This window comes from Eptesicus fuscus, chromosome 8 (assembly GCF_027574615.1).
Source record: "Eptesicus fuscus isolate TK198812 chromosome 8, DD_ASM_mEF_20220401, whole genome shotgun sequence".
NCBI lineage: Eukaryota > Metazoa > Chordata > Mammalia > Chiroptera > Vespertilionidae > Eptesicus > Eptesicus fuscus.
Window position 1 is genome coordinate 903,318 of NC_072480.1, and position 288,358 is coordinate 1,191,675.

At 40.6% G+C, this 288,358-nt stretch overlaps 6 protein-coding genes across 18 annotated transcripts; 2 read left to right on the forward strand and 4 right to left on the reverse strand.

Annotated features, from left to right (window-relative positions):
* The first annotated feature begins 4,097 nt into the window (after positions 1 to 4,097).
* LOC129150080 (nuclear transport factor 2-like) lies at positions 4,098 to 10,117 on the forward strand. Its single transcript, XM_054720271.1, has 3 exons — positions 4,098 to 4,179; positions 8,791 to 8,856; positions 9,625 to 10,117. The coding sequence occupies exons 1-3, from the start codon at positions 4,098 to 4,100 to the stop codon at positions 10,002 to 10,004; spliced, it is 528 nt and encodes a 175-aa protein (XP_054576246.1). The 3' UTR covers positions 10,005 to 10,117.
* A 21,934-nt stretch (positions 10,118 to 32,051) lies between these two features.
* Positions 32,052 to 117,685, reverse strand: ALG5 (ALG5 dolichyl-phosphate beta-glucosyltransferase). 4 transcript variants are annotated; one of them, XM_054720357.1, is made up of 10 exons: positions 117,532 to 117,685; positions 112,201 to 112,372; positions 110,567 to 110,613; positions 109,340 to 109,408; positions 104,343 to 104,435; positions 98,881 to 98,994; positions 62,390 to 62,449; positions 46,054 to 46,205; positions 34,058 to 34,143; positions 32,052 to 32,254 (listed from the first exon to the last, which is right to left on the reverse strand). In XM_054720357.1, the coding sequence occupies exons 1-10, from the start codon at positions 117,607 to 117,609 to the stop codon at positions 32,139 to 32,141; spliced, it is 987 nt and encodes a 328-aa protein (XP_054576332.1). In that variant the 5' UTR covers positions 117,610 to 117,685; the 3' UTR covers positions 32,052 to 32,138. The 4 variants fall into 4 exon arrangements, with proteins under 4 accessions (XP_054576332.1, XP_054576330.1, XP_054576329.1 ...); XM_054720355.1 differs by lacking the exon at positions 117,532 to 117,685 and adding an exon at positions 117,189 to 117,263; XM_054720354.1 differs by lacking the exon at positions 104,343 to 104,435 and having other exon boundaries at positions 117,532 to 117,674.
* Positions 103,694 to 104,008, reverse strand: LOC103303075 (cytochrome c-like). Its single transcript, XM_054720359.1, has one exon. The coding sequence runs from the start codon at positions 104,006 to 104,008 to the stop codon at positions 103,694 to 103,696; it is 315 nt and encodes a 104-aa protein (XP_054576334.1).
* Positions 117,686 to 118,632: 947 nt separating the features above from the next.
* Positions 118,633 to 126,191, forward strand: EXOSC8 (exosome component 8). 2 transcript variants are annotated; one of them, XM_008160106.3, is made up of 11 exons: positions 118,633 to 118,848; positions 120,145 to 120,181; positions 120,414 to 120,477; positions 121,080 to 121,153; positions 122,966 to 123,011; positions 123,868 to 123,973; positions 124,053 to 124,098; positions 124,962 to 125,058; positions 125,338 to 125,458; positions 125,551 to 125,657; positions 125,988 to 126,191. In XM_008160106.3, exons 1-11 carry the CDS (start codon positions 118,832 to 118,834, stop codon positions 126,101 to 126,103), a joined length of 831 nt encoding a protein of 276 aa, XP_008158328.3. In that variant the 5' UTR covers positions 118,633 to 118,831; the 3' UTR covers positions 126,104 to 126,191. The 2 variants fall into 2 exon arrangements, with proteins under 2 accessions (XP_008158328.3, XP_054576333.1); XM_054720358.1 differs by lacking the exon at positions 124,962 to 125,058 and having other exon boundaries at positions 118,805 to 118,848; positions 125,343 to 125,458.
* Positions 126,192 to 126,247: 56 nt separating this feature from the next.
* Positions 126,248 to 176,680, reverse strand: SUPT20H (SPT20 homolog, SAGA complex component). Of its 9 annotated transcripts, none has more exons than XM_054720349.1 (26): positions 176,552 to 176,680; positions 174,490 to 174,580; positions 171,660 to 171,692; positions 170,237 to 170,295; positions 169,900 to 169,966; positions 163,837 to 163,966; positions 161,970 to 162,073; positions 159,400 to 159,516; positions 159,230 to 159,283; positions 155,360 to 155,499; positions 153,259 to 153,415; positions 153,106 to 153,162; positions 146,795 to 146,866; positions 142,529 to 142,680; positions 141,696 to 141,722; positions 141,092 to 141,124; positions 140,172 to 140,289; positions 139,315 to 139,414; positions 139,026 to 139,184; positions 137,035 to 137,341; positions 136,371 to 136,525; positions 132,257 to 132,312; positions 130,064 to 130,189; positions 128,611 to 128,716; positions 127,323 to 127,426; positions 126,248 to 126,605 (listed from the first exon to the last, which is right to left on the reverse strand). In XM_054720349.1, the coding sequence occupies exons 2-26, from the start codon at positions 174,490 to 174,492 to the stop codon at positions 126,468 to 126,470; spliced, it is 2,574 nt and encodes an 857-aa protein (XP_054576324.1). In that variant the 5' UTR covers positions 174,493 to 174,580; positions 176,552 to 176,680; the 3' UTR covers positions 126,248 to 126,467. The 9 variants fall into 9 exon arrangements, with proteins under 9 accessions (XP_054576324.1, XP_054576328.1, XP_054576327.1 ...); XM_054720353.1 differs by having other exon boundaries at positions 137,035 to 137,104; positions 163,837 to 163,963; positions 171,660 to 171,695; XM_054720352.1 differs by having other exon boundaries at positions 137,035 to 137,104; positions 171,660 to 171,695.
* Positions 176,681 to 185,448: 8,768 nt separating this feature from the next.
* On the reverse strand, positions 185,449 to 186,901 carry LOC129150029 (thiosulfate sulfurtransferase/rhodanese-like domain-containing protein 2). Its single transcript, XM_054720211.1, is given in 3 exon segments — positions 185,449 to 185,564; positions 185,567 to 186,331; positions 186,334 to 186,901. Coding segments are annotated over 3 exon segments (1,449 nt in total).
* Positions 186,902 to 288,358: the final 101,457 nt, after the last annotated feature.

Here is a 288,358-nt window from a genome sequence, read left to right on the forward strand (position 1 = left end):
CCCACGGCGCCAGCGGGGTCGTCTGTCCTCTCTGTACATCTTTCAAATAAACGCTTACATGGAATGTTTTTCCTCAACCTATTTTTGCTGTTCCTACTGATGCATTATGGAAAGAACATGCTGGAACGTAATTGTAGCGTTTTCTTAATATCTTATTGGTGGAAGTTGTTAGAGTGTGGGAATTTTTGAGCATGCTTCCAGAGAGGGACCAAAGAGCTGCATGTGGCTCGCGAGCCAGTTTGCTGACCACATGACCAGAGAGGCAGGAGAAAGCAAATTGGGGGTTTGGGGGGGGGGGGGGTAGAAGAAACTATGCCTCAGATAGAGTTGTCAGTGCTGACACCAGGCCAGGCCTTGAGATATGGTCTCATGGCCCCTTCCCAGCACGTAGGCCTTCTTTCATAGAACACTGTCAGCTTTCTGAAGAACAGGATGACCATGTGAATAACATGGTCGTCATTGGCATGACTCTGACGTTGTTTGGGAAAAACTGTTTTGTCTTGGGTTACTTGTTCTGCAAAAACCGTATGTGGTTAATGGGCTTAAAAGCGGTCCTACACAAAGGGTCTCTGCTGCTCTCTGGTCTCCCTGCGTGGAGAAAGGCAGAGCAGTTGCCGGTCGGCTGGCCTGCCGGCTAACTAATAAAGGCTGCCTAAATTTTACTTTGGTCTAGACTCCAGTGGTCTTGTGTTCACTCCACAACAGAAGTGGAGTATCCCTTTCCCCACTCTATGCTGGATGTGGGGTCCTTAAGATATCTGGGGGAAAATAATTTTCTGAGACTCGCATAGGAGGGTGAGTGACTTTTATTTGCATGGTATTAGATCTCTGGATTTCCAAAGTCCCATTTCCCTTAAATCAGTCCTGGAAGATGTGGAGCTGGGGATTCAGTAGAGCTAGAAGCAAAGTCAGCATCCATCGTTTTCTTTCCATGGTGTAGTTGGGTCTAGTGCAGCATCAGGCTAGTTGCAGGTCTATTAGTCCATTGTGTGGCTTCCACATGGCCTGTGAACCATGTGGGCGAATGCAAGGTATTGTGGACGAAGCAGGCCACATGCTAGCCTGACAGGCTCAGGGAAGGCCTGCATGGCAGTCTTGAGGACTCAGAGACCTAAGGAAACCACAAAGGATGGTCTGAAATTAAACTTTGACTGGGAACAGTTGTAGTGGGTAGTCACCGCCTAGGCCGGTATCTTCACTGACAAGGTCAACCTTTACCTTAACCAAGCCTGTCTTTTTGCATCTATGATAACAAAATGTCTGGGTAACTTGTAACTTCCCTTTTTCTGGACCCCTTGGGGCACAACCTAATGTGCTAGCACCAGGACAGATACCACAAATTCCTTCATTATGTTAATTGTTCCTGCACCCACCTAAGTATGTGTCCATCATTTTACTTTTTATCCAATCCCAGGAGTTTCTTCTCCCCCTCCCCTCACCCACCCCCCAATTTGCTTTCTCCTGCCTCTCTGTCCCGTGGTCAGCAAACTGTGGCTCGAGAGCCACATGCAGCTCTTTGGTCCCTTGAGTGTGGCTCTTCCTCAAAATACCACGGCCTAGGCAAGTCTATTTTGAAGAAATGGCATTAGAAGAAGTTTAAGTTTAAAAAATGTGGCTCTCAAAAGAAATTTCAATCATTGTATTGTTGATATTTGGCTCTGTTGACTAATGAGTTTGCCGACCACTGAGACTAGAGTCTAGTCCAGTGATGGCGAATCTATGACACACGTGTCAGCACTGACACGCGTAGCCATTTCTGATGACACGCGGCCGCTGAGGCGGCCGCATGCCGAGGATGAAACATTTGCTGCTCCTGAGGATGAAACACTTGGGAAATAATGTTTTTTCCTCAAAGTGACACACTACCCGAGTTATGCTCAGTTTTTTGGCAAAGTTTGACACACCAAGCTCAAAAGTTTGCCCATCACTGGTCTAGTCTATCACCAATGGATTTCATGTAACCCACCTACATCCCTTTCCTTTGATTGCAATGTATAAATACAAATGTAGGCTGTCATTCTCCAGAGCATTATCTCAATTCGTTGAGGTTCTGCTTCCCGGCATATGTTGACAGTTTGGCTCAAATAAACTCACAAAAATTCTTTACAGGCTTCTATGATTTTTCGTTAACATTACTTGGCGTAGTCGGCAGGATTCCAAAGAAGCTCACCCAGGACCATCCCTTGGACTTGGACTTGATGCTAGGATCCAGCAAGGGGCCCATTGAGCCCGCTGGTTCTCCGCCCATTGGGTGAACTTGGGTGAGCTGTCTCTTATATCCAGGACTTTCCCTTGCTTTGGTAGAGGGTCTGACTTTATTTGAGCTGTGTTTTAAAATCCTTGAGGTGGAACCAGGGTTGACAAAACCCAGGTTAAGGGTTGACAGAACCCAGTCTAAGGCAGGACTAGAGGAAAAAATGGGTGGCTGGTTTTGATTTTGGCTTTTCAATTGGAATTGCTTAGAATCTGAGCAAAAATAACTTTTGCTATATAAATGAGCTGAACTCATTCAGCTTCGAAGATAAAGGGGCACATCCTCCCTCCAGTCTGATTCTGGGGTGTTCTTAGGTGACTAAGAATCTTTGTGGAGGTGTCAGAAATGCACAAGCCCCATAAGGAAGTCCCAATGCAACTGTAATTAAATGGCTCATCAAAGGGGCCACCATAAGGCTTGGTCTGCCTGGCCCCAAACATTTCCTGTGGTTTTAGATAGCCAGGAGAGAAACTGAGGTCACACTTGACCCACTATATAACATATTTAGAAAGTTTGCTCAGACTACAGATATGCAAAAATAAAAAATAAAAAAAATTAACATGGGAAATTGTGCCTCTAAGGCCAGAAGCTCCCAGACCCCAGCCCGCATTTAATATTCCTGTTACGAAGCCTTTACTTGCAAGTACTTTACAGAAATGGGAATATTTCACTAGAAAATATAAACTGAGAAATGGCCAAAATGCAGTTTATTTTGGGTACCTACATTAACATTTTGCATGCAGAAATTAGAAAATGCCGGCTCTGAAAGTAAACTGAATGAGTATATGGGAAGCATATCTTGATTTGGAAATTAGAGGCTTCTAAGGAAAAGCATAGGAAAAAAATTCTTCCAAGATGGAAATTAATAAAAAATTTTAGAGACTGTCTCAGAACTATCCTGAAGTTGTTTTTCCCCCATAGGAAGCATACCTCTGATTTATCTCCATAGAAAAGAAACAGTAGGTGGCTAGGCCATTACTGAATTTCCCCAGAGCAAACCAAATGTGGGGGTGGGGAGACATGTGGCCCATGGCACATGTCCTAGGAAGATTCCCCAGACAAAGGGAGGTAGAGGCAACTAGAAAAGACCCCAGCCCATTTTTTTTGCATAGTCAATTGGGAGTATACTGAAATTCTAGAGAGGGGCAGTTCCCAAACCAGGGACAAGAGACATTGCTTTGGTGGTTTTTAATGCTGGACATTCTCTGGTGTAAACTTTTAATGTGCTCTGTGTGCTTGTATAAAAGTGTTGATGTTTTGTATCTCTTTGTTATTGTTTAATTTGCTTAAAGCAGAGGCAAGTCCTGCTTGGGGAAGCCCAGTTATGTGTGGTGAGGTTGAAAGCATGAGAGAGATTGCAGTAATGTCCCAGCAGCTGCCAAGAATTCATAATCTTGGGGCCTCTTCTTGCTCTCCCTCTCAGGGTGCAGCTACCAGAAACCGCTAGCGAGATTTCTATTTGTTTGTCTGCAATATAATTTTGGCTTTCTATCTTTTAGGGCAGTGGTCAGCAAACTCATTAGTCAACCGAGCCAAATATCAACAGTACAACGATTGAAATTTCTTTTGAGAGCCAAATTTTTTAAACTTAAACTTCTTCTAACGCCACTTCTTCAAAACAGACTCGCCCAGGCCATGGTATTTTGTGGAAGAGCCACACTCAAGGGGCCAAAGAGTTGCATGTGGCTCTCGAGCCGCAGTTTGCTGACCAAGGTTTTAGGGATTTTGGTTTGCTCTTCCCTTGTTTATGAATATGGGGACAAAGAATACAGGGGGAAGTGGGGATTACAGGCCTGGGGAAATGAGCTATACAGGTGGGTTGGGCAACAAGGTTAATGCTCCCATGATAATGCAGTTCTTGAATAAGAATGGCCCACATTCCAAGGGTGACTCCCAGGTCCCGGGGACATATGACTCCCAGCCAGGTTAGTAAGTCCTTTCTTTGAACAAAAAGGGCAATCATGGTCAACAGCATAGTTAATATTTCCCATTACCATAAGTAGTCCCCAATGTTCTCTTTTTCCCCCATAACACTGGAAGGAACAGATCTGTAGAAGTACCCTATTGCAGTGAAAGTGTGAGTGTGGGGGGCAGAACTCCTATTTTATAAAGGAAAATAAAAATAGTACTATCACGTTAAAGCCACTGAAGGCTGCTGAGTTATTACTGTTACAAAATTGGTCAAGAAAATGCTTTAGGTAATAATTGGCTTTAAAATCTCAACGTTGTTAAGGGAAAATATATATAACTAAAATGAAGAGTATATTGTAAAAATTTTTTTTTCAGTCTAAATTATATATACCTAAACATAGTTTTCCAAAGTCTTTGGTAACTTAAAACTTTTAAGTTTGCCGAATTAAATAATAAAAATTATTAAATATCTAGGTAATTTGAAATAACAGAATACTGAAATAATATGAGTTTGCCTCATATGAAAAATCTAGAGGATAGATTTGTATCTATTAATTAAATAAGTCTTGTATTTTATTTGAAATATATCCTTAAAAATGTGAAAGTATTACTAATCTGAGAAATGCTAAGTATTTAACTTGCCACCTAAAAATTTGAGGCTTCTAAGAGTTAAAAGTTCAAACAAAGTTGGGATAAATTATATGGTTGTGATAATAGAATGCATGAAGTATGGAAATTCATTTTTGAGGAAAATAATTCTTGCATTTTCTCTGGGAAAATTAGTAGTTCAAAATATATTATAATCTTTATGTTTATGTGTGTCTTTGTACTATGTATGGTAAAATTTCAGCCTAGGATATATTTTATTGGCCTGAGGAAAAAAAGGGGGGAGGATTAATTCTATAGTCCAAACCAAATTTTTAATATTAAAACTGGTTTAAACTTAATTGATGTCTTTAGAATAATTCAAAGAGTGTGATATATAATCTTTGGGTTGTGTTAATTTGACAGTCTTTCCAAGTTCAATTTCATGACTTTAATCGAAAGATAGCTTTGGGACATTCCAAGGGCCCTGAAATGACTCAAGGATTTATTCTCTCTTCTTAAAAGAAATATTTTTGAACTAAATTAGGCCGATTTAATATACTTGAGATTACATGGGAAGCTTTGTCAAATAAAAATTAATAAGTATGTCCTACTTATATACACATATTTTGTTAAAATGAATGTTATAGGAATTTCAGTCTGCTTCAGAAAGGAACTTGAAAGATTCAGAGTCAAGTTCAAACAGGAAACTTTCAATGGGATAGCATGTGTCCAGTCAGGGACACCAGGCAAGCCAAGAGTGATGATTCTGTGTGTGTGTATGTGTGGGGTGGGGGGGTCCTGCCAGTGATACTCTGGGTATTTCCACATATTGGAAGTTTATAAATTATTTTCAATGCTCAATACACTGCTTGCAATAAGCCATATGCCTCATTTTAAAACCTTACCTATTATTTATCCTTTATGTGCTGAAATTATAATTGAATCTAAAAGTATACAGATTTTAAATTATTCTCTATGTCATTTTACAGGAATTATTATTTACCAAGAAATTGTTGTCTTGGAATGTTATATTTTATAGAAAAGCAAAGTTTTTTTTTTTAATCAAATCTATTACCATGCCACTTTTAAATTTTGTCATTCATGGATGGCCGTTGCTTTACTCTGAGCATTTTTTAGGTATATTATATCTTTAGAAAAATTTATGAAAAAGACTCTTACTTACTCTAAATTGCAGGCTTCTAAGCACATCATATCTTTGAACTGGATAAAAATTTATAGAAGGAATGAGTTTTAAAAAATACTACTGGAAAATAATCAGGATAAACAAAAATAACTATGGGGCTAAATGAATTGAGAATAATTATTCTTATGACTCTGTTTAAAGTACTGTTGATTTTTAAATCTTTTGTTTCCCAAATATAAGGAAAAGTAAAAAGCAGACATTCTGCATTGTAGGAAATAACAAATTAATAAAATTCATTTCACAGTACTCCCAGGAGACAAAGATTCAAAGACTACAACAACCAGGAGATTTTTGTCTTTTGGGAAATACATTAATGAAATACTCTCTCCAACAGTGTTAAAGGGACCTTACCTTATCAGGTACCTAACCACGAATGGACATTTGCCCCTGTCTCTGACACTGGCCTTCATCTCAAGGATGAGAAGCCGCTGACTACGGAGGAGGTAGACAGCCATCCCAAGACATCAACAAGGCTTGTCTATTCACAAATTAATGCTGCTCAAACCTTGTTCTTATATCGCCTAATTGTTATTGACTGCATGCATATAAAAATGATTTTTATACTGCCATTATCCTCCTTATGGTTTCCTAGTGGAAACAATACCTGTCTCTCTAGACCCCTTTCCCTATTAGACATGAAAATTTTCCCACCTACTAGACAGTGATATTCTGATTATTGCCTATGATAATGAAGTTAATGTTTTTGTTTTGTTTTTTGGCCACACACTGGTGGTCTCCTGTCAATATATAAGCTTTGGCACATTTTTTTAGGCTATATTTATTATAAAGGACCTACCTTGGACAAACCTCTCCAAGAACACTTCCCTAATAATTCCTCTGGTAGAATAATATATAGATCTAATCTAGATGAGTATTTTAGATGAATATTGTCTAAATATAGGAATGGATAAAATTAACTGCTCAGAAGAAAAATTGGGACTTCTGGATAATAGCAGATACTTGTTTTCCCTCAGATCCTTCTTATCTAATAATAGACATTTTCTGTTTCTAATCTGTGTTACTGGTTTATTATTGTTACTTTTATTCCTGGTATGTAAATGTTATACTAGATGCAGAAAAACAACTTGACAAATAGCAAAAAGACTCGGATCATGGTGGCTCAAAAATTAGAAATAATCCAGAATACTTTATAACAAGGACATATAGGATCTGGCTGCCTCTCATTTGCCTGCCCTTTTTGAATAATAATAATTCAACCTTAAATGCCATCTAAGGTTATGGTTTGCTGTAGGAAGCGGTTATAGGGTTAAGCCTCGGACTGACCTGCTGGCAAAGTCACAAACAAGTCCCAGCTTGGAGGGCACAGTCCTCCAAGCATAATTGAGCTTGATCTTGTAACTGCTCCCTAGATCTTTCCTGGGTAGCTAATGGGCTGTGGGAGGGGCAGCAAGTGCTGCCAAAACAAGTGAAACTTACAACAACATTGTAGATTACCTTGTTTGTCCCTGATTATAAATAAAGCATCAGCTTTGCAGTCTGGATCTGTTCTGTGGCCTCAGCAAGGCACAGAAGATCCACCTAGACCCAGCTTTTTCTCTTTGTCTATCATTTCTCCATCCTTCGTCACCCCTGCTCAGGCTCGCTGAACCCTTGGCTGTGCTGGCGTGGCACAGTTTGCCCCATCTTCAGTGGTCCACCTGTTAAGCAAAACATGCTGACACTGAGACATCCAAGGAATGAGCCTTCCTAGCACTGTTGGACTCCATTATCCAACCAAAAGGTTGGTCATCAGTGCATCCTTTGGATTGATTTATGACCAAAAGGGGGCTGTGTGGATGAAAAGGGGCCACATGCTGACCTGACAAGCTCAGGGGAGGCCTGTATGGCAATCCTGCAAATTCAGAGACTTAAAGTAACCACAAAGGATGGTCTGAAATTAAACTTTAACTAAAAGCAGTTATGGTGGGTGGTTACATCCTACGCCGGTATCTTCATTGACAAGGTCAATCTTTACCTTAACCAAGTCTATCTGTCTTTTTGCATCTATAATAATATACCCTTTGAAATGTCTGGGTAACTTGCAACTTCCCTTTTTCTGGACCCCTTGGGGCACAAGCTAATGTGCTGGGCGCCAGGACAGATACCACAAATTCCTTCATTATCATGTTAATTGTTCCTGCACCCACCTAAGTATGTGTTCATCATTTTACTTTTATCCAATCCCAGGGGTCTCTCCTCCTCCCCACCCCCCTCCGCCCATTTGCTTTCTCCCACCTCTTTAGTCTATCACCAATGGATTTCATGTAACCCACCTACACCCCTTTCCTTTGATTGCAATGTATAAATACAAATGTAGCCTGCCATTCTCCAGAACATTATCTCAATTCATTGAGGTTCTGCTTCCCAGCATATGTTGACATTTTGGCTCAAATAAACTCACAAAAATTCTGTATGGGTTTCAGTGATATTTTTTACCTTAACAATACATGTTCTGTCTGTTTTTGTATTGGGTTCTTATTGTTTTTATTATCAATTTATTTGAGTTCCTTCTATATATAAATTGAGGGTTTAATTTTTAAAAAGCACTGTTTTCTGTTCACCATCATGGTTAAAGCGAAGTTTTCTTTTAGTGCAAAAAATCTGTTTTGAGTCAGCACATAAAATTGAGCATACACATCTACGTCTTTTCTTTTCCAAAACCATATTAAGGTAAAAAGGAAAGGTATTTAAAAAATAAATAAATCCCACCTATTTCTAGAACAAGCTAACCAGACATTTGGAGATGGAATGCAATAGAAAGCTATTGGGATAGAAACTTCTGATTCAGGATTACACACCTAGAACACACTTTTGTCTTCTATTCTCTTCTTAGATTTCAGTGAAATGGAAGCAGTGCTGCCAACACAAGCTGTAGGAGCACTGTGGTGGGGTCAGGGAGGTGAGGAACTGTAGGCAGGCTTTGGTGGGGTCAGGGAGGTGAGGAACTCACTTTTATGTGGAAGGTTAAAACAGCAGAAAAAAACTGCAGTTACAAGCAAAAAAAATTCCGAGATATCCTAAATCAAATTAACAACAAGCCTGAGGGTGGAAAAAACATCATATTCATATATATATATATATATATATATATGTATATATATATATATATACATATATATGTATATATATACACACACACATATATATGATTTAAAGATTATAATACTTTTTATAATTATCTTAAGATATCAATTAAATTTAAACTGTTTTTTAATAAATCTTTATTGTTCAGATTATTACAATTGTTTCTCCTTATCTCCCCCCAGAGCTCCCCTCCACCCGGTTTCCACTCCACCCTCTGCCCTTACCTCCCGCCCCCCTAGGGGCTTTTTGTCTTTCAAATTGTTTTAAAATTCTGCTGTTAAAAATTTGGCTTCATTTAGTAATAATTAAACCCTCCTTAGAGGGCAAAACTTACATAACATTTATAAGTAAAACATAGTTATTAATTTTTCTTTGATAAAGTTTTCCACATGGTTTCAAGTATATTAGATCAGCTTTTCCAAGTTTAAATTTTAAGGCCCTCTAAGGAGGACAAAAAATTATTACTAAATAAAGCCAAATTGACAGTCGGTCGCCTACCGCGCTGGGTTGCCACGTGGACCGCGCTGCCGCCATCGTGCCAGCCCCTCGGGTTTCAACGAGGCTGGGTGACGCTCAAGAATAGGAGACGAGCAAATTTGGGAGCAGATTGGATCCAGCTTCATTCAACATTACTACCAGTTATTTGATAACGACAGAACCCAACTAGGCGCAATTTACATTGACGCATCATGCCTTACGTGGGAAGGACAGCAATTCCAAGGGAAAGCTGCCATTGTGGAGAAGTTGTCTAGCCTTCCGTTCCAGAAAATCCAGCACAGCATCACAGCACAGGACCACCAGCCCACGCCAGAGAGCTGCATCCTCAGCATGATTGTGGGCCAGCTTAAGGCCGATGAAGACCCCATCATGGGGTTCCACCAGATGTTCCTATTGAAGAACATCAATGATGCTTGGGTTTGCACCAATGACATGTTCAGGCTTGCCCTGCACAACTTCGGCTGACCTCCTCCAAGCCAGGCACTCATGCTGTTTCCTCCTCCCTCCTCTTCCAGATACTATTCACACTCCTCCAGATGCTCCAAATATCATACACAAATGAGCAGGACCAAGGTGGGAGCGGGCGCAGTGCGCTGCTGCTACCTAGGTATTGTGCACGATATTTGGACGCTAGACTAGTTATATCTGACAGGAGAAGTTTGTGTTGTACCGGTGCATGCCTTGGAAAGACTTAAATGATGAAAAAGGTTGTCTTTTTTTTTTTTTTTTAATCTACTGACAAGTTGCTCTAGTAACCCAAAGAAGTGAAGGAGAAAGCAGCTGTCTCACCGTCCAGATATTGATTTGTCCTATTTAATAAAAGAGTAATATGCAGATTGACCATCACTCCAACACACAAGATGTCTGCCTCCATGTGAACACAAGATGGCTGCTCCCATGTGGACACAAGATGGCCACCACAAGATGGCCAGCAGGGGAGGGCAGTTGGGAGGGACTAGGCCTGCAAGGGAGGGCAGTTGGGTGCGATCAAGCCTGCAGGGGCGGGCAGTTAGGGGTGACCAGGCCGGCAGAGGAGGGAAGTTGGGGGTGAACTGGCCTGCAGGGAAGGACAGTTCAGAGGGACTCAGGCCTGCAGGGGAGAGCAGTTCGGGGGGACCAGGCCTGCAGGGGAGGGCAGTTAGGGGTGACCAGGCCCGCAGTGGAGGTCAGTTAGGGGCAAACAGGCTAGCAGGGGAGCAGTTAGGCATCAATCAGGCTGGCAGGGGTGTGGTTAGGGGGTGATCAGGCTGGCAGGCAGAAGTGGTTAGGGGCAATCAGAAAGGCAGGCAGGTGAGCAGTTAGGAGCCAGCAGTCCTGGATTGTGAGAGGGAAGTCCGACAGTGGTGGGATCGGGTCTAAACGGGCAGTCGGACATCCCTCAAGAGGTCCCAGATTGGAGAGGGTGCAGGCTGGGCTGAAGGACATACCCCTCCCCTGTGCACGAATTTGTGCACTGGGCCTTTAGCACAAAAATTTTCTTAACAGTTAAAATAATTAATTAATTAGTTAATTAATTAATTAAAGCCAAATTTTTAACAGCAGAATTTTAAAACAATTTGAAAGACAAAAAGCCCCTAGCGGCCTACATTTTTAAATAGGCTAGAGGTGGGGCAGTGTTTGTGCCTTGTGAATCAGACGTAAAAGTTTACTAAATTTACTTGCTTTGTTTTTTAATAAAGACACCTACTTAAATTACTTAATAAAGTAGCTTTTTAAAAATATAATCAAGGTCTCATATAAATTGAGTTATATAAGAAGCCAATGTTTTTATAAGTAATTGTATCCAAGTAAAATCATAGAAAGTTACTGAGACCTCCCATGAACCCTCTGTATATGCAAATAAACCTAAGGGGATACTCTTTAAAAATAAAATTCTAAATTTAATAAAAAGGAGAAATTTTAAAATTTTTGAAATCTCTTCCACTAATATTTACAGTGTAAACTGAAGATTGTTGTTAAAGTATTAAATCTGATGGTATATAGCAGTCAACCTTATTGTAAAGTTACTTGTGATATGGCTATTTGGATGCATCAGCCAGCCTCAAGCAGCAGCCCTGTCAGTTGCTTGTTGTAAAAAAGAAAGACAAAGATTTTTAAATAAAACTCTCTGTATACCTGAAGGTTATTTTGGAAGGAAATAAAGAGAGGTTTCCTTCAAACATCTGAAGGATTGTAATTAAAAGTCAATATATTTGGCCTCATAAAGAAAAGTAAATAATTTGTATTTTTTCCTCCCTAACAAAGTTTATGTAAAGTTACTTAAAGATTAATTGCAGAAATTTAATTAATGTAATTTACTCTCCATAACATAGGACAAGTAGAATTAAAAAAAAAATAAACCTTATTTCAGATTAATTTAAATTGGCTAATTGAAATAAGTGAATATTCAAGAAAACTTAATTGTACTGGGCAGGAAACTGTTCCTGAAGTATTAACTAAAATTTTTATTGATGGTTCATCTCATAGTAAAATTGCTTAACATGCAGTGAATCCAAAGCAGTCATATTTCTATACAGAAAATTAAAACTAAAAATTATCAAGACTGCATTATAAGCTGTCCAAAAGCCTCCTAATATTTAAATGAAAAAGGGGGGATAGTGGAAAAATATCCTGTAAGAAAATTACATCAAGCCTTGATTGCTTTAAGTGTTTTACTTTGAAAATTAATTTTCATTTGTAATGCCGATAGCAAGACACCCATGAAAAATCACATGGTGTCAAAATAAGCCAAAGGAAAATCATTTGGGCAAAAATGAAAAAGGATCCCAAGTCACATTTATAGAAAAGATTCCTTTATTAACCTTTGGTCGAGAATACTTTTTTTTAATTTAATAAATCTTTATTATTCACATTATTACAGTTGTTCCTCTTTTTTTCCCCCATAGCTCCCGTCCACCTGGTTTCCATCCCACCCTCTGCCCTTACCTCCCCCGCACTGTCCTCATCCATAGGTGTACGATTTTTGTCCAGTCTCTTCCCACACCCGCACACCCCTTTACCCCTGAGAGTTGTCAGTCCACTCCCTTTCTATGCCCCTGATCCTACTATATTCACCAGTTTATTCTGTACATCAGATTTTTAATTCACTTGATTTTTAGATTCACTTGTTGATAGATATGTATTTGTTGTTCATAATTTTTATCTTTACCTTTTTCTTCTTCCTCTTCTTAGAGAATACCTTTCAGCATTTCATATAATACTGATTTGGTGTTGATGAACTCCTTTGGCTTTTTCTTAACTGTGAAGCTCTTTAGCTGACCTTCAATTCTGAATGTCAGCTTGGCTGGGTAGAGTACCCTTGGTTGTAAGTTCTTGCTATTCATCACTTTGACTATTTCTTGCCACTCCCGTCTGGCCTGCATAGTTTCTGTTGAGAAATCAGCTGACAATCGTATGGTTGCTCCCTTGTAGGTAATTAACTGTTTTTCTCTTGCTGCTTTTAATATTCTCTTTGTCTTTTGCTCTTGGAATTTTAATTATGTGTCTTGGTGTGGTCCTCTTTAGATTCCTTTTGCTTGGGGTTCTGTGTGCTTCTTGGACTTGTAAGTCTATTTCTTTCACCAGGTGGGGGAAATTTTCAGTCATTATTTCTTCAAATAGGTTTTCAGTATTTTTCTCTCTTCTTCTGGCACCCCCATAATTCTGATGTTGGTACACTTGAAGTTGTCCCAGAGGCTTCTTACACTATCTTCAAATTTTTGGATTCTTTTTTCTTTTAGCTTTTCCAGTTGAGTGATTTTTGCTTCTTTGTATTTCAAATCTTTGTCTTGATTCTTGCATTGCTCTAGTTTGCTGCTGGGTGTCTGTATAATATTTTTTATTTCAGTCAGTGTATGGTTAATTTCTAGTTGGTCCTTTTCCATATCCTCAAGGGTCTCTATCATATCCTCGAGGGTCTCGCTAAATTTATCGGCCTTTTCTAGGAAATTCTTGAAAAAACCTTATAACCGTTGTTTTGAACTCTATCTCTAGTCGTTTGTTTTCCTCCATTTCTTTGGTTTGTGATCTGTTTCTTTGACTCCACATTTTTGCTGCTTCCCTGAGTTGGTAGGGTAGCTTTGTGTGCTAGTTATCCTATATGGGCCAGTGGCTCGGCCTCCCCAGTTACCTGAGGTGGACACTCTTGGTACACCGCTTTTTTTCTCGAGAATATGTTTGTATATTTCCATAAAACTCCAAGCCCCTGGGGATTCCTGCAACAACGGACCCCAGAGAGGAACTGACAGGACTGTTCCAGCCACGGAAATAACAGTGGCCCCCAAGAACAGAGGAGAAACAGTCCAGAAATGAAGATGGTGAAGACGCCTTGCCATGCTAGCAGTCAGCAGCTATGCATCGCTGCAGGTTGCCCAGGACCAAACCAGAGAGGGTCAGACCTGCATTGCCACCATTTGTCCACCATCCAGAACTGAAATATCATTGCTGGCATGTACACATAGGAACTGTTGACATTGAAATTGGGACTCAAGGAACTGTTGGCCCAGAAAGAAACTGACTGCAGGCTGATTCCTTTAATGCCTGAAAGCAATTTAAAAGGACTTGATAGAACTCTGTCCTTTCCATTGAATTTAAAAATCTTAAAACATACATTCTTGTTAAATTTAAAAAATCAAAAAGGGTGAGATGCTGGAAGCCAGTTCCAGCATGTCATAATTACAAGAGTTTCATCAAAAGGTTGATGAAGCTAGGGGGCTCAACAAGGGCTGAGCCACATATGTAATCATCTGTTGGAATGGCTAAAAAGCATCTCCCCCAAACCTGAATAGGATAATAGTTTGCTGCCAGACAGCTCAGGGCATCGTAATCTACAGGATATTGCTTCCTGTTGGCCAAACACCTGAACAGCTGTAGGCTATTCCCCAATCTGACAATGCTTCTGTAAACCCTGCCCTTTGAAGTGTATTATCTCCACCTTGCCTTAGGACAAATTGTGTTAATAAAAAGTATGGGTCCTGAGTCAAGGAGAGTCTTTAGCTGCTTTAGCTGAAGCTCCTCTGGCCCCCAATGCCTTTCAAAATTATCTTTCATCTTTGGACTCCTACTTGAATCTACACACAGCCTTTCTCCAGATTGCTGAACCGTTTGTAATGCTGGGACAAGAACCCAGGCAGTTGGGTCAATTTCTGTGTTCTCTGTTCTGTTCTATTGATCTATATGTCTCTTCTTGTGCCAGTACCAAGCAGTTTTGAAAATAGTGGCTTTGTAATATAGCTTTATATCTGCTATTGTGATCCCTCCAACTATGTTATTCTTTCTCAGGATTGCTGTGGCTATTCTGGGTCTTTTTAAAAATTTATTTATTCCTGATTAAATTTGTAGAGTTTGTTTGTATGTCTGTGCAATATGCCATTGGCATTTTAATGGGGATTGCACTGAATCTGTACATTGCTTTGGGTAGAATGGACATTTTAATGATGTTGATTCCACCAATCCATGAACATGGTATGTTCTTCCATTTGTTTACGTCTTCCTCTATCTGTTTTTGCAATGTCCTGTAGTTTTCTGAGTACAGGTCTTTTACCTCCTTGGTTAAATTTATTCCTAGGTGTCTTAATTTTTTGTTGCAATGAAAAATGGGATTTTTTTTTTTTTTAGTTTCTCTTTCTGTGAGTTATTATTGGTGTATAAAAACGCCATAGATTTTTTGGTGTTAATTTTGTATTCTGTTACATTGCTGAATTCATTTATTAAGTCCAGAATTTTTTTGATTGAGTCTTTGGGGTTTTTTATGTACAGTATCATGTCATCTGTGAATAAGGACAGTTTTACTTCTTTTCCAATTTGGATGCATTTTATTTCTTCTTCTTGTCTGATTGCTATGGCTAGCACTTCCAGTACTATATCAAACAGGAGTGATGAACATGGGCATCCCTGCCTTTTCCTGTTCTTAGGAGAAATGGATTTAGATTTTCCCCATTAAGTATGATGTTGGCTGTAGGTTTGTCATATAAGGCTTTTATTGTGTTAAGGTATGATCCCTCTCTTCCAACTTTGCTGAGATTTTTTTTATCAGTAAATGGTGTGGATTTTGTCAAATGCTTTTTCTGCATCGATTGATATAATTATGTGCTTTTTGTCTCTCAATTTGGTTATGTGATGTATTGATTTGCAGATATTGTACTATCCTTGCATCCCTGGAATAAATCCCACTTGGTTATGGTGTATGATCTTTTTAATATAATGCTGGATCCAGTTTGGTAGAATTTTGTTGAGGATTTTAGCATCTCTGTTCATCAAGGATATTGCTCTGTAGTTTTCTTTCTTTGTGGTGTCTTTACCTGGTTTTGGAGTTAGGGTAATGCTAGCTTCATAGAAATAGCTTGACAGTGTATCTTTCTCTTGAATTTTCTGGAATAGTCTGAGGAGGATAGGTTTTAGTTCTTCTTTGAAGTTTTGGTAGAATTCACCCATAAACCTTTCCAGATCAGAGCTTTTGTTTGCTGGAAGGTTTTTGATTACTGCTTCAATTTTTTTCTAGTTATTGGCATATTCAGTTTTATTAATTCTTCCTGATTGAGTTTTGGAGGCTTGTAATTTTCTAGAATATGTCCATTTTATCTAGGTTGCCTAGTTTTTTGGAGTAGAGTTGTTCATATTATGATTATTTTTTTTGAATCCTTTGTATTTCTATATGGTCGGTTGTTACTTCAACTATTTCATTTCTGATTTATTTATTTATTTATTTTTGTTACTCTCTCTTTACTTCTTGGTGAGCCTGGAAAGAGGTTCATCAATCTTGTTCATCCTTTCAAAGATCCATCTCTTGTTTTTATTGATCTTTTCTATTATTATTATTTTTTGGTTTCTTTGTTGTTTATTTCCGCTCTGATCTTTATTTCCTTGCTTCTACTCATGCTGGGCTTTTCTTCTTGCTCTCTTTCTAATTCTTTGAGTTGTAGGTTTAGATAATTTATTACCATTTTTTCTTATTTTTTGAGGTAGGCCTGAAGACCTATGAATTTCCCTCTCAAGTCTGCTTTCACTGTGTTCCATAGATTTTATATTTTTGTGTTTTCATTGTTGTTTGTTACCAAGATGCTTTTTATTTCTTTTTTAATCTCCTTGGTAATTCAATCATTGTTTAATAGCAGGCTATTTAGCTTCCAAGTGTTTGATTTTTTTCATTGTTTTTATTGTAGTGGATTTCTAATTTTATGCCATTTGATCTGAGAAGATGCTTGTTATGATTTCTATCTTCTTGAATTTGAAGAGATTTTGCCTGTGTCCTATTATGTGGTCTACCTTTGAAAATGTCCGGTGTGCACTGGAGAACAATGTATATTCTGTAGCTTAGGGGTGAAATGTTCTGACGATGTTAAGTCCTTCTGATCTTGTGAGTCATTTAGGATTGTTGTTTCTTTGCTGATTTTTTGTTTAGAGGACTTAACAGTGGTGTCAATGGGGTATTAAAGTCCCCTACTATGACTATATTGCTGTTGATCTCTCCCTTGGTATCTTCCAGAAGGGTTTTTTTTTTTTTTTTAATGAATTTGGGTTCTCCTGTATTGGGTGCATATATATTTACCAGAGTTATATCCTCTTTTTGAGTTCCTACCTTTAGTATTATGAAGTGACTTTCCTTATCTCTTGTTATGGCCTTTACTTTGAGGTCTAATTTGTCAGATAAAAGTATTGCTACCCCTGCTTTTTTTCTCATTACCATTTGCCTGAAAAAAAACTTTCCCCCCCATCATTTCACTATCAGTCTGTGTGACTCCTTTGTTCTGATGTGGGTTTCTTGTAGATAGCAAATATATGGGTCATGTTTTCTTATCCATTTAGCCACCTTATGTCTTTAGATTGGAGCATTTAATCCATTTACATTTAAGGTTATTATTGATAGGTGTTGTCACCATTTTTATTCTTTATGCCTGTGTTCCTTCTTTCCTTCCTATTTCTTTTTACAGCAGTCCCTTTAGCATTTCTTCCGTTGCTGGCTTGGTGGTAATAAACTCCCTTAGCCCCTTTTTTTTGTCTGTGAAGCTCCTGATTTCACTTGCAATTTTGAATGATAGCCTTGCTGGGTATAGTATTCTTGGATTCAGTCCCTTGCTTTGCATCACTTTGTATATTTCATCCCATTACCTTCTGATTTGTTTCTGTTGAGAAATCAGTTAATAGTCTAATGGGAGATTCCTTATAGGTAACTTTATGTCTCTCTGGCAGCTTTTAAGATTCTTACTTGGTTGTTGGTGTTTGCCCATTTAATTATAATGTTTTGGTGTCAGTCTTTTTGGGTTCATCTTGTTTGGGAGTCTGTGAGCTTCTTGGACCTGTGTGAGTTTTTTCTTCCAATATCAGGAATTTTTCTGTCATTATTTCTTCAAACAGGTTTTCTATTCCTTGCTCAGTTACCTCTCCTTCTGCCACCCCTATTACGCAGATGTTGTTTTGTTTCATGTTGTCCCAAAGCTGCCTTAGGCTTCCCTTCTTTTCAAGTGTTTTTTTGCAGTTGCTGCTCTGCTTTAGTGTTTTTTCCTACCTTGGCTTCTAGCTGGCTGATATGGTCCTCAGCTTCTTCTAGTCTCTCAATGCTTTCTATTGTGTTATTTATTGCAGCTATGTCACGACCCATAGGTTGAAAACCACTGTTGTAGAGCCTAAGACCATTGGAAAACACAGACATTTACATTACAATTCATTAACAGTAGCAAAATTACAGATATGAAGTAGCAACAAAAATAATTTTATGGTTGGGGGTCACCACATGAGGAACTGTATTAAAGGGTTGCGGCATTAGAAAGGTTGAGAACCACTGCTCTAGACCCTGTTGGTCACTTCTCTCTCTCTAGCCCAGTTCTCTGATCCTACTGTTCTCTAGGTGTACCCCGTCCTTTCCAGCCATGGATTATCCCTCCAGTGTTTAGTTCACCAATTCCAGGTGGATGTTATTCAATTCAGCTGTTTCTTCTATCTGCTCTGTGAGAAGGTGCAGGGCATGTCTGCCTATTCAGCCGCCATTTTGTCTCCCTCAGGACAAACTCCTTAGGAGCCTGTGGTTGGAGAGGCTGGAGTCTTGGCTTTCCTGGGTTCGTAGCTGAGGCATCAGTTCCCTGGCTGGTGTGGCTATGGGTCCCGGGTGGCGTCTGAGGTCTCCCCAGGTGGAGGGGAGGCTGCTCTCTCCTTCAAGATGGCACGGTCTCTGTGGCAGAGCAGGCCACCCTGGGAGATTGCAGAGGTAGTAGAGTCTGCCCGGCTAGGGGAGCATGCTCCCCCAGCCCCCAACAGTCCTGTGGAATATTAACTGTCCCTCACTCTCACACACATGCCCCACACTCCCCTTTCACTCCCTCTCTCACTCACTCTCTCCCTCACTGCCGTCCTGTTGGCTGCCATCTTCCATTCCCTTGAAGCAGTTTTTGAACCATCCTTTATAAAAAAATATATATTTTTATTGACTTGAGAGAGGGATAGGGGGAGACAGAAATATCAATGATGATAAAGAAACATTAATTGTCTGCCTCCTGCACACCCCTTACTAGGGACTGATCCCATGATCACTTGACATAGTGATAGAGTGCTCTCCATGTACAAGCAAAACAGATCCTCTCCCTGCTCTCTGAGGACTTGACATTTTCTTCAAATCTAATCAGTACAACCACATAGCTATATATACCGAAAGCATGCAGCCCATCTTCAACTGACAAGTAAGTTTCATCCAAGCTGGTTTATAAATCAGTTGTTTGGAACCAAGGAGGCATTTTACCACGAAAATAAGGTTTTAAAGGATGGTTCAGCCCTAGCTGGTTTGGCTCAGTGGATAGAGCGTTGGCCTGCAGACTGAAGGGTCCCAGGTTCGATTCCAGTCAAGGGCACATGCCCAGGTTGTGGGATCAGTCCCTAGTAAGGGGTGTGCAGGAGGCAGACAATTAATGTGTTCCTGAATAAAAAATATTGACACTTTCCCTCAAAATTCTTATTACATTTCAAATATGCATTCTTATCACTAGCATACGAAGAATAGCAAATTGTTTTATTGTCTTACTAGGGGCCCGGTACACAAAATTTGTGCACAGAGGGGGAAGGAGGTCAATCAGCCAGGCCTGCACATTCTCGCAATCCAGGACCCCTCGGGAGATGTCTGATTGCCATTGGGCGAGACCCAGACCCAGCCAGCCCCACCCCGTCAAGACCCTCCGGCGGGGGACACAGCGTCATGTCCCCAGCCGGCACCGGGTGGGGACACAGTGTCACATGCCCGGCCAGCGCTGGGTGGGGATGCAGCGTCAAGTCCCTGCCCACCTGTGTGCACCTCACCGCACACGCAGCCCTGCCCACCCACGTGCACCTGCTGCACACGCAACCTCCTGCTGATCGGTCATTACAGTGTGAGAGTGTCATGACCATTAGCATATTAGCTCTTTATTATATAGGATAGTCCCATTAAGGACTTTATTTTTGGTTCAATGCTCATACTTTAATTTTTGTAAATGCTCATTCTTTTATTTGCTTCCTATCATTTCTATTTGCATAAGCTTTGCTTTGTTCTGTTCACTTAGGTGACTTAAGTGCTCTCAAAATCTGATAGTAAATGAGTTTAATCACATCATAAGTATTAATTATTTACTATATATATGCTAAGCACTGTACTGGGAATACTAATTTAGGTAAGTAACGCTTTCTATTTTCTAGGAGCCTATTGTCTAATGCAGATGTAATGGTATTGTTGTTGAAACTACTAGGAAAGTTTTATCTTTAAAGTGTTATATTTAATGTACTTTGGTAACTTTCTACTTACATATCTGCAATTTTTGTACTTTCAGGAACTGGTAGCATAAGGAGAGTAGGCTCTGGATCCAGACTACATGGACTAGAATAATGATTCCACTATTGCTTAGTTATGTGACCTTGGGCAAGTAAACCCTTTGTTGCCTCACTTTTTCTTCTTGTTACAAAAATTAGGTGAGTCATTTTATACTAAAAACTTAGAACAGTGACTGCCATACACTAAGCACTCAGTGTTAGGTATTATTAGTTTCTCTAAAACATCAGAGTGATGTTTTTAGGGGCTCCTTTATTTTTTAATTGCTATATATTAGTCTTTAGAGTATCTAAAAAACACAGGCTTCTGATGGTGAAGTACTTATTAATATTAAAATACTTTCACTTTTTAATAAAAATTTCCAATTTCTAATGACAAAAACTCATGATTTCATGCACTGGGCTCTAGTACACATATATAAATTAAGAAGGAGAAAAATAAGACAGTGGATACCTTTATGATTGAGCCTATATCCTCATCTTTAATGTATAACTTGTATATATTTAAACATATGTCAACACTGACTTCCAGTTAAAATGGCAGCGTAGATAAATGTGGTACTCGCATCCTCCCACAACCACAGGAAAATTACAACTAAACTACAGAACAACTATCCTTCAGAATGCCCTGAAATCTAGCTGAATGAAGTCCTACTACAACTAAGGATATAAAGAGGCTATATGGAGACTGGTAGAAGGGGTAGAAAGGCAGAAGAGCTAGTTCCACACCCATGTCTGATGATAACAATTGGGAGGGATATCTCAGCTGTGGAGCTACCCACTGAGGAGTGAGGAGGTCTCATCCCCACACCAGACCTCTGCAACATAGAGTTCCAGTGCCAGAAAAAGAAGTCCCCATAACTTCTAGCTATAAAAACCAGTGGAGATTTTGGCTGAGTGAGATGGAGGCTGCTGGAGTCTCAGGCAGTTCCTCTTAAAGGGCCTGTGCATGGTCTTACTAGGACTCATTTGTTCTTAGCTCCAGTGCTGGGGCAGGTCCTCAAAAGGCACCAGGGATATACAGGGAGGAACTGAATTATCTGGCATCAGAGTAAGATATGGAGGGTCAGCTAAAAGTGCTGGCAGAGGCCATTATTCCTTTTCTGAGACCCCCACCCACACAGACCCAGCAGGCAGGCGCCATATCTGCGTCTCCATCAACATGGCTCACATTCTTTGCCCTGCCCTAGTAATTCCCTGAGACCCTGCCCAACCCAACGATAGTGCCCACCCAAGCTGTTTACAGTGGCATTCCCATACAAATGGTCTGTCTTAGCTCATGCTTCAGACTTTCCTAGAATCTCTCAAACAAGCAGTATCTGGTCTCAGCATGCTTCATACCTATCACTAAGTGGACCCAGGCTCAGCACTAGCAGCAACTGGCCTTGGTTTGCTGCTTGGCCTCACCTGGGCACCTCCAAGCCATGCACAAGTAGCCTCCATCTGCAGATTGCTTTGAAGCTCATGCTGGTGGCCCCAGGCAGAACAGAGGCAGTGGCTGACCTTGGTCTGCACCTTCTAAGAGGCCCCCCAGCCAGTACACTCAGTGGAGAGCTTCAGACCATATCAAAGCCACACTACCCAACAACCTCGACAAGTAACACACTCAATGGGAATACTCAGAAGGAACCAGAGCCCTGCTAAGTAAGTCCTGCTCTGTGGGGTGAGCCCCTGCACAGCAAATCCTCCACAGTGGTGGGTGTAACAGCATGTCCTTGCAACAGATTCATCTGGGGATAAATCTCTCCCATTGATGTGCCAACAGCAATCAAGGCTAAACTATATCCCACATAATGGGGTTGGGGGTGCACCTGAAATGTCCAGCTTGAGTGATTGGGGTCTGTGCCACTGGACCTTACAGAGAACTTACTAAATAAGGCCACTCTACCAAGCCTGGGAGATGTAGTAGATTTACCTAATACATAGAAACAATCACAGGGAGTCTACTAAAATAAGGACATAAAGAAAATGAAAGTTCTATTCTGTCCCAAATGAAAGAACACAACTCCAGAAAAAGAATTAAACAAAATGGAGACAAGTAATCTACTAGATGCAGAATTCAAGACACTGGTTATAAGGATGCTCAATGCAATCAGTGAGAGCATCAAAAAAATAAAAAGGGACAAGGAAATCATAAAAAAGAAGCAGTCAGAAATGATGGATATGCTAAATGAAATGAAGATAACTTATAGGAAATCAACAGTAGATAAAGTGGAGAATCAAATCAGCCTTTTGGAATATAAGGAATCAAAAAACCCAATAAGAACAGCAAAAAACAAAAACAAAACAAAAAACAAAACAAAACAGAATACCCATCCCCCATATAATGAGGATCCTTTCTAATAAAAGAGTAATATGCAACTTGACCGCACCTCCGCTACACTCACAAGCCACACCCACCATCCCATCAGGGGCGAGTACACAAATTAACCCAATCAAGATAGCTGCAGCCACGGAGTGAACAGGAGGCTTGGGTTTCCCCGGCGATGGAGGAAGCCAAGCTTCCTGCACACCCTGGCCGGCCCAGGCCTCCGCTCAAAACTATGAAGTTTCAATTATAAAAGATAAATAAATACCAACAAAAATGGCTGTGGCCACGGAGTGACCAGGAGGCTTGGGTTTCCCCGGCAATGGAGGAAGCCAAGCTTTCCGCCTGCCCTGGCCTGCCTTGGCCTCCGCTCAAGGCTACAAAGTTTCAATTATAGAAGATAAATAAATCCCAGATACCAGGGCCTCTGCTTGGGTCACTGGGGGGCGTGGCCAGCCTGCAAACCACAACAGGCCCCTCGCCCAGGCCACCCCATGCCCCAAGGGAACCCCTACGCCGATCCAGGACACACTTCAGGGCAAACCAGCCGGCCCCCACCCGTGCACCAGGCCTCTGTCCTATCTAATAAAAGAGTAATATGAAAATTGACCATCACTACAACACACAAGATGGCTGCCCCCATGTGGACACAAGATGGCCACCACAAGATGGCCAGCAGGGTAGGGTAGTTGGGAGGTACCAGGTCTGCAAGGGAGGGCAGTTGGGTGCGATCAAACCTGCAGGGGCGGGCAGTTAGGGGTGATCAGGCTGGCAGAGGAGGGAAGTTGGGGGCGACTGGGCCTGAAGGGAAGGGCAGTTGGGGGGGGCACCCAGGCCTGCAGGGGAGGGCAGTTAGGGGTGACCAGGCCTGCAGGGAGGGCAGTTAGTGGTGAACAGGCCTGCAGGGGAGCAGTTAGGCATCAATCAGGCTGGCAGAGGAGTGGTTAGGAGGTGATCAGGCTGGCAGGCAGAAGCGGTTAGGGGTAATCAGGAAGGCAGGCAGGCGAGCAGTTGGGAGCTAGCAGTCCTGGATTGTGAGAGGGATGTCCGACTGCCCGTTTAGGTGGGATCGGGCCTAAACGGGCAGTCGGACATCCCTCAAGGGGTCCCAGATTGGAGAAGGTGCAGGCTGGGCTGAGGGACACAATCCCCATGCACAAATTTTGTGTACCGGGCCTCTAGTAGTGTATAAGCCCCTAGAACAACTTGAAATGTACCAATATTTCCATTATGGGAGTGCTGAAAAGAGAAGAGAGAGCAAGAAATTGAAAATGCTTTTGAAAAAATGACAGAAAACTCCCCTAATCTGGTAAAGAAAATAGACATACAAGTCTAGGAAGTACAGAAAGCCCCAAATAAGGTGAGCCCAAAGAGTCCTACACCAAAACACATCATAATTAAAATACAAAACATTAAAGACACAGAGAATCTTAAAAGCAGCAAGAGAAAAGCAGTTACTTACCTACAAGGGAGTCCTCCCATAAGATTGTCAGCTGATATCTCAATAGAAACTTTGCAACCCAGAAGGGAGTGGCAAGAAATATTCAGTTATGAAAGTAAGAACCTACAACCAAGATTTCTCTACCCAGAAAAGCTATCGTTTAGAATTGAACAATAAAAAAGCTTTCCAGACAGTAAAAAAATTAAAGGTCATCACCACCAAACCAGTATTACATGAAATGTTAAAGGGTATTATTAAAGAAGAAAAAAGGATAAAAAATATGACAATAATAAAAGAAAATATAGACAAAAATATGAACAGTAAAATGATAGTACATATCTATCAAAACCTTAATCTAAAAAACAAAACAAAATAAATAAAGCAGAATATAAAGAGACATATAGATACAGAGAATATTTGAAGGTTGCCAGATGGGAGGGGTTTGGGAGGATGGATGAAAAAGGTGAAGGGATTAAAAGGTACAAATTAGTTGTTACAGAATAGTCATGGGCATACCTGGGTCGGGGTGAGGCCACGCGCCCCTGGGTCCGGGTGAAGCTGGATCCCGGGTCCGGGTGCCCCTGGATCCGGGTGAGGCTGGTTCCCGGGTCCGGGTGAGGCAGAGCGCACCTGGGTCCGGGTGAGGCCACGCGCCCCTGGGTCCGGGTGAAGCTGGATCCCGGGTCCGGGTGAGGCCGTGTGCCCCTGGATCTGGGTGAGGCTGGGTCCCAGGCCCGGGTGAGGCCACGCGCCCCTGGGTCCGGGTGAAGCTGGATCCCGGGTCCGGGTGAGGCCGTGTGCCCCTGGATCCGAGTGAGGCTGGGTCCCGGGTCCGGGTGAGGCCGTGTGCCCCTAGATCTGGGTGAGGCTGGGTCCTGGGCCCGGGTAAGGCCGTGTGCCCCCGAGTCCAGGTGAAGCTGGATCCCGAGTACGGGTGAGGCCGTGTGCCCCTGGATCCGGGTGAGGCTGGGACCCGGGTCCGGGTGAGGCCGCGCGCACCTGGGTCCGGGTGAGGGCACGCGCCCCTGGGTCTGGGTGAAGCTGGATCCCGGGTCCGGGTGAGGCCGTGTGTCCCAGAATCCGGGTGAGGCCACGCAACCCCTGGGTCCGGGTGAGGCCACGTGCCCCTGAGTCCGGGTGAAGCCGTGCCCCTGGGTCCGGCTGAGACCAAACCAGAGGGAGTCGGACCTCCGTTACCACCATTTGTCCACCATCCAGAGCTGAGGGGTCAGTGCTGACATGTACACATAAGGAACTGGTGGACATTGAAATTGGGTCTCAAAAGAACTGTTGGTCCAGAAAGAAACTCACTACAGATTGATTCATTTGCCTGTCAGCATAACTACTATTGCTCATCTCACATTCAGTTCTGATAAGTATATCTCTAGTGACACATGATCTCGCTCATCTAGGGGAAATGATGAACAACATAGACTGATGAACAAGAACAGAACCAGAAACAAGGAGGCATCGATTGGACTATTGGGCCTCAGAGGGAGGATAGGGGACGGTGGGGGGAGGGGGGAGAGATCAACCAAAGGACTTGTGTGCATGCATATGAGCCTAACCAATGGTTAAGTTCAACAGGGGGTTGGGGCATCCGTGGGGAGGGGTGTGGGATGGGAATGGGGGGATGAGGACAAATATGTGACACCTTAATAAATAAATAAAAAAAAAAGAATAGTCATGGTGATGTAAAGTACAGCATACGGAATATGATCAATAATATTCTAATAACTATATGTGGTGTTAGATGGGGATAAGATTTATTGGATGTTCACTTAGTAAGTTGTCTAATGTGTGTACCTGAAATCAATATAATTTTGTATGTCAACTGTAATTGAAAAATAATGATTTTAAAAAATGAATCACATATTTCCATGCCTTTAAAAATAAAATTAACATATATTAATTTTTATTGTTTTATTTTTTCCCCATTTTTTTATTAAGGTATTACACGTGTACATATCTTCCCATTGCGCCCCGAGCCCACTCCCATATATGCCCTTACCCCCCCCCCCCAGTTTCTTGTGTCCATTGGTTATGTTTATATGCATGCATACAAGACTTTCGGATTATCTCTTTTCTCCCCCACCTCTCCCTAACCTTCCCGCTGTAATTTGACAGTCTGATGCTTTACTGCCACTGTATCTATCTTTTTGTTCATCAGTTTATAATATTCTTTATTATCCACAAATGAGTGAGATTATGTGGTATTTTTCTTTCATTGACTGGCTTATTTCACTTAGCATAATGCTCTCAAGATCCATCCAGGTTGCTGCAAACAGTAAGAATTCCTTCTTTTTTATGACAGCATAGTATTCCATTGTGTAGATGTACCACAGTTTTCTGATCCAGTCATCTACTGAAGGGCACCTAGGCTGTTTCCAAATCTTAGCTATTGTAAATTGTGCTATTATGAACATAGGGGTGCATATATCCTTTCTGATTGGTGTTTCTAGTTTCTTAGGATATATTCCCAGGAGTGGGATTACTGGATCAAATGGCAGTTCCATTTTTATTTTTTTGAGGAAACTCCATACTGTTCTCCACAGTGGCTGCACAACTCTGCATTCCCACCAGCAGTGCACAAGGGTTCCTTTTTCTCTATATCCTCTCCAGCACTTGTCGTTAGTTGATTTGTTGATGATAGCCACTCTGACAGGTGTGAGATGGTACTGCATTGTTTTGATTTGCATCTCTCGTATAATTAGTGATTTTGAGCATGTTTTCATGTGTCTCTTGGCCTTCTTTCTGTCTTCTTTTGAAAAGATTCTATTTAGTTCCATTGCCCATTTTTTATTGGGTCATTTATCTTCCTTTTATTAAGTTGAATAAGTTGCCTGTAGATGTTGGAGATTAAACCTTTATCAGTGATAACATTTGCAAATATGTTCTCCCATACAGTGGGCTTGTTGTTTTGTTGATGGTTTCTTTTGCTGTGAAAAAGCTTTTTATTTTGATGTAGTCCCATTTGTTTATTTTCTCTTTAGCTTCCATTGCCCTAGGAGCAGTATCAGTGAAGAAGTTTTTCGCCATATGTTTGAGATTTTGCTGCCTGTGGATTCCTCTAGTATTTTTATGGTTTCCCGTCTTATGTTTAAGTCCTGTATCCATTTTGAGTTTATTTTTGTGTATGGTGTAAGTTGGTGATCTAGTTTCATTTTTTTTGCATGTATCTGTCCAATTTTCCCAACACCATTTATTGAAGAGACTGTCTTGACTCCATTGTATGTTCCTGCCTCCTTTGTCGAATATTAATTGAGCATAGTGGTTTGGGTTGATATCTGGATTCTCTATTCTATTCCATTGGTCTATATGTGTGTTCTTATGGCAGTACCAGGCTGTTTTGAGAACAGAGGCTTTGTAATACTGCTTGAAATCTGGTATTGAGATCCCACTTACTATATTCTTCTTTCTCAGGATTGCTGTGGCTATTCGGGGACTTTTTTGATTCCAGATGAATTTTTGGAGAGTTCTTTCTAGGTCAGTGAAATATGCTGTTGTATTTTAATGGGCAGTGCATTGAATCTATACATTGCTTTGGATAGTATGGACATTTTAATGATGTTGATTCCACCAATCCATGAACATGGTATGTTCTTCCATCTGTTTACGTCTTTTTCTTTTTTCAGTGTCCTGTAGTTTTCCGCGCATAGGTCTTTTACCTCCTTAGTTAAGTTTATTCCTAGGTATCTTAATTTTTCTGGTGCCATGGTAAATGGGATTGCTTTTTTAGTCTCTCTTCCTGTAAGTTCACTATCGGTGTATAGAAAGGCCATAGATTTCTTGGCGTTAATTTTGTATCCTGCTACATTGCCAAATTCATTTATTAAGTCTATTAGTTTTTTGATGGAGTCTTTTGGGTTTTTATGTACAATATCATGTCATCTGCAAATAAGGACAGCTTTGCTTCTTTTCCAATTTGGATGCCTTTTACGTCTCCTTTTGTCTGATGGCAATGGCTAATAATTTCAGTACTATGTCGAACAGGATTGGTGAGAGTGCACATCCCTGTCTTGTTCCTGTTCTTAGGGAAAATGGTTTTAGTTTTTGCCCACTGAGTATGATGTTAGCTGTGGATTTTATCACATATAACTTTTATTATGTTGAGGTATGATCCTTCTATTCCCACCTTGTTGAGAGTTTTTATCAAGAAAGGGTGTTGGATTTTGTCAAATGCTTTTTCTGCATCAATTGATATAACTATATGATTTTTATCTATCAATTTATGTGATGTATCACGTTTCTTGATTTGCGGATATTGTTCCATCCTTGCATTCATTGTGTTGTCTTTATCTGTTTTTGGTATTAGGGTGATGCTGGCTTCATAGAAGGAGCTTGGAAGTGTTCCTTCCTCTTGAATTTTTTGGAATAGTCTGAGGAGGATAGGTTTTAGTTCTTCCTTGAATGTTTAGTAAAACTCCCCTGTGAAGCCGTTGGCCTCTGGCTGTTGTTTGCTCGAAACTTTTGTTTTTTAAGGAACTTTCTTTTTTATAAATATATTTTATTGATTTTTTACAGAGAGGAAGAGAGGGATAGAGAGTTAGAAACATCGATGAGAGATAAACATCGATCAGCTGCCTCCTGCACACCCCTTACTGGGGATGTGCCCGCAACCAAGGTACATGCCCTTGACCGGAATCGAACCTGGGACCCTTGAGTCCGCAGGCCGAGGCTCTATCCACTGAGCCAAACCGGTTTCGGCTGCTTGAAACTTTTTTGATGACTGCTTCAATTTCTTCCATAGTTACTGGCCTATTGAGTTGTTTAGATTCTTCCTGATTGACTTTTGGAAGGTTATATTTTTCTAGGAATATGTCCATTTCCTCCAGGTTGTCTGGTTTGTTGGAATAGAGTTGTTATTAGTATTTTTTAACAATCCTTTGTATTTTGGTGGGGTCTGTTGTTATTTCTCCTCTTTCATTTCTGATTTTGTTTATTTGGGTCCTCTCTCTTTGCTTCTTGGTGAGCCTGGCTAGAGGTCCATCAATCTTGTTTATCCTATCAAAGAACCAGCTCTTGGTTTTGTTGATCTTTTGTATTGTTTCTTTGGTCGCTCTGTTGTTTATCTCTGCTCTGATCTTTATTATTTCCTTCCTTCTGCTTACACTGGACTTTTCTTGCTCTCTTTCTAACTCTTTGAGTTGTAGGGTTAGGTAATTTATTACCATTGTTTCTTGTTTTTTTGCAGTAGGCTTGTAAAGCTATGAACTTCCCTCTCAAGACTGCTTTCACTGTGTCCCATAGATTTTGGATTGTTGTGTTTTCATTGTCATTTGTTGCCATGATGTTTTTTATTTCTTCCTTGATCTCTCTGGTAACCCAGTCCTTGTTTAATAGCATGCTGTTTAGTCTCCATGTGTTTGCTTTTTTTGGATTGTTTTTATTGTAGTTGATTTCCAGTTTTATGCCACTGTGATCTGAGAAGATGTTTGATATGATTTCTACATTGAATTTGAAGAGACTTTGCTTATGACTCAACAAAAGGTCTATCTTTGAAAATAACCCATGTGCACTTGAGAAGAATGTATATTTTGTGGCATTGGGGTGAAATGTTCTGAAGATGTCAATTAATTCCATCTGCTCTAGTGAGTCATTTAGGATTGCTGTTTCTTTGTTTAGAGGACTTGTCCAATGGTCATAGTGGGGTATTAAAGTCTCCTACTTTGATTGTATTGCTATCAATCTCTCCCTTGATATCCTCCAGGAGGGTTTTTTTTTTTATGTATTTCAGTGTTGCTGTATTGGGTGTATATATGTTTACCAGAGTTATTTCTTCTTGTTGGATTGCTCCCTTTAGTATTATGAAGTGGCCTTCCTTATCTCTTGTTTTGTCCATCACTTTGAGATCTAATTTGTCAGATATAAGTACTGCCACCCCAAAATTTTTTTCATTTCCATTTGCTTGAAAAACCTTTTCCCATCCTTACATTCTCAGTCGGTGTGTCTTTTTCTATGAGGTGGGTTTCTTGTAGACAGCTGTTATATGGGTCGTGTTTTCTTATCCAATCCGTTACCCTATGTCTTCAATTGATATAACTATGTGATTATTTCTTCCTTGATTGGGGTATTTAATCCATTTACATTTATATTTATTATTGATAGGTACTTATTTGTCACCATTTTTATCCTTTACCCCTGTGTTCCTTCTTCGCTTCCTATTTCTTTTTTTTACAGCAGACCCTTTAGCATTTCTTGCATTGCTGGTTTGGTGGTAATAAATTCCCTCAGTCCTTTTTTGTCTGTGAAACTCCTGATTTCACCTTCAATTTTGATTGATAGCCTTGCTGGGTACAGTATTCTTGGTTTCAGACCCTTCCTTTGCATGACTTTGTATATTTCATTCCATTCCCTTCTGGCCAGATGAGTTTCTGTTGAGAAATCAATTGCTAGTCTGATGGGGGTTCCTTTGTAGGTAACTTTCTTTATCTCTCTGGCCGCTTTTAAGATTCTTACTTTGTCGGAGTTTGCCAATTTAATTATAATGTGCTTTGGCGTCGGTCATTTGGGGTTCATTTTGCTTGGGACTCTGTGAGCTTCTCGGATTTGTGTGGGGTTTTTCTTCCCTATATCAGGGAAGTTTTCTGTCATTATTTCTTCAAACAGGTTTTCCATTCTTTGCTCAGTTTCCTCTCCTTCTGGAACCCCTATTATGTGGATGTTGTTTTGTTTCGTGTTGTCCCAAAGTTCTCTTAGGTTCTCCTCCTGCTTTTTTTTTTTTTAGAAGCTGCTCTAATTGGGTATTCCCCCCCGCTTGTCTTCTAGTTCACTAATGGGGTTCTCTGCTTCTTCTATTCTACTCTTGATGCTTTCTATTGAGTTCTTTATAGCAGTGATGTCATTTTTCATTTCTTCTTGGTTCTTCTTCAATTCTTGTTTGTTCTTACTCATATTGTAAAATTTGTCTTTCATTCTTTTCAGCCACCTTATTACCATTTCTCTGAATTCTTTCTCTGACAGGTTGCTTGCCTCCATTTTGTTTACTTCCTTTTCTGGCGATGCCTGATTTTCTTTCATAGGCGGGCTGTTTCTTTGTCTCCCCATGGTCTCTCTTCTCCGGGTGTCTGGTTATGTAGTTCTCTCTCTCCTTATCACAGGTGAAATCTGACCTTTCCGTGGTGGAGTGTAGAGCTCCTCTAAAACCGCGTGTTTGTGCCAATTGGGGACCAGTGTTCTGGGGTTTGAAGTTCTTTGGTGGGTGCCGCAGTTGTAGATTTTCAGGATTCCAATAACATCCACTTTCCCCTCAAGATGGCGCGGTCTCTGTGTCCGAGTCGGTGGCTCCGGGAGGGAACCCAGCAGCAGTGGGGGCTGCCTGCTCCAGGGAGCCCCGCCACAGTCCCACACCTTCTCCTGGAGTATAGTTGTCCCTTAACTCGCCAACAAACACTCCCCATGCGACCCTCAGCTGTTCTTTCTATCTGCTCCAGATCAAGGCTCGGGACACATCTGTGTATTCCGCTGCCATGTTTTTCCTCCTATTTTGTTATTGTTTTAAATCCTCACCTGAGAATATGTTTTTATTGATTTTAGAGAGGAATGGAGAAAAAGAGATAAAAATCAATGTGAGAAACATCAATTGGTTGAGTCCTGTATGCACTCCCAACCAGGCATCGAACCTGCAACCTAGATATTTGCTGTGACTGGGAATCAAATCTGCAACCTTTTTTGGTGCATGGGACCATGCTTCAATCAACTGAGCCACCTGGCCAGAGCTGTTAACTTTATTTTTAAATCTCTAAACACTGTTACATGGTTGTGGTTTATATTTAAGTTCATGAGAATTATGCAAAGTACCTTAGAAATAATTGCTTCTGTCTTTCTTAAAAATTATATTTCTCAGGCTACAGTGATAATCTAAATAAACAGAATTGCTAAAGCAAAAGAAAATCAGACTTTTTTAACAAATACCTTAAAATTTGTTTTGTCCAAAAGATATATAAAAATTTTTACTGACGACAGTGAATTCTTGAAAATTATCAAAAGGTAGACAATGGCATAGACTTATCTCAGCTTTATTTAATATTTTAATTCAAATGAAATAATATCACAATAATACATATTACAATCAAAAACAGCAAATAACCTAATTCATTTTCCTGGTTCGTTCAAGCCTCCAGGCACCAGTCAAATATCGGAGTCGTATAAAAAGTAGGTCCTTGCCCATCTGTAGCCAGCTCCAAAATGGAACTAATTTAGAACCTGCGATTAAATAATAATTAAAAATAAACTGATTTAAACTCAGGAGAAAATATATCCATTTACAATTTATTTTAGTAGTCAGTGTACATGACTTTTGGGAGCTTCTAGGCACTGTAATTTTATTTATATTATGTATGTATGTTAAACCCTTATGTCCATCTGTTCATTTAAAAGTGATTTTGGGGGGAGAAACTTTTATGTTTTAAACACCATTTTTCAGGCTCATATATACTACAGCGAATCAAGTATACCGCCACAAATAATAGAAGTACAGATTAATAATCTGTGATAAGAAATCTAAGAGAAAAACCCAATTTTTGTTCTAATTCTACCAAAGACTCTTAATCAGCTAAAATAAACGCCACCCTAGCTAGGCCATCTTCTTGTCTTATAATTTCCAAATAGCAATGTGCCAAGCCCAGCTAACTATATAAAATACACCTCTGAGCATGTTTTAATATTTTACATTTCTTGATTTCACTCCTTGGAATTGTCTTTTCAGTATATCAGGAATAGAGCCTCCCTGTCACCCCTGCAATTTTATAGATTAGGTCATAGATGCTGGGTGGTAAAGTGATATGGCCAAAATCACAATAGTAATAAAACTGACAATTTTCAGATTTAAGGCCAGTGCTCTGGCTTCTTTCTCTTTATTTTTTCCTAGCTTTACAGAGGTGTAACTGACAAATAAAATAGAAATATATTTAAAGTGTACAATGTAATCACTTCGTACACATATATACAGTAGGTACTTGGGTTACGTCGGAGATCCGTTCCTACGGTGCGACATAACCCAATTTTCGCCTTAAGTCGGGAACCCACCTACATAAGCACCTTCGTCACTCACATGGAGCACAAACACAGCAGTAATGAAGTGAAACAGTAAAAAAAATTAAAAGAAAGATAAAAATTCCTGACCTTTACTTGTGGTAAATAAATAATAAAAAACATAAAGCACATATGTACATACGTCGAAATGACGGAACTTTTTTTTTTTTATAAATAAATGGGAGAGGGCTACGTAACCATGAAATGACGTACGTCAAGTCCAATGTAACCCAAGGACTGCCTGTATTGTGAAATGATTACCAAAATCAAGTTAATTATCACATCCACCTTATTTATAAGTGATGGACATAAGAATTAAACATCTTCAATGTTAAAGTATTTTCTGTGGAAAACTAGAAAAACTAAACATCCTGAAGTGAAGTGAAATTTGAGAGGATCTAAAGTGAAAATTTCAGATGGCCCTGCAATATGGCCATCACTGAGTGATGACATAACACAATACTAAAAATATGGTGATGAAAATAATAGTTTATCTCAAAAGACAATCAAGCTCCCTGTGTGTGCACAAGAAAGAAATCATGTGAGCACAGCAAGATGGCAGCTGCCTACAAGTCAAGCAGAGAGGCCCCCGAGTGAAACCTTCCTTGCCGGACCTTTGTTTAAAACTTCCTAGCCTCCAGAACTGTGAAAAATAAATTTCTGTAATTAAAAAAAAAAAGAAAGAAAGAAAAAAAATTTCACTTCTAAACTCAGATCTTGTATTTTGTAGCTAGTTTTACTGAATTTCTTGGGCAGGATGGTAGGCCTACTGAAGACCCCAAGACTGAAAAAATATAGAAAGCAATAAGGCAGTAGGCAGTATGCTCTATGGAACTGCTACTCAGAGTTAAGACAGCTGAGGAGGCCCTGATGGAAGAAGGAGGAACATTAGAGCCAGCTGACTTTACTGGGCAACTGTATTTTCTCATGTCTCCCCTACCCTCTCTTAAGATAAGTTAAATATATAGTACTCACCTTCAATTTCAGTCCAATTGACAGCAATTTCTGCTATTGGAATTTTAAAGAACTGTGCTATGTAAAGCAGTTCTACATCAAATGCCCTGAAATACAAAATATATTGGTATTTATTTTTAAAAGGAGTGTAACTAAATCTCTACCTTGGCATGTTTTAAAAAAACTTGCATGGCAGATATAAAGCTTCTATCATCAAACTGATGGTCAGATTGACATAAGATCAAATAAAAGCTAAGCAGTTCATGAGCTTTAAGGCAAATAAAATAATGTGGTGTCACTGTATAACACTTAAATGAAAAATATCTCTACCACAACTCCAAAACTCCCAGGGATAAAAACAGCCTGTGGCCCTAAAAAACATTTAATTTTGGAAAGTTTCATGACTGATGGTTTTCAGTCTCAGTTTTAACTAACTCAAGGTACAGAATCGAGAGCATTTTCAACTGATTTAGAGAGCTGATAAAACAGAACTCTGAGAAGCTTTTGGACAGAATGTTCTCAATGACTTTGGAGTTGCTTGATTACACAATTCTCCTACCAAAAGATCAGGATTTCTTTACTAAATACAGGGTCCTTAGGGTGTGTCTTTTCCTTTTCCCTTCCCCAGGCCATCCTGGACAATAACAGTATCAATAATTACTAAAAGTGAAAAGCCAGTATAAACTAGTCTGAATGCCCTTTGAATATTCTTAAATACACACATAGGAATTAAATATAGTCTTGCTTTTACATACAATGTTAAAATCATCTCTTGTCTGAATTCCCAGTTTATCCTTCCTTCTATCCATGAGATAGGTTCTTTCTCAAAGCTCCTCTTCAATCAGCCCCTTGGTATAGTAAAATCTGTTCTCCTTACAGATTTTGAATCCTGACTCACTTTTCCTGAAATCTACTTAAAAATTTCTCTCAACCAAATGCTTCCTTTCACTGGCACTAAGATAAAAAAGAGAAGCATGCCTACCTGTGCTATACTTCTCCACATTCTTTTAACTGTCTCTAAAGCATAGATGTTCATCCTTGAGTCATTAAGACCCTACTTTCCAGACTGCATGGAACACACTTCAAACTCCAGTGCTCAAAACCCACTTCTATCTGTTTTCCCTGATCCCAGACAACCAGAATTTGGAGTTTTGTTTTCTTGGCAATACTGACACCACCATCCAATATGCAACTAGTTTAATTCCCAAATATTTGGATAATTCAATGTGAAAACAATTTTTTAAAAAATATGTTTTTATTGATTTCAGAGAAGAAGGGAGAGGGAGAGAGAGAAACATCAATGATGAGAGAGAATTATTGATCAGCTGCCTCTCACACATCCCCCCACATAGGGGATCGGGCTTGCAATCTGAGTATGTGCCCTTGACTGGAATCGAACCCGAGACCTTCAGTCCACAGGCCGATGTTCTATCCATTGAGCCAAACCAGCTATGGTGAAAATAATTTTTAAAAACATTTAATCTTTTTCTTATCATAGTAAAATATCTACTTGAGAGGATAAAATAATCTATAAAAGTGTTTTTTTGTGTGTTTGTAAAAGAACTATGTAAAACTCGTTTTAAATTAAAATTGTGACACTTATGAAAGAAGGAAATACTCTGAATATTATGCCTGGTGCTTAATCCTTAACTCTCTCCTTTAACACAAAAGCAAAAAATTACCTAGTGGTCTGAGTTAGCTTTAATAATATTTAAGAATATGAACAAGATTATTAGGTATTTTTCTAAGGGTATCAGGCATAGGTAGTGACTTATCAAAGACATAAAACATAAGAATGATGAAAAGAATTGTGATGGGAAAGCACTGATTAAGTGAAATTACATTAAAAAAAGTGAAGGACAATTATGTTTTCTTATATCCCCCTAAAAATATTAGAAAACAGGAAGATGGTTTTTTTTAATTACACCTCACATAACCATGTTATAGGTATAAGAGCAATCTGTTACCAAAGAAAATGTTATAATTAAAATTCAGAAAATCCGTATAAGGGTTATTCCTTCATGGCTTTTGCAAATGTTAGGGAGCTACCATGTTTTCTTTTCCTACTCACTTCATGGTATACCTGTTAGCTAACCAACTGATACATTCCAGGAGACCAAAGAGTATGTTAAGATTCCTTTAAACATAACAGACATTCACATACTCTATTGATCTCATCTGAAAGTCCACTAAAATTAAAATAACAATGAAGGAATAAAAACAACAGAACAGAGGAGGAAATAACAATAATATATTTTTTGAAAGTTGGAAAGTGGGACAAGTGGTAATTAGGAAAAGTAGACAATGGCAGTGAGAGAAGCCTAGAAGCAGGCTAATAGGTGCAGAGCCCCCCAGTTTCAGGCACCAGATGCCACAAATGATGTCAACAAGTGGGGGTACAAACAGTGGATTCCCTGAAAATCAGGGAATGTGGATTTTCCTTTCTTCCAGTTAGTTCATGTCTCCTAGGCCATATATCAAAGGATCCCAATTCAGTGAAAATGACTAACCTAAAAGATAATGATAGTTGGAAGTTTCCCACACAAAATGGCCCCATCATTTAATCTGTAGTGAAATCTACTAGGCTACCAGAGGCTTTGACCCTTCACACAGTTTCTGATGAGCTTTTTTAGAACCATAATAAAGACATCTGAGGATAGACTTTAATGACAAAAACAAAGAAAGAACTAACTGGAGGACAGAAACAATGCAGGGAAAGTAATAAATGTTAAAGTTTTAAATGACACATTAAGTAGTGGAAGATATTATAATCATAAAACAATAAAATAAAAAAATGAACACTGGAAGAGAAAAGTTACAGGAAATTAAAAATTTGAGAGCAGAAATAAAAATTCAAGGAGGAGAAAAAATGGCGACTGAATAGAGTCGTGTTTGGAGTCTGGTCCTGGGGTGGAGAGAAGGAGCAGCAGAGGCTCGCAGGGGGAGTGTATGTTGGCAAGCCAAGGGACAGCTAAACTCCAGGAGAAGGCGGGGGAGTGCTGGGCAGTGTTCCACTGACCGGGCAGCACCCACAGGGGCTGGGTCCCCTCCCGGAGCTGCGGGCTCACTGGGGGGGGGCCCTGCCATCTTGCAAGGAAAGGAGGATTTTAGTGGAAACCTGACTTTCTGCGACAACAGCAAACACTGAACAGCTGCGAGCACCAGAACACCGGTCCCCTATCGGCGCAAACATTCCGATTCAAAGGAACTCTTCACTGCACCACGGAAAGGTCAGATTTCGCCTGAAATAGGGTGTGGTTTCTAATCCCCGCGGTGGGTGAGGGAAGTGCGTGAGCCGCAGGACCAGCAGGAAATGGGAGGTCTGTGCCTAGAAAAATCGGCGGCAGTTGGAACTGCTGTGATCCGTGAATGTGGAAGGGGATCCTCTGAGCTGCTAACAGAAGTGACCTCTTAAAAGCAACTCATTTTAATCTGACGAGGAGGGTCAGACTAAGAATTTTCAAAGGAGTGCAGGTTCCTTAGTCTGGCGCACAGACCCACTGTTCGCACACTTGGGCTCTTTCCGACCCTGATTACTAAGCCTAATACATAGAAAAACCCAGGTGGAAAAACCCTGAAAGACTGCAGGGGGAAGCTGTTTTTTCGGAACCTGGGGAGCAGAGCTGGGTGTGACCATCAGAGAGGCAGCTCTGAGGAGCACACTTCCACAAACCAGTAGCGAGTGCCATAGAGGGGAAAAAAAAAAAAAAAAGCTAGAGAGGCCCGGAAGTCAATTCAGAAACACTGCCACCCAGGGGCTGAAACGCTAATTGTCTCTGGTGTAATCAAAAATAAATACGAGAAATTAAGACACGGCCAGCTGAAAAAGCAGGACTGGCTTACAACACTGAGTAGCCATGAAACAAAGCTGAACTGAAATACCGCCCAGACTGGGAAACAGGCATACCAAACAGAATAATAGAGGAAGTGAATGACAGCCGCTACTGCACATTTTAGTCTTCCTATTTTTTAATTTTAAATTCTTTTTTCAATTTTTTAAATTTTTTATTCTCATTTTTTATTTTCATTTTTTTGCATCTTTTACTTAAGAAACTATTTTTTTTCTTTTTCCTCACTCAATTTTCACCTTTTTAATTATTACATTTTTATTTTCAATCAGCATTATTATTACTATTATTTTACTTTTTTTTAAATGTCATTTGATTTTCTCTTTCTTTTATTTTTGGATTAGTGTCCTACATTCGATTTGCATCTTTCCCTTACAATCGTTTTACCCTATCTCAAAGCTAACATTATGCCATCACTCTCCTCCTAACCTTTCCCCTTTTGATCTCCTGTTTATCTTAACCCTTTCTGGCTTTAGATTTTCCCTACTTTTTCAGTTTACTCTCTGCTAAAACCTCACCCTACTTATATATCTAATTCCCAACCCCCTGCTCCAAATCCATACAAACCTCTCTCTACGCTACCTTAAAAAAATTATTTTTCTCTCGGGCCTTTTGTTGTTGTTTGCTTGAATGTTGATTAGATTGAATTTTTATGCTTTTTTATGAGATTGTTTTGATTATTCTTTTTGTTGGTTTGGTTGGTTCTTTTGTTTGCTTTGTTTTTGTTTGTTTTTTACTTTTGTTTTCCCTTGCCTCACTTGATATTAGCTGGTGTTGCAGTTTGTATTAATCTTCAGGCTCGTGTTGCTGGAATTTGCTGGGAATAGTGGTTGTTCTAGTGGAGTTTACTCCACATATATATAGTTTGTTCCCCTTTTCTCTCTTAGTATCGTTCTTGACTCTCTTACTTTTTTTTCTTTTCTTTTTTTTCTTCTTTCTGCTCTTTTCCCAAGTTCAGATTCACACTCATTTTTTTTTGTTCTTTCTTTTTACTCTCCCTCTTCCACTCCTATTCCCTAATTCGTCTTTCTCTGGTGGTTACCTTTATTGGAGGTTATTAATATCATGAATACAATTCTGTTCAGTGCCTTGTCTGTTGTGCCTGGTTGTGTTGTATTTTGTACCTTTAAATCAACGCCAGAGAGAGAGATCTATATAACCAGACATCCGGAGAAGAGAGACCATGGGGAGACAAAGAAATAGCCCCCACAGGAAAGAAAAGCAGGCATCACCAGAAAAGGAAGTAAACTATTTAGAGGCAAACAACCTATCAGAGAAAGAATTCAGAGAAATGGTCATAAGGTGGCTGAAAAGGATGGAAGACAAATTCGACAATATGAGTAAGAACCAAGAGGAAATGAAGAACCAAGAAGAAATGAAAAATGACATCGCTGCTGTAAAGAACTCAATAGAAAGCATCAAGAGTAGACTAGAAGAAGTAGAGGACCGCATAAGTGAGCTAGAAGAAAAGATGGAAAAAAATACCCAATTACAACAGCTTCTAGAAACAAAAATTAGAAAGCTTGAGGAGAGCCTAAGGGAACTTCGGGACAACACAAAACAAAACAACATCAGGATAATAGGGGTACCAGAAGGAAAGGAAACTGAGCAAGGAATAGAAAACCTGTTTGAAGAAATAATAACAGAAAACTTCCCTGATATAGGGAAGAAAAAACCCACACAAATCCAAGAATCTAACAGAGTTCCAAGCAAAATGAACCCCAAAAGACCGACGCTAAGGCACATTATAATTAAGCTGGCAAACACCAACGACAAAGTAAGAATCTTAAAAGCGGCCAGAGAGAGACAGACAATTACATACAGAGGAACCCCCATCAGACTAGCAACTGATTTCTCAACAGAAACTCATCAGGCCAGAAGGGAATGGAATGAAATATACAAAGTCATGCAAAGGAAGGGTCTAGATCCAAGAATACTGTACCCAGCAAGGCTATCAATCAAAATTGAAGGTGAAATCAGGAGCTTCACAGACAAAAAAGGACTAAGGGAGTTTATCACCACCAAACCAGCAATGCAAGAAATGCTAAAGGGTCTGCTGTAAAAAGGAAAGAAATAGGAAGCAAAGAAGGAACACAGGGGTATAGAATAAAAATGGCGACAAATAAGTACATATCAATAATAACTTTAAATGTAAATGGATTGAATGCCCCAATCAAAAGACACAGGGTAACAGATTGGATAAGAAAACAAAACCCATATATCTGCTGTCTACAGGAAACCCACCTCAAAAAAAATGACGCATACAGACTGAGAGTAAAGGGCTTGAAAAAGGTTTTCCAGGCGAATGGAAATGAAAAAAAAAGCTGGGGTAGCAATACTTATATCTGACAAATTAGATCTCAAAGTGAAGGACATAACAAGAGATAATGAAGGCCACTTCATAATACTAAAGGGAGAAATCCAACAACAAGAAATAACTCTGGTAAACATATATGCACCCAATACAGGAGCACCAAGATACATTAAAAAACTCCTGGAAGATATCAAAGGAGAGATTGGCAGCAATACAATCATAGTAGGAGACTTCAATATCCCACTATCACCATTGGACAAATCCTCTAAACAAAAAAATCAGCAAAGAAACATCAATCCTAAATGACTCACTAGGACAGATGGAATTAATCGACATCTTCAGAACATTTCACCCCAAAGCCACAGAATATACATTCTTCTCAAGTGCACATGGGTCATTTTCAAAGATCGACCATAGGTTAGGACATAGGCAAAGTCTCTCCAAATTCAAGAAGATAGAAATCATATCAAGTATCTTCTCAGATCACAGTGGCATAAAACTGGAAATCAACTACAATAAAAACAACCCAAAGAAATCAAATACTTGGAGACTAAACAGCATGCTATTAAACCATGACTGGGTTACCAAAGACATCAAGGAAGAAATAAAAAACATCATGGCAACAAATGACAATGAAAACACAACAATCCAAAATCTATGGGACACAGCGAAAGCAGTCCTGAGAGGGAAGTTCATAGCTTCAAGGGAGTTTCCAGATTTAGATAGTCTATTGAGTACTCAATAAAACATATGAAAAATAGCCATGTTAAGAGTCAGAAAAATGACGGTTGAATAGGCAGACCTGTCATGTACCTTGTCCCAGAGCCAAACTGGAAATATAACTAAATTGGAGAACATTCACCTGGAATTACCAACTGAATTCCAGCTGAGGAGGAGACTTATATCAAGGGAGGAGAGAAAACACTTGGGAGACCACACCTCCACAACTGCTCCCTTGACATGGTCAGGGGTGAACCACACAGTCAGCCAGCCTGAGAGGAGATTCCATCCATGAACAGAACAATAACATTCAAGACATAACCACAACAGGAGAACCCAAATAACTCAAGCAAGAGACTTTCTTAAAGCAACAAGCTCAGAAGATCTAAGAAATTGCACCACTGGGTCCCACAAAACACTTACTACATAAGACCACCCCACAAAGTCTGGGAGGCATAGCAGTTTGACCTACTACATAGAAAAAGAAACAAAAGGACAGCAAAAATGGGAAGACAAAGAAACAACCCCAAATGAAAGAAAAGGAGGAATAGCCAGAAAAGGAATTAAATGAAATAGAGGCAAGCAATTTGTTAAAGAATTCAGAGTAATGGCAATAAGGGTGCTCAAATAATTCAGTGAGAAATACCAGCAAGGTAATGAGAATTATAAGGAAATTAAGGAATATATTATATTACAGGACTTATTGAGAGGTACACCAACATGAAAACAGAGGTTGGAAGAATAAATAAGAATCAATTGGAAATGAGGAATGACAGCTGAAATAAAGAGCTCCCTGGAAGGATTCAACAGTAGACTAGAAGAAGTTGAGAACCAAACCCATGAATTAGGAGGTAGGGATAAAAAAACACATTCAGAGCAGCAAGTGTGGAAAAAAAATTAAAAAGCAGGAGCGTTTAAGGAAGCTGTGGGATAACATGAAATGAAACAGCATTCACATGATAGGAGTACCAGAAAGAGAAGGATCCAAGCAACTAATACAGAAACTGTTTGGAGAAACAATGGCAGAAAATTTCCTTAACCTGATAAAGAAAAAAGTCACCCAAGTTCAGAAAACACAGAGTCCCAGCCAAGATGAACCTCAAAAGACCAATTCCTAGACACACAATCATTAAAATGGCAAACATTAAAGACAAAGAATCTTAAAGGCTGTAAGAGAGAGACAGAAAGTTACCTACTAGGGAGCTCCCATTAGACTGTCAGCTGATTTTTCAATAGAATCATTTCAGGCCAGAAGGGAGTGGCATGAAGTATAGAAACATACCATAGTACTATATTAAGATTCACATAATCTATAGAACTGAACTACATAAAAACACTGATTTCCGACTTAATTTTTTCTCCAGCTAACTATTAAATAAATTTGAGAATAAAGATACCTATTTCCATGCAAAATCTCAAAGTTGCCTTCTCCAAATTTAGGGAATTGAACAGAGGATGTGCTCCACTACAATGGGAGTATAAACCAAGGAAAAGGAGAGGGAGAACAGGAACTGTGCCGGAGGCCAGAGAACTGGAAAGGAACATCCAAGGAGGAGAATTGTACTCCTGATGGATTATAATATAATATATCAAAAACATGAGATAGCTATTATCTTCTTAATTTTTTAATCCTCACCTGAGGGTATGCTTATTGATTTGAGAGATATCGATGTGAGACACATCACTCAGTTGCCTCCCATACATGCCCCAAAACCTAGATATGTCACTGACTGGGAATCGAATCCGCAACCTTTTTGTTGCATGAGATGATGTTCCAACCAAGTCACCTGGCTGGGGCAATAGTTATCATTTGTAGAAAAACAAAAAGTATTACAAGAAAGGTAATATTCATATTGCACCCTGTAGTTTTTTAAAATATATTTTTTATTGTTGATAGTATTACAGATATCTCCCATTTACCCACCCTCCTTTACCAACCTCCTGCCAGCCCCTACCTGACCCCCGCCAAGGTAAATGTAAATTATCTTTACATAGCTGTAACAATTACATCAATACTGATATAACCAAAAATTATTTTTCAACTATACTAGGAGAATAAGTGTGGAGGGTGCACAGAAATTTAAGAGAACTAATTAGGTATCCATTAACTTTCTATTTTGAAAATATATAAAACTGAAAAATGGACACGTAGCTATGCAGAACCATTCTGAATAGAAAAACAAATACTACAAAAAACAGTATAGTGTTGAAAGTGGCTATAGTTATCGAGAGTATGAATTGGGGTGGTGGGAAATGGCATTAGGGATAACTGGGTTTTTTTTGTTAGAATTCTTATGGGGCTGACTTAGAAACATGTATAACATTGATTAAAAATAGAAAGTATTTATCAGAAGAAAATACATTTCAAAATAATTCATTTTTAAATTTACTCATAAATTGGGTTAAATTATACCTTAAGATTAAATAGAAAGAATTTAGCTGAGGTACATGTGAGGATGGAGATTCTATACATATATATTTACTAGAGGCCCAGTGCAATTTCGTGCACTGGTATGGTCCCTAGGCCTGGCCTGCAATCAGTGCCATCTACCCCGGCTGCCTGCAGCTGGCTCCGCCATCCGCCACCACCCACCCTAGTTCCTTGTTCACCATCAGGTGATCAAAGCCTGCTGGCTGGGGGGAGGAACTGAGAGGTTGGCTGTTCCGACCACTTGTCAGCCCCGCCCCCTGCCACAGGTCACCCTGTGTGTGTGGGGCAACCGGCAGGGTGGGGGCGTTGGCCTGGCGCCGCCCCTGTCCCCCACAACCCACCCCTGGTTCCCTGTTCCCCATCGGGAGATCAGAGCCTGCTGGCCGGGGGAAGGGACCTAGAGGTTGGCTGTTCCTGCCCCTGCTGCAGGTCGCCCTCTGTGTGTGGGGCTACTGGCGGGGCGGGGACCTTGGATTGACGCTACCCATGTCCCCTGCCACCCACCCCCAGTTCCCCATTCCCCATTGGGAGATCGGAGCCTGCTGGGCAGGGAAAGGGACCAAGAGGTGGTCAGTGCACCTCATAGTGACTGGTCGAGTGGTCGTTCTGGTCATTCTGCTGTTAGGGTCAATTTGCATATCACCCTTTTATTATATAGTAGAGAGGCCTGGTGCATGGGGGTGGTGGCTGGCCTGCCCTGATGGGGACCCAGATCGGGGTGGGTATCCCCCTGGGGGTTGGGGCCAGCCGGGATGATGGGCCGCGGGTGGTTTGCTCACTGCTGGGGGGTGGGGTCAACTGGGGCATGGGGACGCAGTCATTCTGGTCTCTGGTCATTCTGGTGGTTCCGCCATTTCAGTCGCTGGGCTTTTAATATAAAGGATATTTAACATTACCTATACTCAAATCTGTAATTCTGAATAAAAGAAATATCTAGTCTTTTAACTTCAGCTATATGTTTTCTAATACCTAGAAACTCAACTTGGGTTTTAATGAAATTTATTTGAAAAATTTGAATGAATCTTTAGGATAAATTCTTTCAGAAAGAAGTCTCAGGTGACATATGGAAATAAACAGATGCACAACTTGATTTCTGTAATTTATACTACATTAAAAAAATCTTTTCTTTAAGTCTTTCTTGACTAAAAAGTGTACATGATTTTGATTTAAAGAAATGTTTAAATGACAACTATTGGTGAAAAGTGGTAAAGAAAATACTGCTAATTAAGTTGATACATGCATAATTGGTAGTTCCCCTTTACAGGTCCAAATTAAACATAATTGGACCATAAAGAAATGTGAGAGGCTAAAACTTTAAGTCAGGTCAGTACTATGCCAACCAAGTCCAAAAAAATAATTTAAAAGGCATGCACATGCCAAAACAGGTTTGGCTTGGTGGATAGAGTGTCGGCCTGCGGACTGAAATGTCCCAGGTTCGATTTCCGTCAAGGGCATGTACCTTGGTTGTAGGCACATCCCCAGTGTGAGGTGTGCAGGAGGCAGCTGATCGATGTTTCTCTCTCATCGATGTTTCTAACTATCTATCCCTCACCCTTCCTCTATGTAAAAAATCAATAAAAATATATTTTTTTAAAAAAGGCATGCACATGAGCATAACATTTAAAGAAGAAAAACAAAATTTTTAAATGTTCTTTAACTAAAACTCTCCCAATATCCTGGAACTATGTTGTCCAATACAGTAGCCACGATGGGGATAAAGATATGCTGAGGGAACAGCATATTTCAAGATAGAGAGTTCAGAAGCATTGAGAGCTGCTGATGGGTTAATTACTAGTAAGACAATAAATTGTCATATAAAACATGACCACTGAATTTAACAACATGAAGGTAACCATATGTTTAGATGTAAGGATGAGGGAAAATTCATATTAAGGTGGGGTAAAGAGTGAAGTGAGAAATGAGAAAATGGTGAGAGTGAATACAGACCACTCTTTCAAGAAAAGGTCAGCTATGCAAGCATACAGGGCTAGAGCTGAAGGGATGCTGACAGGGGGTGAGGGGGGCAGTGTCAATAGAGATAATTTTTTTTTTAATGGCAAGAGAAATTTAAAATTGTTTTCAAAACTGATGGGAAAGCCCTGGCCGGTTTGGCTCAGTGGAGAGAGCATCGGTGTGCGGACTGAAGGGTCCCAGGTTCGATTCTGGTCAAGGGCATGTACCTTGGTTGCAGTCACATCCCCAGTAGGACGTGTGCAGGAGGCAGCTGATGGATGTTTCTCTCTCATCCATGTTTCTAGCTATCTATCCCTCTCCCTTCCTCTCTGTAAAAATCAATAAAATATATTTTTAAAAAAACTGATGGGAAAGATGTGATTGAGGGGAAAAGGCTAAATGTATAACAGAGAAAAGCAAACAAGATTAGTTAGGTTCTTAGAAGGTGGAAGGAGATGCAGAAGATTGGTCTTAGGCAGGACAGAGAACTTAACTCCTGTAAAGAAAAGAAAAAAAAAGAAAGCTTAAGGACATAGGATTTTCCAGTCCTCTCAATTTATACTGTCTATAATTAAAATGAATTCACAACTTTATATCCAACCAGTAAAGTATAAAGGCACAGATTACATAGAAAAAGTGTCAATTCTGTTTAAACCTGGATGTTCATTATGAGAATAGAGGCCTGCTTCTCATTATCTGAAATAATGCTGTATAATAAGATATACCAGATACATTCCAGTTAGGAACCTACCATCTTTCAATGTGTAGAGATGAAAACGTCCGTGAAGCTGCTTCTCGCGTTAATAATTTGAACCCACACTGTGTGTCCCTGATTCCTTTGACACAAAGGAACCACACCAGGAAGTGGAATCCATACATGAGCAGAGTACGGAAGTAAGAACGCTGAAACAAAGACAATGAAAATGACTTTTCCATTTACCTATAAAGGAGACAGTGAAAACACCTGGCTGTAGACAACTGCAATTAATATGTAATTGGCTGGGTAGATTTTACATGTGAACACCATTGTTCCATTAGCTTTAATGGAAAAGTGTATCATAGAAACTGTGAAGATACTGTCTGCTTAGAGCAGGGCAGAGGCACTCTGGAGATTGAGTCAGACAAGAAGAATCACAGTACCTGTGAGAGATCAGAGCTTGAATTTACCAGAAGCATAGCATAGCAGTTTGAGCTGCTATATGCAAAGAGAACATCTCATTCACCTATTTTGTGCCCCTTTTTCCCAAATACACTTCAGTTTCAAAAGAGGTGACAGTTACCAGAATATCTAGAAAAAGCAAAACAGTAAAATTTGAACCCGAAGTTCAATACCTAGCTAATAAAAATGATAAAAGTGGTACCACATAATAACACAAAAGTTTCAGACTAGAAAGGAATTTGAAATAAAAACCCAGTATGCCTAATTAGGCATGACATACCCAATTAAATATACTTTAACAATTAAGTTCTTTAATGTTTTAGATACTAAACTTAACCCTTTGCACTCGCTTGCTTTTTTCTCGATTCCTTTATTCTACTCGGGATTTAATTTTTTAAATACCCCAGATTTTACAAAGTGCGGCAGTAGAATAAAAAACTGGAGTTTCTTTTCATACAAACTTATTTTGATTTTTTTATATTTGAAACATTCAAAGAGTATAAAAAGAGCTGCTACCAATGCTGTGTCGAGTCACACTCGACATCCGAGTGCAAAAGGTTACGTAATCTTAATTCCTGTTTATTAATTATTGTTATTAGTAATTAATTTCATTATTAGTAACAACAGGACATAATATTCTATTATTCATTAAACACTGAAAACGTCTACACTAATAAAAGAGAAACATGCTAATTGACAGTCCCTCCGCTATGCCCACCAGCCAATCAGGAGTGAGTATGCAAATCAACCCAACAAAGATGGCAGAGGCGATGGAGCTGGATCAAGCAGGAGGCTTGGGTTGCCCCCGGCGATGGAAGAAGCCAAGATTCCTGCCCTCCCTGGCCACCACTCAAGGAGTGGCTGGGGGCCTGGGTCACCGGGGGTGACCCAGGCTTCCAGCCGACCCTAGCCTCCACTCAAGGAGGAGCTGGAGAAAAAAAAAAAGGAGGGGCTTGGAGCCTGGATCGCTGGGGGGCGTGGTCAGCCTGAAAATGACCCTCAGCCATTTACCCAGGCTGGCCAGGAAGCCCAGTGGGGACCCCCACCCTGAAGGGAGTGTGGCCAACCTGAAAATAGCCCTCAGCCCCTCACCCAGGCTGTCCATGCCCCCCATGGGGACCCTCAGCCCGTGGGGGGCATGGCCAGCCTGCAAACCACCACAGGCCTCTCACCCAGGCCACCCCACACTCCAAGGGAACCCCACTCTGATCCAGGACACCCTTCAGGGCAAACCAGCTGGCCCCCACCCATGCACCAGGCCTCTATCTATACTAATAAAAGTGTAATATGCTAATTAGACTGGGAGACCTTCCAGGAGATCTTCTGGATGTTCTTCTGGACAAAGCCATGGTGGCAGGGCCGAGGTAGAGGCGGTTAGAGGCCAAGAGGGGAAGGCAGTTGTGGGTGATCAGGCCAGGATGGGACGGCAGTTGTGGGTGATCAGGCTGGTGGGGGGGGGGCATTGGGGGTGAGCAGACCAGCAGGAGGGCCAGTTGGGGGTGAGCAGGCCAGTGGGGAGGGGAGGTGGGGGCGAGCAGGCCAGCAGGGGGGGCAGTTGGGGGTGAGCAGACCGGCAGGGGAGGGGAGGTGGGGGTGAGCAGGCCAGCAGGGGGGGCAGTTGGGGGTGAGCAGACCGGCAGGGGAGGCAGTTGGGGGCAAGCCCACTGGCACAGGGGGCAGTTGGGGGTGATCAGTCTGGAGGGTGGGCATTTGGGGGTGAGCAGGCCGGCGGCAGGGGGCAGTTGAAGGCGAGCAGGCCTGCAGGTGAGTGCTTAGGAGGCAGCAGTCCTGGATTGCGAGAGGGTTGTCCAACTGCCAGTTTAGGCCCATTCCCTGTAAACCGGCAATAGGACATCCTTCGAGGGGTCCCAGATTGAAGAGGGTGCAGGCCGGGCTGAGGGACACCCCCTCCATGCACGAATTTCATGCACCGGGCCACTAGTTAAAACATAAGAATAATAGATCCTTAGTTATCACTGTATTCAAGACTTTCATATTTGGAATTATAAAAGACAGGATCTCTTAAGATGGGTTAATAGACCCATGGAATAATAATTAGATATTTATATAAACAACCTATTATGAGTCTATATAAAATATTTAATATCGTATACCAGTAGAGAAAGGTCTGTTCACCCTTTTGTTTTTTTGTAATTGTAATCTTTAGTATCATTCTTCATTCACATAGCTTTTTCTATCATCATTGAAAGAACCACGACTAATTGATAACATAAGTAGAAAAAAGCCCACTGAACTAAGAGACCTATATTCAAATTCATTAATAATTAGGGTAACCATGAGCAAGTTACTTACACACTCTGTCTCACTTTCCTCATTTGAAAGTGGGAATGAAAATGCCTACTTTCAGATGTTATCACAAGAATTCAATGAGATAATATTAAAGTCTTTAGCCAAGTATTTGGCACAGAAAGTAATAGAAACTCAATAAATATTTTTAATAAGGAAAGCTTGAAAGCTCATTTTAATCTTTTGACCACAATTTCACTCAAGTCAATAGGCCAAGAAGGGGAGGAAGAATAAAATATTTATAAAGTATATAAAATAAACTTTTTGAAAGGATCTAACACTTCTCATTTATCACCTAGAATCTCTAGTTATGTTTTGATATAATTATATCCTACTTCTCTAAGTAGATAGGGCAGAAACCTAATTTTAAAATGCTCTGGGAATTTCACAACACCTTGCCTTCCATATAAAATATTTCCAATAAATATTGGTTGACTGATCAATCCTCCAAAAGAGCATTTACGCTTAGGAAAGGAACAAGTAGAAATTCAAAGACAGAAAAAGAAAAACTAAAAGGTAGAAAAACAATAGCTATAAATTATTTTTCTTGAATGTGATTTAGGTGACCTTACTAGTTATAAATAAAAATACTCATGACTGTTTTTGCTTCTATGTGAATAGAAGATTTTTGTTTGTTTTAGGATAATGGCTATTTTTAAAATCTAGAAACGTGAAGTTCACATGAATACTTTAAATTTGATGTGTATCATATTTAAAATATAACAATTAACTACAAAGAAGATCTTTCTTTAATTTTAAAAACCTGGCAAATATCTTAAATTTAAAAGACAAATGAAAATATATTATAAGATAAACTTAATAAAATAAAGCTAACAAAGTCATAGAATAGCATTATATGAACTTCTGGGAGACTTCTAAAAAACATCAAGGAAAAAGACATTCACTACTTCAATATTAAAAATAATCTTTCTAATGTTGTGAAATATAAACAAGGAATTCAGGTAAAATTTAAAGGAATTTCATTATCTTAAAATAAGAAGTTCAAAGAAGTCCCAAGATGTCTTCAAAGAAAATCTAAAGACATCACATAGTAATATATTCTATTTTGAATCTTTTAAATGATAAATTCAAGAATACCCACACAACATAAACATTATTATTATAACTGTTACACAGAACAAATATGAATACATTTAAGGGTGCTAAAAGATTCCATCAGTGCTGTAACCTGTTTTACTTCCAAGGGAGCAGAACACATGGTAGCATTAACTGAGAATATGTATAAATGTATTTAGAAAAGATAAGTCTGAAATCTATGCAATTAAGCTATTGAAGTCACAGTTTATTATTTTGATTATTAATTCTTTTGTAACTTTTTCACTATCCACTATACAGGGGTTTATGTTAGCTACAGCACATTCAGAAAAAAACTGAGTGCTCAGAAATGGGAGGCCATGCTGCAGTTTCTTGGACATGTGGCAAAAGGATGTGTTGTTTCTCGGAAAGGACCTTCAATAAGATTTAGTTGTGGAAGCTCTCACTTCTGAACAACACTGTGGCATAAGTAAGAGTGGTACTCACCTCCTCCCACAACCACCTCAAAATTACAACTAAATTACAGAGTAACCATCATTCAGAACCAATTGAAATCTGGCTGAATGGAAGTCCTACAACTAGGGAATTAAAGAAGCCATATCCAGGCTATGAGGGGAGGTGAAGATGTGGAACAGGCTGATACTACACCAAAATGTGGCAGATAAAAATTGGAAGGGATATCTCAGCTGTGGAGCTCCACCTTGAGGAGCAAGGGGTCCCAGCCCCACACCAGCACCCTACCCCCAACTCTGGGTTCCAGTGCTAGGAAGAGAAGTCCTCATGATTTCTGGCTGTAAAAACCAGCAGGGACTGAGGCTGAGGAAGACAAAGGCTGCTGATCCCAGGCAATTCCTCTTAAAGGGCCCATTCAGGGACTTAGTCAGACTCACTCCCTATGAGCTTCAGTGCTGGGACTGCAGCTTGAAAAGCAACAGAGACATATGGGGAGGAGCAAAATTATCTGGCATCAGGGCAAGAACTGGGCAAACAAGCTCTCCCAGACAGAAGTGCTGGCAGAGTCCATTGATCCTTGGATGAGCCTATCCCCACAGAGCTGGCAGGTGGGAGTTATATCTGAGTCTCCATCAACATGGCTCACACTGTTTGTCCTTGTCCCCTCCCACTGCCCCCACCCCCGCTACCCCCGGCCCCAGTGATTCCTTGAGGCCCCATGACATACAACTTCATAACTTTCGGACTCATCTAAGCTGTTTCCAGCAGCTTTTCCATACAAATGGCCTGTCTTGCTCATGCTTCAGATTCTCTTAAAAATCTCTCAAACAAGCAGCAGCTGGCCTCAGCATGCCCAGTACCTCTGGCTAAGTGGCCTCAGGGTGGTACTCACAGCAGCAGTCCTTGGGCCTCCCCTGGGCACTCCAAACCCAGCACAAGTAGCAGCCATCTGCGGACTGCTTTGTAGCTCACACTGGGTGGTCCCCAGCAGAACAAAAGCAGTGGCTGACCTTGGCCTGCAACTCTGGGAAGCCTCACAGACAGTAACTCAGTGGACAGCTTTAGACTATATCAAAGCATCAATGGCTCAACCACCTCTATAGGCAACACACTCAATGAGCGGACTAAGCAAGCACCATAGCCCCATTGAAGTAAGTCCTGCTCTCTGAGATGGGCTCTTACACAGTTGATTATCCACAGTGGTCCAAGGTCAGTGGTTGGTGGTCATAGCCAGTCCTTGCAGCTGATTGAGCTGGGGGTAAATCCCTCCTATTGACAAGCCAACAGCAATCAAAGTTAAACTACAAGAGGAGGGAATACACAGCCCCCATGGGAGATGCCCCTTGAGGGCCCTGCTTGGGGGATCAGGGAGGTTGTGCCACCAGAACACTGACTACGTTAGGCCACTCTACCAAGTTGGGAGATGTAGCAGCTCTACCTAATACATAGAAACAAACACAAGGAGGCTGCCAAAATGAAGAGACAAATGTCCCAAATGAAAGAACAGAACAAAACTCCAGAAAAATAAAAACTAAACAAAACGGAGAGAAGCAATCTACTAGATTCAGAGTTCAAAACACTGGTTATAAGGATGCTTAATGCACTGAGTGAGAACCTCAGCAGCATAAAAAAGGACTAGTCAGAAATAAAGGATAAACTAACAGAAGTAAAGGATAATTTACAGAGAATCAACACTAGAGTAGATGAAACCAATAATCAAATTAGCTATTTGGAATATAAGGAGGAAAAAAGAAAAAATAAAAAATTTTAAAAAGAAAAGAAAAAAAATAAAAAAAAATGAGGATAGTTTAAGGAGCCTCAGGAACAACTTCAAGTGTACTAACATTCATATCATGGGGGTGCTGGAAGGAGAAGAGAGGGAGCAAGAAATTGAAAACCTGTTTGAAAAAGTGATAGAAAGCTTCCCTAACTTGGTGAAGAATAGACATAAAAGTCCAGGAAGAACAGAGTCCCAAACAAGATGAAACCAAAGAGGCCTACACCAAGACACACCATAATTAAAATGCAAAAGGTTAAAGACAAAGAGAGAATCTTAAAAGCAGCAAGATAAATGTAGTTAGTTACCTTCAAGGGAGTCCTCCCATATGACTGTCAACTTATTCTCAACAGAAACTTTGCAGGCCAGAAGGGAGTAGCAAGAAATATTCAAAGTGATGAAAAGTAAAGACCTACAACCAAGATTTCTCTACTCAGCAAAGTTATCATTTAGAATCGAGGGACAGATATAGAGCTTCCCAGCAAGAAAAAGCTAAAGGAATTCATCACTACCAAACCAATATTATATGAAATGTTAAAGGGTCTTCTTAGGAAGGAAAAAAAAAAAAAGAAGAAGATAAAAAATATGAATGATAAAATGGCAATAAATACATACCTATCAATAATTGAATCTAAAAACCAATATAATCAAACAAGCAGAACAGAAACAGACTCATAAATATAGAGAACATTTTGAGGGTGGCTAGATAGGCAGGAGACTAGCAAGATGGGTGAAAAGCTGAAGGGATTAAGAAGTACAGAATAGTCATGAGGATGTAAAGTAAAGCATAGGGAATGAAGTTACTAATATTCTAATAACTATGCATGTTGTCAGATGGATGCAAAATTTATTGGGATGATTGATTGATAAGTTAAGCAACTTATGTACAACTACAGTGTACACCTAAAACTAATATAATAATGTATGTCAACTGTAATTTAAAAAACAAAAATGAAGATGAGTGGATTAAAAAACTCTGGTACATCTACACAATGGAATACTATGGTACTAAAAAAAAAAAAAGAAGGAACTTTTACCATTTGCAACAGCATAGATGGAATTGGAGAGCATTATGCTAAGCGAAATAAGCCAGTCAGAGAAAGATAAGTATCACATAATGTCACTCATATGTGGGATACAATGATCAGCATAAACTGATGAACAAAAATAGATCCAGAGACAAGGTAACACTGAACAGACGGTCCAACCTAAGAGAGAAGGAGGGGAGGGAGGGGAGAGGGGTAGAGATCAACCAAAGGACTTGTATGCATGCATAATAGCATAACCAATGGACACACACACTGGGGCTGTAGGGGCTTGTCCTGGAGGCTTTAAGTGGCAGGGGGAGAGGGGGTTGGGGGATCAATGGGGAAAAAGGAGACATAATACTTTAAAACATTTTAAAAAAGCAAAAAAATGATTTAAAAATGGAAAAAAGACAGGTATAGTTCTATGAGACCATCTGGAATTGAACTACAAGCCTTCTGAATAGCAGTTATGCATAGCATTTGCAGTAGACAATAGCAGGTCCTTAGTCAGTGGATAAATTTATCCTTTCATTTTATAGAGTAGCAGCCAATTCTGTGGGGTCCAAAAGCACTAATCAATCACTTAAGTTTTAAAATTGTCTGTTTGTTTGTTTATTTAGACATCTATTTGTTGTTCCACTCATGCATTCATTGGTTGCTTTTTGTATATGACCTAACAGGAGATTGAACCCACAACCTTGGTATATACGGATGATGCTCTAATCAACTGATCTACCTGACTGGGGCAAATCAGTTAGTTTTAGAGTTGGAGGGATGGATGGAACACAAGATAAATTATAAGCATACAGATCATGAGACAGAGCTCTTGATGTCTGCCTAAAACCAGAATTGGGTAAAATAAGATTTAGACCTTACACAGTCTCATTTAAATACTATTCTAATAAAAACTAAAAGAATTTTCAACTAATGGGAGTTCTAAGTGAAAAGAATTTAGAGCATTAAAACCAAAACCAAAACACAGTTCCTTTATATTGTCAACAACAATAAATATAGGTTGCAATTATCTCTTGCTTTGATTACTTCAATAGCTTCCTAATCATTCCTTCCTATTTCTCTAATCTATCTTTATCTTTTACCAAGTAGATTATCCTTTTTACCTACATTGATATAGTTTTTTAAAGGAAAAAATGTATTCACAAAACCATCCTATATAACAAAAGGGTAATATGCAAATTGACCTTAATGGCAGAATGACAGGTAGCTATGACGTGCACTGACCAATAGGGGGCATATGAACAATGCAGGAGCTGCCACCTGGTGGTCAGTGTGCTTCCACAGGGGGAGCGCTGCTCAGCAAGAAGCTGGCTCATGGCTGGCTAGTGCAGTGGCGGTGGCGGGAGCCTCTCCTGCCCCCGTGGCAGCACTAAGGATGTCCGGCAGGGAGCGGGCCTAAGCCGCTAGTCCGACATCCCCCAAGGGCTCCCGGGCTCAGAGGGATGTCTGACTGCCAACTCAGGCTCGTTCCCCTGGGGAGCGGGCCTAAGCCGTCAGTCGAACACCCCCCAAGGGGTCCCGGACAGCAAGAGAGCACAGGCTGGGCTGAGGGACCCCCACCCGAGTGCATGAATTTTTGTGCACCAGGCCTCTAGTCTATCTGTATAAAAGGCTAATATGATAAGTGTCCTTCCCTCTGTCTGGGTAATGATGTCAAGTAGCAGCACCTGGCTCTCTCTCCCTAGCGACGAATAGCCTCCTTGGAGTTTCTTCAGGCCAGGAACATGACTTGCTTTATAGCCAGGTGGAAACACTTTACACTGTAACCAAATATCTGTGAAGCGTTTTCCTGTGCCTCATCTCATTTGATCCTCACAGAATTCCTGGAGTAGGTAGATAGGAGACTCAGTGGAATACTATTTTTTATTCATTAGCCAGAAAACAGAGATTTAGAAAGCTTAGAAAGTTGACCCGAGACCTCACCGGTTTGGCTCAGTGGATAGAGCGTCAGCCTACAGACTGAAAGGTCCCAGGTTCAATTCCGGTCAAGGGCATGTACCTTGGTTGCGGGCACATACCCAGTGGGAGGTGTGCAGGAGGCAGCTGATCAATGTTTCTCTCTCATCAATGTTTCTAACACTCTATCCTTCTCCCTTCCTCTCTGTAATAAATCAAAATACATTAAAAAAAAGAAAAAAGAAATTTGACCCGACTGAAAAGAAGAAATGATGGACCTTGAAAATAACTTCTGGTTTTCTCACTGTGCAGAATATAATAAAAAGTTGCTACAGTTAAATATTTTACCCTTTTTTCTCCCTGTGTGATCTATAATAATAATGTGCTTTGTGTTGATGTTCACTGCTGTGTTGCTGACAATTACCTGAAAGAGAAGTTGAGGTACTTCACTGGGCTGGAAAAAGTTTAGCTAAATCAGAAAGCAAGTTTGTTCTATATCTACAAAAGGCTAAGTTGAGGAGGAGAACCAAGATGGCAGCATAAGTAAACATCCATACTTGCAGCCTGTCACAACCACATCAAAATTACAATTAAAGGCAGAACAACGACCACCCAGAACCGGGGTAAAGCTGGCTGAGTGGAAGTCCCACAACTAGAGAGGTGAAGAAAGTGCAGTGAGACTGGTAAGAGGTGCGGAGGTGCAGAAAGTGCTGGCACCTGGATGTGCTGTTCTTTTAATCGGGAGGGAGATACAAGCGCTCCCGCTTGCTCTGAATGCCAGTTCCGGGAGAGACTAGGGGGGGACCCAGACATACAGGAGAACCTGGACTGTCTGGCATCGGGACAGGAACGCGAGGGTGGCTTTCTCTCAGAGGTGCTCACAGTGATCATTGTTCCTGGACCAGGGTGCAGGATGCAGAGAACTGGGGACCTATCCTGTGCAGGACTGACTGGCAGCCATTGCTGTTTGCTCTGCCCTAGTGATTCCCAGAGACCCCACCCCACCAAATTTACAACCCCACCCAAGCTGTGCACATCGGCTTTTGCATATGAATGGCCTGTCCTTTCTCCACCTAAAACCTGTCAAACTGCAGCTGGGTCAGAGAGCCCCAGAGCTTCCAAAAGAAGGCTCAAGGCCCGGCAGCAGCAGCCTGCCTTGCTTCACAGCTACGCCTCATCTGGGCACTTCCAAACCTCATACAAAGAGGAGGAATCTGCAGATGTCTCTGTAGCTCCTGCTGGGTGGCCCCAGACAGTGGCTGACCTTGCACCTCCTTGGAGATCCAAGAGCCAGTGTACCCAGTGATCAGTGTGAGACCATACTGGATTACAACTCTTCACATCCATAAGAGACACACTCAAGGGCAGACTCAGTGAGCACCAAAGCCCCACTGAAGCAAGTCCTGCCACATAAGGGTGTCTCCTGTGCAACAGATCTTCCAGTGTAGGCAAAGCTGGTCATCACAGCCAATTGGCCTGAGGTCAATTCCTCCTAATGATATCAACAACAATCAAGTGTTAGCTACAACAAGACTGTGCCAACAGTCCACAAAAGGGTGCACCAGGAGTGTCCACCTCAGGTGATTGGAGAGGATGAGCCACTGGGCCCTATAGGACACCTAGCACACAGAGCTACTCTATCAACTCAAGGAGACTTAGCAGCTACCCAGTACATAGAAACAAATACAGGGAAGCAGCCAAAATGCAGAGACAAAGAAACAAATCACAAATGAAAGAAATGGATGAAAGCAAAATACTGGACATAGAGTTCAAAACCACAGTTATAAAGTTACTCAAGAATCTTCTAGAAACTTCTGAGAAATTTAGTGAGACCCTCAAGAATATGAAAAAAGATCAATCAGAAATTAAGCATTCAATGGCTGAAATAAAGAATAATATACAGAGATCCAACAACAGGCTAGAGGATCCCAAGAATCAAGTCAAAGATTTGAAATATGAAGAAGTAAAAAACACCCAACCAGAAAAGCATAAAGCAAAAAGAATCCAAAAATGTGAAGATAGTGTAAGGAGCCTCTGGGACAACTTCAAGCGTACCAACATCAGAATTATGAGTGTGCCGGAAGAAGAGAGAGAGCAAGATATTGAAAACCTATTTGAAGAAATAATGACAGAAAACTTCCCCCACCTGGTGAGCGAAATAGACTTACAAGTTCAGGAAGCGCACAGAAACCCAAACAAGAGGAATCCAAAGAAAACCACACCAAGATACATCATAATTAAAATGCAAAGGGCAAAAGACAAAGAGAGAATCTTAAAAGCAGCAAGAGAAAAACAGTTAGTTACCTACAAGGGAGCACCCATACGACTGTCAGCTGATTTCTCAACAGAAACTATGCAGGCCAGACGGGAGTGTCAAGAAATATACAAAGTGATGAACAGCAAGAACCTACAACCAAGATTACTCTACCCAGCAAAGCTATCATTTAGAATTGAAGGTCAGATAAAGATCTTCACAGACAAGAAAAAACTAAAGGACTTCATCACCACCAAACCAGTATTATAAGAAATTCTGAAAGGTATTCTTTAAGAAGAGGAAGAAAAAAAAGGTAAAGATAAAAAAAATTATGAACAACAAAGTGACAACAAATACATATCTATCAACAAGTGAATCTAAAAGTCAAATGAATAAAAAACCTGATGAACAGAACAAACTGGTGAATGTAATAGAATCAGGGGCATGGAAAGAGAACAGACACTCAATTCTCGGGGGAAGGGGATGTGTGGGGTGCGGGAAGAGATTGGACAAAGAACTTACACCTAAGGATGAAGTCGGGTGGGTGGAGGGGACAGAAGCCCTGGAGTGGGTAGGAACTGTTGGAGGGGAGCTATCAGGGAATAAAAGAGGAACATCTGTAATAATCTGAAAAATAAAGATTTTATAAAAAAAACAAAACAAAAAAATAAAAAAATTTAATGAGCTGGAAAAAAAAAGGCTAAGTTGAATGCACATGCACAATACATATAAAGCTCTCACTGGCACCAATTGCATGTGTATGTTTTCATCTTTCATTGTCAATCGTGAATTTGGTTGACACTTCTATTATAGAGAAAGGGCGAATAGTGATATTAAAATACTAGAGACCCGGTGCATGAAAATTCATGCACTGGAGGGGGAGTCCCTCAGCCTGGCCTGCCCCCTCTCACAGTCTGGGTGACCTCAGGGGTGGAGGTGACCAGGCAATCAGGGGAAGTCGATGCCCCATCACACCTCTGCTGCTGCCACTGCCGGCGGCACAAGCCTAGGCTGGCCATGGTTACCTGAGCCTTGGGCAGCCCTAGAAGGCTGGGCAGCTGCCATTCGAGGCTTGCCTGCACCTTGGATGTCGGCTGGACAGCCACCATCCGAGGCTTGCCTAGGGCCGGCCCTGGGTGGCTGAGGGGACTGGGCGCTGCCCTCTTGTGGCTGTGGGTGCCACCATCTTTGAGGGCGGGGCACTCAATTAGCATATTCCCTCCTTATTTGCTGTGGGTGCTGCCATCTTTGAGGGCAGGGCAGTCAATGAGCATATTTCCTCCTTATTGTCTGTGGGCGCCGCCATCTTTGTGATGGCGTGAGAGTCAATTAGCATATTCCGTCTTTATTAGGTAGGATTGCTTCTAATTAATTTCCTTTCAATATGCATGAATTTGTATACCAGGTCACTAGTCTATATAAATAAAAGCCTAAGCGATGAAACAAACAGTCAACCGGTTGCTATGATGCACACTAATCACCAGGGGGCAGACGCTCAACGCAGTAGCTGACCCTTGGAGATCAGTGTGCTCCCACAGTGGGAGTGCCGCTCAGCTGACCGACCTGGCCTGGCAGCCAACCAGCAGGGCAGCAGCCACGCACTCCCTCAGTAGTCCTGCAGGTCCAATCTCCAGAGGACGGGCCAGGCACCAATGGACATGTGCCACTGGCATGATCCCGAAAGAGCTGCCAGCCTCCTGGAAGCCAGCCTTGGGCACTGCGGCTGCTTCCTCAAACGTGTCACAAACATTAGCGGTATGGATCTGGATCTGGGGATTGCAAGGCATCCTACCGCCCATCCGGAGGACCAATTGTCCCTCCCCTCAACCACCCACGGGGCGTGCAGCAGACACAGGGCTCACAGCTGGCGAGCGCCACTGTGGTGGTGCAAGCCTCTCCTAATTGCAAATAACTGTGCATGAGCCCGTGGCAGACACAGTGGGGCCAGGATGAGCAGAAGTGGTAGGCAGGAGTGGCAGGCAGGAGCAGCAGACGGCTTTCCTGTGCATGAATTTGTGCACCGGTCCTCTAGTTAAATTAGTCCTAGTCTATTTTCATTAAGTGTTTTAGTTTGCATTGATATTTTTATATAAAAAATTATACTGTACTAGAGGCCCAGTGCACGAATTCGTGCACAGGTGGGGTTCCTCGCCCAGTTCTAATTGGGACCAGCAGCCAACCTCCTGTGTCCCTTCCCCCAGCTGGCTTGCCGGCCGGGGGCGGGGGGCAATGGACCACAGGAGGTTGGTTGCCTGCAGGGAGGAGCCACGGGTGGTTGGCTAGATGACCAGGGGGAGAGGTCGTGAAAGGTTGGCTCGCTGGGGGGCGGGGCCATGGGAGGTTGGCCAGGTGGCCAGGGGGAGCGGGGGCACAGGAGGTTGGGCACCTGTGGAAGAGAAGCCATGGGAGGTTGGCCAGCCAGAGGGAAGGGCCGATTGGGCAGGCCAGTGAGGGGTAGGGACCGTGGGAGGTTAGAGGGGAGGGAGAAAGGGAGGACTGGTCAGGGCCCGCTGGTGGGGGGAGGGGCTGATTGTGGCCAGCCAGTGGGGGTAGGAACTGTGGGAGGGTGGCTGGCTGGGGGAAGGGACCATTGCAGGTTTTCTGGCCTGGAAGGAGGGACTGAGGAAGGTTGGCCGGCCATGGGAGGTTGGTTGTGGGAGCGCAATGACCACCAGGGATCAGCTCTTGCACTGAGTGTCTGCTCCCTGGTAGTCAGTGCGTGTCATAGCGACTTGTCGACCCGTCGTTCTGGTCATAACAGTCGCTTAGGCTTTCATATATATAGACTGGTGGTCTGGTGCATTAAATTCGTGCATGGGGGGGGATTTCCCTCAGCCCGGCCTGCATCCTCTCCAATCTGGGACCCCTCAGGGGATGTCTGACTGCCCTGTGGGATCGGGCCTAAACTGACAGTCGACATCCTTCTCGCAATCCAGGACTGCTGGCTCCTAACTGCTCACATGCCTGCCTGCCTGATCACCCCTAACCACTCTGCCTGCTGGTCTGCTCTTCCCCAACTACCCCCACCCTGCTGGCCTGCTCTCCCCCAAATTGCCCCCCTGCCAGCCTGATCACCCCCAACTACCCCCCAATGCCAGCCTGTTCACCCCCAACTGTCCCCCTGCCAGCCTGCTCTCCCCCAACTGCCCCTCCACCAGCCTGATCACCCCAAACTGCCCTACCCTCTTGGCCTGATCTCCCCTAACCGCCTCTGCCTCGGCCCCGCCACCATGGCTTTGTCTGGAAGGACATCTGGAAGGTCTCCCGGAAGGTGTTCCAGTCTAATCAGCACATTACCCTTTTATTAGTATAGGTAATTTTTTTTTATACAACTTCATATTTTAGTTATTTCCCCATGTTTTATAGTCTCCATTTTCATCTATTTTATTGTTTGGATGATATTTCACCCAGGGGAAACGCCTATATTTTCTAGTGTTGGAATTTAGTATTTTACAGCTTCTACTATTTTATAATTATAACTAATGTGCTAAATATCTTGGCCATATATTTTTCTTTCTTTATCCCACACATATCTGTAAAGTGATAAAAGTTGAACTAGCTAATCTCTAAACTCTTTTAGTTTTAAATTTCTAAAAGTATAATGTTTTCTATAATTAATAGATTAACCTTTTGCACTCGGATGTTGAGTGTGACTCGACATGGTTAGCATTAGAATAAAAAAATCGAGAAAAAAGCAAGCGAGTTCAAAGGGTTAAAACACCATTGAAAGTCCATATGAATATAAAACACTGAACTACATGGGGAAGATGTTAGAATAATTTACTTCTTAAAAAAGGAGTCTAGGTTTCCACAGCCTAGCTAATAAAAGAGTAATATGCAAATTGACCGCAACTTCGCTATGCCAAAGCTACGCCCACCAGCCAATCAGGGCGAGTATGCAAATCAACCCAACCAAGATAGCGGTTAATTTGCATATCAAGACAGCATAGAAAGAAGCCAAGCGCTGCAGAAGGGAGCAAAGCTGCGGAGAAGCAAGCAGGTGGAGTGGGGAGAAGGGAGGCAAGCAGGCGGGGCAGGGGAGAGCGCAGAAGGAAGCCCTATTGCAAGAATCTTCCTGCAATGGGCTACTAGTTTAAACATAATCCTTAAGAGGCTCTATAACTTTGCCATCAGTTTATCTTGAAAAATAAAATTAGAATTTTTTTTTCTTTATTGACTAAGGTATTACATGTTTCCTTATCCCCTCATTGTCCTCCCACCCCACTCCCGTTTATGCCCTAACACACCTGGTGTCTGTGTCTAGAATTTCTTATTTCAGAATCATTGAGGGAAAGATTCAAACTTTTATTCTGATGGTTCTCAAACTTTGGTATGCATAAGAGTAACCTGAAAAATTTTTTAAAATGCAAACTCCTAGCCCCATGGCTAGAGGCTTATTTAGAGTGTCTGGGATTGGCCTAGAAATGTTGCATTTAAAAAAGACACTCCCCAGATAATTTTGACCTTGCACTAAAAAATACAACTTGATTTTTAATCCATTGACTATTGTAACAGATGAGCCATTAAGAATATAATAGACAATTATTGAACTTGACATAATAGGCCTGCATTTTTTAAAGGAAAGAATTTTAAAAATTGCCTAATCACTACATTGTACACCTGAAACTAATAATATTGTATATTAAGAGTAAGTGAAAATTTTTTAAAAAATTAAAATCACCAAAACATTGCATGGGACGATTCCTTATTTATTCTTTCAAGTCATTCCTATAGTGCTTCTCTAAGAGGAATAAAGTTAAAATTTAAATTTTGAATGAAACTAAAAATATTGTATTTAAGTGTGCCAATATGGAAAAACAAAAAGCAAGCTGATATGTTCAAAATGCACCATTTAGGAAAATTTGTCTTATATTTTAATTGAATGGGGACTCCTTCCTTGTGTCTTAAAAATCAAAATCAAAGAAAGCTGCTTGCAGTCCAAGTTAAAGTGAATTCTTCTTGTACTCATTAAAAAAAATCATTCCTAAAAGTGCAAGTCCTTCATAAACTTTCCAAAATAAAAATTTTCTTTTTTTGGAGGGACTTAATTTTTATGATATTAAATATAAAAGTTTATTTTGTGCTACTGTATATATAAAAGGGGAAAGAACTAATGATCTATTCGGTTAATCAAAGCCTTACCTGAGCAATTGATTCTGTTTGCAAATGAGCTCGAGATCCACATGCAATAGCCATTTGATCCTGAAGAAAAAGCAATTATGTTTTAATATTTAAATATCATTAATAAAAATATTTATTTTCAAAGTGAATATTTCATTTTTTTAACTTTTTGAGAAAGTAACATTAAATATCATTAAAGAGGTTTACTGAGGAGTTCAGAATATGTACAGTTTCAAGAAGTCTAACTGAACTTACTAAGAGGGTACTATTCAGGCTAAAGATTACTTAGGGGCATGCATTACTTCAAAATTCATAAATTTAATATTTTTTCTAATTAAAAATACCATGCTAATATAACTATAAAGAAAAATCAGTAGTATTAGAAAGAAAAGACTTTTTTACAGATAGTATCATCCTATATAATAAAAGCCCAGGGACCGAACGATGGAACAACCGGAACAACCAGTCACTATGACACGTGCTGACCACCAGGGGGCAGACACTCAACTCAGGAGCTGTGTCCTGGTGGTCAGTGCGCTCCCACAGTGGGAGCGCCGCTTGGCTGACCGGGATGAGCGTCTGCTCTCTACAGAGGGCGGGTCCACAGCCACTCGGCTGACCGGGATGAGCGTCTGCTCTCTACAGCAGGAGCAGCCGCGCAGGGGGCGGGTCCACAGCCGCTTGGCTGACCGGGATGAGCGTCTGCTCTCCACAGCAGGAGCAGCCGCGCAGGGGGCGGGTCCACAGCCGCTCGGCTGACCGGGATGAGCGTCTGCTCTCTACAGCAGGAGCAGCCGCGCAGGGGGCGGGTCCACAGCCGCTTGGCTGACCGGGATGAGCGTCTGCTCTCCACAGCAGGAGCAGCCGCGCAGGGGGGCGGGTCCACAGCCGCACGGCTGACCGGGATGAGCGTCTGCTCTCCACAGCAGGAGCAGCCGCGCAGGGGGCGGGTCCACAGCCGCTCGGCTGACCGGGATGAGCGTCTGCTCTCTACAGCAGGAGCAGCCGCGCAGGGGGCGGGTCCACAGCCGCTCGGCTGACCGGGATGAGCGTCTGCTCTCTACAGCAGGAGCAGCCGCGCAGAGGGCGGGTCCACAGCCGCTCGGCTGACCGGGATGAGCGTCTGCTCTCCACAGCAGGAGCAGCCGCGCAGAGGGCGGGTCCACAGCCGCTCGGCTGACCGGGATGAGCGTCTGCTCTCTACAGCAGGAGCAGCCGCGCAGAGGGCGGGTCCACAGCCGCACGGCTGACCGGGATGAGCGTCTGCTCTCTACAGCAGGAGCAGCCGCGCAGAGGGCGGGTCCACAGCCGCTCGGCTGACCGGGATGAGCGTCTGCTCTCCACAGCAGGAGCAGCCGCGCAGAGGGCGGGTCCACAGCCGCTCGGCTGACCGGGATGAGCGTCTGCTCTCCACAGCAGGAGCAGCCGCGCAGAGGGCGGGTCCACAGCCGCTTGGCTGACCGGGATGAGCAGCACTCCCACAGCAGGCCAATCCCCGCAGGCCACACCCCCCACCAGTGCACAAATCCCATGCACTGGGCAGCTAGTTTTATATAAAATCATTACATTCTTAAAAATCCAAGAATATCAACTTAAAGACTATTAGAAGCAATAAATTAATTTAAAAGAATGAGTAGGTATAAAATGAATATATACCTATACACGATATTTTAGTCTACTTACATATAGACAATAATAATAAAGTTACAATGGAAGAAAAAAATTGGTATTTATAACATCAATAAAGAATAATCTTGAAATAAATTTTACAAGAAATGTAATAAGATCTAAAGAAACATTTACCTATTTCCTAAGGAAATAAATGAATCCAACACATAGAAGGGCATATAACAGGCGTCCTCAAACTACGGCCCGTGGGCCACATGCAGGTGTTTTTGCCGTTTTGTTTTTTTACTTCAAAATAAGATACGTGCAGTGTGCATAGGAATTTGTTCATAGTTTTTTTTAAACTATAGACCGGCCCTCCAACGGTCTGAGGGACAGTGAACTGGCTCCCTGTTTAAAAAGTTTGAGGACCCCTGGCATACGATGATCCTGGATAAGAGGATGTGAGGACAGCATTAAAAAGTCAATGTTCTCTAAGTTAATCTTTAAATTGAAGGCCATAAAAATAGAAATACCAAAATAATTTTTCTTTAAGTTAGACAACCTGATCTGAAAGTTGATGCTGAAAAATAAACAACCAAGAAGAGCCAAAAAAATTCTAAGAGTGGGGAAGGACTACTTCCAGAGTATTAAAAAAGATATTAAAAAGATACAATAATTAAAACTAAGGTACTAGAATGTAAATATCCATAGACCAGAATGGAGAGGCCAGTAATACACATACACAAAACACATGGGTACTTAAACTTAGAATATGATGACACTTTAAATCAGGGGGAAAAATATTGTGAGGCATTTTAGTAGCAATTTGGAAACCAAATTAAAGTGGACCTGAGCCTCATACTGACTAGGATATATTCCAGATACATTAAATATTCAATATAAATAAGGCAAAAGCACATAAAACCTAGAACAACTGATCAATGTGATAATAAAAATTTTAAAAAATTGTTGTGTGACATGACACCAAAATTCAACCACATTAAACATTAAAAGACAAATAAACTGGAGGAAAAGATTTGTAATTTATATTACAGACAAAATGCTAATTTCCAAAATGCATAATGAGCTCCTACAAATTATTAAGAATATTACTCAATAACTGAGTTGGAATAGAGGCATGGGCTAGTAACAGAATTCACAAGAGGAAGTGAAAATAGCTCTTAAAACACTGAAAAGATCTTCAATCACATTTATACTGAGAGCAATGCAAATAAAACCTTTCAATTTTTAATCTATATGGACAGCAATCTGAAACTGTTATCAAAATTATATACATATAAATGGATCCAGTAATTCCACAACTAATTCTTCCTATTAAATGAACTTGCATATGTGTAAATTGATATTCACGCAAGATTAATCATTTCAGTATTGTTTGAAGCAGCAAACCTGTATGTCAATCCAAAGGGACTAAGAAGCTGTGAAAAAATAAGAAGCACTTTGAGGTTCAATCTACAAAATATCTAACCTAATAATAGAGTAATATGCAAATTAACCCTCACTCCGCCACACAAACCATGCCCACCAGCCAAGCCACCCCCACCAGCCAATCAGGAGCAAATATGCAAATAAACCCAACCAAGATGGCTACAGCCACAGAGAGTGGGAGGGAGGCTTGGGTTTCCGCAGTAACAAAAGAAGCCAAGCTTTTCGCCTCCTGTTGCTGGCCTAAGCCTCCACTCAAGGCTACAAAGTTTCAATTATAGAAGGTGAATTAACTCCAACAGAAATCGCTGCTGGCCGCAGAGTGAGCAGGAGGCTTGGCTTTGCTCCAGGCTACAAAGTTTCAATTGTAGAAGGTAAATAAATTCCAGATACCAGGGCCTCCTCTTGAGTCACCAGGGGGCATGGCTGGCATGCAAACCATCACATGACCCTCGCTCAGGCTGCCCCACGCCCCAAGGGAACCCCCACCCTTCAGGGCAAACCAGTCGGCCCCCACCCATGCACCAGGCCTCTATCCTATCTAATAAAAGAGTAATATGCAGATTGACCATCACTGCAACACACAATATAGCTGCCCCCATGTGGTCAAAGATCCTGCCCCCATGTGGACACAAGATGACCACCACAAGATGGCCAGCAGGGGAGGGCAGTTGGGAGGCACCAGGCCTGCAAGGGAGGGCAGTTGGAGGCAATCAACCCTGCAGGGGAGGGTAGTTAGGGGTGACCAGGCCAGCAGAGGAGGGAAGTTGGGGGCAAATAGGCTGGCTGGGGAGCAGTTAGGCATCAATCAGGCTGGCCACGGAGTGGTTAGGGGGTGATCAGGCTGGCAGGCAGAAGCAGTTAGGGGCAATCAGGAAGGAAGGCAGGTGATCAGTTGGGAGCCAGCAGTCCTGGATTGTGAGAGGGTTCCCAGATTGGAGAGGGTGCAGGCTGGGCTGAGGGACACCCCACCTCCGTGCACGAATTTCGTGCACCGGATCTCTAGTCCTATCTAATAAAGAGTGAATATGCAATCTGACCATCATGCCATAGCCACAAGATGGCGGCACCCAGTCGCCTCAGCAGCACCAGAGCCCCCCGTCCTTTCAGCTCCGCCGGGGGGATGTAGGCGCACAGTGGGCCGGACCCGCCTTCAGCCCCCCAGCTGCCCAGGGCCAGCCTGAGGCGCAGGCAAGACTCGGATGGCGCCTGCCCAGCAATGCCCGAGGCGCAGGCAAGCGTCGGATGGCCGCTTCCCAGATGACGCCAGAAGCACAGGCAAACCTCGGATGTCAGCTGCCCAGCCACCTAGGGCCGGCCTGAGGCACAGGCTAGCCTCAGATGTCAGCTGCCCAGCTGAAGCCTAAGGCGCAGGCAAGGCTCAGATGTCGGCTGCCCAACCGCCTAGGGCCGCCCGAGGCTCAGGTAACCAGGGCCAGCCGAGGCTTGCGCTGCTGGCAGTGGAGGCACCAGAGGTGTGATGGGGGTGTTGCCTTCCCCTGATCTCCAAATCCCCTCCTGCCCCTGAGGGCTCCCGGACTGTGAGAGGGGGCAGGCTGGGCTGAGGGACCTCCCCTCAACTGCATGAATTTTCATGACTGGGCCTCTAGTATTGCTCGATAGAAACAACAAAACAGTGTATAGTGCATTACAATTTGCATGTTTAAAAAGCATACAGTGCTAACTGGTTTGGCTTAGTAGATAGAGTGTTGGCCTGTGGACTAAAGGGTCCCGGGGTTTTATTCCACTCAAGGGCACATGCCTGAGTTGTGAGCTTGATTCCCAGTAGGAGGTATGCAGGAGGTAGCCGATCAGTGATTCTCTCTCATCATTGATGTTTCTCTCTCTCTCTCTCCCTCTCCTTTCCTTTCTGAAATCAATAAAAATATACTTTTTAAAAAAGAATACATATGTACATATTTAAAATGAGTATACAAAAAATGGAAAACTGGTAACTTCTGGGAGTAACTGGGTGATTGAAAAATGAGTAGTTTTGCTGCATATACCACTGAATTTGGAACTATTCACTAAAATAAAATTTAAAAGTGTTCATTGTAAAAAATATGGTTAATTTGTAAATTTATATGCATACAATAAAACTTTATTATGAAAAGTCATGCATAATCTCACTACTTAAAAGCAGCCACTGCTAACATTTTGTATATTGTCCCTCTGTATTTAAAAAACAACCATAGCTGAAATTTATCCAGGTATATCATGCTCTTTTTCATTTTAAATAACCTTAAATTTTCCTATATTCAAGTTAATTGTTTTTGGACATTTTATTGTAGGTATTTTCAAACATACACAAAAGTAGTGAGAAAAGAAAATGAAGCCCATGTACCCACTATCTGGCTTCTCCACATGGCCAATCACCAATCTTGCTCCCTCTAAAGCCCCTCACTACCACCCTACTCAAACTAGGATTATATTGAAAAAAATTCTAGGCATATTATAAATTGACTAGAGGCCTGGTGCATGATATTCATGCACTAGAGGAGTTGGGGGGTTCCCTCAGACAGACCTGTGCCCTCTTGAAGTCTGGGAGCCCTTGGTGGATGTCCGACTGATGGTGTAGGCCCACTCCTTAAGCTATCAGTCGGACATCCTCAGCACTGCCACCGCCGCTGCACTCGCCAGGCGTGAGCCTGGCTTCTGATTGAGCAGTGCTCCCCCTGTGGGAGCGCACTGACCACCAGGTAGCAGTTCCTGCATTGACTGTCTGGCCCCTGGTGGAGAGTGCACATTATAGTGACAGGTTGTTCTGCTGTTTGGTCAATTTGCATATTAACCTTTTATTATATAGGACTACAGGCCCAGTGCACGAAATTCGTGCACGGGGGAAGGTGCGTCCCTCAGCCCTGCCTGTACCCTCTCCAATCTGGGACCCCTTTAGGGATGTCCAACTGCCCGTTTAGGCCCGATACCGTGGACCTAAATGGGCAGTCGGACATCCCACTCACAATTCAGGACTGCTAGCTCCCAACAGCTTGCCTGCCTGCCTGCCTGATGGCCCCTAATCACTTCTACCTGCCAACCTGATCACCCCCTAACCACTCCTATGCCAGACTGATCAATGCCTAACTGCTCCCATGATGGCCCGATAGCCCCTGACTGCCCTCTCCTGCCTGCCTGGTCCCCTCAACTGCCCTCCCCTGCAGGCCTGGGTACCCTCCAAATGTCCTCCCCTGCAGGACTGGTCTCCAACTGCCCTCCCCTGCAGGCCTGGTCCCCCCAACTGCCCTCCCCTGCAGGCTGGGTCCCCCCAACTGTCACCCCCTACAGGCCTGGTCACCCCCCAACTGCTTTCCCCTGCAGGTCTGGGTTCCCCCCAACTGCCCTCCCTTGCTGGCTTGGTCTACTCCAACTGACCCCCCCTAGAGGCCTGGTCGCCCCCAACTACCCTCCCCTGCAGGCCTGAGTTCCCCCCCCCCACAACTGCCCTCCCCTGCAGGCCATCTTGTGTACACATGGGGGTGGCCCTCTTGTGTGTTGGAGTGCTGGTCAATTTGCATATTACTATTTTATTAGATAGGATTATATAGGATACGTATTTCAATCACAATCTGAAGACCATACTGAAAAGATTAATAATAATTCCTTAACCACCATCAGATATAGTTTTCAAATTTGTCCAATTATAAATATTTTTAGTGTGTTTGAATCAAGAGTCAAATAAAATTTATTCAAATTAGTTGGCATCTCTTTTACCCATGAGTTCCCCTTACCTCTTAAGTTTTTTTTGTTTTGTTTTTTCAGTTTTTGAATTCATTCAGGTGGGCTATTTGAGAATTTTTTTGAAAACCGAATCATTTTTTCTCATTAGAAATAATGAAAATTGAATTAATCCATTCCAGATCCCACGTTTTCCTCTTTTAACTTTTCTTAAATATATATAGTATATATCTCATATACAGTTTAATCTATATACTTTAAAAACCAAAAGAACATGATATGTAAATGAACATTTAACAAGAAGGAAATGAAATGTACAGATTACATGAAAAACTCTACCATACTTTGCAATTATTTCTTTTTTAAGCTTTATTGTTCTCACAGCTTTTCTTTTCACTTTGCTATCATTAACCTTCTTATAACTCATGGTGACTTACTGTATGTATTTAATAATAGTAAGCAGCAATTCAAGCAAAGGAAAACCACCAAAACACATGAAAATACTCATAGCACAATTTCCTGAGATGTAAACAATGTGAGGTTTAGGGGTATATTAACTCATAATAGTGCATTCTTTGGTTTAATTACCACTGAGAGACTTGTGATTGATCATCCTGGCATCAACAGGAAAGAGTTGTAAGGTCAAGAACAGAATTGCTACAGATGGGGGATGTTCATGAACTGAGGTTTGTAATTTATTTGTTGAAGGAACCATGTAATTTTTCTGTAGAGTTTCCTGCATTTTAGATTTTTTTGATTAGATATAACATCTTTCTCTGTCCTCTGTATTGCCTGTAAACTGGTTCTTAAGAGAGTCTTGATAAGACTTAGGTTTAGTTTATAAGAATTTGTCATAGTAGTATTATGTTTCTCTCTTTTTTGTGTCAATAAATGCAACATAGTATTTCACTGTTTAGATTACCATGCTTTCACTGTTTTCCTAGGTGCTGACCATTTTGAATTTGGTATTATAACAATGATGCCTAAAGGGACATTTTTAAATATAAAACTCTAATTGCATTTTGGTTTTCTTTTTTTGTAGAGAGTCATAGAGGTAGAATACTACCAAGTTAAAAGTATGAATGCTTTCTAATGTATACAGACTAAATTATTTTTTTAAAGGCTCCTTATATTCTCCCTAACTAGATATGATTATTTTTTAAAAATTGATTTTCAGAGAGGGAGAGTGGGAGAAAAACAGTGATGTGAGAGTGAAACATTGATTTGCTGCCTCCTGCAGGTCCCCCTATCAGGGATTGAGCCCACAACCAGGCATATGCCCTGAGGGAATTGAACAGTTTGGTGCATGGACAATGCCCAACCAAACTGAGCCACACTGACCAGGGCATGATTGGCTATTTCACCAAATACTTGCCAATACTGAAGACCGTACTGAAAAGATTAATAATTCCTTAACCACCATCAGATATAGTTTTCAAATTTGTCCAATTATAAATATTTTTAGTGTGTTTAAATCAATAGTCAAAATTCATTCAAATTAGTTGGTGTTTCTTTTACCCATGAGTTCCCCTTACCTCTTAATTATTTTCATTTTATTTGTGTATTTTTTTTAAAAAATTATATTTATTTATTTATTTGAGAGAGAGAGAAAGGAGGGAGAGATAGAATTGCTGGTCCACTTATATATGAATTCATTGGTTGATTCTATGTGCCCTGACCAGTGACTGACACAACAACCTTCTGGCCAGGGATAATTATTCTCATTTTAAATTTGCTAACGTACCGGAAAGCAATTCCAGCATGTCAGCAGGGCTGAATCATCTGGAGATGGCTGAGGGCATTTTCCCAAACCTGAAAATGATACATAAAATAACTGCTTGCTGCCAGACAGCTCAGGGCATTTCAATCTACATGTTATTGCCTCCTACTGGCCAAACACCAGAACAGCCGAAGGCAGTTTCTCCCAAACCTGATAATCTGACAATGGATTCTGTATAGTAGCCCTGGCCTTTGATGTGTATATCTACCTTGCCTTAGGACAATTTGTGTTAATAAATAGCAAGGGGTCCTGAGACAAGGAGAACTTAGTTTCTTTAGCTAAGTCTTCTCTGACTCCCCATAATGCCTTCCAAAATTATGTTTCATCTCTGGACTCTTATTTAATTTACACACAGCCCTTCTCCAGATTCCTGAATGCTTCTAGATGCTGGATCAAGACCACCGGCACTAACAACACATGATCTCATTTTCTTTTCTTATTTTTGAAATAATTTTAATCCAAAAAGAGCAGTAAAATTATTGACAATAGAAAAGGACATCCTTCCAGCTTTCAGAGATATAATAGCATATATTATTAATTTTATTGTTTAAAGTATTTCAGTAGTAATACATGTCTCCTTTTTCCCCACTGACCTTCCCCTGACCTTGCCTACCACTTAGCACATTCCCTCCCATCCCAGTGTCTTGCGTCCTTTGGCTATGCTTATATGCATGCATACAAGTCCTTCTGTTGTTCTCTTGCCTCTCCCCCCTTCTATTCCCCATCCTTCCCGCTGTAGTTTGACAGTCTATTCGATGTTTCTCTGCCTCTGTATCTATTTTTGTTCATCAGTTTATAACGTTCTTTATAAAACATAAATGAGATCATGTAGCATTTCTCTTTCACTGACTGGCTTATTTCACTTAGCATAATGCTCTCCAGTTCCATCCATGCTGTTGCAAATGGTAAGAATTCCTTCTTTTTTATAGTAGCATACTATTCCATTGTGTAGATGTACCATAATTTTCTGATCCACTCACCTGATGGACACTTAGGCTATTTCCAAATCTTAGCTATGGTGAATTGTGCTGCTATGAACATAGGAGTGCATATATCCTTTCTGATTGGTGTTTCTGTTTTCTTGGGATATATTCCTAAAAGTGGTATTAATGGGTCAAATGGCAGTTCCATTTTTAACTATTTGAGGAAATTCCATACTGTTCTTCACAGTGGCTGCACCAGTCTGCATTCCCACCAGCAGTGCACAGGGGTTCTTTTTCTCCACATCCTCGCCAGCACTTGTCGTTTGTTGATGATAGCCATTCTGACAGGTGTGCGACGGTATCTCAATGTTGTTTTGATTTGCATCTCTTGGATGATTAGTGACTTTGAGCATGTTTTCAAATGTCTCTTGGCCTTCTCTATGTCCTCTTTCGAAAAGTGTCTCTTTAGATCCTTTGACCACTTTTTTGTTTGGATCGTTTATCTTCCTTTTCTTAAGTTGTATGACTTCCCTGTAAATTTTGGAGATAAAAACCTCATCGGAAATATCATTGGAAAATATGTTCTCCTATGCAGTGGGCTTTCTTGTTGTTTTGTTGATGGTTTCTTTTGCTCTGCAGCAGCTTTTTATTTTCATGTAGTCCCATTTGTTTATTTTCTCCTTAGTTTCCATTGCCCTAGGGGCTGTGTCTGTAAAGATATTGCTACAACATATGTCTGCTATTTTGATGCCTATGGAGTCTTGTAGGATTTTTATGGTTTCCCCTCTTACATTCAAGTCCTTTAGCCATTTGAGTTTGTTTTTCTGTATGGCGTAAGTTGGTCTAGTTTCATTTTTTCCCATGTATCTGTCCAAATAGCCAGCACCATTTATTAAAGAGACTGTTTTGACTCCAATGTATATTCTTGCCTCCTTTGCCAAATATTAATTGAGCATAATGGCTTGTGTCAATTTCTAGGTTCTCTGTTCTGTTCCACTGGTCTCTATGTCTGTTCGTGTGCCAGTACCAGGCAGTTTTGAGAAAAGAGGCTTTTTAGTATAGCTTGGTATCTGGTATTGTGATCCCTCCAACATTGTTCTTCTTTCTAAAGATTGCTGCAGCTATTTGGGGTCTTCTTTTATTCAGAGATGAATTTTTGGAGAATTTGTTCTAGGTCTTTGAAGTACGCTGTTGGTATTTTAATGGGGATTGCAGTGAATTTATAGATTGCTTGGGGTTTTATGGACATTTTATTGATGTTGGTTCTACCAATCCATGAACATGGTATATTCTTCCATTTATTCATGTCTTCCTCTATTTCCATTTTCAGTATTCTGAAATTTTCTTAGTACAGGTCCTTTATCTCCTTGGTTAAGTTTATTTCTAGGTATCTTAATTTTTTTGTTGCAATGGTAAATGGAATTGCTTTTTGAATTTCTCGTTCTGTGAGTTCATTATTGGTGTACAGAAAAGCCATAGACTTCTGGGTGTGAACTTTATATCTTGGTAGATTGCTCAATTTATTAGGTCTAGTAGTTTTTTGGAGTCTTTGGGGTTTTTATGTACAATATTATGTCATCTGCGAATAAGCAGTTTTACTTCTTTTCCAATTTGTATGCCTTTTATTTCTTCTTCTCTGATCACTATGGCTCGTACTTCCAGTACTATGTCAAATAGGAGTGGTGAAAGTGGGTATCCCTATCTTGTTCTATTCTTAGGGGAATGGATTTAGTTTTTCTCCATTGAGTAATGTTGGCTGTGGGTTTGTCATATATGGCTTTTATTATGTTGGGATATGAAGCTTCTATTCCCACCTTGATGAGAGATTTTTTTTTATCAAGAAAAAGGTGTATGATTTTGTCAAATGCTTTTTCTACATCAATGGATATGATAATATGGTTTTATCTCTATTGGTTTATGTGTTGTATCACATTTATTGATTTGCAAATATTGTACTACCCTTGCATCCCCAGAATAATTCCCACTTAGTCATGGTGTATGATCTTTCTAATGTAATGATGGATTCTATTTGCTAGAATTTTGTTGAGAATGTTGGCATCTATGTTCATGAGGGATATTGGCCGGTAATTCCTTCTTTGTATTCTTTTTATCTGGTTTTGAGATTAGGGTAATGCTGGCTTTGTAGAGCTTGGAATTGCTCCTTTGTCTTGAATTTTTTGTAGAAATCTGAGGAAGAGAGGTTTCATTTCTTCTTTGAATGTTTAATAAAACTCCCCTGTGAAACCATCTGGTCCAATGCTTTTGTTTGTTAAAAGATTTTTTTTTATTACTGATTCAATTTCCTCAATAGTTATAGGCCTATTGAGATTTTTTGATTCCTCCTCATTGAGTTTTACAAGGTCTTATTTTTCTAGGAATATTTCCATTTCTTCTAGGTTGACCACTTTGTTGGAGTACAGTTGCTAATAGTATTTTCTTTTTTTTTTATAATTCTTTGTATTTTGGTGGGGTCTGTTCTTATTTCACTTCGTTCGTTTCTGATTTTATTTGGGTCCTCTCTCTTTGCTCCTTGCTAGAGGTTCAACAATTTTGTTTACCCTTTCAATGAATCAGCTCTTGGTTTCATTGATCTTTTATACTATGTTTTTGTTTTTTTTTTTGGTCTCTATGTCATTTATTTCCACTTTGATCTTTATTATTTGCTTCCATCTGCTCAAACTGGGCTTTAATTGTTGCTCTCTTTCCAATTCTTCAAGTTGCTGAGGTAGAAGGCATGCTTGCCCAGGACAAGTCACCAGCACTCAGTGTGGCCTAGTGCATGCACCTAGAATCAGGGATCCCGCCTGCGCCATGCTGAAAAGTGACCCCGCTGGCATGTGGCGAAAATCATAGTCCCCTAGTGCAAGCCAGGGTCAGTGTACCCCTGTGCCTGTGATGAGAATCGAGTACTGGAGTCTTTCGCTTGGTGTGGGCTCACACCGAGATTCAGGGTCCCCGTGTGTGCATGCACTGCGAATTGGAGTCACTGGCTCTTAATGTGTGCGCACTGGGAATCAGGGATCCTGTGCGCACGATGAGAAACAGAGTCAAGTAACTGGTACTCAGTGCTGCCTCTCGTGTAGAGAATAATGGTCCCCGTCTGCTTGGGGGACCTAGTTGCACAGCTGTCCTGTGTCGGCTGGAAGTCCACTCCCGTGCTGTGGAAAACAGACTTCTGTGTGCTCTCGACCAGAATCAAAGTCAGGTGGCATAGCTGCCCTGTGTGGGCCTGGGGTGTGGTTGCACAAGTGCGCTCTGTGGGCTACAGACTCCTCGTGTCCACATTCCCAGACTCAAATTCAGGTAGCACAGCCACCCTGTGTGGGCATGGGGACTGGTTGCATGAGTGCATGCTGCGGGAAACATACATCCATGTCCCCGTGCCCAGGTTCAAAGTCAGGTAGCGCAGCCATCTTGTGTGGGCATGGTGTCTGGGTACATAAGCACACACAGCGAGAAACAGTGTCCCTGTGTCCGTGCACTCAGGCTCAAATTCAGGTAGAGCACCCACCCTATGTGGGCGTGGAGACTGGTCGCGCAAGGGCGCGCTGCGGAAAACAGTCTCCCTCTGTGCACCCAGGCTCAAATTCATGTAGCGCAGCCACCCTGTGTGGGCAGGAGGCCTGCTTTCACAGAGAGGATCTAGCAGTTCCTATGCCGCTGCAGCAGGCCGGTGGGTAGGGGGATAGGCTCTGTGACTCACAGAAATCCGCGGCCAGGGTGCCAGGAGTGCTGGTGTCCGTGGGTCTGCAGCTGTGGTTGCAGGTCTTTGTCCTGAGTGGCTGTAGGCTCTGGATTTGCATCTTAGAACAGATTGGGTGGTGGTGAGGCTAGGATCATAGTCTCAAGCCGTTCTATTCTTCAAAATAGCATGGTTTCTGTGCCGGCGATGTCCGCCCCTGAGTGCTTGTGGTGGCAGCGGGGTTTCGCCGTCTAAGACTGCCTGGTTTGGCAACCCCCCTGGAAGACCTGCAGGATCTAACTGTCCCCACCTCACACACACACACCCACACACACACACACACACACACACACACACCTCACACGTCCACACACTCCTCTATCGCTCCCTCACTATCTCACAGACTCTCCCTCCCTACCTTTTTGCCAGTCACCATCTTTTCTTCTCTAAATAGCTTTTAGAACAGTTAGCTGTTCCTCAGAAATGAAGGATATTATTGTTTTAAAAACTGCCCATATTAGAAAATATATATGAACATGGAGTTTCTTTCTTTTAAGCCTCTTTCAGAGTATCACTGAATTTTTGGCTTAAAAAAACAAATATTAAACAAACAAAATATTTTAGTTACTATGACAGCTGGGTTTTTAAAGTGGTAAAGAGTGGTATTGTATTGTATTCTTGAAGAACTGCTTACTCAGAATCTCTCTTTTCAAGTAATTCTTTAGTTAAGTCTTTTCTCACCATTCACAGAGAGAGAAATTGACTAGATTAGGTAAAGATAATTTGTGTTAAGGATTATAAATAGTAACATAACCATTCTGAAAATGAAGCACAAAGATTAATGTTAATAATTTAGAGCAGTGATGACACGTGTGTCAGCACTGACACGCGTAGCCATTTCTGATGACACATTTGCTGCTCCTGAGGATGAAACATTTGCGAAATAATGTTTTTTCCTCAAAGTGACACACTACCCGAGTTATGCTCAGTTTTTTGGCGAAGCTTGACACACCAAGCTCAAAAGGTTGCCCATCACTGATTTAGAGGTAATGGTTAGTGACTACTGAACACATATTAAACACTAGAAAATCATTTAAAAAATTTTAATCATTACCTCAGGATTATGAACTTGAACTCACTGTCTATGTATCATAGATGAGGAGAGTGAGGTAGACAGATTAAATTGCCCAAACTCCCATGGAATTTGAACATAGGTTTATTTGACTCCACATCCAAAGTTAAGAAACATACTTAAATGGAAATGGAAATTTGCAAAGGAACTTGAAAAGACAAAACTAACTCTAAATGTGATCGTGATCTAGAAACGAAATTAAAATAATTTAGAAATTAATTTTTTTTAAAAAGTCAAATATTACGATTAACCATAGTCATCCAATATGGGCAGAAATAAAAAAAACATGGTATATGAAGCAAAGTACTGAGTTAAGAAAAAGTTTTATTTATTAAATACATACTTTTCTTTAGCCCGGGAGGTGTGGCTCAGTGGTTGAGTGCCGACCTATGAACCAAGAGGTCATGGTTCAATTCCCTGTCAGGGCACATGCCTAGGTTGTGGACTCAGCCCCCAGTGGGGGAGTGCAGGAGGCAACCGATCAATTATTCTCTCATCACTGATGTTTCTATTTTTCTCTCATTCTCTGAAATCAATACAAATATATTTAAAAATAAAAAAATCCTTTCCCCTCTTTTCCCCTTAGATGCAATATAGGTTCACTGTTCAAAACAAACAATACAATTAATCTAAAAAAAAAAAACAAACTTGAAAAGATACCCACCATCCTGAGATAACTGATGTTAACTCATTATTTTACATATAGATATACCCATATATCTTCAGATGCTTAAAATTTGCTTTTTTTCCACTTAATTATGTATTATAGTCATCCTATATAATAAACTGAACCAGAGTAACTTAATATTGGACATTTTAAATTGTTTCTAGTTGTTTCTTTTTATTAAAAAAACACTACTATATAAAAAAATAAGCAAAACTACTTAAAAATTTATTACACACATCTGCAATAATTTCCTTAACATGTTAAGCACCAAGCCTGTTTTGTCTTCCTTTCCGTGTAGCCCACAATATCCAATTTCACCGATATGCTGGCGGATGGAGACTGACGAGGTACAAACAGAAAGCACAGTGTCAGTCACCGGTGAATGACATGGTGCTTAACGTGTTAAATTTCTCAAAGCTGTGTCAATGGATATGTATTATGGTGTCAATGGATTTGAGTTAACTAAAGCTTTTGATTCATATTTCCAATTTGTTCTAAAAAAGTATTGTATCAATCTGCCCAAACTCAACCAAGGCTGTGAATTAACAATTCAGATATGCTTAATCATAATCAGATGTTTTAGTTCTTTTTTTAAAAAAAAAAATATTTTATTGACTTTCTACAGAGAGGAAGAGAGAGGGATAGAGTTAGAAACATCGATGAGAGAGAAACATCAATCAGCTGCCTCTTGCACACACCCTACTGGGGATGTGCCCGCAACCAAGGTACATGCCCTTGACCGGAATCGAACCTGGGACCTTTCAGTCCGCAGGCCGATGCTCTATCCACTGAGCCAAACCAGTTTCGGCTAGTTCTTTTTTTTAAATATATTTCTTATTGACTTCAGAGAAGAAGAGGGAGGGAGAGATAGAAACATCAATGATGAAAGAGAATCGATTGGATGCCTCCTGCATGTCCCCCACTAGGGATCGAGCTGCAATCAAACCTTGACCTCCTGGTTGAGGGGTCAATGCTCAACCACTGTGCAACACCCACCACACCAAATGTTCTAGTTTATTTAAAATTCAACATTTATAGTAAGAAAACAGTAAATTAAATTATATTAAAGAAAAAAGATGACATTTTTCTTCCCTTTATTTGATGAAGTGCCTTGTTTTTCTGCCTATTATAAGAGTATTCTGTCTTTAAAAATATGAGGATATCAAATTTATAAAAATTTCTGTGGTTAGCAAAAATTATGTTTAAGGGAATCACTTTTGGAAGCCTGGTCATCTACCTACATATTGAGGAGATTAAACAAATATACTAGGCTGTTAGACCTGCCCACATGGTGCACAAAAAGGGAAGTAGTTATCGTGTTCTTTTGTTTAAGGGAAAATCAAAGTATGCATATACATATGAAACTATGGTGTAACAAAACTACACTTGGCCTAGGATTACTATACTGAAGGCAAAGGAACATTCAGGGTCATTAGTTAGCAATCATTTCAAACTGAGTTGTGTGTGAGTGTGTAATTTTATTACATATCTGTTTAATATAAGTTACCTTTAATCATTTGTGGCCTTAAAACCTAAAATCTAAGCTTGTTGAAACTATATCTAATTGAGAATTTAAGATGCAAGTCATAGCCGGTGAGGAGACGTCTTGTTATCTATTTTGCCTGTTTAGGGATTTCTGATTCTATTTCGAATAGTTAAGCCACTAAACAAGTGATCATTAAATGCTTTCTTTAGAAAAATTACTATAAAATCAAGCACATTTTCGTTAAAAGAAGTAGGATAATTATTGTTTAGGAAACTGAAGAGCTTAGAGAAAAGCTTTTCACTTAAAAAATACAAATAAAATATCTGGAACTAAATGTAAAGGCCGATTTTATTTATTTGTCATACAAGCTATACTTAAATTATAAAAGAACAATTATCTTCACAGAATGAATTGCAGGCAAGTTTTCTAAAATCATCTTGTAAGAATAACCAGACCAGAATATGTAAGAATAGCAAATTTCTTTTTGTTGCAATTAAAAATAAAATCAGCAGAGAAGGAAACATTAGAATACATTGAATAACATAATGGAGAATCTATAAAGACAATACTGTAAAACAGCAATTTTCAACCGGTTATGCTACAAGAAATTTTAAAACATTAAATACCTAACTATTGAGTCTGAGGTCCTGACCTTTTTCCCCTTACACCCAACATCTTTACCAGCTGAATTTTTCTTTTAGCTTTTCATGATTTACTAAGAGGTAGGAGAATAATTTTTTTAGGAAGAGTGAACATTGAAATGTATCCATTAATTTTATATGATATAAGGAGGCACTGTCCAACAGAATTTCTGTGATGATGGAAATGCTCCATAATTGTGTAAGGCAATAAGTTAAACTACTAGACACACATATTTGAAATGTGGCTAGTGAAATGGAGGAACGAAAAATTTATTTAATTTAAATTTAAATAGTCACATGTGGCTAGTAGTTACTGTTCTGAATAGCACTAATAAAAGTAAAGTTTTCAGAACAAATTATATTCATTAATTCATTTAGTATCTTTAAATAAAAACTGCTGGAAAGAAAGAGAGAGTGTATGATGGTGGAGGTAAATGCATTACAAACCATGTAATTAAATAAATATATAAGTATGTCTAGGAAATAGGATTTGAGGTGAGTTTTTGTAATTATTACATTTTATTTGGGGGGGGTTTTCTTTAATGGGTTTTATATGTGTTTTACATATTTTAATGTTTTGTTATTAGTAATAAATAGGGGTTCTTTTAACAAATATATAATAATCAGTTCTAAATTAGAATTCTGTATTTCATTCCTGGATTATTCTACTTACTGATTTTATTTTACTCGGATGTATTTTATTCTTCTCTGTGGATTACATATCAAGATTGATCTTTCTTTGCATGAAACTTCAATTCTCTTTTTGTAGTAATATGTTCATGTTGGTGCCATGATTAACATGGGTACTTCTCATACAGTATAGGTGAATTCACATTGATATACTTATGCCTTTTTTCCCATCAGAACTAGAGTTTCAAGGCCTGGGTATTGCACCTGGGGAAGAATTGGGGTTGGGGGAGATGAGATCTATGTACTTCCTGTGGGTTACTTGCTGTTGTGATATTTCATTGTGTCCTGTAAAAGGGTATACACCATCGAGAAATGGGCCAAATCACATGGATCTGTGGCCCAAAAGTAGCTTGAAACCATGAAAATGGAAAGGCCAAGCAATTTTTCTTGCTTCTGCTAAAATATTGACATGCTATGTGATAGTAGGCAGGTGTACTGTTTGATATTGTCTAAGGGTGCTTATTCATTCTCTGATATTTCCTAACTGGGAGTATTTGGTAAAAAGCTCAGAATTTGGCCTATCTGGTGGGGCTCAGTGGTTGAGCATTAACCCAGGAACCAAGAAATCACCAGTTCGATTTCTGGTCAGGGCACATGCCCTGGTTGGAGGCTTAATCTCCAGTAGGGGGCATGTAGGAGGCAGCCAATCGAAGATGTTTCTCTCTCATTGGATGTTGGGAGCTGCCCATTGCCTTCAATAGCAGAGAGGTGTGGACAAGGAACCCGGAAGGCTGGTCAAACTTGAAGCTGTGAAAGGTCAGAGCCAACCACTCACTGTCTAGTTGAGACAATGGTAGCTAAAGCAACCTCCACCTTTTAATCTTATGTAAATCCTTGCTGATTGGTTATTACTGGAATGCCTGCCTAAAGGCTATGGGTGTATCCCATAGTCTTAATAAAAGCGATAGCAAGGCCAGAGGGGGGCGGAGTCCTTCCCTTTGAGTTGGGCTCCCACCTGGCCCCCAATATTCCCAAATTTATACTTTCTTGTCTAGTCTTTTCATTTGTGTGCAGCCTCCTCCAGAGCCCGAACCCTGAACCTGAACCCTGAACCACGCGGGACGTGAAAGGGGTTCACTATAAACTGGCGCCCAAACGTGGGACCTCTGGAGGGGATGATATTTCGCCTAGAGTGAAGAAAGGAAGAATACACCAAAAAGGTGGGGAGAAAAATTCACCCAAAAGGTGGGGAAGAAATCACCATATAGGTGAGGAAAATTCACCACACGCAAAGCCCATGATCAGCTGCAGAAGTCTCAATCTGTAAGTAGGGTGGGAACGTCTTTTTCAGCCAACCTAATGGGGCAGAATTAGGTTATAAAGTAAACTTCATTATAGACTTTTTGTTAGCATGCTTAAGGAATGTGGTTTCTTGTTCAAATTAAAATCTTAGTTTGTATTTGGAATCTAAAATCTGTAATAACAAATGAAACTCTGCTTGGAAACCGCCTCTGGTGAGGAGAAATTCAAAGGTGGCAGGAGAGGTCAGGGCTTTCTGCCCTCCTGCAATGAGATTACTTAAAGTTTTGTTTAAAAATTATAGAAGACATCGCAGGGAAATGCAAAACTTGGCCAAATTGGGTGCTAGTAATTACTTAGGAAAGCGAAAAATAAAGAAAAAATTTAAGATCTGTCTTTACCTATTAAGCATGAAAAGATATGCAGCCAGATCTTTTACTAATGCTTCCCCCAAAGCAAGCAGGATGTGGGGGAAGGGAGACACATGGCAATCCAATATGGAAGCCCACTTTCCCAGTATGCTGATTTAAAGTTTCATTTGTTGCCATGAAAAAGTTTTAAGAAATTTAGAAATGCATCTGGGATATCTGTGCACGTGTAAAGCGAGAAAGCTAGTTTGGGACAAAATGTGTGCATGGTCCGATTTCGGATATTAAATAGGTCTTAAATTGGACTTGACTCTTTACAAGGGCTACAGAAATGAAAAACCGAAGACTGGTTGATTTTCCTAAGAAAAATGGCAAATTTGACCCAAGGAAAGAAATTCAAGCTAGTTCCAGCAACAGGATTTGTATTTCCATAATAAAGAGTGGTTTTTAAAATGTTAATGAAGGGTTTTAAAAAATTTAACTTTAAGGCCTTCATGAAAATCAATGAATTGTTTTTGTTACAAAAATTGCCATGAAAATGCTTTAAAATAACTAGAATTGTATTTGAATCTCAGAAATTGGTAAAAAATATATTATAAAAATCTAAATAGCCCAGGTGAAGACTGGCTATGCCCTTTGTTAATGGAGGAAGGGGTAGATACCCTTCCCCGAGAAAAACAGGTAATCCAGTTTCCAGCCAGCAGCCATCTTTAAAGAATGTGTTAATTTGCATTCAAATGGCTACAAGTTTGCTAGCCGCCCTTCCCCAAGCAGAAAAATTATGGTCAGTTTAAAGTTAATTATTGTATTTTTGAAATTTATTCTTAAAAATATAAAAATGTTGGTAATCTAAAGAAATGCTAAATATTTGATGTGCTAGCTCTAAAAGTTTAAAGTTCAAATTAAATTGAGAAAAATTATATAGTTGTGGTAATTAAATGCCTAAAGTATAGAAATTTAAAATGTTTTCTCTAATAATTAGGAATTCAAAATATGTTGCTTATTGGTCTAATTAAATAAGAAGGATTAATTCTGTGGTGTGAATCAAAATTTTTAATGCAAAAACAAGTTTAAAATTTAATTGATATCTTAAGATAATTATAAAAAGCATTATAATCTTTAAATCATATATAGATATTTGTTTGATGGTTTTTTTCCATGTTAAAATTTCAAGGTTTTAACTGAGAGATGATTCTTGGAGAACTCCAAGGGCCTGGAGTAATTAAAAAAATTTGTGCTCTCTTCTTAAAGGAAATATTTTGAATTTAACCGATCTAATATACTTGAAATTGCATGGAAAGCTTTATCAAATAAAAATTAATAATTATATTTAACTTATAAATGTTATGAAAGTTTTGGCCTCTAAGGAGGACAAAACAAAATTTTAAATAAAGCCAAATTTTTAACAGCAGAATTTTAAAACAATTTAAAATGACAAAAAGCCCATAGCTAAAAAAAAAAAAAAAAAAAAGCCCATAGCTCCCTGCATTTTTAATTAGGCTGAAGGTGGGGCTGCTTTTGCGCCTTGTGAATCAGATGTAAACATTTACTAAGTTTGCTTTGTTTTTTAAAATTAAAGATACCTACTTTAATTACTTTATAAATTAGCTTTTTAAAATATAATCAAGGTCTTATATAAATTAAGTTATATCTAAAGACCAGAAACAGCTAGTGAGATTTGTTTGTCTGAAATGTAATTTTGTCTTTAACAGTTTATACAGTCACCATGAGGACTGCTTGACTTGGCAGCAGCCATGTTGGCCTCATGGCTTGCCGCTCCCCTGGGGGCTGCCATTTTGAAACAGCAAAGGCCAACCCCTCTCTTTAAAGAAAGTTACTGAGACCTCCCATGATCACTCTGTATATGCAAATAAGCCCAAGGGGATACTCTTTGAAAATAAAATTCTAGCTTAATAAAAAGGAGAAATTTTTAAATTTTGAAATCTTCCACTAATATTTACAGGGTAAACTAAGATTGTTATTAAAGTATTAAATCTAACAGTAAAATAGTAGTCTTAAAGAAAGACAAAAGGTTTTAAATGAAACTCCCTGTAGCCTGAAAAATTATTTTGGAAGGAAATAAAGAGAGGTTTTCTTCAAACATCTGAAGAACTGTAATTAAAAGTTAATAAATTTGGCCTCATAAACTGAAGTAAATAATTTATGTCTTTGTTTCCCTGACAAAGTTTATGTTAAGTTACTTAAAGATTAATTGCAGAAGTCTAATTAATATCATTTATTGTCCATAATCTAGGATAAGTGAAGTTAAAAAAATAAACCTTATTTCATATTAATTTAAATTGGCTAACTGAAATAAATATTCATAAAAACTTAATTGTACTGGAAAAAAACCTGTTACTGAAGTATTAACTAAAATTTTTACTGATAGTTCATCTCATAGTAAAATTGCTTAACATGCTATGAATCCAAAGCAGTAATATTTCTGTGCAAAAATTAAAAGTTATCAAGACTGCATTAAAAAAATTTCCATAAGCCTCCTAATATTTAAATCAAAAAAGGGGGGATAGTGGAAAAATATCCTGTAAATAAATTACATCAAGAAATTTTTACCTTGAAAATTAATTTTCATTTGTAATACTGATAGCAAGACACCCATGAAAAATCACATGGTGTCAAAATAAGCCAAAGGAAAATCATTTGGGCAAAAATAAAAAGGATTCCAAATCTAATTTATAGAAAAGATTCCTTTATTAACCTTTGGTCAAGAATATGTTTGTATATTTCCAGAAAAGCCCATGTGGATTCCTGCAACAACGGATTCCATAGAGAAACTGACCAGTCTGCTCCAGCCATGAAGACAAGAGGAGAGCCGAAACCAGTTTGGCTCAGTGGAAAGAGCGTCGGTCAGCGGACTGAAAGGTCCCAGGTTTGATTCCGGTCAAGGGCATGTACATTGGTTGCGGGCACGTCCCCAGTGGGGGATGTGCAGGAGGCAGCTGGTCGATGTTTCTAGCTTTCTATCCCTCTCCCTTCCTCTCTGTGAAAAAATCAATAAAATATATTTATAAAAAAAAAGAAGACAAGAGGAGAAACAGTCCAGTAATGAAGATAGTGAAGACGCCTTGCCATACTAGCAGTCAGCAGCTGTGCATCGCTGCAGGTTGCCCAGGACCAAACCAGAGAGGGTCAGACCTGCATTGCTACCATTTGCCCACCATCCAGAACTGAAATATCATTGCTGACATGTACACATAAGAACTGTTGGACATTGAAATTGGGACTCAAAACTATTGGACATTGAAATTGGGACTCAGAAAAACTGTTGGCCCAGAAAGAAACTTACTACAGACTGATTCATTTGCCTCTCAGCATAACTACTATTGCTTGTCTTATATTTGTTCTCATATGTTTATTTCTAGTCTGCAGATGCAAGATTTTTAAGGAAACAAAACAGGGGAGATGTTGGAAGCCGCCCATTGTCTTCACTATCAAAGGTGTGGACAAGGAACCTGGAAAGCTGCTCAACCTTGAAGCTCTGAAAGGTCAGAGACAACCACCCACTGTCTAGTTGAGACAATGATAGTTAAAGCAACCTCCACGTTTTTTTTAATAAATCTTTATTGTTCAGATTATTACAATTGTTTCTCTTTTTCGCCCCATATCTCCCAATCATCCAGTTCCCTCCCCCCTGTTGTCCTTATCCATATGTGTATGATTTTTGTCCAGTCTCTTCCCATACTCCCCACACAGACACCCCTTTCCCCCTGAGAATTATCAATCCACTCCCATTCTATGCCTCTGATTCTATTATGTTCACCAGTTTATTCTGTTCCTCAGATTTTTAATTCACTTGATTTTTAGAATCACTTGTTGATAGATATGTATTTGTTGTTCATAATTTTTATCTTTCTTTTTCTTTTTCCTCTTTTTAAATTATATAAAGCATTTCATATAATACTGGTTTGGTGGTGATGAACTCCTTTAGCTTTTTCTTATCCGTGAAGCTCTTTAGCTGACCTTCAATTCTGAATGATAACTTTGCTGGGTAGAGTAGTCTTGGTTGTAGGTTCTTGCTATTCACTCATCACTTTGAATATTTCTTGCCATTCCCTTCTGGCCTGCATAGTTTCTGTTGAGAAATCAGCTGACAGTCGTATGGGTGCTCCCTTGTAGGTAACTGTTTTTCTCTTGCTGCTTTTAAGAATCTCTTTGTCTTTTGCCCTTGGCATTTTAATTATGATGTGTCTTGGTGTGGTCCTCTTTGGATTCCTCTTGTTTGGAGTTCTGTGCGCTTCCTGAACTTGTAAGTCTATTTCTTTCACCATGTGGGGGAAGTTTTCTGTCATTATTTCTTCAAATACGTTTTCAGTATCTTGCTCTCTCTCTTCTGGCACCCCAAAAATTCGGATATTGGTACGCTTAAAGCCATCCCGGAGGCTCCTTACACTATCCTCACACTTTTGGATTCTTCTTTCTTTCTGCCTCTCTGGTTGGGTGCTTTTTTTCTTCCTCATATTCCAGATCTTTGGTTTGACTCTTCGGGTACGGTGGTCTACTCTGTATATTCTTTATTTCAGACAGTGTATGCATAATTTCTGACTGGTCCTTTTCCTTTTTTTTGGTATTCTCATTTAGGTCCTTGAAGGTCTCTTCAAGTTTCTCAGCGGTTTTTAGAAGATTCTTGAGTAACCTTATAAATATGGTTCTGAACACTGTGTCGTCCATTAGTTTGCATTCATCTATCTCTCTTACTTGTGACATACTTCGATGTCTCCACATTTTGGCTGCCTCCCTGTGTTGATGGAGTGGCTTTGTGTGGTCAGTGACCTATAGGGGCCGGTAGTTCAGCTTCCCCAATCTCCCTAGGTGGTCGCTCTTGGTACTCCCCTTTGTGGAAAGTCTTGGTGAAGTTAAAAGCGCTGATTGCTGTTGGTACACTGGGAGGAATTGACCTCCAGTCCAATTGGTTGTGAGGGCCTGCTGTATCTATAACGGAAGAATTGCTGTGCTGGAGACACAGTAGGGCTTTAGTGCTCACTGAGTCTGCCTCTTGAATATGTCCTTTATGAGAGTTGTTGAAATCTGGTGTCATCCACACCGACAGAAAAGTCACTCTCACTCTCCGACTGGCCGAGAGTCCCGTAGGCGTCTGAGTCCCCCGCGTGTCCCCAGAAACTGGAGTTCAGAGTGGTTGGGATTGTTGGTATCACTGGCAGGAATTGATCTCCAAGCCAGTTGGCTGTGAGGATCAGCAGTGTCTCAGCTGGGAGAGCTTCTGTGCTCAGCTTGGATGGGGCGGAGTCTCAGGGTGGCGCAGACAAGCTTTGGTTTCCCGTCTGCTCCGCCCTAAGAGGGGCGGTTTCTCCGTGCCTGAATTAATGGCTGCGCGCCTCTGAGAGAAGGCAGCTTTCGAGCCTCTCCCGCTGCTAACAGACCAGTTTCTCCCCAGCTGGGGCTGGATTTCAGTGCAGACCGGAGGTTTTGTTTTTCTCCCGAACGAGAAATCCAGTCACTGGGAGGGCTGTGCTCAGCTTGGATGGGGCGGAGTCTCAGACAAACTTGGTTTCCGTCCGCGCCGCCCTAAGAGGTCTGGTTCCTCTGTGCCCTAATCAATGGCTGCGCGCCTCTGAGAGAAGGCAGCTTTCGAGCCTCGCCCGCTGCCAAACAGACCAGTTTCTCCCAGACTGCAGCTGGATTTCAGTGCAGTCGGGAGGTTTTGTTTTTCTCCCAAACGAGAAAGCTAGCCATGCAGCAGCGTCTGCTGCCCTCCCTCTCCGTGTGCTTCGAGCAAGCCTGCCGCGTATTCAGCCGCCCGCCCTTTCTGCGCTCACGGATCTCCGCACCTCCACAGCGCCTGAGGCTCAGTGTCCCCCTCTCTTTTTTTGTCTAGTTGTAGGTTTTCCACTCTGCCAGCTTTCCAGTGGTTCTGGACTGTGTGCGCTCTGTTTTCCAGTTGTAGTTTCAAAATTGTTGTGGTAGGCAACAATTAGGTGTTTACCCTATGCCGCCATCTTGGTTTCTCCAACCTCCACGTTTTAATCTTATGTAAATCCTTGCTGATTGGCTATTACTGGAATTGCCTGCCTAAAGACTATGGGTGTATCCCATAGTCTTAATAAAAGGGATAGCAAGGCCAGAGCGGGTCGGTGTCCTTCCACTTGAGTTGGGCTCCCACATGTCCCCCAATATTCCCAAATTTATACTTTCTTTTCTAGTCTCTTTCATTTGCGTGCGGCCTCCTCCGGAGCCCAAACCTTGAATCAGAACCCTGAACCACGTGGGATGTGAAAAGGGTTCACTACAATTGATGTTTCTATCTCTCTCTCCCCCTCTCTTAATATTAAAAAAATCAATAAAAACATATATAATTTTTAAAAAGCTCAGGATTTGGTAAACTCATCAATTAATCTTTCTCAAAATGGCTTTTAAAAAAAATCCTCACCCAAAATTATGTTTATTGATTTTAGAGAGAGGAATCAACAGGGTTTAAGAAAGAGAAACATTGATGTGAGAAACATTGATTGGCTGCCTTTTCTGCCCTGACTGGGGATTGAGCCCGAAACCTAGGAATTTGCCTTACTGGGAATTGAATCTGCAACCTTTTTGGTGTATGGGACAATGCTCCAACCAACTGAGTAATGGGGCCAGGGCTCTATATGGCTTTTTAAATTTAGGAGTGGCACAAAAATTTTCTTCCTTTCCTATCCTGAACCTTTTTTTTAAAAAAAAACATGAATGTTGATACTGAATTTGTTTGTAATTGTCAAATGCTGAAAACAGCCCAAATGTCCTTCAACAGTTGAATGAATAAACAAGCTCAGATGCTCCCATACAATGGCATACTACTTAGCAATTAAAAGGACCAAATTATTGATACATACAGCAGTATCGATAAATCTCAAATACATTATGCTGAGTGAAAATCAACCTTTAGTTCTGGTTTTTCAAACAACAAGAGATATTTATTTCTCAAAGTTCTGGAATCTGAAAGTATAGGATCAAGGTGCTGGCTAACTTGGTTCCTGGTGAAAGCTCTCTTCCTGCCTATAGACAGTCGCCATTTTGCTAACTCCTCATATGGAGGAGAGAGATATCTCTCATGTCTCTTCTTGTAAGTGTGAGTGACAAAAGGCACCAGAATGATACTGGCAATTGGAACTTGGTTCAGCAACCTGGTACTTGAGCTCTGGCTAAGAAAGAATTCAGAGCCACAACTAAAATACAAGCAAAGTATAGTTAGAAAGTCACAGATGTAGAAGAAGTAAGCTGTGAAGGAAGGGAGCCAACTGGGCTGTGTGAGCTCAGGCAACAAGTTACAGAGGCAAAAGAAGGGCCCTTGGAGCTTAGGAGGAAAGGCAAAGAGACACACCCAAATGAAGAAAGCACAGGCAGCTACAGAGAGAGAGAGAGAGAGAGAGGAGAGAGAGAGAGGGAGAAGTGAGGAGGAAGAGAGGGAGCCAGGCCTTAACTTTTTGAAGGTATGGCATGAAGTTGCAGAGAAACTTAAAAAAATTCATTGGGGTGACGCTGCTAACAAAATTAAATAGGTTTCAGGTGCACAATTCTACAACACATCATACATACAATGTATCCTGTGTTCAACACCCCAAGTCTTCAAACATTCCCATTCATCCCCCTGATGCTCTCCAAGCATCCCCCCATACATGCTCTCCCTGGCAATCACCGCATTTGTCCCTGAGGATGAGTTCTTTTTTCTTTTTTTTTAACTCAATCACACCAGAGCCCATAACGAGTGCCGACGCCTCCTTCCTGAAACCTATCAGCCTGCTTTTCATTTATGAGTCTGTCTTTATTTTGCTTGTTAGTTCATTTTGTTCATTAGATTCCATATATGAGTGAAATCATATAGTATTTGTCTTTCTCTGACTGTTTTCACTTAGCAGAATGCTATCTAGGTCCATCTATGCTGTTGCAAAGGGTAAAATTTCATTTTTTTACAGCCAAGTAGTACTCCATTGTGTAAATGTATCACACCTTCCTTATCTACTGATAGGCACTTAGCTGCTTCTAATTCTTGGCTATTGTAAATAAAGCTGTTATGAACATAGGGGTGCATATATTTTTTAGAATTAGTACTTCAGGCTTCTTCAGATAAATTCCCAGAAGTGGAATAGCAACTTCAGTCATAAGGCAGTTCCATTTTTAATTTTTTGAGGTAACTCCATACTGCTTTCCAATGTCTGTACCAATCCACAGACCTAGCAATAGTACATGAAGGTTCCCTTTTCTCCACATCCTAACCAACACTTGTTTGTTGACTTATTGATGATAGGCATTCTGACAGATGTGCAGTGATATCAAATTGTGGTTTTTATTTACATTAAGTGTCTATTCACGTTCTTTGCCCATTTTTAAATTGAATTGTTTGTTTTTTTGTGCTGAGTTTTATCAGTTCTTTATAAATTTTGCATACTAACATGTTTTCCCATTCAATGGGGAGTATTTTCATTTTGTTGATGGTTTCCTTTGCTGTGCAGAAAATTTTTAGTTTGATGTACTCCAATTTGTTTATTTTTTACTAGAGGCCTGGTGCATGAAATTTGTGCACGGGTAGGGTCCCTATGCCTGATCGGTGATCAGGACTGATCTGTGGGGAGACTGGCGGGGTGATCGGGGCCCCTGCTCACTCCTGCCTTGGCCTGGCACTGCCTGCTCCAGCCCCACCTCCCACTGCCGGTCGCTGTCTGTGGGGCAACTGGCAGGGCGATTGGGGCCCCTGCACACATCCACCTTGGCCTGGCACCGCCCGCTCATCTGTTCCACCATCCCACCACATTCCCACTCATCTGGGCCTGTTGGGGCCAGCAGCGCCTCCACTGCTGCCCACTGCCAGCGCCGTACTGCCCTGGTGGTCAATGCAGGTCGAACTCCCACCCGTGGGGACCATTTGAATATTAGCTTTTTATTATATAGAATTTTGTTTCCCTTGACTGAAGTGATACATCAGAAAAAATGCTGCTACGAGAAATGCCCAAGATTTTACCGCCTAGGTTTTCGTCTAGGATTTTTATGGTTTTGAGTCCAACATTTTAAGTTTTTAATCCATTTTAAGTTTATTCTTGTATATGTTGTAAGAAGGTGCTCAGTTTCATTTTTTACATGTATCTGTTTAATATTCTCAACACTATCTATTGAATTACTATGTTTACCTCATTGTATGTTTTTGCCTTTTTTGTCAAATATTAATTAACTATAAAGTCATAGGTTTATCTCTGGGCTCCTGTTCTGTTCCATTGCTCTATATATCTGGTTTTATTCCAGAAAAATGCTCATTTGTTTACTATGGCCTTGTAGTAGAGTTTGATATTAGGTAGAGCAATTCTTCCAACATTGTTCTTTCTCAAAATTCCTGAGGCTACTTGGGGTACTTAGTACATCCATATAAATTTTTAGAATATTTGTTCTAGATCTGTGAAATACACCATTGGTATATTGATAGGAATTGTGCTGAATCTAAAAATTGCTTTGTGTATTAGTGACATTTTAATTGTTAATTATTCATATCTATGAATACAGTATATGCGTCCACTTACTTGTGACTTCTTCAATTTCTTTAGTGACTTATAATTTTCCAAGTACAGGTCTTTTACATGCTTGGTTAAATTTATTCCTAAGTATTTTCTTTTTACAGCAATTGTGAATGGAATTGTTTTCTTACTTTCCATTTCTGATAGTCCATTATTTGTGTATAAAAATGCAAAGATTTCTGGATATTTCTTATCCTGTTACTTTAATGAATTAATTTATCAGTTCAAGTAGTTACCTAGTGGAATCTTTAGGGTTCTTTATGTACAGTACTATGTCATCTTCAAATAATAAGTTTTACTTCCTCCTTTCAAATTTCCATGCCTGATTTCGTTTGATTGCTATAGCTATGACTTCTAGTACTATGTTGAATAAGAGTGGTGAAAACAAACATCCCTGTCTTATTGCTCATTTCAAGGGAAGCACTTGTAGTTTTTGTGCATTAATTATGATGTTGGCTGTATATTTGTGATATATGGCCTTACTTAGCTAGAGGTATGGTCCCTCTATTCCCTCTTTGCTGAGAGTTTTTATCATAAATGTGTGTTAGATTTTATCAACTGCTTTTTCTGTATCTATTGATAGGATCATGTGGTTTTATCCTTCATTTGGTTTATGTGGTGTATTACATTTATTGATTTATGAATATTTAGTAACTTTGTATTCCTGGGGTAAATCCAACTTGATCACAGTATATGATCTTTTTAAAGTATTGCTGGATACAGTTTGATAATATTTTGTTGAGGATTTTAGCATCTATGTTCATGAGGGATATTTTCTTTGTAGTGTGTTTATTTGGTTTTGAAATTAGGATAATGCTGGTCTTGCAACATGTGCGTGGGAGTTTTCCCTCCTCTTGAAGTTTTTGGAATAGTTTTAGGATGATCGGTGTTAGTTCTTCTTTGAATTGTTGGTGAAATTCACATGCGAAGTCATTCAATCCAGGAATTTTGTTTAGTGGAAGTTTTTCGATTACTGTTTTAATTTGATTAGTTGTAATATGTCTCTTCTTCCTAATTCAGTTTTGGAAGATTGTATGTTTATAGGAATTTGTCTGTGTCCAGTGTCCAATTTGTAGACATATAGTTGTATGTAATATTTTCTTATTGTTTTTTTTTTAATTTCTTTGTTGTCAGTTGTTAATTCTCCACTTTCATCTCGATTTTATTTACTTGCGTCCCTTCTCTTTCTTTCTTGATAAGTCTGGTTGAAGGTTTGGCAATCTTGTTTATCTTTTCAAAGAACCAGCTCTTGTTTTCATTTATCTTTGAAAAATTTTTTTTTAGACTCCATTTTGTTTATTTCTGCTATGATTTTTATTTTTACCCCCTTTTACTTACTCTGGTCTTTGTTCTTTTTCTTTTTCAAGTTCTTTTAAGTGTAAAATTAGATTATTTCTTTAGACAGAACTGCAATGCTATGAATTTCCTTCTTAGAACTGCCTTAACTGTTTTCCATAGATTTTGACTTGTGTTCTCATTTTCATTTGTTTCAAGATATCTTTTGATTTCTTTTTTGATCTCATTGTTAACCATTCATTGTTTAATAACATGTCATTTAGCCTGTGTCTTTGTGTGTTTTTCAATTTTTTTCTTGTGATAGATTTCTAGTTTCAGACCACAATGGTCAGAAACGATGCTTGATATGATTTAAATTTTCTTTAATTTATTGAGATTTGTTTTGTATTAAAACATAGTCTACCCTAAAAAATATTCCATGTGCACTTACAGCAGCTTTGGGGTGAAATGCTCTGAAGATATCAATTAAATTCATTTGGTCTATTATGTCATTTAAGGCTGCAGTTTCCTTATCTATATTCTATCTGGAAGATCTATCCACTGATATCAATGGGGAGTTAAAATCCCCTACTATGACTGTATTACTTTCTATCTCCCTTTCAATCAAGATTTGCTTTACATTCTTAGATGCTCTTACATTGGGCGCATAAGTGTTACAAGGGTTATATCCTCTTGTTGCACTGCTCCTTTTATCATTTTGTACTATCCTTCTTTGTCTTTTACTATATTGTTTTGAAGTCTACTGTCAGATAAATTTATTGCTACCCCAATTACTTAAAATTTCCTTTTGAACAATGTATCTTTTTCCATCCCTTTACTTTAGTCTGTACCTTTTGTTCTAAGGTGTGTCTCCTGTAGAAAGCATATATATGGGTCTTGTTTTCTTATCCATTCTGCTACCTTATATCTTTTAATTGGAGCATTTAAACCATTTACATTTAAATTGATTATGAATAGGTGTGTATTTATTGTCATTTTATTCTTTTAACTATTTCCTCCTTTTTCCCCCCCTACTTCCTAAAGCAGGCCCTTTACCATTTCAAGTAATACTGATTTGGTGGTAAGAGACTCCTTTAGCTTTTTGTTGTCAAGGAACTTCTTTATATGTCCTTCAATTTCAATGATAGCCTTGCCTGATAGTTGTCTTGGTTATAGGTCCTTTCTTTTCATCACTTGAATATTTCATGCCAATCCCTTGGGTAATGAAATGTTTCTGTTGAGAAATCAGCTGACAATTCAAATAGGAGCTCCTTTGTACATAACTAACACTCTTTCTCATACAGCTTTTAAGATTCTCTGTCTTTTATCTTTATTATGATGTGTCTTGGTGCTGGTTTCTTTTGCCCATCTTGTTTGGGACTCTCTCTGCCTCCTGGACTTGTTATGTCTTTTTAGTTCACCTGGTTATGGAAATTTTCAGTCATTATTTCTTCAAATAGGTCTCAATTACTTATTCTCTCTCTCTCTCTCTTTCTTCTTGTACCCCTATGATGTGGATGTTGTCACACTTCATGTTGTCCCAAAGGTCCCTTAAGCTATCCTCATTATTTGAAATTCTTTTTGCTGCTATGATTGGGTATTCTTTTCTACTGTCATCAAATCATGCTCCATTGCTTCATCTAACCAACTGTTTATTCCTTCCAGTTTATTCTTCATTTCTGACTGGTCCTTTTTATGATTTCTATATCCTTTCTCATGCTGTTGAGCATCCTTATAACAATTACTTTGAATTCTATATCTGATAAATTGTTTGCCTCCATTTCACTTAGCTCTTTTTCTGGAGATTTCTCCTGTTCTTTCATTTGAGGTATGTTTCTTTGTCTTGCCATTTTGGGTGCTTGTTTCTAGTATTAGATCTGCTATGTTTCCCAGAGTTTATGGGGTGGCCTTATGTAGTAGGTGTTCTGTGGGGTCCAGTGATCCAGTTTTCTTTTTTTTTTTTTTTTTAATAAATCTTTATTGTTCAGATGATTATTACAGGTGTTCCTCTCCCCCCCCCCCCCTTAGCTCCCCTCCACCTGATTCCCCACCCTACCCCATACCCTTGCCCCCCCGCCACTGTCTTCATCCATAGGTGTAAGATTTTTGTCCAATCTCTTCCTGCACCCCTCAGACCCCCTTCCCCCTGAGAATTGTCTGTCGCTTCCCTTTCTATGTCCCTGATTCTATTATATTCACCAGTCCATTCTGTTCTTCAGATTTTTTTATTCACCTGATTTTTAGATTCACTTGTTGGTAGGTATGTATTTGATCTCTTTTTGTTGTTCATAATTTTTACCTTTACCTTTTTTTATTCTTCCTCTTCTTAAAGAATACCCTTCAGTATTTCATGTAATCCTGGTTTGGTGGTGATGAACTCCTTTAGCTTTTTATTGTCTGTGAAGTTCTTCGTCTGACCTTCAATTCTGAATGATAGCTTTGCTGGGTACAGTAATCTTGGTTGTAGGTTCTTGCTGTTCATCACTTTGAATATTTCTTGCCACTCCCGTCTGGCCTGCATACTTCCTGTTGAGAAATCAGCTGACAGTCGTATGGGTACTCCCTTGTAGGTAACTAACTGTTTTTCTCTTGCTGCTTTCAAGATTCTCTCTTTGTCTTTTGCCCTTTGCATTTTAATTATGATGTGTCTTGGAGTGGTCCTCTTTGGATTCCTCTTGTTTGGAGTTCTGTGAGCTTCCTGGAACGTAAGTCTATTTCTTTGACCAGGTGGGGGAAGTTTTCTGTCATTATTTCTTCAAATAGGTTTTCAGTATCTTGCTCTCTCTCTTCTTCTGGCACCCCAAAAATTCGGAAGTTGGTATGCTTAAAGCCGTCCCAGAGGCTCCATACACTATCCTCACACTTTTGGATTCGTCTTACTTTCTGCCTCTCTGGTTGGGTGTTTTTTGCTTCCTCATGTTCCAGATCTTTGGTTTTACTCTTGGGGTATGGTGATCTACAGTTGAGTTTCTGTATATTCTTTATTTCAAACAGTGTATGCATAATTTCTGACTGGTCCTTTTCCATTTTTCTGGTATTCTCATTAAGGTCCTTGAAGGTCTCTTCAAGTTTATCAGCGGTTTTTAGGAGATTCTTGAATAACCTTATAAATGTGCTTCTGAACACTGTGTCGTCCATTAGTTTACTTTCCTCCATCTCTTCTATTCGTGACCTGCTTCGGTGTCTCCACATTTTGGCTGCCTCCCTGTGTTGATGGAGTGGCTTTGTGTGGTCAGTGACCTATAGGGGCTGGTAGCTCGGCTTCCCCAATCTCCCTAGGTGGTCGCTCTTGGTAAGCCCCTTTGTGGGCTGAGTGCAAAGTCTTGGTGTTGTTAAGCCTTGATTGCTGTTGGTACACTGGGAGGATTTGACTTCCAGGCCAATTGGCTGTGAGGATCAGCTGTGTCTACGCCAGGAGTCAGACTTATTCAACTAGACTTGCAAAATTGTAAAAGCCTCTGTGCTCAGCTTGAATGGGGCCAAGTTTCATGGTGAAGCCTCCAGCCTTGGCTTCCCATCAGCCCCGCCCTATGAGGTTCCTGGGCACAGTGTCCCTCTGTACTTCCTGCAAGCACCTCTGAGAGAAAGGTGCCCTGGAATTTCACCTGCTGCCAAACAGTCTAGTCTCTCCCCCAATTAATCTGGATTCCCAGATTCTCACCCGGAACTGGGTTTCAGTGCAGTCGGAACTGGGGCTCAGCGCAGTCCGGAGCTTTTGTCTCTTTCCCGCTAGGGCAATTCAGCGGCACAGTCAACAGTCCATCCTCTGCGCGCATTCCCGTGCGCGCCTCTGGAGCTCTGCCTTTCGCCGCTCCCGAGTTTCCGCCTTACAGCCCAGAATCCCCCAGTATGAGCCTGGGTCCTCAGGGTCTTGCCCAGAACTGGGGTTCAGTGAAGTCGGAGCTGGGGTTCAGCGCAGACCGGAGCTTTTGTCTCCTTCCCGCTAGGGCAATTCAGCGGCACAGTCAACAGTCTGTCCTCTGCATGCATTCACGTGCGCGCCTCCGGAGCTCTGCCTTTCGCCGCTCCCGAGTTTCCGCCTTACAGCCCAGATTCCCCCAGTATGAGCCTGGCTTCCCAGGGTCTCGCCTGGAACTGGGGTTCAGTGCAGTCGGAGCTGGGGTTCAGCGCAATCTGGAGCTTTTATCTCCTTCCCGCTAGAGAATGCCAGCCAGGCACTCAGCCGCCCCCTCCTCTTCGGTTCGTCCTCCCCGCACGCGCGCGCGCCCGTGTCTCCGTACCCCAGGCTTTTACGGCTCCTCTGATTTTCCTTGTGGTTTTCTCTTTCCTTCTAGTTGTGGGCGTTTCTGTCAGCCAGCTTGCCTGTGGTTCTGGATGATGTCCGTTTTGACTATTAGTTGTATTTTTGAAATTGTTGTGCGAGGCTGCAGGTTAGGTGTTTACCTATGCCGCCATCTTGGTTTCTCATCGGTCCAGTTTTCTTGATCACGTGAGATGGGCTCTTCATGAATGTCCCATGTGTGGGTTATGTAGGCCCTCCTTGTAACTGAGTCTTGATTGCTATTTGTCCATTCATGCGTGAGATTGTCCCTCTGCCTGGCTGACTGTGAGTCTCAACCCCAACCACAATGTGTGAGCTGCTGTGCACGTGTTGACCTCAAGAACTGGAATTCATCTAACCAGGGTTTTGTGCCTGCCGATATCGCCCTTTGGATATGCTTCTTGTAAAGCTTATTGGATCCTGCTCTGTTTTTATCTATAGCTGACCACTGGGCATACTGGTTTTGGGCATCTTAGAATGAACTCTGGTGCAAGCCAATGTCAGACACTGCTTGTGACTCACCCTGGGTAACCTGTTTGGAACAGTCTCAATGTGGTTTCCTCTGTAAAACCTTGGCTATATGGCTTTCTTCAGCTACTTGTCAGTCACCCAAGATGATTTAATTGTAATTCCAGTTTGGTCCTGAGAAGTAAGTATAGCTTCCACCTACTCTGTAGCCATCTAGGATCCTTTTATTGGCACATAATCTTTTTTGATTAGTTGCTACTCATGTTTGTTTGCTTTATCATAAACAAGATTCATTTCACATCTTTAGCTAGAAGTCTCAGTCTATGCTTTTAATTTAATATGTACATATTAAATAAGTTAAGCAATTAAAATTAAGCAATTTATGAGTTAAGCAATTAAAAATAGAGATGGCCAAAATATTAAATAATAAATTGTCAAGTGAAATTCAGAACATCAGTGAATGTTTATAACAAAACAATTAGCTCTTCTGTGGGACTGTACAGAAGAATTTTACACCCAAAATACCTCCTAGTTTTTTAACCTACAGGTAACCTTCATATTCATTTTACTTTAGATCCCATTTATCCTTGATTGAATATAACTTAAAGTTTAAATTTTAAACTATACTAGAGGCTTGGTGCACACAATTTGTGTACTCGGGGGAGGAGGGTGTCTCTCCTGCAGTCCGGGAGCCCTCGGGGGATGTCTGACTACGGCTCCCCATGGGAATCAAGCCTAAGCTGTCAGTCGGACATCCTTAGCACGGCTGCGGAGGCAGGAGAGGTTCCCACCACCGTTGCTGCGCTCACTATGTGGGAGCGCACTGACCACCAGGGGCAGCTCCTACATTTAACGTCTGCCCCCTGGTGGTCACTATGCATCACAGCAACCGGTCATTCCGCTGTTTGGTCTATTTGTGGGCTGCAAGGCTGTGGTGGGCACAGAGGCGGGTCTCAGCCCATCTTCCATGCCCCTGTGGCCCCTCATGCTGCGACCCCTAGACCCATCTGCTGGTAGCCCCGCTCCCACCACTGCCACTCCCATGCACTGACAGCACTGGCCCTGCTCGCAAACACTGATAGTGTGGAGTGATTGGGGCTGGCGCCAGCAGTGGGTTCAAGCAAAGGCTCTGGCACAGACTGCAGGTGCAAGTGGGGCCAGCGCTGGCAGTGGGTGCAAGCAGTGGATGCAGGCCCCGATTGCACCTCAGGTACAGGGGGAGGTGGAGAAACCCTGAGGGGCGATCAGGGCTGGCAGCCACCACTTGTACCCACTGATGGTGCTGAGCGATCGGGGCTGGCGCTGGGCGTCAACAGCAAGTGTGAGCAGGGCTGGCAGTGGCAGCAGGTGCGAGTGCCCAGCGGGAACACGGCGCATGAAAGCAAACAATTTTCAGTAACCACCAGAGCCTTGCCCCAATGACAGCAACCGGCACCCCGCCTTGGTCTGGTGCCCCCACTCACCTGCTCCACCATCCTGCTGTAGCCAATACCCGCCATGCTCCGTGCTCCACTGCCTGCTGTGGGTGCCCACCATGTTCTGCGCATGCCCCCCTTGTGGTCAGCGCACGTCATAGCAACCAGTTGTTCAGCTATTTGGTCTATTTGCATATTAGGGTTTTATATAGATTCTTATACTCACAGGCCAAGGCTGTAGATCATTAAGTCCCTTTTCTAACTTCTCAACATCTGGAAATTTTGTGGCTCCATCAGCATCTGCCATAAGGATCTTTTCTCCTCGAGAACTGAATACACCCTGTATTTAAAAATTTCAATTAAAACAAAGTTGCTTAAAATTAAGGATAAATTCAATGAAATACCTGTCTGTTCAGCTTTACTTAAAATACCTAAGGGTGATATACCAGGTATGAAATGATAGGAGGAGGCCAAAGTTCACTTAAAACAAATTAGATTGATTGGAACTTCCTACATGTATGTAATGTCTATTTCATAGTTTTAAAAACTTTGTGAGGTCATACAACTAATACCTTAGAAGCTAAGAAAATACTTTTAGATAAACCAAAGATATTCTGAATTAATAGGTTAAAAATGTGAAATGTCATCATATATAATATGTATGCATTGTTTATATATCATGGAACTTAGCACCGCACATCAAGAACATATTTATGGCCCGGCTGGCGTGGCTCAGCGGTTGAGCATCTACCTATGAACCAGGAAGTCACAGTTCAATTCCCCATCTGGGCACATGCCCAAGTTGCGGCTCGATCCCCAGCAGGGCATGCAGAAGGCAGGCAATCAATGATTCTTTCTCATCACTGATGTTTCTCTCTCTCTCTCTCCCTCTCTGAAAAAAGAAAATATAAGTATTTATGAAGACTGAACAAATATATACAAATTTGCTGTGCAAAGCATCATAACAATTTTTTATTCTTTATTTTGAATCTAAAGTATTTTAAATAAATTATTGAATAAAAAAATATGGAATTTCACCAAAATTTAGGAAATGTGATTATATCCATATACACTGAGTGGCCAGATTATTATGACCACCCCATCAGTACTTCGTTGGGCCACCTTTTGCCTTCAATACTGCAGCGATTCTTCTTGGCACTGACTCCACGAGATGTTGAAAAGTGATGTGAGGAATCTGACACTATGCCTGATGAATAGCACTGTCCAGTTCTGTGAGATTGGATGGTTGTGGAACCAGCTGCCTGATGGCTCTTGTAACTTTGTCCCACAAATGCTCAATTGGATTGAGATCTGGTGATTGTGGGGGCCACCTAAGCAAGGTAAAGTCTCCCTCATGTTCTTGAAACCACTCCTGCACAATACGAGCACCGTGGCATGGCACACTGTCTTGTTGGAAGAAGCCATCCCCATTGGGATACGCCAGCAACACGATAGGATGAACTTGATCAGCAACGATACTTAGGTATGTTGTGCTATTCAGATGTTGTTCCACACGAATTAAAGGGCCCAAATCATGCCAGGAAAACATGCCCCAAACCATAACACTGCCCCACCACCTTAAAGGGTTGTACTCATGCATGTGGGATGCATGCTTTCATGCTGTTTCCACAAAATTCTCACTCTTCCATCAGCATGATGCAACTGGAAATGTGATTCATCAGACCACATGACTTTTTTCCAGTGCTCGACTGTCCAATCCTTGTGTTCCTGTGTGAACTGGAGACGTTTTATCTTGGTAACTGCAGACAGCAAAGGTGTTCGAACAGGCCTTTGGCTTCCATGTCCCATACGATGCAGTGTACGGCTAATTGCCTACAAACATCAGGTGGTCATAATAATCTGGCCACTCAGTGTATATTGTTATATTAGGCAGCTAACACTTAGCAAAATTACACACTCAATTTTGAATTGATCATTTGTGCAAAATATGGCACAGAAATAAACTACATATATGTATATGTGTGTGTATATATATATATATATATATATAGTTGATGTATATATGTGTGTGTGTGTATGTATATATATATACACACACACACATATGTATACATCAACTCCTTATTTCATGGTGCACTTTAGCGAATTAATTTTTTCTTAAGTACAAATATATTTGACTTGATATAGTAAAATACAGCTTTTATATCACTTAAAAGTGTGACTGCAGATAAAATTTACATAAATGTAGATAGAAATTTGATCATTTATTCTATGGACTAGGTCCACTAATTAGTGTCTGTAATGTTTATCATATTCATTAGTATATGGGTAAAAAAAAGAAACGAAAATGTTATATTTAACACCTGAACAACATATATGGAGTTTTAGAAAAAAACATTACAAGGTACAAAATCTGTAGCTATAAGTTTATAATGTGGAAATCAAATAATAAAGGATTATTTCAATGATACATGATAAAGGTGAACTGGAGGTCATTAATGGAAAACTGTCCTTGGCTCTCTAACATGTTAACGCTGCCTCATCATTTTTGTAATGAGGGGTTCTTTAATGCTTGCTACTCTTCCTTCTGCTATTGATGGCCTTCATTGCCATTCAGTCACTTCCAATCCTTTCGGAATACTGATTTTTCTTCCTCCTTATGTGGCTCATTTCCCAAGGCTTAGTTCCTGACCCTTTTTTATTCCCTCTTCCTTTCCAATTTAATGGCTTCGACTATCATCTGATGTTTGTGGATAATTCATTCATATCCTCTCTCCCTGGCTATTCTGAATAGCACTACTTGGTACCTCAAATTTAATATGGTTCCAGCTTCACTCAACATACAGTATATGAATTTCATGCATCGGTGCACGAAATTCATGCACTGGGGGGTGGGGGTGTGTCCCTCAGTCCAGCCTGCACTCTCTCCAATCTGGGACCCCTCGGGGATGTCCAACTGCCGGTTTAGGCCCATAAACAGGCAGTCAGACATCCCTCTCACAATCTGGGACTGCTGGCTCCTAACCGCTCACCTGCCTGATTGCCTCTAACAGCTTCTGCTTGCCAGCCTGACCACCTCCTAACCACTCCCCTACCAGCTTGATTTAACACCTAACTGCTCCCCTGCCAGCCCGATCACCCCCAACTGCCCTCCCCTGCCGGCCAATTTGGTTCTGATTGGTCGGTTTCTATGCCAGTCAGTGTCAAAAGCTCCGCCTCCTAGGCAGCCATTGACTCCTCACAGTTCACCCGGATTTGGTTCTGATTGGTCAGTTTCTATGCCTGTCAGCGTCAAAAGCTCCGCCTCCTAGGCAGCCATTGGCTCCTCACAGAATTCACCTTCATTAGAGGTCTGGTATCAGCTCACATCTTCTTTGTGAAGTCTGCTATTTTCCTCATGTGCCTGAAACTGTTATTGATTTATCCCAATATCTTTTCTTTCCTTCTTCATTACTAATGGAACCTTGATTTAGTGAAGAATGAATATGTTTGTAAAAACATTTTTTAGTCTTCCTTGGAAATAGAGGTGGCCCTGTGATAATGTTCTGGCTAGTGAAATTTTAGTAAGTCATTGGGTGGAGCATCTGGGAATGTTCCTTAAAAGGGAGAAAACCAGTTGGCAAGCATCTTCTGCCCTTTGTCCTTTCTCCTATCTGGAATGTGGATGTAATTAATAGGGCTCCAGGAATCATTTTGTGTGTATGAAGAAAAGGGAGTGAAAAGATAGGAGCTGGATTTCTGATGATACCGTGGAGTTGTTGAACAAGCCTTGTACTTTTATAGGCTGCTTTTATGAAGGGTTGGGGGAGGTGCTAAATAAATAAATAAAACTCCAAGTCATTTAGGGCATTATTATTTGAAACTCTTTTCAAATAACTGACTTTTGGCTTTTTTGTTACTATATCTTGATTCCTACCTGATATGCTTCAGGTGAACGTAATCTCTTCTATCTTGGAATTTCTATAGCACTTCATTTGTTTTGCTCTCATAAGTACAATCACCCTTTCTATTACACTACTCAATTTCATCAGGATAGACTATATCAGATTGGTCTTAGTTCATGGCACCCTGCTTAACACAGTGCCTTCCTATAGGTAAAATTTAATACACAAGAGCACTTTGTAAACTGCAAAATAAACAAACAAAAAAATAAACCATGTAATCTTATTATCCAATGACTCTAGCAAAGACAAGAGATAGAAAAATGGTAACATTTTAAACTTTAAATTAAGATAAACATATTTTTCTGAATCACCCAGTATGTTATAGATACCAAATATTTTCAGATTTGATCAAATATACCTATACATATAAAGTTATTACTAAAAATAATTTCCCACTAATTTGAAACCCTGGTATTCAACTAGCTAGCTGTAGAATTCACATGTACTACAGTCTGCAAAAGAGGTTATTCAAAATAGCTTTATATTTTATTTATTTTTTAAATCTTCAGGCAAGGATATTTTTTCCACTGATCTTTTTTTAAAAGTGTTAAATACTCTTTATTTGATATTCTACATAAACCACACTAAAATGTCTTTCCTTCAGTAAAAGGCAATAGTTTAGATACAGGGAATTTTAATAAATTGGCATAGTTGGGATCAAAAAGATAAAATAGTCACTAGCAGTTTATCTGCAGCCCTTGCCTTTTAACAGACTAATGAACACAGCTTGAAACACAGGCAAGTCTTGCAGGTCTAAGAGACAGTGAAGGGATTTCCTCAGAATTTAAACATATTAATACAACCAATTATGTAAATCTAAATATAAGCCAATCTCCTATAGGTTTTGAGATGGCACTCACCACCTCTGTGAAAAGTTAAACATTATGAATCAAGTCCAATCCCATTTTTAGAAGAGGGCAGTGATAGTGCTTGCTGAACCAAAATTACCATCAAAACTCAAAAAGTTGACCATATTCATTTAACCACAGCCAATCTTATATAAATCACGACTGCCCCAAAGAAATACTCTATTACCCATTCATGATCGGAATTTGGTGTATGAGATCAATTTAAATATGGTACACATAAAAAAAATCATGAGACATTTGTAATAAATAAGGCAGTGGCCAACTATTACTCATTAGTAGCTTCTTTGAGATAAGCTATCAAGTCTGCCCTTTCTGCACACTTCTTAATGTCAGCAAAAATCATTTTTATTCCAGGGATGTATTTCTTGGGATTCTCCAAATACTCTATCAGTGTAGCCTCTCCCCAGGTGAGACCTTTGTTCTTTCTTTCTGTGTAAGAAAATCCAGGGGCCTGACCTGTCTTTCGCCCAAATAGACCATGGAGATTTGGTCCAGGCTTGTGTTTGCCTCCCTTTTCCACAGTATGGCACTGGGCACACTTCTGAACAAAAATCTTCTTGCCCTTTTCAACATCACCCATTTTTAACTCACTCGTTAGTCGTGTGTGACACAGAGGTTCCCACTTGCAAGCCAGATGTCACACTCTCTAACTCCACTGATTTTTAGAGAGAATGGAAGGGAGGGAAGGAGAAAGGAGGAGAGGTACAAAGAGACACATACACACATCAACGTGAGAGAGACACATCAATTGGTTGCCTCAAGCACGTGCCCAACCAGGGCTGGGGATCGAACCTGCAACTTGTGCCCTTGAATGGGAATTGGGCTGACGCTCTAATCACTGAACAACACTGGCCAAGGCAAAAATATCTTTATATCTTTATATTTTAGGTAAAAATGTTGAAACTATGTATTACCATTTTAATAGCTCCACCTTTCCCACGATTCTTCACCAGAGTTATCACTCGTATTTTGTCACTTCCATATTTCTGGCAATATTTAAAAGCTACCTGTCAAATTACATAAAAGTGAGAAAAAATTAACTTGGATTACAAAATCCTATAAAGAGGTAATATGCACATTGACCATCATGCCCTTGAACAAGATGGCCACACCAATGTGGTCACAAGATGGCCAGCAGGGGAGGGCAGTTAGGGGTTATTGGGCCGGCAGGGGAGGGTAGTTGGGGGTGACCAGGTCTGCAGGGGAGGGTAGTTAGGGGTGACCAGGCTGGCATGGGAGGGTAGTTTGGGGCGACCGGGATGGCAGGGGAGGGCAGTTGGGGGCAATCAGGCCGGCAGGGGAGCAGTTAGGTGTTGATCAGGCTGGCAGGGGAATGGTTAGGAGTTGATCAGGCTGGCAGGCAAAAGTGGTTAGGGACAATCAGGCAGGCAGACGAGTGGTTGTGAGCCAGCAGTCCCGGATTGTGAGAGGGATGTCCCTCGAGGGGTCCCAGATTGGAGAGGGTGCAGGCTGAGCTGAGGGACACCCCCCCATCAGTGTATGAATTTTGTGCACAGGGCCTCTAGTAGGGGTTTTGAGGATTAAAACCCCTAAAGTGGGTTTCTTATTTTGGCTTAACCAGTTAACTGCCACGTGTCCAAAACGGAAACTATCCCCACACGCCACAATATTTTGAATTTAATTTAAAAAATCAATTTGCAATGAATATTATAAAAATAAATATATTACAATTCGGGTATTCTTGAATATTTTCAGTTGAAAATTCTCACAAAAAATGATTTTAAAGTTGGTCTATAGATGCTTATGGCAGGCAAATGGTTAAACACTATTTCAGTTGCCCTCTTCCTGTGACTTGATTATACCCACCATGCATTTTGGTGGCCCAGGGGAGTTGTTGAATTCCTGGTGTCAAAATACGACACCAGGAATTGACCTACTAGGCTGAAGTTAGACTTCACTTCCCTGCAGAGGAACCAGTAGCACAGGCAGCTGCTGTCCCCTTATTATCTCAACTTCTCTACCTAAGCTACTGAGCTTCCAGAAAAAAAAAAAAAATCTATTTGCTAACATACACACTTGTGACCTAAGCCTGCAATACTGCTCAATGACTTGTTTATTTGTCAGCAAGCAATCTCAGTCCCCAGAGAGGTTGTTTGTATTCTGGACCATTTCCCTCAAATCTCATTTGAATTTCTCTTTCTCAGCAGATATCCATACCAGAACTTATCCTCTTCTGGATCTTCAATCTCTTCCTCTCTGTTGGCTCCACAGTCTTAAACAGGCTTAAGGCTCCAGCATACTAAATATTTTCCTTTGATTACACTATTATCTCAAGAAACTGTCAGTATTCTTTTATTTGTAATCGAAGTCTTGAAATAGTGACCTAATCTATCATATATATAAATCTATATATTGCTATCTACATCTCTTCCTCATGTTTAGTCTTCAAACCATTGCAGCACAGCTCATATCCTTTGCTTTTCCACATTAAATCTCTTAATGTTCTCATCTTTCCATTTAACCGCCTAATCAACGGTACCCTCTCCTTTTGGCACTCATTTCCATAGGCAGTTGTGAAGTTATTCTAATCCGGCTTTTGCCCTCCTATTGGGCCAGCTTAAGATGCAGCTCAAACACCATGTCTTTTTCCTAACTTCTATGATCATCCTCAGCTTGCCCTCCAGGAAAAAGGTAAGTAATTATAATAATAGGTTCAAAAGGCATTTTCTCATTTAACTGTTACTTTACTCATCACATAATGTAACTGCAGACCTTGCCCAACAGGTGGTGGGCTACTTAAAGGCTAACCTTACTATTTCTAGTGCCTGACACATAGTCTAGAATTGATTAATCTCAATGAACAAATGCAGCTACAGTCGTTTGTACATACTCCTATTACAGCATTGTGTTAGACACTGTTAGCTACCTACCCAACAAACAATGCCTCCTTTTTCCTTACTATTATGGCTCCAGTCTTACATAGTGACAGTGTGTACAGGACTAGACAATGAATCATGATTGGTCTAAATCTGCTTTGCCAAGTACTTTCCCAGTCCTCCTTGCAGGTATGGGTGGTCATGTCACCAACTTCTGGCTAATGAAGTCTACTGGAGGTCTGCTGGAGGATAAGGCTTCTGGTAAAGCTTTCTATTTCCAATTAAAAAGGACAGGGGCACTCAAAGATAAATCTTAATGTCCTGGCTATCTCTTACTGCTGAGAACATGCGATATTTGGAGCTGTGGTGATTTTGTGATGAGGAAGGGTATGAGAACTGAAAAGCTGCTTTTCCTCAGCTGGGCTGCTGCTGCTTCTGTCATCTCAGCAAGTGATCGATGTTTATTTTCTAAGCCCTTCCTTTCATATAATTAACAAATTTCTGGAATAGTCTGTATTTATGTTTTTCATTTCACATCCGTTATTCAAAGCAGATCCCATAATACTGTCTGGCCTCTATGCCTTTGTTTACACTACATTTTCAATCTGAAAATACTATCCTCCATGTTCTTAGTCATAACCATCCTTAAAAGTTCAGATCAAAAGTCATTTCTCTTTCTCTCAAATTCTTTACAATATTTTATTTTCAGCACTTTTTACCTGCATTACAGAATTTATGGGCATGTTGCACAACTGTCCTAAAGGCTTCTTGCACAAAGGATTGGATTCATATATTTGTATGGTTCCTCCAGCGTCTAGAACTTCATGTATACTTGGTATTTAACAAAAAAATCATTACTGATGAAAAATAAAGTAAACAGGTGTTTCCCTGTCTACTTATTATAAGGTACATTATGTTGCTATGTAACAAGAATATTAATAGCACCATAAATGAATCTTTTATTATAAAAATAGAAATATCCTGCCTACATGTAAAAAAAAAGAAAAAAAGAAATATCAAAGAAAAAATGTGAAGCATCCTAATATATAAAAAACCTGGGTCGAAACGACCAGTAATGACCGGAGGCTGACCAACTGGAAGTCAGTGCTAGCAGAGGGGTTAGGGGTGATCAGGTAGGCAGACCAGCGGTTAGTGGTGATCAGGTAGGCAGACAAGTGGTTAGGGGAGATCAGGTAGGCAGACCAGTGGTTAGGGGTGATCAGATAGGCAGGCAAGTGGTTAGGAGTGATCAGGTTGGCAGGCCAGTGGTTAGGGGTGATCAAGTAGGCAGACAACCCCTAGCAGGGCTGCCCCCGCCCCCAAGCAAACGGTTAGGGGCAATCAGGCAGGCAGAGTGGTTAGGGGAGATCAGGTAGGCAGATGGCTCCTCGCCAGGCTGGCCCTGCCCCCAAGGAAGCAGTTAGGGGCAATCAGGCAGGCAGGCAGAGTGATTAGGGGAGATCAGGTAGGCAGGCAAGCGGTTAGGGGAGATCAGGTTGGCAGACAACCCCTAGCAGGGCTGCCCCTGCCCCCAAGCAAGCGGTTAGGGGCAATCAGGCAGGCAGGCAGGCAGAGGGGTTGGGGTGATCAGGTAGGCAGACGGCCCCTCACCTGGCTGGCCCCGCCCTCAAGCAAGCAGTTATGGGCAATCAGGCAGGCAGAGTGGTTAGGGGTGATCAGGTAGGCAGACCAGCGGTTAAGAGTGATCAGGTAGGCAGTCAAGTGGTTAGGGTAGATCAGGTAGGCAGACAACCCCTAGCAGGGCTGCCCCCACTCCCAAGCAAGAGGTTATGGGCAATCAGGCAGGCAGAGTGGTTAGGGGTGATCAGGTAGGCAGACCAGCGGTTAGGGGTGATTAGGTAGATAGGCGAGCAGTTAGGGACCATCAGGTAAGCAGACGGCCCCTCGCAGGGCTGGCTCTGCCCCCCAGCAAAGAAAGAGGGAGGCCCAGGTCAGCCAAGCCATTGCACCCCAGCCTGCTGCCTGCAGAGGGAGGCCACTGGTGGCAGGGGAGGGGGAGCAGCGCTGCGCAGATGGCAAGCAGTGGCAGCCGCGGGGGTGGGGCCAGCTGCCTGCAGCCCGGGGAAGGAAAGCCCCAATAGGCCCTAATCTCAGGCCAGGTCTAGGGACGGAGGGGTCCCGGATTGTGAGAGGCTGCAGGCCGGGCTGAGGGACCCCCTTGCCCCCCGAGTGCATGAATTTTCGTGCACCTGGCCTCTAGTTAATAATAAAAACACATAGATGTTTGGAGAGTAATTTATCAGGATCACTGGCAAGATTTAATAAATGTACTACTGCAAAACCAGGTGGACCTGGGCCTGGCAGCTACAGGTCTAAGAATGGAGGAATGAGAGGGGATAATACTCAAAGACACTGTTACCTCCTATGGATAAATCTAGATGGGGTATGACAAAGGACATATCTGATATCAGTGGGGATATGAAGGCATCTTCCTATTTAAATGACTGCATTAGAATCTGTCAGGCAAGGTGCAGCATAAAGAACAGAATCATGCTTAAGAAAAGAGGCACCATAAATTGACAGGCAAAGAGGGTTCTACAGAGGCCAAGGTGAACCGTTGTTGTGCATGTTCTCTCCCATTTGGTGATCTTCAATGCTTCCCTGGTTTTATGAAATAGTGTAATAGTAGATATAGTTTCCAGCTTTCCATAAATAAAATCTCTGCTTCTTCTACTACCCATACTATAGCAATGGAAAGTATTTAGCAAAACTTGAGGGTTCTTGCCCTAGCCGGTTTGGCTCAGTGGACAGAGCATCGGCCTGCGGACTCAAGGGTCCCAGGTTCGATTCCAGTCAAGGGCATGTACCTTGGTTGTGGGACATCCCCAGTGGGGGGGGGTGTGCAGGAGGCAGCTGATCGATGTTTCTCTCTCATCGATGTTTCTAACTCTCTCTCCTTCTCCCTTCCTCTCTGTAAAAAATCAATAAAATATATTTTAAAAAAACCAACAAAAAACTTGAGGGTTCTCTGATGAGCAAAACTAAGATTTTACACCTGCTAAATTATTCCATATTTTCCAGCTACTGGCAATTCTAAAAGCAAGTTTACTTACCTTTGAAGTCTGGTCTTTGCTGCCATCGTCAACTACTATCACCTCATAAGTAAAAGTAGGATCTTGTTTCTGTAAGAAGCAAAAATAACATACCACAATTTGGCATAACTGCCATAAAGAACTCTAAAAAAATTTAAAAAATAATTGTTGTAGTGTTAACGTGTATATAAAGTAGTGAATAAACCACATAAAATAAAAAGGCCAGATCAAACAGGAGAGACCCTCGGTAGGAGTAGAGGGTGGATACTAAGTCTCTGTGAGCATCCTGCTCTTCCTGTCACATGTCAGTGAAGGAGCCAGGCTCTTGTGGTGCTGAGTACATCTGTGAGATGCTACCAGGTGTATGAGAAAAAGCCCAAGAGGTTTGAAGTCAGAGAGTGTAGATTCCAATCTGGATGCACCTCTTAGCCTTACCACCTTAGGCAAGTTGACATTTTTGGCCCATTTTCTCATTAAAAACAACAACAAAAAACTAGTCTATGTGACTGGTGTAAAGATTACATGTAATAGAAGAGATAGTAGCCTCACCTACAATAAGACCTCAATTCTCTTTCTCTTTTAAATTTAATTTTTGAGTAGATAATACGAGCTCCTCTCTTTTGATGACTCTTCTATCTTCCCTTTCCACACACACACACAAAAACCTAAAGTAAATCAAAACAAGGAATTTTCTTTAAAAAAATTCAGCCACAAAGCTTACTTGTTTTCTTAAACTCTTTAAGGAGATTCCAACAACAGCTGATGCTATAAAACAGTGGCACATATTACCTTCCTTTTCTTTAGCAGGAAAAAAGAGGAAAATAAATGAGGGGGGACTCTTAAGAATAATAAAGAAATACAAAATAATTTCACCTTAATTGTGTCTTTCAAATAAATTTATTAAAAAAATCACAGAAGTGAAAGCAGCATTGTGCTACAAAGTCTGCAGATACTCTATCACTCAATTTTATGTATAAAATCAGGCAAGAGAAGATAAAACATAGGTAGGTGGATACATAAAGGAAATGTCAGCTTTGAGCTTGCTTTCAGGTCACCTACCTGCCTCTGGAAATAGTGAGCTACGTGCTGGGGTTGCCTAGCAACAAGCTGAGAACAGGGGCCAGTGATAATGATGGCCCCAGCAGAACCAACATTGCCTTTCACAGTGGATCTCACCTGGGATTCACAAGTTGGTAACCTGGTCTAATTTTAATTGGACACATTATATTAAAAGAGAAAACATGATACCTGTCTCTCTTCTAGATAGCCCAGAGCTTCATCCATCATTATAGGCACTTAAAAAAAAAAAAAAGGTACATTAAAAATTGCTTTTGAAATTGTTACAGGATTCCAGGGCAGAAGGAATAGGGAAACTGAGATAGGAAAGTTAAATCAAGGCCCAACAGTGTGGGCAATCTGCAGCCAGCTTGTAACTAACAAGTCATTATCTTCCCACGGTCAAGGACAGTTGAGAGCAAATGGTTAAAAACCTCAATGAGAGAATTCAGAAAAGGAGGGGAAAAGGGGAAAGGAAAAAAGGGCACTTTTACTCCCTAAGCAGAGAAGCCAGCAGTCTCAAGGCTTGGCAAGGTAAAGTTGCCAGGTGTTTTTCATGATTTCTGGGAAGGCCACAACAAAGTAAAAAAAAAAAAAGGGACCTTGAACCCTAGCTGGTTTGGCTCAGTGGATAGAGTGGTTGGCCTTCGGACTGAAGGGTCCCGGGTTCATTTTCAGTCAAGGGCACATGCCTAGGCTGTGGGCTTGATCCCCAGTAGGGGGCGTGCAGGAGGCAGCGGATCAATGATTCTCTCTCATCATTAATGTTTCTATCTCTCTATCCCTCTCCCTTCCTCTCTGAAATCAATTTAAAAAAAAAAAAAGGGGGGGGGGGAATCTTGCGAATTAATCTGTATCAAAATATTCAGTAAAGGAATTTTGAAACCTATAGAAAGGAAGGTATATAATACCTTGGACCCCCATCCAAACTGCTCTTCAGATTAGCTGAGAGCCCGTCTGTGCTTCATGAGCCAGATGTATAGGTTTGCTTGCTTTGCTTTTTCAATAAAGGTGCAGGCTTTAATTGCTTTAATAAATTGGCTTTTCACACTGCAATCATGGTCTCTCTTACAAATTCATTTACACTGAGTGGCCAGATTATAATGATCTCTGAATGCATAATAATCTGGCCACTCAGTGTAAATATATATATTAGAGGCCTAGTGCATGAATTTGTGCATGGGTGGAGTGCAGCCAGCCTGGCCATGAGGAGGGGACATGGGCAGTTGGCCGGCCTGCCTGCTGGTCGAGCTCCTGGTCGAGGGGACAATTTTCATATTAGCCTTTTATTATATAGGATTATATAGGACATACACTGAGTGGCCAGATTATTATGCGTTCAGAGATCATAATAATCTGGCCACTCAGTGTATATGAGAAGACAAGGATGGAGGTTGGGAGTAGTCCTTCTCCACTGACTCAGGGGATGGTCTGGGAACACCTCACTGGTGTTGGTGAGAAGTAACTCTAGCAAAATGATTTATCAAGTTCTAACACACTCAGTTTACTTTTGGAAAAAATCCATATAATCTAAGAAGCTACTCTGGGACCTTCCTGCACTAACCATTTTCATTTGGAACACCTGTCTGCTGTTCACATCTTGCTCATTACTCCTCAAGTCCACTTCAGTCTCACTATTTTATGTTGCTGCTCATAGCCTCACAGCTAATATTCTCTTTTCCTCTTCTGAGCTGCAACTACCAACTAATTAGATACTCACCCCAGCCCATATCTACTAACGTTCTGGGAAAGACAGTAAAATGCAATACTATAAATTTCCCTTTCTTCCCAAATCATCCCTTACCAGAAAATCAAAAAGGGCTTACACCGCTTTTCTTCATTGTATGAAGGCACAACAATAGAAAGCTGTTTAGTAGGTGAGTCCCTTATGCTGGGTAGAGTTTCCTTCTGTCCTCTAGCATTTAAGAAGAACTTCTCTTCTTCATGCCGATGAAGAGGTGGCATTTCTGTAGCAGTTACAAATGCAACAAAGGAAATCTAAAAGCAGATATGTTAAAAAAGAAATTGTTAGGTTCACCTTTTTTACACTTGTTATGTTCGAACGCTGTATCATTTATGTAATTTTCCCCCCCCCCTTGGTTGGAATATTTATTCTCAGTTTTTAGTCCATTAACAATGGTCTGGAGGTGACTCCAAAATTCAAACCAGTCTTAAGAACGGTGTAATGTATTAATGTCTTAAGAGAGACTCTCTCTTCCCACTTGTCATTCCCTAGGGTTCTGTCATCCCAGATCTATTAGGGAACAAATCACAGAAGTACAATCTGCTCTTAGATGTGCCAAACCCCCAATCCTGGACACACATATAGTGAGGTTCCATCCCTACTTGGAGCCTATATGTGACAGAGGACAAGTTCATACAACAACTGGAACATGTGGGATGAAGGCAGACCTCCCATCCAGGACCAGACTGACCCAGGGTATGAAGGGAAGAGTCTCCCAATCCCCACAGTGGGGACTAATAATGCTTAAGAATCTTGGCACTTACCCCCATATTTCAACTCAAAATACAGTATTTTCTGGAGTAAAGTATCAAACTTGTAGATATGTATCAAATCTTGGTAGGTGCCACGCACTATTAATATTATAGCCCAATGCACGAAGACTCGTGCAAGAATGGGCCTTTCTTCCCCTGGCTGCTGGCACCGCTTCGCTCCGGCTGGAGCCGAGTTTCCTCCTTCCCATGCTGCCCAGAGGCCGGGAGCAGCTGGGGCGGTGTGGAACGCCTGCATCATTGCCATGGTGATGACGCAAGCGTCCTGCCCCGGCCGCTGGGTGCCTATGTATGCAAATTAACCCACCATCTTTGTTGAGTTAATCTGCACACTCACTCCTGATTGGCTGGTAGGCATCACAAAGGTACGGTCAATTTGCATCTTTATCTTTTATTAGTGTAGATAGCTCCCTTACACATATGACTAGGAGCTAGCTTTGAAATAGCTCTTCTTTGGAATACTACTTCTATTGGCACACCTTCTGTTTCTAAACAATCAATCTACATATTACTCATTTGTAATTGGACAATCATTTATAATGTTCCATTGGGTACACACTGAAATTGCATATGCTTGTGATTGGTGTAAGCATGGACAGTATCCAGACTAGTGGGTCCAAGTTATTGCTCTGCACCTCTGGTATCCAGATTGTATTTTGTAAATTCCATCTCCCACTAGAAGCAACCAGTGTCCTAAGAGGAATGTATGGTTCAAGTTGGGGCAGGAAATGGGCAATGGTGGAATAGCACATCAATGATAATAAGGATGATGCAAAAAAGGACAAAGTAGCCAACTTGAGGGGTTCTCATTGCCTTATGATGGGAGGATTTGAGCTTCAAATTGCTGTAAATCCATTGAAACAGATGAAAAATATTTTAAATCATGGATTCATAACACTAAAAATAAAAAATTAATTGGTCACCTTTGTTAAGATGCCAGGGAACTAGGTCATTATTTTGAAAACTTGCTTTTTATTTTACCTTGTATATATGAACAGTATTTCAGGTTAACTGGTAGCTGAGGATTAAATTATTTTTCATTATTGGTTTCTAGGTAATATACGAAGAAGGAATGGTAAATTAGAATATTCTACTTTTGCCAGTGAAATAATGAATTTAGGTATATTCCCAGTGAAATAATATATTCAGGTAGTAATCATCAATGCTAACACCTTTAGGTAAATGACAAATTTTATAACTGGTGGGTCAGACTAACATCTTAACAACAAAGAAATCACGCATTATAAATCTTTTGATGTTATAAAAGAGGAAGTATTCAGCATCACTCACACAATTTTCTTGATTAAAAAAGTCAAACAAACATTTCATAAGTCTCTAGATGTAGCTACTAGTTTACAAGAAATTCAGGAGACAGAGCGAGATATTAAAAGGCACCAAAATGATTTCAGTCAGTAAAATGCAGACTGTGAGAAATTCTATAGAAAAAATGACCACTTATTAAAGACTAGTGACCCGGTGCAGGAAATTTGTGCACATTAAAAGGGGATTAATTAGAGGAAATAATTTAATATTGCTATTTTCCCTTTCTCTATAATAGAAGTATCAGAGATGAAAGAAAATTAGTAAAATGTATATGAAAATCTCCCTCCTGTCAGAGTCTGGGGCTCACCACGGGACCCAGAGTCAAGTCCCTGCCCACCCACATGCACCTCAAAATTGCGTGAGACCCAGACCACGCTGGCCACCCCCGCAGTAGGCTAGATCAGTGGTCGGCAAACTGAGGCTTGTGAGCCACATGCGGCTCTTTGGCCCCTTGAGTGTGGCTCTTCCACAAAATACCACGCACCCTAATTAAGTTAATAGCAATGTACCTACCTATATAGTTTAAGTTTAAAAAATTTGGCTCTCAAAAAGAAATTTCAATCATTGTACTGTTGATATTTGGCTCTTTTGACTAATGAGTTTGCCGACCACTGAGCTAGATCCAGACCCAGCCAGCCCCACCCTTGTCAAGCCCTGCCAGGCAGGGGGCATAGCCTCAGGTCCCTTGGCCTGGCGCCAGGATGGGGGGTGTGGCCTGAGGTCCCCCAGCCCAGACCAGGGCGGGGGGCATGCCTTGAGGTCCTCCGTCAAGCCCCACCAGGTGGGGGGCATGGCCTGAGGTCCCCTGTCAAGCTCCGCCAGGTGGGGGAGTGCAGCCTCAGGTCCCCCGGCCCAGCACTGGGGGTGCACCTTGAGGTCCCTTGTCAAGCCCCACTGGGTGGGAGGCATGGCCTGAGGTCCCCTGTCAAGTCCAGTCAGGTAGAGGGGCACAGCCTCAGGTCCCCTGGCCCAATGCTGGGGCGGGGGGCACTGCCTGGGGTTCCCTGTCAAGCCCCGCCAGGCGGGGGGTGCGGTCTGAGGTCCCCTAGCCCAGCACCAGGACGGGAAGCACACCTTGAGGTCCCTCGTCAAGCCCTGCCGGGTGGGGGGCATCGCCTGAGGTCCCCTGTCAAGGCCCACGGGGATGGGGGAGGGCGTAGCCTCAGGTCCCTGCTGATTGCTTGTTAAGGCTTCTTATGGGAACTTGGCCTCAGCTGTGGGTGCAGCTATCTTTGTGATGGGGTGATGGTCAATTAGCATATTCCTGCCCTGACCGGTTTGGCTCAGTGGATAGAGCATCGGCCTGCAGACTCAAGGGTCCCAGGTTCAATTCCGGTCAAGGGAATGTACCTTGGTTGCGGGCAAATACCCAGTGGGGAGTGTGCAGAGGCAGCTGGTCGATGTTTCTCTCTCATTGATGTTTCTAACTCTCTCTCCCTCTCCCTTTCTCTCTGTAAAAAATCAATAAAATATATTTTTTAAAAATTAGCATATTCCCTCTTTATTAGATAGGATAAGGGGGAAAAAAGGGAAGAGAAATTGTTATAGATCAAAAGACTTGAGACATATCAATGAAGTGCTAAGTGTGTGTAAATGTGATTGGAAAAGACTGACTATTCTAAGACATACATCAGGTATTGGAACTGATAGGGTATTTAAAACCACTAAATAATGGTTAATATAAAAAATAATTTGTGAGAATCCTATTGCCATTATATTTTCAAAGGGGTCCTACCTTTTTAGATAAATGCTAAGGCTTTATAGGTAAAATATTATGTCTTGGATTTGCTTCAAAATAATCCAGAAGGAAGTGGGTGGGGAGAAAGTATGTATGGGGGATGGAGATAAATATAACATATGAGTGGCCCAGTGCATGGATTCATGCACATTGAAAGGAAATTAATTAGAAGAAAGAGCTTTATAGGTATCGTGCATGCGCAAGTCAACATTTATTTTTCAATTGCCAGTGGGCGTCATATGTACCAGCTGTCGGTTGGGCGGTCGGACAAACGTATGGTTGGTCACTTAGCTTTTTATATAAATAGATAGATAAAACAAGATTTGTGGGGTTTTTTGGTAATAATTACACGCTCTGTCTGGCATTTTAAAAAAACAAAGTTCCAGGAGCAGTTTGACATTTGTGCATATGAGCTCTTTAACCTCAGTTTCCTCACCAGTCAAATAAAGCTAGTATTTGTCAGTGTTGTTCTAAGATCAAATTTATTGAATATTTACAATATGTTGTAAGTATTCAATAAATGGTAGCTCTTACAATCACTTCAAGCTGTGGGGTCAACTAGTTCTAGTACAAACTCGTAATGTACACATGTAAATCTGTAACAGATTCAATATGAGGCAGATCAATTTAGGATTTTCGTCAAACCCTAACCTGCCCACAACCTGACTTGCTCAAAACCCTGAAAAAAATCTGAAATATCCATATACCACTAAGAAAAGGAGAGGACTCCTCTCTCACTTAGACACAAATCACCCCAAAGAAATCAAGATACTGTGCTTTTTCTCTGGCTAAACTGTTTCTAAGCTGTGAGTTTATAGACTTTCTGGCAAGATGACAGAGACCTTCCTGGCTGCTAAATCTGAATGTCGAGAAAGCTGAAACCTCTCCATTAACTAACTAGAGAGCAGGCTCATTCCAAATCATACGGGAGAAGTTCACTTGGCACACTTTCTACTACTTATGGATCAGCAAGTATTTACAATCTGTTTCCAAAATAATGGCAAATATATATATATATGTGTGAGTTTGAATCTTACTGTACTGCATCATTTCGAGGCAGCAAACGTAGGGTGTTTACTTCCGGGACAGAACGATCCCCAAACAGATGTCACACCAGGCCGGGGCTAGCTTGGTGTTCCTGAGTTCCTAGAGGGCCAGTCTGCGGTGGATGGCTCCCGTTGGTGCTGTTACCGCTATTTGCTTATCCACCTCCGGAAAGGGAGCCCACAGAGCACTCACCTTCCAGGGGCCTCAGACCTCCGGGCGGGGCGAGCCGAGCCGCAGAGGACAAGGCCGGGGGTCTGGGGAGGTCGGGCTGGACACAGCGTCCGGACCAGGGGCTCGGGAGGAGGGGTGGGCGCTCTCCCAGTGAACCAACGTGGAAGGCTCTGAGAACGGGGGACACAGAGCCCCAAAGTAAAAATGAACAAGGAAGAACGGGGCGTGGAACTGAGGAGAGGATTCTGGGACAAAGGCGGATAAGCCTGAAGAAAGAGGACGCAGCAGAGCCCAGCGCGGAGAAAGCCTGGGCCCTGTCTCCGGAAGAGCGATGCACCAGCCCGCGCCAGCCCCCCCTTCTCACCAGCAGGAGGGCTGCGGCCGCCAGCGCCGCGCCGAGCGCCGCGCCGAGCACCGCCAGCGGCAGCGGCAGCGAAGCCATCCTCCGGACACCGGCCCAGCGCCCGGCCGGCACCCGCACACGCACGCGGAAGCCGGCGGCACAGCCCCGCCCCCGCCGCGGAGAGGCCGCCGCGCCGTCACCGGCCGCCCACAGCGCCCTCGCGCGGCGAGGCGAAGACAACGCAGTAGTTGTTTGCCAGGCGCCTGGTTTCGAAGCGGGGTTGCCGGAAGGCGCAAAACACAGGCTGCCCACTTAATTTGAATTTCAGATAAACAACATGAGTTATTTTTTAACAGCCTTATTAAAATATAATTGCAAAACCATATAACCCACCCATTTAAAAGTTTTGCTATGTCATAATTTTTTAAAACGGTGATTTTAAAAAATATTTTAACCATTTTAAATGTACAACAATCTTCTGCAACCATCACCATCATTTCTAAAACCTTCCCGGCTCCCCAGCCCTTGGTAACAACCACTAACACACACCACTGGAGGCGCACTCCGAGTAGGAAATTACTTGGTTTATCTGACATTCAAATTTAATTGGCTGTACTTTGTTTTCCGGCAACCCTATCCGGAAGGAAGGTGGAAGCCTGGAGCCGGCGCAGCCTGCAAAACCAGCGGCTCGGTGGAGCCCGCTGGAACGAAGTGCAACCGCGGGAAATTTCCGTCATCTCCGGTGCTGGAGCGGGAGCTCAGTGATGGGCAACCTTTGAGCTTGGTGTGTCAGACTTCGCCAAAAAACTGAGCATAACTCGGGTAGTGTGTCACTTTGAGGGAAAAACATTATTTCGCAAATGTTTCATCCTCGGCATGCGGCCGACTCAGCGGCCGCGTGTCATCAGAAATGGCTGCGCGCGTGTCACAGGCTCGCCGTCAGGGAGTCCTAGGAGAAGGAAGAGGCGGGCAGGGCGCAGACATTTTGCAGTAATGCGTCACACTCAGTCCAGTATTATTTGCCATCAATGGTTTTCTCTCAGACTCTGAACTGCCCGACTGTCCTAAGGAGAGACGCTCATCACCGCTCTAATAGCAGACTCCTCAGAACCTGCAGCAGGCCAAGACTCCGACAGCGGCTCGCAAGAGGCGGCGGAACTACGGCGGGGCAACAACCGCCCCAGAGGCACCTTCCGCTCCCCCCGCGGGAGGAGGGCCGGCTCCCCGGCCCACGTGTGGAGGCGGAGCGGACGCGCGTCCCGGAGGCCGCAGGCGCCCCGCGCAGGCGCAGGCGCAGGCGCAGGCGCAGGCTCGCGAGAAGATGGCGGCCGGGTTCAAGTGAGTGTTGGCGGCTGGCGTGGCAAGTTTGTTCCCTGGCCGGTGGTGGCTTCCCTTAACCGTTAGCGGGGGTGCTCCCACCTGGAGGCCACCCCACTGATCCCCGCGGAAGCGGGCCACGGGGCCGGGCACCTGGAGGTGGTCGTGGGAAAGGAAGAGGCTCCTTCCCGCCAGTGAGACGACGGTGGGAGGGTGTGCGTGGGCTCGGTACCGCCGGTGTCCCCGGTGGGAGCGGGGTAGCCGCTTCCTCTGGGGGGCGTGGGGCGGGCCGCGTGGCTCTCCCTCTGTTCCTTCCGGTTGGGGATAACTAGGCTGGTGCCAAGGGCTCAGGAGCACGGTAGCTGGCAGTGGCGTGCGGCCCCGGAGACACAGCTGGGCGTGTTTAGTGTAGCATCCGGCCCAGCTGGCGCGGCTCAGTGATTGAGCATCGACCTTTGAACCCGGAGGTCAAGGTTCGAGTCCTGGTTAGGGCACAGGCCCGGTTTGTGGACAAGAGTTCCATCAGAACCTCATGCCACTCCATTCTCCTTCAGTAATTTATTCCTAAAAGGACTGTGCCTTGTTTGGCAGTTTTTGTAATAGGCCTTTTTGTGTGTGTGTTCCACTCTGGTGAAACCAATAGATTTTCATTCTGAGAGTCAAGTTCTTAAGCATATAAATAGGATTCCAAAGGAAACCGATTTTATCGAAACAGTTACTTATTTGTATAAAATCTCAAGTGTATGTTATATTGTTGGACATAAACCTGCTTTTAAAGTTAACTCTCTTAAGCAAGATCTAGTGGAGATTCTATAACTCCTGTAATTCAAAAATAACGATTAGTACCTTCGACAAACTATTAAAAAAATGAAAACTTTCAGTGTCTGTGATTGTGTTAAAGTCGCAGGTACAGCTAATATAATAGTTTATTGCCCACAGTCATAATTGAAGAATATACTAAATTCAGTTACTGGATAGTAAAAATAAAGATGTAACTTTTTTTCATTCTCGCTAAGAATCCCTTCTTCAGAGAGAGAGAGTGATAGTAACTCCTCTTAAAGATGCCCAAGGGCTTTGGGCTCCAATACTGTAATTGTTTAAGGCAGGGCTAAGGACAGCAATTAATCACTGTGATTGCTACAGCAAGAGTATCTACTTTATAAACGGTTATATGTGGCAACATACACATCAGAATTTATGAAAGAAACTTACATGTTGTGGAGACTTATTCTGCCTCACTACACTTTTAAGATAGTTGCCAGTTTCTGGGTTTATGTTAAGATTCATTACTTCACATATATTTTTAATATGTTTCAGAACTGTGGAACCTCTGGAGTATTACAGGAGATTTTTGGTGAGTAAAAGGGGTTATGTAGATGTTATGCCTTTTGATAGTATCATATGCTTTAAAGACAAAGTCATATATACAAATATTGAACATTGTTACATTGTACAACTGAAACAGTTATGTCAGTTATATAAAAAAATTCAAAAGTAATTTCAACTAACAAGGTTTAATGTGTTTTCCTTGGTTCTGTATAAAATATACACATAGACGTGCTTTACTTTCATATAAATTTATTTAGAAAGAGAACTGCCGTCCTGATGGAAGAGAACTTGGTGAATTCAGAACCACAACTGTTAACATAGGTGAGAATATTTTGAGTTCTAAAATAAGAACGTTGAAGTTGCTTCAGTTTTGAAAATATAATTTTTCCTGTTTTTTTTAATACTAGTAAAGAATTTTTATTTGTAAAGTTTTTTAAAACTCACTTTATATGCTCTCAATTTATATGCTCTTTATTTACAATTTTAAAGTAACTATAAAGAGTTTTTCCCCATTCCTTCCATACCTCCAAGACATGGATCCATTATGTTTTAAACTAGTTAAACCTGCTGTTGCAAATATGGAATTTTCCAATTTTACCTTTATGGCATTCCCAAATTTTAGCCTCTGATCCAGTATTTTGGCCAAATTCTACCATGTTTAAGGGATTTCAGTGATTTTTGTGTAAAGAGATTTTTTTATCTGTTCACTGCTGTGCCTGAATGAAAAAATGATTGACTCAAAATTCAAGGACAGGTGAATAATTCTTAAAACAGTAGTTTTAAGTAGTTATACCACTTTTAAAAAATTTGAGCTAGTAATAAATTTCATAAGCACCTGGCTTATGTAACAATATAAAATCATGTAGAAAACAAAAACACTTTTTATGGACCCTTTCATTTTGTTTAAATACTTATCTTTTCAGGTTCAGTTAGTACTGCAGATGGTTCTGCTCTAGTGAAGCTGGGAAATACTGCAGTCATTTGTGGAATTAAAGCGGTAGGTTTAATATATGTCTTACTAAGATGAGTTACCAGATTATCTTCAAACTAGAGGCCCTCTCACAATCTGGAACGCTGCATGCACCAGTGACCATACTTTTCATACAGGTGAAAGGCATCTTGCTGTTGTATGGGCAGCTACATTTTTTGCCCTGATTATAAAAAGTAGTACATAACATGATCCTTCTGAGCCAGTAGTACCATTTTCCCCATCTTATGGGTGGAAAAACTGAAGCAGAGAAAAGTTAATTGGCTTTGTCACACAGTTTTAAGTGTCAGAATCAGAGCTGACCACAAAATGTGCAAGCCAGAGTCCATGCATGTCATTGCTACATCATCCTGTTTCTTTAGTGTTAGAGTAGCCTTGCCAGTTTTAAATTTTAAATCTAAGAGACTGTTCCCAATATATAGGGAAGTGTCCCTAGGCCTGGCCAGCGATCAGGACCAGTTTGTGGGGTGACTGGGGGACAGGGTGATTGGGGGGGGCCCTCACTGGCACCCGCCTTGGCTGGCGGCCTGGCGCCACCTGCTGGCTGGCTCTGTCCGCTCCCTCCCCACCAATCGCGGAGGCTGGTCTTCTCTCAGGGGGATGACTCTCAATGCAGGAGCTGTCCCCATTAGGTCAGTGTATGTCATAGCGACTGGTTGTTCTGTCGTTTGGTCGATTTGCATATTAGGGTTTTATTATATAGGGTACTGATTAAATTGTAATATACACTAGTAATTCTGTTGACTAGGCAGTCAGCTTTTAGTATTTTTCATTTCCAAAGAACTTTCATCTAGATAACACGACCCAAGTTTAATGACTGAGTTATAATTTATGGGTATTGTTCAAATGTTTTGAAATCAAATAATTTTCAAAATTTGACCACCTTTAAATTTTTAAGAATTTGGGTATAATTTGAGAGATTAAGAGATTTTTGGTGACATCCTTTTATCCATTGGTGGTATTTAATCCATGCAAATGTGTAGAAAATTGAGATTGTTCAAAAGAAAATCTTGAGGGAATAATAGCTACCATGTGCTGTGTACCTGTTATGTTTCAGACACCTTATATTAGGTACTTTACAAAATTAATCAAGTTAAACCTCCGAACAGTTTTTGAGGTATAATTTCTGTCTCCTGTTTTACATGAGGTTCAGTAACTTGTCAGGATCATAAGGCTCATAAATAGAACTGACTACACTACACTCTTACTTCACATAAGCTCAGATTCTTCCTCGGAAAAGCTGGGGTGATATCTAACAATAAGATTTGAACACTAACTGCCAAGTTTTATATTATGGACTTAATGGCATTATCTCATTTGACCCTCAATAACAGTCCCTAAAAGTAGGTCTCATTAACTTCCCATTTTGCAGATGAGGAAATTTAATGGTAAGAGGTTAAGTAACTTACCCAAAGTCTCTCAGCCAAAAAGTGTGGGTCTGACATTTGAAAGGTGATTCCAGTTCCTTTGTTACCATCACTTCCGAAATCTGGCTGTGCCAGTATCACATTGGAGTTTAAGTTAAAGATTCGTAGCTACTGAATTAGTGCAAGTGAGGGTGGAGGAGAATTCCAATTAATATTTTTTAACTTTGGTGAGTACCACTGTAGTGTAACTATGCTGTACTGCCTCATTACTGCAGAGCTAAAGTGAGTGTTGGTGCCATTAGAGTCCCCGACACAACTCCTTAAGCATAGTAGGCGCTCATGATGTGGTAGTTAGCTAGTTACTATGGTCTTTGGTAGAGCCTTCCATAACTAAGGCTTTCTTCACAATTATTAAGTAGCTTCTTTAATTGGGAACATTGGTTTGCTTCTATAGGAATTTGCAGCACCACCACCAGATACCCCTGATAAAGGATATGTTGGTAAGTTATAATTTAGTAATTTTAATAGAAATGCTTTAACAGATTTAATACAAATATTATAGTTAAGTCCTAGTAGTTGAGAAAGTTATTCATAATCAGAAATATAGAGGAATGAAGCAGACATTCCTAAAGTTTTCTATTGGAAGATAGCATAAGAGAATTTTGTAATTTTTCAAACTCATTCAATTTGTTTATACATTCAGATGTCATTAACCAAGAAAATAGAATCTCCTAGGAAAAGGCTGTAATTGGAGACTTTTTGATTTATTTTTTAATCCTCACCCAAAGATATGTTTTTATTGAGAAACATAAATGTGAGAAACATCAATTGGTTGCCTCCAGCATGCTCCACCCGGGTATCAAATTTGAAAGCTAGGTATGTGCCCTGACTGGGGAATCAAACCCGCAACCTTTTGGTGCGTGGGATGATGCTCTAACCAACTTAGCCACCTGGCCAGGGCCCGCTATGCCATCGTTTTTCTTGACTTGGGCCATTTGTTCTTTATGGTAGGAACCAATATTTTTAAAATGCAGAACAGTTGGGTATTAGTAGAGGGGCTACCTTCTGTGACAGATTGAGGTACTTAGAAAGGAAGAAAACTTGTGAAGGATTTAAACCTTAAATGCTTTTTTAAAAAGTAAGTATTTGTGTGGTAAAAAGTCAGAAATACAGATATTATTTTATCCAAGCTTAACAGTCTTAAAAAGACTAAGAAGAATATAATTGATGTCTTATAATCCTTTCCACTTGGAAAAAGCTATCCAAGGCAACAGTCCCCTTGCAATGGATTTACATTTAATACTTCCATAAACCAGAAGTGAAGTTTATTTCATAGTTGCAGAGTGTTTCTTTCAGTTCCTAATGTGGATCTACCACCTCTGTGTTCGTCGAGATTTCGGTCTGGACCTCCTGGAGAAGAGGCCCAAGTAGCTAGCCAGTTCATTGCAGATGTCATTGAAAAGTAAGATAATCGGGAAAAAGTATTACTATCATTCATTTTCAGGTAGTTTTGACCTTCCTTTTACTGTTTTGTCATTCAGTTCACAGATAATTCCAAAAGAGGACTTATGCATTTCTCCAGGAAAGGTAAGAACAATAGAGAAGTTTTAAGCTTTTATTAATTGTGTTTTGTGGAGAGTAGATGGGGAAATTAACAAAACCACAGTAGCCTTCAATACAGATGTCTTATTTTTAGATGAAGTTCAGTAAAAACATGTCTTATTCTTAAGCTGAGGTAATTCTTTTCCCCTTTTACCGTGAACATTCATTTTTTTTTCTTTATAGCAGATTACTGGTATCTGATTAGCTAATGTGTTTAAGGTGAATCCACACTGTAAATTCTAACTATTTGAAAACTTAGAACTAAGTTGACTAGAACCTATAGGATTTTTCTGTTTGATTACATATTTACTTGTAAAACCTACTAAGCATTTTTTTTTAAGGGAAATGTTTTTTTTTATGAGAGAAAGGGAGGAGATAGAAATATCAATGATGAGAATCATTGATCAGTTGCCTCCTGCATTCCCCCTACTGGGGTTTGAGACTGCAATCCCAGCATGTGCCATGACCAGGATCAAACTGTGACCTCCTGGTTTGTGGCTTGACCACTGAGGAACACCAGCCAGGCCCTACCAAGCATCTGATGTATTAAGGTTTCTTTGGGAAAGTATATTTTGATTTTCATTTGGGACTTTCAAAAGTATTTCCCTCATCTGACTTAGCAATAGGAATGGAAATGTTTGTCACTTGTCAGCTTGGTAGTCAAAAGCCAGCTTTTACCAAACATAACCACTTTTTTTGGTTTATTAAAGGTTTTTCTTTTTTTGTAAGTTTTTGAGCCTTGAAGGTTATCTTGTTTGTTTAAGGGTTCTGTGGTGTATAAATTGAAAGAAATCCCATGTTCTACCCATCAGAAGGCTTTAATTTGCTTTGTGTAAACTCTATTTTAGCTTGCTTGGGTTCTATACTGTGATCTCATTTGCCTTGACTATGATGGAAATATTTTGGATGCCTGTACATTTGCTTTGTTGGCAGCTTTAAAAAATGGTAAGCAATCTTAATAAAAGGCAATATTCCTCCTTTTGTGTCAGAATATTCTGTTAAACTTTCTCATCTTTTTAGGCTTTTGTTATGGTTGAGCCATCATTCATTTTAGTCTTTAAATTAATAAAAATGTTTATATACACTGTATTTATCTTAATGTTCTAAGATTTTTTTTTTCTAAAATATTATTTCTGGAAAAGTTAAACAGGCAAAAGTGAATTTAGAAAAAGCCATATTTGTTACTTATACTAGAGATACTTACTAACATACTTGCCTTTCTAGTACAGTTGCCTGAAGTTACTATAAATGAAGAAACTGCTTTAGCAGAAGTTAATTTAAAGAAGAAAAGTTATTTGAACATTAGAACTCATCCAGTTGCTACCTCCTTTGCGGTCTTTGATGAGTAAGTTAAATGTATAAAAATTGTGTTTTAAATATTCTAAAATAAAATGTTTCATGGATTGATAATTTACACTTCAAAAAATTTTTAAATAGCACTCTGCTCATAGTGGACCCTACTGGAGAGGAGGAACATCTGGCAACTGGAACCCTAACAGTAGTAATGGACGAGGAAGGCAAGCTATGTTGTCTTCACAAACCAGGCATGTTCCTTCTACTTCAGTCCTAAATATTTGGATGAAAACTCTATGTGAAATTCTTTACATAGGAGTAGGGCAAATGGAATATGGGATATTTACCATTTACCTAATGCAGCAAATTTAGAATGACAGTTTGTTACCTCAAATTCCTTACGTTTTTTATGTTGTTTACCATGCATTGGAATCACTTGGAGGTCTTAAAACATAACTTGGCAATCTTAACCATACCCCCTGGTTTACATTACTGAAAGCTTTGGTCTATAACTTCACATGATGTTGATCATTAAAAGTACAATAGCATATATTGAAAGTGTTCGTACAATAATTTTTCAGGTGGAAGTGGGCTGACTGGAGCTAAACTTCAGGACTGTCTGAGCCGAGCGGTTACAAGACACAAAGAAGTAAAAAAACTGATGGATGAAGTAATTAAGAGTATGAAAGCAAAATAACTACATTTTCTAAACGTATTTGTAAAAACTGTATTTATTACACTGTGCACAAATCTTTCATACTAAATAAATATCAAACTACATTTTTCTGAAGGACATTTCTAGTATTTCTTAGGCCACTTCTACATGTTCTATGTACAGTGGAACAGTTTTGAAAAAGCAGTGACTTAAGCAAATGAACCCTACTGGTTTATTAAAGCATTTCCCTGTTTTTATTTAAAAATCATAGGGTTGTGCTTCTGTATAAAGTTTGTACATCAAACAAGGTAAAATACTGATTATGTTTTAAAAAACAAAAATGAAGTAGAAACTCAATCCTTTTGATTCATTATGTTTTTAAAAAAGAAAAAAAATAATGCAAGACTCAGAATTTTGGAGTGGTTGGTGTGCCTCTCTTCATTTTACTTTTTGACTGGCTGCCTGTATGCCGTTGACGATGTAGCTGAGCTGTTTGTGCTGTTGCTGCTGCCATGGCCATTTGATGCTGTAAGAATCGCAACTGCTGTAAAAGGGGGAGAGGAGGGAAATCAATTAAATGTAAGCAGGTATAAAAAGGTGCTTTTCCTGAGAGGGATGAAAACAAAAATGAAAGGGAGAGAGCACTAAGGTAACAATAGGGGACTATACCACATTCAGACAATGCACAATCAAACAGCACCAGTGGCACAGAAGCCTGCTGAGGGCTTTTAAAATGGTTCTTGGTACACTTCAAAAATACATGTTACTTTGCCCTGCCAGTCTATATTGTAGTAACTCAGCAACTTCAGTTACCATTTTGTTGTATGATAGTTTATACCTATATAAACCACCCTGTATAGTCAACTATAATATGCTGACTTCCTGAGATAATGGAATGGCATTTTTATAAAACAGGTATGATATTTACTAATAGGAACATTGGCATTCTTGTCTTTTTCTGCAGTATAAGTTAACCATTGGCATTGACAACTGTCTATTTCAAAATATAATGCAAACTACAAAAATGGATGTTAATGTGCCACCAGCACTTCATGAAAGATTTTAAATCAAGGAAAGTATGGCTTAAATGTACAAAATATATTCAGTGCTCCAAGCTGGCTAAAATGTCAGGCTTAATAAAATTTGCTAAAATGTCTATTACTATATAGTCTTAAAAGACAATAAAATAAAACTAAGGTTTTTTGAGGTACTTTTGGAGCAGAGTATCTAAAATGTAATCAGAGTGAAGTTGCTGGATTACTTGTATCTGTTGCTGCTGCTGTTGAAAGGCAGCGGAGAGCTGGAATCTCTGCTGAGGAAGGCTTTGCTCAGGTCTGTTCTCGGCAGAGCCAAGCTGAGACAACACTACAGAGAGGAGAAGGGGAAAGCAGGCCAGTCAAAAGTTTGAAGGCTACCAGGGTTAGAAAAGGACAACACAGAAAATGAAATAGAAAAGTTATCAGTATGATTAATCTTCAGTATCAAATCACAGACATTTCAGAATAAATTTAGTCTCCTGTTAGTTGAGGGCACCTCCTGGACATAGAAGGGGAAGGAAGTGCACATGTGCTAAGCATTGTATACCTTCATGCATCTCACTGAAATTTGATAACAGTGCTATTTTATTTAGAAAGCTTTCTTGCAAAATGTAAAATACAGGATGTTATTTTTAAATATAACTAATAAAGTAGGAAAGAGGGTGGGAGAAATCCAAGCTACCATAATGACATAACTGGTAAACAAGTGCTTTTAAATAAAAGACTGCAATGAGTATCAGACTATACTAGTAGCAACAGAGATGGTGAACTGAGCCTGTGCATTATTCCTTTTTGAGCTGAGAGGGACCACAATAATCGTTTAACCGTCTCACTGTTCAATTTCAGGTGTAGATGGTTTAAATGACTCAAAGGCAATTAGTGGCAGGTCTGGAGCATGGACCATTTTTACGATTTTTCAGTCTAGAGTTCTTTCCACTAAATTATACTAGTACTTGTGGGGTAAAGGATTATAAAAATTAAATTTCTATTAGAAAATTCTCTAGCTCTAAATCTCTACATGTAAGACCTTGCTTATTCTAAAGTCAGACACTGGGAGTTACTTGTATATGATTATAAAGGCACCAATGATAATTCAAAATGTTGACATGACCTCACTCATTCAATCCTCAAACTCTGTAATTATTATTTTCAATTTACAAGATAATCTTCATTAAAGATTATGGTTCACCATTTACTGTTGGAAGTGGTAAGCAGTCATTTAGTATAATCTCATTTTTTTACAAATGAAAAAAAGTGGCTTATAGAAGTTATGTTACTGATATTACATCTTAATTCATGCAAGTACAAGATACCAGAATGAGAAAAAATATTAACTGTCAGTGGGAAAAAACTCTGGGGGCTATTAATAAATTGATGTAATAGTTCACAAGTAAATATATCTATACTTTTTCCTACTTAATGCTTACAAGAGAAGGAAAAATAATTTAAAAAGGTGAGATCCCAACTAGATTAAACAGTAAACTCAACATATGAAGTCATGAAGATACCAACCAGCTGCCTGTGACTGCATAAAACTTCCTATGCCAGCAAGATTAATAACAGCAGCATGCTGAGCAGATAAGGCCTTTTCTTGACTGGTTGAGCCTTGTTCAGAACCCTAAATAAAAATCATACATGAGTTGTATAAAAAGAAAAACAATTTGTGTTGGTAAGAAATTACTATTTTCCTTATAGGACAAAAAAATAATTTTAGACTAGCAATTGTAAAAACAGTAACAAGGAAAAGACTTCAGAAGAATTAGCAAGAACAAATCCTAGCTAATAAAAGAGTAATATGCAAATTAACTGTCCAACACAAGATCGCCGCCACAAAATGGCCAGCAGGGGAGGGCAGTTGGGAGGGACCAGGCCTGCAAGGGAGGGAGGTTGGGGGCGATCAGGTCTGCAGGGGAAGAAAGTTGGGGGGGGACCCAGGCCTGCAGGGGAGGGCTGTTGTTGGGGAGGGGGACCAGGCCTGCCAGGGAGGGCAGTTTGGAGGACCAGGCCTGCAGGGGACAGCAGTTGGGGGGGACCAGGCCTCTAGGGGAGGGTAGTTGGGGGGGGGACCAGGCCTGCAGGGGAGGGCAGTTGGGGGGGGACCAGGCCTGCAGGGGAGGGCAGTTGGGGGGAACGAGGGCAGTTGGCGATCAGGCCTGCAGGGGACGGTAGTTGGGGGGGAAACCAGGCCTGCGGGGGAGGGCAGTTAGGGGTGACCAGGCCAGCAGGGGAAGGCAATTTGGGGCAATCGGGCCAGCAAAGGAGCAGTTAGGCATCGATCAGGCTGGCAGGGGAGTGGTTAGGGGGTGATCAGGCTGGCAGGCAGAACCAGTTAGGGGCAATCAGGCAGGCAGGCAGGAGAGCGGTTGGGAGCCAGCAGTCCTGGATTGTGAGAGGGATGCCCGACTGCCCTGTAGGTCCGATCCCACCGATCCTACACAGGCCGTCAGGCATCCCTCGAGGGGTCCCAGACTGGAGACAGTGCAGGCTGGGCTGAGGGACACACATAACCCCGTGCACGAATTTCATGCACGGGGCCTCTAGTCTTATATAATAAAGGCCTAATGTGGTAAGTGTCTGGTCGTTCAGTCGTCCGTTCAACCAATCAAAACATAATATGCTAACGATATGCTAAGGCCGCTCAACCGCTCACTATGATGTGCACTGACCACCAGGGGGCAGATGCTCAACAGAGGAGCTGCCCTCTGGTGGTCATTGTGCTCCCACAGCCAACCTCCCATGGCCCCTCCCCCTGGTCAGCCAGCCACCCCCCATCAGCCCTGATTGGGGGGGGGGAACCGGCCAGCCACCTCCCAAGGCCCCTCCCGTGGCCGGCCCCCCCAATTGGCCCAATCACTGGCCAGGCTAAGGGACCCCACCCGTGCACAAATTTGTGCACTGGGCCTCTAGTACAAAATAAAGTTACAATTCTATAATACAAAACATGAAAAGCTAGAAAAGCACATACCTGCTCCCCTGGCTGTTGAGGACTGGAAGTTGTGGGTTGCTGAGGTTGTTGGGGTGTAAATTGAGAGAGCTGCTGCTGCTGCTGCTGCTGCTGCAGAGTGTTGAAAATTAGTGAACCACCTGGAAGCTATTAAGAATTTAAACATGAACTCATTAATTAATTAATTTCACATTGTTTAAATTTCTTTATTCCGCAAGTATTTTTGGAACATTCACTATGTGTCAAGTACTCTACTAGGGATTGAGGAAACAGGTAAACAAAAATAAAAGCAAAACAAGATCTCTGCCCTTAAAAAGAAAGATTTGAAAACAATTTTAAGTGTTATTACTAAGGGATCTCAAATATGTTAATACTACTGCTTCAAGTTAGTGACATACACAAATATACACATGGCTTTTAACTTTTTTATACCTCAATACAAAACAGCATTAAGTACATTAGAAAGTAAACAAGAAGCTATTGAAAATCAGAGATATACTTATGAAAATTCATCTCTCAAAATTTGTCTAGCTTTGCCAAATCCCATGACTTCATGGATGCTTATATAATACAGTAAGAAATTCCAAAGCTGAAAAGAAAGTGCATTAGATATCCATATTTAGTTTGAAGACATTACCAGCTTTGTCATTCAGAATCTAAATTAAGTTAAATTAAAAAAAGGTTTTAAAAAGAAGTATTCAGAAAAATTCATGTTAAAAATTAAAACTAGTAATTCCAAATGAATCAGGAAACAAAGGATTTTTCTTTTTTATTCTATAGGAGTTTAAATTATAAGCACTTTGAAGTCCTTAAGAGAAAGTCCAAATAAATACCAAATACAGAATTCTGAGATCTATGGAGTTAAAAATCTCTACACCCAGCAGAGCTTATTGTTAAGTAAATTTGGGCATAGCACAGGTCAAATGTTCCTTCCTTAATCAGTTCAATAATAAATTTAGCAAAATTAATTTTTATGGTGGCTTTGTCGTTATTCTTTATTATCAGTTCTATTAAGGAATTCCATTCCTCTTTTCACTGAGACTAATCCCTGACAGAAATTCCAACAGCAATATGTAGGAAAGTTGAAGAAACCAATGTGATTTGTGATTTGTTCTGTAATTACAGTCTGTATATAGTAATACTGTGTTTGCATCTTGGATAAGAAGTTTTATGTTTTGGCTCTAAACACATTTCCTGATTTACTTCTGAACTAGAGGCCCGATGCACGAAATTTGTGCACAGGTAGGGTCTGTAGGCCTGGCCAGCGATCAGGGCCTATCTGTGGGGTGACCAGTGAGGTGATCGGGAGGGCCCCCCACTGGCACCCGCCTTGGCTGGCCTGGGGCCTGCAGGCTGGGGGGCAGTTCCTGCGTTAAGCATCTGCCCCCTGTGGTCAGTGCGCGTCATAGTGACCAGTCGTTCTGCTGTTCAGTCAATTTGCTTATTAGGCTTTTATTATATAGGATACCAGATTAGTTTGATTTGTATTTTACTGTTATTTCCCAATTTTGTGTCTCTAAATCTTTATATTCTTGTCTACCTTTTCTAAATTCTCTGTAGATAATCCTATCAACTACCAACCTAGCTTAATCCTGGAGTCCAAACCTTACAAAGGACCTAGAGCCTAACACCGTAAATATTTTAAGTTCACACTCAACGTGTACGAAATCTCCACTTTTGATCTCTCTTTATATGCTGTCTATGTTGGCATTGATATCATTTATAAGAAAAGCCTCATCATTAGACACAAATTGTAATCAAACAAATATTTACCAAATAAATGACTCTTAGGTGCCTGACACTGTGCTAAGAAATTCTCCTCAGGAAAAGAACAAGCTATTTTTAAATCTTCTATTCAAGTACAAAATCTTTTGTAAGCGAAAAGTACTACATATATGTAGACACAAATGGTTATTGAGAGAGGAATTATTTTTTTAAGTGTAGGTACTACTGCTATAGTAGGCAACTGTTCACTTTGTAGTTGTCAATTCTCCGTATCAAAACATCCAGTTCTTGATTTGACAGAGGTGCAATATGTAGGACACCCATTCTTTCTTCCTATCCTCTTAATGATGCAAATGTAGCAGTTATAACCAAACCCTCACAAGATTCTGAACCATCTCAAATTTTCATATGCTGACATATATAGGTATACATTGTAACAAAAATATCAAAGTATGAAAACTTTAATCAAGAGCAGTGATTCAAGTTTACCTGAAGTAGATTCAAGGGCCTGAGACTTGAAGTAGTTTTTAAACCAAATGGAACACCTATTAAATACAGTTCCTGGTTATAACAGGGAATTAAATCTATTAAACATGAAAACACTTTATACTTTAGTATATATAAATATAACATTTTAAGTACTTTCTGCCTAGATTTGCTTTATTTTCTATACTTTCAAAATGATCTTAAAAACAATACCCATCAATACTGAGATCAAAGATGTGAGCACTACACGTACATTTTATTCTATATTTGAGAAACTGAGACTTCTTTATCACTATTTTGACTGTTAGCTGGAAAAAGTAATCTAGACATATGCAGAGGCCATAAATATAATTAAACTATCACAGTTATGCAAACACATTTTCAGGTGTTGGCTTCTATTGACATTCCTAGGTGCTATATACTATGTAGTACACAATAATCACAACAACTACATCTCTGAGAACCAGTGTGCTCCATGCAATTATTTTAAAGTCCGAATGCTAATATGAATAATACTAAAGTACAATGAATTTTGTTTGTAGGGTCAAACTAATAGGAAATAATACTGTTAATTTTGTGACAACATAGAGCACATCATAAATCAGGGGTTTTTCAGTTAGTAGACTAACTGAAAAAGTTCTGTTGGATATTCTTCCTCTTCATTTTTCTTTACATTTTAAACACATCTTTAAAAATGTAAAATCTAGTTTAGACTGTAAGATTTTTATTTTCTGACCCTAGTCTCAAAGTACATGTATACTTTTCTCACTAACAATATATACCAATTTGAACACTAATTAAAAATGTATCTAGTCTGCTAAGCAAATTTTATTTTAAAAGGTAAGAGACAGGCCCTGGCAAGGCAGCTCAGTTGGCTGGAGCATTGCAGGTTTGATTCCTGGTCTGGGTACATAAGGGAGGAAACTAATCAATGTTTCTCTCTCACACAGATGTTTCTCTCTCTTTCCATTCCTCTCTCTCTAAAATCAATAAAAAAATAGCCTCAGATTAAATAAGTAAATAAATAAACAGATAAATAAGTAAATAATAAAAAGGTAAGAGGCAGGAAATTTTTGTATAAAGAAACTTAAAAAAGCATAATCAGATGAAAATATGACACTGATTTTACTTTCAGGAATTCTCATGAAAAGAATTGTTAAAACTCCCTTTAAAGGTAAATGACATCTATATAATGCTTATTGCTTATCAAAGGCACTTCATTTATTAATCTGAAATACCTATTAGAGTTAGATAAATTTACTCATACTTTACATCAAATGAAACGGAATCTAAGGAAGAAAAACTGACTTCTTTCAGGATCCACAGTTAGCATCTGAAGCCATGTGTAACTGGTAAAGTTACATGTAAATATGAACATTCTAAATTCAACATCTGATTCCATTTCCAATGCTTCCACTACTATAGCACATTTATGCACATTAAAATAAGAATATCAGTCAAAATTAAGAAATTACAGAAATATGTTAACATGCTTATATGATACTAGAGGCCCCAGTGCATGAAATTCATGCATGGGGGTGTGTGTCCCTTAGCCCAGCCTGCACCCTCTATTACAATCCAGGACTGCTGGCTCTCAATTGCTCGCCTGCCTGCCTTCCTGATTGCCCCTAACCTCTTCTACCTGCCAGTCTGATCACCCCCTAACCACTCCCCTGCCAGCCCGATTGCCCCTAACTTCCCTCCCCTGCTGGCCTGGTCACCTCTAACTGCCCTCCCCTGCCAGCCTGGTCACCCCTAATTGCCCTCCCCTTCTGGCCTGGTCCCCCCAACTACCCTCCCCTGCTAACCTGGTAACCCCTAACTGCCATCCCCTGCAGGCCTGGTCCCCCCCAACTACCCTCCCCTGCTGACCCTGTAACCCCTAACAGCCGTCCCCTGCAGGCCTGGTCCCCCCCAACTACCCTGCCCTGCTGACCCAGTAACCCCTAACTGCCCTCCCCTGTCAGCCTCATTGCCCCTAACTGTTCTCCCCTGCTGGTCTGGTCCCCCACAACTGCCCTCCCCTGCAGGCCTGGTCACCCCTAACTGCCCTCCCTTGCAGGCCTGATCTCCCCCCCCCAACTGCTCTCCCCTGTAGGCCTGGGTCCCCCCTAACTGCCCTTCCCTGCAGGCCCAGTCGCCCTCAACTTCCCTCCTCTGACGGCCTGGTCAACCCTAACTGCCCTCCCCTGCAGGCTTGATCGCCAACTGCCCTTCCTTGTAGGCCTGGTTCCTCCCAACTGCCCTCCCCTGCTGGACATCTTGTGGTGGCCATCTTGTGTCCACATGGGGGCAGCCATCTTGTGTGTTGGAGTGACTGTCAATTTGCATATTACTCTTTTATTAGATAGGATTCTTTGGACTCTCTTAAGTCAGTGATTTTTCAATCGGTGTGCTGCAAGAATATTTAACCTTTTGCACTCGGATGTCGAGTGTGACTCGACACGGTTAGCATTAGAATAAAGGAATCGAGAAAAAAGCAAGCGAATGCAAAGGGTTAAGACATGCAAGGGGTATGGACCTCTTTTCACTTAGATTGTTAAATAAATGACAACAGCCTACACAATGATAGCCGTCTGGTGTGAATGCTCTGTCTTGAACCATAACTAAGAGTTGCATCATAAGGTTGCATCTGATTGGTCAATTCTTGGTACCAGAAATCCTTATATACAAGTATAGGCACCTGATTTTGTTTTTAATCCTCACCGAAGAATATGTTTTTATTGACTTTTTAGAGAGAGAGCAAAACATCAATTGGTTGCCTCCAGTATGCTCCTCAACTGGGGTGTGTCCTGACCAGGAATCAAACCCCCAACTTTTTGATGTATGGGACGACGCAGCTGAGAAACCCAGCCAGGGCTAGATATCTGATTTTTTTAAAAGTTACTTTGTAGCAAAAAGGGTAGGTAATTACTATTATTATTTCTTTTTGTAAATAAATCAAAATTATACCTATTTTTTGTCAGATCGGCAAAAATATATATTTTTGGTGTGCCTGCCGCAAAATTTTAGTAATTAGTTTATGTGTGCCATGAGGTGAAAAAGGTTTAAAATCATCATCTTAAGTCATATAAAGTTTTTGATTAATTTTCTTACTATGTCAAGCTTGTTTTTCCTACTCAATTTTTTCTCAGCAGTAGAAAACTGGATTGTACCAAGATATTACATTACATTCTCTTAAGGAGCATTAAAAAATAGTACAAGCTGTTATAGCTATTTTCCAGTATATGTAGTAACAGTTACTACTATAATAAAATTACTACTATTGATGACAGCGCATATTTTTATGCTGACAGGCAGATGGATCAGTCTGTAGTGAGTTTCTTTCTGGACCAACAGTTCTTTTGGGACCCAATTTCAATGTCCACCAGTTCCTATGTGTACATGTCAGCACTGACCCCTCAGCTCTGGATGGTGGACAAATGGTGGTAACGGAGGTCCGACTCCCTCTGGTTTGGTCTCGGCCGGACCCAGGGGCACGGCTTCACCCGGACTAAGGGGCACGTGGCCTCACCCGGATGACAGCGCATATTTTTTAATGCTTAGGTCTAAGGTATAATTTAAGCAGTTCATCTGTATATACTCACTTAATGCTCACAATTAAGAGGTAATAAGGTATTACTATTATCCACATTTTATTTATGAAAAAGTGAGGCACAAAGGTAACTTTCCCATGATTACACAAAAAGTTAAGTTACACAACTGGGATTCAAACTCAGGCAGTCTGCCTCCAGAACGGGGGCTTTTAACTGCCACGTTATGTCGCCTTTCTTGCACAATGTATATTTTCAAGATACATTCCTTTTACTTGGTCTAAGACTACACTGATAATAATAAGACTATCAATGTTAATTTATTATAATGTGTAGAAGACAAAGATATAATTTGCAAAGATTTATGGGGCCTATCAAGTTTCTTCCCAGAAGATGATTGCTAGATGACTTTTAATTTAAATATCAGAACTTTAAAGGCTTTCAACATTAGCCTTTCCTTTAAAAAGAGCCTTTTTAACGTGAGACTATGTTAAATATTTTTAATAACAGCATTAAAATGACATTTTTACATTAGCATGTATTTTAATTTTTCAAAGAGATTATTATATCCAATATATTCTGACCTGCTTGAGAAGCTGCCTGCATTGTGCCAGGTAATGCATTTGGTAGCAGACCTCCTGAGGGGAGAAGGCCGCTCAGGTTTATTCCTGCAGTAGTGATGGCACCAGTGTTACAGCCCAGCATAGGGTTTGAACCATTCATCAAAGCCTGAGCTCCACTACAGGAGAATAGACAAAGCATTAAACTTACAATATAAAAGAAAAAATCAGAGCCTTAATTCCTTAGATTAAAAAAAGAAAAAATCAACATCACTATTAAACCAGTTAGATAATTCTATATTAAATATCAATTTCAAGGCTGTTTCCTTTTTATACTAGAAAGTTACAGCAAGGTTGGCTAAAATTAAATACACATACTGCATATTTATCAAGGTTATAATATAATTTCAAAGAGTAAAGCACTGATCGAGGGATTAAAAGATAGTAACAGAAGACGAACAGAAAAATCTAAGCTACTGTCAATATGTAATAGTATTGTCTCAGTGCATATAAATAGATGTATTATCTAAAATTAAAACATACTTGGTTGAGATAGCTTCTATCCATATTTAAAGTATTTTCTTTCAGTTTCAGTAAGATGACATTTATTCTTAATTTCACAAATGAGAATTCATTCAGATTGGTGAGACTATCTTTTGAAGAAGTTAGGGCATCAATGAAGACTTACCAAACAGAGCCCACTACATTGATGAAGTTAAGTCCAGCAGAGTTTGCCATGACCTGGGTAGCTGTGGTTCCTGGAGTTATAGATGTTACCATGGTGGAAAGAGGAATGGTCGTTACAGGCATTGCCTGGCTCAGAGACCTTTGCTGCTGAGCAAACTGAGTTAACAAAGTGGGCTGAGGGGTGAAGCCTGAATCTTGGGGAGTAGGGGTAGTTGAAGGGACAATAGGAGTTGAGCTCTGAGCATCAGGAGGGTGTGGGGTCGATGAAAGGGTTGGTGTAGGAGTAGATGGCTTAGGAGTTCCAGATCCTGCTCATTGAGAAAAATAAAAATTGCTAGTTTGTTATAAATGGCCAGTCTTTTTAAAAATAAGGTTAATGGAATTTTACTTAGCACTGACAATTTGTTCCAGTTTTTTTTAAAGCAGTTAACTGCAAGTGTTAATTTCTACACATGATACATGAGTGTTGCTACACTCAATTACAATTAAGGATGCAGTATATCACCTAAAAATCCCATCAGATGTTATTAAAATACAAAATACACATTTGTATTCTACCACAGTACTCATTTAAGTTATTTTCCTATATGCTACCTTTGGCCTAAAAAGTTTAAAAGGAATTCAAATTAATTTTTTGTTATTTACAATTTCACTAATTTAGGACTTCATTAAAAAATATTGCTTATTTTCTATAACAGTCTGAGATAAACTCTGAACATACTTAATAAATTACATATGGTTAATAGTCATATATGGCACCTAAATAAAGATGTTTAAGTCCTAACACATCAAGTTTATCCTGACAAGCAAATTTACAAAACACAGTAATAAAGCAAATATTTGATAGGTAATACTGCATCATTAACAGTAACTGTGTACTTCTATTTAATTGTAGAATGTATAGAAAATCTGTTGTGAATGAAGTATGCACAGTTTATCAACTTTTTAAGAAAAAACAAAACAAAAAACAAAAACCAAAAAAGTAAAACCAAAAGCTCTTGAGGTGTTTTCTTTTTTAGCTTTCATGTCCTGCAGAAAGAAAGGAAAGAAATGTGAATGTCCAGAAGCTGTCACTCAACCCTTACTTAAAGTAACAACTGTGTGCAGATTAGCATAATTCATACCCACAACATAAGAAGTGTGAATAAGACTTTCAGGAAATTGATATATTTTTCTTTGTGCAAAACAAGAAGGCAGAAAAATTACACCTTTTGAGCTATCAAGATGAAGATGTTTATATCTAATGAGAAGAGACCACCCTATCACTGTGCAGTGTACTAAAACTTTCAGCATACTTTAATTACCTATAAAAAAAATCTAAAAAACTGGAATGCTTTCTTGCAAATTGGGATTGAAATATCCCAGATATTTATTAATTTGAAGAAATTCTCCCCAAAGAATTCTTATATAACTCTTCTTAATGATAAAAAAAGTATTCAGTACTAAAAATTACATTTTAGTATCTTCAGAATAATGCTTTATAATCATCACGTTTTACTAACTGACAATTTATAAGAGTGTAGAGTGTTTCAGAAAAATTGGCTTTCAGTTTATTGTATCACCACCTTGGAAATAGTTAGCTTCTTACATATACAAAGACAGGACTGCAACAAGAACTCTTATGACATCTTTTTCATATTAGCTGCAAAGTTTATGTAAAATGTAAAGTGACCCTAGGATAAAATGAAATAAAAAATATTTTGGAATTTTACTGCCATATCTAACTACCAGTTTTTTAAAAGGATATGTATAGGCTGTAAGTCTATAAGAAAGGTATACACAAGGTGCATACATAAATATAGAAAAACAAATACAATTATATTAAACACATAATATATATAATCAACAAGAGATTTGCCTCAAGATTATCAAAACTTATACATTTTTGGGTACACAGTTCATCCAGATTTCACTGGTCAAAAAAAGCTATCTAAGAAACACTAATGCTAAAGCTTATGAAGAGTTAATGTAAGAATTTAAATCAGGACTCACTTTGTGATGAACTGGCAGGTGACAGGGCAGCTGGAGAAAGCATGCTAACTTGACTGAGATCCACAGATGACTTTCGAGAAAGACTTGGTGGCTTAGAAGCAGGAGGAGGAGTTGGAGATTTAAGAAAGCTGCTGGCCTGTTGTGGTGTAAAATAGTTACCTAGAACATAAAATTGGTTCCTGTAATTCAAAATTTTGTGAAAATCAAAATATGAGTAAAATTTTAAAAACAAGTTATGACCATATGATGTTTCTTACACTAGATTACAGAAAAGTAAGGAATGTAATACCTGTGGAACTAGTTCCTGAGCTTGAGGGAAGTTTGATGGGTGGAGGTCGATGTTTTATTCCTTTCCCTAGTACTGAAGACTGAACTGACACGGTCTCAGGCTGTAAAAAACAATGACATTAAGTATACTTGTTACAATTAAGGTCAAATCAATATCTCATAAATTAATACCACTATAATTCCCAGAAGAAAAAACATTTTATATTTTAAAAATATTTTTATTTATTTCAGAGAGGAAGAAAGCGGGAGAGAGAGATAGAAACAAGAATGATGAGAAAGAATCATGGATTGGCTGCCTCCTGCACACCCCCCTTCTGGGGATCAAGCCTGCAACCCAGGCATGTGCCCTTGACTAGAATCGAGCCAGGGACCCTTCAGTCTGCAGGCCAATGCTCTATCCACTGAGCTGGGCAGAAAAAAACATTTTAAAACTGCAAAGTACTTTCAGTGGTTATAGACTGAATATTACAGATGTTACAGAAGAATAAATTTCAAATAAGGTCATCTTATACATAAACAATGAAGAAAAAATTTCTGAGTAAGCGGGTGGGGAGAAAGAGTTTGTGAGAAAGGGGCAGAGGAGTAAGATGGAGACAAAGCTTAATACTTAAATTACCTTTTCCAGAAAAGTAATAAATATGGAAGCCAGGTGATTCATTACACCTTTTGCTCTACCTTTGTGTATATTTGAAAATTTTCATTAGAAAAAGTTAAAAAAAAATTAAAAGTACAATCAAAATGAAACAATTGCTACATCCCTCAAAAAATAACATATCTCAGATTACTTGAGAAACAATTAGGCACAAATAACAAACAACACACACAATATTTGGCATGAAAAAGAAAACAAACACACACTTCTGTTTCTTTCCCTGGAGAAAGCTGACTCAAGCTGGCTGAGCCACTGGAGCTGTGCAACATCTTGACTGGACACTTGGCTTCATTCTGGACCAATTCCTGGTACTGATTAACTACCCTAAAATATTAGAAAAAGAAAAAAAAAAACAGGTAAGAATTACTTAACTCTTTTCAACATCAATTTATTATGTAGAAAATAAAAACTATTAATTAAAAAGTTCTATCAACTTAACACAAAAATTAAAATTTGACAGTTTAGCCGAGACCAGTTTGGCTCAGTGGATAGAGCGTCGGCCTGCGGACTGAAAGGTCCTGGGTTCAATTCTGGTCAAGGGCATGTACCTTGGTTGCGGGCACATCCCCAGTGAGGGGTGTGCAGGAGGCAGCTGATCGATGTTTCTCTCTCATTGATGTTTCTAACTCTCTATCCCTCTCCCTTCCTCTCTGTAAAAAAATCAAAATATATTTTAAAATTTGACAGTTTACCTTTCTGTTAAAAGTACTCTTTTAATCTTTTCAATGACAAGCTAATGCTCCAAATCTTTTGCACGTAAATTAGCAATCTTAAAATATACTTTCAGTATCTCAATTCAAATACAGAAATTACATGGGTTATTTTTTAATCAATAAGCAGTCAAAAAAATTGCCACTTTCACTTAACATTCTGATTAAAGTGCTACATAGAAAGTATCTTCCTTACCTACCATAGATATATCTACATTTTTAAATTTAAACTAAAGCTGTATTTTAAACATTATTCTTTTAATTGTTACTTTCCTAATTCTATTTTTTAAATCCTAGTAAAACCTATGGCATAACTAAAATCAAACTTTTGATTCCTAATGAAGTACTCTTTATCTTCTGAGAGGGAAGATTTTCATATCTATCCAGATCAAAAATAAAGATGCTAGTATTTTTACCTTTCAGCATCAGTCTTTGATCCTATAATGAACCTAAAATATTTAAAAAAGAAAGAAAAGTATTAGATAAGAGTTCTCTTAGGGAGTTCTGGAATTACTTTTGAAGGCTTCCATATTTTACTGACAGTAATTTGATAAATTAAAATCTACCAAAATATGAACAAAATTTAAAATACATTTAAAATTGTGAACAATAAAGTTTGGCATGCAATAAAATAATATTGTGAATAATTTGGCTGTTTTAATTTAAGGGAGATTTATTTTGCCACAAAAATTAAGTATCAAAACATAATCTGGGCTGAAAGTTACCAAGTGCTATACAACTTTGCAAGTGTCTGCTCTACAACAAAATTCTCTGAACTGTGTGCAAGGCCTTCTTTTCATTTTAACCTATATCAGCTCTTCAGCTATAGTCCCAACTGATTATCGAAACCAATGGTTTTAGAAGTCACTAGTCTACATAGCAGGAACACAATATATTTTAGATAAGGAAGATAGCTGATTGGCAACTCAGAAAAAAATGTATTCACTAAGTCTTTAAAGAGTTTGACATTTACGTGTTTTCTTAACAGATTTTAATAGTGAGTTTATTTTTTTTAATTACCAATTTGAATGATCTTCTGTGGAGGAGCTGAAATATAAAATGTAGAAAAAACAAACAAAAACCTGGTTAATGCAGCTCAAACTTTAACTTCATAGTTATTTAGTCAAATAATTTATGAATATGGAGAATGACTGAAAGATAATAAACCACGCAGCATTTTTGCAGCAACTCCCTAATATAAAGGCAAAAAAAAATTATTTTCTTCTTATCAAATCTATTTGGGTAGCTTTCTTAACTAATTTTTAAAAATAAGAATATATGTTACTCCCTTGTGTTTAAGCAAAGTTCATAAATTGATTTAAAATGACCAATATATATCTTTAAGGGGAAGGTTAATAAAAATAAAGGTAATAAAAATATCAGATCCTTCTACTTAGTATACAACAATAGAAACTGCTAATGTAAAAAAAATTAGCGGAGGATTCATGACTGCTACTGTTTCCTCCCATCGACTTTTACTTAGGTATTGGTGAGGTTATTCTTTAAAATCCATCTTTCTGCTGCAGTTTCAATTAGTATTTTGTGTACATAAAGACTTTATAAACGATTTAACACAGATCTGGTCCCTGCTTTTTTCTCCTCTTTGTTATTTCTTATTTTCAAAACATCATCAACTTGATTAAAATAAAAAACTAATAAAAACAAAACTAAATACTGGTACCTTGTACTAAATATATGTAGTTCATAAATTTAGGAAGCCAAATCTAATAAGTGTATTTAAGTAACAAATGAATCCCCAAGGGGGAAATTTTATTCATTAATAGTTTACCAGTAGTTGCTAAATAAATTCTGATGATTGTTTTTGTCAATTACAAGTATTTAACAGAACTCACTGGGACTGAGACATCTGGCTGTCAATCTCTTCATCTTCTTTACATGGCTGAATTTTACCATAGTAAAGTGGATCACCAAGTGACTGAAAAATGGTCAGCTTTGTTTTCTGATTACCAGCTTCACATTCAAATACATAATCATCTTTGACATCCTGAAAAAGATAGAGCATCCCATTATGAACAAAAGGGGGCTACAGAGACATCCAGTAAAGATTGTGGCATAGGTAAACTCTGTACTCCCCACCACCTACAACCACATCGAGATTTACAACTAAAACATACAACAAGCATCATTCAGAACCACCTGAAATCTAGCTGAACGGAAGTCCTACAGCTGGGAATTAAAGAAGAAGCACATCAAGACTGGTAGGAGGGGTGGAATTGTGGACCTGGCTGGTCCCACACCCATGTGTGGCAGTTTAAAATCAGGAGGGATATGTTGGCCATGGAGGTTTTCCTGAGGAACACAGGGTCGCTGGATCACATCAGGCCCCCAGCCTAGGGTTCCAGAACTGGAGAGAAAAGTCCCCATGACTTCTGGCTGTAAAAATGAGCAGGGGTTGTGACTGAGTGACATGAAGGTGGGGGGAGTTCCAGGCAGTTACTCTTAAAGGGTCCACTTCCAAACTTACTTGGACTTACTCCCTCTGAGTTCCAGTGTTGGAGCAGCAGTTTGAAAGGAACCTGGGACATCTGGGGAGGAACTAACTTGTCTGGAATCAGGGCAAAAGCTGGAGGGGCAGCTTTCTCCCAGACAGAAGTGCTGCCAGAGGCCAGTGTTCCTGTGATGAGCTCTCCCTACCACAGAGCTGAGATGCTGGGCCATATCTGAATCTCCTTTAACATGGCTCACACTTCTCACCCACCCTGGTGATTCCCTGAGACACCCTCCCTACTTGCAAGCTCATCCAAGCTATTTCCAGTGGCTTTTCCATACAACTGGCCTCTCCTGCCTCATACTTTGGATTTTCCTAAAATCTTTCAAACAAGTAGCAGCTGACATCAGCATCCCAGGTACTTCTCAGTAATTGGCCCCAGGCCCTGGATTAGCCACAGCCCACCCTAGTTCACAGCTTGGCCTCTCCTGTGCAACTCCAAACTCAACATAAATAGCAGCCATCTACAGACCACTTTGTAGCTCATACTGGGTGGCCCCAGGTAGGGCACAGGCAGAGGCTGACTTTGTACCTCCTGGGAAGCCCCAGAGGCAGTGCAACTGGTGGTCAACTTCAAGCACACGAGATCACAACCTACCACTTTCATGAGTTGACAGTGAAAGGGTGGACACAGTGAGCACCAAAGCCCCATTGAACCAAGCCCAGTTCCATAGGGTTGATGATGATGAACTGCTTTAGCTTTTCCTTATCTGGGAAGTTCTTTGGCTCCTGCAGAGCAGCTCTTCAACTATAGTCCCAGCTGATTAGCACAACCAATTGGCATGGGGGTCAATCCCTCCCAATGATGCCAATACAAATAAAGGCTCACCTATCTTATTACAGTGCACATAGCTCACACAGAGGTGCTGCTTGGGTGCCCAGGTCAGATAACTGGTGAGGCCGAGCCACTGGGCCCTATAGGACACTTACCACGTCTAGGAGACATAGCATATCTACCTAATACATAGAAACAAACACAGGGAAGCAGCCAAAATGCAGAGACAAAGAAATAGGTCACAAATCAAAGAAATCTCCAGAAAAAGAACTAAAGGAAATGGAAGCAAGAAAACTTAATAGATACAGACTTCAAAACAATGGTTACAGTGATGCTCAAGGAACTTAATGAGAAATTCAAGGAACTTAATGAGAGCAACAACATAAAAAAGGACCAGCAAGAAACGCAGCATACATTAACTGAAATAAAGAATAACTTACAGGGATTCAACAGTAGAGGGTGCTGAGTCAAATCAATAACTTGGAATATAAGGAAGCAAAAAAACCCACACCCAATTAGAACAGTAAAAAGAAAAATCCAAAAATATGAACATAGTGTAAGGAGGCTCTGGGACAACTTCAAGGGTACCAACACTCGCATCATGGGGGCACCAGCAGGAGAAGAGAGGGATCAAGAAAACCTATTTGAAAAAATAATGACAGAAAAATTTCCCTACGTGGTGACAGAAATAGATATACAAGTCCAGGAAGCACAGAGAGTCCCAAACAGATGAACCCAAAGAAGCCTACATCAAGACACATCACAATTAAAATGCAAAAGTTGAAAGACAAAGAGAGAATCTTAAAAGCAGCAAGAGAAAAGCAGTTACTTACCTACAAGGGAGCACCCATACGACTGTCAGCTGGTTTCTCAACAGAAACTTTGCAGGCCAGAAGGGTGTGGCAAGAAATATTCAAAGTGATGAAAAGCAAGGACCAAGATTACTCCACCCAGCAAAACTATCATTTAGAATTGAAAGTCAGATAAAGAGCTTCCCAGATAAGGAAAAGCTAAAGGAGTTCATCACCATTAAATCAGTATTATATGAAATGTTCAAGGGGGGAGGATGAGGGGGGCAGAGGGAGAAGGAGAAGGAGGAGGAGGAGGAGGAGAAGTAGAAGGAGAGATAAAAAATATGATCAGTAAAATAGCAATAAATGCATATCTATCAACAATTGAATCTAAAAATCAAAATAAATGAACAAGGAATCTAATGAACAAAATAAACTAATGAATAAAATAGAACCAGATGCATGGAAACATGGAACGGACTAACGAATCTCAGAGGGAAGTGGGTAGTAGAGCCAGGAAGAGACTGACTGAAGAATTTATATGCATATATGCTTTACCTATGGACATACAATAAGGTGATGAAGGCTTGGGGTTGGATGGAAACCGAGTGGAGGTGGGCAATGGGGAGAAGAAAAGGGAGACATTTATAATACTCTCAAAAATAAAGATTTTTGGTGTTTTTTAAAAGAAAAATCTCAAGATATCAGCTGATATCAGGAAAAGCACACAAGAAAATTCAACATCTGTTCATGATTTCTAAAAACCACTAGAAAAATAGAAATAGAGGGTAACTTTCTCATCAATATTTCTCTCTCTCTCTCTCCCTACCCATTCCTCTCTCACTAACAACAACAAATCAATCAATAAAATTTTTTTAAAAACGGGGGGACTACCTGGCAGACCTGACAAATTCAATAAGTGAAGGTAACCACATGGGATGTTCTGATCATAAAAACTCCTGATTACGTTATAATGCAAGTCGGGTCCTAGCACCTATCTATGATAATCTTTACCTTAAGCCAGTGGTCGGCAAACTCATTCGTCAACAGAGCCAAATATCAATAGTACAACGATTGAAATTTCTTTTGAGAGCCAATTTTTTAAACTTAAACTTCTTCTAATGCCACTTCTTCAAAATAGACTTGTCCAGGCTGTGGTATTTTGTGGAAGAGCCACACTCAAGGGGCCAAAGAGCCGCATGTGGCTCGCGAGCCGCAGTTTGCCGACCACAGCCTTAAGCAAATCTTAGCCGTTTGTGCATCTAGGATAACATACTGAAAATGTCAGAATGATCTCCTCCTCAAACCTCCAGAGATAAACACCGCAGGCCCGGGGTAAGACAACCACATCATTCCTATCTTTGACCTGCATAACTCTGTAAACCATGTTATGTTCAATGTTAACTATCCTGCAGCCACCAGGGAAAAAAAACTTTTTACCACTATTTTACTTTTTATCCAATTCAAGAGATTTCCCTGCTTTACTTTCTCCTGCCTCTGTAATTTACCACCAATGGCTTTCATGTAACCTTCCTTCTTGTCTTCCCCTTTGATTAAAATATATAAAGTAAGGTATAAAACTTATTCCTTAAGGTATTTTCTCAATCTTTTGAGATTTTGCTTCTAGATCTGGTCTTCAGCTTTGGCTCAGATAAACTCTTTAAACCTTTCTTTCCTAGACTCCAAACACCTTCTCTAGTGGGCACAATCATAATTAACAAAAATCTGACATAAATGACATACTAACAGATCTGGCAATAGGAAGGCAGATTCACTTTATTTAATAAATTATGCCCATTTCTCCCACTATTATTACAAATAGGGAAATGCACATAGAATACTTCCTTAAGAAATATACTTAAAATAATTTACTACTTACTTATTTGAAGCAAAACAAATCAGAACTATCAATATGCAACCACAGCAAAAGTAAACATGCAGTTATGCATTAAAATTGCCTTTTAAACTGGAAGCCACACTTTGTTTAATAAATTCAGATCCCAGATTAGGAACATTAGAAATGAAGACTATAATGGTTACTTACATGGGCTGGCCAGACTGTTGGTTGTGAGTCATCAGATTTGATAGACTTTTCCACTTTAGCATATTTCTCCACCTAAGCAATCAAATCAAGAGACATGAGATATAATGGAATCAGTATTAAGACCAAAGAGAAGAATCTAAGTAACTTAACAATCCTATATAATAAAAGGCTAACATGCAAATCAACCAAACGGTGGAACAACCGGTTGCTATGATGTGCAGTGACCACCAGGAAGCAGATGCTCAATGCAGGAGCTGCCCCCTGGTGGTCAGTGCGCTCCCACAGGGAGATCGCCACTCAGCCAGAAGCCGTGCTCAAAGCTGGCGAGCGCAGCAGCGGTGGAGGACAGTGCTAAGGGTGTCGCGGGGAGCGGGACTGAATTGGCAATTGGACATCCCGGACTATGAGAGAGTGCAGGCTGGGCTTAGGGGACACCACCCCCTCGAGTGCACGAATTTTGTGCACTGGGCCTCTAGTACAATATACTTTTTAGCACAAGAATTCTTGAGTCACTAATATCACTGACTACTCATCTTTAGTTTAAAACTCTCCTGATATATTACACTAACTGATTTTTAAAATAAAACAAAATTAGAATCAAATTATTTGCCATTAAACAAACACAATAAACACAGTGCTTTCTTGGACAATGCCTCTTCTTTTTATTCCATAAACTGTTATCACATTTGTCCTTTAGGAAAATCAGAATGTCTGAGAGGTGATTAGGATCAGGACCTTTTCCTTTGGCTGGATTTTTAATGAAACAGAAGTTAGCATGTAACAGTGGGGACAAAACTGGAAGGAAACTAGGGAAGTTACATTAAAGTTGATCAAATTTGTATGAACCTTGTCCAGTTTTTAGTCAGACTGGGGCCATATATATTGCATATTTCCTACTAGTCTGTGCAAGTCAAATGCTCTCATATTTCTGAAAACCATGATTTTGTTTGTGTGTGTTTTTTTTTAATCCTCACCTAAGGATATTTTTCCATTGATTTTTAGAGAGAGTGGAAAAGAGAGGGAAAGACAGAGAGAAATATCAATGTGAGAGAAACACATTGGTTGCCTCTTGTACACTCCCTAAACAGGGCCCAGGCCAGGGAGGAGCCTGCAACTGAGGTACACACCCCTGACCAGAATCGAACCCAGGACTGTTTAGTCCAACTGTCTATCCACTGAGTCAAACTGTCTAGGGCTCATGGCTGGCAAGCGCAGCGGCAGTGGCAGGAGCTTCTCCCGCCTCCGTGGCAGTGCTAAGGATGCCTGACTGCCAGTTTAGGCCCGCTCCCCAGCCGTCAGTCAGACATCCCCCAAGGGCTCCCAGACTGCAAGGGGGCACAGGCCGGGCTGAGGGACACCCCCTGAGTGCACAAATTTCATTCACCAGGCCTCTAGTAGATAATAAGAATAGTACATGTGTTACCATGGAAATAATGCAGAAGAGCAAACATCTGTTAAAATAACTAACCAATTATATATAAAAAGTTGAGTAAATAATAAAAAATGCAGGAGAAAGAAATAGGAAAATAAAATAACTAGAGACATCAGATCCCTTTCCTGTCTTTGATCGTACATATTATAGATCAGCAAAGAATACCACCCAAGGTTCCTCATCTTGACCACTGCTCTAATACAGTTAACTTTTAAATTTACCCAGTTTGAGTAAAGAAGCATTACCAGGAAATTATGATAAAATATTAAAAACAAAAAGAAGCATTTTATGCATCCTACCTAATAAAAGGGTAATATGCAAATAACCATCACTCTGCAACGCCAACAATTGGGCCAGCGGGAGGCTGGGGGGCGGGACTCGGGGTGGCCGATCTGGCAATTGAGAGGCGCGGATCGGCCACCGGTGGGGGGGACCGATGGGGCCGAGGGGGGACCAATGGGGCCGGCGGCGGCGCCCCAATCGCGGATGTCGGTGTGGGGTCCGGCAGCTCCTGCCCCACGCTGCCGCCGCCGCCGCTGGGGTCCAAGCCCCCTCCTGAAAAAAGGCAGAAGGAAAACTGGTGCCAGTAGCCAGGTGAAAGGAAGGTCTATTGCACGATTCTTCGTGCAAAGGGCCTCTAGTGTTATATAATACTAGAGGCCCAGTACACAAAATTCATGCACTAAGGCAGTGGTCGGCAAACTGCAGCTGACGAGCCACATGCGGCTTACTGTACCCAGCAAGGCTATCAATCAAAATTGAAGGTGAAATCAGGAGCTTCACAGACAAAAAAGAACTAAGGGAGTTTATTACCACCAAACCAGCAATGCAAGAAATACTAAAGGGTCTCCAGTAAAAAAAAAAGAAATAGGAAGTGAAGAAGGACCACAGGGTTAAAGAATAAAAATGGCAACAAACAAGTACCTATCAATAATAACTTTAAATGTAAAAGGATTAAATGCCCCAATCGAAAGACATAGGGTAGCTGAGTGGCTAAGAAAATGTGACTCATATATCTGCTGTCTATAGGAGACCCACCTCAGAACAAAGGACTCACACAGACTGATGGTGAAGGTATGGAAAAAGGTTTTCCAGGCGAATGGAAATGAAAAAAAAGCTGGGGTAGCAATACATATATCTGACAACTTAGATCTCAAAGTGAAGGACATAAATCCTCTAAACAAAAAATCAGCAAAGAAACATCAATCCTAAATGACTCACTAAATCAGACAGAATTAATTTACATCTTCAGAATATTCCACCACAAAGCCACAGAATATACATTCTTCTCAAGTGCACATGGGTCATTTTCAAAGATAGACCATATACTGGGTCACAGGCAAAGTCTCCTCAAATTCAAGAGGATAGAAATCATATCAAGCATCTTCTGAGATCACAGTGGCACAAAACTGGAAATCAACTACAATAAAAACAATCCAAAAAAATCAAACACATGGAGACTAAATAGCATACTATTAAACCGAAGAGATCAAAGAAGAAATAAAAAACATCATGGCAACAAACGACAATGAAAACACAACAATCCAAAATCTATGGGACACAGCGAAAGCAGACTTGAGAGGAAAGTTCATAGCTCTACAAGCCTACTGCAAAAAACAAGAAACAATGGTAATAAATTACCTAACCCTACAACTCAAAGAGCTAGAAAAAGAGCAGCAAGAAAAGCCCAGTGAAAGCAGAAGGAAGGAAATAATAAAGATCACAGTGGAGATAAATGACATAGAGACAAAAAAAAAGCAATACAAAAGATCAACAAAACCAAGAGCTGGTTCTTTGAAAGGATAAACAAAATTGATGGACCTCCAGCCAGGCTCACCAAGAAGCAAAGAGAGAAGATCCAAATAAACAAAATCAGAAATGAAAGAGGAGAAATAACATCAGACCCCACTGAAATACAAAGGATTGTTAAAAAATACTATGAACAACTCTATTCCAATAAACTGGACAACCTGGAGGAAATGGACATATTACTAGAAAAATACAAGCTTCCAAAATTCAATCTGGAAGAATCTAAACATCTCAATAGGCCAATAACTATGGAAGAAATTGAAGCAGTCATCAAAACGCTTCCAGCAAACAAAGCCCGGGGCCAGATGGCTTCACAGGGGAGTTTTACCAAACACTCAAGGAAGAACTAAAACCTATACTCCTCAGACTGTTCCAAAAAATTAAAAAGGAAGCAACATTTCCAAGCTCATTCTATGAAGCCAGCATCACCCTAATACTAAAACCACATAAGGAGAACACAATGCAAGAGAATTACAGGCCAATATCCCTCATGAACATAGATGCCAAAATCCTCAACAAAATTCTAGCAAATCGGCTCCAGCAGTACATCAGAAAGATCATACACCATGACCAAGTAGGATTTATCCCAGGGATGCAAGGATGGCACAATATCGGCAAATCAATAAACATGATACATTACATAAACAAATTGAGAGATAAAAATCACATATCAATTGATGCAGAAAAAGCATTTGTCAAAATCCAATACCCTTTCTTGATAAAAACTCGCAGCAAAGTGGGAATAGAAGGATCATACCTCAACATAATAAAAGCGATATATGTTAAACCACAGCCAACATCATACTCAATGGGCAAAAATTAAAACCACTTTCCCTAAGAACAGGAACAAGACAGGGATGCCCACTCTCACCACTCCTGTTCGACATAGTACTGGAAGTATTAGCCATTGCGATTAGACAAGAAGAAATAAAAGGCATCCAAATTGGAAAAGAGGAAGTAAAGCTGTCCTTATTTGCAGATGACATAATACTATACATAAAAAACCCAAAAGACGCCATCAAAAAACTAACAGAGTTAATAAATGAATTTGGCAATGTAGCAGGATACAAAATTAACGCCAAGGAATCTATGGCATTTCTATACACCAATAGTGAACTTACAGAAAGAGAGACTAAAAAAGCAATCCCATTTACCATCGCACCAAAAAAATTAAGATACCTAGGAATAAACTTAATTAAGGAGGTAAAAGACCTATACGCGGAAAACTACAGGACACTGAAAAAAGAGACAGAGGAAGATGTAAACAGATGGAAGAACATACCATGTTCATGGATTGGTAGAATCAACATCATTAAAATGTCCATACTACCCAAAGCAATCTACAGATTCAATGCACTCCCCATCAAAATACCAACAGCTTATTTCACAGACCTAGAAAGAACTCTCCAAAAATTCATCTGGAATAAAAAAAAGACCCCGAATAGCCATGTCAATCCTGAGAAAGAAGAATAAAGTAGGTGGAATCTCAATACCAGATTTCAAGCTGTATTACAAAGCTACTGTTCTCAAAGCATCCTCGTACTGGCACAAGAACTGACATATAGACCAATGGAATAGAATAGAGAACCCAGATATCGACCCAAACCACTATGGTCAATTAATATTTGACAAAGGAGGCATGAACATACAATAGAGTCAAGACAGTTTCTTCAATAAATGGTGTTGGGAAAACTGGACTGATACATGCAAAAAAAATGAAACTAGATCACCAACTTATACCATACACAAAAATAAACTCAAAATGGATAAAAGACTTAAACATAAGATAGGAAACCATAAAAATGCTAGAGGAATCTACAGGCAGAGAATTCTCAGACATATGCTGAAGCAATTTCTTCACCGATACCACTCCTAGGGCAATGGAAGCCAAAGAGAAAATAAACAAATGGGACTACATCAAAATAAAAAGCTTTTTCACAGCAAAAGAAACCATCAACAAAACAAGAAAGCCCACTGTATAGGAGAACATATTTGCAAATGTTATATCTGGTAAGGGTTTAATCTCCAACATTTACAGGGAACTTATACAACTTAATAAAAGGAAGATAAATGATCCAATAAAAAAATGGGCAACGGACCTAAATAGAATCTTTTCAAAAGAAGACAGAAGGCCAAGAGAGATATGAAAACATGCTCAAAGTCACTAATTATCCAAGATATGCAAATCAAAATGACAATTTGGTACCATCTCACACCTGTCAGAATGGCAATCATCAACACATCAACAAACGACAAGTGCTGGAAGGATGCGTAGAAAAAGGAACCCTCGTGCCCTGCTGGTGGGAATGCAGACTGGTGCAGCCACTGTGGAGAACAGTATGGAGTTTCCTCAAAAAACTAAAAGTGGAACTCCCATTTGACCTAGTAATCTCACTTCTAGGAATATATCCCAAGAAACTAGAAACACCAACCAGAAAGGATATATGCACCCCTATGTTCATAGCAGCACAATTCACCATAGCTAAGATTTGGAAACAGCCTAAATGCTCATCAGCAGATGAGTGGATTAGAAAACTGTGGTACATCTACACAATGGAATACTATGCTGCTATAAAAAAAGAAGGAATTCTTACCATTTGCAGCAGCATGGATGGACCTGGACAGCATTATGTTAAGTGAAATAAGCCAGGCAATTAAAGAAATATACCACATGATCTCACTCATTTATGGAAAATAAAGAACGTTATAACCTGATGAACAAAAAGATAGATACAGAGGCAGTAAAGCACCAAAGAGACTGTCAAATTACAGCGGGAAGGCTGGGGAGTGTTGGAGATGGGGGGAAAGAGATCAACCAAAGGACTTGTATGCATGCATATAAGCACAACCAATGTACACAAGACACTGGGGGTGGGGATGAGCGCATGCAACAGGGGGTAGGGGAGGCTGGTGGAAGGTCAATGGGGGAAAAAAAGGAGTATATGTACTTCTATATGTAATACTTTAAACAATAAAAAAAAAGTAAGATTCTTTGTTTGCCCAAAGTATAAGCTACTATTAGTTAAACTTAGGAACCTTATATGAATATAAGTGAAATTCATGAACTTACATCCACTTCAGAAGGTACAGTCAAATTACAGGGACTCCGTTTCCACATATCCACACACTGAAAAGTTAAAAACAGTATAAATATTCTGAAAATTCAAAATAAGGCAAGGCTTTTGGCATAACAATAAGATTCATTTAAAAATATATTACTTACATTTCCTGCTTTAGAAATTTTGAGGTCATAATGCTGACCTACTTTCCTTTCCTTTCTTTTTTGTAAGAAATCAAGTAATTTTAGCTGAGGAGGAGGTAGACAATGAGACAGATCCTGCTGTCGATTCAGAGAGGACCTGGAATACCGCTTGAAACACCTGAAATATTAAGCGATTTGAAATAAAGTAAGCTAATAAAAGAAATTCAAAATAAATATGGGTTTAAATAAGTTAGCATTAAATATGTAATTAAATCACAAGCATCTGTAGAATACCACCACTTGCCAAGCATGGTCCCTAGCACCAGTGAAATAATAATGAACAAGACAAAATTCCTGCAACCATGGAGCTGATAGTCCAGGGTGGAAGATAGACATTCAGATATAAACAGGTAAAATCATTTCAGACAGAAATAAACAGTAGCGGAAAATCAGAAGATACTGCAGTAAGTGACAGGAAAGGCAATATTAGAGAAGGAAAACAACTGAAAAATGAAATGTGACAGGAAACATGAATGACAAGAAGGAACCAGCTATACAAAATTAGGAAATTAATATTTGAAGTAGAAAGAAAAATTTTAAAAGGTGCTGGATAGAAATAAACTTACTTTGTTTTAAATACAGAAAAGATAGGTGCATCAGGGTCCACAGAGGAGTGAGGTCAGAGAACAAGGCCTTACAGGTCAATGATAAGGTGTTTAGATTTAGTATGAGTGATGGAATGCTTTTAGGAAAATTTAGGCAAGTGGTGGTATGATCTGATTTGATGTTTTAAGATTACTCTGGCTTGCCGAGACCGGTTTGGCTCAGTGGATAGAGCGTCGGCCTTCGGACTGAAGGGTCCCGGGTTCGATTCCGGTCAAGGGCATGTACCTTGGTTGCGGGCACATCCCCAGTAGGGGGTGTGCAAGAGGCAGCTGATCGATGTTTCTCTATCATCGATGTTTCTGACTCTCTATCCCTCTCTCTTCCTCTCTGTAATAAAATCAATAAAATATATTTAAAAAAAAAAAAAGATTACTCTGGCTTGCTTACATAACAAATAGATCAGAAGGGATCAGAGGTGAAAGCAGGAAAATCAATCAGGAAGAAGTTTATTACAGAAGCTATGATGATTATGGTGGCCTGGACCAAGGTAATGGCATTGGGCATGAAGAGATGTGGACAAGAATATAAGGAAACTCTTTAGGGCTTCTGACAGATCCAATATAGCTTTATTTCATTATTTCCAAAGACTTATCATTTCCAAAGACTTACCATTTCCTCAGCATCTTATTTTAATAGTAAGTCAACGATTGAGAAAATGTATAGGTGTTTTAAGCTCCTTCAAACTTGGTGAAGATCCAAAATGGGCAACTCAAACAATTATGTAAAGAGAACTTAATGATGAGCCAACTATAACTGCAGTCCAAATTTACATGCATTCGTTTTATTAAGAAGAAATAAAACATTTAAAGATAAATTATGTTATAAAAGGCGTTAGTTATAAACTGACTTCTAAAACTGATATTTTTCTATATCTCAAAATAAATTTTTTATCGTTTCTTTAAAAGTAATATTAACAAAATTTAAACTGGCTACTGGATATTACGAAGTAATAAAAAAGTAATTCTTTCTGCTCATAAATGTCTTTATCTTTTTGGTGAATAGACTCTAAACTTACAGCCTCACCAGCATGGTTCAGTGGCTGAACGTCGACATATGAACCATGAGGTTGTGGTTCGATTCCCAGTCAGGGCACATTGCCTGGGTTGCAGGCTCAATCCCCAGTGGGAGGGGTGCAGGAGGCAGCTGATCAATAATTCTCTCTCATCATTGATGTTTCTATCTCTCTCCCCCTCTCCCTTCCTCTCTGAAATAAATATAATCAATAAAAATATATTTGAAAAAAATACAAAGAATGCATCAGTTCAATACAAAACCAAAAGTATTAAAAAACTTACAATACACAAAGAAAGTAATACAAAGCAATTAAAAATCCTACTTAAAAAACAAATACACAGCATTTCCATACTTTGAGAAGGATAAGGTACCAGAAATAGCAAAATTTAGAGCTACTTGTTTAGGAGCATCTTTTGGTTTACCTTCCCACAAAGGTAATTACCGTTTCATTGGGTGTGTGTTCATCTTTTGCTTGTTATAGAGCAATCTATTTGCAGTACATGTTACAGCTATAGAAGGATCTAGACACAGTGGTTCAGTTGTAGCTAGGATCAGTTGGCTCTCAAGCAAAAGTTTGTCTTCCTGAAATGTGTAAGAGCACATGTCAGTACCAAACGTAAGATTTTCAAATCAAACATATCACTTAACCTAGAAATATTCCTCTGAACTCTGCTAAGGATTACAGAAAATATATTATTTCAAGTTCTAATTGAGTGGGTAAACTTCAGAAACTTGTCAGCATAATGAAACGACTAATGGAAATTCAGTAATCAGTACAATGTACACAGTGGTCAAATTGTAAGGATGCTTTACCTTAATCTAGCAAATATTTACTGAACACCTACTATGTGTTAGGCATTCTTCTAGGAGGGGGGGATAAAGTAGTGAACAAAACAGTTAAATCCTCTTCTACAAAGCATACAGGGTGATCAAGATGGATCAGAGCATTTTTTAATAACTAGGAAATAATAGTCCCAATTATATACTCAACTTCATTTCATTATAATAAAAACTAGAAGCCTGGTGCACAAATTCATGCATGGGTGGGGTCTGGCCAGCCTGCCCCGATGGGGGTGGACTGAGGCCGGGCTGGCTGGGGTGAGGGGCCGTGGGTGGTTGGCCAGCCGGCCCTGCCACCAACTGGGGTGGGGGCAGCCGACTGGGGGTGGAGGGAAGGGGCCACAGGAGGTTGAGGGGGACGATGGCTGCCACAGTACATGTCATAATGACCAGTTGTTCTGGTCATTCCACCAGTCCAGTCGCTTAGCTTTTATATGTATAGATGACTATACTAATACTATGTAAACCCTACGTACATAATTCCAAAGAGTATATAGGATGTACCAACACCCAATTTCATTTAACTACTTGCCCCTCTAGATTTTTTTGTTTTGCTGGAATTACTTAAAATACATCTCTGACAATATTATTTCACTTGATAACACTTAGAACTTCTAATATCCAGTCTACAAATTTCCCATTATCTCAAAAATGTATTTTTAATTGGTTTGTTGGAATTTGAACTCAAATAAGACCTGCACATTGTATTTTAGTTTTTCTCTCTTAAACATCTTTCTTTTATTCTGTAATAACATTTTTTCTTTTCTAACACAACTGATTTGTTGGATTTGACCACTTCATTCCTCATGATATCATTTTTAACTGAATCTGGCTGGTTGCTTCATCTTGCCATTTGTTTCTTTTATTTCCTGAATTCTCTATAAGTGTTAGATGTAGAGGAGAGACTTAATTCAGGTTCTATATTTTTAGACAAGAGTTCATTGGTATTATTGTGTACCTTTTCAGGCATCACACCAGGACGTACACAATGATATCCCACTTTTAGACCAGTGGGTTTAGTCAAATCTCTCCATTATAAAAATTCCTATGAACCTATAATCTAATGGTTTTTCAAATCTGAAAATTTCAGCTGTCTAAATTCCTTACTTCATTAAGATAGCCAAGTGATGATATTTTCAAGTCTATCATTTCTTTTGTAGCTATTAGCTGAAATTGTCCTAAAGAAGAATTACCTTTAGTTACTATTGGGCTATCTAATGTACAATTCATACAGAAAAGCAGAATATATACTATAGTATTTATTTATCAATTTATCAATTTTCAGAGTAAGAAACTAATGCCCTTACAACCTCCAATGGTGACCAATGAGTTTGTTTTTGAATATTCTTTTAATAGTTTTTAATGTTTTGTTTTAAACAAAAAGATTATAGCCCCAAAGTAAAATATAACACTTGATAGTTACTGATAAACTGAATCTTACTTTATAATAATACTAGAGGCACAGTGCATGAAATTCATGCACGGGGGGGTAGGGGAGGGTGTCCCTCTCCAATCTGAGATCCCTCTCACAATCTGGGACTGCTGGCTCCTAACCACTCACCTGCCTGCCTGCCTGAATGCCCCTAACCACTTCTGCCTGCCAGCCTGATCACCCCTAACCGCTCCTCTACCGGCCTGATTAACATCTAACTGCTCTCCTGTTGGCCCGATTGCACCCAACTGCCCTCCCCTGCTGGCCTGGTCACCCCCAACTGCCCTCCCCTGCCGGCCTGGTCACCTCCAACTGCCCTCCCCTGCTGGCCTGATCTCACCCCCAACTGCCCTCCCCTGCCGGCCTGATCTCACCCCCAATTGTCCTCCCCTGCTGGCCTGATCTCGCCCCTAACTGCCCTCCCCTGCCGACCTGATCTTGCCCCAAACTGCCCTTCCCTGCCAGCCTGATCTCATCCCCAATTACCCTCCCCTGCCAGCCTGACCTCGCCCCCAGCTGCCCTCCCCTGCTGGCCTGGTCACCCCCAACTGTCCTCCCCTGCCAGCCTGATGGCCCCCAACTGCCCTCCCCTGCTAGCCTGATCGTGCCTCCAATTGCCCTCCCCTGCCAGCCTGATCTCACCAATTGTCCTCCCCTGCCGGCCTGATCTGGCCCCCAACTGCCCTCCCCTGCCAGCCTGATCTGGCCCCCAACTGCCCTCCTCTGCCAGCCTGATCTTGCCCCAAATGCCCTCCCCTGCCAGCCTGATCTCGTCCCTAATGGCCCTCCCCTGCCGGCCTGATCTCGCCCCCAATTGTCCTCCTCTGCTGGCCTGATCTCGCCCCCAAATGTCCTCCCCTGCTGACCTGATCTCGCCTCCAAATGCCCTCCCCTGCTGACCTGATCTTGCCCCCAACGGCCCTCCCCCCCCCCCCGCCCCGGCCTGATCTCACCCCCAACTGCCCTCCCATGCAGGCCTGATCTCGCCACCAAATGCCCTCCTCTGCCGGCCAATTTGGTTCTGATTGGTCAGTTTCTATGCCAGTCAGCGTCAAAAGCTCCACCTCCTAAGCAGCCATTGTCTCCTCACACTTCACCCAGATTTGGTTCTGATTGGTCAGTTTCTATGCCAGTCAGCCTCTCTGGGCCTATCAACGGGGCCTGATCAGAAAGGCGGGGCTGATCAGCAGCCCCAGTGGAGGCCTGGAAAGAAATGGAAGCGCGGCTGCTGACCATGCCCCGAGAGAAAGAGAGAGTCAAGTGCTGATCAACAGCTGCCAGAGGCTACAGATCAGACCCTGCTTCTCTCTTCAGGCTTCTCTCTGGGCCTGATTCACAGCCCCCTCAGCAGTCAGTGCTGGGTCACCATGCCTGCAGCCGTAGCAGTCAGTGCTGGGTCGCCATGGCAACCCAGCACTGACTGCAGGACTGACTTCCAATTGGTCGATCTTCCCGGTCGTTGTAGATGTGCTGGACCCAGGGTTATTATATATTAGTATTTTCATAGATTAAATAATTCTAATTATTGCTATTTTCTTTGGTTTAGTAACTATTTCTCTCTACAGCAGCAGAGAAATAAGTGAGCATTCCTGTGAGTGGGCCTTTCAGATATATTGAGCCAGCACTGGAGGGGTACTGGCTATTCTCAGGAGCAAGAGTATCCCACTATGAATGGTAAAAACAGACTAAGCCTGTTTCAGAATCCTAGATGATAGAAAATCAGTATCTATTTGTAAGCATTGTACAAACAAAACATCTTTCTTTTCTTTGAGAGGGATTTAAAAAACTAACTTTTACATTAGGCAGATGAAGTCAACCTTACCCTATTTCACTATGTCCTAAAGCAAATGGGACTAAACTGTTTTAGTTCCTTGAGGAATTACTACACATACAGAGACCCTTAACTTCTAAAGCTTATAAAGAAATCCCAAACTTAACACATGAATAAAATTGAGCAGAAAGTATTCTTTGCTTAACTTAATGTTAACTGCTGTTTTATCCTCTATTTTGCCTGTATGGGATTAAATAGAGGCAACTAACCTGGGTCCATTTATGGTTATCACTTGTTATTGAATGTACATCACAGATTAAAGTCTAGAACAAACAAAAAATTTAAAACCACATTAATGTATAGACATACAAACATATGAAGACATTTAATAAATAAATTTCAAATAAATTCTAAATAATACTTCTTAAACATGCCTTACCTGCATTGTTGGACGTAAGAGAATGTGCTTACTTTGGTAACCTGGAGATTTCATATTACTGGACTGCCTGTAGTCACGTATTTCTGCTATGACACATCCACAATGAAAAATATTAACCTGTTTTAAGTGAAAATACTTGAGTAAATGTCTTTTTTCAAAAGCCTAAATAAGTGAGTTTATATTGAATGTTTTGGATTCTTTACTCTCATGCAATGTTTTTGGTCCTTCACATACCCTTAAACAGCTTTTCTTAGAGGGTTTACCACTACATATATAAACCCTTTAAAAGGAACAATTTCCTGTTCATTACTCTGACCCAAGAAGCAACTTAAATGGTTTCTAGTTATAGACTGACTTTTGGTATTTATATTTTATACTAGGAGCCTAGCCTGCGATTCGAAATCACACAGCGCCACCCACACTCAAGTTGCCGGTCTGGCCCTGCCTCCCTCTCCAGTCTTTGAAGCAGCCGTGGCCGGTGCTGATCAGGCCCTCCCCCAGCGCAGGTGCATAGAGGCCCTGCCGCCCCTGCCCCAACACTGAGCGCGCAACCTCCTCCTGTCCAGTTGACTTGTTACAGCGTCCTGGTTAATTAGCATATTTCTATTTTATATATATAGATTACAGATCATGGAAATTGCTGTTAATTGGCTCAATTATACTTTGCTAATTTTGTCAGTTATTAATTGTCCATCAGCCCTGTTATGAGTTTCAGCTTATAAATAAAATTGCTATTATTTGCTAAAATTTCCAACAGACAGTCTTTATTAATAAAAGGAAGAAAGCTAACTATAAATTAAAATAATCTTTTGTTAAAAATAGTTTCCTAGTCCTTTTTCTAAGTCCAAAGAGCCTTTATGGCTTAAATCTTCATAATTATCACTTGTCAATCACTCACAATATTGTTTTTTCTCCCATTCAAAATTTTGAGTGCGTACTGTGACTTCCATGCTATCCGTCATCATGCTTTTTAACAAGTATTTGAGTTACTACAATATGAACTATGTGCCAGGCACTATCCACAAAGCTTCACGGATACAATGGTAAGACAACACTTGTTCTCAGTGTGGGAAGACAGGTAATAAACATGTAAAAAATTAAAAAATTTATTTTACACAGTGGTGAATGCTACAAAGAAAATAAAATAGGAAGGGGCTAATTTAGATTGTTTGCTGAGATAAACACCTCGCTGAAGAAGTGATGTTTCAGCTGAGATCTGAATCGCAACAATGCCAGATATGTGGAATACATCACTCCAAACAGAAAGAATAGCAGATCAATAGCTTAAGGTTTTAGTTTGGAAAGAAGGCATACATGGCTGGAGTGTACTGAGTGGAAATGAGATCAGGGGTTTTGTGCACTGAGAGGACACTACAGAACTTCAAGCAGGGACCTCTTTTTGTTTTTGTTTTATAAGCTTAATCTCTGGAAAATTTATTTCTCAGGTTCTAAAATGAAAGCAGGAAGTTTAGCAAAGTAAATATAGCAGGTCATGACCATATACTTTCAAGATACAGTTGACATTTGCACATGAAATGGGTGTAAAAGATAGAGTAGGGTAACCTTTTAAAGATTTAAAATACTGGCAATAGAACTGGTTTGGGAGGTAAAATAAAAAGTTGTGTTTTTTCATGTTAAGTTAAAGAGTTATTACATATCTTAGTAAATATGTGTTTGGAATGGTAACTGTGAGAGAGATAAGCAAGAAATTAAATGTCATTTTAAAACTCATAAAGCTGGTTGAGATCAACCAGGGAGAAAGTGTTACTAAAGAATACAGTGCCTAGGACTGAACCCGAAATCAAACATATTTATGGGTGGAAGAGTTAACAGCAACGATGACTGAAGCATTACAGAGAAAAGAGGAAAACCACAAATGTGATGTCTCAGAAGCCAAAAGAAAGCTATCTCAAGAAGGAAGTAGTCATCTGCACTGAGTTTTGCAAAGAGACCAATTCAGACGCAAACAGAAAAGGATTTTTTAAGTTAAGAGATAGTACTAATATGCTTGTATTTTTTAACTAAAAGAGAGAGGAAAATAGATGATAGAAGAGAGGAAGAAAGGTCATAGTAGCAAGTCACTGAAAAGGAGGAGGATCCAGAAAAAAAATGGAGAAGATGCCTTAGGAATAGTTTACTTCATCCATTTTAACAGGAAGGCAGACAGAAAGTGTGGACAGAGATGTGGGGATACTGGTAAACTAGTGCTAGGAAGAAAACATCTCCTAGCACTCATCTTAAGGCTTCCTTTTCCTCAGTACAGAACAGAGTATGGCTGGGGTGAAGCCAAAGGAATAAGTGGTTTCTTCCATAATTTACTGATTGAAGTTAAAGGGAGATTTCCTATGGATGAGCTAATTTTCATAGCAATTATAAAAGAATCAACTAAATGTACAGATTTCAGTGTAGCCTAAAGGATACATATCCCACAATATACCAATTTTCGTATTGTTTCCAATAATGTTTCATTTCATGTTCTAAGCACTGTTGAGGATACAGATAAATATCCTTTATTATAAAACAATATAGTTGACAAATCTAAGGACATGTTTAAAAGAAAAAAATTGTACCTGAGATTTTTCTAGGAGATCAACCAAGATAGGAGGCAATTCTTCTGCATCCAAGTATTCAAGCAATTCCCCTTCTTCATAAGGCAGTCGAATGGTCTCGGAATCTTAATTAAAAAAAAAAAAAAAAAGTTTCTGAAAAGTATGAGGCTGGGTGCATAATTTAAATGAGTTTAAAAAAAAAAAACCCAAAAAACCCAAAGAGAATAAAGCCAAAAAGCTCCCCTAAAGGCCTTCTTTTTGTATGTCTTATAAAAGAATCACTTTATATACTGCTAAAAGACTTGGGTGAGTTTTAGATCAGGGTGCCTGGCCAGTATGGTTCAGTGGTTAAGCATTGAACCAAAACTAAGAGGTCACCAGTTGGATTCCCTGTTGGGTTGCTGGCTCCATCCCCAGTGGGGGTGAGCAGGAAGCAACTGATTGATGTTTCTAGCTCTCTATCTTTCTCCCTTCCTCTCTCTCTAAAATCAGTAAAAACATAGTTTAAAAGAAAAAAGAATTTTAGATCAGAAAGGAAAAAAACACCTAACATCTCATGGAAAAACATCTAGCATAATAATCAAAATACAAATTATGACCAGCAGTACAATAATTAGAATATGACAAAATTCCAATGTCTGATAACTGAAAAGTCACTGAAGATTGCTTAATCAAATCTGGAAATCAGTGATAATTTGGTACCTAATCTGAAAAATGGTCATTACAGAACAAAATTCTCTTGGTATAACATTTTACAATTATCAACACTTAACCAGGTGAGTTCCTTGTATAACTCATACTATCACCATATCAAAATTTGTGATGGCTCTTTAGTGAAATCTAAGATTATATATATTTTAAAACTCTATTTTCAAATTCACATGAAAATAAAAACAAAATGTTAACATATGTAAATTACTCAAAAGGCAGTAAGTCTGCTTAATTTTTAAAGTTTCAGACACAGTATATTCAAAATGTAGAAGAAAAACATAACTTAAAACACCTCACACTATCTTAAAATATTAACGGCAATTGAATGAAAGAATTTTGACATTTTTAAATTACATCTTTTACAATTAAACTACAATGACCTGTCTCAATCAAAACAATCCTCAAACACAGAACAGACCTTCCAACCTCAGAGGGAAGGCAGGGGGAGGGAAGGGGTAAGTGATCAACTAAAGGAGTTAGTTGATCTCTTACCCCTTGTCCATTAGCATACCCAATGGACAAGGACACTGGGGTAGTGGGGGTTTGCCCTGGGGGGTGAGAGTGGCCAGGGAGGGGTCGATCAGGGGAAAAAGGAGACATATGTAATACTTTAAAAAATAAAATTAAAAAAATAGGAAAAAAAAAAACCCTTTCCAGTGGCTTCCACTGCACCAAGAATAATATCTGAAGTTCTACACCCCCCCCTAAAAAAACACTCCTCAAATGCATATTTCAGAAAGATTAATCACATTAGAGATAACTTCTAATATTCTAACGAAATATAGAGAAAAAGTTGGGATCACAAGTCTTCTTTTATCATGTCATCACTATCTGAAGGACAGACCATTTACCAGGTTAAGAAAATCCTTCTAAAGGATAGCACATCTGCCCAGCTGGCATGGCTCAGCGGTTGAGCATTGGACCTATGAACCAGGAGGTCACAGTTCAATTCCAGGTCAGGTACATGCCTGGGTTGTGGGATCGATCCCCAGTAAGGGGCATGCAGGAAGCAGCCCATCGATGATTCTCTCTCATTGATTTCTCTCTCTCTCTCTCTCTCTCCCTCTTCCTTCCTCTCTGAAATAAATAAAAATATATTAAAAAAAAAAAAAAAAAAGACAGCATATTCTGCCAGGCAGAGAGACTTTTGTGGCTGCTGCCCTCTGGAGGTTCTTACCTGATCCATTTTTTCCCCTGAGCATCAAAGAATATCCCTCATTTCCTGGGTATAGGTTGACCACTAAGCACGACAATGTCTCTTGCATGACAAGCTTCTCTAACAAGTTCACATTTCTTCTTAACTTCTGCTTTAAAAAGAGGCAGAGATCATGAAAACAATCCAGCATAATCTTACCAAAAAAATACTATGATTTAACAAAAGCAGACATGAATTAACCTTTTAGAGCTCATTCCACATTATGATGCTGAATATATAGGGAAGATTCACAAACATTATAGTTGCCAAATACATAACATCTATGTAAACTTAATTATCTATTGCTGTTTTATGTAAATTAATTTGTACCACAAAGAAAAAACAGTGATCTATAAAAAAAAAAAAAAAAAGTGAAATAATTATAAACAAATGAAGAATTTGGGGCATTCTCTTTGGTCGTACTGTTATAGGAGCACATTTCTTAAATATTTTATGGCCTAAATTAAATTTATACAAGTTCAACCGCTCAAATACATTGAATGTTAAACTCAAAAATATCTAATTGTTAAGAGGAAGTGGGCAATTAAAGCAATTTTCTGTAAATTGCTTTGACTACTCCTTAGAAACCATTTTGTTAGAGAAAAATCCATCAGAGACCTGGCCAGATAGCTCAGTTGGTTAGAGAATTGTCCCAATACACTAAGGTTGCGGGTTTGATCCTGGTTTAAGTGCATAGAATAATCAACCGGTGAATGCATAAATAAGTGGAACAACAAATCAATGTTTCTCTCTCTCTCTCTCCCCCCCAAACTTCTCTCTCTAAAAAAAATTAAAATTAAAAAATTTTAAAAGTAAAGGAAAAATCCATTAGAAAATATAATACACATATTTCAAAATCCATTATTTTAGAAATGTGCATGACTTAAAATAAAGCCCAATTACAGATAAACAATTCCTGTCATGAAATCTTATTTGTGAAAGATATCAGTCAATAGAATATTCATTTTTACATGATCTCAAAAAACATGTTTTGAGTATCACATATTAAAAATGTATAGAGTCATATGCAGAAAGTAATTAATTCTTGATCTGTTGTTACCATAGTCTCAAAATACTGCATTTTCAAATTTGAAAAAGTGGCAAAATAACTTTTAACCACTTTGATATAAAATAAAATACTACTAAAGATACTAAAATTTTAAAGTCTTTTCAAATGATGAAAAAACCTCACAATCTGACATTAGACAGAATAGTTAGATACATTTTGACAATATGCATATTCTTCAAGATAACAAGTTGGTTGGAGCGGCATCCCATGCTGGATTTGATTCCCAGGCAGGGCACATTGCAGATTCAATCACCAGTCAGGATGTGTGTGGAAAGCAATTGATCCTTCTCTCTCTCTCTCTCCCTCTCTCTCTCTCTCTCCCTCCCGCCCCCCCCCCCCCCCCCAAATTTAAAAACAAGTTGGTTCCCATGTAGTTCTGGAGTGAACATACAGATCAGAGGACAGAAAATTTCTTAAAGGACAAGCTAGTATCTTCAGGCTTGTGGGCCATATGGTCTGTGTTGCTCAGGTCTGTCATTGCATTATAAAATCAGCCATAGAAAAGATATTATAAGCCAATAGGTGTGGCTGGATTCCAATACAACTTTATTTATGAAATACACAGTAAGCCAGATTTGCCTGGTGGACAATGGTTGCCATTCCTAATATATAATCATTTTTTTTTCTTTTATAATTTTTACTAGAGGCCTGGTGCATGAAATTCGTGCACTGGGGGTTTGGGGGGGGGGTCCCTCATCCCAATCTGGGATCCCTTTCACAATCCAGGACTGCTGGCTCCCAACTGCTCACCTGCCTGCCTGATTGCCCCTAACCGCTTCTGCCTGCCAGCCTGATCACCCCCTAACCACTCCCCTGCCAGCCTGATCGACGCCTAACTGCTCCCCTGCCAGCCTGATCGTCCCCAACTGCCCTCCCCTGACAACCCAGTCACCCCCAAATGCCCTCCCCTACATATTCCCTCTTTATTAGATAGGGTTTTTTTCTTTAACATATTGGACAGCCCTAACTAGTTTGGCTAGGTGGATGGAGCATTGGCCTGCAGACTCAAGGGTCCCAGGTTCGATTCCGGTCAAGGGCATGTACCTTGGTTGGGGGCACATACCCAGTGGGGAGTGTGCAGGAGGCTGCTGATAGATGTTTCTCTCTCATAGATGTTTCTAGCTCTCTATCCTTTTCCCTTCCTCTCTGTAAAAAATCAATAAAATGTATTTTTTTAAAAAGAAACATTTAAGATTCTTCCATATCTGCCTGGGTGGTGTGACTCAATGGTGGAGAACCCAGGCTGCTGCAGCTGGCAGGGGATCGCGCCCTGGGGGTGTGCGCCCCTCCCAGGCTGAGACCCCAGCCCAGGCTGCCGCTGCTGGCAGGGGATCAGGCCGTGGGGAGTGAATTTGTTTTTGTTTTTTATAAAGGGTCAGGAGGGCCTCTGGGCAGCATTCCACCAGGCCACTTACTCTGCATCCTCTCAGCGGCAACCCTCCCTGAGACTGGGGGACTCCGGCGAGGCTGAGAGGACTGGGCGCCGCCATCTTGTGGCTATGGGCACCGCCATTTTTGTTGCAGAGTGACAGTTAATTTGCACATTACTCTTTTATTAGATAGGATTTTTATTTTTATTTATTTATTATTTTTTAAAATTTCTTTATTGATTATGGTATCACATAATTGTTCTCATCCCCCCATTCCCATCCCAAACCCCTCCCCACGTATCTAATATAGAATCTTAATATATCTGTCCTATCTTAGTTCTGTCTCTGAGATGAAGATAAAGTTCATTAAATTGATTATTGTGAGAGTTTTATGGGTGTATACATGTCAAAATTACAAAATATATCTTTTTATTATTTTATTATTAACTAGAGGCCCGGTGCATGACAATTCATGCACTGGAGGGGGCATCCCTCAGCCCAGCCTGCCCCCTCTCACAGTCTGGGAGCCCTCAGGGGCAGGAGGTGACCAGCGATCAGGGGAAGGCGACACCCCCATCACACCTCTGCTGCTGCCACTGCCGGCAGCGCAAGCCTCGGCCAGCCCTAATTACCTGAGCCTCAGGTGGCCCTGGGTGGCTGGGCAGCCACCATCCGAGGTTTGCCTGCACCTCAGGCCAGCCCTGGGCAGCTGGGGGGCTAAGGGGAATGGGGGACTCCGGAGGCAGGCACGCGGCAAGGCTGGGCCCGCCTGGAGGCCGGCCCGGACTTGCCGCACGCCTGCTGCCCCAGCGGGTCTGAGGGGACTGGGCACTGCCATCTTTGAGGGCGTGGCAGTCAATGAGCATATTCCCTCCTTATTGGCTGTGGGCGCCGCCATCTTTGAGGGCATGGCAGTAATTAGCATATTCCCTCTTTATTAGATAGGATGTGAAATTTATTATACATCAATTATACCGCAATAAAACTTACGCAAAACTTACTGTAAGATTTATTTTTAGTTTAACCATCATTTTTCTCCTAATGTTAAGATTTCAAAGATTAGGCACTACAGGAATTCCACTGATTTTTTTAAAAATATATTTTTATTGATTTTTTTCCAGAGAGGAAGGGAGAGGGACAGAGAGTTAAAAACATCAATGAGAGAGAAACATTGATCAGCTGCCTCCTGCACACCTCCCACAGGGGATGTGCCCACAACCAAGGCACATGACCTTGACTGGAACTGAACCTAGGACCCTTCAGTCTGCAGGCTGACACTCTATCCACTGAGCCAAACCGGTTAGGGCTCCACTGATTTTTTTTTAACCTAAATGGTAAAATGATATTCATTTTTAAATTAAGGACAGATAACAGAAGCTCAAAGAGCCCTTTAAGGTCCTTATAACTTAATAGCACAATAAATATCAGGAAATCAATTTTTATTACATTTCAACTGCCCATCTTTTTATGTTAAATAAAAAAAAAAATTAATTTAACCTGGCCATGAACTAATTTTGTGACCAAATTCACCTTTTATTACCACAACTGATTTTCCTACATGCCCTATATTAGCTTTAATTTTCCAGTACAAATCACCATGAAGAAAACAGGTTCCTTTCCTCCTATCTTCAGTCTACAAATGCTTTCTCAGAAGGGAAAAGAAACAAAGAATACACAGGGTGGGCCCTAACCCATTTGGCTCAGTGGATAGAATGTCGACCTACAGACTGAAGGGTCCCAGGTTTGATTCCAGTCAAGGGCATATCTGCAGTAGGGCATGATCCCCAGTAAGGGGGGTGCAATGATGATTCGCTCTCATCATTGATGTTTCTCTCTCTCTCCCTTCCTCTATGATATCAATAAAAAATATATACATATACATATATATATATACATATACATATAAAAAGAATACACAGGGTAGGGCAATAGATTTACAGTTGTTCATATGGAAAATAATAGTAAGTAATCCTACCTAATAAAATAGTAATATGCAAATTGACCGCACCTTCGCTACGCCCAAGCCACGCCTGCCAGCCAAAGCCATGCCTGTCAGCCAATCAGGGCAAGTATGCAAATTACCCAACAAAGATGGCGGTTAATTTGCATACGCAGAGGGAGGGAGGAGTGAAGACTGAAGCAAAGAATACACAGGGTGGGCCCTAACCCATTTGGCCCCTTAGAAGGAAGAGGGAGGAAAAGCGGAAAGCAAGGTGGCTGCCAGAGGGAAAGCCCGGGCGGAGCGGGGCGGGTGGCAGCGGCGTGCGGGTGCAGGCGTGGGGGCCGCAATGGCGGCCGCAGCGGCAGCGCACACGGCTGCAGTGGCTGCTTGCAGGATTCTTCCTGCAAATGGGCTACTAGTGATGTATAAGAATGAACTCTGGCCCTAGCTGGTTTGGCTCAGTGGATAGTGTCGGCCTGCAGACTGAAGGGTCCCAGGTTCGATTCTGGTCAAGGGCTTGATCCCCAGTGGGGGATGTGCAAGAGGCAGCCAATCAATGATTCCCTGTCATCATTGATGTTTCTATCTCTCTCCCTCCCTCTCCCTTCCTCTCTGAAATCAATAAAAAAAAATATATTAAAGAAATTTATAAAAAAGAATAAACTGTTTCACTTACTTAAAACTGTAAACCTACTTTTACCCTACACAATATCCTATCTAATAAAAGAGTAATATGTGAATTGAACGTCACTCCAACACACAAGATGGCCTCCCCCATGTGGTCAAAGATGGCCGCCCCAATGTGGACACAAGATGGCCGGCAGGGAAGGGCAGTTGGAAGGGACCAGGCCTGCAAGGGAGGACAGTTGGGGGAACCAGGCCAGCAGGGGAGAATAGTTAAGGGCAACCGGGCCTGTAGGGGAGGGCAGTTAGGGGGGGACCAGGCCTGCAGGGGAGGGCAGTTGAGAGGGACAAGGCCTGCAGGGGAGGGCAGCTGGGGGTGACCAGGCCTGCAGGGGAGGGCTGCCAGGCCTGCAGGGGAGGGAAGTTGGGGGGGACCAGGCCTGCAGGGGAAAGCAGTTGGGGGGAACCAGTCCAGCAGGGGATAGCAGTTAGGGGTGACCAGGCTGGCAGGGGAAGGCAGTTAGGGGTGACCGGGCCAGCAGGGGAGGGCAGTTGGGGGCGACCAGGCCTGCAGGGGAGGGCAGTTAGGGGTGACTAGGACTGCAAGAAGGGCAGTTAGGGGCAATCAGGCTGGCAAGGGAGCAGTTAGGCATCGATCAGCCTGGCCGGGGAGTGCTTATGGGGTGATCAGGCTGGCAGGCAGAAGCGGTTAGGGGCAATCAGGCAGGCAGGTGAAAGGTTAGGATCCAGCACTCCGGGCCTCTAGTATTAGTATACTTCTTCTGATTTACCAATGGGATATTCTGTTACTCAGTAAACACTGTTCCCATCTCCTACCTAAGCATGTGATCTCTACCTTGTAGCCGGAGCCCTGGGTCAGCTGTAAAACTGGCTAGAATTTGGCGGAAAAAGATGTTAGGTCATTCACAAAAATATAAATATCTGCTTCAAATGTAACTCTTTCAAATTATCCTCTTCCTGTACATTTTTTTACCCTCTACATTTCAAAAGCCGTAACAATATATAAAATGTGTACTTACCTTAACCTCAGGCTCTTTTTCACATTCTTCAATATATAAGTCATAAAGTTTTTGAAATACAGATTTTCTAAAATTTAATAAAGACAATATAAAAAATAATGTGAATATAATAATCACTGTAAAATAAATGTTATCAAATTTTCTCATTCCTGCCCACCCCAAATTCCTTAAGATTGGAGGTGAAGTGGACATGGCTAATATAAACTAAGAAAGTTTTAATATATGCCAAGTACCTATAATATAACATCTCTAGTAGTGCCTATTTAGAATGCAATAAATGGTGGCTCTTAGCATATTTCAATGAATCTAAAGTCATCAATTAATGAAGTATTCATACCTTCCAGTAGATAAGTATTTCCTTTTAGGAGGTCTCTGTCGGGCACTTTCAATGACATACTGAAAAAGAAAAGTTTATGAAATAGCTTGCCTTTTACTTAGTGAATGAACTCTGTTTTAAGTATGTTTAAAACACATGTAAGCCTAAAAAGGCTATTCAGTCACTCAAGTCTCTGAGTCCTATTAAATTATACATTATAAGAAAAACGATTTAACTTCTAAATATCCTATATAACAAAGAGCTAATATGCAAATGGTCATCACACCCTCATGCTGTTAGTAACAGCTCAGACACTCAACACTGGGGAGAGAGGAATGGGGACCAGCCAGGCACAAATGAGCTCACAAGAGAGGAATGGTGACCAGCCAGGCACAAATGAGTTCGCAAGAGAGGAATGGGGACCAGCCAGGCACAAATGAGTTCGCAAGAGAGGAATGGGGACCAGCCAGGCTATGGCCCAGGAAAGGGACAAGCCGCATGCCCCATGGTCCTAGTCGCCAGTGGCTGGGCCTGTGGCCCGGGAGAGGGACAAGCCACCCACCCCTTTGTCCCAGGCGCCAGCGCCTGAGCCCTGGGAGAGGGACAAGCCACCCGCCCCACAGTCCCCTGTGGCTGAGGCCGGCCTGGGCGAAGCTGGCCCGGGTCCTGGGTGCCTGCAGCCAGCCAGAGGGAGGGAAGCCCGGGTTCTGGGTGCCTGCGACCGGCCAGAGGAGGGAATCCTGGGTCCCAGGTGTGGGACGAGGCAGAGGATGTTAGGAGTAGTCAGACAGGCAGAGATGGTTAGGGGCGATCAGGCAGGCAGGCAGGCAATCGGTTAGGAGCCAGTGGTCCTGGATTGTGAAAGGCAGTTGGACATCTCCCGAGGGGTCCCGGATTGGAGAGGGTGCAGGCCAGGCTGAGGGACTGCCCCACCCCATGCATGAATTTCATACACTGGGTCTCTAGTGTTATAGATAAGTGAAATTTAAACTGCACTAAAATTTAGCACAGTATTTCATTGCTATAAGCAAATGTGACTTCACAACCCAGAAATATTCTCAGTATATTTTATGGTTGTTTAGAATATGCAGAGCATATCCAATTGCAAGGACTTAATTTTTTGGCTATTTCCCCCTTCAACTGAGCAATAAGAAAACTTGTCAAAATAGGAAAACATGATTTTAGAAATTCTGTCCATTTAAATAATAGTTAAACTGAAGTACTATTTAATTTTTATTCTACAGCATTATTAACTGAGAACTTCAAGTAACAGTTGATTCAAACATTGCCCAGTATTTATATATATTTATAGCAAAATTATTTGCATACTTGCCCTAAAATGATATTAATGTATTCCTCTGACAATCAGAACAAAATCTCTTAAAACTGAGTTTTGTCAATTAATGTCAATACTATTTCAATATATAACTTAGTGACGTCTTACCTCTGAACGATCCAAAGCTAGTTCTAAAGCTTGCTGCTGTAAAAAAGTAGTGTATTTGGTAATATTAGCTATTTTCACACAAAAAAATTTAATATACATGTAACATTTGTAATTAAGTGTTTAAGTTTAATTTTCTAAAATAAGTCTAATATATTTCCTTTTCTCTCCTCCACATCCCCCATTGTATGCTCAATATCTATATATGTAAAAGCCTAAGCGACCAAACAACCAAACCGGTTGACCAGTCACTATGACGTGCACTGACCACCAGGGGGCAGACGCTCAATGCAGAAGCTGCCCCCTGGTGGTCAGTGTACTCCCACAGCCAAACTCTCGTGGTCCCTCCCCCTGGCCAGCTGGCTGGCCCTGATCAAGCCAGCTGGTTAACCTCCTGCAGTCTTTCCTCCCAGCCAGCCAACCTCCCAAGGCCCCAATGGCCCCAACTGGGCTGGCCGGCCAACCTCCCGCAGCCCCTTCCCCCAGCCAGCCAACTCTCGCGGCCCTGATCAGCCCCGATGGCCAGCCAGGCCGAGTGACCCCTGCCGTGCAAGAATTTGTGCTCCGGGCCTCTAGTATATTATAAAGAAAAAAATATGGCAGTCTTAGGCACCTGATTATGACAACAAATTAGATAAGAAATGCTAAAATAGCTTTCTTTGGTCAGGGCATGAGACTGATACAGGGTAATGGGCTGGAGATAGTAACTACTACCATTTTATAAACTTTAGCTTCTTCAACATTTTAAGAGCACCATTCAGTAAAATATATTGGACATCAAGTATACAATTCAAGTAAAGCAAAGACTAAACTCTCCTAATCTTCTAAGAATCCTGAAAATTGGGGGTGCTTATTATATTGATACCTATCATCAACTTAGAAAGTCCCAATATATTAAGGCAGAGATTCTTTAGCATGTTTTTAGGTTAGTGCCTAGTAGAATGCAATTAAATAATGGCTAATTATCATGTTTCAACGACTTTAAGATAACATCAACTATAAGCACACATCATTAATGTAGGTAACATTAAGAAAAATGTGCTATCAGTTATAATTTTAAGATGTCACTGATTGTAGATTCATCTTCAATTCAGTAATATTAAAATGTAAAAGAGAATGAATGCATCTTAGAGTTGATAAAATATAGTATTATTAGTACATGTACAATTTAAGATCTACTAGTAGGTTCCCGTCCTTCATCTGTTATTTGGAGACCCTTATTTTAAGGTAAGAGGGAGAAATGAGAAAATAATTTCTATTTTTCCTATCTGTAAAGTTTCTTTTGTAAGGACACAAAAAAATAAAAAGTACTAGGTTTTAAACAAAATTAAGCAAATATACCACCAGTGTTTTCTATTCCTAGTTTTGTGATTTGGGTACCGCACAGGGTTATTGTATTTTTCATTCACAATGACAGTCATTTTTAATGACTAAGGGGCACAGAACTTTCATTTTTTTTATTTACAAGGATCTAAAAATTTCTCTTTTATTTTGTAGACTCCAACAATCCAATCTACCAAGTTGCATGGGGTAAAACCTCTCAGCATCCACCAAAACCCAAAAAGGTAAAGGGAAGAATAAATATTGCCAGACTTTGGAAATCATGGAAAGGTTTAAGTGATCCTGCCGCCCTAGTCCTAAGGATGAAGAAATCAGATGATTACAAAAATAGCTGGCCTTTTAATTTAGACTGCAATAAAAAACAATCCACATTATCAAACACCTAAAGTGTAATAAGTGAAATATATACTTTTAAAAGATTCAGCTGAAATAAATGTTTCACAATTCACTTAAAAAATCTTATGAGGGTCAAATTCCCAACAAAACTGGGCAAGATGACATTCCTGAGTATAATGCATTTTTAAGCACAAAAACATCATTCTGGATATATACACTTGACAGATACATAAGGTTCTTTCAATTATTTGGCTATAAAACCTTAAAGTTTATATATAAGAATTATAATAAACATAGTCAAATATACACTCTAAGACAATTAAAAATAGTAAATCTTCTCAAGTAAATATTTAGTGAGATATACCTACATATGTAAATACAAGCATCATTTATATACTACCTTCTTCAAATGCTTTAGAAAGAAATGATTAGCTAATACAAAATACAAAGCAAGGTGTGAACCTCGCTGCAACTGCTCTACTTGTCTCTAATAGAGCAGGGGTAGAGAGGCAAGATCTCAAAGGAGAAGGGAGACAAATGTTTTCTGAGGCTAATTCAACATGGTGGTCAGTGTTCATTTATTCTCATACTGTCAAATGTTGCTACTTGTTTAAAACATTAGAAAGTATTTTTCCCCCTTTGTCTTTAATTTTTAGTTACAAAAGTTAAATGCCCAGCCCTACGTATGTTTAGTGACTGTAAGTCAGTGAACAGAAATGTGCAATTAGAAGACTAAAACTGATGTTTTAAATGTTATTTAAAGTAAGCACATTACGTTTGTTTTTAAAAAAATTTAAATCTAAATTAAGAGAAACTTTAAAATATAAAACGCCCCCAAAACTATCATACTTATACACATCCTCCTTGCCAATGATTTGGACTATGATAAACAGAAGTACATATTATTTAATGTTTTATAAAGATAAAGACAGGTGGATTATCTGTATAACCTGGATATAATAATTTTAACAGAGAATTGAGAGATGAGCCCCCTATTTTGTGGAGAAAATTTTGCATGTAATTACTAAGTAATTTCCCAGTTAGAGAACTTGAACAGATTGCAAGAGGATTTCTGTATCTATAATACAGATATTTTTATGGAGATAAAGAAATAGAATAATCTAAAACATAAATAACATACTGAGCTGTAGCTTACCATTGTGGTATAAAATAGGGGTCCAAATGTAAATTTAACTGCGTTGATGAAGTAGGGTGAAAACCATGCCTTTAAGATAAATCTTATAGCACTGTAAAAGCAAAAACAAAACCCCCATATTAACATAAAGCTTATAATAAGAGAAATGATATAATTTAGTAAGTAATAAGAAAAATTATTGAGATGTATGTTTTTCTAACATACTTCTTAATAATCAGCAATAATGAAATTCATGTGCCACAATCTATCCATTCACTGTTGAAAAGTACACTTTTAACTAGGTAGGGCAAAATACAGTTTGCAAGTTAAAATGATTACTCACTTTCTTCAAAAATATTTAACATCCAGGAGAGAAAAGAACAAAAGTTCATTGTTACTGGTCTCATTGGTTCCTCTGGATTACTAGTAACCACCTTCCCACTGGCCTTGATTGTTCTACAGTTCACTTTACAAATCATACACTTCATCATATCTGCTGACAATTCCCCCCAATATCCTACATTTTCCAGATGCAGCTGCAGTCCCTCAAGCAAACTGGATACACTTCTGAAGAATCTCATTTCTCTAACACAAGGGTTCTCATACTGACTGCCAAACACAGTAATCTCGGGGGCTTTAAAAAATGGAATACCCATGTATCACCCTCCAGTGAGTTTCATTAACTGGTCTGGAGAAGGGCCCAGGGATCAACATTTTTGGAACTCCCCAAGTGATTCAAAGGTGCTGTCAGAGTTAAAGCCAGCCCACTGCTGCAGCCTCTCTGCCTCAAGCAGAGATGGTGTATGTCTACTCTGTAAGTGATGCCAAATGAATAAGGCTTATTTTTAATCGAATTCTTTACCTAATTCCTTGTAACCCATGTCTGTCTGTCTATACAGGCAAACTAAAAGCATATCTGCAAATGACAGAAAATAGTATTTTCCATGTAAAATTTGTTTGGCTTGTTTTGGTAAACCCAAAGCTTAGGTTTTGCCAGTTTAGGTTTATTAAAAGGTGTGTGTGTGTGGGGGGGGGGGTGTGGGTGTGGAGGGGCGCAAGGAGATGGAGGTGGAGGGAAAAAACGACCCAAATTAGGAATAATCATTAAAAATGATTAAGACATTAATCCTCCTCTTCAAGAGTTCATAGGAGATTTAATACGAATTCAAGTCAAGATGAAAAATTTGACCAGTGAATCTAAAGATTAAATACTATACATACAGGCAAAAGTAATGGCTTTAAAATTAGATCTCTAATAGCTTCTCAGCCTTTTGGCTAACATCAAGTGTAAAATTAGATCTCTTGTCCATAAACTGGGGGAAAGGGGTGAAGAAGGCTTAGTGACTTTCAATTATTTAAGTATTACAGACAAAAACCAATTACTATCACTTACACACCAAACATTCTTACTTCATACTGGACACACATACTAGAAGTCTGTGAGAAAACCACTGTCATCGTCGTCTTCACAGAATAAGGCACTCAGAACCAGTGACTTTCCCAAGGTCACACTAGTGGAATTCAGGTCACTATTAATTTTTAATTTTAGATTCTTTCTACTAAATCTTACAACCTTCGGACCAGTCAACCCAGCACCTGTTTTTAGATTTTTAAAAGCAAAGCATTTAAAATAAAGACCCGATTCTGCTCAGGTTAACATAATTTTTTCTTAATTTTGCTGCATGTTTACATCATGGTTATTAAACCACCGTACTGTACTTAATTTAACTTGGAAAATCTTGCTAAACATTTTATATTTCATGTATTGTATTCAGAGAAATGCAGTCCTTCCCATATGGTGGTTCCGGGGGATGGCTACCAGGGGCAGTTATTCACCAAGACCGTTTCTGAACTCCCGGTAACCATGGCGAGAACCAGGAATTAATACAATTGTCACATCGCAATCGAGTCCATCGACTTACATGATGGACCCGAGTTTCCTCCAACTGCTCCAGCTTTTGTAACAACTTAGGCTTTTCCTGCAATACGCCGCAACTCAAAGAAGGAACAGCCCGATTCAATATGGACACCAAGAAACCCGCCCCCAAAGCAGCGCTACGGAAATGACTGCGCTTCAAAATACCTGTAACTGGAACCCAAAGTCACACTAAAATGAAGAGCGTGCTTCGTGGCACCGTGAAAGTCCACGGAGGAGGCCGGGACGGCGGCTGGCTCAGCTGGGCCCGCGTCTCCGGGCCCACCGTCTTCCTCTTCCGGCCTCCGGAAAGCGACGTAACGCCGGAAGCGGCTCGCTCACCTCTGACCTCGGCCGCCGGCTCTCGCGCGATCTCCCCGCAGGCCTAGGCCCTCCGCTAGTGCCGCCCACCGCACGGCTGGGACTCGCGAGGGGATTCGCTCCCGGCCGCCCCAGCGCACGCCCTCTATTGGCGCGGTCCGGGGCCTGTTCCGGCGCCTCCGTTTCCGTCCGGCCGCTGAGGGGCGGGCGCTGGCGACAGCGAAAGGAGGAGGTGGAGCTGGAGGACCGGCGCGGTTGGGGGCGTGGGTGCCAGGGAGCGTAGGTGCCAGGGGGCGTGGGTGCCAGGAGTTGGTTAACAGCCCCACCTTCCACCCCACCCCGACCTGGCTCCTCCTGATCCCAAGCCCTGCAGGCCTAGCCTCCTGGTCCGTGAGGTGCAGGTAGTGGTACAGGCACCTTTCACAGACTTCGGAGAGGTTGTCTGGCAGTCCCACGAGTCAGACAGGGAGAGGGCTGTCTCCACCTCAGTTCTTGTCATGCGCCTATGAATGAATTTAAGGAGAGGTCCTGATTGTGTTGTTTTAAAGTGAATTTACTTTTAAAAATTAAAGCATGCACATTTATTAAAGAAACGAGGCAAGCAAATCTATACATCTGGCTTATGCAGTGCAGATGGGCTATAAGCCCCTCTGAAGAGCGAGTGGGGTGGGGTTTCTGCCTTTATACCCTGTGTCTATAAGGCTTTTAAAAATAATTTAAACTTTGTTATTTTTTGTACACCCCCATGACCAGATATTACACAATTTACTATGTGATCATCCCAATAAATCCTGCACCCATCCAGCACCACACCTAATTATAATATTATTTACTATATTCCTTGTTTGTTTGTTTTTTTAAAATTCCCCTGTTAGATATCATGATACAGATGAACTCTGAAGGTCTCCCCTTTTCTTTGTTATGGCTTTACCAATTAAAGCACCTGGCAATTAAATATCGAGAGTGTTGGCTTCTCTGTTTAAACCGCGGGATGAGAAAAGACTGCACTCCTCCCCCTTCTCCCTCCTCTCTCTGTCTTTGTTGGTTTTAGGGTGATTTAAATTACCATGTTTCACCCTGACTGATGTTGCTTAATGATTACAGTGTTGGCCCGGTGCACAGAAGGGTCCCATGCTCAATCCTGATCAAAGCATGCGCCTGAGTTGCAGGTTTGATACCAGGCCCAGGTCAGGACTCATTCGGCGGGAGGCAACCAATCAATGTGGCTCTCTCACATTGATGTTTCTCTCTCTCTCTCTCTCTCTCTCTCTCTCTCTCTCTCTCTCCCCCCTCCCCCCTTCCTCCATCCCTTCCACTCTCTCTAAAAATCAATGGAAAAAATATCCTCCAGTGAGGATTAAAAAAAAAAATTACGTATTCTCTAGTTGCATTAAGATTCCTCCTCCTCTCCTTCCCCTTTCCCTTCTCTTCTGCATTCTTCTATGAAGAGAGGTTTTAACACTTTGTCCTTAAGATAAGGTCCTGCAACAAGCAGCCTGCAAAACTTTTTGGCTTTGTTTAATTTTCCTGCCTCAGTTTCCCTTGTCCTGTGTAGAGAGCGCCTGGGAAGGCACATGGGCATTTCTTTAATTATTGTCAGCTGAATCCAGCATCATTGGCAAAGCCACGTCCTGGAAACACGCTTTGCCAGAGGCAGGAGTGTTGTCGGCTTGACCTTCAGCCCAGGTGCCAGGGGGTGGGTTTTGTTATTTAAATCCAGCCAAGCACCAGGAATGAATATGACTCGGGCCCACCCAAGAATGCACATAATCTCCTTTGTCCTGACTTTTAGTAAAACTTCCTTCCTGTTTTTTGCTGTATAAAATAAACATGCTGTATTGGCTCCGGGTCCCTGTCCCTGTCAGAGGACAGTGGTCCCACCTGGCCCCAGCTTTTTCCTTCTATCTCTGTGTCTGTCTCTTTCATTCATTTTCTCAATTCCCAGCAGCCCCTACTCAGGAACCGGACCACTCTCTAGCCATGCTGGATGCGGAAAAGAGAGAAATATCCACAGTCCTGGAACTTTGTTAGCTTTTCATTGTCCTATAACAGTAGGGTGTGGCTGTTATTTGAGGTGTAGGGTGCCCTGTAGAATTTCCAAGGTGAAAAAACTTGGGACTAGCTTTTGTTGCCCAGTCCATCCAATGGAAAGGGAATGATATGATTCTTACATTTCCTAGTCCAAGCCATGTAGCCTTTGATAGTATATCAAGAGCCAATGAATTTAATGGGGGGGGAGGGGGCGAGGAAACCCTCACCGAACAGTTTTTAAAATTCAGAAACGTAATAACAAGCATACATTGCAATATCTGTAATTCTGCACCTTTAAATAACTTTGGTTGTTGGGTTATAAAATTTTTAAAAATGTTATTGAAGTGAAATCCACAGAATGTAAAATGAAACATTTTGAACTTTACAATTCAGTAGCATTTAGTACATTCATAATGTTGCACAACTATCAACTCTATCTAGTTCTAAATTATTTTTATCATCCCCATTAAACAGTAATTTTCTTTTCTTTCCTCTTCCAGGCCCCAGCAAATACCAATTCCTTTCAGACTCTATGGATTTACCTAATCTGGATAGTTCACATAAATGAAATATGTGACCTTTTTGTGTTTCAGCATAATGTTTTACAGATTCATCAACCATGTAGGAAGTATCAGTATTTCATTCATTTTTATGGCTAATATGTATTTCCACTATATGTATATACCACAATTTTATTCATCTATCCATTCATGGACATATGGATTGTTTACACTTTTGAGCTGTTGTGAATAGTGCTGCTATGAACATTTGTGTGTGAGTGTGTCAATTCTTTTGTGTATATTCTATTAAAGAAAACTAGAGGGAGATGGGAGATGGTGCCCAATAGGACAGCAGTGAGAGAGTGTGAGTGAGTGAGAGAGCGAAAGGGGAGTGCATGGACATGTAGGGTGTGTGTGTGTACATGTGAGTGAGGGACAGTTATATTCCGCAGGACTGTTGAGGACTGGCGGACCAGGCTACCCTAGCCAGGCAACCTCTACTACCACTGCAATCTCTTCCAGGGCAGCTGGCTCTGCTGCAGAGAACGTGCCATCTTAAAGGGGAGGGTGGCTGTGACTGGGAGCCAACCCTCACCTCCCTCCCGGGGAGACCTCGGATACCTCCTGGGACCCTACAGCCGCATCGCCCAGGGACCACCTGCTGGCTGCGAACCCACAGACACCGAGACTCCAGCCTTCTGGGCTGTGGGCTCCTAAAAAGTTTGTCTAGAGGGAGACAAAATGGCAGCCTAATAGGCGGAAAGGTCCAGTGCCTTCTCACAGAACAAATAGGAGAAACACCTGAATTGAATAATATCCACCCGGAATTGGCAAATTAAACTCAGTTGGAGAGACAATCCGTGGATAGAAAGACCAGAGGTCACCTGGAGAGAGGTGGGATCGGGGATCTGGGCTGGAGGGAGAAACATGCACAGCTGGGAATATAGTGTCAGAGGGAGACTGCACTGCACCAAGTCCACATACATGTGGACACCTGTATTCATGACTGTGGAAGGGTGTCAAAAGGGCTGCTGGCAGTCGGGGACTCTAGATCTAAGCCGACAGCCATGGGAGGCTATGCACAGAAAGGCAGCCTGGTTCTTCACCAGCCGTGCAGTGCTGGGGGGTTGGGGGGGTGGGGGGGAGGAGATGCACAGTGGTGCGGTTGCTCTGTCTTTATATTTTCCTTGCTTTTACCTGCTAAACCCAAAATCTTTCAATCACAAACACTCACCTAGGCTGCAGTGCAGGGGAATGTGGTTTTGTGGAAGCTGGGGAACAAAATAGGGAGAGGCAATCAGGAAGCCAGCTCTGGGACAGTCTGATCCCTCCAACCCTGAACAGACATTTTTCTCCTGAAGACAAGCCCCTCCTAGCAGCACAGCCACACCCAGCCTTGAGCTCAGTAGGGAAACAAAGGTTTGAAATACCCCCAGGGAGCCCTCCAGGACTGGGTTGAGGGGCCATTTTGTCCAGGAAACTAATACAGAATCACTGCCACCTAGAGGCGTGTCAAAATAGACACTTGTGTAAATATGACTGAAAGCAGGCAAAAAACAAAGTGTTCAGATTGGTCCCAGCTGGCTGAAACCAAGGCAGTGGCATCTGACACAGAGGAGCAGTAGATCTCTGGGAGCTTCAACACGGTGCTGACTATATAACAGGAAGCTGAGATGTGGCAGACAGAAGAGTGGAGAGGGGTCTTAAACCAGCCCCCATGGGACATTAAATACTCAGCTGAAACAAGCAAACTATACTACTTCACTTTTTTAAAATCTTTTACTTAAGAAACTAAAATTTTTTCTTCATTTTATTATTATTTTTATTTTTTAGTATTATTATTACAAGAGACCCAGTGCACAGATTTGTGCACTGGTGCGGCCCTTTGGCCTGGCCTCCAGGGATTGGGCTGAGGCCAGCAGTCCAACATCTCAAGAGGGGTCCCAGAGTGTGAGAGGGCACTCTGCAAAGTTGTCGCTCGGCAGCTCCTGCATTGAGCATCTGCCCCCTGGTGGTCAGTGTGCATCATAGCTACTAGATTGTCGGCTGGTCAGCCAGTCACTTAGGCTTTTATATATAGATAGGTGATTATTTATTTATTTATTTATTTACTTTTAGATTAGTGTTCTACACTCTATTTTTATTTTATTATTATTTTTATTTTTTATCATTATTTTACTCTCATTTTTTCCTTTATGCCAACCCTTTCTTCCTCACCACCCATTTTTTCATCCTGTTTCTCTTCTCATGTTCCTGCTTTAGTTTTCTCTCTCCTTTCTTTTTACTCCTTGTTAAAAATTGATATTGTCTATCTGTTCTATTGATGCATTGCTTTATAGTAGTCTCTGTGGGCTTACTCATATATCTAATTTCCTCTCCCCTGCTCCAAGTTCATGCACCCTTCTCTTTCTCTTTTTTTTCTCTAGCCAATTTTTTTCTTATTGTTGTTTGTTTGATTGTTCATTATTCATTTGTTTTTGTTTTTTATTTTATGGTTTTGTGTTTCATCTCCTAGGTCAGTGATGGGCAACCTTTTGAGCTTGGTGTGTCAAACTTCGCCAAAAAACTGAGCATAACTCGAGTAGTGTGTCACTTTAAGGAAAAAAACATTATTTCGCAAATGTTTCATCCTCAGGAGCAACAAATGTTTCATCCTTGGCATGCGGCTGACTCAGCGGCCGTGTGTCATCAGAAATGGCTACACGTGTCAGTGCTGACACACATGTCATAGGTTCGCCATCACTGTCCTAGGTTGTTCTCTTCTTCTACTAATACATTAATTAATTCCACTCACCAAACTCAGGCCTATCTGCTCCCTACTCTATTCTCCTTTTCCAAAAATAGATGAATGTATAGATAGGTAGATTAAAGAAAGGGGAAATTCATCACTATTATTATTATTATTACTAGATGCTGAATGCACGAAGATTTGTGCAAAAATGGGCCTTCCTTCCCCTGGCTGCCAGAACTGCCTTTGCTTAGGGCCTGGAGCCACCTTTCTACCTTTGCTCCTGCCCAGAGCCGCCATTCCATCTTCCCACACTGCCCAGAGGCCCAGAGCTGTTGGGGCAGTGTGGAACGCCTGCGTCATCACCATGGTGACAATGCAAGCATCCTACCCCACTCCCAGCCCCTTGGGGCCTGCATATGCAAATTAACCCATCATCGTTCTCGGGTTAATTTGCATACTCACTCCTGATTGGCTGGTGGGCGTTGCGAAGGTATGGTCAATTTGCATCTTTCTCTTTTATTAGTGTAGATTATTATTATATAAACATATATATATTTTTTAATTTAATAAATCTTTATTGTTCAGATTTTTACAATTGTTCCTCTTTTCCCCCCATAGCTCCCCTCCACCTGGTTCCCACTCCACCCTCTGCCCTTACCACCCCCACTGTCCTCATCCATAAGTATATGCTTTTGGTCCAGTCTCTTCCTGCACCCCCCACACCCCTTTCCCCCAAGAATTGTCAGTCCAATCCCTTTCTATGACCCTGATTCTATTATGTTCACCAGTTTATTCTGTTCGTCAGATTTTTTATTTACTTGATTTTCAGATTCACTTGTTGATAGATATGTATTTGTTGTTCATAATTTTTATCTTTACCTTTTTCTTCTTCTTCCTCTTCTTAAAGAATACCTTTCAGCATTTCATATAATACTGGTTTGGTGGTGATGAACTCCTTTGGCTTTTTCTTGTCTGTGAAGCTCTTTATCTGACCTTCAATTCTGAATGTCAGCTTGGCTGGGTAGAGTACTCTTGGTTGTAGGTTCTTGCTATTCATCACTTTGAATATTTCTTGCCACTCCCATCTGGCCTGCATAGTTTCTGTTGAGAAATCAGCTGACAATTGTATGGGTGCTCCCTTGTAGGTAACTAACTGTTTTACTCTTGCTGCTTTTAATATTCTCTCTTTGTCTTTTGGTCTTGGCATTTTAATTATGATGTGTCTTGGTGTGGTCCTCTTTGGATTCCTTTTGTTTGGGGTTCTGTGTACTTCCTGGACTTGTAAGTCTATTTCTTTCACCAGGTGGGGGAAGTTTTCAGTCATTATTTCTTCAAATAGGTTTTCAATATCTTGCTCTCTCCTTCTTCTGTCACCCCCATAACTCAGATGTTGGTACACTTCAAGTTGTCCCAGAGGCTCCTTACACTATCTTCAAATTTTTGGATTCTTTTTCTTTTTGTTTTTCCCGTTGAGTGTTTTTTGCTTCTTTGTATTTCAAATCTTTGACTTGATTCTCGCGGTCCTCTAGTCTGCTGTTAGGTCTCTGTATAATATTTTTTATTTCAGTCAGTGTATGTTTAATTTCTAGTTGGTCCTTTTTCATATCCTCGAGGGTCTCACTAAATTTGTGAGACCCTCGAGGATATGAGGGTCTCACATTGGCATTTTCTAGGAAATTCTTGAAAAACCTTACAACCGTGGTTTTGAACTCTATAACCAGTCGTTTGCTTTCCTCCATTTCTTTCATTTGTGATCTGTTTCTTTGTCTCTGCATTTTGGCTGCTTCCCTGAGTTGATAGAGTGGCTTTGTGTGCTAGGTGTCCTATAGGGCCCAGTGGCTCAGCCTCCCCAGTTACCTGAGGTGGACATTCCTGGTGCACCCCTTTGTGGACGGTGTGCACAGCCTTGTTGTAGTTAAGTCTTGATTGTTGTTGGTATCAGTGGGAGGAATTGACCTCCAGGTCAGTTGGCTGTGAGGACCAGCTGTGTCTACACTGGGAGAACCTCTGTGCTGGAGACACCCTTATGAGACAAGACTTCCAAAATTGCAAAAGCCTCTGTGCTCAGCTTGGATGGGGTGGAGTCTTAGGGCATAGGAGACAGACTTGGCTTCCCGTCAGCCCTGCCCTATGAGGCCCCTCGGTCTCAGTGTCCCTCGGTAATTGCTGCAAGCACCTCTGAGAGAATGCCGCCCTCGAGTTTCACCTGCTGCCAAATAGTCCACTTTCTCCCCGAATGAGTGTGGGTTCCCAGAGTCTCGCCTGGAACTGGAGTTCAGCACAGTCTGGAGCTTCCATCCCCCTCCCTCTTGAAAAAGCCAGCCGCGCACTCAGCAGTCAGTCCTCTCTGCACGCATGCGCCTCTGGACCTCTGCCTTCCGCAGCTCCCCTGAGTCTCAGTGTGCTTTTCTCTTTTCCTGACATTCCATATTCCCCCCAAATGAGTCTGGGTTCCCAGAGTCTCGCCCAGAACTGGAGTTCAGCACAGTCGGGAGCTTCCATCTCAATCCCACTTGAGAAAGCCAGGCACGCACTCAGCCACTGGTCCTCTACGCGCGCACGTCTCCATACCTTAACTTTTTGCAGCTCCTCTGAGTCTCAATGTGGTTTTCTCTTTCCTTCTAGTTGTAGAATTTCCATTCAGCCAGCTTTCCTATGGTTCTGGATGGTGTCCGTTTTGTCTTTTAGTTGTAGTTTTGAAATTGTTGTGCGAGGCAGCAGTTTAGGTGTTTATCTATGCCGCCATCTTGGTTTTTCTCTAAACATATATTTTTAATGTATATATTTTCAATTATTATTTTTTTTAATTATTTTTTACTTTTCTTCTTATACACTCATTCTCTTTCAATCTCCTCTATCCGGAATCTTAGCAATTTCCCCATTCATTCAATTCCTTTACCTTACATTCTGGAATTAAGCTCTACCTCTTCAGACTCAGCTTCCTTCCTTTTTTTTTTTTTTTTTTTTTGGCTATTCCAATGAAGCTTTATTTACAAAAGCAGGAGATGGGCCAAATGCCGTAGTTTACAGATCCTGGTCTAGTGCACTCAGGCTAACAGAGACGAGGTGAGGGTTGGGGTGGATGGCAGGGGACTAATAGGACTTGTTCCAAGGAGTCTACTTCCAGGGTCACAACTTTCACACTTTTGCCATCAGGACAGACAGGTATGATGACAAGAAAAATGATTGCTACCAGCCTTGACACCTGGCACAGAAAAGGCATGACCTGGTTGCCAGGCTCAAGGCTCTATTCCTCAACTGCTATGGGATCCCACACAGCTCACCTTTTCCTGTGCTCTAGCATCTTCTGAGTCAGAATGTCTCAGGTAAGTGGTCAGCACCAACTCCCTCTTCTCTCCTCTTATGAAGTATAAGTGGCCAATAGGTGGCCAGTTTGCCATGGTGTCATTGGCCAGCATCCAAGTTCCCCATTTCTCTGTTGATGCAGCCTGGCTATTCCCAAATACATGGCTGCCTCGAACCTAGCTTTGTGAAGCCTCAGGAAAATGCTGCCGGTGCCACTCACACAAGCAGGGCCCATCCTCAGCAACATCAGGTCTTGGCTCTGGGCTCAGGGGGGGTAGCGCCTGTGTGGAAGTTCACTGGGTATGCGTGGCCGTCGGGCTGTACAGTCACATTCCTCTTTAAAGCTGTTCTGGGTAGGGCTTGAAGCTGGCCTTTTCCCTTTGTCTTGATATGTGATACGACAGGCTGTGAGTCCTTGTCCTTGACAGGCGGGGCAGGTCAAGACGAGCTGGCGGCACTGGGGAGTGGAGCAGAGTTTATACTGGTCCCATGGGGCTCCACAGTATGAAACATTCTTGGCTTTGAGGTAAGCAGAACCCCGCTCACAACGGATGCCCCCAGTGCAATACATCAGTACCCTCTTCTCTCTGAAAAGTTCTAGGTTTTTGTCAACATAGCTAGGGAAGTAACTGAATTTCCTGATGTCTGGGGCTAAGCAGCCCTGGAAGCATCCTATTTTGCTTTCATAGAAGTTTCTGCAGTCTAGGAGGATAGTATCACTTTGTTCTTGATTTGCCTGAGACAAAAACTTTTCTACTTCTTTAAGAAATTCACCTGGGGATAAATGGATTCCAGGCTTTTTATAGGAGATCTTATTGGGACTGATCCCCATAGGCACAATTTCTTCAAATACACCAACATGCAACTCTGGAAAAAAGCAAGCTCCTCCTTTGCTGGTCTTAAAATCATCCTCACTCAGATAATCTTTAAACAATGGGCAGGAAAGCATGACTTCCACATAGGGTCTGGTGGCCAATTTGCTTCCATCAACTGTCCCATTGATTCCTTTGGTAGCAATTCGCACCTTGCCTGTGAGGTGCAGGTGCCGACACAGAGCTGGTGCGGACATAATAGGGTTGCCAGAAGGAGATGAAACTGAGCACGATAGCAGTAATAAAGTAACACCTCTCCTTCATCACTGCCCTCGCCACTTATCAGCTCATCAGGGCTAAAGCAACTAATGTCAGGGAGCCAAGCAGACACTTCATGGTTTCGAGTAAGGCACTCTTTTGGGGGGTTCCTTTTGTCGGCAGACTTAAGGCTCTTCGAGGTGCTCGATGCCACAGTGAGCTGCTTTAAAACAGAAGCAGTCTGGTGCCAAATCTCATCAGCATGCTGTGTTGCCACGTGTCTATGGATGCTAGTGGGGCCCGTGAACAGTTGCTGATAGCATTTCCACCATATTTCTTTGCATTTATAAGATGATGCTGGAACTTCTTTGGTTTTGACAAAAAGGGCAAATGCCTTTTTCTTTGCAAATGAGTATTTCTTCTTTGTATTGACATCTAGCTCTGCTTTAAGACTGCTACTGGGATTCATAATAATTGTGTCTTTCAAATCCAAGTCTGAAAATCTTAAAAGACAGGCCTCCAGGTCATTTCCTTGGTCTGGTGAAGTCAAAGAAGGCATCTGGTTTGGTTGTAGCTGTGGGGCAGATTCCTTTCAGTTAACTATTTCCATGAAAATAATTAAGTATTCTGATGTAGCAGTCTACAGTAGTTTGGAATTAAATGGTTTCCAATGGATACAAATTGATGATTTGGAGATGCAACTTGCAGAATTTCAAGACAGTATCTGGGCTCAGGTGTTTGTCAACTTGAGGTCAAAGCTTGAGAATCTGGAAAGGTGCCGCTTGGAGAATCAAGAGGAGTGCCACTATGAACAGGAAATTTGGAGTGCCTGGAACCGACTACCAGACACTTTTAGCACCCTGCTTGTCCTGATCCTTTCTTAGATCTTTCTTCATTGAACAGTCTCTGTCTAAAAACCCTTCATTTTTTTCTGGAAGTTTGTTTTTTTGCATTTTTTTGTTTAGTTGTTGGTTTTGTGGAGTATTCCCAGCATATATGTTTATTTTTTAAAATTTTCCCCTTTCTTTTTTCTTCTTTTTCTTTTCTCTCTTATCTTTTTTCATTTTCTCAATATCATTTTAGCACTCTTTTCTCTTCCTTAGTACTCTTTTCTCTCATGGTCACCCTTAGTTGGGGTTATTGGTGTTGTGAAAACACTTGTGTTTTGTGCCCTCTTAATCGTGTTTTCTCGAGCTGTATTTTGTACCTTTTGGTCAATGTGGCAGAGAGTGAGCCACATAACCAGATGCCCGGAAAGGAGCGAAAATGGGGAGCCAAAGAAACAGCCCCTATATGAAAGAAAAGGAAAAATCACTGGAAATGGAAGTAAATGAAATGGAGGAAAGCATTTTGTTAGAGAAAGAATTCAGAGCAATGATCATAGGATGCTGAAAAGGATGGAAGATAAATTCAACAACATGTGTAAGAATCAAGAGGAAATGAAGAAGAACCAAGAAGAAATAAAGAATGACATAGATGCAATAAAGAACACAATAGAAACCATCAACAGTAGACTAGAAGAAGCTGTGGACCACATCAGTGAGCTAGAAGACAAGGTAGGAAAAAACACCCAAGTAGAGCAGCAACTAGGAAAAAGAAAACTTAAAAAATAGGAGAAGAGCCTACGAGAGCATTGGGAAAACACAAAACGAAACAAAATACACATAATAGGGTTGCCAGAAGGAGATGAAACTGAGCAAGGAATAGAAAACATGTTTGAAGAAATAATGACAAAATTTCCCTGATATTGGGAAGAAAAACCTCACAAAAGTCCAAGAAGATCAAAGAGTCTCAAACAACATGAACCCAAAAAGACTGATACCAAGACACATCATAATTAAATTGGCAAATACCAATATAAGAATCTTAAATGCTCCCAGAGAGACACAGAAAGTTATCTACAAGGGAATCTCCCATTACACTATTGATTTCACAACAGAAACACATCAAGCCATAGGAAATGAAATATACATAGTGATGCACAATAAGGGACTGGTTCCAAGAATACTATAGCCAGCAAGGCTATCATTCAAAATCAAAGGTGAAATCGGAAGCTTCACAGATAAAAAGGGCTAAGAGAGTTTATTACCACCAAGCCACATGATCTCACTCATCTAGGGGAAATAATGAACAACATAGACTGATGAACAAGAACAGACCCAGAAACAAGGAGGCATGGATCAGACTGTCGGGCCTCAGGGGGAGGGTAGGGAAGGGTGGGGGTAAAGGGGGAGATCAACCAAAGGACTTGTGTGCTGGCATATGAGCCTAACCGGCGGTTAAGGACAACAGGGGGGTGGGGGCATGTGTGGTGAGGGGGGTGGGATGGGAATGGGGGGACGAGGACAAATATGTGATACCTTAATCAATAAAGAAATTTAAAAAAAAAGAAAAAAAAAGAAATGCTAAAGGGATTGCTGTAAAAAGATGAAATAGAAAGGGTAGAAGGAACACAGGCAAAAAGAATAAAAATGGTGACAAACAAGCACCTATCAATAATAACCTTAAATGTAAATGGATTAAATGCTCCAATCAAAAGATGTAGGGTAACTGAATGGATAAGAAAAAATTTCCCATATATCTGTTGTCGACAAGAGACTAACCCTAGAATAAAGGACTCACACAGACTGATAGTGAAGGAATGGAAAAAAGTTTTTCAGGTGAATGGAAATGAAAAAAACAGCTGGGGTAGAAATACTTATATCTGACAAATAAGACCTCAAAATGAAGGCCATAACAGGAGATAAGGAAGGCCACTTCATAATACAAAAGGGGACAATTCAACAAGAGGATATAACTCTGGTAAACATATATGCACCCAATACAGGAGCACCCAAATACATTATAAAAACTTGTGGAAGATATCAAGGAAGAGATTGACAGCAACACAGTCATGGTAGGGCATTTTAATACCCTATTGACACCACTGGATAAACAAAAATCTAAACAAAAAAAATCAGCAAACAAACAGCAATCTTAAATTACACACTAGATCAGATGGTCTTAATTAAAATCTTCAGAACATTTCATCCGAATGCTACAGAATATACATTCTTTTCAAGTGCACATGGGACATTTTCAAAGGTGGGCCACATACTGGGATACAGGCAAAATCTCTTCAAATTCAAGAAGATAGAAATCATATCAAGCATCTTCTCAGACCATAATGGCATAAAATTAGAAATGAACTACAATAAAAACAATGAAAAAACAAACAAACAATTGGAGGCTAAATAGCATGCTACTAAACAATGATTGGGTTTCCAAAGAGATCAAAGTAGAAATAAAAAGCATCCTGGTAACAAACGACAATGAAAACACAACAATCCAAAATCTATGGGACACAGAGAAAGCGGTCTTGAGAGGGGAAGTTCCTAGCTCTACAGGCCTACCTAAAAAAAAAAAAAAAAGTAATAAATTATCTATCTGTACAACTCAAAGAATTAGAAAGAGAGCATCAAGAAAAGCCCAATGTAAGCAGAAGGAAGGAAATAATAAAGATTAGAGTGGAAATAAATGACATAGAGACAAACAACAACAACAACAAATCAAAAGATCAATAAAACAAAGAGCTGGTTCTTTGAAAGGATAAACAAAATTGATGAACCTCTAGCCAGGTTCACCAAGAAGCAAAGAGAGAGGACCCAAATAAACAAAATCAGAAATGAAAGAGGTGAATTAACAACCGACCCCACAGAAATATAAGAGATTATGAAAAAATACTATGAACAAATCTATTCCAACAAACTGGACAACCTAAATGTAATGGACATATTCTTAGAAAAATACAAGCTTCCAAAACTCAATCAGGAAGATTAAAAAAAAAAAACTGAATAAGCCAATAACTACTGAAGAAATTGAAGGAATAATAAAAAATCTTCCAGCAAACCAAAGCCCTGGTCCAATCATCTTTACAAGGAAGTTCTACCAAACATTCAAAGAAGAACTAAACCTATTCTCCTCAGACTATTCCAAAAAATTCAAGAGAAAGACACTTCCAAGTTTTTTCTTTGAAGCCAGCATTACCCTAATTCCAAAACTATATAAAGACAACATGTGTAAGAATCAAGAGGAAAGAGACCTACACGCCAATATCCTTGAAGAACATAGATGCTAAAATCCTCAACAAAATTCTAGCAAAAAGAATTCAGCATTACATTAGAAAGATCATACACCATGATCAAGTGGGATGTATTCTGGGAATGCAAGGATGGTTCAATATCTGCAAATCAATAAATGTGATACATCATATAAACAAATTGAGAGATAAAAATCACATATCAATTGATACAGAAAAAGAATTTGACAAAATCTAAAACCCCTTCTTGATAAAAACTCTCAGCAAAGGGGGAATAGAGGGATCATACTCAACATAAAAACCTTATATGACAAACCTACAGCCAACATCATACTCAATGGGCAAAAACTGAATTCATTTACCCTAAGAACAGGAACAAGGCAGGGATGTCCACTTTCACTACTCTTATTTGATATAATACTGGAAATGCTAGCCAGAGTGATCAGACAAGATGAAGAAAGAAAAGGCATCCAAATTGGAAAAGAAGTAAAGCTGTCATTATTCACAGATGACATAATATTGTACATAGAAAGCCCAAAAGACTCCATCAGAAAACTACTAGATGTAATTAAATGAATTTGGCAATGTAGCAGGATACAAAATTAACACCCAGAAATCTATGGCTTTTTTATACACTAATTATGAACTCAGAGAAAGAGAAACTGAAAAAACAATCTTGTTTACCATTGCACCAAAAATTTTAGATACCTAGGAATAAACTTAACTAAGGAAGTAAAAGACCTGTACTCAGAAAACTACAACACATTGAAAAAAGAGATAGAGGAGGACATAAACAAATGGAAGAACATACTGTGCTCATGGATTGGTAGAATTAACATCATTAAAATGTCCATACTACCAAAGCAATTTATAGATTCATTGCAATTCTCTTTAAAATACCAATGGAATATTTAACAGACCTAGAAATAACTCTCCAAAAATTCATCTGGAATAAAAAATAAGACCCTGAATAGCCATAGCAATCCTGAGAAAGAAGAACAAAGTTGGAGGAATCACAATACCAGATATCAAGCTGTATTACAAAGCCAAGGTTCTCAAAACTGTGTGGTACTGGCACAGGAGTTGACATATAGACCAATGGAACAGAACAGAGAACCTAGAAATAGACCCAAGCCATTATGCTCAATTAATATTTGACAAAGGAGGCAAAAGCATAAAATGGAGTCAAGACAGTTTCTTTAATAAATGGTGTTAGGAAAACTGGACAAATACATGCAAAAAACAAACAAACAAACAAACAAAAAAAAACCCATGAAACTAGATCACCAACTTACACTATACACAATAATAAATTCAAAATAGATAAAGGACTTAAACGTAACATGGGAAGCCATAAAAATCTTTGAAGAGCCGAAACCGGTTTGGCTCAGTGGATAGAGCGTCAGCCTGCAGACTGAAAGGTCCCAGGTTCGATTCCGGTCCAGGGCATGTACCTTGGTTGCGGGCATGTCCCCAGTGGGGGGTGTGCAGGAGGCAGCTGATCGATGTTTCTCTCTCATCGATGTTTCTAGCTTTCTATCCGTCTCCCTTCCTCTCTGTAAAAAATCAATAATACATATTAAAAAAAAATCTTTGAAGAAGCCACAGGCAGCAAAATAGCTGACATTTACCATAGCAGTATCTTACCGATACAGCTCCTAGAGCAATGGAAGCTAAAAAAATAAACAACTGGGACTATATCAAAATAAAAAGCTTCTGCACAGCAAAAGAAACCATCAACAAAACAACAATAAAGCCCACTGCATGGGAGAACATATTTGCCAATGTTATCTCCAATAAGGGTTTAATCTCCAAAATTTACAGCGAACTCATACAACTTATCAAAAGGAAGATTAACAATCCAATAAAAAAATGTCCAAAGGACCTAAACAGACACTTTTCAAAAGAGGACATTCAGAAAGGAAAGAGACATATGAAAACATGCTCAGTCACTAATCATCAGAAAGATGCAAATCAAAACAACAATGAGATACCATCTCACACCTGTCAGAATGGCTTTCATCAACAAATCAACAAAGGACAAGTGCTGGTGAGGGTGCGGAGAAAAAGGAACCCTCCTTCACTGCTGGTGGGAATGCAGACTGGTGCAGCCACTGTGGAGAACAGTATGGAGTCTCCTCAAAAAATTAACAATTTAACTCCCATTTGACCCAGTAATTCCACTTCTAGGAATATACCCCAAGAAACTAGAAACACCAGTCAGAAAGGATATATGCACCCCTACATTCATAGCAGCACAATTTACCATAGCTAAGATTTGGAAACAGCCTAAATGCCCATCAGCAGATGAGTGGATTAGAAAACTGTGGTACATCTACACAATGGAATACTACACTACTATAAAAAAGGAGGAACTTTTACCAGTTTCAACAGCATGGATGGAACTGGAGAGCATTTTGCTAAGCAAAATAAGCTAGTTTTAGAAAGATAAATTTCAGATGATCTCACTCATATGGGATATAATGATCAACATTAACTGATGAACAAAAATAGATACTGAGAGAAGGTAACATTGAACAAACTGTCCAACCTTAGAGAGAAGGCTGGGGAGTGGGGTTAGAGATCAACCAAAAGACTTGTTTGCATGCATATTAGCATAACCAATGGACACAGATCCTGGGACAGTGGGTACTTATCTCCGGGGTGGGAGTGGCCCGGGGTGGGGGGTCAATCAGGAAAAAAGGCGATATATAATACTTTAAACAATAATGAAAAAAGAAAGAAAACTAGAGCCTGCCAGTTGTTTAAGTGGTAAAAACTTTATTTCATTCAGGATCTATTACACACCAATAATGAACTCACAGAAAGAGATACCTCAATATAGAACTGGACTCAATTCCAAATACACCCTGGGCAAGTGGGGAATTTAGAACCAAAGAACAGGGTGGGGTCATTGGATGGAAATTTCCTAAAAGGAAATATCAGGGGTAAGGGGGCATTCTGGATAAACATATTTGACAGAATGCTGACTCAAAACAGATCAGGCTTTTCAGATTCCAAGAATGGGGTGGGAAGGGGATGAAGAATTTGATCAGATGTTGAGAGTGAACAGATATCAAGGTAGCAGGTCTTGCTACTACTGGTTGATGCAGGTCCCACAAGGTGGATGCTGGCTTAGAGAAGCATGGCTAAAGTTTAGTGAAGAAGAGACTGCTGGTTAATACGTACCTAAGGGTGGAATTGCTTAAATATCTGAAGAATCAATAAACTCTTTCCACAGTGATTGAGACATTTTACATGCTAATAGAATTGTACTGCAGTTCCAATTTCTTCACATTCTCCCCAACACTTGCTCTTAAAATTATTATTTTTCTAGCCATCCTAGTAGGTATAAAATATTTCATTGTGATTTTGATTTTCATTTCCTTAATGTTGCACATCTTTTCATGTCCTTGTTGGCATTTGTATATCTTCTTTGGAGAAGAATCTACTCAAGTCTGTTGCCCATTCTTTAATTGGGTTGTTTGTATTTTTGTTAAGTTATGACTTCTTTCGATATATGAATGCTAGATCCTTATTCGATATATCACTTGCAAATACCCCCCCCCATTCTGTAGGTTGTCTTTTCATTTTCTTGCTAATTCCTTTTGATGCACAAACTTTAAAATTTTTGATGTTCTAATTCATCTATTTTTTTCTCCTGTGGCTCATGCTTTTTTTGTCATACTTAAGAATCCATTCCCAAATCCAAGTTTTTCAAAAACTAAACTCTTCACACTGAATAAAACAAAGCAGAAAGTTTATTACAAGTTTCTACCTACAAGCCTGTAATCTCAAGACTAGGGAGCAATGACTTTCAAGTTTCTAATAGACTAAAGGATAAATGCAGAAGGTATTTGGCTTTTTCCACTTATTGTTTGCCTAGTAGTCTTCTTCCCTACTTGTATAAAGGTAGCTGAGTCCAAAGAACAGAAAGTCTAAAATTGGCATGAACAGACTTGGTGTGTGGGGCTTAGCTGGCATCTTGTCCTGATTTTTGAGAAGAGCTATAAATCCTGAAACTTATATTAGGCATGGCTAAGTTTCAGTTTTCTTTAATGTGCTTATCTTGGCCAACTCCATTTTGTCACCAACATAAGTAACTCCAATTTAGTTTTGGTTATACAGGAGTAAGTGCATGCTGCATGGACACACTCTCAGGACCAAACTGGGATTACAACTAAAATACAGAAAAACTTCCTGAATAATCAACAAAAGACTTGCTGGAGAGAACAGAAAGTGGAGACTTCATAGAGACTGGTAGGAGGGGTGGATGAGAGAAAGGGCTGGCAGGCTCCCATAGAGAGCAACTGAAGTTTGGGAGAGATATCTCAACTGTGGGGGGTTGCTACTGAGAACTCTGGGGTCTAATCCCCAAGCCATGCCCCCTACCAGAGAGCACCAGTGCTGAAAAGAGTACCCATACAATATCTGACTGTGAAAAGCAGCAGGGTTGCTGTCTGCCAGGGAGAGATGGCTGGAAATTTAGGCACCCTCTTAGAGGGCCAATGCACAAAATTCCCTATGGAGCCACTCACCTTGTGCTCCGGCAGAGGGAGGGCAGAGTGGACTGGAGCTGTGTGAGCAGAAGCTAGGATCAGGGGCTCTGGGGTTAGAGCTCAAAAGGCAGACACCAGGGTTTCCTGTGCTTGTCATTACCTCATGCTATGGAGGTCATCTTTCTCATGCAGACATTTTCTATGCAGGCAGCTTTGCCTGTGGGGAGGACAGTTGACCCTTCCTATTGGAAAATACCTTGCCCCAAGGTGAGAAGTTTCTGAGGTCCAATAAGAGACTGAGAATAACAATTAGCCTCCCGGCAGAAGCAATTGCCCAGACCTGTTGAAAAAAAAAAAAAAAAGACTCTTGCCATACCTGTGGACAATTGCCTGAAGGTAATTCAAGACAGAATCCGGATGTGAGGGCGATCTGGCTGCGACACCTGTCACCCCATTGATCGCCAGGGTTGATTCGGCTGATCTGGCTGGCTAGGCGGGTGTCCCCCTCCTCCTTCACCGATCCATGTACATCCCTCCCGAAGCTGCATGCTCGGTCGAAGAGGACGACCTTCCCCCCAGAGGAGAGGACCGGTCTTCGGTCAAGGGTATACGAGTAGCTGCGCTCCCCTGCTAGAACCTCCAAACAAGCTCTCAAGACAGAATCCTATCAGTCTGTAGGCAGAGGAGTCTTTAGAGGCTTTGAGTCTTTGCCTGATCTAATTAGACAGAAGCTGTATTTGATAATGTCCTGCACTAGATATTGAGATGTGTAGTAGATCTACCTAATACATAGTCACAAACCCAAACAGTTAGCCAAAATTGGGAGACAAAGAAATAACCCCCAATAGAAAGAACAGGAGAATTCTCCAGAAGAGATAAATAAAATGGAGATAAGAAATTTACCTGATATAGAGTTCAGAATAATGATGGTAAAGATGCTCAATAGCATGAGAAAAGATATACTAACGATGAAAACACAAATAGAGAATGATGTAGCACAAATAAAGAACACATTGGAAGGAATACACAGCAGATTAAGGGAAGCTGAGGATCAAATCAGTGAATTAGAAGACAGGATTAAATAAATCACTTGGGAGAACCAAGATGGCAGCATAGGTAAATGCCTGTACTTGCTGCCTCCCACAACGACATCAAATTTACAACTAAAATACAGAACAACTATCATCTAGAACCATGGGATAGCTGAATCAGTAGAAGTACTACAACTAGAGAGGTAAAGAAGAAAGCACAATGAGACTGGTAGGAGGTGTAGAGGCGCAGAATGGGCTGGTTCAGCACCAGGGTGTGCAGCTTTTTTAATTGGGAGGGAGATTGCCTCTGTGAAGGCTGCCTGTAGGAGTGAGGGGTCTCAGCCCCACACCAGCCCCTCAGCCCAGGGTTTCAGAGCTGGGGAAAGAAGTCCCTACGGACAGTAAGAAATACGGACTGTAAAAACCAGTGCAGACTGGGGCTGAGTGACACACAGGCTGCTGGAGACTCAGCTGCTCCTTTTAAAAGGCCAGCATCATGAACTGAATTTACAAGCTCCCACTTTCTCTGAGCTCCAGTGCCAGGTGAGGCTCTGGGGGACCCAGGCACATACGGGGAGAAACTGGACTGTCTGGCATCAGGGAAGGAACTTGGGGGTGGCTTTCTTTCAGACTGAGGTGCCCACAGCGGTCATTGTTCCCGTGTTTGGACCTCCCAGGTGCACGGCTGACTGGCAGCCATTTCTATTTATTCCACCCTAGTGATTCCCTGAGACCCCGTACCACCCAATTTATAACCCCATCCAAGCTGTGTGCAGTGGCTTTTGCATATGAATGGTCTGTCCTTTCTCAGGCTAAAACTCTGTCAAATAAGCTGCAGCTGGGTCAGGGAGCCCAAAACCTATCAATAAAAGGCCTTGCTTCACAGCTGGACCTCGACTGGGCACTTCTAAACCTGATACAAAGAAGAGGAATCTACAGATATCTCTGTAGCTCCTGCTGGATGGCTCCAGGCAGTGGCTGACTTTGCACCTCCCTGGAGACCCAAGAGCCAATGTACCCAGTGATCAGTGTGAGACCATACCAGATTACAACTCTTCACATCCATAAAAGACACACTCTAGGGGCAGACTCAGTGAGCACCAAAGCCCCACTGAAGCAAGTTCTGGTCCATAAGGGTGTCTCCTGCACAGAAGCTCTCCAAATGTAGTTACAGATGGTCCCCACAGCCAGTGGGCCTGAAGGTCAATTCCTCCCAGTGACACCAACAGCAATTAAGGTTTAACTACAACAAAACTGTGCACACAGCCCACAAAGAGGTGCACCAAGAGTGTCCACCTCAGGTGATTGTGGAGGCTGAGCCACTGGTCCTATAGGATACCTACAACACAAGGCCACTCTATCAACTCAAGGAGACTTAGCAGCTACCCAATATACAGAAACAAACACAGGGAAGCCAAACTGCGGAGCCAAAGAAACATATCACAAATGAAAGAAATGGAAGAAAGCAAACTACTGGATAGAGTTCAAAACCACAGTTATAAGGTTACTCAAGAACCTTCTAGAAACCTCTGAGAAACAGTGAGACTTCCAAGGATCCTTTGAGAATGGAAAAAAAAAAAAAGAGAGAGAAAAAGGACCCATCAGAAATTAAGTATATAACTGACTGAAATAAAGAATAATAGCTCAACAGTAGACTAGAGGATCCTGAGAATCAAGTCAATGATTTGAAAAATGAGGAAGCAAAAAACACCTAACCAGAAGAGGAAAAAGAAAAAAAAATCCAAAAATATAAAGATAGTGTAAGGAGCCTCTGGGACAACTTCAAGTGTACCAACATCCGAATTATGGGGGTGCCAGATGAAGAGAGAGAGCAAGATACTGAAAACCTATTTGAAGAAATAATGACAGAAAACTTTCCTGACTTGGTGAAAAAATAGACTCACAAGTCCAGGAGGCACTGAGAACCCCAAACAAGAGGAATCCAAAGAGGACCATACCAAGACACATCATAATTAAAATACCAAGGGCAAAAGACAATGAGATAATCTTAAAAGGAGCAAGAGAAAAGCAATTAGTTACCTACAAGTGAGTGCCCATACGACTGTCAGCTGATTTCTCAACAGAAACTATGCAGGCCAGAAGAGAGTGGCAAGAAATATTCAAAGTGATGAATAGCAAGAACCTACAACCAAGATTACTCTACACAACAAAGCTATCAATTAGAATTGAAGGTCAGATAAAGAGCTTCACAGACAAGAAAAAGCTAAAATAGTTCATCACCACCAAACCAGTATTATATGAAATGCTAAAGGGTATTCTTTAAGAAGAGGAGGAAGAAGAAAAAGGTAAAGATAAAAAATATGAACAACAAAGTGACAAATATATATCTATCAACAAGTGAATCTAAAAATCAAATGAATGAAAAATCTGATGAACATAATAAACTGGTGAATTGAATATAATCAGGGGCATGGAAACGGAATAGACTGACGTTTCTCAGAGGTAAGGGGGTGTGGGGGTGCTAGAAGAGATTAGACAAAGATCTTATATGCATGTATGCATAACCTATGGACACAGACGATGGGGTGGTGAGGGTCTGGGGTGAGGTGGGAACCAGGTGGAGGAGAGCTGTGGAGAGTGTGGGGGAAGAGGGACATCTGTAATAATCTCAAAAATAAAGATTAATTTAAAAAAATCATTCAATCAGAGAATCAAAAAGAAAAAATCAATTAAATACAGGATAGCTTAAGAGTGCTGTGGGAAAATGTGAAATATACAATATTCTAATAGCAGGTGTGCCAGAAGAGGCAGAAAGGGAGAAAGAGATAGAGAACATGATTGAAGCCATAATGGCAGAAAATTTCCCTAACCTCTTAAAGCTAAAAGTCACACAAGTTCAGGAGGCACAGAGAACCCCAAGCAAGAAGAACCCCAAACAGGTCCATAGCCAGACACATCATAATTAAAATGCCAAAAATTAAAGACAAAAAGAGAATCTTAAAGGCAGCAATAGGAAAGCAAACTGTTACCTACAAAGGAGCTTCCATAAAACTGACACCTGATTACTCATCAGAAACTCTACAGGCCAGAAGAGAATGACATGAAGTACTCAAGGTAATGGAAAGTAAGGATATGAAATGAAGATTACTATATCGAGTAAAGCTATCATTCAAAATAGTCAAATAAAGAGCTTTCCAGACAAAACAAAACAAAACAAAAAGGCTAAAGGAGTACATCACCACTAAACCAGAATTACAAGGAATGCTAAAGGGACTGCTGTAATGAGAAGAAGAAATAGAGAGAGAAACCTAGGCATACAGAATTAAAATGGCAATAAATAAGTACCTATCAATAAAAACCTTAACCTTTTGTACACCATAACCATCTATAGAAGCTTTAAGAATTATTTTTCATGAAAATTTTCAACTGAAAATATTCAAGAACACCCGATTTGTGAGTAATATATTTATTTTTATACTAGCCATTGCAAATTGATTTTTTAAATTAAATTCAAAGTATCGTGGCATGTGGGGATGGTTTCCGTTTACAGTTAACTGGTTAAATGTAAATGGATTCAATGCTTCAATCAAAAGACAAAAATGTGACCCAACTATAAGCTGTCTATAAGAGACCGACCTCAGAACAAAAGACACACACAGGAGAAGAGTGAAGAGATGAAAAAAAATTTTCCATTTGGAAAAAAAAGCTGGAGTAGCAATATTCATATTCAACAAAATAGACTTCAAAATGAAGGCCATCACAAGTGACAACAAAAGTCACTGCATAATACTAAAGGGATCGATCCAACAAGAGGATATAACCCTGGTAAACATATGTGCACCCAACATAGGAGCACATAAGCATATAAAAAACATTTCTTGAGGACTTTAAGGGAGAGATCAACAATAATACTGTCACAGTAGGGGAATTTAACATCCCACTGATTTCATTGGATAGATCTTCCAAGCAAAACATTAACAATGAAACAGTGACTCTAAAGGACACACTGGATCAGATGGATTTAATTGAGATTTATAGAACATTTCACTCCAAAGCTGCAGAATATAAATTCTTCTCAAGTGCACATGGATCATTCAGAAAGATAGACCACATGTGAGAACACAAAACAAATCTCTACAAGTTCAAGAAGTTTTAAATCATATCAAGCATCTTCTCAGATCATGGTAGAATGAAATTAGAAATCAACTACAGTAAAAATGCCCCAAAACTTACAAACACATGGAGGCTAAATAGCATGTTATTAAACAATTAGTGGCCTGGTGCACAAATTCATGCATATTGAAAGGAAATTAATTAGAAGAAATATTTTAATATCGCTATTCGCCCTTTCTTTATAATAGAAGTGTTGACCAAATTCATGATTGACAATGACAGATCAAAAGACATGCAAGCGATTGGTGCCAGTGAGAGCTTTATATGTATCACGCATGCATGAGTCAACTTAGACTTTTATATATATACTAGAGGCCCGATGCACGGAGATTTGTGCAAGAATGGGCCTTCTTTCCCCTGGCTGCTGGCACTGCCTTCGCTCCGGCCCAGAGCCACCTTTTGGCCTTTGCTCTAGCCTGGCGCTGCCTTTCTGCCTTCCCACACTGCCCAGAGGCCTGGAGCGGCTGGGGTGGTGCAGAATGCCTCTGGCTGCTCAGCACTTGCATATGCAAGTTAACCCGCATCTTTGTTGGGTTAATTTGCACACTCAATCCTGATTGGCTGGTGGGCATTGCAAAGGTATGGTCAATTTGCATCTTTCTCTTTTATTAGTGTAGCTAGAACAAACTTGCTTAATTAGAACTGCTTTCTGATTTAGCTAAACTTTTTCCAGCCAAGTGAAGCACCCCAACTTGTCTTTCAGGTAATTGTCAGCAACACAGTAGTAAATATCAACACAAAGCAGATTATTATTGTAGATCACACAGGGAAAACTAAGGGTAAAATATTTAACTGCAGCAGTGTTTGACTCTATTCTGCTCAGTGAGAAAACCTGAAGCCATTTTCAAGGATCATCATTTCTTACTTCTTTTCAGTTGGGTCAAGTTTCTAAACTTTCTAAATCTCCATTTTCTGGCTAATGAAAAGAAAATAGGATTTCACTGAGTCTCCTATCTACCTATTCCAGGACTTCTGTGAGGTTCAAATGAGATGAGGCACAGGAAAATGCTTCACAGATATTTGGTTACAGTGTAAAGTGTTTGCACCTGGCTGTAAAGCAAGTCGTGTTCCTGGGTTGAAGAAACTGCAAGGCAGCTAGTCGTTAGGGCGAGGAAGCTGGGCATTGCTACATGACATCATAACCCGGACAGAGGGAAGAACACTTAGCATATTATCCATATATATATATATATATATATGAATGGGTAAAATGAGATCAAGAAAGAAATAAAATAAAAAAAAACTCCTGGAAACAAATGAAAATGAACACACAACAACCCCAAATCTCTGGGACACTGCAAAAGCAGTCTGAGAGGGAAGTTAATAGCACTACAGGCCTACCTCAAAACAACAAGAAAAATCAACAATAAACTACCTAACCCTACAACTTAAAGAACTAGGAAGAAAAGAAGAAAAGCCCAGAGTAAGTAGAAGGAAGGAAATTGCTGGAAACCAATTAAATGCGAGAAGTCCCTCAGAAGGCTGACCTGGGCTCCTTTGATATTCAGAGGGTGAATATTTGCATTTTATTACCTACTGCTGACTCAATGGCCTAAAGCAAACTGCCCACAACATGATAATCTTATTGTTTACTAAACATTACCATTGATATGTCTGTTTGCATTCCTAAAAGGCAATTGTGTATTCTAGTAAATAAAAGCAGCTGGGAATGGAGATTCAGTGGAACTTGACTGCTATAGTTAACCTTTCCATGGCTTCCTCCCATAATTTCAAAATTATTATTTCTTGTCTTCTGTTTTAATTTGTGTGTAAGCTCTTTCTCCAAGCTCTTCCTCTAAGAAAAAACAGTACCATTACAGAAATGATTCGAGCATGTCAGAATGTGGGGTCAGGCATTTTTCAGGCAAGTTTACTAGCTGCCGCAATTACAACAAGAAACAAATCATGTTTTAGTTGTGGACAACAAGGACATTTTAAAAAGGAATGTAAGCAACCAAAAAGGGACACAAGGTGATGCTCAGGGAGAAGGCATAAACATTCGCCTCCCATCTCAGGTAGCTCAGGTCTATGTCCCAGATGGAAGAAGGGGAATCATTGGGCCAATCAGTGTAAATCTAAATTTCGTAGAAATGGCCAGCCATTAAATCAAGATACAGGAAATGGCCAGCTGCAGGGAAATGTCTGGAGGGGCTCCTCCCAGCCCCGTTATTAAATAAGGGGAAGTTCCACCCTGCCAGAACTACATTAGAGTCCCTCCTTCAAGTCAAGCCAGAAAGAAATTCTGGCTTTGATCTTAATAGCACAAAAACAATCACCCTGTGTCCCAATTTCTCCTTTAGGGACGTAAGCACAGGTGACCAAGGGTGCCTCAGCCAGTCTCTAAACTGACACGTACTACCCAAGGTACTTACTTAATATTGACCGAGCATAAATTACACAGGAGACAGACATGCAATGCACGAATCACTCACGGTTTATTTACCAGAGTCCTGGTGGTTTCCAGACCTCGGTAGGCCACCCGGGGATCCGCGCCGACAGACACACACACTGGATGTTGGACGTTGCAGCTGCAGCTCGGCGTCTTGTTTGAGGCCTCAGTTTCCGGCTCACTGTTTGGACTCACAGTCCACGGCAGAGCTTGGGCAGATTGCAGGAAGGGGGGTGGAGAGTGACAGTCTGTGGAGGAGCAGAGCAGGCCTCTCTGATCTTCCTCTGGTGCTTCCTCTTTTTATGTGCCTAGATGGGCGTCTTCAGTGTGTCTTATCAGCGGGTCCCAGGAGCCATGCATATCTGGTTTTACATATGGGGAACAGATCACTTTATCTATTTTCTACATACAGGCCACTCAAGGGTGTTTATCAACCTGTTTACATTACATTCAATACTTTTTAACATCACACTTTAATATCACACTGTAATTCCACATTTTGATACTTATTCTATATTATTCTTATCACTATTACTATAACACCCTGATCCCCAATATGGCTAGACAAGTTGTTCCTACAGGAATTTGGGGACCTGTGCCACCAGGAATATCAGGTTTAGTCATAGGAAAGAGTGAAAATACGCTAAAAGGACTAACTGTTTTTCTTGAAGTCATAGATTCAGAATATAAGGGAGAAATAAAAGTAATTTTAGAGTGAAAACATATTATGCAAATTATTCCAGGACAAAGAATTGCTCAGCTCCTGCTTTTACCTTATATTCAGCAAGGTGAAGTTATCAATAGGAAGAGAGGGACACAAGGATTTGGAAGCTCAGATATATATTGGATAGAGGAAATTAGCAAGACCCGTCCTATGATTAACCTAAGAATAGAGGGAAAACTGCTTAAAGGTTTAGTAGACACTGGAGCAGATATTAGTGTCATCAGTCAAGAATTCTGGCCTTCAAGTTGGTCCATGGTTGAAGCTATAGGCTCTATTATGGGAGTTGGAGTCCCTGATAACACGCAACGCAGTGCTGCAGTGTTAAAGTGGCAAGATGAGGAAGGACAAACAGGATGGTTTCAGCCCTATATAGTCTCTGGAATTGCAGTCAACTTATGGGGTCAAGACCTTTTAGAAGGTTTACAAGCTTGTATTATTACTGGCAAGGGACAACAGTTAATAACTCAGATGCGATATCAAGCTGGTCAGGTTTAGGAAAAGATAATCAGGAGATTAAAGAACCCATTCAAGCCAAAGGAGACACAGGAATATAATAATAATAATAATATCAGCCTTTTTAGGAGTGGTCACTTCTCAATCTCCTCACCCCCATGCTGAGCCTATACAATGGAAAGATGATAGGCCTATAAGAGTGGATCAGTAGCTATTAACCAAGGAGAAATTAAATCATATTCATGAATTAATACAGGAACAAGCAGAGGCTGGTCATATAGAACCTTCCAATAGTCATTGGAATACTCTTATATTTACAATACCTACGAAGGCGGCAGGAAAATGGCGATTGTTACATGATCTTAGAGCCGTTAACGTTATTATGCATACCATGGGAGCTTTACAGCCTGGACTCCCAGCACCTTCACAAACCCCTCTAGATTGGTCTCTTATAGTAGTAGATCTTAAGGATTGTTTCTTCAGCATTCCCTTGGCATCACAAGATAAACAAAGATTTGCCTTTTCAGTGATATCTATTAATAATATAGAGCCTATGAAAATATATCAATGGAAAGTTTTGCCTAAAGGAATGGCCAATAGCCCTACTTAATGTCAAAAATATGCAGCTCAAGCTATTCAGCCTTTAAGGGACAAATATTCCCAGTGTTATATTGTCTTGCTCCTAGCTAGTCCATGGGAAGAACAGACTTCAGCAATGTTTTCTCAATTAGAAAGGGAACTTCCTAAATGGGGCTTAAAAATTGCTCCAGAAAAAGTACAGAAAGAAATGCCTTTTAAATATCTAGGTACCATAATTAAAATCAATATATTAGGCCTCAGAAGGTAGAAATAAGGAAAGACTGCCTTAAAACCTTAAATGACTTTCAAAAATTATTAGGGGACATTAATTGGTTAAGACCTTATCTAAAAATCTCTACAGGAGAAATGACAAATTTATTTAATATACTTAGAGGTGACTCTAATCTTTCCTCACCCCAAGTGATGGAAAGATTAGAGTCATTGACAGATGAAGCTAGGAAGGAGTTACTAAGAATTGAGCAGGCAATCTCCTCAGCCCAAGTGGCACGAGTACTGCCTGAATTGCCTTTATTGGGACAGATTAATCCTACTGCAAATAGTCCCACTGGAGTCATCTTCCAAAATAAAAACTCTCTTGCTATTATTGAATGGGTCCACCTAGGACATCAATCCTCTAAAACTGCAGTTACATATATAGAACTTTTGGCTCAGTTGATATTTCAACTTACAAAGTGCTGCAGACAGCTTAGAGGACAAGAACCCCAATGTATTTATTTTCCCCTTACTGGGAAGCAATTAGAAATGTTATTTCAGACTGATTTAAATTGGCAAATTGGCCTGAGTGGATATTCAGGGGAACTTAGTTGTCACATACTAAAAGACAAATTATTACAATTTTTATATTATACTCCTATTATTATACCAAAAAATACTAGTCAGGAACCTATTCCTGAAACCTTAACTGTTTTTACTGATGGATCATCAAATGGCAAAGCTGCTTATCATACAATGAATTTAGACCAAGTCATCCAAACTAGTCATACTTTTGTACAAAGAATTGAGTTGGAAGCTATTAAGGCTGCATTACAGGATTTGCAAGAGTCTCTTAATATTATCTCTGACTTTTCTTATGTTGCAGGTTTATTAAATAGAATTGAAACTGCTCATTTAAAATGGCTCAGTGACCAAAGTTTATTTTTACTATTTAAACAAGTTAAGCAGATTGTGCAACAAAGACAATATCCTTTCTATATTACTCACATAAGAGCTCACAGTTTATTATCTGGCCCATTGGCAAAAGGAAATGCACATGCTGATCAATTGGTTGCTTTATTAAAACAGGCCTCAGAATCTCATTAGCTTTTACATCAGCCTGCCAAAATGTTGTCTAGACAATTCTCAATCTCTTGACAGCAGGCAAAACAGATTATCAGAGAATGTCCCACTTGCATGTTACATCTACCTCAAGGGCCTAACACAGGAGTCAACCCTAGAGGTTTGCTAAGGGACCATATCTGGCAAATGGTGGTGACGCATTATACTTCCTTTGGACACTTGGGGGCATTGCATGTCTGTCTCTGTAGACACCTTTTCAAAAGTTCTATGGGCTACTGCATCTACAGGGGAAATGGCAAAACAGGTCATTAATTATTGCCTAGCTGCTTTTGCCATCATGGGAATTCCAAAAATGATTAAAACTGATAATGGGCTTGCTTACACAAGCTGTCATTTCCATCAATTTTGTAAAAAGTGGAAAATTCAGCACATTACAGGAATACCATATAATTCCCAAGGACAGGCCATTATTGAATGACAGCATCAGCTGCTAAAATCCCAACTTGAGAAACAAAAAAGGGGGAATTAGATGGAGAAATCACCTGTGGGTAGGTTACACCAAACCTTAATTACTTTAAATTTTTTCACTTGTGATGCTGATGTCAAGACACCCATGGAGTTACACTGGTGTCAGAATAAAACAAAGGAAAATGGTTTAGTTAAATAGAAAGATCCTGAATCTGGTTTATGGAAGGGACCTGATCCATTATTAACCTTTGGCCGAGGGTATGCTTGTATATTTCCAGAAAATTTCTCCAAACCTGTGTGGATTCCTGCTAGAAATATTAAACTGCAACATGGATCCGAGAGAGGAACTAGCCAGATTAATGAGGACCTTGCGCCTGGAGCCACACCATGCAGCTATACGGCTACCCCAGCCACAAACAGCAGCCCCAGGAAACACATTGAAGATAAGGAGTGGAAGAAGAACACGGCGGATGATGAACAGCCCAGAGATGACCTGGGGAGTGATAAAGAAGACGGTCCAGAAAGCTGAACGAATTTGTGAAGAGACCAAAACCCCAAGAACACCTGAAAATGTCTTTCTTGCCATGCTGGCAGTAACCAGCTGTGTGGTAGCTTCACCAAGGGCTAATGGGGAAGTCCTCCCTGGGTAAAATCCCTTATGTGGACTGATTCCCCGCCTAGTATAGTAAATATATGGGTAAAGTATAATTACACGGGTGTCCCCACCCAGCTTCCCTTTTTTATATGACACAAGAATCAAACTATTGATCCTTTGTGTGTAGCATTAAAGCTGGCTAGCATCACACCAAAGGAGGTGGAAATGAAAACCTAAATACAATTAATACCACTGCTTGCTTCTGGGAGAGGCAAAGAGAATTTAACATTACTAAGACCTCCCCCCACTAAGCCATTACGTAAAAAGTCTTATGAATGGCATCCACTAGCAGCAAACTTAAGAACAGTTTTTTCTTTTGTGGATTGAAGCCCCTATGGGTCTGCATATAGTAATAATCAATGAAAATCAGCTGCTGCAATTGCACCAGTAAAATGAGATAGTTTAAAATGATAACTTCTATAAAAAATCACCTTCTTGGTACTCAAAGTAAAAATAACACCACCCTTGATATTTTGGAATTACAGCAGCATATTGTATAATTATCACAGGCAAACTTACAAACTAATTCCTTAGATGCCTGGCAGCAATTTGAAGAAAGAATTTGCTCCTTTACTTTTGCCTTTTAGCATAACCACTATTACCTGTCTCATTCTTGTTCTTATTTGTTTAATTTTAGTCTGCAGATGCGGAATAAAAATCTTAAAAGAATTGAAACTATACAAGTGGCATATCAACATCTATTAAGAATTTAAAGACGAGGGAAATGCTGGAAACCAAGATCAACAGTAATTAATATAAATGCAAGAAGTCCCTCAGAAGGCTGACCTAGGCTCCTTTGATATTCACAGGGTGAATATTTGCATTTTATTACCTACTGCTGACTCAATGGCCTAAAGCAAACTGTCCACAACATGATAATCTTATTGTTTACTAAACATTACCATTGATATGTCTGTTTGCATTCCTAAAAGGCAATTGTGTATTTTAGTAAATAAAAGCAGCTGGGAATGGAGATTCAGTGGAAGAACTTGACTACTACAGTTAAGCTTTCCCTGGCTTCCCCCATAATTCCAAATTAATATTTCTTACCTTGTGTTTTAATTTTTTTTTTTTTTTTTAGTGAGAGTTAACATTTATTGGTGTTAGCCATGTATGGTCACTACCTATATATTCCACACATACTGTCTTTTTAAATTTTTTTTCATTTTTTTTATTAAGGTATTATATGCGTACATATGTTACCATTGCCCCCCCCCCCCGTCCCCCCACTCCCGTACATGCCCTCACCCAGAATTTTGCGTCCATTGGTTATGCTTATATGCATGCATACAAGTCCTTCGGTTGATCTCTTATCTCCCCCACCTCTCCCTAACCTTCCCACTGTAAGTTGACAGTCTGTTTGATGCTTTACTGTCTCTGTATCTATCTTTTTGTTCATCGGTTTATAATGTTCTTTATTATCCATAAATGAGTGAGATCATGTGGTATTTTTCTTTCATTGACTGGCTTATTTCACTTATCATAATGTTCTCCAATTCCATCCAGGTTGCTGCAAATGGTAAGAATTCCTTCTTTTTATGGCAGCATAGTATTCCATTGTGTAGATGTACCATGGTTTTCTGATCCAGTCATCTGCTGACGGGCACCTAGGCTGTTTTCAAATCTTAGCTATTGTAAATTGTGCTGCTATGAACATAGGGGTGCATATATCCTTCCTGATTAGTGTTTCTAGTTTCTTAGGATATATTCCTAGGGGTGGGATTACTGGGTCAAATGAGAGTTCCATTTTCAGTTTTTTGAGGAAACTCCATACTGTTCTCCACAGTGGCTGCACCAGTCTGCATTCCCACCAGCAGTGCACAAGGGTTCTTTTTTCTCCGCATCCTCGCCAATACTTGTCGTTTGTTGATTTGTTGATGATAGCCATTCTGACAGGTGTGAGATGGTACCGCATTGTCGTTTTTTTTTTTTTTTTTTAAAAAAATATATTTTATTGATTTTTTACAGAGAGGAAGAGAGAGGGATAGAGAGCTAGAAACATCGATGAGAGAGAAACATTGATCAGCTGCCTCTTGCACCCCCCCCCCCACTGGAGATGTGCCCACAAGCAAGGTACATGCCCTTGACCGGAATCGAACCCGGGACCCTTGAGTCCGAAGGCCGACGCTCTATCCACTGAGCCAAACCGGTTTTGGCTCGCATTGTCATTTTGATTTGCATCTCTCAGATAATTAGTGACTTTGAGCATGTTTTCATGTGTCTCTTGGCCTTCCTTCTGTCTTCTTTTGAAAATACTCTATTTAGGTCCGTTGCCCATTTTTTTATTGGATTATTTATCTTCCTTTTATTAAGTTGTATAAGCTGCCGATAGATGTTGGAGATTAAACCTTTATCAGTGATAACATTTTCAAATATGTTCTCCAATACAGTGAGCTTTCTTGTTGTTTTGTTGATGGTTTCTTTTGGTGTAAAAAAGCTTTTTATTTTGATGTAGTCCCATTCGTTTATTTTCTCTTTAGCTTCCATTGCCCGAGGGGCAGTATCAGTGAAGAAGTTCTTTCGGCATATGTCTGAGATTTTGCTGCCTGTAGATTCCTCTAGTATTTTTATTGTTTCCTGTCTTATGTTTAAGTCCTGTATCCATTTTGAGTTTATTTTTGTGTATGGTGTAAGTTGGTGATCTAGTTTCACTTTTTTTGCATGTACCTGTCCAATTTTCCCAACACCATTTATTGAAGAGACTGTCTTGACTCCATTGTATGTTCATGCGTCCTTCGTCAAATATTAATTGAGCATAGTGGTTTGGGTCGATATCTGGATTCTCTATTCTATTCCATGATTTATATGTCTGTTCTTGTGCAAGTACCAGGCTGTTTTGAGAACAGTGGCTTTATAATACAGCTTGAAATCTGGTATTGAGATCCTCCTACTTTATTCTTCTTTCTTAGGATTGCTGTGGCTATTCAGGGTCTTTTTTTATTCCCGATGAATTTTTGGAGAGTTCTTTTTAGGTCTGTGAAATATGCCGTTGGTATTTTAATGGGGAGTGCATTGAATCTGTAGATTGCTTTGGGTAGTATGGACATTTTAATGATGTTGATTCTACCAATCCATGAACATGGTATGTTCTTCCATCTGTTTACGTCTTCCTCTATCTCTTTTTTCAGTGTTCTGTAATTTTTCCATGTATAGATCTTTTACCTCCTTAGTTAAGTTTATTTCTAGGTATCTTAATTTTTTTGGTGTGATGGTAAATGGGATTGCTTTTTTAGTCTCTCTTTCTGTACGTTCACTATTGGTATATAGAAAGGCCATAGATTTTTTGGCGTTAATTTTGTATCCTGCTACATTGCCGAATTCATTTATTAAGTCTATTAATTTTTGATGGAGTTTTTCGAGTTTTTTATGTACAATATCATGTCATCTGCAAATAAGGACAGCTTTACTTCTTCTTTTCCAATTTGGATGCCTTTTATTTCTTCTTCTTGTCTAAGTGCAATTGCTGATACTTCCAGTACTATGTCAAACAGGAGTGGTGAGAGTGGGCATCCCTGTCTTGTTCCTGTTCTTAGGGGAAATGGTTTTAGTTTTTGCCCATTGAGTATGATGTTTGCTGTGGGTTTATCATATATCGCTTTTATTATGATGAGGTATGATCCTTCTATTCCCACCTTGTTGAGAGTTTTTATCAAGAAAGGGTGTTGGATTTTGTCAAATGCTTTTTCTGCATCAATTGGTATTACTATATGGTTTTTATGTCTTAATTTGTTTATATGATGTATCACGTTTATTGATTTGCGAATATTGTACCATCCTTGCATCCCAGGGATAAATCCTACTTGGTCGTGGTGTATTATCTTTCTGATGTACTTCTGGAGCCGATTTGCTAGAATTTTGTTGAGGATTTTGGCATCTATGTTCATGAGGGATATTGGCCTGTAATTCTCTTTCATTGTGTTATCTTTATCTGGATTTGGTATTAGGGTGATGCTTGCTTCATAGAAGGAGCTTGGAAGTGTTCCTTCTTCTTGAATTTTCTGGAATAGTCTGAGGAGGATAGGTTTTAGCTCTTCCTTGAATGTTTTGTAAAACTCCCCCGTGAAGCCGTCTGGCCCCGGGCTTTGGTTTGCTGGAAGCTTTTTGATGACTGCTTCAATTTCTTCCATAGTTATTAGCCTATTTAGATTTTTAGTCTCTTCCTGAGTAAGTTTTAGAAGGTTGTGTTTTTCTAGGAATGTGTACATTTCCTCCAGGTTGTCTAGTTTGTTGGAATAGAGTCGTTCATAGCATTTTTTGACAATCCTTTGTATTTCTGTGGGGTCTGTTGTTATTTCACCTCTTTCATTTCTGATTTTGTTTATTTGGGTCCTCTCTCTTTGCTTCTTGGTGAGCCTGGCTAGAGGTCCATCAATCTTGTTTATCCTTTCAAAGAACCAGCTCTTGGTTTTGTTGATCTTGTGTATTGTTTTTTGGTCTCTATGTCATTCATTTCTGCTCTGATCTTTACTATTTCCTTTCTTCTGCTCACTGTGGGCTTTTCTTGTTGCTCCATTTCTAATTCTTTGAGTTGTTGAGTTAGATGATCTACTACCATTTTTTCTTGTTTTTTGAGGTAGGCCTGTAGAGCTATACATTTCCCTCTCAGGACTGCTTTCATTGTGTCCCATAGGATTTGCAATGTTGTGTTTTTATTGTCATTAGTCTCCAGGATGTTTTTAATTTCTTCTTTGATCTCATTGATAACCCAATCATTGTTTAGTAGCATGCTATTCAGTTTCCAAGTGTTTTAATTTTTTGGAATGTTTTTATTGTAGTTTATTTCTAATATTATGCCATTGTGGTCTGAGAAAATGCTTGATATGATTTCAATCTTTTTGAATTTGGGGAGACTTTTCTGGTTACACAATATGTGGTCTATTTTTGAGAATGTCCCATGTGCACTTGAGAAGAACATATATTGCATGGCTTTGGGGTAAAATACTCTGAAAATGTCAATTAGGTCCATCTGATCTAGTGTGACATTTAGAATTGCTGTTTCTTTGCTGATGTTTTGTCCAGAGGATTTATCCATTGATGTCAGTGGTGTATTAAAGTCCCCTACTATGATTGTATTGATGTTTATCTCTCCCTTGATATCTTCCAGGAGATTTTTTATGTATTTGGGCGCTCCTGCGTTGGGTGCATATATGTTTACCAGAGTTATGTCTTCTTGCTGGATTGCTCCCTTTAGTATTATGTAGTGGCCTTCCTTATCTCTTATTAAGGCCTTTACTTTGAGGTCTATTTTATCTGATATAAGTATCACAACCCCAGCTTTTTTCTCATTTCCATTTGCCTGAAAAATGTTTTTCCATCCCTTCACTCTCAGTCTGTGTGAATCCTTTTTTCTGAGGTAGGTCTCTTGCAGACAGCAAATATATGGGTCGTGTTTTCTTATCCATTCAGCTAACCTATGTCTTTTGATTGGTGCATTTAATACATTTATGTTTAATGTTATTATTGATAAGTACCTGTTTGTTGTCATATTTTTTCTTAGTGTTTGTTTTTCTTCTTGCCTTTCTGTTTCTTCTTTTTACAGCAGTCCCTTTAGCATTTCTTGCATTGCTGGCTTGGTAGTGATGAACTCTCTTAGCCCTTTTTTATCTGTGAAGCTTCTGATTCCACCTTCAATTTTGAATGATAGCCTTGCTGGGTATTGTATTCTTGGATTCAGTCCCTTGTTTTGCATCACTTTGTATATTTCATTCCATTTCCTTCTGGCCTGGTGTGTTTCTGTTGAGAAATCAGTTGATATTCTGATAGGAGATTCCTTGTAGGTAACTTTCTGTTTCTCTCTGGCAGCCTTTAAGATTCTTGCTTTGTCGTTGGTGTTCGTCAATTTAATTATGATGTGTCTTGGTGTGGGTCTTTTGGGGTTCAACTTGTTTGGAACTCTGTGTACCTCTTGGACTTGGATAGTTTTTTTCTTGCCAATGTCAGGGAAATTTTCTGTCATTATTTCTTCTAACAGGTTTTCTATTCCTTGCTTCTCTTCCTCTCCTTCTTTTATCCCTATTATTCGAAGGTTGTTTCGTTTCGTGTTGTCCCGAAGCTCCCTTAGGCTCTCCTCTTGCTTTTTAAGTCTTCTTTCCAGTTGCTGCTGTGTTTGTGTGTTTTTTTCCTACCTTGTCTTTTAATTCGCTGATTCGGTCCTCAGCCTCTTCTACTCTACTCTTTAAGCCTTCCATTGTGCTATTTATTGCAGCTATGTCGTTCTTCATCTCCTCTTGGTTTCTTTTCATGTTGGTGACATTTTCATTCAGCTCCTTATAGTTCTCATTGAGTTGTGTGTATTTGTCATCCATCTGTTTAAACATCCTTATAACGAATACTCTGAATTCTTTCTCTGTTAAGCTGCTAGCCTCAAGTTCATTTAACTCCCTTTCTGGTGATTCCTCTATTTCCTCCCTTTGGGAATTTCCTTTTTTTCTCCCCATGTTTTCCTGTTATGTTTTAATTGTAGATCCACTTGCTTTGCTACCCAGGTTCTTTTGGGGATGGTGCTACTGGTGTAATCTCTCAGTTCTCCTGGGCTTAGTAATCTAGTGTAGCTCCCTACTTGAGCTACTTGGGTTCTCTTGATGTAGGCCTGCAAGCTTTAGAGGCACAACTGTGGTGTCTAGAAGTCAGCAGCTATGGAGTGGAGTGTCCCAGTTTTTGCTGTCTTGCACCCTTAATTGTAATCACACATGCCCAGCAGGTACTCACAGTGGCCCCCAGGTACCGTCTATTGGGGTGTTGGGGCTCAGGGGATCTGGTCTTTGAAAGGCGTGGCTGTGGTGCCCTGAGATCTGCAGTCGTGGGGTGAGCAGACCCAGCTTTTTCTGTTGCACCTGTGGTGGATAGGTGCTTACTCCCAGCAGTGTTTTATAGGAGCACCCTTGGTACTTTTGCCAGTGAGGCACACTGAAGGGTTCTGAAGGGCCCTGGTAGTGTAGCTGGGTAATTGGGGTGCCTGTGGGCTGGTATCCACGGTAAGTGAATTCAAAGCTTCTACTGCTGGAGGGGCATGCGACCTCTGCTTCTGCAAGACCACACCCAAGGAGAGCTCACAGTGGCTCCCACTAGCGCCCTGTGGTTGGTTGGGCTCAGTGTGTTAGTATCTGTGGAGGTGCGCTCTCTGGTCGCAGAGCTCTGATGCTCTCCGAGGGGTCCTGGCACTATGGTTGAGTAGCTGGGGTTAATGTGGGCAACCCTCCAGGAAGAGGGAATTCAGAATTTCCACTGCAGGGCCACGTGCCTCGTCTGCGCAGAATCACACCCTTGGGTGCAAACCCTGAGCAAAGTGACCTGGGGCTGAGAACACGCAAGTGTGTGCGCAGCTGGGGTTAATGTCGGCAACCCTCCAGGAAGAAGGAAGAAGGAATTTCCACTGCAGGGCCACGGGCCCCCGTCTGCACAGAATCTCACCCTCGGGTGCAAACCCGGAGTGAAGTGTCCTGGGGATGAGAGCACGCGAGTGCGTGTTCTTGCGCGCACGCGTGAGGGCGGGAACCAGGGGTTCTGCTGTTGGGGAGGGGGAGTAGCACTTACAGCTGTGGAAAGCTGTGTCTTTGGAGGTGGAGGTCCCAGGTTCCGCGAGTCTGCAGCTGGGGTAGCAGGATATTGGCTGGAGTGGGTGCTGGGTCGAGGGGCAGTTCCAAGGCCTGTCTTGTTGTTGGTGTTGATGAGTTTCTACCTAAGGCCGTTCTCCGCTCAAGATGGCGTGGGCTCCCTCTGTGCTAGGGTCACACCGTCCCGGGAGTGCCCACAGTGGTGGTAGTCTCTCTTTGTCAAGGAAAGGCTTTCTGCCAGCCCCTGCTGCTCCTGAGAGATTCAACCTTCCTATATCATTTATTTCTGCTCTGATCTTTATTATTTCCTTCCTTCTACTTACTCTGGACTTTTCTTATTGTCATATATATATATATATATATATATATATATATATATTTTTTTTTTTTTTCTAATTCCTTTAGTTGTAATGTTGAATAGTTTATTAGAGCCTTTTCTTGCTTCTTGAGTTAGGCCTGTAATGCTATGATCCCTTTCAGGACTACTTTGGCTCTGTCCCATAGATTTGGGGGTCTTGTATGCTCATTCTTTTGTATCCAGGAAGTTTTTTATTTTTTCATTGATTTCATTAGTAACCCATTCATTGTTTAATAACATGCGATTTATCTTCTATGTGTTTGAATGTTTCATTGTAATTGATTTCTAGTTTCATGCCATTGTGACCCAAGAAGATGCTTGATATTATTTTAATTCTCTGGAACTTGTAGAGACTTATTTTGTGTCCTAATATGTGGTCTATCTTTGAGAATGTCCCATGCGCACTTGAGAAGTATATATACTCTGCAGCTTTGGGGTTGAATGATCTATAAATGTCAATTAAATCCATCTGATCTAGTGTGTCATTTAAGATCTTCATTTCTTTGTTAATTTTTTCCAGTGATAATAGTGGGGTGTTAAGATCCTCTACTATAATTGTATTGCTGTTGATCTCTCTCTTAAAGTGCTCCAAGAGCTTTTTTTATATATTTGGATACTCTTATTTTTGTCCATATATTTTTACCAGGATTACATCCTCTTGTTTTATTGATACCTTTAATATTATATAGTGGCCTTCTTTGAATCTTGTTAGGACCTTTGCTTTGAAGTCTATTTTGCCAGATATATGTATTGCTACCCCTGCTTTATTTTCACTTTCATTTGCATGGAAAATTGTTTTCTATCCCTTCACTTTCAGTCTGTGAATCTTTTGTTCTGAGGTGTGTGTCTTGTAGATAGCATATATTTGGGTCATGTTTTCTTATCCATTCAGCTACTCTATGTCTTTTGTTTGGAGCATTTAACCCACTTACATTTAAGGTAATTATTGATAAGTACTTATTTTTAAAAAAAATATATATTTTATTGATTTTTTACAGAGAGGAAGAGAGAGGGATAGAGAGCTAGAAACATCAATGAGAGAGAAACATCGATCAGCTGCCTCCTGCACACCCCCTACTGGGGATGTGCCCGCAACCAAGGTACATGCCCTTGACCGGAATCGAACCCGAGACCCTTGAGTCCGCAGGCCGATGCTCTATCCACTGAGCCAAACCAGTTTCGGCAATAAGTACTTATTTATGGCCATTTTTAAATAACTATGTTTCTCTCTCTCTCTCTCTCTCTCTCTCAATTTCTTTTTCTTCTTAAAGCACTTAACATTTCCTACAACACTGGGTTAGTTGTATGCACTCCTTTAGCCTTCATTTTTGGTTTGGGAAACTTTATTTCCCCTTCAATTTTGAAAGATAGCTTTGCTGGATAGAGTAGTATTGGGTTCAGGTCCTTATTATTCATTACTTTGAATACTTCATGAATAATTCCTTCTGGTCTAAAGAGTTTCTGTTGAGAAATCAGCTGAAATTCTAATGGGTATTCCCTTGCAGGCAATTTTCTGGCTCTCTCTTCTTTTAAGATTCTTTCTTTCTCACTAATGTTAGTCATTTTGATTATGATGTGTCTTGGAGTGGATCTCCTTGGGTTTTTCTTGATTGGAACTTGCTGTGCTTTCTGAACTTGTGTGACATTTTCCTTCACCAGGTTGGGGATTTTTTCCATCATTATTTCTTTAACCAGGTTCTCTAGTCCCTGAAAATGTTCTTCTGCTTCTTGTTCCCTTATGATGCTAGTGTTGTTATGTTTCACGTTGTCCCAAAGTTCCCTTAAACTATTGTCCTGCTTTTTAATTCTTTTTTTCCTGCTCTAATTGTGTGTCTTTTCTACCTTGTCTTCCAAATTCCTTCCAGTGTATTCTTTTATTCCCCAATGTTTTTTTATTGATTAAGGTATTACATGTGTCCATATCTCCCCATTGCCCCCCGCAACCCCACTCCCATACATGCCTTCACCCCCAGTGTCTTGTGACCATTGGTTATGCTTATATGCATGCATACAAGTCCTTTGGTTGACCTCTTACTTCCGCCTCCTCCCAAGGCTTCCTGTTGTAATTTGAGTCTGTTCGATGCTTCTCTGCCTCTGTATCTATCTTTTTGTTCCTCAGGTTATAATGTTCTTTATTATGCATAAATGAGTGAGATAATGTGGTATTTTTCTTTCACTGACTGGCTTATTTCACTTAGCATAAGGCTCTCCAGTTCCATCCAGGCTGCTGCAAATGCTAAAAATTCCTTCTTTTTTAAAGCAGCGTAGTATTCCATTGTGTAGATGTACCATAGTTTTCTAATCCAGTCATCTGCTGATGGGCACTTAGGCTGTTTCCAAATCTTAGCTATGGTGAATTGTGCTGCTATGAACATAGGGGTGCATATATCCTTTCTGATTGGTGTTTTTAGTTTCTTGGGTTATATTCCTAGAAGTGGGATCACTGGGTCAAATGGGAGTTCCATTTTTAGTTTTTTGAGGAAACTCCATGCTGTTCTCCACAGTGGCTGCACCAGTCTGCATTCCCACCAGTAGTGAAAGAGGGTTCCTTTTTCTTCACATCCTTGCCAGCACTTGTCATTTGTTGATTTGTTGATGACAGCCATTCTGACAGGTGTGAGATGGTACTGCATTGTCATTTTGATTTGCATCTCTCGGATGATTAGTGACTTTGAGCATGTTTTCATATGCCTCTTGGCCTTCCTTATGTCTTCTTTCAAAAAGTATCTATTTAGGTCCATTGCCCATTTTTTGATTGGGTTGTTTATCTTCCTTGTCTTAAGTTGTATGAATTCCCTGTAAATGTTGGAGATTAAACCCTTATAGGAGATAACATTGGCAAATATGTTCTCCCATGCAGTGGGCTTTCTTATTATTTTGTTGATGGTTTCTTTTGCTGTGCAGAAGCTTTTTATTTTGATGTAGTCCTATTTGTTTATTTTCTCTTTAGTTTCTATTGCCCTAGGAGCTGTATCGGTGAGTATATTGCTTCGTCAAATGTCTGAGATTTTGCTGCCTGTGGATTCCTCTAGTATTTTTATGGTTTCCCATCTTACATTTAAATCCTTTATCCATTAGAGTGTATTTTTGTGTTTGGTGTAAGTTGGTGGTCTAGTTTAATTTTTTTGCATGTATCTGTCCAATTCTCCCAACACCATTTATTGAAGAGACTGTCTTGACTCCATTGTATGTTCTTGCCTCCTTTGTCAAATATTAATTGAGCATAGTGTTTTGGGTCGATATCTGGGTTCTCTATTCCATTGATCTATATGTCTGTTCTTGTTCCAGTACCAGGCTGTTTTGAGAACAGTGGCTTTGTAATACAGCTTGATATCTGGTGTTGAGATCCCTCTTATGTTGTTCTTCTTTCTCAGGATTGCTGCAGCTATTCAAGGTCTTTTTTTTTTTTTTTCCAGATTAATTTTTGGAGATTTCTTTCTAGGTCTGTGAAATATGCCATTGGTACTTTAATGGGGAGTGTGTTGAATCTATAGATTGCTTTGGGTATTATGGACATTTTAATGATGTTTATTCTACCAATCCATGAACATGGTATGCTCTTCCATCTATTTATGTCTTCCTCTATCTCTTTTTTTCAATATCCTGTAGTTTTTTGAGTAGAGGTCTTTTACCTCCTTAGTTAAGGTTATTCCTAGGTATCTTATTTTTTTTTGGGTGCCATGGTAAATGGGATTGTCTTCTTAGTCTCTCTTTCTGTAAGTTCACTGTTGGTTTATGAAATGCCATAGATTTCATGGTGTTAATTTTGTATCCTGCTACATTGCCAAATTCATTTATTAAGTCTAATAATTTTTTGATGTAGTCTTTATGGTTTTATATTACCAGTATCATGTCATCTGAGAATAATGGAATTTTTACTTCTTCTATTCCAATTTGGATGCCCTTTATTTCTTCTTCTTGTCTGATTGCTGTGGCTAGCACTTCCAGTACTATGTTGAACAGGAGTGGTGAAAGCGGGCATCCCTGTCTTGTTCCTGTTCTTAGTGGAAATGGTTTTAGTTTTTGCCCATTGAGTATGATGTTGGCTGTATATTTGTCATATAAGGCTTTTATCATGTTGAGGTATGATTCCTCTATTTCCACTTTGATGAGCATTTTTATCAGAAAAGGTTTTTGGATATTGTCAAAATGCCTTTTCTGCAATTTGATATGATTATGTGATTTTTGTCTCTCACTTCGTTAATGTGATGTATCACATTTATTGATTTGTGGATATTGTACCAGCTTTGCATTCCTGAAATAAATCCCACTTGGTCTTGGTGTATGATCTTTCTAATGCAATGCTGGATCAGGTTTGCTAGAATTTTGTTGAGGATTTTAGCATCTATGTTCATCAGGGATATTGGCCTGTAATTCTCTTTCTTTGTGGTGTCTTTATCTGGTTTTGGGATTGGGGTAATGCTTGCTTCAAAGAAAGAGTTTGGAAGTGTGCCTTCATCTTGAATATTTTATAATAGTCTGAGAAGGATTGGTTTTAGTTCTTCTTTGAATGTTCTGTAAAACTCCCCTGTGAAGCCATCTGGTCCAGGGCTTTTTTTAGCTGGAAGCTTTTTGATTACTGTGTCAATTTCATCAGTAGTTATCGGCCTATTTAGGTTTTTTGAATCTTCCTGGTTGAGTTTTGGAAGCTTGTATTTTTCTAGGAATGTGTACATTTCATGGAGGTTGTCCAGTTTGTTGGAATAGAGTTGTTCGTAGTATTTTTTTATAATCCTTTGTATATCTGTGGGATCAGTTGTTACATCACCTCTTTCATTTCTGATTTTATTTGGGCCCTCGCTCTTCGTTTCTTAGTGAGTCTGGCTAGAGGTTTATCAATCTTGTTTATCCTTTCAAAGAATGAGCTCTTGGTTTCATTGATTTATGTATTGTATTTTTTGGTCTCTATGTCATTTATTTCTGCTCTGATCTTTATTATCTCCTTCCTTCTGGTTATTGTGAGCTTTTCTTGTTGCTCTCTTTCTAATTCTTTAAGTTGCAAGGTTAGATAATTTATTACCAGTTTTTCTTGTTTTATGAGGTAGGCCTGTAGAGCTATGAACTTCCCTCTCAGGACTGCTTTTATTGTGTCCCATAGATTTTGAATTGTTGTGTTTTCATTGTCATTTGTTTCCAGGATGCTTTTAATTTCTTCTTTGATCTGTTTGGTAACCCAATCATTGTTTAATAGCATGCTATTTAGCCTCTAAGTGTTTGATTTTTTCATTGTTTTTATTGTAGTTGATTCCTAGTTTTATGCCATTATGGTCTGAAAAGATACTTGTAATGATTTCTATCTTCTTGAATTTGAAGAGACTTTGCCTGTGTCCTAATATGTGGTCTATCTTTGAAAATGTTCTGTGAGCACTGGAGAAGAATGTATATTCTTTAGTTTTGGGGTGAAATGTTCTAAAAATGTCAATTTATCTTTTTTTGATCTAGTGAGTAATTTAGGATTACTGTTTCTTTGCTGACTTTTTGTTTAGATGATATATCCAGTGGTGTCAGTGGGGTATTAAAGTCCCTACTATGACTCTATTGCTACCAATCTCTCCCTTGATATCTTCCAGAAGTTGTTTTATGTATTTGGGTGCTCCTGTATTGGGTGCATATATGTTTACCAGAGTTGTATCTTCTTGTTGAATTGCTCCCTTTAATATTATATAGTGGCCTTCCTTATCTCTTATTATGGCCTTTACTTTGAGGTCTATTTTATCAGATATAAGTATTGCAACCCCAGCTTTTTTCTCATTTCCATTTGCCTGAATAATGTTTTTCCATCCCTTCACTCTCAGTCTGTGTGAATCTTTTTTTCTGAGGTAGGTCTCTTGCAGACAGCAAATATATGGGTCGTGTTTTCTTATCCATTCAGCTAACCTATGTCTTTTGATTGGTGCATTTAATCCATTTACGTTTAATGTTATTATTGATAAGTACTTGTTTGTTGTCATATTTTTCCTTAATATTTGTGTTTCTTCTTGCCTTTGTGTTTCTTCTTTTTTACAGCAGACCCTTTAGCATTTCTTTAATTGTTGACTTGGTAGTGATAAACTCTCTTACCCTTTTTTTGTCTGTGAAGCTCCCTATTCCACCTTCAATTTTGAATTATAGCCTTGCTGGGTATAGTATTCTTGGGTTCAGTCCCTTGCTTTGCATCACTTTGTATATTTCATTCCATTCTCTTCTGGCCTGGAGTGTTTCTGTTGAGAAATCCATTGATATTCTAATAGGAGATCCCTTGTAGGTTAACTTTCTGTTTCTCCCTGGCAGCCTTTAAGAGTCTTACTTTGTTGTTGGTGTTTGCCAATTTAATTATGATTTGTCTTGGTGTCGGTCTTTTGGTGCTCATCTTCTTTGGGACTCTATGTGCTTCTTGTACTTGCATCGTTTTTTTCTTGCCAATATCAGGGAATTTTCTGTCCTTATTTCTTCAAACAGGTTTTCTATTCCTTGCTTCTCATCCTCTCCTTCTGGTACCCCTATTATGCAAATGTAGTTTCATTTTGTGTTGTCCCAAATCTCCGTTAGGCTCTCCTTTTGCTTTTTAAGTTTTCTTTCCAGGTGCTGCTGTGTTTGTGTGTTTTTTCCTACCTTGTCTTCTAATTCGCTGATGCGGCCCTCAGCCTCTTCTAGTCTACTGTTTAAGCCTTCCATTGTGTTCTTTATTGCAGCTATGTTGTTCTTTATCTCTTCTTGGTTCCTTTTCATGTTGGTGACATTCTCATTCAGCTCCTTATAATTCTCATTGAGTTGTGTGTATTTGTCATTGAGTTGTGTGTATTTGTCATCCAGCTGTTTGAGCATCATTATAACCAGTACTCTGAATTCTTTCTCTGGTATGTTGCTAGCCTCAATTTCATTTAACTCCCTTTCTGGTGATTCCTTTTTTTCTTTCCTTTGGGGATTGCTTTTTTGCCTTCCCATGTTTTGCTGTAATGTTTTAATTGTAGATCCACTTGCTTTGCTACCCAGGTTCTTTTGGTAATGGTGCTACTGGTGTGATCTCTCAGGTCTCTTGGGCTTGGTAATCTAGTGTAGCTCCCTACTTGAGCTATTTGGGTTCTCTTTATGTAGACCTGCAAGCTGGAGAGGTGCAACTGTGGTGTCTAGAAATCAGCAGTTGTGGAGGGAAGTGTCCCAATTTTTGCTGTCTTGTGCCCTTGGTTGGAATCATGCATGTCCAGCGGGGACTTACAGTGGCCTCCAGGGACCGTCTGTTTGGGTGATGGGGCTCAGGGGGCCTGTGCTCTGGAAAGGCGTGACTGTGTTATCCAGAGTTTTGCAGTTGTGGGTTGTGCAGACTCATCTTTTGCTGCTGCACCTGAGGTGGATAGGCACGCACTCCCAGTGATGGCTCACAGAGGCACCCGTGGTGCATTTGCCAGCGAGGGGCACTGAAGCACTCTGAAAGGCCCTGGTACTGAATCTGTGTAATTTCGCCATCTGTGGGCAGGTATCCAGGATGAGTGAATTCAGAATTTCTACTGCGGGGCAGCGCACCTTTTTCTTTGCAGAATCACACCCAGCAGAGTCTCACAGCTGCTTCCCAGAGCGCTCTGTGGATAGATAGGCTCAGGGTGCCTGCCTGTTGGAAATGCACGACTGTGGCGGTGCCTTTGCCAGCACAGAGCTCTGACGCACTCTGAGGGGCCCTGGCACTGAATTTACACAGCTGGGGTATCTGTGGGCAGTTATTCAGGAAGAGGGAATTCAGAATCTCTACTGCGGGGGAGCGTGCACTTGTCTATACAAAATCACACCCAGCGGGGGCTCCCAGTGGCTCCCAGGTGCTGCCTATGGAGTGGTGTACCCTGGATGCCTGCATGCTGGAAACAGGTGAATATGGTGTCTGGAGTTCTGCCACAGGGGAGGGGGGGGGGAATTGCACTTACTGCTGCCAGAGTTGTCCACCTTTGTAGGTGGAGGTCCCAGGGACCATGGGTCTGTGGGTGGGGCAGCAGGATTTTGGCTGGATTGGCTGCTGGGTCATGGGCAGTTCCAAGGCCTGTTCTGGTTGGTGGTGCTGATGAGTTCCTAGAAGAGGCCATTCTCCCCTTCAAGGTAGCATGGGCTCTGTGCCAGAGTCCCACAGTCCAGGGAGTGCCTGCAGCGGTGGTAGTCTCTCCCTGTCCAAGAAAGCCTGGTCTGCCAGCCCCTGCTGCTCCTGTGGGGATTTAACTGTCCCTCACTCATTCATACACTCACCACACACATCCACACACTCTCCCTTTATCCCCTCACTCACTCACTTCCTCTCCCTCACCTCTGTCTTGCCAGCTGCCATCTTCCTGTCCTCCAGTGTATTCATAATGTCATATATGTTATTCTACATCCCAACTGATTCTTATTCATGGTTTCCATTTCTTGTTTCATGCTGTTGTAGTTCCTACTAAGTTTCTTGAAATTCTCACTAAGTTTTTTGAGCATCCTTATAATCGTTACTTTAAATTCTATATCTGATAAATTGCTTGCTTCTATTTTGTTTAGCTCTCTTTCTGAAGTTTCCTCCTTTTCTTTCATTTAGGGGTTATTTCTTTATTTCCCCATTTTTGCTATTCCTTTGTATTTGCTTCTATGTATTCTATCACATTGCTATGCCTCCTAGTCTTCATAGGGTGGCCTTATGTGGTAAGTGTTTTATGGGATCCAGTGGTACAGTTTCTTAAATCTCCCTGAGCTGGATGTTTTAGGAATGCCCGTTGTGTGAGTTATTTGGAATCTCCTGTTGTAGTTGATTCTTGAATGTTGTTGTACCATTCACAAGAGCAATCACCTCTCAAGCTGTCGGAGTCTCACCCTGACCACATCAAGCAAGCTGTTATGCAGATACTGACAGAACAAAACAAAATACAATACAACAAAACAAAAAACAAAACAAAAACATACACAAGACCCCTACAACAACAACAAAAGCAACCACAAAAGAAAAGAGTAGTAGTAAGGAGAAAAGAGAACACTAATAGAAGAAAAGAAACAAAAATATAAAGAGAAAAAAAGGGGAAGAAAAAGGAATGTGAAAGAGCAGAGATGAAAGAAATAAAATAAGAATAAAGAATAGGGGAAGGGAAACAGTATAAAAGAAAAGAGAAAGAAAATATTTATGAAAATTAAAACAGAGAAGAAACCAAAAAATAATAAAATGAAAAACAAAAACAAAGTAGGAGAAAGAAGAAAAATAGGGTAAGAAAAGGGAAGGGAAGAATTAGATCTATGATAGAAAAAAAAGAGGAACTAACATAATAACAAATCAATAAAGAAAAAAAATAAAGAAAGCAAAGAAAAAGAAAAGTAAACTGGCATTTATCTCAGCAGAGTTTAGTGCCTCCTGAGAGTTCCCTTTAGATCCTGCTGTTCTGATGACTGTTACTGACTTCTGTCTGACAATTCTGGACTTCCTGGAAGTTACTTAGGTTCTAGTCATTGTCAGAAACTGTCCTTTGGCTCCCAGCAACATGTTTGAAGCTTCAAGTGATCCACAGTTTGTGTCTTTCTCCACAGGACTTGACTGGACATGGGAGTGGCCATGCTGTATGCTAAGACTGGTTTGTTAGCAGCATGGGGCCCAGGGATGGGTCAGCAAGCTTCCCTAGGTTCCCTGGGATTCGCCTCTATCTGTCTTTGCCTGACAGCCTGATGTCAATCTTAATGATTCAAAAGTCTGTTTCTGAAAGGGCTTTAGGTGGAATTGGGAGTCTATAACTCTGGTCTCTGTGATGGGGAGGTGCCATTCAGATTTCAGGGAAAGTGATGGGTGTGTTTCCCCCTCCCAGAGCTATTCCTCTGAGAGTGTTCCAGAATATCTTTCTGCTCTTGGCTGGGCAGAGATCCTTGTATGCAGTCCACTGTGATCAGCTGGAAACCTGGAATTTCTATCAGCTCACCTGTGAGGGGAAAGCACTAGCAGTTTCCTGTGTTAGTGGGGCAGATGGCCCCACCCCCATGCCAGTTACTGATACTCCCTGAGACTGTTCAAACCTGTCGGCTTGGACTCTGCTATTGTCTCCTCTGCAAAGGTCAAGATTCAAGGTGTGGCAGGCATAGCTCCTGAGGGTGGGGTGGACTATATAACCTAGGGTGGTATTTTTCCTTTTCCTGAGCAGTGTCTCCTGGAAGGGGCCAGCACCTTTCAGGAAAAATGGTCATTTCAGTTTGGGGAAAGAGGGAGGTTGCGACCGAATGCAGGTCTTCCAGCTGCCTTTTTTCCATGTCTCCCCCCAATGCTTCCTACCTCAGCCTCTCCTCAGGCACCTTCAGTCCATAATGCCCTCCTTCCACTGAAGCCTCGGGTGAGTAGCTGCAAATAAAAATCCTGCGCTATGAGTTAAAAATAAAAATAAACAAAAAACTGCGTCTTTATCTCTGACCACCTCTAGACTCCCCAGCATCCAGAAGCCCTGCTACCTTTTACAGCTTGATGTTATGTGGTCCACTGGTCTTGGCTCTGGTGCTGAGCTGTGGAGTCCAGCCTGGGTACTGGGCCTTGATCTTCTCAGGGAAAAGACTCTCCTATAGCTGAGAGATCTGTCTTGACTCTTGGCCTGACGCCTGTGGAAGCGGGGTCAGCCAGTCTCACGATCTCACCCTTCCTAAAGTCTCCAGGTGTTTTCTATCCTTCCTTGCTATAGTCTCTTCCTCAGGTGGACCTCAGTTGGTAATTCCAGGTGAATGTTCCCCAATTTAGTTTTATTTCTAGTGTGGTCCCTTTTGGGTTCTGCTCATGCTTTACTACTGATTATTCACCTCTCTGCAAAGGACTTTCCTTGTTCAGGATACCCGAAGTCTTTAGAAGCCCAGCAACTGATTCTCAGAAGTACTTTTCCCCACTCTCACTGAACTCTTGGATATACTGGAAACTTGGCATAGGTCCTGCTCCAGGACTGAACCATTCACTCCCTATTTATTGGGTGTTTTGATGGCCAACAGTTCTTAGTTGAATCTATTGTAAATTTTGTTTTATGTATATTTTGTTATAATAAAATAGTATAAGAAGAAAAACAATAACAACTCTCCCATTCTTTGTTTCATTGGAGTTGATTTCAGACTGCATTGATCTCTCTTACCTCTTTAGGTAGCCTTAAATAAAGCAATTTTTACCTTTTTAACTTGTCCGCTTTTGCTTTGACATTTTAGACTTCTGGTATTGCATTACGTATGTAGCATGCATTATATTTAGCTACTTGAACATATATCTGTTCTTTGATATTTTACAAATCCCAGTATCCTTATAAATTAGGGCCACAAAAATGTTTGATGAGAAACATTAAGTGTTTTCATTGTATTGGGAGAGTTTTCTTGTATATAATGACACATTATAGCACCAAATGGAATAGCCAGTATGATGTTAGTATTTTTCTTGAACAACTTGTTCTCTTTTAAAAAATATAGATTCTAGCCCAGGTGGTGTAGCTCAGTGGTTGAGTGTCACCCCAGGAATCAAGAGGTCACCAGTTCAACTCCTGGTCAGAGCACACGTCTAGGTTGTGGAGCCAGTGCAGGAGCCAGCTGACTGATGATATTTCTCTCTCATTGATGTTTCTATCTCTCTATCCCTCTCCATTCCTCTCTCTCTCTAAAAAACTTAAAACAACTTATTTTAAAAAATATATCCTATATTTATATATTTTAAAGTTTACCTAAAATAAGCATTGTTACAATCAGAGGGTAACAAGCTAACAGTATTGCTAAAGGAAGCTTTTGTCAACTGGAATGGAGCCTCCCCTGGACAATTCCTGGCTTGATCACCACAACCCTACTAGGTCTTGAAAATCACCATAATTTTAAGAGATCCCTAAATTAGAATGATTAATTTCTTAATAATTGGCATAAAGATGGTAGTTGAAACCAAGGAAAAGGAGAAGTGTGTGTCAGCCACAAAGGCAAGAAGATTTGCCAAGAGCCTTGAGAAATGTGAGCTGCATTGCTAATTGTCTTGAGGGAAGATTTGGGGCTTAAAAAAACTATAATTTCCAGTGTTTTAATGAATATTCATTATTAAAATTTTCAACTTGTAAAATTAGATTTTTTTAGCCCTTAAGCTCAATATATTAATTTTATTATAAACTTAGTAAGTTTTATTTCAATTAATAAGTCTCTTATTCTAATTCCTCTGGGGATTCTTAAGTGCTGTGAAGTTTGAGAACCATAAAAGGATTTCTAAATTGCAATGAATGATTCTCCAATTATTTTTTTTAAAGAATGAATTCTTCATTTGTAATGAAATATTCTTGTCTTACACAGTAGGCAATAAAAATAAATTTAACATATACAAATTATTAGCCATAAATAAGCAAAAACCAGTAAAAAATGCAGCAGACAATACATCTGTAACATATTGTAAAGGCTGATACAGGACAACACTACTTCAGAAAAGTGTCAGCAAAATGGTGACTGTGTGAAAACAGAAAAATATTGAGTGTAGGATACAGAAAGTTTCCAAGAATTTGACAGAGCCCATACATCTCTGCACCCAGAATACACTTAGAAAATAATTTAACCATGACAATAGAGACTACTGAAAATGGTATCCTATATGATAAAGAGGTAATATGCAAATTAACCCTCACAACCTCACAAGATGGCTGTCTATGACCAGGCTGGCAGGGAAGTTAGTGAAGGATGACCAAACGACTGAATAAGCAGGCTGTGTGGGGTGACCAGGCTGGCAGGGGGGCGGGTAGTTAGGGGCTATCAGGCCAGCATGCAGAGGCAGTTGAGGGGCGATCAGGCTGGTTGGGGGGGGGCGCAGTTAGGTGAGCGATTAGGAGCCAGCAGTCCAGGATTGTAAGAGGGATGTCTGACTGCCGGTTTAGGCCCAATCCCTGGGGATCGGGCCTAAATTGGCAGTCAGACATACCCCAAGGGGTCCCGGATTGGAGGCTGGGCTGAGGGGACCCCCCTCCCCGTACATGAATTTCATGCACCAGACCTCTAGTATCATGTATAAACCTGGTCTCTAATCACCTTTTTTCATGTTTGATTGCCAATATTTTACACATCTTCTATGCTCTCCTGCCAACATCCACATGTCATTATGTGACCAAGTCATGGCCCTCACTGGGCTGTCATGAGCTTGTAATATTATTTCAAAATTCAAAGTGAGTCCATTCCACACAGTGCACTCTCCACTAGAAGCTCAACCATCTTCCAACCATCTTCCAACCATCTTCCTTCAAGAGTACACCTCACAGCAGATACTGAACACTTTATTTATTGACTAGAGGCCTGGTGCACGAAATTCATGCATGGAGGAAGGGGTCCCTCAGCCTGGCCTGCACCCTCTCCAATCTGGGACCCCTTGGGGGATGTCCGACTGTCTCTCACAATCCGGGACTGCTGGCTCCTAACAGCTCGCCTGCCTGCCTGATTGCCCCTAACCCCTCTGCCTTCCTGCCTTATCACTTCTAACCACCTCTGCCTGCCTGCCTGATTGCCCCTAACTGCTCCTGTGCTGGCCTGATCACCCCTAATCATCTCTGCCTCGTCCCACACCCGGAACCTAGGATTCCCTCCTCCAGCTGGTCGCAGGCCCCCAGGACCTGGGCTTCCCTCCCTCTGGCTGGCCGCAGGCACCCAGGACCTGGGCCGGCTTTGCCTGTGCTGACCACAGCAGGGGACTGTGGGTGGGCAGCTTCGCCTGGGGTCCCGGGACTGCGGGGCGGGCAGCTTGTCCCTCTCCCAGGCCACAGCCGCAGGTGCTGTCACCTGGGACCGTGAGGCAGGTGGCTTGTCCCTCTCTTGGGCCACAGGCACAGGCACAGGCGCAGCCGTTGGTGCTCAGGACCACGGGGCCGGTGGCTTGTCCCTCTCCCTTCTTCCTTCCTTCCTTCCTGCCTTCCTTTCTTAAAGTATTACATATGTTTCCCTTTTCCCCCATCAACACCTTCCTGGTCACTCCCACCCCCCAACACAAGCCCCTACACCCCTGCTGTCTGTGTCCATTGGTTATGTATATATGCATGCATACAAATTCTTTGGTTGATCTCTTACCCACCATCCACCCCCCAATCTGTCCTGCCTATACTCTGAGTTTTGATGGTCTATTCCATGTTTATTTGCCTCTGGATCTGTTTTTGTTCATCAGTTTTTGTTGTTCATTATATTCCATAAATGAGTGAGATCATGTGATATTTATCTTTCTCTGATTGGCTTATTTTGCTTAGCATAATGGTATCCAGTTCCATCCACGCTATTGTAAATGGTAAGAATTCCTTCTTTTTTACCGCAGCATAGTATTTCATTGTGTAGATGTACCACAGCTTTTTAATTCACTAATCTACTAATGGGCACTTAGGCAGTTTCCAAATCTTAGCTATGGTGACTTGTGCCACTATGAACATAGGGGTGCATATATCCTTTCTGATTGGTGTTTCTAGTTTCTTGGGATATATTCCTAGAAGTGGGATCACTGTATCAAATGGGAGGTCCATTTTTAGTTTTTTGAGGAAATGCCATACTGTTCTCCACAGTCACTGCACCTGTCTGTATTCCCACCAACAGTGCACAAAGGTTCCTTTTTCTCTGCATCCTTGCTAGCACTTATCATTTGTTGATGATAGCCATTCTGAGAGGTGTAAGATGGCACTGCATTGTCATTTTGATTTGCGTCTCTTGGATGATTAGTGACTTTGAGCATGTTTTCATATGGATCTTGGCCTTCCTTCTGTCTTCTTTTGAAAAGTATCTATTTAAGTCCATTGCCCATTTTTTGATTGGGTTGTTTATCTTCCTTTTGTTAAGTTGTATGAGTTCCCTGTAAATGTTAGAGATTTAAACCCTTATCAGAGATAACATTGGCAAATATGTTCTCCCATGCAGTGGGCTTTCTTGTTGTTTTGTTGATGGTTTCTTTTGCTGTGCAAAAGCCTTTTATTTTGATATAGTCCCATTTGTTTATTTTCTCTTTAGTTTCCACTGCCCTAGGAGCAGTATCAGTGAAGAAATTGCTTCAGCATATGCCTGAAATTTTGCTGCCTGTGGAATCCTCTAGTATTTTTATGGTTTCCCATCTTATGTTTAAGTCCTTTATCTATTTTGAGTTTATTTTTGTGTATGATGTAAGTTGGTGGTCTAGTTTCACTTTTTTGCATGTATCTGTCCAATTTTCCCCAAAATCATTTATTGAAGAAACTGTCTTGATCCATAGTATGTTCTTGCCTACTTTGTCAAATATTAATAGAACATAGAGGTTTGGGTCAATTTCTGGGTTCTCTATTCTATTCCATTGGTCTATATGACTGTTCTTGTTCCAGTACCAGGCTGTTTTGAGAACAGTGGCTTAGTAGTACAGCTTGATATCTGGTATAGAGATCCCACCTACTTTGTTCTGTATCTCAGGATTGCTGCAGTTATTCAGGTTCTTTTTTTTATTCCAGATGAATTTTTGGAGAGCTCATTCTAGGTCTGTGAAATATGCCCTTGGTATTTTAATGGGAAGTGCATTGAATATATAGATTGATTTGGGTAGTATGGACATTTTAATGATGTTGATTCTACCAATCCATAAACATGGTATGTTCTTCTATCTGTTTATGTCTTCCTCTATCTCTTTTTTCAGTGTCCCATAGTTTTCCACGTATAGGGCTTTTACCTCCTTAGTTAAGTTTATTCCTAGGTATCTTAATTTTTATTTATTTATTTTTTGGTACGATGGTAAATGGGATTGCTTTTTTAGTCTCTCTTTCTGTAAGTTCACTATTGGTGTATAGAAATTCCATAGATTTCTTTCTTTATTTATTCTTTTAAAAATTTTTTATTAAAATATAGTTGGCATACAATATTAGTTTTAGGTGTACGACATAGTTATTTAACATTTATATACCTTAAGATCTGCTTTCTACACTAAGTCTAGGAACCATCTGTCACCATGCAAAGTTATTACAATATTTTATTATTTTGTTTTTTTCCTTATTCCCCTATTAACCCCCCAACCCCCATCACTCATGCCCTCACCCCCCTATTGTGTGTGTCCATTGGTTAGGCTTATATGCATGCATACAAGTACTTTGGTTGATCTCTCCTCCTTACCCCCACCCTCCCTTACCTTCCCTCTGAGGTTTGACAGTCTGATCAATGTTTCTCTGTCTCTGGATCTGTTTTTGTTCATCAGTTTAAGTTTTTCATTATATTCCAAAAAATAAGTGAGATCATGTGATATTTATCTTTCTCTGACTAGCTTATTTCACTAAGAATAATGCTCACCAGTTCCATCCATGCTGCTGCAAATGGTAAGAACCCCTTCTTTTTCACTGCAGCACAGTATTTCATTGTGTAGATGTACCACTGTTTTTTAATCCACTCATCTGTTGATGGGCACTTAGGTTGTTTTCAAATCATAGCTATGGTGAATTGTGCTGCTATGAACATAGGGGTGCATATATCCTTTCTGATTGGTGTTTCTAGTTTCTTGGGATATATTCCTAGAAGTGGGATCACTGGGTCAAATGAGAGTTCCATTTTTAGTTTTTTGAGGAAACTTTATACTGTTCTCCACAGTGGCTGCACCAGTTTGCATTCCAACCAGCAGTGCATGAGGGTTCCTTTTTCTCCACATCCTTGCCAGCCCTTCTCATTTGTTGATTTGTTGATGATAGCCATTCTTACAGGTGTGAGTGGCATAGATTTCTTGATGTTAATTTTGTATCCTTCTACATTGCTGAATTCATTTATTAAGTCTAATAATTTTTTGATGGAGTATTTAGGGTTTTCTATGTACAGTATCATGTCATCTGTGAATAAGGACAGTTTTACTTCTTCTTTTCCAATTTGGATGCCTTTTATTTCTTCTTCTTGTCTTATTACAATGGTTAGCACTTCCAGTACTATGTCAAACAGGAGTGGTGAGAGTGGGCATCCCTGTCTTGTTCCTGTTCTTAGGGGAAATGGTTTTAGTTTTTGCCCACTGAGTATGAAGTTGGCTGTGGGTTTTTCATATATGTCTTTTATTATGTTGAGGTATGATCCTTCTATTCCCACCTTGCTGAGAGTTTTTATCAAGCAAGGGTGTTGGATTTTGTCAAATGCTTTTTCTGCATCAGTTATGACTTTCTGATATCTCTCAATTTATTTATGTGATGTATCATGTTTATTGATTTGTGGATATTGTACAATCCTTGCATCCCTGGGATAAATCCTACTTGGTCATGTTGTATGATCTTTCTGATGTACTGTTGGATCTAATATTCTAGAATTTTGTTGAGGATTTTGGCATCTTTGTTCATGAGAGATATTGGCCTGTAATTCTCTTGCATTGTGTTGTCTTTATCTGGTTTTGGTATTAGGGTGATGCTGGCTTCATAGAATGTGCTTGGAAGTGTGTTGGCGCCGGGGTGTAAGCTGACACGGTCCTTGCACCTGAAGGGACTAGCAAGGCTGGGACCCTTATCCACACAGCTTTCCCAGACTTGTTTGGATGGCAGTTATCAGTAGAATGAGAGCAACCTTTGTAGAATGAGAACAGCCTTTCATGGCTTACCAAGAAGTCTGTAACTATTTTACTGAGATTTGCTGTACCAAGAATTTGAACTTTTGCTCTATCTCTCCCTTAGAGATTAAGAGGAACAAAGAGTACATTCCTCTTCACAGACCTCCTATTCAGTGTTTTGTGTATAAAAGGCATTACAGAGATAATAAATGGTTCTATGGCCTCTCAAAGACTCGTAGACCTCCCGACCCTGCTGTCCTGTCTTTCTTTCTTTTCTCCAAATCGACCTCCCTATCTCAGCCCGGTTCGGCCTGTCAAGGCTGGCCCTGACAGAAGTGTTCTTTCCTCTTGAATTTTTTGGAATAGTCTAAGGAGGATAGGTTTTAGTTCTTCTTTGAATGATTGGTTAATTCTCCCCTGTGAAGCCATCTTGCCCCAGGCTTTTGTTTGCTGGAATATTTTTGATGATTGCTTCAATTTCTTCCATGGTTATAGGCCTATTGAGATGTTTAGATTCTTCCTGATTGAGTTTTGGAAGGTTGTATTTTTCTAGGAATATGTCCATTTCCTCCATGTTGTCTGGTTTGTTGGAATAGAGTTGTTCATAGTAATTTTTAACAATCCTTTGTATTTCTGTGGTGTCTGTTGTTGTTTCTCCTCTTTCATTTCTGATTTTGTTTATTTGGGTCCTCTCTCTGCTTCTTGGTGAGCCTGGTTAGAGGTTCATCAATCTTGTATTTTTTTTTTTTTAGTCTCTATTTCATTTATTTCTGATAATTTACTACCATTTTTTCTTATTTTTGAGGTAGACCTGTTGGCTGTAAATTTCCCTCTCAGGACTGCTTTCATTGTGAAACATAGATTTTGGATTGTTTTATTTTTATTGTCATTAGTTTCTAGCATGTTTTTAATTTCTTCTTTGATCTCTTTGGTAACCCAATAATTGTTTAATAGCATGCTATTTAGCTTCCAAGTGTTCGAATTTTTTGTATTGTTTTTATTGTAGTTTATTTCTAATATTATGCCACTTTGGTCTGAGAAGGTGCTTGATATGATTTCTATCTTCTTGAATTTGGGGAGACTTTGCCTGTGACCCAATATGTGTTCTATTTTTGAAAATGTCCCATGTGCACTTGAGAAGAACGTATATTCCATGGCTTTTGGGTAAAATGTTCTGAAGATGTTAATTAAGTCCCTCTGATCTAGTGAGTCATTTAGGATTGCTGTTTCTCTGATGATTTTTGTCTAGAGGATTTATTAAGTGATGTCAGTGGTGTATTAAAGTTCCCTACTCTGATTGTATTATTGTTGATCTTTCCCTTGATATCTTCCAGGAGTTTTTTTTAATGTATTTTGGTGCTCCTGCATTGGATGCATATATGTTTATCTGGGTTATATCCTCTTGTTGTATCGATCCCATTAGTATTATGAAGTGGCCTTCCTTATCTCTTCTTATGGCCATCACTTTGAGTTCTATTTTGTCAGATATAAGTATTGCTACCCCAGCTTTTTTTTTTTTATTTCCATTTGCCTGAATGATATTTTTCCATCCCTTCATTTTTAGTCCATGTGAGTCCTTTGTTCTGAGGTGGGTCACTTGTAGACAGCATACATATGGGTCATGCTTTTTTATCCCTTCAGCCACTCAATGTCTTTTGATTGGCACATTTGGTCTGTTTACATTTAAAGTTATTATTGATAGGTACTGGTTTGTAGCCAATTTTATTTTTTGTACCTGTGTTCCCTCTTACCTTTTTATTTCTTCCTTTTATACCAGTCCCTTTAGCATTTCTTGCATTGATGGCTCGGTAGTGATAAACTCCCTTAGTTTTTTAAATTTATTTTGTCTATGAAGTTCCTTATTTCCCCTTCAATTTTGAATTATAGCCTTGCTGGATTGAGTATTATTTGATTCAGTTCCTTGCTTTGCATCACTTTGTCAACTTCCTTCCATTCCTTTCTGGCCTGATATGTTTCTGTTTAGAAATCATTTGATAATCTAATGGAAGATTTCTTGTACATAACTTTCTCTCTCTCTCTTACAGCTTTTAACCTTTTGCACTCGGATGTCTAGTATGACTCGACACGGTTAGCATTAGAATAAAGGAATCGAGAAAAAAGCAAGCGAGTGCAAAAGGTTAAGATTCTCTTTTTGTCCTGAACATTTGCCATAGTAATTATGATGTGTCTTGGTGTGGGTCTTTTCGGGTTTATCTTGTTTGGGACTCTCTGTGCTTGTGTGCCTTTTTTCTTCCCCACATCGGGGAATTTTTGTGACATTATTCTTCAAATAGGTTTTCTAACCCTTGCTCCTCTTCCTGTTGTTCTGCCACCCCTATTATTCGTATGTTGCTTCATTTAATGTTGTTCCAAAGCTCCATTAGGCTCTACTCCTGTCTTTTAATTTTTTTCTCTTAATGCAATTCAGTTTGGGTGTGCTTTGCTTCCCTGTCTTCTAATTCGCTAATTCAGTCCTCCGCTTCTCCTAGTCTACTATTGTAACTTTCCACGGTGTTTTTATATTGCAGCTACATCACTCTTTATTTCTTCTTGATTGTTACGTAAGTTGTTGATTTTTTTCATCCATCCTATTTATGAACTGTATGACCCTTATTCTGAATTCTTTTTCTGACATATTGCTTGCCTTCATTTCATTTATCTGCTTTTCTGGTGATTCCTCCTTTTCTTTCCTTTGGGGGTTTCTTTGTCTACCCATTTGTGCTCTCACTGGAAGATCTAGGTGTCAAGTCATGCAGGCGCTGCTCCTTGGGTGGCAGTGGCTCCTTGGGAAATGGCTCCTCCTTTGGCAGTTGTGGCAGCACCTGCTCCTCAGTTGGCGGTGGCTCCTCTGATGGGTGCTGTTTGCAGAAGTGGTGGCTCCTCTGGCTGGTGGGGGGAGGCTGCTTGCACAGCTGCTGCTCCTCGGACAGTGGTGTCGGATCACAAGGCTGCTGCTCCTCGGATGGAGGCAGGCTTCTTGTGGAGCTACTGCTCCTTGGACGTCGGTGAGCTTCTCACACAGCTGCTGGTCCTCGGATGAGTGCAAGGTGCTATCTGTGTGCAGCTGCTGCTCCTTGGATGGGGATAGGCTGCATGGGGATGCTGCTCCTCAGTCATGGGTGGGTTGCTCGTGAGGCTGCTGCTCCTTGGATGGGGCAGGCTGCGTGCATGGTTGCTGCTCCTTGGACAGGGAAGCGGGCCACTCACACAGCTGCTGCTCCTTGGACAGGGCCAGGCCATGTGAGCCTGCTGCTCTATGGCAGTGGGCAGGATGCTTGCGGGGCTGCTGTTCCTTGGACAGGAGTGGGCTGCTCTTGTGTCTGCTGCTTGTGTGGTCGCAGTGCCCTGGGCTACAGCATTGGGCCAGTCAGAGGGGAGCATGCTTCAGAACTCTGCCTGGGATGGCTGGAGACTTGGTGACCGTGGGACCACAGCCGAGGTAGCAGGTCCCTGGCAGGGGTGGCTGTATAGTCCCAGGTGTTATCTGAGGGCACCCTTGGTGGAGGTGAGGCTGGGCTCCCAGTTACAGCTGCTCTCCCCTTCAAAAAGTCAATGCCTCTGAGGAAGAGTCGGCCTCCTGGTAATGTTTGCAATGGTAGCAGAGGCTGCCTAGTTAGGCGAGCCCAGTTAGCCTACCCCCAAAGGTCCTGCAGGATCTAACTCTGCCTCAATCACACACATGCACCCCACACAACCATACAGTCCTCTTTTGCTCCCTCCCTCACTAACGCTCTCTCCCTCACTGCCACCTTATCCCTGCCTCTGTAGTTGGGTCTGGGGTGTTATTGACCAGTTCCTGGATGGGATTTCTTCTCCAGGTGTCTTGTTATTAGGCTCGCTCTTTAGCACATTAATGGACAGGATAAAATTCTCCTGGACAAGTACACAACACAAAGGGAACAAAACATGAATGTATTCATGACACCAATAACCCCAATATAAGTGACCATCTGAGAAAAGAGAATTAGGCAGAGAAAAGAAAGCACAAATGATATTAAAGAGAGAGAAAAGAAAAAGGAAGAAAGAGGAGAATATATATATCTGGAGAAAACACCACAGAAAAACAGATAAACCAAAAAAATGCAAACACCAAACACCCAGCAAAGAGGGTGGGGGCAGAATCTGTAGAGGCTGAGCTTATATACAGAAAATAAGGGTAAGAATTGGATGAATATGGGGAGGACCTCAGTTCAGTACAGAGAAGTAGAAAGGGGATGAGTGGATAAGAAGAAAGAGAATGAGAAGAAAAAAAAATAAATTTACAAAAAAAAAAAGATTTAAAAATGGTATAAGAAAGCAAATAAAATAAAATAAAATAGAATGATGGAAAAATAATGCAAAAAGAAAATAAAGCAACAAACAAAAAAAGGAAAAAGAAGAGATAACAAAATAATAATAAAATAAAATAAAAATAAAAATGAAAATGTGAAGTCTTCTTCCTTTGGCTGACTTAAGATCCCAGTCTTCTGTACTGTCTGAGTTTTTTGTTTCCTATTGCTGGGACCGAAGGCCTCTCTTTAGGTGAGTCCATATGGACTCTCAGGGACTATTCAGATTTTTTTCCCTTTGTACCCCTCAGGGCATAGTCTGCGTGTAGCTGTATTGGTTGCCTGGACAATGGAGGGAAGAGCTATCTCTTCAGGAGAAAATGGCTACCCTGGTCCTGGGCTCAGGCATGATTCAGTGCCAGACTCATTGCCATTACTCCTGGACCCCCTCCTCTCCTCAGCCTCTCCCCATACTCCACAAGTCCGCACCTTCTCTTGCACCTCAGCCACGGTGAATGTCCATATCCAGAAGGTCCTATGAACTAGGTCCAGTGAAGCAAAGCACAGGCCACAGAGAGGGCAAAGACTGTGCCTCTGCGAGCTACCTTCCTGCCGGCACTGCATGGTCTGGTCAGCCCTTCAGGCTGCACCCTCTGGGCTCAGTCTTTCATGACTGTGGACCCAGATCTAGAATCCCCTGCCACCAGCAGTCCTGTGGACCTCCTTTCCATAGTCAGATGCTGTGCCTGTCCCAAGGGATGGGGCTTGGTGCTGTGCAGTTTCCCTCTGACCCTCTGGGCTCAGAGGTCTGGCAGATCTCTCCTGCACAGATCCTTGATTTTACCTTTCTCCAGGGGTCCTCTACACTTTCCGCCTGCAAATTGTCTCACCAGCTGTCTCCTTCATCAATTCAGGGTGGGTGTTATTCGTTTCAGCTGCTCATTCTATCTGCTCCAGGACAAGGCTCAGGACACATCCATCTATTCTGCTGCCAGTTTGTCCTCTCCAACTGTTTTTTTGTTTGTTTGTTTGTTTAGCATAATGCTCTCCATGTCCATGCATGCTGTTGCGAATGGTAAGAGTTCTTTCTTTTTTACCACAGCATAATATTCCATTGTGTAGATGTACCACAATTTTTTAATCCACTCATCTGCTAAAGGGCATTTAGTCTGTTTCCAAATCTTAGCTATTGTAAATTGTGCCGCTATGAACATAGGGGTGCATATATCCTTTCTGATTGGTGTTTCTGATTTCTTAGGATATATTTTTAGAAGTGGGATTACTGGGTCAAATGGGAGTTCTGTTTTTAATTTTATGAGGAAACTCCTTACTGTTTTCCAATGGCTGCACCAGTCTGCATTCCCACCAGCAGTGTATGAGGGTTCCTTTTTCGCTGAATCCTCTACAATACTTGTCATTTGTTGATTTGTTGATGATAGCCATTCTGACAGGTGTGAGATGGTACCCCCCTCCCCATCTTTTACTCCCCCTCCCCATCTTCCCTCTGAGATTTGATAGTCAGTTCGATGCATCATAGCAGCACAATTTACAATTTGGAAACAGCCTAAGTGCCCATCCGCAGATGAATGGATTAAAAAACTGTGGTACATTTACACAATGGAATACTACACTGTGGTCAACAAAGAAGGAACTCTTACCATTTGCAACAGCTTGGATGGACCTGGAGAGCATTATGCTAAGTTAAATAAGCCAGTCAGAGAATGATGGAGTCAAGACAGTCTCTTCAATAAATGGTGTTGGGAAAATTGGACAGATACATGCAAAAAAATGAAACTAGACCACCAACTTATACCATACACAAAAATAAACTCAAAATTGATCAAGGACTTAAACATAAGGCAGGACACCATAAAAATACTAGAGGAATCTACAGGCAGAAAAATCTCTGACATATGCCAAAAGAACTTCTTCACTGATACTGCTCCTAGGGCAATGGAAGCTAAAGAGAAAATAAACAAATGGGACTACATCAAAATAAAAAGCTTTTGTACAGCAATGGAAACCATCAATAAAACAACAAGAAAGCCCACTGCATGGGAGAACATATTTGCCAATGATTTCAATGATAAGGGTTTAATCTCCAACATTTATAGGGAACTCATGCAACTTAACAAAAAGAAGATAAACAACCCAATCAAAAAATGGGCAACTGATCTAAATAGACACTTTTCAAAAGAAGACAGAAGGAAGGCCAAGAGACATATGAAAACCTGCTCTAAATCACTAATCATCAGAGAGATGCAAATCAAAACAACAATGCGGTATCATCTCACACCTGTGAGAATGGCCATTATTAACAAGTCAACAAATGACAAGTGCTGGCGAGGATGTGGAGAAAAAGGAACCCTCGTGCATTGCTGGTGGGAATGCAGAGTGGTGCAGCCACTGTGGAGAATAGTATGGAGTTTCCTTAAAAAACTAAAAATAGAACTCCCATTTGACCCAGTGATCCCACTTCTAGGAATATATCCCAAGAAACTGGAAACATCAATGGGAAAGGATATATGCACCCCTATGTTCATAGCAGCACAATTCACCATAGCTAAGATTTGGAAACAGCCTAAGTGCCCATCAGCAGATGACTGGATTAAAAAACTGTAGTACATCTACACAATGGAATACTATGCTGCAGTAAATAAGAAGGAGCTCTTACCATTTGCAACAATATGAATGGAGATGGAGAACTTTATGCTTAGTGAAATAAGCCAGGCAGAGAAAGATAAATATCACATGATCTCACTCATTTGTGGAATATAATGAACAACATAAACTGATGGGGAAAAAAATAGATCCAGAAACAGAGAAACATCAATCAGAACGTCAAACCTCAGGGAAGAAATTGTGAGGTAACCAGAAACCCAAGAATGCCTGAGAACGCCTTTCTAGCCATGCTAGCAATCATCAGATGTACGGTAATTTTACCTGGGACAAGAGTGGAAGTATTTTGTACTTATGCTCCTGACCCTTCATGGGTAAGACCCCTTACGTGGGCTGATCCCCTGACTAATGTAGTTACCAATAATACCAAACACCTTGGTCATCCCGGAGGTCCATGGTTGGGGCAAGAAAGTATTAATACACAGGGGTCTCCACCCAGCTTCCCTTTTGTATGACACAAAATCAAAACAATGCCCCTTTGTGTGTAAAATTAAAGAGAGTTTTCTGGCTTGTGTGGACACCAAAGAAAGGGTGTCACTACTATCACTACTTGCCCCCAGTAGAGGTGCAGAAAATGTAACTAAGACCTTGTCTATACAAACAGAAATGGACAGCCAGTTTGAAAGGGAATTGCCATGGACTAGAACAAAGAATATCCTTACATGATATTATTCTACACTGTCATTAAAATTTTTTCCCAGATTTGGATCACCCCCAGTACTTATAATAGTTCCTCGCACCCTTGGGGATAAAAAAAAAAAAAGCATCTGTTTGGTGCTTGGAGACAAACGTAACACATCTCTTGATATTTTAGAATTACAACACCATAATATATAATTATCCCAAGCAAACTTACAAACTTACAAACTAATTCTTTGAATGTCTGGCAGCAATTTAAAAAGGACATGTAAGGATTTAATCCCTTTCATTGTGTAGAGGGCCTCCTGGGAAGGCACCTGAGCATTCTATATTGGTCCCTCTTGCCCTTTAGGCCAAGAGGGACCCTCTTATCACAATTCAATTGCTCACAGCTATTGCCTGAGCTCTTTGTTTATGTCAAGGTTGAAGCCTCGTGATGACTGGTACCATGGATCTGTCTCTTGCCCAGTGGGGCGAACTGAGCCCTCCCTGGAGAAGAAAACCGGGTTCCCCAAGATATGTGATCAGTGCTGGGGCCCTGCCGGCAGGCGAGGGGATCCCAAGGAAGGTGCTGGGTGTGGAGGCCATGGGGGCATAGTCTACTAAGGAGACAGAACTGAACCTCACATCAACCTGCTTGGTCCCGGAGGATGGCTGGTTAGCCAGAGACGGGTAAGATTCCTCAGGGAAGGAACAACCTAAGACAGGCACAGTCACAGAGGGGCCATCAGGAGAGAACCTGGAGGTCAACAGAGGTGGGGCACAGACCCTCACCCCCCAATTTTGCAGGAAGTTAGCCAGAGACGGGTAAGATTCCTCAGGGAAGGAACAACCTAAGACAGGCACAGTCACAGAGGGGCCATCAGGAGAGAACCTGGAGGTCAACAGAGGTGGGGCACAGACCCTTACCCCTTCTGAAGGAAGTATCCTGCCCCCAGGACTGCTTCGTGCTTTCCATGCCCAGCTCAGATCAGGACCTGGGTAACAGACAGAGTCTTGGCTGACAGCAGCTGCCCTCTCACTCCAACAAGAATTGTTTGAGTTGTCTTGTATTCCTGGTGTGGGGAAGTGGGTTTATGATATGTAAATCCAGCCTACCGCTCAGGACCTACTCAAGAAGGCAAATAATCCTTTCCACTAATATTTACAGGGTAAAATAAGATTGTTGTTAGAGTAATAAATTTGACAGTGAAATAGTAGTCAAGTTTTCAGGCAAATTTAAATTGGCTAGTTGAAACAAGCAAATATTCTAGAAAAATTAATTGCACTGGACAAAAAGGTGTTCCTAAAGTGTTAACTAAAATTTTTATTGGTACTTCATCTCATGATAAAATTGTGCACCATGTAATGAACCTAAAACAGTAATATTATAGTGCAAAAAAAATAAAATTTAAAAGCCATCAAGACTACATTATAAAATTTCAAAAGCCTCCTAATATTTATTTTTTTTAAATATTTTTATTGAGGTATTATATGTGTACATATCTTACTATTACCCCCCCACCCCACACCCACACATGCCCTCCCCCCCCCCAGAGTTTTGCGTCCATTGTTTATGCTTATATGCATGCATACAAGTCCTTCGTTTGATTTCAAAACTCCCCCACATTTCCCAAACTTTCCCCCTGTAATTTGAAAGTCTGTTTGATGCTTTACTGTCTCTGTATCTATCTTTTTGTTCACCACTTTATAATGTTCTTTACTATCCCTAAATGAGTGAGATCATGTGGTATTGTTCTTTCATTGACTGGCTTATTTCACTTAGCATAATGTTCTCCAATTCCATCCAGGTTGCTGCAAATGATGAGAATTCCTTCTTTTTTATGGCAGCATAGTATTCCATTGTGTAGATGTACCACAGTTTTCCGATCCAGTCATCTGCTGATGGGCACCTAGGCTGTTTCCAAATCTTAGCTATTGTAAATTGTGCTGCTATGAACATAGTGGTGCATATATCCTTTCTGATTGGTGTTTCTAGTTTCTTCGGATATATTCCCAGGAGTGGGATTACTGGGTCAAATGGGAGTTCCATTTTCAGTTTTTTGAGGAAACTCCATACTGTTCTCCACAGTGGCTGCACCAGTCTGCATTCCCACCAGCAGTGCACGAGGGTTCCTTTTTCTCTGCATCCTCGCCAACACTTGTTGTTTGTTGATTTGTTGATGATAGCCATTCTGACAGGTGTGAGATGGTACCTCATTGTTGTTTTGATTTGCATCTCTCGGATAATAAGTGACTTTGAACATGTTTTCATGTGTCTCTTGGCCTTTCTTCTGTCTTCTTTTGAAAATATTCTGTTTAGGTCTGTTGCCCATTTTTTTTATTGGATCATTTATCTTCCTCTTATTGAGTTGCATAAGCTGCCTGTAGATGTTGGAGATTAAACCTTTATCAGTGATAGCATTTGCAAATATGTTTTCCCATGCAGTGGGCTTTCTTGTTGTTTTGTTGATGGTTTCTTTTGCTGTAAAAAAGCTTTTTATTTTGATGTAGTCCCATTTGTTAATTTTCTCTTTAGCTTCCATTGCCCTAGGGGCAGTGTCAGTGAAGAAGTTCTTGTGGCATATGTCTGAGATTTTGTTGCCTGTGGATTCCTCTAGTATTTTTATGGTTTCCCGTCTTATGTTTAAGTCCTGTATCCATTTTGAGTTTATTTTTGTGTATGGTGTAAGTTGGTGATCTAGTTTCATTTTTTTGCATGTATCTGTCCAGTTTTCCCAACACCATTTATTGAAGAGACTGTCTTGACTCCATTGTATGTTCTTGCCTCCTTTGTCAAATATTAATTGAGCATAGTGGTTTGGGTCGATATCTGGGTTCTCTATTCTGTTCCATTGATCAATATGTCTGTTCTTGTGCCAGTACCAGGCTGTTTTGAGAACAGTGGCTTTGTAATACAGCTTGAAATCTGGTATTGAGATCCCACCTACTTTATTCTTCTTTCTGAGGATTGCTGAGGCTAGTCGGGGTCTTTTTTTATTCCAGATGAATTTTTGGAGAGTTCTTTCTAGGTCTGTGAAATATGCTGTTGGTATTTTGATGGGGAGTGCATTGAATCTGTAGATTGCTTTGGGTAGTATGGACATTTTAATGATGTTGATTCTACCAATCCAGGAACATGGTATGTTCTTCCATCTGTTTACGTCTTCCTCTATCTCTTTTTTCAGTGTCCTGTAGTTTTCTGCGTATAGGTCTTTTACCTCCTTAGTTAAGTTTATTCCTAGGTATCTTAATTTTTTTGGTCCGATGGTAAATGGGATTGCTTTTTTAGTCTCTCTTTCTGTAAGTTCATTATTGGTGTATAGAAAAGCCATAGATTTCTTGGTGTTAATTTTGTATCCCGCTACATTGCCCAATTCATTTATTAAGTCTATTAGTTTTTTGATGGAATCTTTTGGGTTTTTTATGTAAAATATCATGTCATCTGCAAATAAGGACAGCTTCACTTCTTCTTTTCCAATTTGGATGCCTCTTATTTCTTCTTCTTGCCTAATTGCGATAGCTAATACTTCCAGTACTATGTCAAACAGGAGTGGTGAGATTGGGCATCCCTGTCTTGTTCCTGTTCTTAGGGGAAATGGTTTTAGTTTTTGCCCATTGAGTATGATGTTTGCTGTGGGTTTATCATAAATAGCTTTTATTATGTTGAGGTATGATCCTTCTATTCCCACCTTGTTGAGAGTTTTTATCAAGAAAGGGTGTTGGATTTTGTCAAATGCTTTTTCTGCATCTATTGATATGACTATGTGATTTTTATCTCTCAATTTGTTTATGTGATGTATCACGTTTATTGATTTGCGGATATTGTACCATCCTTGCATTCCTGGGATAAATCCTACTTGGTCATGGTGTATGATCTTTCTGATGTACTGCTGGAGCCCATTTGCTAGAATTTTGTTGAGGATTTTGGCATCTTTTTTCATGAGGGATATTGGCCTGTAATTCTCTTTCATTGAGTTGTCTTTATCTGGTTTTGGTATTAGGGTGATGCTGGCTTCATAGAAGGAGCCTGGAAGTGTTCCTTCCTCTTGAATTTTTTGGAATAGTCTGAGGAGGATAGGTTTTAGTTCTTCCTTGAAAGTTTGATAAAACTCTCCTGTGAAGCCATCTGGCCCCGGGCTTTTGTTTGCCGGAAGCTTTTTGATGACTGCTTCAATTTCTTCCATAGTTACTGGCATGTTGAGCTGTTTAGAATCTTCCTGATTGAGTTTTGGAAGGTTGTATTTTTCTAGGAATATGTCGATTTCCTCTAGGTTGTCCAGTTTGTTGGAGTAGAGTTGTTCGTAGTATTTTGTAACAATCCTTTGTATTTCGTCGGGATCTGTTGTTATTTCACCTCTTTCATTTCTGATTTTGTTTATTTGGGTCCTCTCTCTTTGCTTCTTGGTGAGCCTGGCTAGAGGTCCATCAATCTTGTTTATCCTTTGAAAGAACCAGCTCTTGGTTTTGTTGATCTTTTGTATTGTTTCTTTGGTCTCTATGTCGTTTATCTCCGCTCTGATCTTTATTATTTCTTTCCTTCTGCTTACACTGGGCTTATCTTGTTGCTCTCTCTCTAACTCTTTGAGTTGTTGGGTTAGGTAATTTATTACCATTGTTTCTTGTTTTTTTGCAGTAGGCTTGTAGAGCTATGAACTTCCCTCTCAGGACTGCTTTCGCTGTGTCCCATAGATTTTGGATTGTTGTGTTTTCATTGTCGTTTGTTGCCATGATGTTTTTTATTTCTTCCTTGATGTCTTTGGTAACCCAGTCATGGTTTAATAGCATGCTGTTTAGTCTCCAAATGTTTGATTTCTTTGGGTTGTTTTTATTGTAGTTGATTTCCAGTTTTATGCCACTGTGATCTGAGAAGATACTTGATATGATTTCTATCTTCTTGAATTTGGAGAGACTTTGCCTATGTCCTAACATATGGTCTATCTTTGAAAATGACCCATGTGCACTTGAGAAGAATGTATATTCTGTGGCTTTGGGGTGAAATGTTCTGAAGATGTCGATTAATTCCATCTGTTCTAGTGAGTCATTTAGGATTGATGTTTCTTTGCTGATTTTTTGTTTAGAGGATTTGTCCAATGGTGATAGTGGGGTATTGAAGTCTCCTACTATGATTGTATTACTGTCAATCTCTCCTTTGATATCTTCCAGGAGTTTTTTAATGTATCTTGGTGCTCCTGTATTGGGTGCATATATATTTACCAGAGTTATTTCTTCTTGTTGGATTTCTCCCTTTAGTATTATGAAGTGGCCTTCATTATCTCTTGTTATGTCCTTCACTTTGAGATCTAATTTGTCAGATATAAGTATTGCAACCCCCGCTTTTTTTTCATTTCCATTTGCCTGGAAAACCTTTTTCCATCCCTTTACTCTCAGTCTGTATGCATCCTTTTTTTTGAGGTGGGTTTCCTGTAGACAGCAGATATCTGGGTTTTGTTTTCTTATCCAGTCTGTTACCCTGTGTCTTTTGATTGGGGCATTCAATCCATTTACATTTAAAGTTATTATTGATAGGTACTTATTTGACGCCATTTTAATTCTATACCCCTGTGTACCTTCTTTGCTTCCTATTTCTTTCTTTTTCTTTTCTTTTTTTCTTTTTTTTTTTTTTTTACAGCAGACCCTTTAGCATTTCTTTCATTGCTGGTTTGGTGGTGATAAACTCCCTTAGTCCTTTTTTGTCTGTGAAGCTCCTGATTTCACCTTCAATTTTGATTGATAGCCTTGCTGGGTACAGTATTCTTGGATTTAGACCCTTCCTTTGCATGACTTGGTATATTTCATTCCATTCCCTTCTGGCCTGGTGAGTTTCTGTTGAGAAATCAGTTGCTAGTCTGATGGGGGTTCCTTTGTATGTAACTGTCTGTCTCTCTCTGGCCGCTTGTAAGATTCTTACTTTGTCGTTGGTGTTTTCCAACTTAACTATAATGTGCCTTGGCGTCGGTCTTTTGGGGTTCATTTTGCTTGGAACTCTGTGAGCTTCTTGGATTTGTGTGGGTTTTTTCTTCCCTATATCAGGGAAGTTTTCTGTTATTATTTCTTCAAACAGGTTTTCTATTCCTTGCTCAGTTTCCTTTCCTTCTGGCACCCCTATTATCCTGATGTTGTTTTGTTTTGTATTGTCCCGAAGTTCCCTTACGCTCTCCTCAATCTTTCTAATTTTTGTTTCTAGAAGCTGTTGTAATTGGGTATTTTTTTCCATCTTGTCTTCTAGCTCACTTATGCGGTCCTCTGCTTCATCTAGTCTACTCTTGATGCTTTCTATTGAGTTCTTTACAGCAGCAATGTCATTTTTCATTTCTTCTTGGTTCTTCTTCATTTATTCTTGGTTCTTACTCATATTGTCGAATTTGTCTTCCATCCTTTTCAGCCACTTTATGACCATTTCTCTGAATTCTTTCTCTGATAGGTTGTTTGCCTCTAAATCGTTTACTTCCTTTTCTGGTGATGCCTGCTTCTCTTTCCTGTGGGGGCTGTTTCTTTGTCTCCTCATGGTCTCTCTTCTCCGGATGTCTGGTTATATAGATTTCTCTCTCTGGCGTTGATTTAAAGGTATAAAATACAACACAACCAGGCACAACAGACAAGGCACTGAACAGAATTGTATTCACGATATTAATAACCTCCAATAAAGGTAACCACCAGAGAAAGACAAATTAGGGAATAGGAGTGGAAGAGGGAGAGTAAAAAGAAAGAACAACAACGAAAGAAAAAACAAAAAACAAAGAGTGTGAATCTGAACTTGGGAAAAGAGCAGAAAGAAAGAAAAGAAAAAGAAATAACAGAAAAGAAAAAGAAAAGAAAAAAAAGTAAGAGAGACAAGAATGATACTAAGAGAGAAAAGGGGAACAAACTATATATATGGGGAGTAAACTCCACTAGAACAACCACTATTCCCAGCAAATTCCAGCAACATGAGCCTGGAGATTAATACAAACTGCAACAGCAGCTAATATCAAGTGAGGCAAGGGAAAGCAAAAGTAAAAAACAAACGAAAACAAAGCAAACAAAAGAACCAACCAAACCAATAAAAAGAATAATCAAAACAATCTCATAAAAAAGCATAAAAATTCAATCTAATCAACATTCAAGCAAACAACAACAAAAGGCCCGAGAGAAAAATAATTTTTTTAAGGTAGCGTAGAGAGAGGTTTGTATGGATTTGGAGCAGGGGGTTGGGAATTAGATATATAAGTAGGGTGAAGTTTTAGCAGGGAGTAAACTGAAAAAGTAGGGAAAATCTAAAGCCAGAAAGGGTTAAGATAAACTGGGGACCAAGGGGGAAAGGTTAGGAGGAGAGTGATGGCATAATGTTAGCTTTGAGATAGGGTAAAGCGATTGTAAGGGAAAGATGCAAATCGAATGTAGGACACTAATCCAAAAATAAAAGAAAGAGAAAATCAAATGACATTAAAAAAAAAAAGTAAAATAATAGTAATAATAGTGCTGATTGAAAATAAAAATGTAATAATTAAAAAGGTGAAAATCGAGTGAGGAAAAAGAAAAAAAATTAGTTTCTTAAGTAAAAGATGCAAAAAATGAAAATAAAAAATATGAGAATAAAAAATTTAAAAAATTGAAAAAAGAATTGAAAATTAAAAAATAGGAAGACTAAAATGTGCAATAGCGGCTGTCATTCACTTCCTCTATTATTCTGTTTGGTACGCCTTTTTCCCAGTCTGGGCGGTATTTCAGTTCAGCTTCATTCCAGGGCTCCTCAGTGTTGGAAGCCAGTCCTGCTTTTTGAGCCAGCCGTGTCTTAATTTCTCGTATTTATTTTTTATTACACCAGAGACAATTAGCGTTTCAGCCCCTGGGTGGCAGTGTTTCTGAATTGACTTCCGGGCCTCTCTAGCTCTTTTTTTTTTTTTTTCCCTCTATGGCACTCACTACCGGTTTGTGGAGGTGTGCGCCTCAGAGCTTGTGGAGGTGTGCGCCTCAGAGCTGCCTCTCTGATGGTCACACGCAGCTCTGGTCCCCAGGTTCTGAAAAAACACCTTCCCCCTGCAGTCTTTCAGGGTTTCCACCTGGGTTTTTCTATGTATTGGGCTTAGCAATCAGAGTCGGAAAGAGCCCAAGTGTGCGGACCGTGGGTCTGTGTGCCAGACTAAGGAGCCTGCACTCCTTTGAAAATTCTTAGTCTGACCCTCCTCGTCAGATTAAAATGAGTTGCTTTCAAGAGGTCACTTCTGTTAGCAGCTCAGAAGACCCCCCTCCACATTCACGGATCACGGCAGTTCCAACTGCCGCCGATTTTTCTAGGCACAGACCTCCCGGCTCCTGCCAGTCCTGCGGCTGCTGCGCTTCCCTCACCCAGCGCTTCCCTCACCCACCGCGGGGATTAGAAACCGCCCCTCATTTCAGGCGAAATCTGACCTTTCCGTTGTGCAGTGAAGAGTTTCTTTGAATCCGAATGTTTGCGCTGATAGGGGACCGGTGGTCTGGTGCTCCCAGCAGTTCAGTGTTTGCAGTTGTCGCGGAAAGTCAGGTTTCCACTAAAATCCTCCTTTCCTTGCAAGATGGCGAGGCGCCCGGCGAGCCCGCAGCTCCGGGAGGGGACCCAGCCCCTGTGGGTGCTGCGCGGTCAGAGGAACACTGCCCAGCACTCCCCCGCCTTCTCCTGGAGTTTAGCTGTCCCTTGGCTTGCCCACATACACTCCCTCTTCGAGCCTCTGCTGCTCCGACTCTCCGCCCCAGGAACAGACTCCAAACCCGACTCTATTCCGTCGCCATTTTTTCCTCCCTCTCCCTCCTAATATTTAAATCAAAAAAGGGGGATAGTAGAAGAATATCATGTAAGGAAAAATATCCTGTAAGTAAATTACATCTAGAAAATTAATACTTTAGAAAATTAATTGTAAGGCTAAAAGCAAGACACCCATGAAAAACACACAAGGTGTCAAAACAAGCCAGAGGAAAATCATTTGGGCAAAAAATGAAATAGGATCCCAAGTCAAATTTATAGAAAATATTCCTTTATTAATTTTTGGTTGAGAATATGTTTGTATATTTTCAGAAAACAACTTTTAGACCAATTGGATTCTAGCAACAGATAGGAATCGACAAGACTACTCCAGCCATGAAGACAGAAGAGAAGCAGACCAGAGATGGAAGACGCTGACGTCGCCTTGCCATACTAGCAGTTAGAAGCTGTGTATCACTGCAGGTTTCCCAGGACCAAACCAGAGAGAGTCGGACCTGCATTACCACCATTTGTTCACCATCCAGAACTGAAATGTCATTGCTGACATGTACACATAAGGAACTGTTTGACATTGAAATTGGGTCTCAAAAGAACTGTTGGCCCAGAAAGAAACTCACTACAGACTGATTCATTTGCCTCTCAGCATAACCATTATTGCTTGTCTCATTTTCGGTTCTTATAAGTGTATTTCTAATAGCACATGATTTCACTCATCCAGGGGAAATAATGAACAACATAGACTGATAAACAAGAACAGACCCAGAAACAAGGAGGCATGGATCAGACTGTTGGGCCTCAGAGGGAGGGTAGGGGAGGGTGGGGGTAGAGATCAACCAAAGGACTTGTGTGCATGCATATGAGCCTAACCAGTGGTTAAGGACAACAGGGAGGTGGGGGCATGTGTGGTGAGGGGTGTGGGATGGGAATGGGGGGATGAGGACAAATATGTGATACCTTAATCAATAAAGAAATTAATTAAGAAAACACCTATGATTCTCTCTTTCTCTATTTCTTCTTCTTAAATCAGTTCCTTTAATATTTCTTAAAACAGTGGTTTGGTGCTGATAAACTCCTTTGTTTTTTTTTTTTTTTTTTTTTGGTCTGGGAAGCTTTTAATTTTATCTTCAATTTTAAAGGATTGCCACGCTGCATGGAGTAATCTTGGTTTTGGGTCCTTTGTTTCTGTTGAGAAATCATTTGATAATCTAATTGGAGATCCCTTGTACATAACTATCTGTCTCTCTTGCAGCCTTTAAGATTCTCTCTTTGTTCTTAACATTTTCCATAGTAATTACGACTTTTCTTGTTGTGGGTCTTTTCGGGTTCATCTTGTTTGGGACTCTCTGTACTTGTGTAACTTCTTTTTTCCCCACATCAGGGAAGTTTTCTGTCATTATTTCTTTTTAAAAATATTTTTTTTAATTCATTTCAAGGCAGAAGGGAGAGGGAGAGAGAGATAGAAACATCAATGATGAGAGTGGATCATTGATTGGCTGCCTCCTGCATGCCGCACACTGGGGATCAAGCCCACAACCCAGGCATGTACCTTGACTGGGAATTGAACTTGGGACCTTTCAGTCCACAGGCCGATGCTCTATCCACTGAGCCAAGCCAGTTAGGGCTCTGTTGTTATTTCTTCAAATAGGTTTTCTAACCCTTGTTTCTCTTCTTGTCATTCTGGAACCTCTATTATTAATATGTTGCTTCGTTTAATGTTGTCCCAATGCTCCATTAGGCTCTACTCCTGTCTTTTAATTTTTTTCTCCACTTACAGTTTAATTTGGGTGTGTTTTGCTTTCCTGTGTTCTAATTCGCTAATTCGTTCCTCCCCTTCTCCTACTCTATGGTTGAAACTTTCCATGTTGTTTTTATTGTAGCTATATCACTCTTTATTTCTTCATGATTGTTATATAAGTTGTTGATATTTTCATCCATCCTGTTTATGAACTGTATGACCCTTATTCTGAATTCTTTTTTTTTGACATATTGCATGCCTCCATTTCACTTAGCTGCTTTTTTGGCGATTCCTCCTTTTCTTTCATTTGTGGGTTTCTTTGTCTACCCATTTTTTGCTCTCACTGTACCACAGCTTTTTTATCCACTCATCTACTGATGGGCACTTGGGATGTTTCCAGATCTTAGCTATTGTAAATTGCGCTGCTATGAACATAAGGTGCGTATACTCTTTCTGATTGGTGTTTTCGGTTTTCTAGGATATAATCATAGATGTGGGATCATTGGGTCAAATTAATTGATAGGTACTTATTTATTGCCTTTTTTAAAAAAAAACTATGATTCTCTCTTTCTCTATTTCTTCTTCTTAAATCAGTTCCTTTAACATTTTTTAAAATAGTGGTTTGGTGCTGATGAACTCCTTTAGCTCTTTTTGGTCTGGGAAGCTTTTAATTTTATCTTCAATTTTAAAGGATTGCCATGCTGCATGGAGTAGTCTTGGTTTTGGGTCCTTGCTTTTTATTACTTTGATTATTTTATGCTAATCTTTCCTGGTCTGAAGGTTTTGGTGAGAAATCAACTTACATCCATATGGGAATTTTTGTATAGGTAACTGTTCCTTTCGTGGCCTTTAAGATTCTATGTTTTCAACCTTTGTCACTTTAATTATGATATGTCTTGGTGTGGGTCTCTTTCAGTTCATCTTGATTGGGACTCTGTGATTCCTGAACTCATGTGACATTTTTCTTCAGCAGTTTAGGGAAGTTTTTAGTCATTATTTCCTTGAACAGGTTCTCTGTCCAATGCTCACTTTCTTCTCCTTCTGGAACCCTTATGATGTGGACGTTAGTATGTTTCATGTTGTCCCCAAGTTTCCTTAACCTGTTCTCATTCTTTTACATTCTTTTTTTTCTTTTTGCTGCTCTGATTTGGTGTTGTTTTTTTTTTCTACCTTGTCTTCTAAATCATTGATTCAATCCCCTGCTTAATTCAATTTACTTTTATTTTTCCAGTGTATTTTTTTTAACTTTTCCACCATTCTATCAGTTTTTATTTGCAATTAGAGTTGACATAAATTATTATATTAGTTTCAAGTATACATCTCAGTTATTACATATAGCATAACTTTTTAAGTGATCATTCTGATAAATGTCACACCCATCTGGCACAATAGATGGTTATTAGAATATTATTATTATTTTAAAATTCTATATTGATTAAAGTATTACATATGTCTCCTTTTTCCCCCATTGACCTCTTCCCAGCTACTCTCACCCCTCAGCACAACCCCCTAGTATCTATGTCCATTGGTAATGCTTATATTCATGCATGAAAGTCCTTTGGTTGATCTTTTACCCCCTCTCCCCATCTTCCCTCTGAGATTTGACAGTCAGTTCAATGCATCATAGTAGCACAATTTACAATTTGGAAACAGCCTAAGTGCCCATCAGCAGATGAATGGATTAAAAAACTGTGCTACATGTACACAATGGAATACTACGCTGTGGTCAACAAAGAAGGAACTCTTACCATTTGCAACAGCTTGGATGGACCTGGAGAGCATTATGCTAAGTGAAATAAGCCAGTCAGAGAATGATAAATATCACATTATCTCACTTATTTGTGGAATATAATGAACAACATAAACTGATGAACTAAAATAAATCCAGTGTATTTTTGATGTCATATATGGTATTATTAATTTCTGACTGTTTCTTATTCATAGTGTCTATGTCCTTTTTCATGCTGTTATTTTCCCCACTTTTTCCTTGTAATTCTCACTAAATTCCTCGAGCATCATTGTAACAATTAATTTGAATTCTATATCTGATAAATTGCTTGCCTGCACTTTATTTACCTCTTTTTTCTGGAGCTTCTTCCTGTTCTATCATTTGGAGCCTGTTTCTTTGTTTCCCCATGTTGGCTGTCTTTTGTGTTTATTTCTATGTGTTAGGTAGAAATGTTTTGAGTCAATGTCTTCATGGGGAGGGCTTATATAGTAGGTGTTATGTGGGATCCAGTTGCACAGTCTCCTTGATCTTCTGAGCTCTATGCTCTAGGAATGTCCCTTGTGTTGGTTATATGGGCTCTCCTGTTGTAATTGCATAGTTATTACTGTTGTCCTGTTCTTGGTGGGATTCACCCTCAGGCTGGATTACTGAGAGGCTTAACTTCCACCACACTATGCAAGTTGTTGTACTGGTGTGTTAGTTTATCTTCAGAAGAGCTCCAGGCATAGTATAGGAAAAAATGCCTGTTCACAGACTAATTAGAACAGATTCTAGCAACTGTAAAGATCAGGACCTACTCTGGATATGAAATCAAAATTGTGGTCCTTTAGACTTTTCTCTTTTTCTCACACATTATTTGTCAGTAAATCTTGTCAGCTCTACATTTGAGATATCAATAAATATGACCACTTCTCCCCATGCTGTACAGACCACCATCTTCCTTATTGTAAATTATGATAATAGCTTCCTAACTAGTTGCCCTGTTTTCACCTTTGCTTGTCAACAGTCTTCTTTTTAGAGAGAATAACCTTTTAACCCTTTGCACTCGCTTGCTTTTTTCTCGATTCCTTTATTCTAATGCTAACCATGTCGAGTCACACTTGACATCCGAGTGCAAACGGTTAAAAATATAAATCTGATTGTATCAGTTCTCTGCAAAAATACTCTGATGGCTTCCAAATTTATATGGGCAAACATCATTAAAATTCCCACAAAACCCTATGTTTCCAACATCCCCAAGAAGACATCTTCTCTAAATCTGCATTTGCATTTGTACATTTTTCTACTTGTAATTGTCTTTTTTAATATTTAAAAATTCCAACAGTAAACACTTCACATATAGCATTAAGAGACCATTTAAAAAGTTATCATAATATCGATATCACACCTAAAAAGTAAATTATAATTTCTTAATGTCATCTGATATTCAAAGCTTATATTTTTCTAGTTTTCACAATAGAAGAGAAAATGTGTTCAAATCAGAATCTAAAGGCCATACATTGAATTTGCTTAATATGTCTCAAGACACTTTTACTTTTTTATATTAGCATGCATATTTATTTAATAAAAGGCATATTGTACTACAAGGTGTATCAATTTTGTATCTCTTTGTTTACACACTGGAAAATAAAATGAAAGTTTGCATGACTTTGTTGGTAGGACTCTGGATCCAAATTAGATATATAGCTCTCCACTGGATTAGCTGCCCACATCCTTGAATTTGATTATGGAATTACAAAAAGAAACATAGCACTTTGCAAATCCAAGCCTCATCAGAGCACAGTGAAGTCACTTTTAGAAGGCATATTAACAAGCAATTAGGACCCATTTAATAAATTAATCCTATGGAACACTTTGAACTGTAGTGGTCTGAAGAGGTCAATGCACCTCTCACAACTGAGTGCTCCTCACTTCCCAAGAGTAACTTCAAAGTCATAGTTAATTGAAACCTTCTCATTAATGGCCTCTTACTCCTGAGCCACTTCTGTAATGTAAGCCCACATACTTGCATTTCCTCTGCTTCATTTTTTTCATTGTTTTTTAAAATTGAACTTATTTGGGTGACATTGGTTAATAAAATTATATAGGTTCAGGTGTACAATTCTATAATACATGAGATATGTATATTGTACAGTGTGTTCACCACCCCAAGTCAAATCTCTTTCTATCATGATTTATTTCCCCTTTATTCTCTTCTACTGAATTCACCCCCTTTCCCTAAGGCAGTGATGGGCAACCTTTTGAGCTTGGTGTGTCAAACTTCGCCAAAAAACTGAGCATAACTCGGGTAGTATGTCACTTTGAGGAAAAAACATTATTTCGCAAATGTTTCATCCTCAGGAGCAGCAAATGTTTCATCCTTGGCATGTGGCCGCATGTCATCAGAAATGGCTATGCATGTCAGTGCTGACACGCGTGTCATAGGTTCGCCATCACTGCCCTAAGGCAATCACCAAACTATTGTCTTTCTATTAGTTGTTGTTGCTTTTGCTTAATTCCTTCACTCTTCTCTTCAAGCCTCTCAACACCTCTCCCTTTGACAGATGTCAGTCTGTTCTCTGTGTCTATTAATGTATTTCTACTAGAGGACCAGTGCATGAAATTCGTGCACTGGAGGGTGTCCTTCAGCCCAGCCTGCAACCTCTCCAATCTGGGACCCCTCAGGGGATGTCTGACTACCGGTTTAGGCCCAATCCCTGTGAAATCGGGCCTAAACCAGCAATCAGACATCCCTCTCACAATCTGGGACTGCTGGATCCCAACTGCTCACCTGCCTGCCTGCCTGATTGCCCCTAACTGCTTCTGCCAGCCAGCCTTATCACCCCCTAACCACTCCCCTGCCAGCCCATTCACCAAAACTGCCCTCCCCTGCTGGCCTGGTCACCCCCAACTGCCCTTCTCTACAGGCCTGGTTTCCCCCAACTGCCCTCCCCTACAGGCCTGGTCACCCGCAACTGCCCTCCCCTGCCATCCTGGTCACCCCTAACTGCCCTCCCTTGCAGGCCTTGTCCTCCCCCCCCCGCAACTGCCCTCCCCTGCTGACCATCTTGTGGTGGCCATCTTGTGACCACATGGGGGCAGCCATCTTGTGTGAGGATGTGACAGTCAATTTGCATATTACCTCTTTATTATATAGGATTTTGTTTGTCTATTCTGTTTATTAGATTCCATACATATATGTGAACTGATATGTTATTTGCCTTTTTTTGTCTGGCTTATTTCACTTAGCATAATACTTTTAGACCCATCCATGCTATCACAAAATATAAGATTACCTTCTTTTTTATGGCCAAATAGTATCCCATTGTGTAAATGTACCACAACTTTTTATCCATTCATCTACTGGTTGCTTCCATAGCTTTGCTATTGTATATATTCTTTTTTAAAAAAAATATATTTTATTGATCTTTTACAGAGAGGAAGGGAGAGGGATAGAGAGTTAGAAACGTTGATGAGAGAGAAACATTGATCAGCTGCCTCCTGCACACCCCCTACTGGGGATGTGCCTGCAACCAAGGTAAATGCCCTTGACCGGAATCGAACCTGGAACCCTTCAGTCTGCAGGCCAACGCTCTATTCACTGAGCCAAACTGGTTAGGGCTGTATATATTCTTTAGAATTAGTGTTTCGTGTTTCTTTGGATAAATTGCCAGGGGTAGAATTGCTAGGACAGATGGCATTTCCATTTTTATTTTTTGAGATAACTGTATAATGCTTTTCAAAGTGGTTACACCAATCTGCATTCCCACCAACAGTGTACGAGTTTTCCCATTTCTCCACATCCTCACCAACACATGTTGTTTGTTCATATATCGATTACTAGAGGCCACTTGGCCTGGCCTGTGGGTATCAGGCTGAAACTGGCTCTCCAACATCCACCAAGGGGTCCCAGATTGCAAGAGGGTGCAGGCCAGGCTGAAGGATTCATGCACCGGGCATCTATTGTGCATATAATAGTAAGATCTTTGTTTAATGTCTTCCCGCCCTCTCCCTCCCCTTTTCCTTCTGAGATTCATCAGTCTGTTCCATGTTTCCATGCCTGTGGTTTCCACTCTTGTGTTGAGCATCTTCCCCCTGGTGGTTAGTACATGTCATAGCTACCAGACAGTTGGCTTAGGCTTTTATATATACTATTGGCCCGGTGCATGAAATTCGTGCATGGGGGGAGCAGTTTGTCCCTCAGCCCGGCCTGCACCCTCTCCAATCTGGGACCCCTCGAAGGATGTCCTACTGCCAGTTTACAGGGATTGGGACTAAACCGGCAGGTGGACATCCCTCTCATAATCCGGGACTTCTGGCTCCTAACTGCTCACCTGCCTGCCTGCCTGATTGGCCCTAATCACTCTGCCTGCCAGCCTGCTCGCCCCCATCTGCCCTCCCCTCCACTAGCCTGATCACCCCCAAATGCCCCCTGTGCCAGTGTGCTCACCCCCAACTGCCCCCATGCTGGCCTGCTCACCCCAATCTGCCCCCCTGCTGTCCTGATCACCCCCAACTGGCCCCCTTGCTGGTCTGCTCACCCCCAACTGCCCCCCAACCAGCCTGATCATCCCCAATGGCCCCCCCCCGACTGGCCTGATTACCCACAACTGCCATCTCATCCTGGCCTGATCACCCACAACTTCCCTCCCCTCTTGGTCTCTAACCGCCTCTATCTCAGCCCCGCCACCATGGCTTTGTCCAGAAGAACATCCAGAAGGTCTCCTGGAAGGTGTCCCAGTCTAATTAGCATATTACCCTTTTATAAGTATAGAGGCCTGGTGCACAGGTGGGGGCTGGCTGATTTGCTTGAATGGTGTCCTGGATCAGGGTGGGGGTTCCCTTGGGATGTGGGGCAGCCTGGGTGAGGGGCCTGTGGTGGTTTGCCCCTTGTGGTGAGGGTCTCTGCTGGGGGGGGGCATGGCCAGCATGGGTGAGGGGCTGAGAGCTGTTTTCAGGCTGGCCACACCCCCTTCAGGTTGGGGGTCCCTACTGGGGTGCCTGGCCAGCTTGTGTGAGGGGCTGATGGCTGTTTGCAAGCTGGCCAAGCCCCCCAGTGGGGACCCTCACCCTATGGGGGTGTGGCCAGCCTGGGTAAGGGGCTGAGGGCCATTTTCAGGTTGGTCATGCATCCCGGTGACCCAGGCTCCCAGCCCCTCCTTGAGTGGAGGCCAGGGCGGGCTGGAAGCTTGGCTTACTTCGTCGCTGGGGGCCACCCAAGCCTCCAGCTCGCTCTAGCTCCATGGCCGCCACCATCTTTGTTGGGTTAATTTTCATACTCACTCCTGATTGGCTGGTGGGTGTAGTGGAGTGACGGTCAATTTGCATGTTTCTCTTTTATTAGTGTAGATAGATGGCTGTTCTGACAGGTGTGAGGTGCTATCTCATTGTGGATTTAATTTGCATTTCATTGATGATTACTACTGTTGAGCATCTTTTCATAGGTTTATTGGCCAACTGTATGTCCTCTTTGGAGAAGTGTCTCTTCAGGTATTTTGCCCACTTTTTAAATAAGATTGTTTGTTGTAATGGTGTTGCGTTTTATAAGTTCTTTATAAATTTTGGATATTAACCTCTTATCAGATGTGTCATTGGTAAATATATTCTCCCATTCTGTGGTTGGTTTCTTCATTTTGTTGATGGTTTCTTTGCTAAGTGAAATAAACCAGTTAATTTGATGTAGTCCCATTGCTTATTTTTCCCTTTTATTTCCTTACTGAGGAGACATACCAGCCAAAAGATTGATATGAAAAATGTCAGAGTTTACTGCCTATGTTTTCTTCTAAGATTTTTTACAGTTTCAAGTCTAGCATTTAAGTCTTATCCATTTTGAGTTTATTCTTGTGTGTGGTCTAGTTTCATTTTATTTTCATGTATCTATCCAATTTTCCCAACACCATTTATTGAACATACTATCTTTACTCCATTGTACTATCTTCTTGCCTTCTTTGTCACTATTAATTGGCTATAAGGGCATGATTTATTTCTGGGCTCTGTATCCTGTTCCCTTGATCTATATGTCTGTTTTCATGACAGTACCATGCTATTTTGATTACTATGGCTTTGTAGTATAGTTTGATGTCAGTTTTGTGTTATACCTCCAACTTTTTTCTTCTGTCTTAAGATTGCTGTGGCTATTTGGGGTCTTTTGTGGTTCCATGTAATTTTTTGGAATATTTGTTCTAATTGTGTGAAATGCACCCTTAGTATCTTGATAAGAATTTCATTGAATCTATAGATTGCTTTGGGTAGTATAAACATCTTAATGATTTTAATTCTTTCTATACATGACCACATTATATATTTCCACTTATTTGTATCATTTTCAATTTTCTTCTTTAGTGACATGTTTTTTTTTTCTGAGTGCAGGTCTTTTCCATCCTTGGTTTAATTTATTTCTAGGTATTTTTTTGATGCAGTTGTAAACAGGATTGTTTTTTTATTTTCCCTTTCTGATAGTTTATTATTGGTGTATAAAAATGCAAGTGATTTCTGTATATTTTTTGTATCCTGCTACATTACTGAATTCATATATCAGTTCTAGTAGATTTTTTGGGGTTGGAATCTTTATGGTTCTCTATATGCAGTATCATGTCATCTGCAAATGATGAGAGTTTTACTTCTTCCTTTCCATTTTTAAGAGTTTCCATTCCCACCACTTTTTAAATTATCTTTGTTTATTTTCTTTCTTTGTATATATATTTTTAAAGACGGTTTATTTTGTGGGGTAGAACTTCCCATTCAGTTGGATATTGTTTAAGAGATTTATCTCCTGTTTATTCCCCTAACCTGGTTGTAGATTAAACCTGGAGGCTAAATCAGATTCAAGTTTTATTTTTTTCTATAAATATTTTATAGGTGGATCTGTATATTGTCTATTGCATTACATTAAAGAGGTTCTAATACCTGGCTCTTTATGTAATTAAGGTATGTAGTAAATTCCCATATTGAAGTCATTCAGTTTAGCCACTAGAGGTCAGAACTTCATTTAAAAAATAAGTACTTCATGAAGGATTTAGACTTGTTTTCTAAAAAAGAGGGGGGGAAAAAACCACTATACGAATTAGGTGTAAATATTTGGAATTTCTGGGTAAGCTTTTTTGACTCTTCAATATAAATGTTGGTCACTTTAAAATATTAAGTATAATTTTTGCAATATAATTTTTCTATTTTTAAAGATTATGTTTCCTGTACCCTAGATGTTTAAATCCATTTGTGTGTTGCTTTAATGGCATACATTGCTCTTGTTCAAATGATAAAAGAAGAAAGATAGCAGCAAGAATACTAGTGAAATCAAATATGAAAAAAAGAAGAAAGAAAAAAAAAGACTGAGCAGCCGAGGAAAGGGAGAAGTAAGGTAAATTTCCATATCTGTGGCTACTTTGGGAGCCTTAAGCTGTGCTTCCTCTTTGGGACTGTTCTCAGGCTCATTGCCCAGCTCTCTCTCTAGTAGTTTATATGAAACATGCCTTGCTATTGGTTGAGTAGTCTCATGAGTCCAAAGTGTTCTTAAATTTAATCATATTAAGACTTTTGATCAGTGATGCTGATATGTGTTGCTTGTTTGTTTTCATAACAAGTGGGAGAAATTTAATTCAAGAATGTAACTATAATGGTAAATTACTGGCTAAAGCCTGATATCAAAACAAAAGATATTTGATTATAACAATAATATATAACTATTTAGAATTGTATCCTTTCTACAGTTACAATCCTATAGGGGTGGAAAAACATGGACTACACCCAGACAATACAGTGTTTAGATTCTGGCACTCCTTTAATATGACCACTTTGAGCTTCTGTTTATCTCTTATAAATTAGGACCAATTAGACCTAGAGCTTCCAGGGTGATTGCATTGATTGGGTTTTTTGCTTATCTTATTGGTTGCTTCTATTTAGTCTCCCTTGCTGGTCCCAAATAGTCCCAGCCTCATTTCTTTTTATTGTCAACTAGAGGCCCAGTGCATAAATTCATGCACAGGTGGGGTCCCTTGGGGTGGCCTGTGGGGATCAGCCCACAGCTCATGCCCCCAGGCTCACAGCCCCAGATCTCGACCACAGCCTCACAACACCCCAGCCCTGCTTGCTACCCTGCCGTGGCCTGGCTATGCCCCCTCACCTGCTCTACCATCCCGTCTGCAGGGCGATCAATCGGGGCTGCCCCCCCCCCCCCCCCCCCGTCGGCTCCCTCAGTGCCTGGGAGCTGGGTGGTGGCCCCTGCTGCTGTGCCACCACTGGTCACCATCTGTGGGGTGATCAGAGGGGTGATCAAGCCCCTGCTTGCACCCACCTTGGCCTGGTGCTGCCCACTCACCTGTTCCACCATCCCACTGTGGTCCCACTCTCGTCGGGGCCCATTAGGGCTGGCACCGCCTCCACTGCCTCCCAGTGCCAGCGCCAAGTCGCTGAGGCCCACCATGTTTCACACCACCCCCTGGTGGTCAGTGCACATCATAGCGAGCAGTTGAACTCCTGGTCAAACTCTTGCCCAAGGGGACAATTTGCATATTAGGCTTATTATTATATACTAGAGGCCCGGTTCACAAAATTCCTGCATGCGTTGGGTGGGTCCCTCAGGTAGGCCTGCACTCTCTTGCAATCTGGGACTGCTGGCTTCTAACCACTGGCCTGCCTGCCTGATCACCTCTAACCACTCTGCCTGCCTGCCTGATTGCCCCTAACCACTCGCCTGCCTGCCTGATTTCCCCTAACCACTCTGCCTGCCTGCCTGATTGCCCCTAACCCCTCTGCCTGCCTGCCTGAATGCCCCTAACTACTTGCCTGCCTGCCTAATCACCCTTAACCATTCGCCTGCCTACCTGATTGCCCCTAACCACCTCTGCCTCAGCCCCACTGCAGTGGCTTTGTCTGGCTTTGTCTGGAAGATCCGGTCTAATTAGCATATTACTCTTTTATTATTATAGATGACTAGAGGCCCGGTGCATGAAATCTGTGCATGGGTAGGGTCCCTAAACTTGGCCAGCGATCAGGGCCAATCAGGTGCCCGCCCCCCACCTCTTACTTCCCTCACTCCCTCAGCGCGCCACTGCTAGTTACCTGCCATGTTCCACGCTGCCTTCTCGTGGTCAGTGCATATCATAGTGAGCAATCGAACTCCCAGTCTCCTGGTCGAACTCCCGAGGGGACACTTTGCATATTAGGCTTTTATATCTATACTAATAAAAGGGTAATATGCTAATTAGACCCGGTCAACCAGACATCTTCCGAACATACAACTTCCTTCTAGACAAAGCCACAGTGGCTGGGCCGAGGCAGAGGAAGTTAGGGGTGATCAGGCTGGCAAGCAGAGGCAGTTAGGGGCGATCAGGCAGGCAGGTAGAGTGATTAGGGGCAATCAGGCCGGCCGTCAGGGGACCTGTTAGGGGACGACCAGGCCAGCAGGGGACCAGTTAGGGGGCAATCAGGCCGGCAAGAAGAGGCAGTTAGGGGGCCATCAGGCTGGCAAGCAGAAGCAGTTAGGGGTGATCAGGCAGGCTGGCAGGGGAGCATTAGGGGGCAGCTAAGCCGGCAGGGGAGCAGTTAGGGGGCAATCAGGTTGGCAGTTGGGGTGATCAGGTCAGCAGGGGAGGGCAGTTGGGGGCAATCAGGCAGGCAGGCAGACGTGGTTAGGGGTGATCAGGCAGGCAAGCAGGTGAGTGATTAGGAACCAGCGGTTCTGGATTTTGAGAGGGATGTCTGACTGCTGGTTTAGGCCCAATCCCTGTAGGACATCCCTCACAAGGTCCCAGATTGGAGAGGGTGCAGGCTGGGCTAAGGGACCGCCCCCCCACCCTGTGCATGAATTTCATGCACCAGGCCTATAGCATATAGATAATATTCTACTGTATGGATATACCCCATTTTATTTATTTATTCATTAGCTCGTAGAGATTTGGTTGTTTTCACTTTTGAGCTATCCTATCTAATAAAAGAGTAATATGCAAATTTACCATACCTCTGCTACACCCACAAGTCAGGCCCACCAGCCAATCATGAGTGAGTATGCAAATTAACCCAACCAAGATGGCTGCAGCCACGGAGAGAGCAGGAGGCTTGGGTTTCCTTGGCAATGGAGGAAGCCGAGCTTCCTGCACACCCTGGGTGGCCCAGGCCTCTGCTCAAGGCTACAAAATTTCAATTATAGAAGATAAATTAATCCCAACAAAAATGGCTGTAGCCACGGAGTGAGCAGGAGGCTTGGATTTCCCCGGCGATGAAGGAAGCCAAGTTCCTGGCCTACGCTGGCCTCTGCTGAAGGCTACAAAGTTTAAATTATAGAAGATAAATTAATCCCAGATCCCAGTGCCTCCACTTGTGTCGCCGGGGTTGTGGCCAGCCTGTAAACTACCACAGGCCCCTTGCCCAACCTGGCCCTGCCCCCCAAGGGACCCCCCACTCTGATCCGGGACACCCTTCAGGGCAAACCAGTCGGCCCCCACCCGTGCACCAGGCCTCTATCCTATCTAATAAAAGAGTAATATGCAAATTGACCATCAATCCAACACATAAGATGGCTTCCCCTATGTGGTCAAAGATCCTGCCCCCATGTGGACACAAGATGGCCACCACAAGATGGCCAGCAGGGGAGGGCAGTTGGGAGGGATCAGGCCAGCAGGGGAGGGCAGTTAGGGGTGACCAGGCCAGCAGAGGAGGGAAGTTGGGGGTGACTGGGCCTGCAGAGAAGGGCAGTTGTGGGGGACCCAGGCCTGCAGGGGAGAGCAGTTGGCAGGGGGGGGGGGACCAGGCCTTCAGGGGAGGGCAGTTAGGGGTTACCAGGCTGGCAGGGGAGCAGTTAGGCATCAATCAGGCTGGCAGGAGAGTGGTTAGGGGGTGGTCAGGCTGGCAGGCAGAAACGGTTAGGGGCAATCAGGAAGGCAGGCAGGCGAGCAGTTGGGTGCCAGCAGTTCTGGATTGTGAGAGGGATGTCCGACTGCCCGTTTAGATGGGATCGGGCCTAAATGGGCAGTTGGACATCTCTCGAGGAGTCCCAGATTGGAGAGGGTGCAGGCTGGGCTGAGGGACACATCCCCCGTGCACGAATTTCATGCACCGGGCCTCTAGTTGTTCTTATAAATATCCATGTACAAGTTTTAGTGTGTGTATACATTTTCTTTCTTTTTTTGGTGTATGTATACATTTTCATTTCTCTTGGGTATTTACCCAGGAGTTGTATTACTAAGTCATATGGTAACTATATAGTTAATATTTTGAAGAAGTGCCAGACTGTTTTTCTTTCTTTTTTTTAAAAATTAATCTTAATTGTTCAGATTATTACAGTGGTTCATCTCCCCCCCCCCCCATAGCTCCCCTCCACCTGGTTCCCACCCCACCCCATGCCCATATCCCTCCCACTGTCCTCATCCATAGGTGTAAGATTTTTGTCCAATCTCTTCCCGCACACCCCACAACCCCTCCCCTCAAGAATTGTCAGTCTGCTCCCTTCTATGCCCTTGATTCTATTATATTCACCAGTTTGTTCTGTTCATTAGATTTTTTATTCACTTGATTTTTAGATTCACTTGTTGATAGGCATGTATTTGTTGTCGTTTTGTTGTTCATAATTTTTATCTTTACCTTTTTCTTCTTCTTCCTCTTCTTAAAGAATACCCTTCAGCATTTCATATAATACTAGTTTGGTGGTGATGAACTCCTTTAACTTTTTCTAATCTGTGAAGCTCTTTATCTGAACTTCAATTCTAAATGATAGCTTTGCTGTGTAGTGTAATCTTGGTTGTAGGTTCTTGCTATTCATCACTTTGAATATTTCTTGCCACTCCCTTCTGGCCTGCATAGTTTCTGTCGAGAAATCAGCTGACAATCGTATGGGTACTCCCTTGTTGGTAACTGACTGTTTTTCTCTTGCTGCTTTTAAGATTCTCTCTTTGTCTTTTGCCCTTGGCATTTTAATTATGATGTGTCTTGGTGTGGTCCTCTTTGGATTCCTCTTTTTGGGGTTCTCTGCGCTTCCTGAACTTGTAAGTCTATTTCTTTCACGAGGTGGGGGAAGTTTTCTGTCATTATTTCTTCAAATGGGTTTTTAATATCATGCTCTCTCTCTTCTTCTGGCACCCCCATAATTCAGATGTTGGTACACTTCAAGTTGTCCCAGAGGCTCCTTACACTATCTTCAAATTTTTGGATTCTTTTTTTTTTTTTTTGCTTTTGTGGTTGGGTGTTTCTTGCTTCTTCATATTTCAAATCTTTGACTTGATTCTTGGGACCCTCTAGTCTGCTGTTGGGTCTCTGTATATTATTCTTTATTTCAGTCAGTGTATGCTTAATTTCTGCTTGGTCCTTTTTCATATCCTTGAGGGTCTCACTAAATTTCTCGAAGGTTTCTAGAAGATTCTTGAATAACCTTATAAATGTGCTTTTGAACTCTATATCCAGTAGTTTTCTTTCATCCATTTTTTTCATTTGTGACTTGTTTCTTTGTCTCCACATATTGGATGCTTTCCTGCCTTGTGTGCTAGGTGTCCTATAGGTCCCAGTGGCTCAGCCTCCCAATTACCTGAGGTGGACACTCTTGGTGCACCACTTTGTGGGCTGTGTCTTGTTGTAGTTAAGCCTTGATTGCTATGGTATCACTGGGAGGAATTGGCCTCCAGGCCAATTGGCTGTGAGGACCAGCTGTGTCTACAATGGGAGAACTTCTGTGCTGGAGACACCCTTATGGGGCAGGACTTGTTTCAGTGGGGCTTTGGTGCTCACTGAGTCTGCCCCTTGAGTGTGTCTCTTATGGATGTGAGGAGTTGTAATCTGGTATGGTCTCACACTGACCACTGGGTACACTGGCTCTTGGATCTCCAAGGAGGTTGAAAGTCAGCTACTGCCTGAGGCCACCCAGTAGGAGCTACAGAGAGATCAGTAGATTCCTCCTCTTTGTTTGGGGTTTGGAAGTGCCCAGATGAGACCCAGCTGTGAAGCAATGCAGGCTGATGCTGCTGGGCCTTAGGCCTTCTTTTGGAAGCTTTGGAGCTCTCTGACCCAGCTGCAGTTTGTTAGGTTTTAGGTTGCAAAAGGACAGGCCATTCATATGAAAAAGCCAATAGGCACAGCTTGGGTGGGGTTGTAAATTGGGTGGGGCAGGGTCTCAGGGAATCACCAGGGCAGAGCAAACAGCAATGGCTGCTAGTCAGCCCTGCACCTGAGAGGTCCCCGGGTCTCTGTGTCCCACAGCCCCATGCAGGAACAATGATTGCTGCGAGCATCTCTGAGAGAAAGCTTCCCTAATGTTCTGGCCCGATGCCAGACAGTCCAATTTCTCCCCGTATGAGTCTGGGTCCCCAGAGTCTCACCCAGAACTGGAGTTCAGAGCAATTGGAAGCTTGTATGTCCTTCCTAATTAAAGAAAACAACAGTGCACCCAGTTGCCAGCCCTTTTCGCACATGCTGCACCTCCACACCTTCTACTCTCAATGTGCTTTTTTCTTTCCTTCTAGTTGTAGAACTTCCACTCAGCCAGACTTCCCATGGTTCTGGATGATATTTGTTTTGTCTTTTAGTTGTAGTTTTGATGTGGTTGAGAGATGCAGCAAGTACAGGTATTTACCTATGCTGCCATCTTGGTTGTTTTCATGCCAGACTGTTTTTCAACTGTACCATTTTACATTCCCACCAACAGTGTATGAGGGGTATACAATTTTTCTAAATCTTTGGCAACACTTATTGTTTGCTTTTTAAAATTACAGCCATCCTAGTGGATGTGAACTGGTATCTCACTGTAGTTTTTATTTGCATTTCCCTAATGGCTGATAATGTTGAGCATTTTATTGTGTACTTATTTTCCATTTGTATATCTTCTTTGGATCAATGTTTATCCAAATTTTCTCCATCTTTTATTTAGGTTATTTTTGTTTTTATTGTTGTGTGGTAAGAGTAATTTATATATTCTGAATTATAGTTCTTTATCAGATATGATATGTAAATATTTTCACCCATTTTGTGGGTTGCCTTTTCACTTTCTTGTTTTATTTTTCAATTGCATTCAATATTATTTTGTATTAGTTTCAGGTGTATGGCATATTGTTAGACAGTCCTATACTTTACAAAATGTTCCCCTTTGATATTTCTGGTGCCCACTGGCACCATACATAGTTATTACATTATTTACTATATTCCTTATGTTATACTTTACATCCCTTGACTATTGTGTAACTACAAATTAGTAATTCTTAATCCCTTCACCTTTTTCACCAAGTCCCCTAACACCACTCTTTGCTGGCAACTATCAGTCTATCCTCTGCATTTATGTGTCTGTGTCTATTTTATTTTTCATTCACTTTTTTCTTTATATTCCACACTCACTCATCCATTGATGGGCACTTGGGTTGCTTCCATAGCTTTGCTATTGTAAATAATGCTGCAATAAACAACGGGTGCATATATTCTTTTGAATTCGTGTTTCAGGTTTCCTTGGATAAATTGCCAGGAGTGGAATCGCTAGGTCAGATGGCATTTCCATTTTTATTTTTTGAGATAACTCCATAATGCTTTTCAAAGTGGCTATACCAATCTGCATTCCCATTTCTACACATCCTCACCAACACTTGTTGTTTGTTCATTTATTGATGATGGCCATTCTGACAGCTGTGAGGTGCTATCTCATTGTGTATTTAATTTGCATTTCATTGATGATTACTGATGTTGAGCATCGTTTCATAGGTTTATTTGCCATCTGAATGTCCTCTTTGGAGAAGTGTCTTTTCAGGTCTTTTGGCCGTTTTTAAATAAGATTGTTTGTTGTAGTTGTTTTGAGTTTTTAAAGTTCTTTATACATTTTGGATATTAACACCTTATCAGATGTGTCATTGGTAAATATGTTCTCCCATTCTGTGGTTTGTTTCTTTATTTTGTTGATGATTTCCTTAGCTGCACACAATGTTTTTAGTTTGATGTAGTCCCATTGCTTATTTTTCCCTTTGATTTCCTTGCCTCAGGAGACATACCAGCCAAAAGATTGCTTTGGAAAATGTCAGAGAGTTTTTTTTTTATTGTTTAAAGTATTACATTGTCTCATTTCCCCCCGATTGAACCCCCCTGGACACTCACACCCCCCAGGAAAAGCCCCCAACACTCCAGTGTCTGTGTCCATTGGTTATGCTAATATGTATGCATACAAGTCCTTTGGTTGATCTCTAACCCCCCTTTCACTGCCTTCTATCTGAGGTTGGACAGTCTGTTCAGTGTTACCTTGTCTCTGGATCTATTTTTGTCCATCAGTTTATGTTGCTCATTATATTCCACATATGAGCGAGATCATGTGATATTTATCTTTCTGTGACTGGCTTATTTCACTTAGCATAATGCTCTCCAGTTCCATCCAGGCTGTTGCAAATGATAAAGTTCCTTTTTTACAGCAGCATAGTATTCCATTGTGTAGATATACCACAGTTTTTTTTTTTTTTTGGTTTTTTTTTTTTTTAATTTAATGAATCTTTATTGTTCAGATTACAATTGTTTCTCCTTTTTCCCCACATATCTCCCCACCACCCAGTTCCTACCCCCCTCTTCCCTTACCTCCCCCCCCCCCGCTGTCCTTATCCATAGGTGTATGATTTTTGTCCAGTCTCTTCCCATACTCCCCACACAGACACCCCTTTCCCCCTGAGAATTATCAATCCACTCCCATTCTATGCCTCTGATTCTATTAAGTTCACCAGTTTATTCTGTTCCTCAGATTTTGAATTCACTTGACGTTTAGATTCACTTGTTGATATATATGTATTTGTTGTTCATAATTTTTATCTTTCTTCTTCTTTTTCCTCTTTTTAAAGAATGCCTTTCAGCATTTCATATAATGCTGGTTTGGTGGTGATGAACTCCTTTAGCTTTTTCTTATCTGTGAAGGTCTTTATCTGCCCTTCAATTCTGAATGATAACTTTGCTGGGTAGAGTAGTCTTGGTTGTAGGTTCCTGCTATTCATCACTTTGAATATTTCTTGCCACTCCCGTCTGGCCTGCATGGTTTCTGTTGAGAAATTAGCTGATAATCGTATGGGAGCTCCCTTGTAGGTAACTAACTGTTTTTCTCTTGCTGCTTGTAAGATTCTCTCTTTGTCTTTTGCTCTTGGCATTTTAATTATGATGTGTCTTGGTGTGGTCCTCTTTGGATCCCTTTTGTTTGGGGTTCTGTGCGCTTCCTGGACTCGTAAGTCTATTTCTTTCATCAGGTGGGGGAAGTTTTCGTTCATTATTTCTTCAAATAGGTTTTTAGCATCTTGCTCTCTCTCTTCTTCTGGTACCCCCATAATTCTGATGTTGGTTCGCTTGAAGTTGTCCCAGAGACTTCTTACACTATCTTCAACTTTCTGAATTCTCTTCACTTCATGCTTCTCTGGAGGAGTGTCCAAATCTTTGAGTTGATTCTTGCAATCCTCTAGTCTGCTTTTGGGTCTCTGTATAATATTTTTTATCTCAGTCAGTGTATGTTTAATTTCTAGTTGGTCCTTTTTCATATCCTCAAGGGTCTCATTGAATTTATCGGCCTTTTCCATGAAATTCTTGAAAAACCTTATAACCGTGGTTTTGAACTCTATGTCCAGTCGCTTATTCTCCTCCATTTCTTTGGTTTGTGATCTGTTTCCTTGCCTTCTCATATTCTCTGCTTCCCTGAGTTGGTAGGGTAGTTTTGTCTACTAGGTGTCCTATTGGTTCAACGAGTCAGCCTCCCAGTTACTTGAGGTGGACACTCTTGGTGTACCCTTGTGTACTGTGTGTTCCCCAGCAGGAGCTACAGCAAGGGCTAGTTTTCTCCTCCTTTGCTTGGGCGGTTTTGGAGCAGTCTGGAGCTGTAGTTGGTTAAGCTGCCACAGAACAAGCCATTTATATGCAAAAGCCGCTGAGTGGAGCCTGGGCGGGTTTGTAGGATGTGCGGGGCGGGGCCTCAGGGCAGGGCGGGGTCTCAGGGCGTCACTAGGCTGGGGCGTGGCCAACAGCAATGGCTGCCGTCAGCCGTCTCTGCCTTTCCAAGTTTCCAAGTCCCTGCGCCCCGCGCTCCAGCGCAGTAAACAATGATTGCTGGGCGCACCACCGCAAAAAAGTCACTCTCACTTTCCGACCCGATGGCCGAGAGTCCAGCTTCTCCCCGTAGGCGTCTGGGTCCCCGAGTGTCCCCAGAAACTGGATTTCAGAGTGATCGGGAGCTTGTCTCCCTGCGGGTTGAAGAAAAGCCGCGCACCCAGCCGCCCGCCGGCCCGATTCTCGTGCCTCCGTACCTCAGCTTTTCAGCGATTGTGCTCCTTTCTCTTCTCAGCTGTAAATCTTCTACTCAGCCAGCTTTCCCGTGGTTCTGGGTGGTAGACGTTTTTGTCTTTTAGTTGTGTTTTTGAAATTGTTGTGTGAGGCAGCAGATTAGTTGTTTAACTATGCCGCCATCTTGGTTCCGGAAGCCCTCTCTATACCACAGTTTTTTAATTCACTCATTTGCTGATAGGCACTTAGGCTGTTCCTAAATCTTAGCTATTGTAAATTGTGCTGCTATGAACATAGGGGTGCATATATCCTTTCTAATGGGTGTTTCTGTTTTCTTGGGATATAGTCTTAGAAGTGGGATTACTGGGTCAAATGGAAGTTCCATTTTTAACATTTTGAGGGAACTCAATACTGTTTTCCACAGTGGTTGCACCAGTCTGCATTCCCACCAACAGTGCACAAGGGTTCCTTTTTCTCCACATCCTCACCAGCACTTGTTTGATGATTTGTTGATGACAGCCATTCTGACAGGTGTGAGATGGTACCTCATTGTTGTTTTGATTTCTATCTCTCAGATGATTAGTGACTTTGAGTTAGTTTTCATGTGTCTCTTGGCCTTCTGTATGTCCTCTTTCAAAAAGTGTCTATTTAGGTCCTTTGGGCATTTTTTGATTGGATTGTTTATCTTCCTTGTGTTAAGTTATATAAGTTCCCTGTAACTTTTGGAGATTAAATCCTTATCTGAGATAGCATTGGCAAATATGTTCTCCCATGAGTGGGTTTTCTTGTTTTGTTGATGGTTTCTTTTGCTGTGCAGAAGCTTTTTATTTTGATGTAGTCACATTTGTTAATTTTCTCCTTAGTTTCCATTGCCCTAGGAGCTGTATTGGTAAAGATATTGCTACAACATAATATGATATTTTGCTGTCATGGAGTCTTCTAAGATTTTTATGGTTTCCTGTCTTACATTTAAGTCCTGTAAGCATTTTGAGGTTTTTTTGTGTGTATGGTGTAAGTTGATCTAGTTTCATTTTTTTGCATGTATTTGACCAATTTCCCCAGCACCATATATTGAAGAGACTGTCTTGACTCCATTGTATGCTCTTGCCTCCTTTGTCAAATATTAATTGAGCATAATATTTATGTTCTGTTCCATTGGTCTATATGTATGTTCTTGTTTCAGTACTAGGAAGTTTTGAGAACCATGGCTTTGTAATATAGCTTCATATCTGGTATTGTGATCCCTTCAACTTTGTTCTTCTTTCCCATGATTGCTGTGGCTATTCAGGGTCTTTTTTATTCCAGATGAATTTTTGGAGAGTTTGTTCTAGGCCTGTGAAATATGCTATTGGTATTTTATTTATTTATTTATTTATTTAAATTTTTTTTTATTGTTTAAAGTATTACATGTAGTAGTACATATATCTCCTTTTTTTTCCCCATTGACCTTCCCCCAGCCTCCCCTTCCCCCTGTTGCATGCCCTCATCGACCCCCCCTCCAGTGTCTTATGTCCATTTGTTGTGCTTATATGCATGCATACAAGTCCTTTGGTTGATCTCTTTCCCCCCATCCCCAACACTCCCCTGCTTTCCCACTGTAATTTGACAGTATGTTCGGTGATTTACTGCCTCTGTATCTATCTTTTTGTTTTCAGGTTATAATGTTCTTTATTTTCCATAAATGAGTGAGATCATGTGGTATTTTATTTCATTGCCTGGATTATTTCACTTAATATAATGCTCTCCAGGTCCATCCATGCTGCTGCAAATGGTAAGAATTCCTTCTTTTTTATAGCAGCGTAGTATTCCATTGTGTCGATGTACCATAGTTTTCTAACCCACTCATCTGTTGATGGGCATTTGGGTTGTTTCCAAATTTTAGCTATGGTGAATTGTGCTGCTATGAACATAGGGGTGCATATATCCTTTTTGATTGGTGTTTTTAGTTTCTTGGGATATATTCCTAGAAGTAGGATCACTGGGTCAAATGGGAGTTCCATTTTTAGTTTTTTGAGGAAACTCCATACTGTTCTCCAAGTGGCTGCACCAGTCACCAGTCTGCATTCCCACCAGCAGTGCATGAGTGTTCCTTTTTCTCTGCATCCTAGCCAGCACTTGTCGTTTGTTGATGATTATCATTCTGACAGATGTGAGATGGTACTACATTGTCGTTTTGATTTGCATCTCTCAGATAATTAATGACTTTGACCATGTTTTCATATGTCTCTTGGTCTTCCTTCTATCTTCTTTCAAAAAGATTCTATTTAGGTTCGTTGCCCATTTTTTTATTGGATCATTTATCTTCCTTTTATTAAGTTGTATAAGTTCCCTGTAGATGTTGGAGATTAAACCTTTATCAGTGATAATATTTGTAAATATGTTCTCCCATGCAATGGGCTTTCTTGTTGTTTTGTTGATGGTTTATTTTGCTGTGCAATCCCTTTTTATTTTGATGTAGTTCCATTTGTTTATTTTCTCTTTATTTTCCATTGCTCTAGGAGCAGTATCAATGAAGAAATTGCTTCAGCATATGCCTGAAATTTTGCTGCCTGTGGAATCCTCTAGTATTTTTATGGTTTCCCATCTTATGTTTAAGTCCTTTATCTATTTTGAGTTTATTTTTGTGTATGATGTAAGTTGGTGGTCTAGTTTCACTTTTTTGCATGTATCTGTCCAATTTTCCCAACACCATTTATTAAAGAGACTGTCTTGACTCGATTGTATGTTCATGCCTCCTTTGTCAAATATTAATTGAGCATAGTGGTTTGGGTCGATATCTGGATTCTCTATTCTGTTCCATTGATCTATATGTCTGTTCTTGTGCCAGTACCAGGCTGTTTTGAGAGCAGTGGCTTTGTAATACAGCTTTATATCTGGTATTGAGATCCCTCTTACTTTGGATTGCTGTGGCTATTTGGGTCTTTTTTTTATTCCAGATAAATTTTTGGAGAGTTCTTTCTAGGTCTGTGAAAAATTCCCTTGGTATTTTAATGGGGAGTGCATTGAATTTATAGATTGCTTTGGGTAGTATGGACTTTTTAAGGATGTTGATTCTACCAACCCATTAATACGGTATGCTCTTCCATTTGTTTATGTCTTCCTCTATCTCTTTTTTCAATGTCCTATAGTTTTTGGAGTACAGGTCTTTTTACCTCCTTAGTTAAGTTTATTCCTAGGTATCTTAATTTTTTTGTTGCAATTGTAAATGGGATTTTTAAAAGTTCTCTTTCTGTGAGTTCATTATTGGTGTATAAAAAAGCCATAGATTTCTGGGTATTAATTTTGTATCCTGCTACATTGCTGAATTCATTTATTAAATTTAGTAGTTTTTTAAAGGAGTCTTCGGGGTTTTCTATGTACAATACAATGTCATCTGCCAATAATGACAGTTTTACTTCTTTTCCAATATGGATGCCTTTTATTTCTTCTTCTTGTCTGATCACTATGGCTAGCACTTCCAGTACTATGCCAAACAGGAGTGGGAAAAGTGGGCATCCCTGTCCTGTTTCTGTTTTTAGGGGAAATGGTTTTAGTTTTTGCCCATTGAGTATGATGTTGGCTGTGGGTTTTTCATATAAAGCTTTTATTATGTTGAGTTATGATCCTTCTATTCCCACTTTGCTGAGAGTTTGTGTCAAGAACACGTGTTGGATTTTGACAAATGCTTTTTCTACATTGATAGATTATGTGATTTTTGTCTCTCAATTTGTTTATGTAATATATAACATTTATTGATTTGCAGATATTATACCATCCTTGCATCCCTGGAATTAATCCCACTTGGTCATGGTGTATGATCTTTCTAATGTAATGCTGGATCAACTTTCTAGAATTCTGCTGAGGTTTTAGCATCTATGTTCATCAAGTATTTTCGCCTTTAGTTCTTTCTTTGTGGTGTCTTTATCTGGTTTTGTAATTAGGGTATGCTAGATTTGTAGAAAGAGCTTGGATGTGTGCCTTCCTCTTGAATTTTTTGGAATAGTCTGAGGAGGACAGGTTTTAATTCTTCTTTGAATGCTTGGTAGAACTCCCCTTAAAGCCTTCCAGACCAGGGCTTTGGTTTCCTGAAAGATTTTTGATTTCTTCTTCCATTTCATCAGTAGTTTTTGGCCTATTCAGGTTTTTTGATTCTCCCTGATTGTGTTTTGGAAGCTTGCATTTTTCTAAGAATATGTCCATTACATTTATTTTATTTTATTTTTTGGTTCTTTTTTTAAAAATATATATTTTATTGATTTTTTTTACAGAGAGGAAGGGAGAAGGATAGAGAGTTAGAAATATTGATGAGAGAGAAACATCCATCAGCTGCCTCCTGCACACCCCCTACTGGGGATGTGCCTGCAACCAAGGTACATGCCCTTGACCGGAATCGAATCTGGGACCTTCCAGTCTGCAGTCCGACGCTCTATCCACTGAGCCAAACCAGTTAGGGCGAATATGTCCATTACATTTAGGTCGTCCAGTTTTTTGTAATAGAGTTGTTCATAGTATTTTTCCCCCACAGTTCTTTGTATTTCTGTGGGGTTGGTTGTTACTTCACTTCTTTCATTTCTGATTTTGTTTATTTGGGTCCTCTCTCTTTGCTTCTTGGTCAGCCTGGCGAGAGGTTCATCAATCTTGTTTATTCTTCCAAAGAACCAGCTCTTGGTTTTATTGATCTTTTGTATTGTTTTTTTGACTCTGCTTACTCTGGGCTTTTCTTGTTGCTCTCTTTCTAACTCTTTGAGTTGTAGAGTTAGATAATTTATTACCATATTTTATTTTTATTTTTTGAGGTAGGTTTGTAGAGCTATGAATTTTCCTCTCAATACTGCTTTCCTTGTGTCCCATAGATTTTGGATTTGTTGCAAGGATGCTTTTTATTTCTTTTTGATCTTGGTAACCCAATCATTGTTTAATAGTATGCTATTTAGCCTCCAAATTTTTAAATTTTTTTCATTGTTGTTGATTTCTAATTTTATGCCATTGTGATCTGAGAAGATGCTTGATATGACTTCTATCTTCTTGAATTCGAAGAGACTTTGCCTGTTTCCCAATATGTGGTCTATTTTTGAAAATGTCCCATGTGCACTTGAAAAGAATATATATTCTGTAGCTTTGGGGTGAAATGTCCTGAAGATATAAATTAATTCCATCTGATCTAGTGAGTCATTTAGGATTGATTTTTCTCTTGGATGATTTTTTGTTTAGAAAATTTATCTAGTGGTGTCAATGGGGTATTAAAGTCTCCTACTATGACTATATTGCTGTTGATTTCTCCCTTGATATCTTCTGAAGTTTTTCTTTTTTTTTACATATTTGTGTGCTCCTGTATTAAGTGAATCTTCGTTTACTAGTTATATCCTCTTGTTGAATTTCTCTCTTTAGTATTATGAAGTAGCCTTCCTAATATCTTGTTATGGCCTTGGGCTTGAGGTCTATTTTGTCAGATATTAGTATTCCTACCCCAGTTTTTTTTTTTTTTTTTTTTTTTTTTACCATTTGCCTGAAAAATATTTTTCTATTTCCTCACTATCTATCTGTGTGAGTCCTTTGTTCTGAGATGGGACTCTTGTAGACAGCAGATATATGGGTCATGTTTTCCTGTCCATTCAGGTACCCTATGTCTTTTGATTAGAGCATTTCCTCCATTTATGTTCAAGGTTATTATTGACTAGAGGCCCGGTGCACGAAATTTGTGCATGGGGGGAGGGGTGTCTCTCAGCCCAACCTGCACCCTCTCCAATCTGGGACCCCTTGGGGGATGTCTGACTCTCCCATGGATCGGGCCTAAACAGGCAGTCAGACATCCCTTTCACAATCTAGGACTGCTGGTTCCCAACTACTCGCCTGCCTGCCTTCCTGATTGCCCCTAACCGCTCTGCCTGCCAGCCTGATCACCCCCTAACCACTCCCCTGCCAGCCCGATCGATGCCTAACTGCCCTCCCTTGACACTCTGGTCACCCCCAAATGCCCTCCCTTGCATATTCCCTCTTTATTAGATAGGGTTTTTTTCTTTAGCATATTGGACAGTCCTAACTGGTTTGGCTCAGTAGATGAAGCATTAGCCTGCAGAATCAAGGGTCCCAGGTTCGATTCTGATCAAGGGCATGTACCTTGGTTGGGGGCACATACCCAGTGGGGAGTGTGCAGGAGGCAGCTGATCTATGTTTCTCTCTCATAGATGTTTCTAGCTCTCTATCCCTTTCCCTTCCTCTCTGTAAAAAATCAATAAAATATATATTATAAAAAAAGAAACATTTAAGATTTCTCCATATCTGCCTGGCTGGTGTGACTCAATGGTTGAGACCCCAGGCTGCCACCGCTGGAAGGGGTTCGGGCCCTGGCCAGGCTGAGACCCCAGTCCAGGCTGCCACCTCAGCCCAGCCAGGCTGAGACCCCTGCCCAGGCTGCCATCTCAGCCTGGCTGGGGATAGCCCGGTGGGGGTGCATGGCTCCAGCCCAGGCTGCTTTTGCTGGCCTGAGGATCGCACATTGGGGGTGCACTGCCCTGCCAGCCTGAGACCCCATCCCTAAGCCTTCACTGCTTGCCCCAGATCGCGCATTGGGGGTGCACTGCCCTGCTGGCCTGAGACCCCAGCCCCAAGCCGCGGCAGCTTTGCCCTGGATCTTGCCAGGGATCATGCTGGGTGCTGGTGCATCCCAGCCGGACACCCCGGGCTGCTGCCACTGGGCAGGGATTGCTGTGTGGGGGGTGAGTACCTCCCAGCTAGACACCCTGGACTGCCACTGCTGGGAAGACTTGGGTCCTCCGCTGGGGCTCGGGACTAAGAGGACTGGGCGCCGCCATCTTGTGGCCATGGGTGCCGCCATTTTTGTCTCAGTGTGATGGTTAATTTACATATTACTCTTTTATTAGATAGGATTGTTACTTGTTTGTTGCTATTTTTATTCTTTATGCCTGTGTCCCTTCATTCTATCCTATTTCTTCTATTTAAAGCAGTCCCTTTAGCATTTCTTGCATTGCTGGCTTGGTGGTAATAAACTCCCTTAGCCTTCTTTTGTTGTTGTTAAGCTCCTGATTTCACCTTTAATTTTGAATGATAGTCTTGCTGGGAATAGTATTCTTGGATTCAGGCCTTTGCTTTACACCACTTTGTATATTTCATTCCATTCCCTTCTGGCCTGATGTGTTTCTGTTGAGAAATCAATCAATAGTCTAATGGGAGGTCCCTTATAGGTAACTTTCTGTCTCTCTCTGGCAACCTTTAAGATTCTTACTTTGTTGTTGATGTTTGTCAGTTTAAATATGATGTGTCTCGGTGTTGGTCATTTTGGGTTCAACTTGTTTGGGACTGGGTAGCTACTTGAACTTTTGTGAGTTTTTTTCTTCCCAATATCAGGGAAGTTTTCTGTCATTATTTTTTCAAACAGGTTTTCTATTCCTTGTTTAGGTTCCTCTCATTCTGGCACCCCTATTTTGCAGATGTTGTTTCATTTCGTGTTGTCCCACAGCTCCTTTAGGTTCTTCTGGTTTTGAAGTTTTTTTTTTTTTTTTTCTTCCAGTTACTGCTCTGCTTGTGTGTTTTTTTCCTACCTTGTCTTTCTAGCTCGCTGATGCAGTTCTCAACTTCTTCTAGTCTACTGGTGATGCTTTCTATTGTGTTCTTTATTGCAGCTATGTCATTCTTCATTTATCCTTGGTTCTTCTTTATTTCCTTTTGATTCTTACACATGTTGTTGAATTTGTCCTCCATCCTTTTCAGGGTCCTTATTACCATTGCTCTGAATTCTTTCTCTGACAAATTGCTTGCCTCCATTTCATTTACTTCCTTTTCTGGTGATTCCTCCTTTTCATTTGAATGGGAGCTGTTCTTTGTCTCCCTACTTTTCTCCTCTCAGGATGTCTGGTTATGTGGCTCACTCTCTAACATGTTGATCAAAAGGCACAAAATACAACGTGACAAGATGCGAAACCAAGGGAAGAAAACATGAATGTATTCATGACACTGATAACCCCAAATAAAGGGGACCACCAGAGAAAAGAGAATTAGGAGAGAGAAAATCATGCAAAAATGATATTGAGAAAAGAAAAAAGGTAAGAGAGAGAAAAAAAGAAGAAAAAGGAATGTAAAAATATATCTATATGGAGAGAAAACTCCACAAAACCAAGTAAACCAAAAAATGCAAACAACAAACACCCAGAAAAAAAAGGAAGGAGGTGGTGGGGGGGAGAGACTGAATCTGAAGAGGCAGCACTTATTTCCAGTAAAGTAAAGGAATTGAATAAATGGGGGAATGACCATGATTCAGTATAGAGAAGGCAAAAGGAGAATGAGTGTATAAGAAGGAAAGTAAAAAACAAAAGACTCAATAAAATAAAAAATAGAAAATAACATAAATAATAAAATTAATTAAAAAATAATTAAATTTAAAAAAATATTAAAAATATATAAATGCTTCCCCTTTCTTTAATCTATCTATATATTCATCTATTTTTGGAAAAGGAGAATAGAGTAGAGAGCAGATATGCCTGAGTTTGGTGAGTTAAACTTTTTACGCTATTAGTAGTACAAGAGAGCAAGCAAAGAGAGAAAAAAGAAAAGCTTAAAATAAAAACAAAACAAACAAGCAAATGAACAATCAAACAAACAGCAACAACAAGAAAAAAATTGGCTTGTGAAGAAAAAAGAAGTGTGCATGAACTTGGAGCAGGGAAGAGGAAATTAGATGTATGAGTAAGCCAACAGACACTGCTATAAAAAGATAAAGAAGATCAATTTTTAACTAGGAGTTAAAAGAAAGGAGAGAGAAAAACTAAAGCATGAGAGAACAGAACCAGGATGAAAAAGGGAACAGTGTGGAAGAAATGGTTGGCAAAAAGGAAAAATGAGATAAAGTAAAATAATGATAAAAAAATAAAATAATAAATTCCTATATTATAAAGAGGTAATATGCAAATTGACCATCACGCCAGCACAAGATGGAAGTGCCCACAGTGGGGACGGGGCTGGCTGCTCTGCACGCCTGCTGCCAGTGTCCCGTCAGCCTCGCTGGGGGGGCGGCAGGCGCATGGAGCGGCTGGGCCCGCCCCCAGGCCGGGCTGGCCTGAGGAGCAGGCAAGCCTCGGATGGTGGCTGCCCAGCCACTCAGGGCCGGCCCGAGGCTCAGGAAACCAGGGCTGGCCAAGGTTTGCACTGCCAGCATATTTACACAAGCATATTTCAGTCATATTTACACAAGCATCTATTTCTGACAAGGGCTCTAGGTGGCAGTGTTGCTGTATTAGTTTCCAGGACCAAATGACCCCTCAACCCATTCTCCGACTACTCCCTGGGGGGAGTCAGAATCCTTGTTTCCCTCCCAAGCTCAAGGCTGGAGGCAGCTGCACTGCTAGGAAGAGCCGATCTTCAGGAGAAAAATAGCAGTTCTGTGTTGGAGGGACCGGACTGTCCCAGAGTTGGTTTCCTGGTCACCTCTATTTTGCTCCCCAGCTTCCACAAAACCACCTTCCCCTGCATCGCAGCCTCGGTCAGTGTTTATAATGGAAAGATTCCATGTACGGGGTTTAGTGAGTAAAAGCAAGGAAAATATAAAGACAGAGCAACTTTACTGCTGTGTGTCTCCCTGTCTCCCCCCCCCCCCCCCCGCCCACACACACACACTGCACTGCCAGTGCAGAACTTCAGGCTGCCTTTCTGGGTGCAGCCTCCCAAGGCTATGGATCTAGAGTCCCCGATTTCCAGCAGCCCTGTGGATCCCCTTCCACAGTTGAGTGTTACATGTGTCCCCATGGGATGTGGACTTGGTGCAGCGCTTTTTCCTTCTGAAGCTCTAGTCCTGCTTGTGCATGTCTCTCTCATCAGCCCAGAACCCCTATCCTACCGTTCCCTGGGTGTCCCCTTTTCTTTCCAGCCATGGATTGTCTCACCAGCTGTGTTTAATTCACCAATTCCAGGTGGATGTTATTTGATTAAGCTGTTTCTTCTATCTGCTATGTGAGAAGGTGCAGGACACATCCACCTATTTGGTCACCATTTTGTCTCCCAAATGTCAGAGATTTTACTGCCTACATTTTCTTGCAAGATTTCTTTTATGGTTTCAAGTCTAGCATTTAAGTCTTTTATCCATTTTGAGTTTATTCTTGTGTATGGTGTCAGAAGGTGGTCTAGTTTCATTTTTTCCCACATATCTGTCCAATTTTCCCAATGCCATTGTTAATTTTTCTAGTTTTTTAAGGTAAGCCTGTAGTGTTATGAACTTCCCTCTTAGGACTGCTTTTGCTATGTCCCACAGATTTGGGGTTGTTGTGTGTTCATTTTCATTTTTTTCCAGGAAGTTTTTGATTTCTTTCTTAATCTCATTGGTAACCCATTTATTGTTTAATAACGTGCTATTTAGCCTTCATGTGTTTGAAACTTTTTGCGTGTTTTTACTGTAGTTGATTTCTAATCTCATTCCACTGTGATCTGAGAAGATGCTTGATATGATTTAAATCTTTTTGAACTTGTAGAGACTTTTTTTGTGTCTTAACATGTGGTCTATCTTTGTGAATGATCCATGTCCACTTGGAATGTAAATTCTGCAGCTTTGGAGTGAAATGTTCTATAAATGTCAATTAAGTCCATCTGATCCAGTGTGTCCTTTAGAGTCACTGTTTCCTTGTTAATTTTTTGTCTGGAAGATCTATCTAGTGAAGTCAGTGGGGTATTAAAGGCCCCTAGAATGACTGTGGAACTGCCATGTGACCCAGTAATACCACTTCTAGGAATATATCACAAGAAAACAGAACACCCATCAGAAAGGATATAAGCACCCCTATGTTCATAGCCACACAATTTACAATAGCTAAGATTTGCAAACAGCCTAAATGCCCATCAGCAGATGAGTGAATTAAAAAACTGTGGTACATCTACACAATGGAATACTATGCTGCTGTAAAAAAGAAGAAATTCTTACCATTTGCAACAGCATGGATGGAACTAAGTGAAATAAGCCAGTCAGTGAAAGAGAAATACCACACGATCTCACTCATTTATGGACTATAAAGAACATTATAAACTGTTGAGCAAAAATAGATAGAGGCAAAGAAGCATTGCAAAGACCATCAAATTACAATGGGAAGGCAGGGGAAGGTTGGGGTGGTATGAGATTATCTGAAGGACTTATATGCATGCATATAAGCACAACCAATACACGCAAGACACTGGGGGTCGAGGGAGGGACAGGCGAAGGCAAGTGCAGGGAGGTAGGAGAAGCAGGTGGGGGGGGGGTCATTGGGGGAAAAAGGAGACACATGTATTCCTATTTGTAATACCTTAAACAATAAAAAAATATTAGTTTTTTTGCTTCAATGGGTGCAAATATTGCATCACCATCAGGATATGAGCCATACTGTTTTAGAATATACGGATAAGTTTATCACCATACTGGAACTTTACATCCTTTGGATGGTGTTTCTCAGAAGTTTGCTCAAACTCTATATTTTAGGTACTGCCAAAGCGACAAGTAAAAGATTAGCAATGCCAGAAAACCAAGGTTTACTCAAAAAGACTCATGATCAACATCAACAACCTCATGCATGAAATAAACGAATTAACAAAATCATACAAGATGCTACATGAGGTAGAAAAAGAAGTCAAATCTGAAGCAGCAGCAAAAGGTATTGCTCCCATGGAAGTAACAATGGCGATTAAATATGATCGTAATAATGATCCAGATAGATATAATTATTCCTGTGTAACCAAAGTAGCCATAATAGTCAGAAATGAAGATGGAGAACCTCCTTTTGAAAGGGACTTGCACATTCATTGTAAACCAGATCTTAATAATCTGAATGCCACTAAAATGAATTAGATGCAATGACATATCCTATTCTTTTTCCACATGGTGAAAAATGTTGGGGAACAGATATTGCATTAAGACTCAGAGACGACAGTGTAATCAACAATAATACTAGACAAAATGTAAGGACACAAGTCACACAAATGCAATATCATGGATTTCATCTCTCTATCTAGGACACATTAAATCCTATTTTTTTAAAATAAATCTTTATTGTTCAAGTTATTACAGATGTTCCTCTTTTTCCCCCCATAGCTCCCCTCCACCTGATTCCCCACCCCACCCCATGCCCTTACCCCCCCCGCCACTGTCTTCATCCATAGATGTAAGGTTTTTGTCCAATCTCTTCCCGCACACCTCACACCCCCTTACCTCCTGATATTTGTCAGTTCACTCCTTTTCTATGCCCCTCATTCTATTATACTCATCAGTTTATTCTGTTCATCAGATTTTTTATTCACTTGATATTTAGATTCACTCGTTGATAGGCATGTATTTGTTGTCATTTTGTTGTTCATAATTTTTATCTTTACCTTTTTCTTCTTCCTTTTCTTAAAGAATACCCTTCAACATTTTATATAATCCTGGTTTGGTGGTGATGAACTCCTTTAGCTTTTTCTTGTCTGGGAAGCTCTTTATCTGACCTTCAATTCTAAATGATAGCTTTGCTGGGTAGAGTAATCTTGGTTGTAGGTTCTTGCTATTCATCACTTTGAATATTTCTTGCCACTCCCTTCTGGCCTGCATAGATTCTGTTGAGAAATAAGCGACAGTCGTATGGGTACTCCCTTGTAGGTAACTAACTGTTTTTCTCTTGCTGCTTTCAAGATTCTCTCTTTGTCTTTTGCCCTTGGCATTTTAATTATGATGTGTCTTGGTGTGGTCCTGTTTGGATTCCTCTTGTTTGGGGTTCTCTGCGCTTCCTAGACTTGTAAGTCTATTTCTTTCACCAGGTAGGGAAAGTTTTCTGTCATTATTTCTTCTAATAGGTTTTCAATATTTTGCTCTCTCTCTTCTTCAGGCACCCCAATAATTCGGATGTTGGTATGCTTGAAGTTGTCCCAGAGGCTCCTTACACTGCATATTTTTGGATTCTTTTTTCTTTTTGTTTTTCTGGTTGGGTGTTTTTTGTTTCCTCATATTTCAAATCTTTGGTTTGATTCTTGGGGTCCTTTGGTCTACTGTTGAATTTCTGTATATTCTTTATTTCAGACAGTGTATGCTTAATTTCTGACTCGTCCTTTTCCATTTTTTTTTTTTGGCATTCTCATTAAGATCCTTAAAGGTCTCACTAAGTTCCTTGGAGGTTTTTAGAAGATTCTTGAGTAACCTTATAAATGTGGTTTTGAACACTATGTCCAGTAGTTTGCTTTCCCTCCATTTCTTTCATTTGTGACATGTTTCTTTGTCTCTGCATTTTGCTGCTTCCCTGTGTTGATGGAGTGGTTTTCTGTGATAGGTGACCTATAGGGTCCAGTGGTTCAGCCTCCCCTATCACCTGAGGTGGACACTCTTGGTGCACCTCTTTGTGGGCTGAGTTCAAAGTCTTGGTGTAGTTAAGCCTTGATTGCTGTTGGTACACCTGGAGGAATAGACCTCCAGGCCAATTGGCTGTGAGGACCCGTTGTGTCTGTAATGGAAGAACTGCTGTGCTAGAGACACCCTTATAGAGAAGGACTTGTTTTATTGGGTCTTTGGTGCTCACTGAGTCTGCCTCTTGAATGTGTCACTTATGGATGTGAAGAGTTGAAATCTGGTGTCGTCTCACACTGACCACTAGGTACACTGTCTCTGGATCTCCAATGGGGTGCAGGTCAGCTACTGTCTGAGGCCAACCAGCAGGAGCTACAGCTAGATCTGCAGATTTCTCCTCTTTGCTTGGGGTTTGGAGGTTTTGGAGCTGTCTGACCAGAGCTGCAGTTTGTTAGGTTAAGCTGCATTAGGGCAGGCCATTTATATGCAAAAGCTGCTGCGCAGAGCTTGGGTGGGTTTGTAATTGTGTGGGGCAGTGTCTCAGGGAATCATTGGCCTGGGGCGTGGCAAACACTGATGGCTGCCAGTCAGCCATCTCTGTGTCTCCGAGTTTCCACTTCCCTGCGCCCCACACCCCAGCACAGTAAACAATGATTCCTGCGTGCACCTCTGCAAGAAAGCCACCCTCACTTCCAACCCAGTGGCAGACAGTCCAGCTTCTCCCTGTAGGGATCTGGGTCCCCAGAGCCTCACCAGAAACTGGAATTCAGAGTAATCAGGAGCTTGTGTCTCCCTTCGGGTTGAAAAAAAACAGCGCACCCATTCGCCAGCCGCCAGACGGATTCACATGCCTCTGTACCTCAGCTTTTCTGTGCCTGTGCACGTCTCAATGCTCTTTTCTCTTTCCTTCTAGTTGTAGAACTTCTACTCATCCAGCTTTCCCGTGGTTCTGGGTGATAGATGTTTTGTCTTTTAGTTGTAGTTTTGGTGTGGTTGTGAGATGCAGCACGTACAGGTGTATACCTTATGCCGCCATCTTGGTTTCTCCTCAATCCTATTAAATGCAGGAAAATTAACTCAACAGTATATTGTCAATTCATATTAAAAAATGGAAGCTAATCAGATAAATTTCATTAAAGCAAACTAATCTAAGTTGAGAGTTGAGAAATATAGTGGTTTGACAGATTATCTCATATCTAGATCTGAAAATGACAATGTGCTGATTGGTAAAATGATAATACTTCTGTCATCTTTTGAGGGTACTCCTAGAAATAAGCAGCAGCAATATCAGGATGCTATGGCAATTGTAACGAAGTATGGCAAGCCAGATGTATTCATAACCATGATGTGCAACACCAAATGGGCAGATATTACAAACTATTTACAATGCAGGCAAAAAGTTGAAAACAGACCTGACTTGGTAGCCAGAGTTTTTAATATTAAGCTGAATGCTCTTTTAAATGATATATGTAAATTTGATTTATTTGGCAAAGTTACAGCTAAATTCATGTCATTGAATTTCAGTAACACGGACTGCCTCACACTCACATATTATTGATATTAGATAGTGAATTCAAATTACGAATGGAAGATGACATTGACTATACAGTTAAGGCAGAAATTCCACATGAAGACCAGTGTCCTCGACTTTTTCAAATTATAAAATCAAATATGGTACAAAATCCAAATAGTCCATGTATGAAAAATGGAAAATGTTCAGAGGGGTATCCAAAAGAATTTCAAAATGTGACCATTGGAAATATTGATGGATATCCCAAATACAAATGAAGATCTGGTAGCACGATTTCTATTGGAAATAAAGTTGTCGATAACACTTGGATTATCCCTTATAACCCATATTTGTGCCTCAAATATACTTGTCATATAAATGTTGTAGTCTGTGCATCAATTAAGAGTGTCAAATATTTATTTAAATATGTATATAAAGGGCACAATTGTGCAAATATTCAAATTTCTGAAAAAAATTATCAATCATGATGAAGTACAGGACTTCATTGATTCTAGGTATGTGAGTGCTCGTGAGGCTATTTGAAGACTTTTTTGCAATGTGAATGCATGACCAATCTCATGCAATCACAAGATTAACTATTCATCTGCCAAGTTATCAGAATTTGTATTTTCATACCGATGATTTTGTTGAAGTTATAGATAGGGTAAAAGGCATAACTCGACTTTGATGGCTTGTTTTTTATTGAATAGAGAAGATTCCAGCGCACATAAATTACTATTATTGGATTGGGAGATTCCACAACATTATGTGTTTAATAATTCTTTGTGGAGAAAACACCAAAAGGATGGGAATAAAGTATTAGGTAGACTGTTCACTTTAGAGAACCAGAACGATATTACCTTAGACTTGCTTCTGCATATAAAAGGTGTGATAACTTTTGCTCATCTGTGAACTGTAGGAGGTGTGATTTATGATACATTTCGTGAAGCTGCTAAACATGGAGGATTATTAATTCACAACACTATCTGGAAATATACGATTGACGATGCAATCATCCTTAATATGCCCAAACAACTACGGCAACTTTTTGCATACATATGTGTGTTTGGATGTCCTTCTGATGCAGACAAATTATGGGATGAGAATAAATCTTATTTTATTGAAGATTTTTGTTGGAAATTACACCAAAGAGAAGATGCCTGTGTGAACTGTGAAATGCATGCCCTTAACGAAATTCAAGAGGTATTCACATTGCATGGAATGAAATGTTCGCATTTCAAACTTCCAGGCTATCCTTTATTAACTAATACAACTACATGTGATGAATCGTATGAGTGACCACAGGCAGAGGTTTTGTTTTTTTTAATTTTATTTAATTGCTTAAAGTATTACAAAGAGTAGTACACATGTTTCCTTTTTCCCCCTATTGACCTTCCCCCGGTCTCCCTTCCCCCCAGTGTCTTGTGTCTATTGGTTATTCTTATATGCATGCATACAAGTCCTTTGATCACTTACCTCCCCTCATAACCCTCCCCAGCCTTCCCACTGTAGTTTGACAGTCTTTTAGATGCTGCTCTGCTTCTGTATCTATTTTTGTTCATCAGTTTATAATATTCTTTATAATCCTCAAATGAGTGAGATCATGTGGTATTTTTCTTTCACTGACTGGCTTATTTCACTTAGAATAAGGCTCTCCAGTTCCATCCAGGCTGCTGCAAATGATAAGAATTTCTTTTTTATAGCAGTGTAGTATTCCATTGTGTAGATGTACCATAGTTTTTTAATCCACTCATCTGCTAATGGGCATTTAGGCTGTTTCCAAATCTTAGCTATTGTAAAGTTTGCTGCTATGAACATAGGGGTGCATATATTCTTTCTGATTGGTGTTTCTAGTTTCTTGGGGTATATGCCTAAAAGTGGGATTACTGGGTCAAATGGCAGTTCCATTTTTAGTTTTTTGAGGAAACTCCATACTGTTCTCCACAGTGGCTGCACCAGTCTGCATTCCCACCAGCAGTGCAGGAGGGTTCCTTTTTCTCTGCATCGTCTCCAGCACTTGCCCTTTGTTGATTTGTTGATGACAGCCATTCAGACAGGTGTGAGATAGTACCTCATTGTTGTTTTGATTTGCATCTCTTGGATGATTAGTGACTTTGAGCATGTTTTCACATGTCTCTTGGCTTTCTGAATGTCCTCTTCAAAAAGTGTCTATTTAGGTCCTTTGCCCATATTTTGATTGGGTTGTTTATCTTCCTTTTTTAAAGTTGTATGAGTTCCCTGTAAATGTTGGAGATTAAACCCTTATCGGAGATAACACTGGCAAATATGTTCTCCCATGTAGTGGCCTTTCTTGTTGTTTTGGTGATGGTTTCTTTTGCTGCACAGAAGCTTTTTATTTTGATGTAGTTCCATTTGTTTATTTTCTCTTTAGTTTCCATTTCCCTAGGAGCTGTATTGGTAAAGATATTGCTACAACAAATGTCTGCCTGTGGTTTCTTCTAAGATTTTTATGGTTTCCCATCTTATATTTAAGTCCTTTATCCATTTTGAGTTTATTTTTGTGTATGGTGTAATTTGGTAGTCTAGTTTCATTTTTTTTTGCAAGTATCTGTTCAGTTTTCCCAACACCATTTATTGAAGAGACTGTCTTGTCTGCATTGTATGCTCTTGCCTACTTTGTCAAATATTAATTGAGCACACTGGGTTGTGCAGATTTCTGGGTTCTCTGTTCTGTTCCACTGGTCTACATGTCTGTTCTGGTGCCAGTACCACGCAGTTTTGAGAACAGTGGCTTTGTAGTATAGCTTGATATCTGGCATTGGGATCTCTCCTACATTGTTCTTCTTTCTCAAGATTTCTGCAGCTATTCAGGGTCTTTTCTTATTCCAGATGAACTTTTGGAGAGTTTGTTGTAGGTCTTTGAAGTATGCCGTTGGTATTTTAATGGGGATTGCATTGAATTTACAGATTGCTTTGGGTAGTATGGACATTTTAATGATGTTGATTCTACCAATCCATGAACATGGTATATTCTTCCATCTGTTCATGTCTTCCTCTATCTCTTTTTTCAATGTCCTATAGTTTTCTGAGTACAGGTCTTTTATGTCCTTAGTTAAGTTTATTCTTAGGTATCTTAATTTTTTTTGTGCAATGGTAGATGGGATTATTTTTTTTTTTACTTTCTCTTTCTGTGAGTTCATTATTAGTGTATAAAAAGGCCATAGATTTCTGGGTGTTAATTTTGTATCCTGCTACTTTGCCAAATTCACCTAGTAGGTCCAGTAGTTTTTTGATGGAGTCCTTGATGTTTTCTATGTATAGTATCATGTCATCTGCGAATAAGGACAGTTTAGGTTCTTCTTTTCCAATTTGGATGCCTTTTATTTCTTCTTCTTGTCTGACCACTATGGCTAGCACTTCCAGTACTATATTGAACAGGAGTGGTGAAAATGGGCATCCCTGTCTTGTTCCCATTTTTAGGGAAAATGAGTTTAGTTTTTTCCCATTGAGTATGATGTTGGCTGTGGGTCTGTTATATAAGGCTTTTATTATGTTGAGGTATGATCCCTCTATTCCCACTTTGCTGAGAGTTTTTATCATGAAAGGGTGTTGGATTTTGTCCAATGCTTTTTCTGCATCAATTGATATGATTATGTGATTTTTGTCTCTCAGTTTGCTTATGATATGTAACACATTTATTGATTTGCAGATATTGTATCATCCTTGCATCCCCGGAATAAATCCCACTTGGTCATGGTGTATGATCTTTCTAATGTACTTCTGGATCTTATTTGCTAGAATTTTGTTGAGGATTTTAACATCTATGTTCATCAAAGATATTGGCCTGTAGTTCTCTTTTCTTGTGGTGTCTTTATCGGGTTTTGGAATTAGGGTAATGCTGGCTTCATAGAAAGAGCTTGGAAGTGTGCCTTCCTCTTGAATTTTTTGGAATAGTCTGAGGAGGATAGCTTTTAGTTCTTCTTTGAATGCTTGGTAGAACTCCCCTGTAAAGCCTTCTGGACCAGGGCTTTTTTTTTGCTGGAAGATTTTTGATCACTGCTTCAATTTCTTTGGTAGTTATCGGCCTATTCAGGTTTTTTGATAAATTTTTTTAAATTTTTTTATTGATTAAGGTATTACATATGTGTTCTTATTCCCCCATTACCCCTTACCCTCTATTCATGCCCCCACCCCCTGTTGTCTGTGTCCATTGATTAGGCTTATATGCATGCATATAAGTCATTTGGTTGATCTCTCCCCCTTACTCCCACCGTCCTCTACCTTCCCTGAGGTTTGACGTTCTGATTGATGTTTCTGTGTCTCTGGATCTGTTTTGTTCATCAGTTTATGTTGTTCATTATATTCCACAAATGAGTGAGATCATGTGATACTTATCTTTCTCTGCCTGGCTTATTTCACTTAGCATAATGCTCTCCATCTCCATCCATGTTGTTGCAAATGGTAAGAACTCCTTTTTTACCGCAGCGTGGTATTCCATTGTGTAGATGTACCACTGTTTTTTAATCCACTCATCTGCTGATGGGCACTTAGGCTGTTTCCAAATCATAGCTATGGTGAATTGTGCTGCTATGAACGTAGGGGTGCATATATCCTTTCTGATTGGTGTTTCTAGCTTCTTAGGATATATTCCTAGAAGTGGAATCACTGGGTCAAATGGGAATTCCATTTTTAGTTTTTTTGAGGAAACTCCATATGTTCTCCAGAGTGGCT

Excerpts from the sequence above, each read along its gene's own strand:
- LOC129150080 (XM_054720271.1), top strand. The coding sequence starts at position 4,098 with ATGATAATGCAGTTCTTGAATAAGAATGGCCCACATTCCAAGGGTGAC. Across the intron at positions 4,180-8,790 it reads GACATATGACTCCCAGCCAG|ATTTCAGTGAAATGGAAGCA; the intron begins GTTAGTAAGTCC and ends TTCTCTTCTTAG. Across the intron at positions 8,857-9,624 it reads ACTGTGGTGGGGTCAGGGAG|GAGACGAGCAAATTTGGGAG; the intron begins GTGAGGAACTGT and ends GCTCAAGAATAG.
- LOC103303075 (XM_054720359.1), bottom strand. The coding sequence starts at position 104,008 with ATGGGTGATGTTGAAAAGGGCAAGAAGATTTTTGTTCAGAAGTGTGCC.
- ALG5 (XM_054720357.1), bottom strand. The coding sequence starts at position 117,609 with ATGGCTTCGCTGCCGCTGCCGCTGGCGGTGCTCGGCGCGGCGCTCGGC. Across the intron at positions 104,436-109,339 it reads GCAAAGACCAGACTTCAAAG|GTAGCTTTTAAATATTGCCA; the intron begins GTAAGTAAACTT and ends GTAATTTGACAG. Across the intron at positions 98,995-104,342 it reads AAGGTGGAGCTATTAAAATG|GGTGTATTCAGTTCTCGAGG; the intron begins GTAATACATAGT and ends TTTTAAATACAG.
- EXOSC8 (XM_008160106.3), top strand. Across the intron at positions 123,974-124,052 it reads ATTGCAGATGTCATTGAAAA|TTCACAGATAATTCCAAAAG; the intron begins GTAAGATAATCG and ends TTTGTCATTCAG. Across the intron at positions 124,099-124,961 it reads TATGCATTTCTCCAGGAAAG|CTTGCTTGGGTTCTATACTG; the intron begins GTAAGAACAATA and ends ACTCTATTTTAG.
- SUPT20H (XM_028137100.2), bottom strand. Across the intron at positions 141,723-142,528 it reads AGCCAGATGTCTCAGTCCCA|CTCCTCCACAGAAGATCATT; the intron begins GTGAGTTCTGTT and ends TTTATATTTCAG. Across the intron at positions 130,190-132,256 it reads GGCCCTTGAATCTACTTCAG|CTTCCAGGTGGTTCACTAAT; the intron begins GTAAACTTGAAT and ends AATTCTTAATAG.